At 51.7% G+C, this 233,841-nt stretch overlaps 8 protein-coding genes, 1 long non-coding RNA gene and 1 other non-coding gene across 43 annotated transcripts; 3 read left to right on the forward strand and 7 right to left on the reverse strand.

Moving 5' to 3' along the window:
- Positions 1-16,725: 16,725 nt before the first annotated feature.
- On the reverse strand, positions 16,726-34,342 carry KEAP1 (kelch like ECH associated protein 1). Of its 7 annotated transcripts, none has more exons than XM_009434583.5 (6): positions 33,826-34,342; positions 29,975-30,660; positions 22,152-22,837; positions 20,232-20,437; positions 19,776-19,952; positions 16,726-17,419 (listed from the first exon to the last, which is right to left on the reverse strand). In XM_009434583.5, the coding sequence occupies exons 2-6, from the start codon at positions 30,611-30,613 to the stop codon at positions 17,253-17,255; spliced, it is 1,875 nt and encodes a 624-aa protein (XP_009432858.1). In that variant the 5' UTR covers positions 30,614-30,660; positions 33,826-34,342; the 3' UTR covers positions 16,726-17,252.
- An 8,885-nt stretch (positions 34,343-43,227) lies between these two features.
- Positions 43,228-48,224, reverse strand: S1PR5 (sphingosine-1-phosphate receptor 5). 2 transcript variants are annotated; one of them, XM_016934994.3, is made up of 2 exons: positions 48,083-48,224; positions 43,228-45,310 (listed from the first exon to the last, which is right to left on the reverse strand). In XM_016934994.3, the coding sequence occupies exon 2, from the start codon at positions 45,290-45,292 to the stop codon at positions 44,096-44,098; it is 1,197 nt and encodes a 398-aa protein (XP_016790483.1). In that variant the 5' UTR covers positions 45,293-45,310; positions 48,083-48,224; the 3' UTR covers positions 43,228-44,095. The 2 variants fall into 2 exon arrangements, with proteins under 2 accessions (XP_016790483.1, XP_016790482.1); XM_016934993.2 differs by lacking the exon at positions 48,083-48,224 and adding an exon at positions 47,657-48,073.
- A 26,204-nt stretch (positions 48,225-74,428) lies between these two features.
- Positions 74,429-84,188, forward strand: ATG4D (autophagy related 4D cysteine peptidase). 2 transcript variants are annotated; one of them, XM_016934998.4, is made up of 10 exons: positions 74,429-75,140; positions 75,524-75,681; positions 75,772-75,945; positions 77,651-77,927; positions 78,001-78,065; positions 79,680-79,810; positions 82,664-82,742; positions 82,812-82,888; positions 82,972-83,091; positions 83,654-84,188. In XM_016934998.4, the coding sequence occupies exons 2-10, from the start codon at positions 75,552-75,554 to the stop codon at positions 83,834-83,836; spliced, it is 1,236 nt and encodes a 411-aa protein (XP_016790487.1). In that variant the 5' UTR covers positions 74,429-75,140; positions 75,524-75,551; the 3' UTR covers positions 83,837-84,188. The 2 variants fall into 2 exon arrangements, with proteins under 2 accessions (XP_016790487.1, XP_016790485.2); XM_016934996.3 differs by having other exon boundaries at positions 74,449-75,140; positions 75,598-75,681.
- Positions 81,810-81,869, reverse strand: LOC112206485 (U7 small nuclear RNA). Its single transcript, XR_002940846.1, has one exon. It is a non-coding gene; the product is annotated as a U7 small nuclear RNA (small nuclear RNA).
- KRI1 (KRI1 homolog) lies at positions 83,854-97,037 on the reverse strand. 2 transcript variants are annotated; one of them, XM_063800546.1, is made up of 19 exons: positions 96,717-97,037; positions 96,529-96,602; positions 95,742-95,847; positions 93,535-93,643; positions 92,599-92,653; positions 92,475-92,524; positions 91,978-92,074; positions 91,812-91,889; positions 91,129-91,277; positions 90,627-90,753; positions 90,430-90,525; positions 90,176-90,346; positions 88,976-89,051; positions 88,784-88,872; positions 88,581-88,707; positions 88,364-88,494; positions 86,079-86,143; positions 85,855-85,953; positions 83,854-85,048 (listed from the first exon to the last, which is right to left on the reverse strand). In XM_063800546.1, the coding sequence occupies exons 1-19, from the start codon at positions 96,886-96,888 to the stop codon at positions 84,718-84,720; spliced, it is 2,202 nt and encodes a 733-aa protein (XP_063656616.1). In that variant the 5' UTR covers positions 96,889-97,037; the 3' UTR covers positions 83,854-84,717. The 2 variants fall into 2 exon arrangements, with proteins under 2 accessions (XP_063656616.1, XP_016790484.2); XM_016934995.3 differs by having other exon boundaries at positions 91,129-91,253; positions 96,717-97,024.
- Positions 97,038-97,272: 235 nt separating this feature from the next.
- On the reverse strand, positions 97,273-100,019 carry CDKN2D (cyclin dependent kinase inhibitor 2D). Of its 2 annotated transcripts, XM_016934999.3 has the most exons (3): positions 99,780-100,019; positions 99,346-99,501; positions 97,273-98,228 (listed from the first exon to the last, which is right to left on the reverse strand). In XM_016934999.3, exons 2-3 carry the CDS (start codon positions 99,484-99,486, stop codon positions 97,869-97,871), a joined length of 501 nt encoding a protein of 166 aa, XP_016790488.1. In that variant the 5' UTR covers positions 99,487-99,501; positions 99,780-100,019; the 3' UTR covers positions 97,273-97,868. The 2 variants fall into 2 exon arrangements, with proteins under 2 accessions (XP_016790488.1, XP_063656618.1); XM_063800548.1 differs by lacking the exon at positions 99,780-100,019 and having other exon boundaries at positions 99,346-99,630.
- Positions 100,020-103,345: 3,326 nt separating this feature from the next.
- AP1M2 (adaptor related protein complex 1 subunit mu 2) lies at positions 103,346-118,110 on the reverse strand. 6 transcript variants are annotated; one of them, XM_016935005.2, is made up of 12 exons: positions 117,972-118,110; positions 114,730-114,886; positions 114,422-114,489; positions 112,110-112,240; positions 111,849-111,996; positions 111,628-111,754; positions 110,078-110,220; positions 109,252-109,323; positions 107,867-108,025; positions 105,571-105,696; positions 105,083-105,158; positions 103,346-103,763 (listed from the first exon to the last, which is right to left on the reverse strand). In XM_016935005.2, exons 1-12 carry the CDS (start codon positions 118,011-118,013, stop codon positions 103,741-103,743), a joined length of 1,272 nt encoding a protein of 423 aa, XP_016790494.1. In that variant the 5' UTR covers positions 118,014-118,110; the 3' UTR covers positions 103,346-103,740. The 6 variants fall into 6 exon arrangements, with proteins under 6 accessions (XP_016790494.1, XP_016790493.1, XP_063656617.1 ...); XM_016935004.4 differs by having other exon boundaries at positions 110,078-110,226; positions 117,972-118,096; XM_063800547.1 differs by having other exon boundaries at positions 117,937-118,094.
- A 15,122-nt stretch (positions 118,111-133,232) lies between these two features.
- Positions 133,233-175,769, forward strand: SLC44A2 (solute carrier family 44 member 2). Of its 4 annotated transcripts, none has more exons than XM_063800549.1 (23): positions 133,239-133,363; positions 157,459-157,507; positions 158,927-159,000; positions 159,125-159,209; positions 162,279-162,363; positions 162,497-162,607; positions 162,697-162,757; positions 162,848-162,971; positions 163,089-163,172; positions 163,265-163,377; positions 165,975-166,106; positions 166,193-166,292; positions 166,382-166,474; positions 166,650-166,734; positions 167,543-167,805; positions 167,882-167,976; positions 168,865-168,968; positions 169,077-169,150; positions 169,244-169,314; positions 169,448-169,536; positions 173,572-173,656; positions 174,106-174,230; positions 174,488-175,769. In XM_063800549.1, exons 1-22 carry the CDS (start codon positions 133,333-133,335, stop codon positions 174,225-174,227), a joined length of 2,130 nt encoding a protein of 709 aa, XP_063656619.1. In that variant the 5' UTR covers positions 133,239-133,332; the 3' UTR covers positions 174,228-174,230; positions 174,488-175,769. The 4 variants fall into 4 exon arrangements, with proteins under 4 accessions (XP_001165972.1, XP_063656619.1, XP_001165935.1 ...); XM_009434690.5 differs by lacking the exon at positions 133,239-133,363 and adding an exon at positions 156,687-156,876; XM_001165972.8 differs by lacking the exon at positions 174,106-174,230 and having other exon boundaries at positions 133,233-133,363.
- A 7,309-nt stretch (positions 175,770-183,078) lies between these two features.
- On the reverse strand, positions 183,079-185,059 carry LOC107969665 (uncharacterized). The gene is made up of 2 exons (XR_001711623.4): positions 184,937-185,059; positions 183,079-184,724 (listed from the first exon to the last, which is right to left on the reverse strand). It is a non-coding gene; the product is annotated as an uncharacterized LOC107969665 (long non-coding RNA).
- Positions 185,060-185,447: 388 nt separating this feature from the next.
- Positions 185,448-221,097, forward strand: ILF3 (interleukin enhancer binding factor 3). Of its 16 annotated transcripts, none has more exons than XR_010153709.1 (20): positions 185,448-185,711; positions 201,752-201,844; positions 202,210-202,439; positions 202,594-202,771; positions 208,396-208,543; positions 209,846-209,937; positions 210,330-210,425; positions 211,048-211,159; positions 211,578-211,675; positions 212,250-212,361; positions 212,450-212,560; positions 213,224-213,423; positions 213,785-213,952; positions 214,371-214,508; positions 214,612-214,788; positions 214,882-215,035; positions 215,163-215,216; positions 215,662-218,957; positions 219,799-219,927; positions 220,428-221,097. XR_010153709.1 is itself a non-coding variant. In XM_009434683.5 (20 exons), exons 2-20 carry the CDS (start codon positions 201,842-201,844, stop codon positions 220,559-220,561), a joined length of 2,697 nt encoding a protein of 898 aa, XP_009432958.1. In that variant the 5' UTR covers positions 185,448-185,711; positions 201,752-201,841; the 3' UTR covers positions 220,562-221,097. The 16 variants fall into 16 exon arrangements, 11 of the variants coding, with proteins under 11 accessions (XP_009432958.1, XP_009432961.1, XP_016790499.1 ...); XR_010153713.1 differs by having other exon boundaries at positions 214,383-214,508; XM_009434683.5 differs by having other exon boundaries at positions 218,595-218,957.
- The last annotated feature ends 12,744 nt before the right edge of the window (positions 221,098-233,841 follow it).

Genomic DNA, 233,841 nt, shown 5'->3' on the forward strand with positions numbered 1-233,841 from the left:
GGGTTCAAGCGATTCTCCTGGCTCAGCCTCCCGCGTAGCTGGGATTACAGGCGCCCGCCACCATGTCTGGCTAATTCTTTGTATTTGTCGTAGAGATGGAGTTTCACCATGTTGGTCAGGCTGGTCTCAAACTCCTGACTTTGGGAGATCCACCCGCCTCAACCTCCCAAAGTGCTGGGATTACAGGCATGAGCCATTGCACCCAGCCCCATGCAGTATTTAAAAGGGAAAAGATGTGGCTGGGCGCGGTGGCTCACGCCTGTAATCCCAGCACCTTGGGAGGCCGAGGCGGGCGGATCATGAGGTCAGGAGTTTGAGACCAACCTGGCCAATATAGTGAAACCCCGTCTCTACTGAAAAATAGAAAAATTAGCCGGGCGTGGTGGTGTGCGCCTGTAGTCCCAGCTACTTGGGAGGCTGAGGCCGAATAGCTTGAACCCAGGAGGCGGAGGTTTCAGTGAGCTGAGATCATGCCACTGCACTCCATCCTGGGTGACAGAACGAGACTTTGTCTCGAAAAGAAAAAAAAAAAGGCAAAAGACTACCCAGTGCAAAGGCTCATGCCTGTAATCCCAGTGTTTTGGGAGGCCGAGATCAGCGCAGGAGTTCAGGACAAGCCTGGGCAACATAGTGAGACCCTGTCTCTATTAAAAATTTTAAAAATTGGCCAGGCACGGTGGCTCATGCCTGTAATCCCGGCACTTTGGGAGGCCGAGGCGGACGGATCACCTGAGGTCAGGGGTTCGAGACCAGCCTGACCAACATGGTGAAACCCTGTCTCTACTAAAAATACAAAAATTAGCTGGGCATGGTGGCGCATTCCTGTAATCCCAGCTACTCAGGAGGCTGATACAGGAGAATTGCTTGAACCCGGGAGGCGGAGGTTGCAGTGAGCCGAGATTGTGCCACTTGTACTCCAGCCTGGGTGACAGAGTGAGACTCTGTCTCAAAAAATAAAAAAAAAATTTTTAAAAGTTAGCCAGTGGTGGTGGGCCATCCCTGTGGTCCCAGGTACTTGGAAGGCTGAGGCAGGAGGATTGCTTGAGCCTGGGAAGTAGAGGTTGCAGTGAGACGTGCCCATGCCACTGCACTCCAGCCTGGACAACAAGAGCAAAACTCTCTACCAAAAAAAAAAAAAAAAAAAAAAAATTAATGGCATGGTCTCTCTCTGTTTTCCAGGCTGAAGTGCTATGGCACAATCAGCTCCCTACAGCCTTGAACTTCTGGGTTCTAGAGATCCTCCTGCCTCACCCTACCTAGTAGCTGGGATTACAGGTGGATGCCACCACACCTGGCCTAACCCACATACTTGAATGCTGTTAATTCCACTCACAGAGCCTAATTTTCCCACATTTATTAGGCTTTTTTTTTTTTTGGTGGCAGAGTGAGACTCTATCACCCAGTCTATAGTGCAGTGGTATGACATGATCATAGTTCACTGCAACCTCAACCTCCTGGACTTCAGTGATCTTCCTGCCTCAGCCTCCCATGTAGGCAGGACCATAGGCGGGTGCCACCACGCCCGGCTAATTTATTTTTTATTTTGTAGAGACAGGGTCTCGGTTTGTTGCCCAGGCTGGTCTCAAACTCCTGGGCTCAAGCAATCTTCCCACCTTGGCCTCCCAAAGTGCTGGGATTACAGGAGTGAGTCACCATACCCAGCCCTGTTAGGCTGATTAACAAGCCCCTGGTTTTACTAATAGAAGGTTTCTGACATTCATTATACTAATGAGCAAAACTTCTGAATATAGATAAAGATATGGATAGTGGAAATGTTTGTGATTTGGACCTTGATTAGAATACTGGCTGCCTCGGCTGGGCGTGGTGGCTCACTCCTGTAATCCCAGCACTTTGGGAGGCCGAGGCAGGTGGATCACCTGAGGTCAGGAGTTTGAGACCAGCCTGACCAACATGGTGATACCCTGTCTCTACTAAAAATACAAAAATTAGCTGAGCGTGGTGGCACGTGCCTGTAGTCCCAGCTACTTGGGAAGCTGAGACAGGAGAATTGCTTGAACCTGGGAGCTGCAGGTTGCAGTGAGCCCAGATTATACCACTGCACTTCAGCCTGGGCGACAGATCGAGACTCCGTCTCAAAAAAAGAAGAAAAAAAAAAGAATACTGGCTGCCTCTGGGGCTTAATAAACCAGGATGCACATGAATACACACAGTGCTTGAGTAGGTAGACACAAGGGGGCACTAGACATATATTTTTATACCATGCATGTTCTGAAACAAATGAGAGCATCTTGCGTGGGTCCAAGGAAAAGTCCACCTGCCTACTCTGCCATTTGTTTCTAGTCCAGGGACTCTGAGATTTTTTTCTATTTTTCTTTTCTTTTTCTTTTTCTTTTTTTTTTTTTAGACGCGGATTGGTTCTGTCACCCAGGCTGGAGTGCAGTGGCATGATCAGGACTCACTGTAGCCTAGACCCTCTGGGCCCAAGTGATACTCCCACCTTAGCCTCCTGAGTAGCTGGAATGATAGGTGTGCACCACCAAGCCCAGCTTTTTTTTTTTTTTTTTTTTTTTTTGGTAGAGATGGGGATCTCCTTATGCCGACCAGGCTGGTCTTGAACTCCTGGGCTCGAGAGGGAATCTGATTGGTGATCTTGGGGGTGATCTCTCTGAGCTTCACTTGTTTCTTCTACTAAATGGGGATATATTAGCTGGGTGTAGTTGTGCGCACCTGTAGTCCCAGCTACTCCAGAGGCTGAGGCAAGAGGATCACTTGAGCCCAGGAGGTCGAGGCTGCAGTGAACTGTGATTGTGCCAGTGCACTCTAGTCTGGGTGACTGAGTGAGACACTGCCTCAAAAAAAAAAAAAAAGTAAATAAATAAAATGGGGCCAGGTGTGGTGGCTCACACCTGTCATCCCAGCATTTTGGGAGGCTGAGGCAGGCGGATCACCTGAGGTCAGGAGTTAGAGACCAGCCTGGCCAACTTGGTGAAACCTTGTCTGTACTAAAAATACAAAAATTAGCCAGGCATGCTGGCGGGGATCTATAATCCCAGCTACTGGGGAGTCTGAGGCAGGAGAATCACTTGAACCCGGGAGGCAGAGGTTGCAGTGAGCCAAGATCGCAACATTGCACTCCAGCCTGGGCAACAAGAGTGAAACTCCATCTCAAAAAAAAAGAATTAATTATTTAAATAAAATGGGATAATGACAGTTACAGAGTTAAACAGTTGCTCTATAGTACGGTTTGGCTAGTAAAACTTTCTTTAAAAAAAAAAAAAAGGTGTAGAGATGGGGTCTCACCATGTTACATGCCCAAGCTGATCTCCTCGAAGTCCTGGGCTCAAGCAATCCTCCTGCCCCAGCCTCCCAAAGTGCTAGGATTACTAGCACTTTGACCCTAAAATCAGGTGTGAGCCACTGTTCCCGGCCTCAGTAAAACTTTCTGTGGTAATAGGAATATTCTTTATCTGTGCTATCCAACAAGTCAGCAACTAGTCACATGTGGCTATTGCACCCTTGAAATGTGGCCAGTTTTAATTTCCGGCCACAGTGGTGGCCAGAAGCTACTGTATTGGACTTAAATTCTAAAAATTCAGCCAGAGTTAATGGAAAATATTTAGGCTATACAAAGAGTTGTTTGACAACAGCTGTAAAGATTCACAGAAGATAGAACCTAGAAAAGTGGGAGGAGAGAAGCAGAGCTCGAAAACTAGGTAGAAGTTTTCAGGGAATCTGAACTTTGCAAGAAGTGAAAAGGAGACACAGACATTTTCCCCAGGGACTTTCAAAGGGAGGCAGAGTCAGGAAAAGGGCTTTGGGCTGGGGGTCAGGAGGTGACAGCACTAATTCTAGCCTGCAGTGGACTGTGGGTGACCTTAGACGAGATTTCTCCTTCCAGGCCTCAGTTTCCCCAAGTGTAAAAGGGTGGGCTGGGTGCGGTGGCTCACGCCTGTAATCCCAACACTTTGGGAGGCCGAGGCAGGCAGATCACTTGAGGTCAGGAGTTGGAGACCAGCCCAACCAACATGGTGAAACCCGCGTCTCAACTAAAAATACAAAAAGATTAGCCAAATGTGGTGGCGCATGCCTGTACCAGCTACTCAGAAGGCTGAGGCAGGAGAATTGCTTGAACCTGGGAGGTGGAGCTTGCAGTGAGCTGAGGTCAAGCCCCTGCACTCCAGCCTGGGCGAAAGAGAGAGACTCCGTCTAAAAAAAAAAAAAAAGACCAGGTGTGGTGGCTCACACCTGTAATCCCAGCACTGTGGGAGGCCGAGGTGGGTGGATCACCTGAGGTCAGGAGATCGAGACCAGCCTGACCAATATGGTGAAACCCCGTCTCTACTGAAAATACAAAAATTAGCTGGACGTGGCGGAGGGCACCTGTAATCCCAGCTACTCGGGAGGCTGAGGCAGGAGAATCGCTTGAACCCGGGAGGTGGAGGTTGCAATGAGCTGATATCATGCCCCTGTACTTCAGCCTGGGTGACAGAGTGAGACTTTGTCTCAAGAAAATAAAAAAATTTTTTTAGGCCGGACGCGGTGGCTCACACCTGTAATCCCAGCACTTTGGGAGGCCGAGGCGGGCGGATCACAAGGTCAGGAGATCGAGACCATCCTGGCTAACACGGTGAAACCCCATCTCTACTAAAAATACAGAAAATTAGCCAGGCAAGGTGGCGGGCGCCTGTAGTCCCAGCTACGCGGGAGGCTGAGGTAGGAGAGTGGCGTGAACCCCAGGGGGTGGAGCCTGCAGTGAGCCGAGATCATGCCACTGCACTCCAGCCTGGGCGACAGCAAGACTCCGTCTCAAAAAAAAAAAATTTTTTTTTAAAAAAGGGCAGATGTGATGTTCGGAACACCTCCTGTATTGGGACAGACTGAAAATATGGGTCAAAAATGGCAGTGATGGCCAGGTGCGGTGGCCCACGCCTGTAATCCCAGCACTTTGGAAGGCTGAGGCCGGTGGATCACCTGAGGTCAGGAGTTCGAGACCAACCTGGCCAACATGGAGAAACCCCGTCTTTACTAAAACCCCAAAACTTATCCAGGCATGGTGGCGCACACCTGTAGTCCCAGCTACTCAGGAGGCTGAGGCAGGAGAATCGCTTGAACCCGGGAGGCATAGGTTGCAGTGAGTGGAGATTGTGCCACTGCACTCAAGCCTGGGCAACAAGAGTGAAACTCTGTCTCAAAAAAAAAAAAAAAAAAAAAAAATGGCAATGACACGTGACCATCAGCTGGCTCTCCCGGGTGGGGAATTCACCTTTTTTCCAGCAAAGGTGAACAAGGGCAGTGGGGCACAGCAGGGAGGCCACGTAATCTGAAGGAGGCCAGGGGAACCTGGGGAAGGAGTGGAGTCGGTTCATTATCTGAAATTGACATCAAGGCTTGCAGGCTTCCTGGTACTGGTCTTGAGCAAATGGCTCCGCCTCTCCCAGACTTTAGAGGGCTCTGTCCTGTGCTAAACTTTTTAAGATGATCTCATTGACTCTCCAGCTGTTCTTGAGATATGGACTAGCATTGGTTCCATTTTGCAATTGAAGAAACTGAGGGCTGGGATGAGATCGCACAATATGGAGAAAATTCGAGGAAATAAGACGAGGACCTCGCTTCACCCAGTGCCTGTTCAACAGTGATAGCTGTCCCCATACTTTTATGTTATTTCAGGTGCACGAAATCTTGAGATGTAGGTAGTATTTCTCCCTCTTTAACAGCATAGAAACGTGTCAGTGCCGGCCAGGTGTGGTGGCTCACGCCTGTAATCCCAGCACTTTGGACGTGGTGGCGGGCACCTGTAATCCCAGCTACTCGGGAGGCTGAGGCAGGAGAGTCCCTTGAACCTGGAAGGTGGAGGTTGCAGTGAGCTGAGATCATGCCACTGCACTCCAGCCTGGGCAACAAGAGTGAAATTCCATCTCAAAAAAAAAAAAAAAAAAAGTCAATGCAAATCAAAATAAGACATTTATTTTTTATTTTCTTTTGCAAAGCATTTTCACAGCTCATTTCTGTTCGTGCAAGCTAGAACATACAGCTTTCCAGGAATGGTCTGACAATATTTATCAAAAACATAACCAGCTGGGCGCAGTGGCTCTTGCCTGGAATCTCAGCACTTTTGGAGGCTGAGGTGGGAGGATCATTTAAGCCTAGGAATTCAAAACCAGCCTGGGTGACATAGTGAGACATGTCTTTCTTTCTTTCTTTCTTTCTTTCTTTCTTTCTTTCTTTCTTTCTTTCTTTCTTTCTTTCTTTCTTTTTCTTTCTTTCTTTCTCTCCTTCCTTCCTTCCTTCTTTCCTTCCTTCCTTCCTTCTTTCTTTTCTTTCTTTCGAGACGAGATCTCACTCTGTTATCCAGGCTCCAGGCTGCAGTGGCTCATTGCAGACTCAACCTCCTTAGGCTCAGGTGATCCTCCCAACTCAGCCTCCCAAGTAGCTGGTATTAGAAGCATCTGCCACCATGCCAGGCTAAATTTTTTTTTTTTTTTTTTTTTTTTTTTGCTCTTTTGTAGAGATGGAGTCTTGCCATGTTGCCCAGGCTGTTCTCAAACTCCTGGACTCAAGCGATCCTCCTGCCTCGCCCCCGCAAAGTGCTGGGATTACAGGTGTCAACCATCGCACCTAGACCTGAGACACGTTTCTAAAAAACTTTTTTTTTTTTTTTGAGACAGTGTTTCACTCTTGTTGCCCAGGCTGGAGTGCAATGGTGTGATCTTGGCTCACTGCAACCTCGGCCTCCCGGGTTCAAGCGATTCTCCTGCCTCAGCCTCCCAAGTAGCTGGGACTGCAGGCGCCCACCACCACGCCCGGCTAATTTTTTTATTTTTAGTAGAGATGGGGTTTCACCATGTTGTCTGGGCTGGTCTTGAACTCCTGACCCCAGGTGATCCACCCGCCTTGGCCTCCTAAAGTGCTGGGATTACAGGTGTTAGCCACAGTGCCCGGCCAAAATTTTTTTTTTTTTTTTAGACGGAGTTTCGCTCTTGTCGCCCAGGCTGGAGTGCAATGGCACGATCTCAGCTCACCGCAACCTCTGCCTTCCAGGTTCAAGCAATTCTCCTGCCTCAGCCTCCCAGGTAGCTGGGACTACAGGGATGCGCCATGACGCCCGACTAATTTTTGTATTTTTAGTAGAAACGGGGTTTCACCATCTTGGCCAGGCTGGTCTTGAGCTGCTGACCTCATGATCCACCCTCCTCGACCTCCCAAAGTGCTGGGATTACAGGCATGAGCCACCGTGCCTGGCCAAAAAATATTTTTTTAAAGATGCAACTGCTTGGCCAGTCACGGTGGCTCATGCGTGTAATCCCAGTACTTTGGGAGGCCAAGGTGGGAGGATCACCTGAGGTCAGGAGTTCAAGACCAGCCTGGCCAACATGGTGAAACCAACCTCATCTCCACAAAAATAACAAAATTAGCCAGGCATGATGGTGGGTGCCTGTAATCCCAGCTACTCCAGAGGCTGAGGTGGGAGAATCGCTTGAACCCATGAGGTGGAGGGTGCAGTGAGCCGAGATCGTGCCATTGCCCTCCAGCCTGGGTGACAGAGTGAGACTGTCTAAAAAAAAAAAAAAAAAAAGATGCAAAGATGCAAATGCTCAAATATCTAAAGTAAAAAATGTCTCTATTCTCCTTGGTCAGAATAGTGAAGAATTATTAATAATCCAGGTGACCACTATTAAGGAGTTATTAAATTACTTTTCACCTATATGATGGAATAATATGCAACCATTAAAAATGATCAAGTGGGCTGGGCACAGTGACTTACGCCTGTAATCCTAGCACTTTTGGAGACCAAGGCTCGTGGATTGCCTGAGCTCAGGAGTTCGAGACCAGCCTGGGCAACACAGTGAAACCCTGTCTCTACTAAAATACAAAAAATTAGCCGGGCGTGGCAGTATGCGCCTATAGTCCCAGCTACCCAGGAGGCTGAAGCAGGAGAACTGCTTGAACCCAGGAGGCCGAGGTTGCAGTGAGCCGAGATTGTGCCACTGCACTCCAGCCTGGGCAACAGAGCAAGACTCCGTCTCCAAAAAAAAAATCAGGTGGATCTATGTTTATTGAAATGACCAGAGATATTCACAGTCAGAACAGCAGGTTTCAAAATATTCTGTATTATATGATCCTACTGAAAAGTAACATGCAGAGAAAAAGCAGTTACCCATCCAGATATTCACAGTGTCTCCAGTGGTGGGATTAAGAAAGATCTGTGTCTTCAAACACTGCGGAAGGCCGCAGGGTCCTCTGCCTAGGAAAACCAGAGACCTTTGTTCATATGTTTATCTGCTAACCTTCTCTCCACTATTGTCCTATGACCCTGCCAAATCCCCCTCTCCGAGAAACACCCAAGAATGATCAATAAATACTAAAAAAAATTTTTAAAAAAAGAAAGATCTGTGTCTTGTGTAGTCTTTGACATTTTCTGAACATTTTGCAATGAGCATATATTACATTCATTGATGATCGATTGATTGGGACAGGGTCTCATTTGTCACCCAGACTGGAGTGTAGTGGTGCAATCACAGCTGACTGCAGTCTCGACCTCTCAGGCTCAAGCAATCCTCCCGCCTCAGCCTCCCAAATAGCTGACAGGCACCTGCCCCTGCCCCCAGCTACTTAAAAAAACTTTTTGTAAAGATGGGTTCTCACTATGTCGCCCAAGCTGGTCTCAAACTCCTGGGCTCAAGCGATCCTCCTGCCTCAGTGTTGGGATTACAGGTGTGAGTCACTGCACCCAGTCTATATTACTTTTATAATCAGAAAGTTATTTTATAATCAGGGGAAATGAAAAATATCTGGTATTTATTATCTGGGAGGCACAAAAACGTGGTGGATAAGCACACAGATTCTAGATTCAGCTTTCCTGGATTTTGGCTCCAACTCAGCCAAGTTAATGGCTGGGTTAGTCTGGGCAGGTTACTGGCCAAGGGGGAAACCATGCCTCAGTTTCCCCCATTGTAAAATCCAAATAACAATAGCTTAGGTTTACCGAGAGGTTGTTATGTGACAAGCACTGTTTGTTTTACGTAAATCATCGGGGTAAATGCTCACAACAGCCCTATTAAGTAAGTACTATTATTATAAAAAGGGTCACAGGCATAGGCAGGGAAAGGTACGGCTGGGAGTCGGAGCCCGTGAGCGCCCCCTAGAGTAGGACTAAGGGGCGGGGGGGCGGGCTACAGCAGAATAGGGACCCAGCGCACTCGCAGAACGAGGGGGGAGGCGAGGCGAGAACGAGCGGGAGTTTTTTTCCCGACTACGATTGGCTGGTGTAATTGTCATCACTTGAAAAGGCAGCCAATGAGAGGCGCGGTCGCCTCGCTGGTGGAAGCCGAGGGCTGAGCGAAGTGAGGCGTGCGGAGCCAAAGGCGCTAGAGCGATAGCGGGCGCCCCGGACCCCGAAGCGGTTGAGGGGATCCAGGCCTCACAACGTCTTGAGAGTGGCCCCAGCGTCGTTCCTAGTCTCTTCGGCAGACCCCAGCGTCTTCCTCCTTTTCCTGAGAGTATCCTGACACCAGTCGCCCGTTCCAGAAGGGGACACTTGGCGTCATCCCTTTTTTTCTGAGTGACCCCAGAGTCGTCCTCACTTCCTGAGGGGGATCCTGGCGTCATCCGCCCTTCTTGAGGGGACCCTGCTGTCACTCCCCTGTCCTGATGGCCAGCACCGCATTGTCCTTTCTTCCCGCGGGAAACCCGGACATCATCCCCTCTTTCTGGCGGGGACCCCCATGCCATTATCCCCTCCTGAGGAGACCCCAGAGCCAGAGCCGTCCCCCCTTCCTCAAGGCTCCCCAGCGTTGTTTCTTCTTCCCGAGAAGGGGCCTGGTGCTGTCCCCCGCTTCCAGAGTGTTTCCTATCGTTGTCCTCTCCACACTCAGAAGGGATCTGTCATCCCCCCTTTTTCTGAGATCAGTCCCTTCCTCCTTTCCAGTTTAAGGCCGACCCCTGCAAAGGCTTCTGTGGCCCCCATAGATAGAAGGCCCAAAGACCCCCTGTGCTCCCTTGCCCCCAGTTGAGCAGACGGGAAGGCAAAAGGACTCAGCTCACCCCATGAAGATGGGAAGAAACCGAAACTAGCTGATGAAGGAACTCACTATGCCACATGAGAAATCATTTAGGGCCGGGCGCGGTGGCTTACGCCCATAATCCCAGAACTTTGGGAGGCCGAGGTTATCATATAAGATCAGGAGTTCGAGACCAGCCTGGCCAACATGGTGAAAACCCGCCTCTACTGAAAAATACAAAAATTAGCCGGGAGTGGCGGTATGGGCCTGTAATCCCAGATACTCAGGAGGCTGAGGTAGGAGAATCGCTTGAACCCAGCAGGTGGAGGTTGCAGTGAGCCGAGATCACACCACTGCATTCCAGCCTGGGCAACAGAGTGAGACTCCATCTCAAAAAGAATAAATAAATAAAAAGAATTTGCCAGTCAACAACAATTTTTTTTTTCTTGCCTCCCGGGTTCACGCCATTCTCCTGCCTCAGCCTCCCGAGTAGCTGGGACTATGGGTGCCCGCCACCACGCCCGGCTAATTTTTTGTATTTTTAGTAGAGACGGGGTTTCACCGTGTTAGCCAGGATGGTCTCGATCTCCTGACCTCGTGATCCGCCCACCTCGGCCTACCAAAGTGCTGGGATTACAGGTGTGAGCCACCGCGCCCGGCCAAATACAAAATTTTTAAACAACTTTTATATATACTCAGTTAAGGCAGACAAAACAAATCTCTGATTATTTCATTCACTGAGGCGATATTAATTTTTTGAGACACTTCCACACAGATTTACATTTTTAAAAAAATGTCAGGTGCGGTGGCTCACTCACGCCTGTAATCCCAGCACTTTGGGAGGCTGAGGCGGGTGGATCACCGGAGGTCAGGCGTTCGAGACCAGCCTGGCCAACATGGTGAAACTCCGTCTCTACTAAAAATACAAAAATTAGCCAGGCATGGTGGTGGGTGCCGGTAATCCCAGCTACTTGGGAGGCTGAGGCAGGAGAATTGCTTTAACCCGGGAGGCAAAGGTTGCAATGAGCTGAGATAGCACCATTGCACTCCAACCTGGGGGAAAAGAGTAAAACTCTGTCTCAAAAAAATAAAAAGAAAAAAAAATTATTGAGGTGATATTCACATAACATGTATCGGCTAATATTTCTTGAGGGGCTTTATGCCGATGGTGCACAAAACAGATGTAGACCCTGCTCTCAGGGTGCTTAAAGCTTAACTGGGAAGTTGAACATTAATGTTACAACTACAAAATGAATATATCATACATTGTTGTAAGTGATATGAGGAATGATGAGGTGGAGGCTAATTTAGACTAAATGGTCAGGAAAGGCTTTGAGGATGTACCATTTAAAAAGGAAACTTAAGGGCCAGGCACGGTGGTTCACGCCTGTAATCCCAGCACTTTGGGAGGCCGAGATGGGCAGATCACCTGAGGTCAGAAGTTCGAGACCAACCTGACCAACATGGAGAAACCCCGTCACTACTAAAAATACAAAATTAGCCAGGCGTGGTGGTGCATGCCTGTAATCCCAGCTACTCGGGAGGCTGAGGCAGGAGAATTGCTTGAACTGGGGAGGCAGAGGTTGCAGTGAGCCAAGATTGCACCATTGCACTCCAGCCTGGGTAACAAGAGTGAAACTCTGTCTCAAAAAAAAAAAAAAAAAAAGAGGCTGGGGGGTGGCTCATGCCTGTAATCCCAGCACTTTGGGAGGCCAAGGAGGGCAGATCAGGAGGTCAGGAGATCGAGACCATCCTGGCCAACATGGTGAAACCCCATCTCTACTAAAAAAAAAAATACAAAAAATTAGCTGAGCGAGGTGGCTGACGCCTGTAGTCCCAGCTACTCGGGAGGCTGAAGCAGAATGGCGTGAACCTGGGAGGCGGAGCTTGCAGTGAGCTGAGATCGCGCCACTGCACTCCAGCCTGGGCGACAGAGCGAGACTCCGTCTCAAAAAAAAGAAAGGGAAACTTAAAATATTCATAAAGATTAATCAAGTGAAAGGCCAGGTGCCGTGGCTCACGCCTGTAATCCCAGCACTTTGGGAGGCCGAGGAGGGCGGATCACGAGGTCAGGAGATCGAGACCATCCTGGCTAACACGGTGAAACCCCGTCTCTACTAAAAATACAAAAAATTAGCCGGGCGCGGTGGCGGGCACCTGTAGTCCCAGCTACTCGGGAGGCTGAGGCAGGAGAATGGCGTGAACCTGGGAGGCGGAGCTTGCAGTGAGCCGAGATAGCGGCACTGCAATCCGGCCTGGGAGAAAGAGCGAGACTGCATCTCAAAAAAAATAAAAAATAAAATAACTGAGTGAAGGGGGACAGGTGCTTTGGCTTATGCCTATAATCCCAGCCCTTTGGGAGGCTGAGGCAGGAGAAACTCTTGAGGTCAGGAGTTCAAGACCAGCCTGGGCAACATAGCCTGCTTGGTGGCATACACCTGTGGTCCCAGCTACTTGAAAGACTGAGGTGGGAGGATCACTTAAAACTGGGAGGTCAAGCCTGTAGTAGTGAACCTTGATCTGGCCATAGCCCTCCAGCCTGGACAACAGAGTCACTCTGTCTCGAAAAAATAAATAAAAATAAAAAAATAAACTGAGAGATGGCCAGGTAGGATGACATGTGAGGAGTAGACGGATGTAGGGTAGAAATAAAAGAGACCCCATGTAGGATAGTTGAGACTTGAGGGAAAAATAAACCAACTTCTGGGTAATGTAATTATTAGTCTTTCAGGCCCCTGAAGCTGAGCGTAAATGAAGGCTGAGGCAACTGAAGTTGGCACTAGGCGATTCGGTTTCCTTTTCTTACCACCCTTATCAAGATCAATTGCTTAATCCCGGAGGATCCTGGGACATGTAGTCTAAAAAGAGTGCTCCTGCTTTAAAAGGTGGCACCGGCCGGGCGCGGTGGCTCACGCCTGTAATCCCAGCGCTTTGAGAGGCCGAGGCGGGCGGATCACGAGGTCAGGAGATCAAGACCATCTTGGTTAACACGGTGAAACCCCAACTCTACTAAAAATACAAAAAATTAGCCCGGCGTAGTGGCAGGCGCCTGTAGTCCCAGCTACTCGGGAGGCTGAGGCAGGAGAATGGCGTGAACCCGGGAGGCGGAGCTTGCAGTGAGCCGAGATTGCGCCACTGCACCCCAAACTGGGTGACAGAGCCAGACTCCGTCTCAAAAAAAAAAATAAATAAATTAAATAAATAAAAATAAATAAAAGGTGGCACCACAGGCCAGGCGCGGTGGCTCACGCCTGTAATCTCAGCACTTTGGGAGGCTGAGGCGGGCAGATCACGAGGTCAGGAGTTCAAGACCACCCTGACCAATATGGTGAAATCTTGCCACTACTTAAATATACAAAAATTAGCGGGACATGGTGGCACATGCCTGTAGTCCCAGCTACTTGGAAGGCTGAGGCAGGAGAATCACTCGAACCCAGGAGGCAGAGGTTGCAGTGAGCCAAGATCACACCACTGCGCTCCAGCCTGGGCAACAAAGCGAGACTCTGTCTCAAAAAAAAAAAAAAAAAAGTTTGCGCCATAAAATTAGTTACAACCCTGAGCAGTGGATAGGGTGCTGGTGCTTGCAGGAGGGCGAGTCCTTTAAATAGGGAACTCCCTCAAAGCATGTGCACTTTTATTTGATTTATAAGAAATATCATTTGGTCCAAAGTTTTGAAGAATGAAACAGATGTTCGCTCTTGTTGCCCAGGCTGGAGTGCAGTGGTTAAGATCTCGGCTTACCACAACCTCCACCTCCCGGGTTCAAGCGGTTCTCCTTCCTCAGCCTCCCGAGTAGCTGGGATTACAGGCATGTGCCACCACACCCGGCTAATTTTGTATTTTTAGTAGAGACGGGGTTTCTCCATGTTAGTCAGGCTAGTCTAGAACTCCCGAGCTTAGGTGATCTACCCATCTGGGCCTCCCAAATTGCTGCGATTACAGGCGTGAGCCACCCCACCTGGCCCGGAGAATGCTACTTTTAAAAATAGGAACAAGCCAGGAGCTCATCCAATCTTGTTCCTTTTCTAACTTTCTTTCTCTGGAAATAGTTCCTCTTTCACCCAGAGGCCCACAAGAGGGTGCTGTCTGCCTTTTAGATGGAACTTCCTGACTCTGCCCTGAGGGTATTCATCCCAGAGCTATACCTCCCGGGTTCAAGCGATTCTCCTGCCTCAGCCTCCTGAGTAGCTGGGATTACAGGCACATGCCACCACGGCCAGCTAATTTTTGTATTTTTAATAAAGACGGGGTTTTGCCATGTTGGCCAAGCTGGTCTCGAACTCCTGACCTTAAGTGATCCACCTGTCTCAGCCTCCCAAAGTGCCAGGATTACAGGCATGAGCCACCACGCCCAGCCTATTTATTTATTTATTTATTTTAAGACACAGTCTGGCTCTGTCACACAGGCTGGAGTACAGTGTTGCAATCTTGGCTTACTGCAACCTCTGCCTCCCGGGTTCAAGTGATTCTCCTGCCTCAGCCTTCTGAGTAGCTGGGATTACAGGCATGGGCAACCGCACCTGGCTAATTTTTGTATTTTTAGTAGAGACAGTGTTTCACCATGTTGGCCAGGCTGGTCTTGAACTCCTGACCTCAGGTGATCTGCCTGCCTCAGCCTCCCAAAGTGCTGGGATTACAGGCGTGAGCCACCAGGCCCAGACTTATTTTATTTTAGAGTCAGGGGTATTGCTGCGTCACCCAGGCTAGAGTGCAGTGGTGCAATCATAGCTCAGTGCAGCCTCAAACTCCTGGGCTCAAGTCATCTCCCGCCTCAGCCTCCCAAAGAGTTGTGATTACTGGCATGAGCCATTGTACCTGGACAGCCTGTGAATTTTACTTATTATTTTTATTTTTGAGACAGAGTCTTACTCTGCTGCCCAGGCTGGAGTGCAGCGGCGCGATCTTGGCTCACCACAACCTCTGCCTCTCGAGTTCAAGTGATTCTCGTGCCTCAGCCTCCTGAGTAGCTGGGATTACAGGCATGCACCAGCACCCCCAGATAATTTTTGTATTTTTTAGTAGAGACAGGGTCACACTACGCTGTCCAGGCTGGCCTCCCAACTCCTGAGCTTAAATGATCCACCTACCTTGGCCTCCCAAACTGTTGGGATTATAGGCAGGAGCCACCACACCTGGCCCAGCCTATGAATTTTATCTATTTATTTATTTATTATTATTATTTTTTGAGACGGTGTCTCACTCAGTAACCCAGGCTGGGGTGCAGTGGCGCAATCTTGGCTCACTGCAAGCTCTGCCTCCTGGGTTTACGCCATTTTCCTGCCTCAGCCTCCGGAGTAGCTGGGACTACAGGCGCCAGCCACCGCGCCTGGCTAATTTTTTTTTTTTTTTGTATTTTTAGTAGAGACGGGGTTTCACCGTGTTAGCCAGGATGGTCTCGATCTCCTGACCTTGTGATCAGCCCACCTCGGCCTCCCAAAGAGCTGGGATCACAGGCGTGAGCCACTGCGCCCAGCCATGAATTTTAAATTATACAACTGAAGTGGTCTGCTGTGAAATGTTATCGTGATCATTCTAACGTCAACAGTCTTGACAATTCTGCCCAATTTCAGCATTTCAGGTTTCCAGTACTTAACTCATTCCTAAGTAAATAATACTACCTTACAAGGCAAGGTGACACACACCTGTAATCCCAGCAGTTTGGGAGGCCAAGTCAGGGGATCCCTTGAGCCCAGGAGTTCAAGACCAGCCTGGGCAATAAGGCAAAACCTCATTTCTACAAAAAATACAAAAATTAGCCCGGCATAGTGGCACATGTCTGTAGTCCCAGTTACTGAGGAGGCTGAGGTGGGAGGATCACTTGAGCCCAGGAATTCAACGCTGAAGTGAGCTACTATCCCTCCACTTCAGCCGGGGCAACAGAGCAAGACCTTGTCTCTGGGAAAAAAAAAGAAAAACTTGAAAGAGAAGAACTATTGAGGAAGGAAAAGGGTGATACATTTGGTTGTGTCTAAATTTACCAGGCTGCACGCGGTGGCTCATGCCTATAATCCCAGCACTGTGGGAGGCCAAGGTGGGTGGATCACTTGAGGTCAGGAATTCGAGACCAGCCTGGCCAATATGGTGAAACACTGTTTCTACTAAAAATACAAAAATTAGCTGGATGTGGTGGTGCGCAGCTGTAATCCTAGCTATTCGAGAGGCTGAGGCAGGAGAATCGCTTGAACCCTGGAGGAGGAGGTTGCAAAACTCCGTCTTGAAAAAAAAAAGTAGGCCGGGCATGGTGGCTCACGCCTGTAATCCCAGCACTTTGGGAGGCTGAGGTGGGCGGATCACCTGAGGTCAGGAGTTGAGATCAGCCTCACCAACATGGAGAAATCCTACTGAAATACAAAACTAGCCAGGCGTGGTGGCACATGCCTGTAATCCCAGCTACTCAGGAGGCTGAGGCAGGAGAATCACTTGAACCTAGGAGGCAGAGGTCGCAGTGAACTGAGATCCCGCCATCGCACTTCAGCCTGGGCAACAAGGGCAAAACTCCATCTCAAAAAAAAAAAAAAAAAAAAATTGACCTTGGGGAGCCCTAGGAGATGTGACTAGGAATTAGCTGCTTGTCTTCCAAGGCAGCTGAAACTGAAGGACAACTGTGTGGCTTGCCTACGGGGAGAAAGATGCCCTACATATCAAAATGCGATGGGCAAAGATTACAAACTGGTTTCAAATACCAGCCCTAAGTCAAAGAGGAGTGTGTTTCAGAAGAAGAGCCCTTTCTGGCCCCCGGTTTCAGACCTCCAGCCCAGAGCCAGGGTGAAAGACACTAGTTAGTCTGTTCTTTATTTTCCTTGGAAAATTACAGGGTTACTTATCAACAAAATAACTGTCCATCCGGTGGGGAAGTGCCATCCGGTGGCTTCTATGTACAGGCCCATCCCTGGGAACCACATTTCCAGAGGGGGCCTCCCCCTGAGGCCCCCATTGGCCCCCTCCCAGGTATCCAAGAATAAATCACACGGTGACAGCTGCCGGCATGGGTGAGTGGGACCCAGGCCTATTACCCGGCCAGAGGGTTTGGGGGCCTCTCTCCTGGAAGCCTGCTCTTTCCACACCCCCTTTCCCAGCCAGGCTGTCTTGGACACTCCCGGGGCTCCGCTGAGGGGCACATGATTCCCGCTTTGGACTTCTTTTGAGATGTCATTTTAACACTGAGGCATCCTGGCCTCCCTTCCCGGAAGATGGGTTATTTGCAGTGCTGTCTTTTCTTTTAGTCCCGGTTTTTGTACAAAAACAATGATACTCTCCATTGGACTATATTTTTGCCCAAGAAACAAAAGTGCCTCAACAGGTACAGTTCTGCTGGTCAATCTGCTTCCGGCAGGGCTCCATGGTGACAGCCACGCCCACCCCACTCCGGCCCGATGTCATTCGGGTCACCTCGCTCCAGGTGTCTGTATCTGGGTCGTAACACTCCACACTGTCCAGGAACGTGTGACCATCATAGCCTCCTGCGGGAAGAACAGAAGGGATGGTCACCACCTGTCACACCACATCCAAGAGCAGGGGACAGAAAGAGAGAGACGCAGCTGTGAGATGCAAAAGCAGGCCGGGCGCGGTGGCTCACGCCTATAATCCTAGCACTTTGCAGGGCTGAGGCAGGAGGATTGCTTGAGGCCAGGAGTTCGAGGCCAGCCTGGGCAACATAGCAAAACCTTAGTCTCTTACTAAAAAAAAAAAAAAATGGCCAGGCATGGTAGCTCACGCCTATAATCCCAGCACTTTGGGAGACTGAGGTGGGTGGATCACTTGAGTCCAGGAGTTTGAGACCAGCCTGGGCAACATGGTGAAGCCCCATCTCTACAAAAAAACATAAAAATTTCGCCAGGCGTGGTGGTGCGCGCCTGTAGTCCTAGCTATTAGGGAGGCTGAGGTGGGGAGGATCAGTTGAGTCTGGGAGGCAGAGGTTGCAGTGAGCAGAGATTGCACCACTGTACTCTAGCCTAGGCAACAGAGTGAGACCCTATCTCAAAATAAATAAATAAAAATAGGAAAATAGGCCACTCGCGGTGGCTCATGCCTGCAATCCCAGCACTTTGGGGGCCGAGGCAGGCAGATCACCTGAGATCAGGAGTTCGAGGCCAGCCTCGCCAACAGAGTGAAACCCTGTATCTACTAAAAATACAAAATTAGATGCGACTGGTGATGCACGCCTGTAATCTCAGCTACCTGGGAGACTGAGGTAGGAGAATCGCTTGAACCCGGGAGGCGGAGGTTGCAGTGAGCTGAGATTGTGCCACTGCACTCCAGCCTGGTGACAGAGCAAGACTCCACCTCAAAATAAATAAATAAATAAAATAAAATAAAAAATAAATAAATAAAAATAAAATAAAATAAAGGCTGGGCACAGTGGATCATGCCTGTAATCCCAGGACTTTCGGAGGCTGAGGCAGGTGGATCACCGGAGGTCAGGAGTTCAAGACCAGCCTGGCTAACATTGTGAAACCCCGTCTCTACTAAAAATCAAAATTGGCCGAGCACGGTGGCTCACACCTGTAATCCCATCCCTCTGGGAGGCCGAGGCGGGCAGATCACCTGAGGTCAGGAGTTCGAGACCAGCCTGACCAACATGGAGAAAACCCTTCTCTACTAAAAATACAAAATTAGCTGGGCGTGGTGGCGCATGCCTGTAACCTCAGCTACTCGGGAGGCTGAGGGAGGAAAATTGCTTGAACCTGCCAGGTAGAGGTTGCAGTGAGCCGAGATCGAGCCATTGCACTCCAGCATGGGCAACGAAAGCGAAACTCCATCTCAAAAAAAAAAAAATTAGCTAGGCGTGGTGGCGCGTGCCTGTATTCCCAGCTACTCAGGAGGCTGAGACAGGAGAATCACTTGAACCTGGGAAGCAGAGGTTGCAGTGAGCCAAGATTGCGCCATTGCACTCCAGCCTGGGCAACATGAGCAAAACTCTGTCTCAAAAAAATAAAATAAAATAAAATAAAAATAAATAAAAACATTAAGCTGGGCGCGGTGGCTCACACCTGTAATCCCAGCACTTTGGGAGGCTGAGGTGGGCAGATCACCTGAGGTCAGGCGTTCAAGACCAGCCTGACCAACATGGTGAAACCCCGTCTCTAATAAAATACAAAAATTAGCTGGGCATAGTGGCAGGCGCCTGTAATCTCAGCTACTTGGGAGGCTGATGGGGGAGAGTCACTTGAAACCAGGAGGCGGAGGTTGCAGTGAGCTGAGATCGCGCCATTGCACTCCAGCCTGGCAACAGACTGAGACTCTGTCTCCAAAAAAAAACAAAAACAAAAACAAAAAACAAAACAGGCTGGGCGCGGTGGCTCATGCCTCTAATCCTAGCACTTTGGGAGGCCGAGGCAGGTGGATCACGAGGTCAGGAGTTCGAGACCAGCCTGGCCAACATGGTGAAACCCCGTCTCTACTAAAATACAAAAAATTAGCCTGGTGCGGTGGCATGTGCCTGTAGTCGCAGCTACTCAGGAGGCTGAGACAGGAGAATCGCTTGAACCCAGGAGGTGGAAGTTGCAGTGAGCTGAGATCATGCCATTGCACTCCAGCCTGGGCAACATTGTGAGACACCATCTCAAAAGAAAAAAAACATTAGCCGGGTGTGGTGGTGCGCGCCTGTGGTCCCTGCTACTTGGGAGGCTGAGGCAGGAGGATGGCTGGAGCCCAGGCTGTTGAGGCTCCAGCGAGCTGTGATCACACCACTGCACTCCAGACTGGGCAACAGAGCGAGACCTTGTTTCTAAAAAAAAAAAAAAAAAAAAAAGGAAAGCAAAAGCAGTCCACAAAAGATGGGCTAGTCAGGACTCTTCCCCGCCCCCAGGGCCTCACCAAGGACGTAGATTCTCCCCTGGTGGACAGTGATCCCCAGGGCACTTCGCCGGTGCTTCATGGGGGCTACGAAAGTCCACGTCTCTGTTTCCACATCGTAGCGCTCCACGCTGTTCAGCTGGTCCTGACCATCATAGCCCCCAGCAGCATAGATACAGTTGTGCAGGACGCAGACGCCTAAAGGGCATCATGCAGAGAAGGTGACTCTGGGGGTCTGGCTTTGGGAACCCCAGCCATCACCTCCTTGAGGGAGACCTTTCCTCTCTCCTCTCCCTTCTCACCCTCAGAAATGAAGCGGGGAGAGAGAGAAGCTTGGACTCTATCAGAATCCAGGGCTTCTGTGGTTACCCCAGCATGAGGGTTGCAACAGGGGGTCTCTCCCAGGCCTGGCTCAGTTTCACCCCAGGATGGTGGGGGGTGTTCCTGGGTGCTCCCCTCCCTACCGTCCCCACCCACCTGCCCCGCTTCGGATGGTGTTCATTGCTGTGATCATTCGCCACTCGTTCCTCTCTGGGTAGTAACACTCAGCTGAATTAAGGCGGTTTGTCCCGTCAAAGCCCCCCACGGCATAAAGCAGACGATTGAGGACAGCCACGCCCACCCCGATCCTTCGTGTCAGCATTGGGGCCACCAAGTGCCACTCATCCCGCTCTGGCTCATACCTGCAAGGGCGTAAGAAAAATGGGGACAATGGCCATTATAGCTGACCTTCGTGGAATACTTAAGGGCCAGATACTCTTTTTTTTCCCCCTTAAAGAGACAGGGTCATCCGGCGCGATGGCTCATGCCTGTAATCCTAGCACTTTGGGAGGCCGAGGAGGGCGGATCACCTGAGCTCGGGAGTTTGAGACCAGCCTGGCCAACATGGTAAAACCCTGTCTCTACTAAAAGTACAAAAATTAGCTGGGTGTGATGGCAGGCGCCTGTAATCCCAGCTACTCCGGAGGCCGAGGCGAGATAATCACTTGAACCTGGGAGGCGGAGGTTGCAGCGAGCTGAGATCATGCCACTGCACTCCAACCTGGGCAACAGAGCGAGACTCCGTCTCAAAAAAAAAAAAGAAAAAAAGAGACAGGGTCTTGCTCTGTTGTCCAGGCTGGAGTGCAGTGGTGCAATCACTGAAGCTTCAAACTTTTTTTTTTTTTTTTGAGATGGAGTGCAATGGTGAGAGCATGGCTCACTGCAACCTCCACCTCCTGGGTTCAAGCAGTTATTCAGCCTCAGCCTCACAAGTAGCTGGGATAACAGGCACCCACCACCACGCCCGGCTAATTTTTGTATTTTTAGTAGAAATTGAGTTTCGCCACGTTGGCCAGGCTGGTCTCGAACACCTGACCTCAAGCGATCTGCCTGCCTCAGCTTTCCAAAGGGCTGGGATTACAGGCATGAGCCACCGCACCCAGCCTGCAGCTATCAACTCTTGGGCTCAAGGGACCCTCCTGGCTCAGCCTCCTGAGTAGCTGGGACTACAGGTGCACACCACCATGCCCACCTCCACTCGAACTCTAGTGCTTGCAGTTGTTCTCCAAGGATTGAGGTATCAGCAACTCCATTTTCCAAATGACGAAACTGAGCCTCCTAGCCATCAATTGCTCAAGTTCAAAAACACATCTGATAAACCCCTAGTGGCTCAGCCAGATCCCCCACTTCACAGATAACAAGATAACGTCTCAGAAAGGAGAAATCACACATTCAGCATCACTCTTTGATGCTCGAAGAGTCCTTTAGGTCCGGCACAGTGGCTCACACCTGTAATCGCAGCACTTTGGGAGGGTGAGGTGGGAGAATCCCTTGAGGACAGGAGTTCAAGACCAGCCTGGCCAACATGGTGAAACCCCATCTCTACAAAAAATACAAAAATTAACCAGGCGTGGTGGTGTGTACCTGTAGTCCCAGCTACCCCAGGGTCTGAGGCAGGAGAATCACTTGAACCTGGGAGGCGAGGTTGCAGTGACCCAAGATGGCACCAGTGCACTCCAGCCTGGGCAACAGAGCAAGAGAGACAGGGTCTTACTCTATTGCCCAGGCTAGTCTCCTGGACTCAAGCAATCCTCCCACCTCAGCCTCCCAAAGTCCCTGATTACAGGTATGGGCCACAGTGCCTAGCCCAACAATTTCAAACTGATGGAACATTTTCCAAATCCGCACAAAGGAACCATATGGGTTTGTGACAGTCCCCTAAGTATTTCCCAGCCCCAGGCACAGAATCAAAGGTCACTGACTAGAACTCTCCAAGGAGCTTAGCTTCATCCTGAGGCCTCCACTCCCTGAAGACAGGAAGAGGAAACAGCCTCAGGAAGAATCCCCGGATCTCAGTGTCTTGGGACTTGCCAGGAGCAGGACCCTCCGAGCCCACCCCCAGGCCCTGCCACTCACCTCTCCACACTGTTGTGGTGGATGCAGCCGTGGGAGCCGCCGACGGCATAGATGTGGCCATCGATGACCCCCACCCCGATGCGGTTGCGGGGCACGCTCATGGGGGCGCAGGGCGACCACTGATTGGTCATGGGATTGTAACAGTCCAGGGCGCTGGAGTCGGTGTTGCCGTCGGGCGAGTTGTTCCTGCCGCCCACGGCGTACAACAGCCCGCCCACCACGCAGCCGGCCAGGCCGCTCCGCGGCACCTGCAGGTCCGCCAACCGGAGCCAGGTGCCGTCACTGGGGTTGTAAGCCTCCAGGTAGCTGAGCGACTGTCGGAAGTAGCCGCCCGCGGTGTAGATCAGGCGGCCCACCTTGGGCGCCCGGCAGGGCATCACCTGCGTGGGCTTGTGCAGGGTGAGCTCCTCGAAGATCTTGACCAGGTAGTCCTTGCAGCGGGAGTCGGACTGCAGGATCTCGCACTTCTGCAGCTGCATCTGCAGGAAGTTCGGCGTCAACGAGTGGCAGCGCACGGCCCGCAGCAGCGCCTGGACGTAGAACCGTCGCTGTTCGCAGTCGTACTTGACCCAGTTGATGCAGGCGTGGAAGACCTCGGACTCGCAGCGCACGTTCAGGTCGTCACGGCTGATGAGGGTCACCAGTTGGCAGTGGGACAGGTTGAAGAACTCCTCTTGCTTGGCCACCTGCAGAGGGCGACAGTGGGACGGGCTGACTCCCCAGTCACCCCCACACCTCACCAAGCAGGACCGGGACAAGTAACTTATCACTGCCGCCGACAGTCTCAGCTTCCTTATCTGCTAAATGGGGATTCAAATAATAGGAACCGCGTACATTGTGATGACTAAATGAGTTAATCCTGCCGGGCGCGGTGGCTCACGCCTGTAATGCCAGCACTTTGGGAGGCCGAGGCTGGCGGATCACGAGGTCAGGAGTTGAGAGACAAGCCTGGCCAATATGGTGAAACCCCATCTCTACTAAAAATACAAAAATTATCCGGGTGTGGTGGCACACGCCTCTAGTCCCAGCTACTCGGGAGGCTGAAGCAGAAGAATCGCTTGAACCCAGGAGGCGGGAGGCGGAGGTTGCAGTGAGCTGATATTGCGCCACTGCACTCCAGCCTGGGCGACAGAGCAAGACTCTGTCTCAAAGAAAAAAAAAAAAAAGAGTTAATACTATGTGCCAAGTATGTCATCAGGACTCAGGAAAATGGGCAAAGACTCAGTAGATCGTGTACCCTGGGGTATCATTTGGCTTTGGTTTTTGAGACAGAGTCTCACTCTGTCACCCAGGCTGGAGTGCAGTGGCATGATCTAGGCTCACTGCAACCTCTGCCTCCCAGGTTCAAGCAATTCTCCTGCCTCAGCCTCTCAAGTAGCTGACATTACAGGCACCTACCACCATGCCCCGTTAATTTTTATTTTATTTTATTTTATTTTGATATGGATTCTTACTCTGTTGCCCAAGCTGGAGTGCAGTGGTGTGATCTTGCTTCACTGCAACCTCCGCCACCCAGGTTCAAGTGATTCTCCTGCCTCAGCCTCCCAAGTAGCTAGGATTACAGGAGTGTGCCTCCAGAGCAGCTAATTTTTTTTTTTCGAGACAGTCTCGCTCTGTCGCCCAGGCTGGAGTGCAGTGGAGCGATCTCCGCTTGCTGCAACCTCCGCCTCCTGGGTTCACGCCATTCTCCTGCCTCAGCCTCCCGATTAGCTGGGACTACAGGCGCCCGCGACCACGCCCGGCTAAGTTTTTTTTGTATTTTTTTAGTAGAGATGGGGTTTCACCAAGTTAGCCAGGATGGTCTCGATCTCCTGACCTTGTGATCCACCCGCCTTAGCCTCCCAAAGTGCTGGGATTACAGGCGTGAGCCACCGCACCCGGCCATTTTTTTGTATTTATTTTTAGTAGAGACGGAGTTTCACTATGTATTTTTAGTAGAGATGGCGTTTCTTCATGTTGGCCAGGCTGGTCTCAAACTTTTTTTTTTTGAGATGGAATCTCGCTCTTTTGCCCAGGCCGGACTGCAGTGGCACTATCTCGGCTCACTGCAAGCTCCACCTCCCGGGTTCACGCCATTCTCCTGCCTCAGCCTCCCGAGTAGCTGGGACTACAGGGACCCACCACCGTGCCTGGCTAATATTTTTTGTATTTTTAGTAGAGACGGGGTGACTGTGTTAGCCAGGATGATCTCGATCTCCTGACCTCGTGACCCGCCTGCCTTGGCCTCCCAAAGTGCTGGGATTACAAGCGTGAGCCACCGCGCCTGGCCAGTCTTGAACTCTTGACCTTAGGTGATCTGCCCATCTCAGCATCCCTAAGTGCTAGGATTACAGGCGTGAGCCACCGGACCTGGCCTGTTTTTGCTTTTGAGACACAGTTTTGCTCTGTCACCTAGGCTGTAGTGCAGTGGCACAATCATAGCTCACTGTAGCCTTGAACTCCTGGGCTCAAATGATCTTCCCACCTAAGCCTCCTGAGTCGCTGGGACTACAGGTGTGTGCCACCACGCACAGCTAATTTTCATATTTTTATGGTAGAGACGGGGTTTCACCATGTTGGCCAGGTTGGTCTGGAACTCCTGACCTCAAGTGGCCCACCCCCTTGCCTTCCAAAGTGCTGGGATTACAGGCATGAGCCACCGTGTCCGGCCGTTGGTCTTAAACTCTTGAGCTCAAATGATTCTCCTACTTCAGCCTCCTGAGGATTACAGGTGTGCATCACCATACCTGGCTTGGCTTTTTTTTTTTTTTTTTTTTGAGATGGAGTCTCGCTCTGTCGCCCAGGCTGGAGTGCAGGGGTGCAATCTCAGCTCACTGCAAGCTCTGCCTCCCGGGTTCACGCCATTCTCCTGCCTCAGCCTCCCGAGTAGCTGGGACTACAGGCGCCCACCACCACACCCGGCTAATTTTTGTTTTTGTATTTTTAGTAGAGACGGGATTTCACCGTGTTAACCAGGCTGGTCTTGAACTCCTGACCTCAGGTGATCTGCCTGCCTCGGCCTCCCAAAGTGCTGGGATTACAGGCCTGAGCCACCACGCCTGGCCTCTGAGTTTTCTGTTTGTTTCTTTTCTTTTTTTTTTTTTGAGATGGAATCTCGCTCTGTCGCCCAGGCTGGAGTGCAGTGGCACGAACTTGCCTCACTGCAAGCTCTGCCATCCAGGTTCACGCGATTCTCCTGCCTCAGCCTCCCGAGTAGCTGGGACTACAGGTGCCCACCACCATATCCAGCTAATTTTTTGTATTTTTAGTAGAGACGGGGTTTCACCATGTTAGCTAGGATGGTCTCGATCTCCTGACCTCGTGATCCGCCTGCCTCAGCCTCCCAAAGTGCTGGGATTACAGGCGTGAGCCACCGCGCCCGGCCTCTTTTTTTTCTTTTTTTTTTTTTTGAGACAGAGTCTCACTCTGTCGTCAGGCTGGATACAGTGGCGTGATCTCGGCTCACTGCAACCTCTGTCTCCGGGTTCAAATGATTCTTCTGCCTCAGCCTCAGCCTCCTGAGTAGCTGGGACTACAGGCACGCACAACCACACCCGGCTAATTTTTGTATTTTTAGTAGAGATGGGATGTCTGAGTTTATTTTTTAAGAGACAGGGTCTTGCTCTGTCACCTATGGTGGAGTGCAGAGGTGCCACTGTAACCTCAAATTCCTGGGCTCATGTGATTCTCCTGCCTCAGCCTCCCAAAGCACTGAGATTATACGCACGAGCCAACTCACCCATCTTGTTTTTTAAAATGAAATCATTTTCTAAAATGGCAAATAGACTAAAAAAGGAAAAAATAAGCAATCACAATAGAATGTTGTGGAAAAAAACAAGTGACAGCTCTGGGCCAGCACAGTGGTTCCCACCTGTAATCCCAGCACTTTGGGAGGCCAAAGCAGGCGGATCACCTGAGGTCAGAAGTCCAAGACCAGCCTGGCCAACATGGTGAAACCCCGTCTCTACTAAAAACAAAAAAATTAGCCAGCTGTGGTAGTGTGCACCTGTAATCCCAGTTACTGAGGAGGCTGAGGCAGGAGAATCGCTTGAATCCAGGAGGCAGAGATTGCAGTGAGCTGAGATTGTGCCACTGTACTCCAGCCTGAGCAACAGAGTGAGACTCCATCTCCAAAAAAAAAAAAAAAAAAAAAAAAGTGGAAGCTCCAAAGAAACCAGCATGAGTTGGAATTTTGATCCGACCACTTCGTAGGTGTGTAACTTGGGCAAATCTCTGAAATGCTCCATGCCTTGGTTTTCCTCCTCTGTAAAATGGGATTATATTAATGGCCACCTCAAAGTAAGGCTACTTCTAGGGTATACAGAGCCCTGGATAAATATTTCTTGTAGCCAGGTGTGGTGGCTCACGCCTGTAATCCTGGTACTTTGGGAGACCAAGGCAGGAAGATTGCTTGAGCCCAGGAATTTAAGACCAGCCTGGGCAACATACGAGACCTCATCTCTACCAAGAAAAGATATAAAAATTAGCCAAGCATGGTAGCTCACGCCTGTAGTCTCAGCTACTCAGGAGACTGAGGTGGGAGGATCACTTGAGCCCAGGAGCTGGAGTTTGTGATAAGCAGAGATCGTGCCACTGAAGTCCAGCCTGGGTGACAGAGTGAGACCCTGTCTCTAAAAAAAAAAAAAAAAAAAAAAAAAGGCCAGGTGCGGTGGCTCACACATGTAATCCCAGCACTTTGGGATGCCAAGTCGGGCGGATCTCTTGAGGTCAGGAGTTCAAGACCAGCCTGACCAACATGGTGAAACCCCATCTCTACAAAAAATACAAAAATTATCTGGGCATGGTGACACATGCCTATAATCCCAGCTACTTGGGAGGCTGAGGAATGAGAATCACTTGAACCCGAGAGGCGGAGGTTGCAGTGAGCCGAGATCATGCCATTATACTCCAGCCTGATGACAGAGTGAGACTCTGTCCCCCCCCCCCCAAAAAAAGGGGGGCTTGGCGCGGTGGCTCAAGCCTGTAATCCCAACACTTTGGGAGGCTGAGGTGGGCGGATCACGTGAGGTAAGGAGTTCCAGACCAGCCTGGCCAACATGGTGAAACCCTGTCTCTACTAAAAATACAAAAATTAGCCAGCGTGGTGGTGCACCCCTGTAATCCCAGCTACTTCGGAGGCTGAGGCATGAGAATCGCTTGAACCCAGGACGTGGAGGCTTGCAGTGAGCCGAAATCTTGCCACTGCACTTCAGCCTGGGCGATAGAGCCAGACTCAGTCTCAAAAACAAAAAAGGACTGGGGGGTGGGGGGCGGGCGTGGGCGCAGTGTCTCATGCCTGTAATCCCAGCAATCCCAGCACAGTTAGGGAGGCCAAGGCAGGCAGATCACCTGAGTTCAGGGGTTCGAGACCAGCTTGGCCAACATGGTGAAACCCCATCTGTACTAAAAATATTTTTTAAAAATTAGCTGGGCATAGTGGTAGGCACCTGTAATCCCAGCTACTTGGGAGGCTGAGGCAGGAGAATTGCTTGAACCCAGGAGATGGAGGTTGCAGTAAGCCAATACAGTGCCACTGCATGCCAGCCTGGGTGACAGTGAGACTCCGTCTCAAAAAAAAAAAAAAAGTTGTCAGGCACTCGTCTATGTAATCAGTTTTAATCTAGTACCCCATGTTCATACAAACACAAGAAAGAAACACTGTATATGTTTCTCCTACTGTATAGACCACTTTCCTAGAAGCTGCAGGCCCTAGGACTAACGCCAGAGAACCCTGGGGCGTCTGATCAACCCCACATGTAACATAGAGGGTAGGAAAGAATCTATCCCTGAAGGAGAGAAATAGAGATCAGTGTAACATCCATCCCAGCTGGTACCAGCCAGTGGGGGACTTAGAAAATTTCCAGGAAGGAACACCAAGACATGGGACTCCCAAAGGCTTAGGGCCTGGGGCACTGCCCTGCTTGCCTAGGCCGAAGGGTAGTACTGCCTCATAGGACAGTTGGGAACAGTCAATGATGCAAAGGACATAAATCACTTAGAACAGGGGCTGGCCCACAGCAAGTGCTCAATAAACACTTCTTGGCCTGGTGCTGGTGTGGTGCTTCATACCTGTAATCCCAACACTACGGGAGGCCAAAGCCAGAGGATTGTTCAAAGCCAGGAGGTTCGAGACCAGTCTCAGCAACATAGCAAGACCCTGTCTCTACAAAAAAATTTAAAAACTAAAAAATTAGCCATGCGTGGTGCTGCATACCTATAGTCCCAGCTACTCAGGAGGCTGAGATAGGAGGCCTCCCTGAGCCCAAGAGTTGGAGGCTACAGTGAGCTAGGATGGCACCACTGTACTCCAGCCTGGGGACAGAGCAAGACCTCATCTCTTCAAAAACTTTTTTTTTTTTTTTTGAGACAGAGTTTCGCTCTTATTGCCCAGGCTGGAGTGCAATGGCGCAATCTCAGCTCACTGCAACCTCCGCCTCCCGGGTTCAAGCGATTCTCCTGCCTCAGCCTCCTGAGTAGCTGGGATTACAAGCATGAGCCACCATGCCAGGCTAATTTTGCATTTTTAATAGAGACGTGGTTTCTCCATGTTGGTCAGGCTGGTCTTGAACTCCCGACCGCAGGTGATCTGCCCACCTCGGCCTTCCAAAGTGCTGGGATTATAGGCATGAGCCACCGCGCCCAGGCTTTTTTTTTTTTTTTTTTTTGAGACAGAGTCTTGCTCTGTCGCCCAGGCTGGAGTGCAATGGTGCGATCTCGGCTCACTGCAACCTCCACCTCCCCGGTTCAAGCGATTCTCCTGTCTCAGCCTCTCGAGTAGCAGGGACTATAGTCACATGCCACTACACCTGGCTAGTTTTCTTTTTTTGTATTTTTATTAGAGATGGGGTTTCACCATATTGGTCAGGCTGGTCTCAAACTCCTGACCTCAGGTGAGCCACCCGCCTCAGCCTCCCAAAGTGCTGGGATTACAGGCGTGAGCCACTGGGCCCTGCCCTCTCTTGTCAATTTCTATAGATAATTTCCTTCACTGAGAAATGAAAATGAAACCAAAAACAGTATAAGGACATTGTGTGGACCAAAGAAAACATGACTAAGGTTCAGACTTACAGCTTGCAGCCTGTCACGGGTGTCCAATAAACATTTGCTGACTGCCCGAAAGGCTGGGCTACCCTAGGATTTGGCTGCTGTTCACTGCACTCTGCCCCACCTTTGACCCCAGAGAAACCAGGGAGCCCAGAGACATATGAAGACCTCACCTTCCCCAGCTGTTCACCAGTCTCCCCACATGTGTAGACAAGGAACTCAGAACCCCAGTTGTTTTTTAATTTTTTTTTTTTTTTTTGAAACTGAGTCTTGCTCTGTTGCGCAAGCTGGAGTGCAGTGGCTCGATCTCCGCTCACTGCAACCTCCACCTCTTGGTTCAAGCGATTCTCCTGCCTCAGCCTCCTGAGCAGCTGGGACTACAGGCGCCCACCACCAGGCCTGGCTAATTTTTATATTTTTAGTAGAGATGGGTTTTAGCTATGTTGGCCAGGCTGGTCTTGAACTCCTTACCTCAGGTGATCCACCCGCCTCGGCCTCCCAAAGTGTTGGGATTACAGGCATGAGCCACCACGCCCGGCCCCAGTTGTTTTTTGTTTGTGTGTTAGTTTGTTTAGAGACAGGGTGTCATTATGTTGCCTGGGCTGGTCTTGAACTCTTGGCCTAAAGCAATCCCCCCGCCTCGGCCCCTCAAACTGTGGGGACTACACCACCATACCCAGCCCAGAACCTCCTTTTTCTCCAGTTTCCTGCCTTGACATCTCAAGGGGAGACAGTGATGAGCACTCGTCCATCCCTGGTCCTTCTCCTGACACTGCCCCCAGCCCCACTTCCCCGCTCACCTCCCCAAAATGCATGTAGATGTACTCCCGGGCACGCTGGTGCAACTCCACGCAGCCAATCTGCTCAGCGAAGTTGGCGATGCCGATGGCATTGCTGGGGTCCAGCTGCTGCACCAGGAAGTCACTGCAGGCACGGACAACGCTGTCGATCTGGTACATGACAGCGCCGTTCATGACGTGGAGGACACACTTCTCGCCCATGGAGATGGAGGCCGTGTAGGCGAATTCGATGAGGCGCTCCATGACCTTGGGGTGGATACCCTCAATGGACACCACCTCCATGCCCTGCTCCCGCAGCCCGTTGGTGAACATGGCCTTGAAGACAGGGCTGGATGAGGCCAGCACCACCTTGTGGGCCATGAACTGGGCGGCCGGTGCATCCTGGTACTTGACCTGCAGTGTGACGTCACACAGCTGCTGGCTGAGCCGCAGCTCGTTCATGATGCCAAAGGCCTGCTTGGTATGATCCTCCAGGGTGTAGCTGAAGGTGCGGTTGCCATGCTGGGAGGGCGTCACCTCCGCCTTGCACTCAGTGGAGGCGTACATCACCGCGTCCCCTGCCCCCTCAGGGCACTGTGACTGCAGGGGCAGGAATCGGCAGCAGGCCCCAGCCCCGCTAGGCCTGGGATCTGGCTGCATGGGGTTCCAAAAGATAAGCAACACCACCACCTCTGGCACTCAGGGACCTGGAGGGGAGAGAGCACAGGGCAGGGGGCAGGGGTTGGGACTGGGCCAGCACCTGCCGGGCCTCGTTTTGCAAGATAAAGCAATTCCTAGGTCAGTTTTCCTGCAAAGTAGGTGAAGCAGAATCCATTTGCAAACCTGCAAACTTCCCAGACCTGATGGACCTGATCGGCCCAAGAGCCCATCTTAAAACATACATGAAGTCATATCTCTCCCCTGCTCTGGATCCTCCAATGCCTCCCACAGTACCTAGTAAAACTGAACTCCTTAACAGCCTGCAAAGCCCTACACAATTAGCCCCTGCCACCTCTTCCCTTTGATCACTCTGCTTCAGCAATCTGGCGGCCTTTCCCTTTCTAGAGCATGTTGAGCTCATTCCTTCATTTGCCTCACCATTTACTGGGCACCTACTGTATGCCAGGCACTGATCTGGGTGCTGAAGACACAGCAGTGAGCAAAACACAAAAATCCTACCCTGCCAGAGCTGACAACTGCGGGGAGGAGCAATCATAAACTAAAATAAGCAAGACCTGGAAAAACAGCTTCATGAAGAAAATTACAACAGCATTGTGACAACGTGAGAATCGGGTGCAGTTTGTTTGCTTTTTTTTTTTTTTTTCAGATGGAGTCTCACTCTGTCACCCAGGCTGGAGTGCAATGGCTCGATCTTGGCTCACTGCAACCTCCGCCTCCCAGGTTCAAGCGATCCTCCTGCCTCAGCCTCCCGAGTAGCTGGGACTACAGGCGTCCGCCACCACACCCGGCTAGTTTTTGTATTTTTAGCAGAGACTGGGTTTCGCCATGTTGGCCAGGATGGTCTCAAACTCCTGACCTCAAGTGATCCGCCCACCTTGGCATCCCGAAGTGCTGGGATTACAGGCGTAAGCCACCATGCCTGACCCGGGGTGCAGTTTTTTAAAATCTGGCAGACCAAGCCTCTTTAAGAAGGTGAGGTTGGAGCTGAGACAGGGATGAAAATTATTATAAAGTGGGAGGCTGGGGAGTAGTTTTCCAGGCAGAGGAAACAGTAAGTGCAGTGGCTCAGAGGCTGAGACAGTCAATCTGGAGAATTGGGAAGGAATGCAGTGAGAGCTAAGGACTTAAGGAAGGGTTTCATGGAAACCCCTGGATCCTGGAGGGCCAGGAGATGAGTTATGTGTTTTGTGTTTTGTTTTTCGAGACAGAGTCTCGCTCTGTTGCCCAGGCTGGAGTACAGTGGTGCGATCTTGGCTCACTGCAACCCCTGCCTCCCGAGTTCAAGATATTCTCGACCGGGCGCGGTGGCTCACGCCTGTAATCCCAGCACTTTGGGAGGCCGAGGCAGGCGGATCACAAGGTCAGAAGATCGAGACCATCCTGGCTAACATGGTGAAACCCCATCTCTACTAAAAATACAAAAAATTAGCCGGGTGTGGCGGCGGGCGCCTGTAGTCCCAGCTACATGGGAGGCTGAGGCAGGAGAAAGGCGTGAACCCAGGAAGCAGAGCTTGCAGTGAGCCGAGATCGCGCCACTGCATTCCAGCCTGGGTGACAGAACAAGACTCCATCTCAAAAAAAAAAAAAAAAAAAAAAAGATATTCTCATACTTCGGCCTCCTGAGTAGCTGGGATTACAGGCACCAGCCACCACGATGGGCTAATTTTTTGTATTTTTAGTAGAGATGGGATTTCACCATGTTGGCCAGGGTGGTCTCAACCTCCTGGCCTCAAGTGATCCCCCTCCTCGACCTCCCAAAATGCTGGGATTACAGGCATAGGCTGCTGTGCCCAGACGTGAGTTACGTTTCAAAAGGAGTGGGGGATCTCCAAGTGGCTCCCCACAAGTGTATCTGCAAGTTCTCACTCCCCTCTTTCTGGGACTCAACTCAAAGTCTCCTCTTCCCTGTTTTATTGTCATCACTGCGCTTGTCAGGAACTGAAATGACCTCCTTTGCTTGTCTGTTGATCGACTGTCTCTCGTCCCCGGCCCCAGCGCCTCAAATGGCAGGGAGACCTATGTAGGTCGGCGTCGGGCCAACCCTCTCCTGTGCCTCTCGCCTGGGGCCTGGCACTGCGCAGGGGTCAATAAACGGGTGGTTGGCTAACTGCCCTGCCACCGTGCCTGCCAGAGCGGCCTCCTCCACCCTCCCTGGGTGCCACTCGGCCCCCACTCTGGTGCCAAGGCCCTGGGTTTGCCTCTTGGTCTTTGGCCAATCGGTCAACAATGCCCCTTGGGCACCGGGCACTTCCCCCACCCTACCAAGCGGCAAGTGGGCGACTGCGCATGCCCCTCCTGAGCCTCCACCAGGCCCAGTGAGGCGAGGAAGTGACCCCACCGCGGCCTCTCGGCTGCCAACCCCAGAACGCAGATCGAGCCCCTCAACGCCTCGGAGCCCCCGGGCCTCCGTCTGCGCAGCGCCTCCTGGTTCTCTCGCTCGGTTTCCGCCGCTCCCGGGCCACCCCGAGAGTTGCGCCGTCCAACAAAAATATCCACCCAGGCCGCGCCCTCCTGGCCCTCCGAGTCCTGGCGGGGAACTCGGAGGCGCCCTGGGCCGTGGCGCCCGTTTTCCTGGTCTCCGGGCACGGCCGCAGGGGCGCTCGCGGCCCGCGATGCCCGCAGCCCGGGCACATCCCGCCTCACTCACCCCGCCATGGCCGCGCTCCGGCTCCGCCTCCACCGCCCGAGCCCCGGCGCCTCCATCGCTGCGCGTGGGGGAGGCGCGGAGCGCGCGCAGGTCACCATGACTAAGCAGAGCCGGGCGCCCGCCGTGTCACAATAAAAGTCCCCGGGCCCTGGCCTCAGGCGGTAGGGACCGCTGAGGGGCCGCTCCCCACCCCCGCCCACGCCTGCTGCCGCCTAGCTGCGCGGCCACCACGGCGCCCAGCATGGCGGCGGGGCGGGGGCACGCGACCCTGAGCGCGCTTAGCCGCGTGGTCCGAGTCGCGGGGAATCTGAACCCCGAGTTCCAGGCCTGCGCGCCCCGGCCCGCACCAGGGGTGGGGTGGACACCCCTCCCCGTCGCTGCTGCCCAAGCGCTCACCTCAGCCCCCAGGTCGCTTCCGTAGGGGGTCCCTCGGGGTGGGGATGGCCGGGGCGCGCAGGGGCTCCGGGCACAGTGATGCCACCCGCGCACTGCGCTTCCGGGAAGCCGGGGGGCCGCGACCCAGTCCAGGAGATTCCTGCCTTACCTTGGCTGTAGGGGACCCGCGGGCGCCTCCGCCGTCGGGGGGCCTCGGCTCCAGGGCTGCGTGGCCTGCGGGGTCTTGGTTGTCGGTTGGGGAGCGGCCTCGGGACACCCGAAAAGGAGGCGGGGAGAGGGCGGAAAGGGCGCGGCGGGAAAGGAGCGGCGATTCTCCCGCCCTTCCCGCAGGTGCCCGGCGCCCGTCGGCGAGGAGTGGGGCATCGGGCGGGGGCGCACAGCCAGGCCCCCCTTCTCACTGTCCCTTCCATCTCCCGATTTCGTTGCTGGATGTCTCCTCGCGGGGCTGCGCGCCACCATCTGCTATTCTCCTTTTAACAACGCACAGCGCCGGCCTCGTGGTCCGGCGGCCGCAGGATCTAGGGAAAATTGTCTACCTCGCTAGGTTTTCTTTTCTTTTCTTTCTTTCTTTCTTTTTTTTTTTTTTTTTTTTTTTTTCCTTTAGAGACAAGGTCTCGCTCTGATCTGCACGCCCAGGCTGGAGTGCAGTGGCGCAATCGCGGCTCACTGCAGCCTCGAGCTCCTGGCCTCAAGCGATCCTCCCACCTCAGCCTCCTGAGTAGCTGGGACCACAGACACGCGCCACCACACCCGGCTGATTTTTAGTTTTTGTTTGTTTGTTTGTTTTTCTGTAGAGATGGGGTCTCGCAATGTTGCCCAGGCTGGTCTTGAACACCTGGGTTTAAGAGATCCTGACTCCATTGGCCTCCCAAAGTTCTGGGATTATAGTTGTGAGGCGCTGTGCCCAGGCCCCAGGTTTTCCTTGTCTTTTTTTTTTTTTTTTTTTTTTTTTAATTGAGACAGAGTCTCTCACTGTCACCTGGGCTGGAGTGCAGTAGCTCGATCTTGGCTCACTGCAACCTCCGCCTCCCGGGTTCAAAAAATTCTGCCTCAGCCTCCCGAGTAGCTGGGATTACAGGCGCCCGCCATCATACCCAGCTAATTTTTTGTATTTTTAGTACAGATGGGGTTTCACCATGTTGGCCAGGATGGTCTCAAACCCCTGACCTCATGATCCACCCGCCTCGGCCTCCCAAAGTGTTGGGATTACAGGCGTGAGCCACCGCGCCCGGCCTTCCTTGTCTTTATTTTTGATTTACTTCCTATCAAGAGGCGCGTGGCACCCGTCTTTGGGGGGTTCAAACCCTGGATCTGCCTCTTACCAGCTCAGTGCCCGTGGGCGCTTACTTAGTTCTCTATGGTTCAGTTTCCTCTCTATAAAAAGTAATAATATAATAGCACCTACCTACCAGATTATCATTAAGACTAAATGCGGGGCTGGGCGCGGTGGCTCACACCTGTAATCCCAGCATTTTGGGAGGCCGAGGCAGGCAGATCACGAGGTCGGGAGATCGAGACCATCCTGGCTAACATCATAAAACCCCGTCTGTATTAAAAATACAAAAAATTAGCCGGGCGTGGTGGCGGGCGCCTGTAGTCCCAGCTACACAGGAGGCTGAGGCAGGAGAATGGCGTGAACCCGGGAGGCGGAGCGTGCAGTGAGCCAAGATCACCCCACTGCACTCCAGCCTGGGCCACAGAGCGAGGCTCTGACTCAAAAAAATAAATAAGTAAATAAAAAATAAAAATACTAAATGCGAATGCTGGCGCCCAAGAGACAGAAACCATTGCTATTTTTCATGACTGGGGATACTGATTTGTCATGCACACCGTTTATCATGTAACGTTAACTTTTAAATAAATGTATGTAAGTTTATTTTAAAGAATTCATCTAGGCTGGGTGCGGTGGCTCACACCTGTAATCCCAGCACTTTGGGAGCCGAGGCGGGTGGATCACGAGATCAGGAGTTCAAGACCAGCCTGGCCAACATGGTGAAACCCCCATCTCTACTAAAAATACAAAAATTAACCGGGCGTGGTGGCGGGCGCCTGTAATCCCCAGCTACTCGGGAGGCTGAGGCAGAGAATTGCTTGAACCCGGGAGGCAGAGGTTGCAGTGAGCAGAGATCGCGCCACCACACTCCAGCCTGTGCAACAGAGTGAGACTCTGTCTCAAAAAAAAAAAAAAAGAAAAAAAAGAATTCATCTAAATTTCATCCAAATTATAATTATTTTTAAAAGATAGAGAGGCCAGGCGCGGTGGCTCATGCTTGTAATCCTAGCACTTTGGTAGGCCAAGACGGGTGGATCACCTGAGGTTAGGAGTTCGAGACCAGCCTGACCGATATGGTGAGACCGCCGTCTCTACTAAATACAAAAAATTAACCGGGTGTGGTGGTGGGTAAGTGGAGGTTGCAGTGAGCCGAAATCCTGCCATTGCACTCCAGCCTGAGCAACAGCGCGAGACTACGTCTCGAAACGAAAAGAAAAAAAAAAGATAGATGGGATTTCGCCATGTAAGTGAATAATAAATGGAAACGCTAGGCCCCTGGAGCCTCCAGGGTGAATTTGAAAGATTGAACGTCCTGGCTCAGGGTCTGGAAGGAATCACGTGTAGGGCTACGGTGGAGTTACCCCGCTACCCCAAATCCTTGTTGCGTGTAGATGCAGTTCCAGACAGCTCCTCAGGGGGGCGGCCTAGATAGTCCGTGAACACGCTGAGTGGCCGAGGTTGTAACCAGCGCCTTCCTGGCACGTTGCAGAAAACAACCTCTCTAATATCTCTCAAAATCAAACCTACAGGTCCAGTGAGCCAGGTGCTTGTAGAGATTTATCCAAGGTGCACTCGCACACATACAGGAGGAAGCATGTGCACACATTTATTGCATTATAATGCATATCATGGCAAAAGGACTGCATCCCATTCACATGTCCCTCTGTAGAGCCCTGGCTTAATCAGTGGTGACACATCCTTGCTAAGAAATACTATGCAGCCAGTTAAAAGGAGCAGTACATTTACTGTATGGATATGTACCTACATCTTCTATTTTTTCTTTTCTCTTTTTCTTTTTCGATTTTCATTTATTTATTTATTTTTTTTTTTTTTTTTTGAGATGGAGTCTCGCACTGTCACCCGGGTTGGTGTGCAGTGGTGTGATCTTGGCTTGCTGCAACCTCCGCATCCCGGGTTCAAGCGATTCTTCTACCTCAGCCTCCCGAGTAGCTAGGATTACAGGCGCCCGCCACCACGCCCAGCTAATTTTTTGTATTTTTAGTACAGACAGCGTTTCATCATGTTGGTCAGGCTGGTCTTGAACTCCTGACCTCGTGATCCTCCCGCCTCGGCTTCCCAAAGTGCTGGGATTACCGACGTGAGCCACCGCACCCGGACTCTTTTTTTATTTTATTAATTTATTTTTCTTTTTTTGAGACAAGGTCTTGCTCTGTCACCCAGGCTGGAGTGCAGTGGCACAATCATAGCTCACTTCAGCCTTGACCTCCTGAGATCAAGTGATCCTGCTGCCCCAGCCTCCCAAGTAGCTGGGACTACAGTCACTCACTACCACACCCAGCTAACTTCCCCCCACCCTTTTTTTCTTTCTTTTGTAGAGCTGGGGCTTCACCATGTTGCCCAGGCTGATCTCGAACTCCTGGGCTCGACGGATCCTCCCTTCTTGGTCTCCCAGAGTTCTGGGATTACAGGTGTAAGCCACCACGCCCCACCTCTTTTTTTTTTTTTTTTTTAACAGGGTCTTGGTGTCACCCAGGATGGCGTGCAGCAGTGCAATCATGGCTCACTGCAGCCTCGAACTCCTGGCTCAAGCCATCCTCCTGCCTCAGCCTCCCAAGTAGCTGGGACCACAGGTGTATGCCACCACACTTGGCTAAGTTATTTCTTTTTTGTAGAGATGGTGTCTCACTATGTTGCCCAGGTTGGTCTCAAACTCCTGGGCTCAAGTGATCCTCCTGCTTCAGCCCTGCAAAGTGCTGAGATTACAGGCATAAGTCACTGTACCTAACCAGGCCTCTATTTTTTTAATGTAAAAAAAGAGCCAGGCCTGATGGCTTACGCCTGTCATCCCAGCACTTTGGGAGGCCGAGGTGGGCAGATCACCTGAGGTCAGGTGTTCGAGACCAGCCTGACCAACACAGTGAAACCTCGTCTCTACTAAAAATACAAAATAAGCCAGGTGTAGTGGCGCATACCTGTAATCCCAGCTACTCAGGAGGCTGAGGCAGGAGAATCGCTTGAACCCCGGAGGTGGAGGTTGTGGTGAGCCGAGATCGTGCCACTGCACTCCAGCCTGTGCAACAAGAGCAAAACTGCATCTCAAAAAAAGAAGTGCTATGGACCAAATTATGCACCCGTACCCCCTTTTCGTGTGTTGCAGCCCTAACCCTCAATGGAATGGTATTTGGAGATGGGGCCTTTGGGAAGCGATTAGGTCTAGATGAGGTCATGAAGGTGGGAACCTCATGATGGGATTGGTGTCTTTATAGGAAGAGCACACCAGAAAGTGTTCTCTCTTTCTTTTTTCTTTTCTTTTCTTTTCTTTTTTTTTTTTTTTGAGACAGGCTGGAGTGCAGTGGTGCCATCTCCACTCACTACAACCTCCGCCTTACAGGTTCAAGCAATTCTCCTGCCTCAGCCTTCCGAGTAGCTGGAATTACAGATGTGTGCCACCACACCCAGCTGATTTTTGTATTTTTAGTAGAGACGGGGTTTCACCATGTTGGCCAGGCTGATCTTGAACTCCTGGCCTCAGTTGATCCACCTGCCTCAGTCTCCCAAAGTGTTGGGATTATAGTCATGAGCTACCTCGCCCGACCTGCTCTCTGTTTCTTTCCCCAACATGTGGGAACACGGTGAGAAAGCGGCTGTCTGCAAGCTCAGAAGAGAGTCCTCACTAGAACACAACCATGCTGACATTCTCTTTTTTTGAGACCATGTCTCGCCCTGTCGCCCAGGCTGGAGTGCAGTGGTGTGATCTCCGCTCACTGCAACCCCTGACTCCTGGGTTCAAGCGATTCTTCTGCCCCAGCTTCCCGAGTAGCTGGGATTACATGCGCATGCCGCCACACCCAGGTAATTTTTTGTATCTTTAGTAGCAACGGGGTTTCACCATGTAGGCCATGCTGGTCTCAGATTCCTGACCTCGTGATCCACCTGCTTCGGCCTCAGTGCTGAGATTACAGGCGCGAGCCACCGCGCCTGGCCTTTTTTTTTTTTTTTTTTTTTTTTTTTGAGACCGAGTCTCGCTCTGTAATCCAGGCTGAAGTGCAATGTCGCGATCTCAGCTCACTGCAACCTCCACCTTCTGGGTTCAAGCAGTTCTCCTGCCTTAGCCTCCCCAGTAGCTGGGATTACAGGCACCTGCCACCACGCCTAGCTAATTTTTTTTTGTATTTTTGTTAGAGACAGGTGTTTCACCGTGTTGGCCAGGCTGGTCTCGAACTCCTGATCTCAGGTGATCCGCCTGCCTGGGCCTCCCAAAGTGCTGGGATTACAGGCGTGAGCCACAGTGTCCGGCCCCAGGCTGCCATTCTGATATTGGACTTCCTACCCTCCAGAACGATGCAAAAGTAATTACTGGGACTTAAGCCACCCCATCTAGGGGATTTGTTATGCAGTCCAAGCTGACTAAGAGCAAGACATTACAAAATGTGTGGGTATTGCCAGGCGCTGTGGCTCATGTCTGTAATCCCAGCACTTGGGAGGCTGAGGCAGGTGAATCACTTGAGCTCAGGAGTTTGAGACCAGCCTCAAAAAAAAAAAAAAAAATTAGCTGTGTGTGGTTGTGAGCTGTGTTGTGGTTTTGAGCTCTGTGGTTGTGAGCCAGGTGTGGTGTGGGGATATTTGGTCCCAGCTACTACACGGGAGGCTGAGGCAGGAGGAGTATTGCTTGAGCCTAAGAGGTGGAGGCTGCAGTGGGCCATAATTGTGTCAAATGCACTCCAGCCTGGGCAACACAGCAAGACCCTATCTCAAAAACCAAACAAACAAGAAAATGTGTGGGTGTGCAATATTTTTGCAAGATATACTTTAAAAAAAATTTTTTTAGACAGGTCTTGCTGTATCACCCAGGCTGGAGTGCAATTGTACAATCATAGCTCACGGCAGCCTTGACCTCCCAGGCTCAGGCAATCCTCCCACTCCAGCCTCCCCAGTGTCTGGGACCATAGGCATGTGCCACTGTGCCCGGGTGATTTTTTTTTTTTTTTTTAGATAGTGTCTCACTCTGTTACTCAGATTGGAGTGCAGTGGCATGATCTCGGCTCCCTGCAACCTCTACTTCCTGGGTTCAAGCAATTCTCATGCCTCAGCCTCCTGAGTAGCTGGGATTACAGGAACCTGCCACAACACCTGGCTATTTTTTGCATTTTTAGTAGAGACGGGGTTTCACCATGTTGGCTAGGCTGGTATCTAACTCCTGGCCTCAAGTAATCCTCCCGCCTTGGCCTCCCAAAGTGCTGGGATTACAGGCATGAGCCACCATGCCCGGCCCACCTGGGTGATTTTTGAATCATTTCTAGAAACTGGGTCTCCCTATGTTGTGTGGGCCCGTCTCCAACTACTGGGCTCAAATGATCCTTCTGCCTCAGCCTCCCAAAATGCTAGGATTACAGGCATGAGCCAACATGCCCTGCCAAGATATACTGTTAAGTCAACAAAGCAACATGCAGAACAGTGATAAATTTGTACAAAAAGACAGGAGGTGTATTTACATTTCGTTTTGGCAAGGTGAATCCACAGACTAGCTCTGGAAGGTCCCCAGGAGTCTCACTGTGATCGCCACAAGGAAGGGGAACTGCGTGCTTTTTTTTTTTTTTTTTCTTGAGATGGAGTTTCATTCTTTTTGCCCAGGCTGAAGAGCAATGGCATGAGCTCGGCTCACTGCAACCTCTGCCTCTTGGGTTCACGTGATTCTCCTGCCTTAGCCTCCCAAGTAGCTGGGATTACGGATGCACCCCACCATGCCCGGCTAATTTTGTATTTTAAGTAGAGACGGGGTTTCCCCATGATGGCCAGACTTGTCTCAAACTCCTGACCTCAGGTGATCCGCCCGCCTCGGCCTCCCAAAGTGCTGGGATTACAGGTATGAGTCCACTGCGCCTGGCTGAACTGGATGCTTTTTAAATTTTCTAGAAAACTCATAAGCAAGTGTGCCTGTGTTCCAACTGGTTGGTTTCCCGTGTGTGTGGCCTCCAGGGGCACTCTGAGCGTGGCCAGCAGGGACTTGGGGTCCCCCCAGTCTGGGACACCTGTCCCCAAAACACCGCTTTTTTTGAGGTTGCCTGCAGTTCCAAGGTTTCCCGGAAGGTGGAGCGCTGCAGTCTGAACCCGAAGCCAGACGCCCCCCAACCCGGCCCCAGGGCCCATCCAGCTGTTCAGGGGTCAAGAATGCGCCTGGGGACATGCCGGGGGCCGGGGCCAGCACGTCTCGAGCCTTTTATGGGCACAAACGGCGCCCTGGCATCGTTCCAACCACGAATGCAGACCCCCATGGGAGGGACTGTTGGCATAGCCTTGCCAGACCCATCTGGAGGGGTCAGATACCAAGCCAGTGCCTTCTGGGGCCTGAAGCTTAAGCTAATGTCCTGGCTCAGACACTGAGACAAGGTAGTCACTGTCTGGAATTTCCTCATCTGTCTAATGGGGATTAGGAAACCTACCTTGCAAAGTTGCTATAAGGCTGAAAAATAGGTGTGTCCCAGAACTGTGCAGAAAACTAGCCAGACAAAATGAACTCTTATTTTAGGCCGGGTGTGGAGGCTCACACCTGTATCCCAGCACTTCGTTTTTGTTGTTGTTGTTGTTATTTTGTTTTCTGAGATGGAGTCTTGCTCGGTCGCCCAGGCTGGAGTGCAGTGGCGCGATCTCAACTTACTGCAACCTCCAGCCTCCTGGGTTCAAGTGATTCTCCCTCCTCAGCCTCCCGAATAGCTCGGACTACAGGCGCGCGGCACCATGCCCGGCTAATTTTTTTTTTTGTATTTTTATTAGAGGCGGAGTTTCACCATGTTGGCCAGGCTGGTCTCGAGCTCCTGACCTCTAGAGATCCGCCTGCCTCAGCTTCCCAAAGTGCTGGGATTACAGGTGTGAGTCACCGTGCCTGGCCTTTATCCCAGCACTTGGGAGGCCAAGGTGGGTTGCTTGAGCCCAGGAGTTTGAGACCAGCCTGGGCAACGTGGTGAGAAATCATCTCTTAAAAAAAAATTCAAAACATGTTTGGTGTGGTGCTCCAGTAGCCCCAGCTACTCGGGTTGGGGGCTGAGGCAAGAGGATCACTTGAGCACAGGAGTTCAGGACGATCACTTGAGGCTGCAGTGAGCTGGGATTATGCCAGTGTACTCCAGGCTGGGCGACAGAGCAAGATCCTATCTCAAAAAGAAACCAAAAAACAGCCAGGCACAGTGGCTCCACCTGTAATCCCAGCACTTTGGGAGGCTGAGGCGGGCAGATCACGAGGTCAGGAGTTTAAGACCAGCCTGATCAATATGTGAAACCCCATCTCTACTAAAAATACAAAAATTAGCCAGGTGTGGTGGCGGTGCCTGTAATCCCAGCTACTCGGGAGGCTGAGGCAGGAGAATCACCTGAACCCAGGAGGCGGAGGTTGTAGTGAGCCAAGATTGCAGCACTGCACTCCAGCCTGGGTGACAGAGTGAGCCTCCATCTCAAAAAAAAAAAAAAAAAAAAAAGAGAAACCAAAAAACCTCTTATGTTTTCCTAAAAGACATGATTTCGTCACACAGGCTGGAGTTCAGTTATGCAAAAATAGCTCACTGCAGCCCCTGAGCTCCTGGGTTCTGGAAATCCTCCTTCTTCAGCCTCCCCAGTAGCTGTGACTATAGGCATGCGTAACCACAACTGCCTAATTTTTAAAATTTTTTGTAGAGATGGGGCCTCACTATGTTGCCCAGGCTGGTCTCAAACTCCCAGCCTCAATCGATCCTTCTGCCTCAGCCTCCCAAAGTGTTGGGATTACAGGCATGAGCCACTGTGTCTGGCCTTATTTTGTTATCCCTTTTTTTTTTTTTTTTAGACTGAGTCTCACTTTGTTATACCCAGGCTGGAGTGCAGCTCTTTGCAACCTCCGCCTCCCAGTTTCAAGGGATTCTCCTGCCTCAGCCTCCCGAGTAGCTGGAACTATATGTGTAAGCCATCACACTTGGCTAATTTTGGTATTTTTAGTAGAGATGGGGTTTCACCACGTTGGCCAAACTGGTCTCAAACTCCTGACATCAGGTGATCTGCCCACCTCTGCCTCCCAAAGTGCTGGGGTTAGAGGCATGAGTCACGGCACCCAGCCTATTATTATTATTTCTTTTAATGAAGGATCTGAAACTGCATTTGAAGAAATTTTATTAACTGGGCATGGTGGTGCATGCCTGTAGTCCCAGCTACTAGGGAGGCTGAAGCAGGAACTCCAGGCTTGATCCCAGGAGTTCCAGGCTGCAGTTAGCTATAATTGTGCCCATTGCACTCCAGCCTGGGTGACAGAGCACAAGATCCCAACTCAAAAAAAAAAAAAAAAAGAAAGAAAAGAAAAATAAAAAAGAAATTTTATTACCAGATAGGATTTGGCTGAGTCTCCCAGAGTCAAATTTGGGGGTGCCCCACCCTTGGCATTGTCCTTGATAACTTTATTCCACTCTTACACTCAATTCTTCAGTAATTCTGTCTGCTGCCTCCAAAATCTATCTAGAATCCACGGGGTCTGGGCTTAGCTGGAATCTCCATCATTGTTCCTGTGGCTCAGTGCAGCCCCCCTTCACCTTCTCTGGTTTTCAACCTCCCATGGAGGCCACAAGACACCTGTGATCACCTGAATTAGGGCAAGCCCCTCCTCTGCTTAGAAGCTTCTATGGCTCCCACCTCACTCAGAGCAAAAGCGAAGTCCTCTATATCACCCACAAGGTCCTTCGGGAACTACTCCTTCAGCTCCTTGTCTCCTCCCATTCTCCCCCTCCGTCCCTGCTCCAGGCACACCAGCATCGCTGCATTTCTTAGAACACATGGGCACATTTCAGCCTCAGGGCCTTTGCGCATGCCATTCCCTCATCCTGAAATGCTTTTCTTTTGGTCTTCCCAGGACAGAGATCTCAGCTCACATCACAAGTCACTACCTCTGCAGAGAGGTCTTCCCTGACCACCATCACCATCTCTGTCGTTTGTCACTGGAATCATCTCCATTATTTCGTCACCGAGTTCTTTTCTGTGTTCCCAAGCAGAATGTCAGTTCCACGAGGGCACAGATTTTTTGTCTGTTTGTTCACATTGTGGGGTGTCGCTGCATAAATACATTTCCCCTGCATCTTTTCCGACTGCACCTTTGGCTGCATTTCCTACAAATTCCTTTATGTAAAAAGAACAAGTCTGTAAAACTTGGGAAGACAGTCGTGGGCCGAGGGTGTCAGTCTGCAGCCGGTTCTGATACCAGAGTCCGGGCGGCTGTGGGTGCACCGGGGCTGCCTGTGGAGCCGCTGGTGTCCAGCCCGTCGCGCTGGGGCGACGAGCGCTCCGAGCCGCTGAAGCTCCCATCAAGGCCCGGGGGCAGGCAGCGGCGCAGGCCCCCGGAAGCCTCAGCCGCGCTCGCCGACTGCTGGGAGCCACTCGGGTCTCTGCCGCAGGAGTGGCGGCCGCAGCAGACCAGGCGCAGGAGCGCGTGGCGCAGGTCGCGGTTGGTGAGCGTGTAGATGATGGGGTTCAGAAGTGAGTTGGCCATGGCCAGTCCCAGGAAGGGATCGGCCTGCAGGAGTACAGGACAGGTGCGCGCCGGGCACGCCACGTCGAGCAACAGCAGCAGGAAGAGGGGGCCCCAACATGCCACAAAGGCCAGGAGCACCACGCTGAGCGTGCGCAGCAAGGCCAGCGAGCGCGGCTTGCGACGCGCCCGGGTCGAGGTGGTCCCCGCAGTTCCGGGCCGTGCCGGCAGGCGCCGCGCGTTGGCGCGTACCTGGCAGTAGATGCGCGCGTAGAGTGCACAGATCGCGGCCAGGATGCCCACGAAGGCGAGCACGCAGAAGAGCACGTAGGCCTTGGCGTAGAGCGGCAAGACAGTGGAGCAGGCGTCCAGGCGACCCAGGCAATTCCAGCCCAGCGCTGGCAGGAGCCCGAGGAGCAGCGACACGCCCCAGGCCGCGGCTGCCATCGCCAGCGTGCGCCCCCGACTGGAGACGGGCGCGGGCCCCCTGCGCGCCATGGTGAGGCTGCGCTCCAGCGCGATGGCCAGGAGGCTCAGCACGGACGCAGTGAGTGCCACGAAGACGCCTCCCTCCCGTGCGAACCAGAGCGCGGGCGACAGTTTCAGCGTGAGCGGCCCCGACAGTAGGATGTTGGCGGCGTAGGCGGCGCCTGCCAGCAGATCCGACAACGTGAGGCTGCCCAGGAGCAGGAACATGGGAGCGTGGAAGCGCGGGTGGCGTCCGAGCACCAACAACACGGCCAGATTCTCTAGCACGATGAAGGCGCACACCGCCAGGCACACCACGGCGTCGGCGCGCAGGCCGGCACCCGGCTGGTAGCGCGCACCGCGGAGCTTGCCGGTGTAGTTGTAATGCAGGACGATGACCTCGCTCACCGGCGCCGGCCGCAGCAGCCCCGACTCCATGGGCCGCGCGCCCCAAGGCTGTTGGAGAGGCAAGATACGGTGTCAGGCCGCGGTCCCCGTAAGCACGCTCGCAGCAGCCGGCTAAGTCGTGGGAAAGGGGCCCTACCCCCTGACCATCACCCCCCATAAATGGTGTCCAAGGGGGAGTTCAGGATGGAGGGATAGAGTCCGTGGAGACAGACATACACACAAATAATATCACGAGGGGACAAGGTGACATAGTCTCAAAAAAAGGGACATTAATAACACATGAATGGCTGGGCGCGGTGGCTCAGGCCTGTAATCCCCGCCTGCAATCCCCGCCAGGCTCAGGCCTGAGGCAGTGGCTCAGGCCTGGGAGGCCGAGGGGGGGCAGATCACGAGGTCAGGAGATCGAGACCATCCTGGCTAACACGGTGAACCCCCCCCCCCCCAGTCTCTGCTAAAAACACAAAAAATTAGCCAGGCATGGTGGCACGTGCCTGTAGTCCCAGCTACTCCAGAGGCTGAGGCAGAAGAATCATTTGAACCCAGGAGGTGGAGGTTGCAGTGAGCCGAGATCGCATCAATGCACTCCAAACTAGGTGGCAGAGCGAGACTCTGTCTCAAAACACCCCCCCCTCCCCACCAAACACACACACGGCTGGGTGTGGTGGCTCACTCCTGTAATTCCAGCACTTTGGGAGGCTGAGGCAGGAGGATTGTTTGAGGCCCAGGAGTTGGAGATTAGCCTGGACAACATAGGAGGACCCCGTTTCTACAAAAATTAGCCAGGACGTGTTGGTGTATGCCTATAGTCCAAGCTACTCAGTGGAGTCCCAGCTGAGGTGAGAGGATCACTTGAGCCCGGGGGGTCAAGGCTGCAGTCAGTGAGCATTGATTGTGCCACTGTACTCCAGCCAGGACAACAGAGCAAGACCCTGTCTCAAACACACACACAAACACACAAGCAGGGAGTTCCAGAGACGTAACAGTAAACACACAGAATGCACACAAACGCAACACACACAGAAAGAGACACACAAATACAGCAACACACTACAAGGGCAAAACACACAGTCACACACCATCAGGGAAACTAAAAAATACATCATACAGGAACAGAGTGACGCAGGCAGAAAAACACAGAGACCAAAATTCAGTCACACGAATACAGGGTCTCCCACCCAGTGGCACAGGCCACAATTTCACAACCTTCACTCACACTAGCCTGGGGCCCAGTGCACCACACTCCACACTCTTGTCTCACTGCATACAAAGCTTTTTCCTGCCAAAACCCCCTCATCCACCCAAAAACCCCATGAGAAAGTTGCTCCTTGGCCAGGCACAGTGGCTTTCGCCTGTAATCCCAGCACTTTGGGAGGCCGAGGTGGGAGTATCACTTGAGCCCAGGAGTTCGACACCAGCTAGGGCAACATAGTAAGACTTCATCTCTACAAAAAAATTTAAAAATTAGCCAGGTGTGGTGTTATGCCCCTATAGTCCCAGCTACTCAAGAGACTGAGGCGGGAGGATCACTTGAGCCTGGGAGGCCGAGGCTGCAGTGAGCCATGATCGCACCCCTGCTCTCCAGCCTGGGTGACAAGAGAGAAACTCCGTCTCAAAAAAAAAAAAAAAAATTGATCCTATTCACTCATTTTACTAAGGCAGAGCCTGAGGACAGGAGAGAGAATCCACAAGAGGCAGACAGACTCTTACAGAGGGGCACACATGTCATTGAACTGTAATAACACTCCTCACCTGCCTCTGTGACCTTATTAATCCCCACTTCTTTAGTCCTAATTTACAGATGAGAAAACTGAAGCTCAAAAGAAATGCTTCGTATCGAAGCAGGCGCAAAGGTTTCCATGCTCCCACACAAACATCCATGCACAAACAGTCCCCATGCAAGTCCAGATGAGAAAGCCAAGGCCTGGGGAGGGGAATGGATCTCTTTTGCACAAGGCAGGGATGCGGACATCCCAGAGAGCTTCAGTCACACACAGAGAATCAAGGCAGGCAAACATAGACAGGAAGTCGCTGGCTCACCCATGCTGGAGGTGGGGAGCCCAAATACAGGGAGACAGGGTTACACATGCTCTGAGGGGGAGGCCAACCCCATCCGCCCAGCTTGCCCGGCAGCAGGACTGAAGTATGGAAACTTGCAGTGGCTCGGCCAGGAGGGGGTGGCCAGGAGATTCCAGCCACCTCCACCCCGTATCCCAGGTCCTGCACCCAGCTGGGGAGCCCCCAGCTTCCCCCTCCCCAGAGGCCTCCAGGAAAAGTTCGGGGAACTCCCTGCAAGGAGTGGTGCGCCTTTTTAGACCGGGAAAGTGGCCTCCAGGGCGACCCCCTCCGGGTCAGGCCCAGCCCCGCGCCCCCAAAGGTCCAGTGCAGTCCACTCACTCTGCGCCCTGGTCGTGCGCCACCCGCAGTCGCGCTGCCTTGAACCGAGTGAGCGGACGCCGCTCCGGGGGCGGGGCTGGAGCTGGCAGGCGAGGGGGCGGGCCAGCGACGCAAAGGGCCGGCGGTCGCCAGCAGTTGCCCCCTCCCCTTGGGGCCCGGGCACTCAGCCCATGGCTGCCAGCCTGTGCCACTCGCCGCGGCACCGGAGCGCGCCCCGGCGGCGACTGGCACAGGCGAGCCCTCAGCTGCCCCCTCCGGGCCTGGGCTGTCCTCCCAGGGACGCTCCATCGCGGTGGGAGGACTCGGAGAGGCGGGAAAGGGAGGGTTCTGCAGCAGGGCGGTCGCAGCCTGAGCCTCTTCTCCCCAGCGGAGGGGTCTTCTCTGTCCTGGGTGTCCGGGCACTGCGCCCTCCCATTGCCCACCCACCTGTGAACTGAGCTTCCTGGGCTGCACCCCAAGGACGCCCCGTCGATGGTTCGGAGGGGTCTTCAGTGGGTTGCTTAGCAGGAGTCTTCAGTGGGGGCCACCTTAGCCTGAGTCCTCTCCCACCAGCAGATAGGTTCCCGCTGCTCCCGGGCACAGGCCCCTCCCAATTTCCCGCTCCCGCCCCCGGCTCAGGGCGAGTGGGGGTGGGGCGGGCCCGGGCAGGATTGTGATGGGAACTTGCCGCTCCTCAGATAAGGAGGGTCTCTCCTGTCCCACCCCCTGGATTCCGTGTTCCCCCGACCGATTCTCTCCCACCCTTATCGCTGACGACAAAGTGATTTACTCATTAATGGTGTTTCTGGGCTGTGTCCTTAGCAGACAGTAAATCCCAGCAATGTAAGAATTTCTTTTTTCTTTTTTTTTTTTTTTTTTTTTGAGACAAGATCTTGCTCTGTGGCCCAGAGTGGAGTGCAGTGGCAACATCATAACTCACTGCAGTCTCGACCTCCGCGGCTCAAGCCATCCTCCCATCTCAGCCGGCTGAACGTAGCTGCTGGGACTCCAGTCGCTTGCCACCATGCCCAGATAATGAATGAGTGTCTCCCTCACTTCCTCTGTATCTCTCTCAGGAGGATCTCAGTCTCTCGCCTGCGTGTCTCTTTGTCTCTGCGTGTCTCTTTGCCTCTGCGTGTCTCTTTGTTGCTGTCTGTGATGCTCTCCCACGCCTCTCCCAGGCCACTGCTCCTCCAACGACCAGTCCCGCTGGCCCCGAAACGCCCCCACCCCCACTTCCCAGGAACTTCCAGACGGTCCCAGCTCTTCCACCCTCAGATTCAGGAAGGGAGGCTGGGTCCCGCTGCTGCGACCTTCTCCAGGACCGTGCCCTTTGCCCCTGATGCTTCAGGCCCTGCTGGCCGCGGGTGGGGTGAGGGCGCCCCAGGAGAGATGAGCCAGAGGCTGAGAATAAGCGTGGATCCGGGATACCCTCGTGGGAGGAAACTCAGGGGGCACTCAGGCCGGGTCAGGCCCCCATGTAGCCCCTTGGGGGTCCCAGCCCTCCTGCCCCCGCTGTTCCCTCGGTGGGCAGAACCTTTCCTGCCTGCTCTGCTCAAAGACACAGCCAATGGGACCCGCAGGGTGGGACGGTGTTAACCCTTCAGTGCCAGGTTCGCCAGTCCTGTGGACCAAGCCAACTCCAATGGTGCCCACTGGGATGACCCCTGAAGATCTCCCAGCATGGCTGTGGCTGGCACCCAGTAGGTGCTCAATAAATGACCTCCTTCTGTAAAGGGGAAGCCGCGCCCCAGGGTGGGGAGGTGGCTGCTTCACACCTCCCAGGCGCCAATCTCACCTCTCTCGAAAATGGGGCTCTTCCGGCTGCCGGTCCCGGGCTCAGCAACCTGCCTCTCCCGCTGCCTCCCTGAACTTCTTTCCCACGAATTGGGACCCTGGGGACTCAGGCTCCAGGATCTCGACAGATGTTGGGAGTCCCATCCCTAGCTGCCACTCCACACTCCTGGCCACAGTTCTTAAAACTCAGATCACATTTCTTTTCTGCTTCAAACCCTCCCGTGGCTCCCTGTGTTTCTCAGAGTAAGTGATCAAGTCCTCAGTGAGGACCCCGCAAGGACAATGCCATATGCCATCCTGATTTGTCTCTTTCTGTTACTTCTGTGCCTCTCTCTGCTCCACTCTGCTTCTGCCTCCCGGGCTCCTCCGAGTTCCACACACACTTCAAGACTTTTGAACTTGGGGGCCAGGTGGCCTGGAGCACCCTTCTCCCCACCCCTTCCCAGCTGGTCAGCTGGTCACCTCCTCAGAGAGACCTTCCCTGATCTGTCCCTCATCTCAAGTGGCAAATGGCAGTTGGCATTATCTGAAATCACCTTGCTTTTGCTTTTTTTTTTTTTTTGTAATCTCCCTTTATTGCCCAGGCTGGAGTGCAGTGGTGCGATTTGGGCTCACTGCAAACTTCGCCTCTGCAACCTCCGCCTCCTGGCTTCAAGCAATTCTCCTGTCTCAGCCTCCAGAGTAGCTGGGATTACAGGAATGCACCACCCCGCCCAGCTAATTTTTGTATTTTTAGTAGAGGCGGGGTTTCACCATGTTGGCCAGGCTGGTCTCCAACTCCTGACTTCAGATGAATCGCCCACCTCCCCCTCCCAAAGTGCTGGGATTACAGGCGTGAGCCACCGCGCCCGGCCACCTTGTTCATTTCATTTATTTATTCATCTTTCCTAATGTGTATCTCTGACCTAGAGCCTCAGCTCCAGGAAGGCAGGTCTGTCCCTCTGCCCAGATTCCTAAAGGTTAAGGGCTCACAGTTTTTTTATTTTTCTTTCTTTTGTGAGACAGCGCCTCACTCTGTCATCCAGGCTGGGGCACAGTGCCGTGATCACAGCTCCCTGCAGCCTCGACTTTCCAGGCTTCAAGCAATCCTCTGCCCAACCTCCAGAGTAGCTGGGACCGTAGGCGCCAGCCACTGCACCTGGCTACTTTTTAAAATTTTTTGTAGAGACAGGTCTCACCAGGTTACCTAAGCTGGCCTTGAACTCCTGGACTCAAGCAATTCTTCTGCCTCAGTGTCCCAAAGTGCTGGGATTACAGGAGTGAGAGAGGACTCAAGGTCTTGAGGCAGGCAAGTGATACCCACTGTGAGCCTCAGTGGACTTATCTGTAAAATTGAGATAATAGCCAGGTGCGGTGGCTCATGCCTGTAATCCCAGCATTTTGAGAGGCCGAGGTGGGCAGATCACCTGAAGTCAGGAGTTCAAGACCAGACTGGCCAACATGGTGAAACCCCATCTCCACTAAAAATACAAAACTTAGCCGGGCGTGGTGGCGCGCACCTGTAGTCCCAGCTACTCCGGAGGCTGAGGCAGGAGAATCGCCTGAACCTGGCAGGCGGAAGTTGTAGTGAGTCAAGATCGCACCACTACACTCCAGCCTGAGCAACGCAGTGAGAATCCATCTCAAAAAAAATAATAATAATAAAATTGAGATAACCGCACCCACTCCAAGGCTGTTGTTGAAGATGAAATGAACAGTTGGAACAGAGCCAAGAGCTCCACAAATGTCAGTGCAGCTATTATTGGTCACCACTGTATCCCCAAAGAAGAATTAGGGCAATGGGCTCATAAGGAATCAGCCCCAGACATTGCCACCACCCGCCCCCACCCCATACCTCCTCCCACACCCCACAGGCCAAACTGTCTCTTCCCGGGTGCAGGGCACCCCTGGCCTCTATGTTCCTGCTGTGTCTTGCAGCAGCCCTCCCGCCTGAAGCATGCCTAGGCCAGCACACCCGCTGGGCCAGTTCTGCTGCCAGCACCCTCGCCCACAGAGGCAGCTCCACCCGGCGCCCGCTCTTGCAGAGCTGGGTCTGCACCTTCGAGAGGGCAAACTGCCTCCCATGGTACCCTCAGATCCCCTTCACCCACTCCCATTCCCACCCTCCTCACTCCCCCTGCCCTTTTTTTTTTTTTTTTTTTTTTTGAGACGGAGTCTTACTCTGTCACCTGGGCTGGAGTGCAATGGCACTATCTGGGCTCACTGCAACCTCCACCTCCTGGGTTCAAGCAATTCTCCTGCCTCAGCCTCCTGAGTAGTTGGGATTACAGGCACGCGCCACCACACCCGGATAATTTTTGTATTTTTAGTAGAGACACGGTTTCACCATATGGGTCAGGCTTGTCTCGAACTCCTGACCTTATGTTCCACCCGCCTTGGCCTCACAAAGTGCTAGGATTATAGGCGTGAGCCACCCTGCCCGGTCTTTTTTTTTTTTTTCTTGAGATAGGGTCTGGCTCTGCCACCCAGGCTGGAGTGCAGTGCGCAGTGATCTTGGCTCAGTGCAACCTCCACCCCCTGAGTTCAAGGGATCCTGCCACCACAGCCTCCCAAGTAGCATGCGCCACCATGCCCAGCTACTTTTTTTGTATTTTTGTAGAGACAGAGTTTCGCCATGTTGCCCAGACTGGTCTCAAACTACTGGGCTCAAGTGATCCTGCTGCCTCGACCTCCCAAAGGGCTGGGATTACAGGCATGAGCCACTGCACTCGGCCCACATTCCCTTTTTCACAGCCCTGAAACTTAAATGTGGCTGCAGGGAGGTGTGAAATGACAACTTTCCCACAGGCAGAGAACAGAGAGGCAGGGTTTGGGGGTCTCAAACGGGAGGCCCGAGGGCCAACTCCAACTCACATGCACAAGGCTCGTTTGTGCAGCTCGGTGAGGTTTCACACTCAAACAGCTATCCGAACTGGACAGAAATGCTGCACTCTAGCCAGTAAATTTGTTTCTCTTAGAAGTACAAGGCAACAGGCTGGGCGCAGTGGCTCACGCCTCTAATCCCAGCACTTTAGGAGGCCGAGGGGGGTGGATCACCTGAGATCAGGAGTTCGAGACAAGCCTGACTAACATGGTGAAACCCCAATCTCTACTAAAAATACAAAAATTAGCCGGGCATGGTGGTGCACGCCTGTAATCCCAGCTACTCCGAAGACTGAGGCAGGAGAATTGCTTGAACCGGGGAGGCAGAGGTTGCAGTGAGCCGAGATCGTGCCACTGCACTCCAGCCTGGGTGACAGAGCGAGACTCTGTCTCAAAAAACAAAAAGAAAAAGAAGTACAAGGCAACAATTCTGAAAATGCTTTCATGCTAACATTGAACAAATAAGTACACGTGTTGTAGATATGAATAACCAGGTTTCATACTGTTGGGGGAAAAAAATGACAAATAAGCCAGGTACTGCTGCATTGAGGTTATCAGTATGAGCTCAAGTTTATTTTAATAAATGGATAAGAAAATAAATATAGATATGTGACCAGGTGCTGTGGCTCACACCCATAATCTCAGCACTTTGGGAGGCCAAGGCGGGTGGATCATGAGGTCAGGAGATCGAGACCATCCTGGCCAACATGGTGAAATGCCATCTCTACTAAAAATACAAAAATTAGCTGGGCTTGGTGGCACGTGCCTGTAATCCCAGCTACTCGGAAGCTGAGGCAGGAGAATCGCTTGAACCAGGGAGTCAGAGGTTGCAGTGAGCCGAGATCATGCCACTGTACTCCAGCCTGGCAACAGAGCGAGACTCTGTCTCAAAAAAAAAAAAAAAAAACTGGACACTAGGGCTCACGCCCACAATTCCAGCACTTTGGGAAGTCAAGGTGGGTGGATCACGAGGTCAGGAGCTCGAGACAAGCCTGACCAATATGCTGAAACCCCGTCTCTACTAAAAATAGAAAAAAATTAGCCAGGCATGGGGGTGCATGCCTGTAATCCCAGCTACTCAGGAGGTTGAGGCAGGAGAATCGCTTGAACCTAGGAGGCAGAGGTTGCAGTAAGCTGAGATCATGCCACTGACTCCAGCCTGCGCAACAGGGCAAGACTCCGTCTCAAAAAAAAAAATTTTTTTTTTAAATTAGAATGTGGTGAAGGTTGCACCACTCTGTAAAATACACTAAAAACCACAGTTGTATATTTCAAATGTGTGAATTTGATGACATCTGAATTATACCTCAATAAAGCTGTTAAAAATTATATTTGACATTTATCAAGTGGTTAGTTCAAAGCGGGGCAATGTGCTGAACTTTCTACACCATGTTACATTCCCACCCAGAACATCATGTGAGAAGGAAAGGGACTTTTATGTCTCCACTTTATAGGTGTCCCAGATTGAGATCTGAGAGGTTAAGCAAGCTGTCCACAGTCACACAGAAATGGGGTGAACAAACTACAGAGGTCTGGCATTGGAGGCCTGGCAACCTTGGGCTTTCCCTCCGGTCCCCTGCTCCTTACTTGTTCTAAGCTGAGCTCATGGCATACTGCAATGATTTTAGTTTCTGCAACTCACACATTCTTTCCAGCCTCCAGGCACCTGGATTTGCTGGTTCAATCCTTCTGCCTGGCTGTTTTCCCTTTTCTTTTTCTTTTTCTTTTTTTTTTTTTTTTTGAGGGAGTTTCGCTCTTGCCCAGACTGGAGTGGTGCAATGGCGCAATCTTGGCTCACCGCAACCTCCCTCTGCCTCCCAGGTTCAAGCAATTCTCCTGCCTCAGCCTCCCAAGTAGCTGGGATTACAGGCGCGTGCCATCATGCCTGGCTAAATTTTGTATTTTTAGTAAAGGCAGGGTTCCACCATGTTGGTCAGGCTCCTCTCGAACTCCTGACCTCAGGTGATCCACCAGCCTCAGCCTCCCAAAGTGCTGGGATTACAGGCGTGAGCCACCACACCTGGCCTTTTTCCCCTTTTCTTTCCACATAGCCTGTGAAATGAATGTCTAAGTGTGAGGGCACGAGAGACAGATGTAGAGAGAGACAGAGATAGAGGAAAGGTGCCGAGTCCAGAGCTCCACATCTCGGCCTGGGAGGTGAGGGGTGCCAGGGGCACCTGGAAGGGTTGCTTGGAGGGAACTATCCAGGAAATGCTTGGCCACCGACCTCCATCTATAGCGTTTAAAGCCATCTCTCTTCCTTGGCCTGGAGTTTAAGCCAAGCTATAATTCAGGACACTCCTAAGAGGATGAGGTCAGATTTTCCCCAGGAGAATTCACCAGGCCTGGGGGTGAGCAGGTGTTAGGAGAGAGGCGTGGCCCTGCCAGAGTCCTCCCAGCACCTTGGGACAAGGTGGACCCCTCTCCTCACTACTGTGCTGCTTTCTCTTCCCTTCTCCTTCCCAACTCAAAGCCTCATCTCAGAGCCTTTTAGAATCTCTGATAGACCGGGCACGGTGGCTCACGCCTGTAAGCCCAGCAACTTTGGGAGGCTGAGGTGGGCGGATCACCTGAGGTCGGGAGTTTGAAACCAGCCCGGCCAATATGGAGAAACCCTGTCTCTACTAAAAAATACAAAATCAGCCAGGCGTGGTGGCACATGCCTGTAATCCCAGCTACTCGGGAGGCTGAGGCAGGAGAATTGCTTGAACCCAGGAGGCGGAGGTTGCCGTGAGCCGAGATCACGCCATTGCACTCCATCCTGGGCAAAAAGATCAAAACTCTGTCTCAAAAAAAAAAAAAAAAGAATCTCTGATAAAATATACACTAGGGGGTGGGTGCAGTGGCTCACACCCCGTAATTCTATCACTTTGGGAGGCCAAGGTGGGTGGATCGCTTGAGGCCAGGAGTTCAAGGCCAGCCTGGGCAACATAGCAAGACCCTGTCTCTACAAAATAATAATAAAGATTATATATATATATATATATATATATTCACTCATGCGCAGTGGCTCATGACTGTAGTCCCAGCTACTTGGGAGGCTGAGACAGGAGGATCACTTGAGCACAGGAGTTGGAGGCTGCAGTGAACTGAGATTTCACCACTGCACTCCAGCCTGGGAAAAAGAGTGAGATCCTGTCTCAAAAAAACAAACAGAAAAAAACCCTCCAGGGCAGGCACAGTGGCTCACACCTGTAATCCTAGCATTTTGGGAGGCCAAGGCCGGTGGATCACTTGAATCCAGAAGTTCGAGATCAGCCTGAGCAAAATAGGAAGTCCCTGTCTCTATTTAAAAAAAAAAAAATATATATATATACACACACACACACACACACACATATGTACACACACATATATATATGCACACATATATATGTGTGTATACATGTGTGTATATATGTATATATATATGTATATGTGTGTGTGTGTGTGTGTATATATATATATATATATGCAGGGCGTGGTGGCTCACGCCTGTAATCCCAGCACTTTGGGAGGCCGAGGCGGGTGAGTCACCTGAGGTAGGGAGTTCGAGACCAGCCTGACCAGTATGGAGAAACCTGTCTCTACTAAAAATACAAAATAGCCCGATGTGGTGGTGCATGCCTGTAATCCCAGCTACAAGGGAGGCTGAGGCAGGAGAACCACTTGAACCCGGGAGGTGGAAGTTGTGGTGAGCCGAGATCGCGCCACTGCACTCCAGCCTGGGCAACAAGAGCAAAACTCCGTCTCAAAAAAAAAAAAAATTATCTGTCCTCTGTGTATTCATCCCCACCTCTTCCCTAACCCCCGGCAACCTCTGATCTTTTAACTGTCTTCATAGCTTTGTCTTTTCTGGAATGTCATACAACTGGAATCACACAACATGTAGCCTTTTCAGATTAGCTTCTTTCACTTAGTGATAGGCAGTTAAGCTTCTGCCATGTCTTTTCAAGGCTTGATAGCTGATTTATTTTATTTTATGTTTTTTTACATATATATATATATATATATATATATATATATATATATATATATTTGAAACGGAGTCTCACTCTGTTGCCCAGGCTGGAGTGCAGTGGTGTGATCTCGGCTCACTGCAAGCTCTGTCTCCCGGGTTCACTCCATTCTCCTGCCTCAGCCTCCCGAGTAGCTGGGACTACAGGCACCCGCCACCATACCCAGCTGATTTTTCATATTTTTAGTAGAGATGGGGTTTCACCGTGTTAGCCAGGATGGTCTCGATCTGCTGACCTCATGATCTGCCCACCTCGGCCTCCCAAAGTGTTGGGATTACAGGCACGAGCCACCGCGCCCAGCCTTTTTTTGTGTTTTTAGTAGAGACTGGGTTTCGCCATCTTGCCCAGGCTGGTCTTGAACTCCTGACCTGGTGATCCACCTGCCTCAGTCTCCCAAAGTGCTGGGATTACAGGCATGAGCCAGAGCGCCCTGCTATTATTATTAATTTTTAGAGACAGGGCCTTGCCTTGGCGACCAGGCTGGAGTACAGCAGTGTGATCCTAGCTCACTACAGCCTCCAATTCCTGGGCTCAAGCAATCTTCCTTCCTCAGCCTCCTGAGTAGTTGGGACTACTCCTTATGCTTGGCCAGGCACAGCGGCTCATGCCTGTAATCCCACCACTTTGGGAAGCCAGGTGAGAGGATCACTGGAGCCCAGGAATTGGAGACTAGCCTGGGCAACATAGTGGGACCTCATTTCTACAAAAATATTAAAGAATTAGCCAAGTGTGGGGGGGTGCACCTGTGGACCCAGTTACTCAGGGGGATAAGGTGGGAGAATTGCTTGAGCCCAGGAGGTAGAGATTGCAGTGAGCCAAGATCATACCACCGTACTCCAGAGTGGCTGACTGAACAAGACCGTGTCTCAAAATAAATAAATAAACAAACAAACAAACGAAAAAATAAACTCCATACTCATTTAGCAATCACTCCCATTCCCCCGCCTCCCAACCCATGGCAAGCGCGAATCTGCTTTCTGTGTCTATGGATTTGCCTTTTTTTTTTTTTGAGACAGAGTCTTACTCTGTCCCCCAGGCTGGAGTGCAGTGGTGTGATCTTGGCTCACTGCAACCTCCGCTTCCCAGGTTCAAGCAATTCTCCTGCCCCAGCCTCCCGAGTAGCTGGGATTACAGGCACGTGCCACCATGCGTGGCTAATTTTTGTATTTTTAGTGAAGATGGGGTTTCACCAAGTTAGCCAGGCTGGTCTCCAAGGCCTGGCCTCAAGTGATCTGCCCGCCTCAGCCTTCCAAAGTGCTGGGATTACAGGGGTGAACCACTGAGCCCCGCCAAGGATTTGCCTATTTTGGACATTTTATATCAGTGGAATCATATAATTTATTGTATTCTGTGACTAGCTTCTTGCACTAAGCATAATGATTGAAGGTCAACTCACATTTTAGAATGAATCGGTACTTCATTCCTTTTTCTTTCTTTTTTTTTTTTTTTGAGATGGAGTCTCGCTCTTGTTGCCCAGGCTGGAGTGCAGTGGCACGGTGGGATCTCAGCTCACTGCAACCTCTGCCTCCTGGCTTCAGGTGATTCTCCCTGCCCCGGTCTCCCAAGTAGCTGGGACTATAGGCACGCACCACCACACCCAGCTAATTTTTGTATTTTTAGTTGAGACTGGGTTTCACCATGTTGGTCAGGATGGTCTCAAACTCCTGACCTGATCTACCCGTCTTGGCCTCCCAAAGTGCTGGGATTACAGGCATGAGCCACTGCGTCTGGCCTTTTTTTTTTTTTTTTTTTAAATAGAGATGGGGTCTCGCTATGTTGTCCTGATCTCATGGGCCCAAGTGATTCTCCCACCTCGGCCTCCCAAAGTGCTGGGATTACAGGCATGAACCATCGTGCCCAGCCCAACTTAATTCCTTTTTATGGCTGAGTAATATTCCATTGCATGGACAAATATAGGACATTTTAATTTTCTATTCATCAGCTGATGGACATTTGAGTTTTCTCTACTTTTTACCTGGCATGAATAATGCTGCTATGAACATTTCCATACGTGCATTTTATATGTTTGTATGTTTTCTTATCTGTTGAATATATACCTAGGCATGCAATTGTTGGCTCATATTAGAACCTGAGGAATTGTTTTCCAAAGCAAACAACTAGACCCTTTTCTTTTCTTCTCTTTTATTTTCTTATTTCCTTTCCTTTCCTTTCTTTTCCTTTCCTTTCCTTTCCCTTTCCTTCCTTCCTTCCTTCCTTCCTTCCTTCCTTCCTCTCTCTCTCTTTTTTTTTTGAGACAGGGTCTCATTCTGTTGCACAGATTGGAGTGCAGTGTTGTTGTTATCATGGCTCACTGTAACTCCAAACTCCTCGGTTTGAGTGATCTTCCCACCTCAGCCTCCCGAGTAGCTGGAACTACACGCACGTGCCACCACACCTGGCTAATTCTTTTTTTTTTTTGAGACGGAGTCTCGCTCTGTTACCCAGGCTGGAGTGCAGTGGCATGATCTCGGCTCACTGCAAGCTCCGCCTCCCGAGTTCACGCCATTCTGCTGCCTCAGCCTCCCGAGTAGCTGGGACTACAGGCGCCTGCCACCACGCCTGGCTAATTTTTTTGTATTTTTTAGTAGAGATGGGGTTTCACCGTGTTAGCCAGTATGGTCTCAATCTCCTGACCTTGTGATCCGCCCACCTCGGCCTCCCAAAGTGCTGGGATTACAGGCGTGAGCCACCGCGCCCGGCCTACACCTGGCTAATTTTTTTGTATTTTTTGTAGAGACAAGGTTTCGCCATGTTGGCCAGGCTGGTCTCGAACACCTGGGCTCAGGTGATCCACCTTCCCCAGGCTCCCAAAGTGCTGAGATTATAGGCATGAACCACTGCACCCAGCCTAGACCATTTTCTAAAGCAATGGCACCACTGGCCAGGCATAGTGGCCCATGCCTATAACCTAGACCTTTCCGAGGCTGATGTGGGAGGATCATTTGCCCCCAGGAGTTCTAGAACAGCCTGAGCAACATAACGAGACTCCCATCTCTACAAAAAATAAAAAGTTAGCCATGGTAATGTGCACCTGTAGTCACAGCTACTCAGGAAGCTGATGTGGAAGAATCACTTAAACCCAGGAGTTCCAGGTTACAGCGAGCCATGATCACACCACTGCACTCCAGTCTGTGCAACAAAATGAGACCTTGTCCCTAAAAAAAACACAAAAGAAAAAGAAGGAAGAAACTCATTAAAAAAAAATAATAATAAGACCGGGAGTGGTGGCTCACGCCTATAATCCCAGCACTTTGGGAGCCAGAGGCGGGCAGATCACCTGAGGTTGGGAGCTCAAGACCAGCCTGACCAACATGGAGAAACCCTGTCTCTACTAAAAATACAAAATTAACCAGGTGTGGTGGTGCATGCCAGTAATCCCAGCTACTTGGGAGGCTGAGGCAGGAGAATCGCTTGAACCCAGGAGGTGGAGGTTGTGGTGAGCCAAGACCATGCCATTGCACTCCAGCCTGGGCAATAAGAGTGAAAGTCTGTCTCAAAATAATAATAATAATAATAATAATAATAATAATAATACAATGACATTATTTTACCTTCCCACCGGCAATGTATAAGGATTACAATGTCTCTGAATCTTCGACAACACTCGTTATTTTCTTCTTTGTTTGTTTTTGTTGTTGTTTGTTTTTTGTTTTTTGCTTTTTTGAGACGGAGTTTCACTCTGTCACCCAGGCTGGGGTGCAGTGGCGCGATATCGGCTCGCTGAAACCTCCACTTCCTAGGTTCAAGTGATTATCCTGCCTCAGTCTCCCGAGTAGCTGGGATTACAGGCGCACACCACCATGCCCAGCTACTTTTTGTATTTTTAGTAGAGATGGGGTTTTGCCATGTAGGCCAGGCTGGTCTCGAACTCCTGACCTCAGATGATCTGCCTAACTCAGCGTCCCAAAGTGCTGGGATTAGAGGTATGAGCCACTGCCCCCAGGCCTATTTTCTGATTTTTACTGTGGCCATACTAGAAGACGTGAAGTGGTGTCTAATTGTGGTTTGGATAGTTATTACTAGCTGGGTGTGGTGGCTCACATCTGTAATCCCAGCACTTTGGGAGGCACAGGGGGGAGAATTGCTTGAAGCCAGGAGTTCAAGACTAGCCTGGGCAACAAAGTGAGACCTCATTTCTAAAAAGAAAAAGAAAACATTAGCCAGGCCTGGTGGTGTAGTGGTGGGCCTCTGCAGTCTCAGCTACTCATAAGGCTGAGGCAGGGAGGATCGCTTGAGCCCAGGAGTTCAAGGCTGCGGTGAGCCATGTTCACGTTACTGCATTCCAGCATGGGCGACAGAGCGAGATCCTATCTAAAAAAAAAATAGAAACAGGCTGGGCACAGTGGCTCATGCCTGTAATCCCAGCACTTTGGGAGGCCGAGGCAGGTGGATCACGAGGTCAGGAGATCAAGACCATCCTGGCTAACACGGTGAAACCCCGTCTCTACTAAAAATACAAAAAATTAGCCGGGTGCAGTGGCGGGTGCCTGTCGTCCCAGCTACTCCGGAGGCTGAGGCAGGAGAATGGCGTGAACCCGGGAGGCGGAGCTTGCAGTGAGCGGAGATCACCCCACTGCACTCCAGCCTGGGTGACAGAGCGAGACTCTGTCTCAAAAAAAAAAAAAAAAAAAAAAAAAAAATTAGAAACAGGCCGGGCACAGTGGCTCATACCTGTAATCCCAACAATTTGGGAGGCCAAGGTGGGTGGATCACCTGAGGTGAGGAGTTCAAGACCAGCCTGGCCAACATGGTGAAACCCTGTCTCTACTAAAAATACAAAATTAGCTGGGCATGGTGGCACATGCCTGTAATCCTAGATACTTCGGAGGCTGAGGCAGGAGAATCGCTTGAACCCGGGAGACAGAGGTTGCAGTGAGCCGAGATCACGCCACTGCACTCCAGCCTGGGCGACAAGAGCGAAACTCCGTCTCTATTGATCACGACACTCACAGTGCACTCCATCCTTCTTTTCTTTCTTTTTTTTGGGGGGGTGCTGTGGGGGTTAAGGTCTCACTCTGTCACCCAGGCTAGAGTGCTGTGGAACACAGTTTATTGCAGCCTTGACCTTCTGGGCTCGAATGATCCTCTTCCGTTAGCCTCCCAAGTAGCTGGGATCACAGGCATGCAACACCATGGCCAGCTAATTTTTTCATTTTTAGTTTTTGTAGAAATGGGGTCTCCACATGTTACCCAGGCTGGTCTGGATCTCCTGGGCTCAAGTAATTTACCCACCTTGGCCTACCAAAGTGTTGGGATTATAGGCATGAGCTCGCTGTTTTACCCAAGCTGGTCTTGAACTCCTGGCTTCAAGGGATCCTCCAACCTCGCCCTCCCAGAATGTTGGGATTACAGGTGTGAGCTGACATGCCTGGCAAACAGCATACATTCTTTTTATTGCTTTAATAAAAATGTAATTTTGTTTCTCTTTGAAGGATACTGTTGAGAAGTATAATTACTATGATGTATAATTTGTCCACGTAGGGGTACTTGCTTTTTTTTTTCTTTACTTGACTCTTTGTTTTTTTTGAGCCAGAGTTTCACTCTTTTGCCCAGGCTGAAGTGCAGTGAAGCAATCTTGCCTCACTGCAACCTCCTCCTCCTGGGCTCAAGTGATCCTCCTGCCTCGGCCTCCCGAGTAGCTGGGACTACAGGCACCTGCCACCAGGCCAGCCTAATTTTCTTTTCTTTCTTTTTTTTTTTTTTGTTTTGAGACAGATTCTTGCTCTGTCACCCAGGCTGGGTGCAGTGGCACAATCTAGGCTCACTGCAACCCCTGCCTCCTGGATTCAAGCCATTCTCCTGCCTCAGCCTCCCCAGAAGCTGGGATTACAGGCGTGTACTGCCACGCCTGGCTAATTTTTGTATTTTTAGTAGAGATGGGGTTTCACCATATTGGCCAGGCTGGTCTCGAACTCCTGACCTTGTGATCCGCCCATCTTGGCCTCCCAAAGTGCTGGGATTACAGATGTGGGCCACTGCACCGGGCCCTAATTTTGTATTTTCAGTAGAGAACAGGTTTCACCATGTTGGCCAGGCTGGTCTCAAACTCTTGACTTCAAGTGATCTGCCTGCCTTGGCCTCCCAAAGTGCTGGGATTACAGGCATGAGCCACTGCACCCAGCCTCCAGTGTCTGGGAATGTGCTGTTTGTCTTACCAGGAATACATTTCCTTCCACTTTTTTTTTTTTTTTTGCTAACTCCTACGCATCCATTAGATTCCATGATAGACATTTCTAGCATAGACAACAATCCATTGAATGAAAAACTGCCATTTGCAGATAGCTGGCTCTCCTGACTAATTCTGACCATTGAAGTGGGAGTGAGGTGGCATACATTATTCTATATGTCTTTCAGTTCTGAACAAAGGCATCCAAAAACTTATGCATGGCTCTCCTGTCTGCCTCTTGCTCCTCTGTGATAACTGAAGCAGAGAGTTTCAGATAGTGCAGCCACAAGATGACGGGAGACTTGTCATCCTGGGCTCCTGAATGACTGTGTGGAGCTGAGCCCCTGCCAGTCCATATAGGATGAATAGCCTGAGGGAGAAATCAACTTTGATTGTGTTAAACCACTGAGCTTTGGGCTTGTTTGTTACTGCAGCAAATCTTGACCTACTCTGACTAATACAGAACCCAACTTAAATGTGGCTTCCCCAGAGAATTCCTCCTGGATCACAGCCCCCAGAATCAGTTTCTTCTCCTTTTGTAAGCTTGTATGTTCTTACTTGATCATTACTGCAAACATAACTGTATAATTATTTGTGTAATGAGTTCATCATCTCTCTGCTCCACCCCATCTCCAAAACCCCAAGGGGAGACAACAGTGTGGATTTTCCATTGCTGCAGCCTGGACTCAAAATAGTGTCTGATGCATAGTAGGTACCCTGGATACATTTGTTGAATGAAAGAGTTTTGTGGCAGGGCGTGGTGGCTCATGCCTGTAATCCCAGAACTTTGGGAGGCCGAGGCAGGCTGATCACGAGGTCAGGAGTTCGAGACCAGCCTGGCCAATATGGTGAAACCCTGTCTCTACTAAAAATACAAAGTTAGCTGGGCATGGTGGCACGTGCCTGTAGTCCCAGCTACTCGGGAGGCTGAGGCAGGAGAATCGCTTGATCCCGGGAGATGGAGGTTGCAGTGAGCCGAGATCATGCAACTGCACTCCAGCCTGGGCAACAGAGTGAGACTCCGTCTCAAAAAAAAAAAAGAAAAGAAAAGAAAAGAGAGAGAGTTTTTCATCCTTTCAGCCAAAGGCAGCAAGACCAGGCACAGTGGCTCATGCCTGTAATCCCAGCACTTTGGGAGGCCAAGGCGGGCCGATCTTCTGAGGTCAGGAGTTCAAGACCAGCCTGGCCAACATGATGAAACCCCGTCTCTACTAATAGTAAAAAAATTAGCCTGGGCATGGTGGTGCAAGCCTGTAATCCCAGCTACTCAGGAGGCTGAGGCAGGGGAATCACTTGAACCCTGGAGGTGGAGGTTGCAGTGAGCCGAGATCGCGCCACTGTACTCCGGCCTAGGCAACAGTGAGACTCTGTCTCAAAAAACAAAAAAAGGCAGCAATTAGCAGGACTCTTTTATAGAACATCATTCATGTAACCCACAGGGTAATGGATGCATGAGAGGCGGGACTGGATGGCCCCAAGAAACAGGGGAAGTTTGACAAGGAACATGATCTATCGTGAGAAAGTACCTATCCACATAGTTAACGTTTTCTTCAAGACTGTAATTTGTTCCAACAACTGCTCTGCCTGGGAGGGATTTCCGGGCATGATTTATTTCACTAAGAGGCATGGGAACTGGGTGGAGATGCATGGAAAAATTTTTTGAATAGTTGAGAGGCCCAGGATAAAATTCATGCACAGACGCCACAATGCAGTCAGTAGAAGGAAATGTTATCTTATTGGGTTCTACTCAAGGGCAGTTTTGAGTCAGTGCTCTAATGCCACCATACTGATTTGTTTTCTCAACTCTATTAAGGAATACTTGACATGTAATAAGCTGCACATACCTAAAATATTCCATAGCAGAACATGGGGGCACATGCCTGTAATCCTTGCTGCTCGGGAGGCTGAGGAGGGAGGATCACTTGAGCCCAGGAGTTTGAGGCTGCAATGAGCTGTGGTGGCGCCATTGCACTCCAGCCTGGGAGACAGAGTGAGACGATAACAAAAATAAAATAAATTAGCTGGCCAGGCGCGGTGGCTCATGCCTGTAATCCACACCTGTAATCCCAGCACTTTGGGAGGCCAAGGCGGGTGGATTGCCTGAGCTCAGGAGTTCGAGACTAGCCTGGGCAACACAGTGAAACCCCATCTCTACTAAAAATACAAAAAATTAGCCGGGCGTGGCAGTGTGCGCCTGTAGTCCCAGCTACTTGGGAGGCTGAAGCAAGAGAATTACTTGAACCCAGGAGGCAGAGGTTGCAGTGAGCGGAGATCGCGCCACTGCACTCCAGCCTGGACAACAGAGTGAGATTCCGTCTCAAAAAATAAAAATAAAAAATAAAATAAATTAGCTGGGTGTGGTGGCGCATGACTATAATCCCAGCTACTGGGGGAGGCTGAGGCAGGAGAATCGGGAGAATCGCTTTAACTGGGAGGCGGAGATTGCAGTGAGCCGAGATCGCAGCACTGCACTCCAGCCTGGGTGGCAGAGCAAGACTCCGCCTCAAAATAAATGAATAAAATAAAATAGTCTAGTTCCTGTACATCTTCTCCAACACTTGTTAAGGTCAGTGTTTCTCATTTTAGAGGTTCTAGAGGATTTGGGGGGGTATCTGATTTCTATGTTATTTTGAATTTTCCCGATGGCTAATGATGTTCAGATTCTTTTTTTTTTTTCCCCACAGAACCATTCAAGTGTAACTTTTTTTTTCTTTTTATAGAGACGGAGTTTCACTATGTTGCGCAGGCTGGTCTTCAACTCCTGGCCTCAAGCAATCCTCCCACCTCGGCCTCCCAAAGTGCTGGGATTACATGTGTGAGCTACCATGCCAGTCTTTTTTTTTTCTTTATAGAGACCAGGTCTCACTCTGTCACCCAGGCTGGAGTTAGTGGCACGATCTCAGCTCGTCACAACCTCCGGCTCCTGGGCTGAAGTGATCTTTCCACCTCAGCCTCACAAGTAGCTAAGACCAGAGACATGTGCCATCAAGCCCGCCTTTTTTTTTTTTTTTTTTTTGTAGAGACAGGGTCTCCCCATGTTGCCCAGGTTGGTCTCAAACTCGAACTCCTGGGCTCAAGCAATCCTCCTGCCTCAGCATCGCAAGTGCTGGGATTACAGTCATGAGCCACCGTGCCTGGCCATAATGGATATTCTTTTTTTTGAGACAGGGTCTGTCTCTCTCTGGTACACAGGCTGGAGTGGAGTGCAGTGGCGCACTCACAGCTCACTGCAGCCTCCACCTCCTGGGCTCAATGCTCCCACCTCAGCCTCTGAAGTAGCTGGGACTACAGATGAGTGCTACCCTGCCCAGCTTTTTTTTTTTTTTTTTTTTTTTTTTTTTTGTAGAGACCATGGTCTCACTATATTGCCCAGGCTGGTCTCAATCTCCTTGGCTCAAGTGATCCTCCTGCCCTGGCCTTCCAAAGTCCTGGGATTACAAGTGTGAGACACTGCACTCAGCTGAGAGTTTTGTTCTTACAGCCGACTTACAGATTCACAAGCAATGACACAGCTGATTAGGAATGATGGCAAGTGTGATCAGGTGGACCTGAGAACACACACAGGGCGACTTGCCCAAGCTGGAGGTCAGGACAGGCCTCTGAGCTGTGGGTGGGCAAGCTGAGGCCTGCTGGAGAAGAGGGAGAAACCGACTCCTTTCATTTCCAGGCTTGCAGTAATTAATTAGCACAAACTAGGTGGTTTAAAACAGACGTGTATTCTCTCACAGCTCTGGAAGCTAGAAGTCCAAAGTCAAGGTTGGTGGTAGAGCTATGCCCTGTCTGAAGGCTCTAGAGGGGAATTCATAGTTGGGTCCTTCCTAGCTTCCCATGGTCTTTTTGTTTGTTTGTTTGTTTTTGAGATGGAGTCTCGCTCTTGTTGCCCATGCTGGAATGCGGTGGCACAATCTTGGCTCACTGCAACCTCCACCTCCCGGGTTCAAGCGATTCTCCTACCTCAGCCTCCTTAGTGCAGGTGCCTGCCACCACGCTCAGCTAATTTTTGTATTTTTAGTGGAGACAGGGTTTTGCCGTGTTGGCCAGGCTGGTCTCGAACTCCTGGCCTCAAGTGATCCGCCCACCTCAGCCTGCCACAGTACTGGGATTACAGGCGTGAGCCACCATGCCCCACCCATTTGACAAAAATTTTTTAAAATTAGCCAGGCGTGGTGGTGTGCTCCTGTAGTCCCAGCTACTCAGGAGGCTGAGGCAGGAGGATAGCTTGATTCTTGTAGTTGGAGGCTACAGTGAGCTATGATTACACCACTGTACTCCTGGGCCATAGAGCAAGATCGAGTCTCTAAAAATTAATCAATCAATCTGCAAAGACTCTATTTCCAAATAAAGGCACATTCACAGATACCCAGGGTTAAGACTTCCACATGAATATTTGGAGGACAGAGAATTCAACCCACAATCCAGGCTGACCTGTGACTGTGACAGTTATTTGGCATCCAAAGTGTGGCTACGAGTTCGATCTTGGAAAGCCTGGGACAGCCCAGCCAGGGGGTTCCTGAGGTGTAGGTGCGTGGTGACTGGCTTTTTTAAGGGCACAAATCTTTTGGGAGCAGAAGGAGGAAGACAGGAGGAAGGGAAGAAATTGTTGAGAGACCTGGGTCAGTCTCACCAGACTGAGTGCAGAAGCCGAAGACCCCTGGCCTCTACACTGGGCTCAAAGTGGTCAACTCCACGGCCAGGGGCAATGGCTCACACCTGTAATCCTAGCACTTTGGGAGGCTGAGGCAGGTGGATCACATGAGGTTAGGAGTTTGAGACCAGCCTGGCCAACGTGGTAAAACACTGTCTCTACTAAAAATACAAAAATTAGCCGGGCATGGTGGCACGCGCCTGTAATCCCAGCTACTAGGGAGGCTGAGGCGGGAGAATCGCTTGAACCCAGGAGGCAGAGGTTGCAATGAGCCGAGATTATGCCACTGCAATCCAGCCTGGGCAACAAGACAGAAACTCCAACTCAAAAAAAAAAAAAAAAAGGTGGTCAACTCCAACAGAATGTAGTGGTGTGTGCCCATGGTCCCCCCTACTCGGGAGGTTGAGGCAGGATCATTTGAACCCAGGAGGTCAAGGCTGCAGTGAGTACTGATTGCACTACTGCACTCCAGCCTGGGTGACAGAGACTCTGCCTCAAAAATAATAATACGGCTGGGTGCAGTGGCTCACGCCTGTAATCCCAGCACTTTGGGAGGCTAAGGCAAGAGGATCACTTGAGCCCAGGCATTTGAGACCAGCCTAGGCAACATGGAGAAACTCTGTCTCTACTAAAAATACAAAAAATAGCAGGATGTGGTGGTGCACGCCTGTAGTTCCAGCTACTTGAGAGGCTGAGGTGGGAGGATCACATGAGGTCAGGAGGTCAAGGCTGCAGTGAGCTGTGATTGCACCACTGCACTCCAGTCTGGGTGACAGAGCGAGACCCTATCTCAATAAAATAAAATGAAATAAAATAAAATAAAAATATTACATTTTTAAAGTGGTCAACCCCAGCTGGGTGCAGTGGCTCACACCCGTAATCCCAGCACTTTGGAAGGTCAAGGCAGGAGTTCAAGACCACCCTGGGCAACATAGTGAGTCCTCATCTCTACTTAAAAAAGACACATTAACCAAGCATGGTGGCACGTGCCTGTAGTGCTAGCTACTCAGGAGACTGAAGAGGGAGGATCTCTCGAGCCCAAGAGGTTGAGGCTGAAGTAAGCCATGATCGCCCCACTGCACTCCAGCCTGGGTGACAGAGACCTTGTCTCTATTTCATTACATGTTGAGATGATAACATTTTGGATGCATTGGGATAAATAAAAAGAATTATTAAAATTGATATCACCTGTTTCTTTTTACTTTTAAAAAATGTGGCTAGTAGAATATTGAAAATTATATTTCATGTTATTTTTCTACTGGATTGTACTTCTCCAATTTTGGGTTTTGTTTTTTTTTGTTGTTTGTTTGTTTTTGTTTTGTTTTGTTTTTTTAAACGGAGTCTCAATCCCGTCGCCCAGGCTGGACTGCAGTGGAGCAATCTCAGCTCATTGCAACCTCCACCTCCCGGGCTCAAGCGATTCTACTGCCTTAGCCCCCCGAATAGCTGGGACTACAGGTGCCTGCCACTATACCCAGCTAATTTATGTATTTTTAATAGAGACAGGGTTTCATCACACTGTCTAGGCTGGTCTCGAATTCCTGACCTCAAGTGATCTGCCGGCCTCGGCCTCCCAAAGTGCTAGGATTACAGGTGTGAGCCACAGCCGCTGGATTCTTTTCCAGATTTTTTTGGCATGATGGAATTTGTTTATAAAAATACTGTTCTAAGCTGAGTGGGGTGGTGTGTACCTGTAATCCCAGCTACTCGGGAAGCTGAAGTCGGAGGATTCTTTGAGCTCAGGAGTTGGAGACCAGCTAGGGCAACACAGCAAGACCCTGTCTCAAAAAAAAAATAATAAACATTAAAATTAAAAAACAGCTAGGTCCTTCTAGCTGTTTGTGGATTTGACAGGTCAGACATAGCAGCTAAGAGACCAGGGACTGGGATGATGGATGCTGGACCCAGGAGGGCAGTGGTGGGAATAAGAATAACAAGAACAGTCATAATTCACACTGACGTGGTGGAGACCATGTGCCTGGCACTGTTCTAAGCATTTTGCATATTCACTTCATCCTTCTCCCAAACACTAGAAGGGAGGCAGTATCACTACCCCATTTGGCAGATAAAGAAACTAAGGCAGTGGCCGGGCACCGTGACTCACCCCTGTAATCCTAACACTTTGAGAGGCTGAGGCAGGAGGATCACTTGTGCCCAGGGATTCAAGGCTGCAGGAAGCAATGATTGCACCATCACACTTCAGCCTGGGCAACAGAGTGAGACCCCATCTCTCTCTCTTTTTTTTTTTTTCTAATGAATCAATTTTATTTTCAGACTTTCATAGTTAGTCTAATTAAATCAATTTAAAGTTCTCACTTTCTTGACATGCTTAAGAAGTATAGTGTAATGGGTGAAATCATAGACGCCGGAGACAGGACTTCCTGGGTTAGAATTCCAGATCAGCAACTTACTAGCATGTAACCTTGGCCACATTATGTCATCTCTTTGCGTCTCCATTTGCTCATTGCTTGGCGATAGGTGATTGTCTCACCGCTCAGCGATAGGCGATGGTCTCACTGCTCGGCAATTGGTGAAGGTCCCGTCTGGGTCACCAAAATGTGTCCGGAATTGGTGGGTTCTTGGTCTCACTGACTTCAAGAATGAAGCCGCGGACCCTCGCGGTGAGTGTTACAGTTCTTAAAGGTGGCGTGTCCGGAGTTTGTTCCTTCTGGTGTTCAGATGTGTTCGGAGTTTCTTCCTTCTGGTGGGTTCGTGGTCTTGCTGGCTCGGGAGTGAAGCTACAGACCTTCGCGGTGAGTGTTACAGCTCTTAAAGGCAGTGTGGACCCAAAGAGTGAGCAGTAGCAAGATTTATTGCAAAGAGCGAAAGAACAAAGCTTCCACAGTGTGGAAGGGGACCCGAGCGAGTTGCCCGACCCCATCTCTCAAAGAAAAAGGAACTGAGGCAGAGAGTGGCGAGGTCCCTTATCTGAGCCATTTGGCTGCACAGTCTGTACTGAGTGCAGAATCCAAAGACCCCTGGGCCTACACTGGGCTCAAAGTGGTCAACTCCAATGGAATGCGGTTGTGTGTGCCCATGGTGCCAGCTACTCAGGAGGCTCAGGCAGGATCACTTGAGCCCAGGAGGTCAAGGCTGCCATGAGTCCTGATTGAACCACTGAACTCCGGCCTGGGTGACAGAGTGAGACTCTGTCTCGAAAATAGTACACTTGGGCACAGTGGTTCATGCCTGTAATCCCAGCACTTTGAGAGGCTGAGGAGGGCAGATACCCTGAGGTCAGGCGTTCAAGACTAGCCTGGCCGACATGGCGAAACCTGTCTCTACTAAAAATACAAAAAATTAGCTGAGTGTGGTGGCGCGTGCCTGTAATCCCAGCTACTCGGGAGGCTGAGGCAGGAGAATCACTTGAATCCATGAGGTCGAGGTTGCAGTGGGCCAAGATCGCGCCACAGTACTCCAGCCTGGGCAACAGAGTGAGACTCTGTCTCAAAAAAAAAAAAAAAAAAAAGGGAATTGGGGTTGGACGCAATCTTGAGGGTGGGGCCCTCACACCATTCTCCTGCCTCAGTCTCCTGAGTAGCTGGGACTACAGGCGCCCGCCACCATACCTGGCTAATTTTTTGTGTTTCACTGTGTTAGCCAGGATGGTCTTTATCTCCTGACCTCATGATCTGCCTGCCTCGGCCTCCCAAAGTGCTGGGATTACAGGCATGAGCCACCGAGCCCGGCTGAGACCAGGATGTCAAGGCTTCAGTGAGCCAAGATCATGATGCCACTGCACTCCAGTACTGGCAACAGAGTGAGACTGTGAGGAAAAAAAAAAAAGAAAGAAAGGAAAGCAGGTGAGAGGATATAAGATAAGAAGAGAATCTCAGCTGGGCGCGGTGGCTCACGCCTGTAATCCCAGCACTTTGGGAGGCCAAGGCAGGCAGATCACCTGAGGTCGGGAGTTCGAGACCAGCCTAAGCAACATGGAGAAACCCTGTCTCTACCAAAAATACAAAAAATTAGCCAGGTGTGGTGGTGGGCGCCTGTAATCCCAGTTACTCAGGAGGCTGAGGCAGGAGAATCGCTTGAACCCGGGAGGCAGAGGTTGTGGTGAGCCGAGATTGCCATTGCACTCCAGCCTGGGCAAAAACTCCATCTAAAACAAAAAAACAAAACAAAACAAAAAATAGAAGAGAATCCCACCAAGAACCATGCTGGCACCCTGATCTGGGACTTTCTAGCCTCTAGAACTGTGAGAAGCAAAGGTGTGTTGTTTTAGCCCCCAAGGCTATGGTATTTGTCACAGCAGCCCAAGGGGACAAAGACAGTAAGGTTGTGATAACTACTCCCATGCGGGGGGGAGGGGGAAAAAGGCAGGGAAGAGAAGGAGACCAAGGATGGAGATGGGGGAGAATTTTGAGAGTGGTAATCTTCGTGCAGGGGTGATATTTGAATAAAGACTTGCGGCCGGGCACAGTGTCTCACGTCTGTAATCCCAGTACTTTGGGAGGCTGAGGTGGGTGGATTACTTGAGGTCAGGCGTTCGAGACCAGCCTGGCCAACATGGTGAAACCCCATTTCTACTAAAAATATAAAAATTAGCTGGGTGTGGTGGCACATGCCTGTAATCCCAGCTACTCAGGAGGCAGGAGAATCACTGGTGCCCAGAAGGTCGTGGTTGCAGTGAGTTATGATCGTGCCACTGCACTCCAGCCTGGGCAACAAAGTGAGACCCTGCCAAAAAAAAAAAAAAAAGACCTGAAGGAGGTGACGGAGAGCCATGGTAAGAAACGTGGTCTGGGCAGAGGGAACAGCAAGTGCAAAGACTCTGAGGTGGCATTGGCTCTGTTGAGTTTGAGAAAGGGTGCACTTGGCTGGTTGCAGTGGCTAAAGCCTGTAATCCCAGCACTTTGGGAGGCCCAGGCGGGCAGATCACCTGAGGTCAGGAGTTCAAGACCAGCCTGGTCAACATGGTGAAACTCCGTCTCTACTAAAAATATAAAATTAGCCGGGTGTGGTGGCTCACACCTGTAATCCCAGCTACTCCAGAGGCTGAGGCAGGAGAATTGCTTGAACCTGGGAGGCGGAGGTTGCAGTGAGCTGAGATTGTGCCAGTGCACTCCAGCCTGGGCTACAGAGCAAGACTCTGTCTCAAAAAAATAAAATAAAATAAATCAATAAATTAATAAATTAATGAAAGAGAAAGGGGTCAATTGTGATTGAAGGCGACTGGGAGGAGAGGGGAAAAAAGGAAAGTCAGGGAGGTGACTGCCCCTTTTGTGCCTTCTCCTTCTTGGATCACACCCTCATTCAAATCTTTCTTACCTCCTTCAGAGAGCTGAGGACAGAGCCCCGGGGCTGGCCACTAGAGGCCACCCTCTCCATGGCTCACAGGGTCACTGCATTGTCATCATGCAGTTGGCTCTCACTGAGCCCCAACTGTTCCTCAAATACCACTCTAAGCACTTTACATTGGTAATTTCAGCTCATTCCCATACATTTTTAAGAGTTAGACATATTTAAAACTTTTTCCTGGCTGGGTGCAATCGCTCATGCCTGTAATCCCAGCACTTTGGGAGGCCGAGGCTGGCGGATCACCTCAGTCAGGAGTTCGAGACCAGCCTGGCCAACGTGGTGGAACCCTATCTCTACTAAAAATACAAAAATTAGCTGGGCGTGGTGGTGTGCGCCCGTAATCCCAGCTACTCAGGAGGCTGAGGCAGGAGAATTGCTTGAACCTGAGAGGTGGTGGTTGCAGTGAGCCGAGATCGCACTAGTGCACTCCAGCCTGGGCAACAAGAGCAAAACTCCATCTCAAAATAAATACATAAATAAATGAAAATAAAATAAAAAATAAAAATTGTCCCTGGCCAGGTGCAGTGGCTCATGTCTGTCATCCTAGAACTTTGGGAGGCTGAGGCTAATCGTTTCAGCCCAGGAGTTCAAAACTAGCCTGAGCAACACTGGGAGACTCTATCTCTACAGAAAAATTTTTAAAAAATAGCCAGGGGTGGCCAGGCACAGTGGCCCACGCCTGTAATCCCAGCACTTTGGGAGGCCGAGGTGGGCGGATCACGAGGTCAGGAGATCGAGACCATCCTGGCTAACACGATGAAACCTCGTCTCTACTAAAAATACAAAAAATCAGCCAGGCGTGGTGGCGGGCGCCTGTAGTCCCAGCTACTCGGGAGGCTGAGGCAAGAGAATGGTGTGAACCTGGGAGACAGAGCTTGCAGTGAGTCGAGATCGCGCCACTGCACTCCAGCCTGGGCAACAGAACGAGACTCTGTCTCAAAAAAAAAAAAAAAAAAATTAGCCAGGGGTGGTGGCATGTGCCTGTAGTCCTAGCTACTCGGGTGGCTGAGGCAGGAGACTTGCTTAAGCCTCGGCAGTTGAGACTGCAGTGAGCCATGATCAGGCCACTGCACTGTAGTCTGGATGACAGAGCAAGACCCTGTCTCAACAACAACAACCAAAATCTGTTTGGGGCTTGCAAGGTTAGAGAAAAAAAATTAAAAAATAAAATAAAATAAAATATTTTCCTGTAGTCTGAGCTACTTGGGAGGCTGAGGCAGGAGGATCACTTGAGCTAAGGAGTTTCAGGCCAGCCTGGGCAACATAGAGAGAACTTGTCTCTATAAAAAGTTAACTGATTACTTTTTAAAACAAAGAGGTTTTTTTTCAGCCTTATTGAGGTATAATAGACATATACAAAACCATGCAAATTTTAAGCATACAATCTGATGAGTTTTCACACCTGTGAAGCCACTATTACAGTTAAGATACTGAATTTATCCACAGCTCCAAAAAATGTCTTCCTGCCTGAGGTGGTGGCTCACGCCTGTAATCCCAGCATTTGGGAGGCTGAGGCGGGAGGATCTCATGAAGCCAGGAGTTTGAGACCAGCCTAGACAACATAGCGAGACCCCTTATCTACAAATAAAATTTAAAAAATTAACCAGGCATGGTGGCTCCTGTCTGCGGTCTCAGCTACTCTGGAGGCTGAGGTTGGAGGATCAGAGTTGGAGGCTGCAGTGAGCTATGAAAGCGCCACTGCACTCCAGTCTGGACAACAGAGCCAGATGCTGTCTCGACAAAACAAACACTGAAAAAAACTTTCCTGGAGCACTTCATTCATCCCTCTCTCCCGCGCCTGCCTACCCCTGGATTTTTTTCCCTGAGCATAATTCTCATGAAGATTCGTCTATGTTGTTGCGTGTATTCCAGCCCTATTTTGCACATGAGGAAACTGAGGCACAGAGAGGCGTGGCTTGCCCCGGAGGTCACACTAGTCGATTTGGTCCCAGACCAGGGCGGGTTCTGGGTCGGCAGCCCGCGCAGGTGCACTCGGGAGGCGGGGCGGGCGCTGCAGGTGCGCAGTCAGTCTCACCTGGGCGCCTGCCGGGAGGTCAGTCCTAGGCCCTGGGGGGCAGGACTAGGGGCGGGGCCAGGGGCAGGGGTTCCCCAGCTCTGCTGCCTCCGATAAGGGCCTGAAGGGGCTGTCGCGCTCCTGGCGGTTTGATAAGGAGGGCGGGGGGAGGCCGCGGGGAGGCGTCGGGGTTTGAGGTCCCCGCCTGGCGACCCGGGATCGGGGTTAGGAAAGGCGGCTGGGCGGGGAGAGGGCGGGGCGGGGCGTCTGGCTTGGCCACGCCCACCGCCATCCGGGGTCCTGGCCCGCTAAGATGGCGATGGCTACGGTAGCAGCGGCGGCGGCTGTTGCCTGGCCCGGGACCCTGGGGACGGGGGCCGAGTAGCGCCTTCCCCGGGCCCCGTGAACCGGCTGCGGGTCGCCCTTGGGGGGCAGCGGCCGCAGCCCCCCACCTGGGCCCTCGGTCCGCCCTCCCGGCGCGTCCATGAACTCAGTGTCGCCGGCCGCCGCGCAGTACCGGAGCAGCAGCCCGGAGGACGCGCGCCGCCGGCCCGAGGCCCGCAGGCCGCGGGGTCCCAGAGGCCCAGACCCCAACGGCCTGGGGCCTTCCGGAGCCAGCGGCCTCGCTCTTGGCTCTCCCGGGGCTGGCCCGAGTGAGCCGGACGAAGTGGACAAGTTCAAGGCCAAGTTCCTGACAGCCTGGAACAACGTCAAGTACGGTGAGGAGGGGGCCCGGAGATCGTGGGGGTGTCGGGGGCCGTTGAGGAAAACCAGACACCGGTCCTGCCAGTTATCCCACCCTTGTTCCCGTCCTGAGTCACCTGTGGGTCCCCTCCCTGCCCGGCCCAGGGTGGACCTGTGGCAGGTCCAATAGTGTTTTCAAGCCCCGCCCATTCCCCTGTGTGACCTTGGGCAAGATCCTTTGCTTCCTGGCGCCTCCGTTTTTGCCCCTCTCTGTAAAATGGGTACAATAATCAGAACTACCTTCCTTCATCCTGAATTGATGGTGGACACTCCTGTAGCTGTCACTGGGGGCCCCACCTCCGACGGAATCCCCAGAGCCACCCCGGAGATAGGAACTAGGATCGTGCCCATTTCACAGATGGGGGAATGGAAGCGCTGTTGCTGTCATGCAAGTGCTTCATCTCGCTGGGCGCTGCCCCTACGTCTCCCCAGGTTGGGTGGTTAAAAGCCGGACCAGCTTTAGCAAGATCTCCAGCATCCACCTCTGTGGCCGCCGCTACCGTTTCGAGGGCGAGGGTGAGCTGGTGGTTGGGACCAGGGTTGGGGGAGGCCTCTCCACGCCCGCCCGAGTGTCCCTGGTGGCAGCTGACAGACCCGCTCTTGTAGGTGACATACAGCGTTTCCAGCGGGACTTTGTGTCCCGCCTGTGGCTCACATACCGCCGGGACTTCCCGCCCCTTCCTGGGGGCTGCCTGACCTCGGACTGTGGCTGGGGGTGCATGTTACGCAGCGGCCAGATGATGCTGGCACAAGGCCTTCTGCTGCATTTCCTGCCCAGAGGTGAGCCATGGGGGGGAAGGGGTGCACTAGGAGTACAGGGTCAACTGCTATATCAGCAGTATTAGAATTACTTACCAACTAAGAGTTCAAAGTCACGTTAGAATTGTGTGTCAAGTACATTTTGGAGAGATGAGAGTTGTTTATAAGAGTTTCAGCCGGGGTTGGAAACGGTGGCTCATGCCTGTAATCCTAGCACTTTGGGAGGCTGAGGCGGATGGATCCCTTGCGGTCAGGAGTTCAAGACCAGCCTGGCCAATATGATGAAACCCCATCTCTACTAAAAATACAAAAATTAGCCGGTTGTGGTGGCACACGCCTGTAATCCCAGCTACTCCCGAGGCTGAGGTGGGATAATCTCTTGAACCCAGGAGGCGGAGGTTACAGCAAGCCAAGATCGCACCACTGCACTCCAGCCTGGGCAACAGAGGGAGACTCTGTGTCAAAAAAAAAAAAAAAAAAAAAAAAAAGTTTCACCAGGCACGGTGGCTCATGCCTGTAATCCCAGCACTTTGGGAGGCTGAGGCTGGTGGATCATGAGGTCAGGAGTTCAAGACCAGCCTGGCCAAGATGGTGAAACCCCATCTCTACTAAAAATACAAAAATTAGCTGGGTGTGGTGGCAGGCACCTGTAATTTGGGAAACTAAAGCAGAGAATTGCTTGAACCGGGGAGGCAGAGGTTGCAGTGAGCCGAGATCCGTGCCACTGCACTCCAGCCTGGGTGGCAGAGCGAGACTCAGTCTCAAAAAAAAAAAAAGAGTTTTGGCTGGGCACTGTGCTGCATGCTTGTAATCCCAGCTACCTGGGAGGCTGAGGTGGGAAGATTGCTTGTGCCCAGGTGTTCAAGTCTGCAGTGAACTATGATCCTGCCACTGCACTCCAACCCGAGTGACAGAATGAGACTCCAACAATAACAGGTCAAGTGTGGTGGCTCATGCCTGTAATCCCAGCACATTAGGAGGCTGAGGCAGGAGGATCGCTTGAGCATAGGCGTTCGACACCAGCCTAGGCCACATGACAAGGCTCCTGTCTCTACAAAAAAATTTTTAAAATTAGCTGAGTGTGGTGGCATGTGCCTGTGATCCCAACTACTCAGGAGGCTGAGGCGGGAGAATCTGTTGAGCTCAGGATTTAGAGGCTGTAGTGAGACGTGATTGTGCCACTGCACTCCAGTCTGGATGACAGTGAGATCCTGTCTTTATTTATTTATTTTATTTATTATTATTATTATTTTTTTTTGAGACTGAGTCTTCCTCTATCATCCTGGCTGAAGTGCAGTGGAGAGATCTTGGCTCACTGCAACCTCTGCCTCCCAGGTTCAAGCGATTCTCCTGCCTCAGCCTCCTGAGTAGCTGGGATTACAGGTGCCCGCCACCACGCTTGTCTACTTTTTGTATATTTTTTTTATCAGAGAAGGGGTTTCACCATGTTGGCCAGGCTGGTCTCGAACTCCAGGCCTCAAGTGATCCACCTGCCTTGGTCTCCCAAAGTGCTGGGATTACAGGCATGAGCCACCGCGTCTGGCTGAGATCCTGTCTTTAAGTAACAAAAAGTAAATAAATAAGGATAAGTATATGTTTCAGGAATATGTAAATTCTGTTGAATTACGGGGTTCAGGAGCATTCGCATTGTGTGCGGTGCATGTGTAGATGGGACCTCTGCCCCCCACACACTAGCACTGTTTGACTATGTGCTCCATTCCACCAGACTGGACATGGGCCGAGGGCATGGGCCTGGGCCCCCCTGAGCTGTCAGGGTCAGCCTCTCCCAGCCGGTACCATGGGCCTGCCCGCTGGATGCCCCCACGCTGGGCCCAGGGTGCCCCTGAGCTGGAGCAGGAACGCCGGCACCGGCAGATTGTGTCCTGGTTCGCCGACCACCCCCGGGCCCCCTTTGGCCTACACCGGCTGGTGGAGCTTGGGCAGAGCTCAGGCAAGAAGGCAGGTGACTGGTATGGGCCATCGCTGGTGGCACACATCCTCAGGTGAGGGCCGCTGCAGGGATCACGGGAGTTGCTGGGTACCCGCAGGCACTCAGGCCTTCCCTCCTGCCCCCAGGAAAGCCGTGGAGAGCTGCTCCGAGGTCACCCGCCTGGTGGTGTACGTTTCTCAGGACTGCACAGGTAAGGGGCTGGGAGCCAAGATCACAGGGGCCCCACCCTGAGCCAGACTCTGCCTTACCCGATTCTTAGAGTGCATCTTCCTCAGAGGCTGGAACAAGTTGTGGGGCAGAGGGACACTGGGGAAGGATGCAAGGCCCGTGCAGTGGGAGATAGTCCCTCTTCTCCGTCTCTCCCTCTGGAACAAGAAACTTCAGGGGCTTCTCCTTGAGTGATAGAATAGAGACATAAGGCCAGGTGTGGTGGCACATACTGTAGTCTCAGCTACTTGGGAGGCTGAGGTGGGAGGTTTGCTTGAACCCAGGAGTTCGAGGTTACAGTGAGCTGTGATTATGCCATTGCACTCCGGCCTGGGCGACAGAGTAGGATCCTGTCGAAAAAAAAAAAAAAAAAAAAGAGGCCAGGCACAGTGGCTCACGCCTGTAATCCCAGCACTTTGGGAGGCCAAGGTGGGTGGATCACCTGAGGTCAGGTCACTCTGTCACCCAGGCTTCAGTGCAGAGGCACGATCTCGGCTCACTGCAACCTCTGCCTCCTGGGTTCAAGCGATTCTCCTGCCTCAGCCTCCCAAGTAGCTGGGATTACAGGCACGCACCACCATACCAGGCTAATTTTTCTATTTTTAGTAGAGACGGGGTTTCACCATGTTGACAAGGCCAGTCTTGAACTACTGACCTCAGGTGATTCGCCCACTTTGGCCTCCCAAAGTGCTGGGATTACAAGCTTGAGCCACTGTGCCCAGCCCCTGTAATTTTTTTTTTTGAGACAGAGTCTCACTCTGTCACCCAGGCTGGAGTGCAGTGGCACAGTCTTGGCTCACTGCAACCTCCGCCTCCTGAGTTCGAGTGATTCTCCTGCCTCAGCCTCCCAATAGCTGGGACTACAGGCGCGTGCCACCACGCCCAGCTAATTTTTTTTGTATTTTTAGTAGAGTTGGGGTTTCACTGTGTTTGCCAGCATGGTCTCTTGATCTCCTGACCTCGTGATCCCCCCTCCTTGGCCTCCCAAAGTGCTGGGATTACAAGCGTGAGCCACCGTGCCCGGCCACCTCTGTAAATTTTTTATGCAAAATTGTAGGTGTTTGGGAAAAGATTCGATTTTCAGAGAACCTTATCTCCAAAATGGGTCTAATCTACTTCTCTAGGAGCACAAAATGGGCTTACGTAGCTGCAAGGCAGGGGGCAGGAGAGTGGGCCCAAATAAATGGGACTGGAGGAGGAGGGACATACCAGGATGTTTGGTTTAGGGGCCGAGTGCCCAGTGCTCCAGTTTCTGTATTGGCAAACCGAGGCATGGAGTCACTGAGGACCTGTCAGGCATGGGGCTGGGGAGGAGCTTGAGAGAACAGTCTCTACCTCTCCCTGCTGTATATACTTTTGGTCTACATCCCAGGGCCTCAGTTGCCCACTCTGTAAAATGGGGATGTCCACACCTTCCTGGAGGTCCTGGGATTTTCTGGGGGTGTTTGGGGGGCACTAGAATGATGATTTTGGTTAGTGATGACAGTGTTGCCCTCTGAGAAATTGCAGGGTTGAGGTTGAGCCCCTGGGGTTAGAGGGCTACGCTGGGGCTTGAAGGGTGGCAAGAAGGTGACCTGCTGCTGTCCCATCCCTCCAGTGTACAAGGCGGATGTGGCACGCCTGGTGGCCAGGCCAGACCCCACAGCCGAGTGGAAGTCTGTGGTCATCCTGGTGCCCGTGCGACTGGGTGGCGAGACTCTCAACCCCGTGTATGTGCCCTGCGTGAAGGTAGGTTCAGCTGAATTCTAGGACGCCTCCACCTGGGAGCCCTCCAGACTTGTTTAGTTTGTGTTAGGGCTGCTGTTTATGCAGCCCTCATCACTTTTTTTTTTTTTTTGAGATGGAGTTTCGCTCTTGTTGCCCAGGCTGGAGTTCAATAACGTGATCTCGGCTCGCTGCAACCTCCGCCTCCTGGGTCCAAGCGATTTTCTTGCCTCAGCCTCCCAAGTAGTTAGGATTACAGGCATGCGCCACCACGACCACCTAATTTTGTACTTTTAGTAGAGACAGGGTTTCACCATTTTGGTCAGGCTGATCTTGAACTCCCAACCTCAGGTCATCTGCCCTCCTCAGCCTCCCAAAGTGCTGGGATTACAGGCGTGAGCCACCACACGGGCTATCCCTTTTTTTTTGAGACAGAGTCTTGCTCTTTTGCCCAGGCTGGAGTGCAGTGGCACAGTCTTGGCTCATTGTAACCTCCGCCTCCCGAGTTCAAGCAATTCTCCTGCCTCAGTCTCCCAGGTAGCTGGGACTACAGGCGCGTGCCACCACGCCTGGCTAACTTTTATATTTTTAGTAGAGACGGGGTTTCGCCATGTTGGCCAGGCTGGTTCTCAAACTCCTGACCTCAGGTGATCCACCCACCTCAGCCTCCCAAAGTGCTGGGATTACAGGTGTGAGCCACCACGCCCGGCCCATCCCTTCTTTTTTTATACTATGCAGCACCTGCTATGTGTGCTCCCCACGGTCCCGACTGCTGGGGATTCAGAGGGGAACAGAACAGGCAGGAGTTCTGAGTGTGCCTGCTGGGAGCAGACGTTCTGATGGGAGGATACTCAGCAGTGGCCGTGTAACCAGAGTAGCATCACTGTTTGGTATGAAGCCAGGCACAGTGGCTCAGGCCTGTAATCCCAGCACTTTGGGAGGCCGAGGCAGGAGGATCATTTGAGACCAGTCTGGGCAACATAGTGAGACCCCCATCTCTACACAATTTTTTTTGAAAATAGAGTCTCACTCTCTTGCCCACGCTGGAGTGCAGTGACACCGTCTTGGCTCACTGCAACCTCCGCTTCCCAGGTTCAAGCAAATTTCCTGCCTCAGCCACCCAAGTAGCTGGGATTACAGGTGTATGCCACCATGCCCGGCTAATTTTTGTATTTTTAGCAGAGATGGGGTTTTCCCATGTTGGCCAGGCTGGTCTTGAACTCCCGACCTCAGGTGATCCACCCACCTCGGTCTCCCAAAGCGTTGGGATTACAGGCATGAGCCACTGCACCCAGCCTCTACACAACTTTAAAAAAACAGTAACCCAGTGAAGGGCAGATGAGGGTAGCAGCAGAGCCTAGAAAGGCGCCTCTGCAGCCACCAGGCAAATGAGGAGCCAGAGGAGAAGTGCTCCAGGCAAAAGGAACAGCAAGACAGAGACCCTGAGGCTGGAAAGTCCCCTATGTGTTTGCATCCGAATAAAAGCCAGTTTTCCCAGTGACCCACAGAGCCCGGCACTATTTGTCCGCACCACCTTCTTGATGTCGGGATATCCCCCACCTTGACCTCATATCCTCCTCCCACACTCTGCTGCAGCCACAGGGGCCTCCTCACCTATTTCAGACACTCCCACCTCAGGGCCTTTGCGCTTGCTGCCCCTGCTGCTTGGAGCACTCTTTCAGCAGTGATGCATGTGGCTCTTTTTTTTTTTTTTTTTTTTGAGACGGAGTCTTGCTCTGTCACTCAGGCTGGAGTGCAGTGGCATGATCTCAGCTCACTGCAAGCTCCACCTCCTGGGTTCACGCCATTCTCCTGCCTCAGCCTCCCGAGTAGCTGGGACTACAGGCGTCCGCCACCACTCCTGGCTAATTTTTGTATTTTTAGTGGAGATGGGGTTTCATTGTGTTAATCAGGATGGTCTCGATCTCCTGACCTCGTGATCCTCCCGCTTCGGCCTCCCAAAGTACTGAGATTATGGACATGAGCCACTGCTTGGCTCCTGTTTTAAAATATTTTTTGCGTGGGGGGTTTTCCAGTGAGAACCAGAAAACCTGAGACAAATTCTAAAAGAGCTGTAATGTTTGACCTCCTTCTTAAAATCACAAGGCTCCCTTCCCTCTTTTATTCTTTTCCATATAGTTATCACCTCTAACACATGAGATAAATCATGTAATTGGCTGGGCGTGGTGGCCCATGCCTGTAATCCCAGCACTTTGGGAGGCAGGTGGATCACCTGAGGTCAGGAGTCCAAGACCAGTCTGGCCAACATGGTGAAACCTCGTCTCTACTAAAAATACAAAAATTAGCTGGGCGTGGTGGCGGGCGCCTGTAATCCCAGCTGCTCGGGAGGCTGAGGCAGGAGAACTGCTTGAACCCAGGAGGTGGAGGTTTCGGTGAGCCAAGATCGTGCTACTGCACTCCAGCCTGTAATCCCAGCACTTTGGGAGGCCGAGACGGGCAGATCACCTGAGGTTAGGAGGAGTTCCAGACCAGCCTAACATGGTGAAACCCCATTTTTACTAAAAATACAAAAAATTAACCCGGGCGTGGTGGCGGGTTCCTGTAATCCCAGCTACTCGAGAAGCTGAGGCAGGAGAACCGCTTGAACTTAGGAGGCGGAGGTTGCAGTGAGCCAACTGGGCCACTGCACTCCAGGCTGGGTGACAGAGTGAGACTCCGTCTCAAAAAAAAAAAAAAAAATTCATGTAATCATCTTCCTTGTTAGTCTCTCACACTAGGATGTCAGCTCCTGAGGGCAAGGGTTTTGTGGTCTTGATCACTGCTGCCCTCCAGAGGCTGGGTTCTCACAGAGGAGGTGTTTGCCAAGCGTTTGTTGAGTGGCTGCCTGACAGCACCTGCCTACCCTCCTCCCTGCAGGAACTCCTGCGTTGCGAGCTGTGCCTGGGCATCATGGGTGGGAAACCGCGACACTCACTGTACTTCATTGGCTACCAAGGTAGGCCCACCCCCTCCTCACTCCTCCCACCCTCCACCGCACCCCCACTCACACCTGCACCCCCTGCAGATGACTTCCTGCTGTACCTGGACCCTCACTACTGCCAGCCCACTGTGGATGTCAGCCAGGCTGACTTCCCCCTGGAGGTGAGTGGGAGCCCCAGTGTGTGGTTGGGGCCGTGGCGGGTGGGCAGCCCAGCCTCTGAGCCTCCCTCGTCTGTCTGCCCCAGTCCTTCCACTGCACCTCGCCCCGCAAGATGGCCTTTGCCAAGATGGACCCAAGCTGTACCGTGGGCTTCTATGCTGGAGACAGGAAGGAGTTTGAGACACTCTGCTCAGAGCTGACCAGGGTGAGTAAGAGGAAAGCTGGAGTGGGGTGAGGGGGGCGGTTGGGCAGGGCTGGGGGTGAAAGAGGAACAGAGGCTTCGAGTCCAGCAGAGCTGGGGTGCTGCTTCCAGGCTAGGGGTCCTAACCTGGGAAATGTGAAGAACGTCCACCCCTGAAAAGGTGGGAACGCCAAAGCCAACTGTTAAGGCATCATCCCTTGGAGGCAGCTGTATCCAGGGGCTCAAGTGGTGGGAACCCTCCCTGTCTCTTGGCCCTGCTGTCCGACCAGGACTCTACCCTTATGGGGGCAAGAGATGGCCACCAGCCATTCTGGGCACCCACTCTGTGGTCACTGGAAGGGAAACGCGGGTTTTGCAGCAAAAATCCCAGGACTGTCAGTCTTTGGCTGAGCTGGGTCACATGCTCATGGCTGAGCCAATCACTGTGGCCAGGGGATAGAAGGTGCTGATTGGCTGCTCTGTCCTGGAGAGGTGGTCCTGAGAAGCACCTACTAAATAAACCTGGGCTAAGGAATATGGCTTGGCACTGTTTTTGTGGCTGACCCTGTCTCCCTCTTCCCGCCAGGTCCTCAGCTCCTCCTCAGCCACGGAGCGGTACCCCATGTTCACCCTGGCCGAGGGCCATGCTCAGGACCACAGCCTGGACGACCTCTGCTCCCAGCTCGCCCAGCCCACACTCCGGCTCCCTCGCACAGGGCGGCTCCTCAGGGCCAAACGCCCCAGCTCTGAGGACTTTGTGTTTTTATAAAGGGAGGGGATGAGGGGAAAGATACAACACTATTTATTTTTTTATTTATGTCATGTCGGGTGTGGGATCTTGAGCTCTGGCAGTGATGATGGTACTTCCTGTTGTCAGCCCCTCAAGCCCAGCTGCAACCAGTCTGGGGCCATTCAGCCAGGGACAGAGCCCACAGAGCCCACACACCTGTCTCCCACCAGCGGGGGCCCTCCTGGCAGGGTAGGGAAGGAGGACCCCGGGCACCCCCCTCAGGGCCTGACTCACGTACTGTAGTTTGCACTGGACGCCCGGGCCCTCCCTGTCCCAAAGCCCCCTTGGGGGAACTGTGGCTGCTGGGGGCCAATAAAGCTGTGTAACTTGATCGTGGGTGTGGCTGGGCGCAGCGTTCTGAGGGGATGTGGGGTCTGGGAGGTGTCTCGAGAGTTCCAAGTCACGGGAAGTTTAAGTCAGCCTCCGTTTCCACATCCATAAAATGGGACGACTTCCTTACCCGCAGCTACACGTGTTTTTTAATTTTTTTTTTTTTTTTCCAAGAGACAGGAGTCTCTTTTTTGCCCAGGCTGGAGTGCAGTGGTGCAATCATAGCTCTCTGTAGCCTCAAAACTCATGGCCTTAAGTGATCTTCCTTCCCCAGCCTCCTGAGTAGCTGGGACTACAGGCATGTGTCACCACATTTTGTAGAGATGGAGTCTCGCTAAGTTGCCCACGCTGGTCTCCAATTCCTGGGCTCAAGTGATCCTTTCACCTCGGCCTCCCAAAGTGCTGGGATTACAGGCGTGCCTGGCCACAGATGAGAGGATCTCTGCAGCAGATAGTACTTGTGGGTGCGAGACCTGTCCAGGGCTTGATTTGAGGAGAGGAGCCTGAGGCCCCTGCCTGCTCCCTGGTGCTCAGGAGCTGTTCTTGGGCCCCTGTTGTTTCCTCCGCTGCCAGCCCAGCTGGCGGAAGTGCAGCCGTTTGGGGTTGAGGCCAAAGGCCTGCAGTCTCTGGCGGCTGAACTCGCATCCACCAAGCATCACAGTGGGGCCCAGCAGCCGTGCCTTCTTGGCCCTCCTCCGCTTCTGGGGGGCTGGCTTCTTGTGGGGTGATACAGGGGCTTCCTCTTCCTGTGCTGGGGGACTCTCCAGCCCCATCAAGCTGCCATCAAGGGCTGGCAGCTGCCTCTGTGGGCCGGCTTCATCTCTGTGTGGCTTCCCTGTGGCTTCCGCAGGTGTCTCTGCCCTGAGGGAGAAAAGTCAGGGCTCAGCCCAGGCCTGTCAAGATCAGGCCCATTCTTGAGCACGCATGCCCCATTTTACAGACGGGGGAAAGGAGGGGCAGAGTGAAGCAGCCGCACAGCGACCGAGGGCCTGCCTGGGATTCAGACCTGGGTCTCAGGCCAAAGCCAGGGCTTTTCTACGGAACCCAAAGACTAGATTGTGAGGCTGAGGATTCTGGTATTTGTGCCTGGGCCTGCCCTAAGCTAGTCACATCAATTAACTCATTTTAGCCTTTTTTTTCCTTAGAGACAGGGTCGTGCTGTGTCGCCCAGGCTGGAGTGCAGTGGCGTTACCATAGGTCGCTGCAGCCTCCAACTCCTGGGCTCAAGCGATCTTCTCGCTTGAGTCTCCCAAAGTGCTGGGATTATAGGTTGGAGCACACACCTGGCCTCATTTTAGCTTTAACTAAACTGTGTGCATCTATCACCCCTGCCTTCTAGACTGGGCGAAAGCAATCCTAATAACAGCTAAGACCTATGGGGCATTTACTATATCTTAATCACTTTACGAGAATTAACTCATTTCATCCTCTGCAACCTGATAAGGCAGAACCGTCTCTATCTCCATCTTATGAGAAAGAGGCCCAGAGAGGGGTAGCGACTTGCCCAAGGTCACACAACGTTGGTGCCCATATAGGATTCGAACCCAGGTCTCAGAGCAGGGGGCGCTGCATTCCCAAAGTCATGCAACAAGAGGCTGACAGAGCCAAGACTCAAGCCTGGGCCTGACAGGCTCCCCACCCACGCTTCCCCAGCCAGCACTGCTTACTCTTCTCGGCAGAGTGACTTGAAGACCTGCCGCTTTTTCCATGAGTTCTGGGCCTTCTGGCTGTACGCCCGCTTGTCCCGCAGCTCCTCCTGCTCTGACCTGCAGACAGATGCCCCTGTGTTGGGTGCTCTGGGAAGTGCCCGAGGCTGCCCGCCCTGCCCGCAGCGCACCTGGCTCCGCCCTGCCCCCTGCGCATGTGGCCCCGCCACGCCCCGCCCCATCACCTGTACATGCAGGTCTTCTTTAGGGAGCACCACCGGTTCAGCTCCTTATCGTCAGCAGCGAATATCTGCGTGGGAAGGGAGAGTGGGGACCTGCTGTGATATTGCCCAGGCGGGGCCTTCCCTGAGCCTAAGTCACGTCATTAGTCAAAACGGTAATGCCGCTACCACCCAGCAGGGTTGCCATGATGGCCAGAGACAGCTGATCTCTACAGAGGCCAATGATTTTTGTAGAGGTCAGCAGATGGGGTAACTGAGGCTCAGAGAACAGATCCTTGCCCTAGGCCAGATGGCTGGGAAGTTGGCTGAATTGATTCCAGTTTGAGCCTCAGGGCCCTTGAGCTGTCACCCATACCCGGTCATCCCCAAAGCCTCAGAACGGGCAGGGGTCGCTGCCAACCACCAGGCTTCCTAATTACATATGAAACTGTCATTCCCAGCCTCCAGGCCTGTTTCCAAACCTACTGGAAGGCCATCAGAAAGAGGAAGTGACTGAATGCCGATGGTATAAGCTCAGTACACATCGGCTATTTTTACTGACCATGAAAACGGTCGTGCACCTTCAGCCGTCATCAGTCAGGCATAGTAGGTACCCACAGCCTGCCAGGTGCCACACACTTTGGTCTCATTTCTGTTCCTTCCATAGTCACCAAAGTTGGGGTGCTATCAATTGTTGTCTCACTTTACAGATGGGGAGTTGAGGCACAGATGGGGGAATCATTTGTCCAAAGACACAGCTGGTGAGCAGCCAAGCCAGGGCTTGAACCCACCTAGGCCCCCTGGTTCCAGAGGACACCAAGTCTTTTGTTGAGACAGGGTCTCACTATGTCACCCAGGCTGGAGTGCAGTGGCAGGCTCACAGCTCACAGCAGCCTCAACCTCCTGGACTCAAGCAACCCTCCTACCTCAGCCTCCCAAGTAGCTAGGACTAGATCTCCCTATGTTGCTCAGGTTAGTCTCAGAACTACTGGGCTCAAGTGATCCTCCCGCTTCAGCCTCCCAGAGTACTGGGATTACAGGTGTGAGCCAGTGTGACCAGCCCTGCTACCAAGTCTTACCAGCCAGACTGCTGCTAATACATACTGACAGGAATAAAATAATATTGGCTGGGCCTGGTGGCTCACACCTGTAATCCCAGCACTTTGGGAGGCTGAGGCAGGCAGATCACATGAGGCCAGGAATTTGGGATCAGCCTGGCCAATATGGTAAAACTTATCTCTACTAAAAATACAAAAATTAATTGGGCATGATGGCACATGCCTGTAGTTCCAGCTACTTGGGAGGCTAAGGCAGGAGAATCATTTGAACCTGGGAGGCTGAGTTTACAGTGAGCTGAGTTTGCAGTGAGCTGAGTTTGCACCACTGCATGCCGGCCTGGGTGACAGAGCAAGACACTGTCCCAATCAACCAATCAAAAAATAAACAAAAATAGAAAGTAATATTGGCTGGGTGTGGTGGCTCACACGCAGAATCCCAGCACTTTGGGAGGCCAAAGCAGGAAGCTTGTTTAAGCCCAGGGAGTTCGAGACCAGCCTGCACAACATAGTAAAACATCATCTGTACAAAAAATATTTTTAATTAAAAAAAATTAATTGGGCATGGTGGCACATGCCTGTAGTCCCAGCTACTTGGGATGCTGAGGTAGGAGGATCAATTGAGCCCAGGAGGTTGGCACCACTGCACTCCAGCCTGGGTGACAGAGCGAGACTATGTCTCAAAAAAAAGAAGTAATATTTACGGGGCGTGCCATAGGCGAGGCACTGTTTTAAGCCCCCACCTTGTAGAAGGTAGTAATATTACCTTTGAGGCAAGGTAATGTTATTAGCACTGTCATTAGGACTATTAGCATTTCTTTTTTTTTTTTTTTTTTGCGCTCTGTCACCTAGGCTGGAGTGCAGTGGTGCAATCTCGGCTCATTGCAACCTCTGCCTCCTGGGTTCAAGCGATTCTCCTGCCTCAGCCTCCCAAGTAGCTGGGACTACAGGCGCCTGCCACCATGCCTGGCTAATTTTTTTGTATTTTTAGTAGAGACGGAGTTTCACCACGTTGGCCAGGCTGGTCTCGAACTCCTGACCTCAGGTGATCCACTTGCCTCGGTCTCCCAAAGTGCTGCGATTACAGGCGTGAGCCACTGCGCCCAGCCAAATATTATCATTTTCAAGATGAAGAAACAGCCTGCCATGTTGTGGCATTTCTGAGCAACAGAGATTGGGACTCAGGGCCAGCTTTCTACCCCTTCGGCCTACCTGGTGCCCCCTGCAGTGTCCCTGCCTGCCCGGGGGCCCTACCTCCTCAGTGCTGAGGCCAAAGTCACAGGGCACCACTGTGCGGTACTTGAAGCGACAGGGCAGGTCGTCGATGATGTCCTCGTAGTCCAGCCGGTAATACTCATCCAGGTACTCCTCGAACGTCTTATCCCCTGCTCGAGACAGAGCCAGGCTGCTGGGCTATGCCAGGCCCCGCAGTGCCCCCTGCCTACCCACGGCCTGCCCACCTGGGCCTCACCGGGTTCGAACACGGGCTTCTCCTGCCCCACGGCCGCGGCGAAGGGCGACTTGCGCTTCTTCTTGCCTGTCAAGGGGGCCTCGCGCTTTTTCTTCCTCGGCTGGCTGGGGTCGTAGTCGGCGTCCATCTGCCAGGACGCACAGGTCAGATCCCACCAGCCCCCCGTCAGGGCCCCTGGGACTCCCTCAACCCGTGATACCTACGTTGAAGTTGGGGTCCTCACAGTGCAGCTCCTGCTGGCTCCAGTCTCCCTCCTGCTCAGGCCCGTCCCACGTGTCCCAGTTCCAGTCGTCTGGATGCAGGGAGAACAGACAGGTGGGGCCAGGGTGGGACCCTGGGCTTCAGTCCCAGTCCCCAGTCCCCAATCCCCAGCCCAGTGCCCCAGCTGATCTCACCTTCAAGCCCTTCTTCTTCCTCAAATTGTGGCTTCTCCTCCTCCACGGCCCCGTAGTACTCGTCCCCAAAGCACTTCTGCAGGGTCAGGGCTGGCGGTTACCAGGGCCCACTCGAGACATAGGAGCTGAGCCCCCTACGATGCCGCCAATGACCCCCTCCTTGGCAACTTTACTCCTGCAGCTAGGGCTCCCCACAGCCCTCCCAGCACCTAGCTCCTGAGGTGGGAGGCCCTGCATGTCCAGGATCCTCCGCCAACTCCCCTGCTCTCTACCCTGTGATGTACTGGCCGCCATTCAGTTCCACATATCCACAGTTCTTCGCCGTCCTACCCACCTTCGCCCCTGTGGTGCCCACCACCTGGTGCACTACTCAGGCCCCAGGTCTTTTTTTTTTTTGAAACAGAATTTCGCTCTTGTTGCCCAGGCGGGAGTGCAATGGCACTATCTCAGCTCACTGCAACCCTTGCCTCCCGGTTTCAAGCGATTCTCCTGCCTCAGCCTCCGGAACAGCTGGGATTACAGGCATGTGCCACCACGCCCGGCTAAGATCTTTTTTTTTTTGAGACAGTGTCTCACCCAGTAGCCCATGCTGGAGTACAATGGCGTGATCTTGGCTCACTACAACCTCCACCTCCCGGGTTCAAGCGATTCCCTGCCTCAGCCTCCCGAGTAGCTAGGATTAGAGGTGCACGCCACTACACCCTGGCTAATTTTTTGTATCTTTAGTAGAGATGGGGATTCTCCATGTTGGCCAGGATGGTCTCAATCTCCTGACCTCGTGATCCGCCTGCCTCGGCCTCCCAAAGTGCTGGGATTACAGGTGTGAGCCACTGCACCCGGCCAGGTCTTTTTTTTTTTTTTTTTAAAACAGAGGCTCCCTCTGTCGCCCAGGCTGGAATGCAGTGGCATGATCTCGGCTTACTGCAACCTCTGCCTCCCGGGTTCAAGCAATTCTCCCGCCTCAGCCTCCCAAGTAGCTGAGATTACAAGCATACACCACCACACCTGGCTAATTTTTGTATTTTTAGTAGAGATGAGGTTTTACCATGTTGGCCAGGCTGATCTCGAACTCCTGACCTCAGGTGATCTGCCTGCCTTAGCCTCCCAAAGTGCTGGGATTACAGGCGTGAGCCACCGTGGCCAGTGAGAGCCATGTTTGTGTGAGCTCAGCGTCATGTTGGGCAGGGATGAGGGCCGCACCTGCATGAGCTGGTCGTGCTGGGCAGGGTCGAAGTCATCTTCAAGGTCCCCCTCCTCGAGGCCCAGCGTCTCGTTGCCTGTTACTTTCCGCAGCTTCTCCAGCTTGGCCAGAATCTCCTTCCTCTTCAGGTTCTTCAGCTGCTTGAGCTCCTCCTGCTTCTTGGCTTTCTCCTGCAGGCCCAGGCAGAGAGGGGGAGGGCATGGGCTTTCCTCCAGGGCTGGGGGGTCCTCCCCAGCTCACCCCCCACACTCACCCTCTTCTTTCGCTCCCGAGTCTCTTCCCTCTTCTCCTTTCTGCGCTCATCCTTACGGCGCACGGAGGACGCGATGCTGCGTGGGTAGGTCTTGACCTAGGCGCAATCAGAAAAGCCCAGAAGGGCCGCAGAGATGATGTGGGGTTCCCTGGGCCTGAACCCTGGGGGCTGAGTCCTCCCCAGCCCCAGCCACGCACCGATGCTGAGTCCGGCTCCTCGAAACGGAAATTGTACTTCTGTTCAAAGTCCTCCTGGTTCTTCAGAAACAGCTCCCCTTCGTCTGAGGAGTCGTCCACAGCCAGCTGGACTGGGGGACCGTGGACCCTGAGGGTCAAGATGTGGTGATGCCAGGGGGCCAGCCAAGTGAGGTCGAGCCCCCCTTTCCTGCACGCCTGGGTACGAAGCGTATGAACTCATTTAATCCTCACAAGAACCCTACAAGGTGCACGCTGCTATTGTCCTCATTTTACAGATGGGGAAACTGAGGCATGAAAGTCTTGAAGCAGAACCAGGAGTTGAGGCAGTGCCACCTGGCTCCAGAGCCTACACTCTGTGGCTCTGCCTTACAGAAGACTAACTCTGCCACCATCTGTGAAAAAAATACACACATGGTGCCCTCTGCCTCCTGGCCAGTGCCGCCTGGGAATACTTCATGAAGCGCACCCAAAATCTAGGTCCTGGGGAGATGCAGTGGCTCACCCCTCCTCTTCCTCCATTTCCTCCTCCTCTTCCTCCTCCTCGTAGCGTTTGTTGAGGATGTAATCCCGCAGGAACCGCTCCCCTTCATCCAACTCAGGGTCGTTCCAGTATTCCTTGAGATGCGTCTGGGGGTGACGGGAGACAGGACTCTGGTCAATGGAGGACAGGGAAGGAGGGCAGGCATGCTCACCACATGGACCTCACAGCCAGCCTCTGGAGTAGGTGACATTAGCCCCATTTTGGTTTCTTATTTTTTTTTATTTCGAGACAGGGTCTTACTCTGCCATCCAGGTGACACTACAGTCGTGTGATCATAGCTCACTGCAGACCCAATCTCCCGGGCTCACAAGATCCTCCCACCTTAGCCTCCCAAGTATTTGAGACTACAGGTGCATGCCACCATGCCTGGCTAATTTTTTCATTTTTCTGTAGAGCCATTTTGCTATGTTGCCCAGGCCAGTCTCAAACTCCTGGCCTCAAGCAATCCTCCTGCCTTGACCACCCAAAGCACTGGGATTACAGGTGTGAACCACGGCACCCAGCCTATCCCCATTTAAAGAGATGTAGGAGCTGAGGCCCAGAGATGTACATATCCCATCTTCAGAGGGTTACTTTCTGTAAATAGGTTGGATGGACGCGGAACATGCGGTCTACTCCATCAGCGACCATGCGTGAGAACTCACCAGTTCCTTCAGGGAATCTGGGTTCCGAATCTCTTTCTGTCCCTTCAGCCACTCGATGTAGTCGGCCTCCTCCTGGGCCTGGGGGAAAGCTAGCACTGAGCATCCGCAGATGCCCAGCCACCCGCCACCCTGTCCCCCAACAGTCCAGTCAGGCCCCAGTACCCACCTTCTCCTGCCTGGTTTTGGCACGTTTCTGCAGCAAACTGGAGCCGCCCTCCCCAGCGCCGTCCTCGTCCTCACTGTCCTCCACAAATGCCCGGAAGCTGCCCACGAGAGAAAACAAGCCTCAGGACAGGCAGGCTGGCCCCTGTCTGCTGCCCCAGTATTTATTTTGTAGAGCTGGGGTCTCACTATGTTGCCCAGGCTGATCTTGAACTCCTGGGCTCAAGTGATCCTCCCTCCTCTGCCTCCCAAAGCCCTGAGATTACAGGCATGAGCCACCTCACCTGGCTGGCTGCCTGCCCCAAGATTAACCCCATTTACTAAGCCCTGAGCTCTCCTCTCAACAAGCTCAGAGCAGTGCTGTGATGTTATTAACCCCGTGTAACTGATGAGGAAACTGAAGCACATAGAAAGTGACAGAGCTCAATTTGAACCCGTGCCTATCCAACCCCCGAGCCTCAACTTTCCTCCATTGGGCCATTCCCGCCCACCCAGCCTCACCTTTCCTTGAGCTGTTTCTGTTCCTCCACATAACTTTGCGACGATGTCTCCTGCAGAGAGGGCCATAGGTCTCAGGCCAGCCCCAGGCCCCTCAGCCCCCCGACCCAGCCTTCACCCCACCCACCTGGAGTCTGTGATTGGAAGTCTCCCCGTCTGAGTTCTCCTCGTCAACATATTTGCTGTAAAGGAAAAGTGGGATCTTCAGAATGTATCTTCCAGGGCCCGCCTGTCCCCATGCCCATGCGGAGCAGCTATTCCAAGCAACAGCTGGCGGGGGTCATCGGAGGGCTATGGAATCACTGAGACTCCTGCTCTCAGGGCTATCTGTGATTCTGGTGAGTTTCCAGCATTTTTTTTTTTTTTCTTTTCCAATCATGGGTGACAGCATTTCTTTTTTGGAGCCAGGGTCTCGCTCTATGCCTCAGGCTGGAGGGCAGTGGCATGATCTCGGAAAACTGCAACCTCCACCTCCCAGATTCAAGCGATTCTCCTGCCTCAGCCTCCCCACGTAGCTGGGACTACAGGCGCCCACCACCACATCTGGCTAATTTTTGTATTTTTAGTAGAGACGGGGTTTCACCATGTTGGCCAGGCTGGTCTCAAACTCCTGACCTCAGGTGATCCGCCCGCCTCAGCCTCCCAAGGTGCTGGTATTACAGGCATGAGCCACCATGCCCGGCCTTTTTTCTTTTTGAGACAGGGTCTTATTCTGTTGCCCAGGCTGGAGTGCAGTGGCCTGATCATAGCTCACTGCAGCCTCCATCTCCTGGCTCAATCCTCCTGCCTCAGCCTCCTGAGTAGCTGGGACTACAGGTACACATCATCATGCCCAGCTAATTTTTAATTTTTTTGTAGAGGCGGGGTATGTTGCCCAGCCTGGTCTCAAACTTCTGTCCTCAAGCGATCCTATTGCCTCAGCCTACCAAAGTGCTGGGATTACGGGCATGAGCCACCATGCCCGGCCCAGGTTGCCAGCTTTTTTCCCTCTCCTGCCCCTAAGACCCCCATAGACCTGACAGGGCTGGGAACCAGGGGGTGGGGATGTAGGCCTTCTCCATACCCTGCCTTCTCCAAGATAACCTTCCTCTCGTAGTCCTTCAGGTACATGGGCCGCACTTTCTTCTGCTTCTCCAAGGCTTCTGGGTCCTCCTCACTGTCTGATGATGATGCTGTTAACCCACCAAAGACACCTGCCATCACCCACAACCCCCTTCTTTGCCGTGGCAGAGAATCCCACAGGGCAGGGCCAGGGTTAGACAGAGGATTCAAATCCCAAATCCACCAATTCCCAGCTGTCCAAGAGTATTGTGCTTGTCACCATCTGGTGGGGTTGGGGTCATTCAGTCAGTAATTCCTGCTTTGATTATTATTATTGTTATTATTTATTTACTTATTTTTTTTGAGGTGGAGTCTCATTCTGTTGCCCAGGCTGGAGTGCAATGGCATGATCTCGGCTCACTGCAACCTCTGCCTCCCGGGTTCAAGCTGTTCTCATGTCTCAGCCTCCCAAGCAGCTGGGATTAGAGGTGCCCACCACCGCGCCCGGCTAATTTTTATATTTTTAGTAGAGATGGGGTTTCTCCATGTTGGTCAGGTTGGTCTCGAACTCCTGACCTCAGGTGATCTGCCTGCATCGGCCTCCCAAAGTGCTGAGATTACAGGCGTGAGCCACCGCACCCGGCCAGTATTATTTTTTTTTTGAGACAGAGTCTCACTCCGTTGCCCAGTGCATGGCGTGATCTTGGCTTACTGCAACCTCCGCCTCCCAGGTTCAAGCGATTCCCCTGCCTCAGCCTCCTGAGTAGCTGGAATTACGGGTGTGCACCACCACGCCCAGCTAATTTTTGTTATTTTTAGTAGAGATGGGGTTTCACCATGTTGGCCAGGCTGGTCTTGAACTCCTGACCTCAAGTGATCCTCCCGCCTCAACCTCCCAAAGTGCTAGGATTACAGGCATGAGCCACCATGCCCAGCCTGATTAATTATTATAATTAATTTTTTTGAGAGTTGGAGTCTTACTCTTGCTCAGGCTGGAGTGCAGTGTCAACATCCTAGCCCACAGCTCACTGCAGCCTTGAACTCATGGGCTTAAGCAATCCTCCCACTTCAGCCTCCCAAATACCTGGGACTATAAGCGCACACCAGCATGCTCAGCTGAGTTCTGAATCTTTTGTAGAGATGGGGTCTTGCCGCCAGGCACAGTGGCTCACGCCTGTAATCCTAGCACTTTGGGAGGCCAAGGCGGATGGATTACCTGAGGTCAGGAGTTCGAGACCAGCCTGGCTAACATGGTGAAATCCCATCTCTACTAAAAATAACAAAAAAATAGCTGGGCGTGGTGGCACGCACCTGTAATCCCAGCTACTCAGGAGGCTGAGGCAGGAGAATCGGTTGAACCGGGGAGGCGGAGATTGCAGTGAGCCCAGATCATGCCATTGCACTCCAGCTTGGGCAACAAGAGCAAAACTCCGTCTCAAAAAAAAAAAAAAAAAAAGAAGAAGAAGAAGAAAGAAAGGCTGGCTGGGCGCAGTGGCTCACACCTGTAATCCCAGCTCTTTGGGAGGCCAGGGTGGGCGGATCACCTGAAGTTGGGAGTTCGAGACCAGCCTGGCCAACATGGAGAAACCCTGTCTCTACTAAAAATCCAAAATTAGCTGGGCGTGGTGGCGCGTACCTGTAATTCCAGCTACTCAGGAGGCTGAGGCAGGAGAATCGCTTGAAGCTGGGAGATGGAGGTTGCAGTGAGCCGAGATCGTCCCATTGCAACCCAGCCTGGGCAACAAGAGTGAAACTCCATTTCAAAAAAAAAAAAGAGAAATGGGGTCTTGCTATGTTGGCCAAACTGGTCTCAAACTCCTGGCCTCAATTGACCCTCCCACCTCAGCCTCCCAAAGTGCTGGGATTAGATGCTTGAACCACCTGCCCAGCCTGGTGGAGTTGGAATCATTCAGTCAGCAATTCCCACCTTGAATAGTGCCAAGGACACAGTCATTAACCCCACCACCAGGTAATAACCTAGGCTCTGCTAAGGACTTGTGACTTGTGAAGCAATTCATTCAATAGTCAAAACAGATGAACTGTGTAAACTGGGTAAATCCCAATCTATCCTTAAAACAGCCCTGAGGGGAGATGCTACCGTTAGATATACTTTACAGACAGGAAAAGAGGCTCAGAGAAGTCAAGTCACTTCTCTGAATCCACAGTCAGGAAAGGACCCCGGATTCTGCTCCAGAGGAAGGAGAGGTTTAGACAGGAGTGGCCCCGGACCTGTTCTGTTATAGAAGGTGGCATCTTTCTGATAAATGCGGGGGTCCTTCTTCTTCAACAAGGAGAGCGTTTTGTAAAAGTCCCGCTCCTGCTGGGGGTCAAATTCCTAGGGCAGGAAAAGGGTTGGGGATAGATTTCAGAAGGGAGATAATAAGAGCCCTGGTGCCAGCAGGTGAGCTCAGCGTAGGGATTAGGATGGAGGCGGGTGGATCTGGCTGGGGAGGTCAAACAGGTGGTCAAACAGCAGGAGGGAGAGGGGCCCTCTTGGGGTGGGCAGGGGCAGGCCACAGGTAGGTACAGGATATGGGTAGAGGAAGGTGAGGGGCAAGGAGAAGGTAATTCCTGGGGAAGACAAAGACTTGACAAGGGGCAGGTGGGCTGAGGGCACAAGAGAGACAGCGGGGAGGCGCTGGGCCAGGCCGCACAGTGGGGCCAGGATCAGGGCTGATGTGAGAAGTTGGGGGCCCCACGTGGCGCAAGGAGTACACTAAAAAATGGCTAGACTCTTGAGGATGAAAGAGGAAAGGGGGGGGTTCTTGGGGGACAGAGTCGCCCCACACATCAGAGTGGGCAGGTGGATCGTGGCAAGGGAGAGAAAATAACGGGGATTTGGCTCCCCTGGGGAGAGGGGGGCACAGTCTGTCCCTCATGGGATGGGGAGCGGGGGATGGGACGCTCCCGCAGGGCGCTCTGGGGATGGGGGATCCCCCCCGTCTACATCGGGGTCGGGGTGCAGTGGGGGGGCTTGGACGCCTCCGCACGTCCAGGACGGGGCGGGGACGCGCACCACGCGCTCGTCGCTGGAGTCCGACTCGGAGCTGGAGTCGCTGCTGCTGTCTCGGTCCCCGTAGCGATCCTTCACTGCGGGACACAGACGGGATGCCCCCCCCAGGTCAGCCGGCGGGTCCACTCGACTCCCCACTTCCCAACCGGCCGGCGCGCGCAGGCTCCCGCGCGCAGGCGCCCCGCACTCACGCCGCTGCAGTTCCTCGCGTTCCCGGTAGCGGTTGTACCGCGCGGCAAACGCCGCGTTAACCCGCAGCTGCGACGACCCGCGCGGTTCCGGCATGGCGGCTCTGTGGCCCATTGCGCACGCGCATTGAGGAAGCCCTGGACGGGGCGGGGCCGCCCTCAATCCCGCCCACATCCACTTGTAAACGAGGCGTACCGCTGCTAACCCCGCCCCTGGCTTTTCCGGGATCCCTTTCGCCTCATCACCGCAGTCACCGCCCACGGCTACGCCCCTGCGGGGAAGGCCGCGGCCACCGCCCACCCGCCCCACCCCCTGTGCTCCGGGCACCCAGCTGACATCTGGGGGCCCTTTCTCCACTCGCGGTTTCCTGCTTCCCTTCCGTTCCGACAGCGAAAACCGCTGCCCCACCCAGCTCACTCACCCTGGCGCCCTCGGAATTACTATTCTCTCCCCTCACCCACCACATCCACGATCCGCGACCCCCGTCCTCATCCCCATCAACATCCGGGATGTGTAACTCTCCATCCCAGACTCAAAAATCAGAAGCCACCCGTGCTGTGATCATGCACAAGTCTTAATTTAATGGGTAAAAACATTAAATTATTACAACATTTTTTCCAATAAAGCATAATAAATAGAATCCATTTCTTTTAAAATGCTGTACAAGAGACTGGAAAACAAGCTTCCAATAGAATATGAATAACTCATAACTCATTCTACCTTCTTATTGATTTGGGACGCTCCCCCCACCCCCCATGCCTGAAGCAACGTGCACACTTCAGGTCTCTGAGCACAGCCGGCCAAGGCCACCAGCTTCTAGGCTCCCTGGAGGTCATGACTTCACTCTTAAATGCTCTGCCCTTGGGTCTTGTCTGAGGCCCCAGCAGCCTGGGGCGCAGAAGAAACTGAACCGTTTAGGTGGCTGTGGCCTGCAGGAGCCCTTCTCTGTCCAACACACCAAAAGGAGTGAGAAAAACAAATGAGAAACGTCCCCCAAACACTCACACCCCCAAAACCAACACCTATAAGCCACAAACTGTGCTCCTCCCCTACTGCAGCAGTGGGCAGGAGAAACAAGAAGAGAAAGTGTTTCTTCCCCTCTCTTCTGATACATAACCCCACGGGGTTCTCTTGCTGGAGAGGGTGACCCCAGATCACAGCGGGGCCACCATGTGGCCCTGCAGGATGTCCACGAGGTCCTGAGCCCCTCTCTGCAGTGCCAGCTCCAAGGGTGTGAGACCCCTGGCGTCCCTGCGATGGAGATCAGATTCAGCTGCCAGAAAGCTGACCACAGCAGTGTGACCCTCTTGAACTGCCAGATGGATTGGAAGTGCCCCGGTGCCATCAGGCACGTTGACATCAGCCCCGTGCTCCACTAGGACCTTCAGGGTGTCCAGGAATCCAGTGCGGGCTGCGTCATGGACTGGACTGGTACCGGAGGTGTCCTGGACATTGGGGCTGGCACCTTGCTTCAGCAGCTCCAGGGCGATGGCGGTGCTGCCAAACATCATGACCTGTGTGAGGGACAGAGGATCAGGAGGTCCTCAAGGGAGGAGGTTCCACAAAAGGGGTCACTGGAAAGAGAAAGGTCATCCAGAAAGAGGCATCTCCCAGAAACAGGAAATGCTAGAGGAGGGGTCCTCTAGTGAACGGAGAAGCTGCATAAGCCCCCAGGAAACTGTTTGAGACGCAGATAAAAAGTTCTTCTGGGAATAGGGACCCCCCCCCCAAAAGCTGGTCACTCCCTTAAGAATGAGACCCCCCAACCCAGAGAACAGCCCCCATGGAAACTTTCAAGGAACCTAAGACTCTCCCCCAAGGGACCAAAGACGCCCCCAGATATGGGCAATCACCAGGAAATAGAAAATCCCCTCCAGGAAATGGGCCCCCAGAGATGGAGAACTACCCCCAAAGAATTGATAGTCCTCAGAAGGGAAAAAAGATGTCAAAGGAAAGCGAACCCCTTCTCCAGGAAATAGCCTCCTCCTACATAATGGTGATGTCACCTCAGAGTACCTGAGAGCTCCTTTCAAGAAGCGGGATTCCAAAAGTAATAATAAAAGAGAAACGAGACTCCCCTGTAAAATGTCTCCCAGGGAATATAGGGATGTCTTGCAATCTGACATTGTTCCTCCATTGGGGCCCCCATACTATATCAAGGATCCGCATAACCTTTAGGAATGAAGATCCCACCCCTAAGTAACCAGATTTGTCTCAGAGAGGCCCCTACAAAATGAGGAACCCCTAGAGACAGGACCTCTCCTTCCAGAGATCGGATCTCCCCATAGAAGCCCCAAGAAACGTGAGCCGTCCCCATGGAAACGGCATCCAAAGGAGCTGAACCCGCACCCACGGAATAAGAACCTCCCCAGGGAAAGTGAATCCCCGGCACTCAGAGAACCAGGAATCCTCCCAGAGAAGATGCTAAAAAGCTCTCCCCTCCCCCCACAACCTAGCCTCACCCACCACCCACCTTCGAAGGGGGACTGTGGGGGAACAATGAAAGCCGAGAGAAGAAGGACCGGTTCCCAGTGGGTCACCACCAGGGCCAGGAGACCAGAGAGGAGCTCTGGGGTCTCGATCCTCTCCCGCTTAGCCGCCCCGCCCCGACCTGGACCGGCCCAGCCTCACCTGCAGCGCCGTCTTGCCGAAGCGGTTAAGGGCGTCGGGATGCACCAGCTCGCGATGCAGAAGGCGGCGCACCTCCTGCACGTCGCCCCGGGCCGCCGCCCCACTCAGCCGGTCGCCGGCGCGAACCTCCTCCAGCAGCATGTCGACACTGGCGGCCTGCAAAGCCCCCCGCCCCGCCCCAGCCCGGCGCTGTCAGCGCGGAGCAGCCGGCGGGCGCTGGCCCGAACAGCCCTCCCGGGGCGCGGCCGCGGTGCACCCGGCTGCGCTGCTCTCCCGTCCCGGCTCCCCAGCCCGAGACCCCGGCCCTCCCGGCGGGCTCCTCCCCCTGTCAGCCGGAGGACGGCGAGGGGCTGGGAGCCGGGCCCAACCCTCGGCCGCCCGCGGGGCCCTGCCCGGCGCCCGCCCCTTGGGGGCCGGGTCTCCCCCTAACTCACCCTCCCTCCTCCTCGCCGGGCGGGGTCTGCTCTGAGCCTGCGCCGCCGCCGCCGCTGAGGCAGCCGCCAGGGGGTGGTGCCAACGTGCTCCCGGCCACACCCCGAACGCCGCGGATTTGTTTTCTTACAAACTCGCTACTGTGTAGCGGCACCGCGTTGCCCGGCGCGCGACCTTACGGCGTTCCGCCCACAGGGCCTGCATAACCAGTGGCTGCGCGTCGCCGGGGAAACTTCGGGCTCGGCGTGAAACGCGTCGCTCCTGATTGGTCAGAGTGTGGCAACCGGTGGACCGCCGGCAATGGCGGGGTTTTCGGTTTTCAAATGAACCCGGCAGGCGGGAAAGAAGGCTGATTTAACTGACCCAGGGAGAAAAGTCAGGGGCAGGGTCGCGCGGGCTGCTCTGGGACCTCGGCGCCTCCTGGGGGAAGGGAGGCAGGGCTGGAGCCACCCAATCCGAGGTTCCACTACTAATAGACATTCATTGGCCCTTACTACGAGCTGGGCGCTTTATTTCATTCATTTATTCATTCACTGTGTGCAGGGAGCGTCCTGGGAGCTGGACGCGCACATTCAAACAACTAACTAATATTAGATAGTGTCAAGCACCGTGAAGAAAGGGAAACGGAGAGACGGAGTGGATGAGGAAGGGATCACCCTGCCGGGCTCAGACTGAGCCAGCAGGAAAGGAGCCTGCAGCTGCCACGTGGGAAGGCCTGAGAGGACATAGTCGCAGCCAGACAGGGACTCAGAGGTCTTCGTTCAAATATTTACTTAGCACCTCCTAGAGGTGCCCGAGTGGAGAGCACGCCAGTCGGCCCCTGCTGCAGGGACACCTATGGTCTGGGGCCAGAGACAATAGTTAATTTATATATGTATTTATTTTTGAGTCAGGGTCTCACTCCTGTCACCCGGGCCGGCGTGCAGTGGCGCGATCACAGCTCACTGCAGCCTCGACTTCCCGGGCTCAAGTGATCCTCCTGCCTCAGCCTCCCGAGTAGCTGGGACTACAGGGCGCACCACCACGCCCGGCTAATTTGTGTTTTTAGTAGATATGGGGTTTCACTATGTTGCCCAGGCTGGTGTTTTTTGTTTGTTATTTGTGTTTTGCTTTTAAATACAGATTTTTTTTTTTTATGTTGGGGTTCTTGCTTTGTTGCCCAGGCTGGTCCCGAATTCCTGGGCTCAACGGATCCTTCTGCCTTGGCCTCCAAAAGTGCTGGGATTACAGGCGTGAGCTCCTGCTCTCCGCCAATAGTTAAATCTTTTTAGAGTGGTGGAGGACTGACCAGATGAGCCATTGAAACGGAAAGGCAAAAAGCCGGGCGCGGTGGCTCACACCTGTAATCCCAGCACTCTGGGAGGCTGAGGTGGGCGGATCACGAGGTCAGGAGTTCGAGACCAGCCTGACCAACATGGTGAAACCCCGTCTCTACCAAAAATATAAAAATTAGCTGCGCCTGGTGGCACGCACCTGTAATCCCAGCTACTCAGGAGGCTGAGACAGGAGAATCGCTTGAACCCAGGAGGCGGAGGTCGCAGGAGCCGAGATCGCGCCATTGTACTCCAGCCTGGGCAACAGAGTGAGACTCTGTCTCAAAAAAAAAAAAAAGAAAGAAAGAAAAGAAAAAGAAAAAGAAACGGAAAGGCAGGGAGGGCCTCCCTGAAGAGGTGACATTTGATTTGAGACCTAAAGGTGAGGGAGGGAGACTTGTGGTTATATGGGGGAAAGCACACCAGCTGGGAGGCACAGCAGATGCTAAGGCCCAGAGGTGAGAGCGTGCCTGGTGTGGTACAGAGCAGGGGAGAGCAGGTAGGTGGGGTATCAGGATGGCAATTGTGCAGATCAAGCTATGGCTTTTTTATTTATTTATTTATTTTAATTTTTTTTTAATTTTTTTTTTGAGACGGAGTCTCACTCGCCCAGGCCAGAGTGCAGTGGCGCTATCGCGGCTCACTGCAAGCCCCGCCTCCCCGGTTCACGCCATTCTCCTGCCTCAGCCTCCCGAGTAGCTGGGACTACAGGCGCCCGCCACTGTGCCCGGCCTTTTTTTTTTTTTTTTTTTTTTTTTTGAGACAGTCTTGCTCTGTCGCCCACGCCCGACCAGGCCATGGCTTTAATAAGATAGGAATGCCGAGCGAAGTGGCTCACACCTGTAATTCCAACATTTTGGGAAGCTGAGGCGGGTGGATCACCTGAGGTGGGGAGTTCGAGACCAGACTAGCCAACATGGTGAAATCCCATCTCTATTAAAAAATACAGGCCGGACGCAGTGGCTCACGCCTGTAATCCCAGCATTTTGGGAGGCCGTGGCGGGCGGATCACGAGGTCAGGAGATTGAGACCATCCTGGCTAATACGGTGAAACACCGTCTCTACTAAAAATACAAAAAATTAGCCAGGCGTGGTTGCGGGCGCCTGTAGTCCCAGCTACTCGGGAGGCTGAGGCAGGAGAATGGTGTGAACCCGGGAGGCGGAGCTTGCAGTGAGCCGAGATCGCACCACTGCACTCCAGCCTGGGCGACAGAGCAAGACTCTGTCTCAAAAAAAAAAAAAAAAAAAAAAAAAATTAAGCCAGGCGCGGTGGCTCACGCCGGTAATCCTAGCACTTTGGGAGGCCAAGGTGGGCGGATAATGAGGTCAGGAGTTTGAGACCAGCCTGACCAACATGGTGAAACCCCGTCTCTACTAAAAATAACAATAATTAGTGGGGCATGGTGGCGCACGCCTGTAATCCCAGCTACTCAGCAGGCTGAGGCAGGAGAATCGCTTGAACCTGGGAGGTGGAGGTTGCAGTGAGCCGAAATCGCGCCACTGCACTCCAGCCTGGGCGACAGAGCGAGACTCCGTCTCAAAAAAACAAAAACAAAAACAAAAATTAAGCCAGGCGCAGTGGCTCATGCCTGTAATCCCAGCACTTTGGGAAGCCGAGGTGGGCAGATCATGAGGTCAGGAGTTCGAGACCAGCCTGGCCAACATGGTGAAACCGGTCTCTACTAAAAATACAAAAATTAGCTAGGTGTGGTGATGGGCGCCTGTAATCCCAGCTACTCGGGAGGCTGAGGCAGAAGAATCGCTTGAACCCGGGAGGCGGAGGCTGCAGTGAGCCGAGATCGCACCACTGCACTACTCCAGCCTTGGCGACAGACTGAGACTCCGTCTCAAACAAAACAAACAAACAAACAAAAAAAGCCAGGCGTGATGGTGGGCGACTACGACTATAATCCCAGCTACTCGGGAGGCTGAGGCAGGAGAATTGCCTGAACCTGGGAGGCGGAGGTTGCAGTGAGCCGAGATCGCGACACTGCACTCCAGCCTGGGCTACAGTGAGACTGTCTCAAAAAAAAAAAAAAAAAAAGAAAGAAAGGAAAAAGGAAAAAGGAAAAAAGAAGCGGTGCTAACACGCGCCCTCTAGCGGCTACTGGGGGAACAGACCGTGGAGGTGGGAAGCAAAGGCAACAGCAGAGGACCAGGGCGACGACCCGGGACTGAGGAATGGACTGACACGTGTTACCCACTCCCACTGCAGCACTTCAGTAATGTCCCCAAACAAGCACATAGGCAGCGGCTAGATTCATCTTTTTAATGACATCCTAAAATTCAGAGGAGGGGCCAGCGGGACCTCTGAGCTCAGCGGCTGTGAAGGAGGGACCCGCAACACCCGCTAAGGCAGGTAATTGCAAGAAGGCACTCGCGAGAGGGACTTCAAGCCCCTCTTCTATTTCTTCATATAAAATCAGGGGGATGGGGAAAGCTCCAAGGGCGAGGGAAGCAGAGAGAGTTTCTCTCCCAGCCTATGGAATAAGGAAGAGGTGAGGAAGGGGCGGGTGCTGGGAGCAAGAAACTGCCAAGTCCAGGACCTGCGCTCACACAGACACACACAGCCCGCACCTGCCCTCCCTCTAAAATCTGCATCCGGGGCTGTAAGGAAGCCCCGTGTTCAAGCCCCCATCTCTTCTCCCTTCTAGCTGGTACGAAGTTGGTAATCTGCAGAGAAAGAATGAGGAGGGGCCATCTCAGAAATGGGGAGAGGGGGGCCGGGCACGGTGACTCACGCTTATAATCCCAGCACTTTGGGAGGTCGAGGCGGGTGGATCACTTGAGGTCAGGGGTTCGAGACCAGCCTGGCCAACATGGTGAAACCCCATGTCTATTAAAAATACAAAAATTAGCTGGGCATGATGGTGCACACCTGTAATCCCAGCTACTAGGGAGGCTGAGGCAGAAGAATTGCTTGAACCCAGGAGGTGGAGGTTGCAGTGAGCTGAGATCGCGCCACTGCACTCCAGCCTGGGCGACAGAGTGAGACTCCATCTCAAAAAAGAAAAGAAATGGGGAGGGGTGAAGGAAGAGGGACAGCCTCCCACAGCCCCTCAATTCATCCCCTATCCCAGCACTCATGATCAACAAGGCTAAGAATGGGGCTAAACACAGGTACTGTAACCATAGAAACAAGGCAGTTTCCAGGCAGCAGATGGAGGTGCTATATGTTCAGCCCCTTCTCCAAACTCGCGACCACCCTAGAACTGACGCTGACAACTGCCCCTGCTTTTTTTTCCTTTTTTTTTTTTGAGCCAGGGTCTCACTCTTGCCCAGGATGGAGTGCAGTGGTGCAATCACAGCTCACTACAGCCTCGACCTCCTGGGCTCAGGTGATCCTCCCACCTCAGCCTCCTGAGTTGCTGGGACTACAGGTGTGCACATCACACCTGGCTAATTTTTATATTTTTTGTAGTGAAGGGGTTTTGCTGTGTTGCCAAGGCTGGTCTGGAACTCCTGAGCTCAAGCGGTCCTCCCACCTCAGCCTCCCAAAGTGCTGGAATTACAGATGTGAGCCACCACACCCAGCCAACTGCCCCCATTTTAAAGACGTGCAAACCAAGGCCCAGGGTGCCATGACAAGAAGGGGCAGTTTGCTTTCTTTTTCATTTTTTGAGACAGGGTCTCTGTCGACCAGGCAGGAGTGCAGTGGCACGATCTCAGCTCACTGCAACCTCCACCTCCCGGGTTCCAGCAATTCTGCCTCAGCTTCCTGAGTAGCTTGGATTATAGGCATACACCACCACACCCAGCTAATTTTTGTATTTTTAGTAGAAACAGGGTTTCACCATGTTGGCCAGGTTGGTCTCGAACTCCCGGCCTCAAGAGATCCACCCGCCTTGGCCTCCCAAAGTGCTAGGATTACACACGTGAACCATCACACCTGACCCTTGTTGGTTTTCTGAGCCAGAATGTGGTGAAAGCCTCGAGTCCCTACCCACTGCCTTTCCCTCACCCCATTGTCCCCAGGAGCTGGGCTGCCTTACCGCCACTCTGGGTGATGTAGCGAACCCAGGGCAGGGCCTGGTAACCACTTTTCTCAATGATCTTCATGTATCGGACCTGGAAGGGAATGAAAAGAGGTGGTCCAGGATTGCAGGAGGGAGGAGGCCAGGGCCAGGGAGAAAGAGACGGCTTAGGCCAAGCGGCTATGTGGCACAGGCTGGGATCGATGAGGGGATATCACATGGTCTTAGGGGGATGAGGTGGCACAGGCAACGGAATGGTGAATGGCTTTGGAGGTGGAGAAGGGACAGAAGTGAACAAGCCGGTGGGGAACAAGGTGGCACAGGCCGGGGGAGAGGGAGCACAGGCTGTGGGCAGATAAAGGTAACATTGCTCTAGGGAAAGACCAGGCAGCCTTCAGAGGAGTGTTGACACAGGCCAGGGGACTGAGGTGACTCGAGCCAAGGGACAGGAGAGAGGGGAACCCACTGAAGTCAAGGGGAGGATCCTCTCTGCCTGCTTCTCTCACCTGGATCCCAGAGACGGTGAAGTAGGGGATCTCAAACTTGACCCCGATGGGGGGCCGGCCCTCCACCTCTTCCTTTTCCACACTGGGGAGGCCAAAGTGGGCTCGCATCAAGTACTCCTTGCCCCCCTGAGGGAACATGGGGGCATCAGGTACACGAGGGTCCGCCTACCCTCCCGAGACCTTCCTTTCAGCAACCCCTGGAGTCAGATCTGCTCACAGCCCATTTCACAGACAGGAAAATAAAGGCTCCTTAGCCTGGGCAACATACTGAGATACCATCTCTACAAAAAGTTTAAAAATTAGCTGGGTGCGGTGGAACATGCCTGCAGTTTCAGCTACTCGGGAGGCTGAGGCAGGAAGATCCCTTGAGTCTGGGAGTTTGAGGCTGCAGTGAGCCATGATCTCACCACTGCACCCCAACCTGGGTGACAGAGACTCACCAGGGAAGATTCTGACTGCAAAACCCAATCAGGGTTTTTTTCTTTTTTTAACTACCATGTCCTGTTTTACAGGCACTGATGATCCACCTCTCCCAAGATCATGGGGACAAACCCAAACCTCTAGTAGCCAAGGGATGTGGGTCACCTCATCCTGCCCATTTCACAGACAGGCAAACTGAGCCTCCTTAAGTGGAAATGGGTTTCCCAAACCCACCCAGCTCAGCAAAGCAATAGTGAGGAAGGTGAACCCAGGGCTGGTTTCCTCAAGACATTGGCAGGGGGATATTTAAATCCACACACTTCCTGTCATGGAAGTTTACACGTCTGTGAAATAGACTGGCCTGGTTTCAAGCTTGATCACTTGCATACATACGTACCTCTCTGATTTACTTGTATTTCTTTTTTCTTTTTTTTTTTTTTTTGAGATGGAGTCTTACTCTGTCGCCCAGGCTGGAGTGTAGTGGTGCGGTCTTGGCTCACTGCAAGCTCCGCCTCCCAGGTTCACGCCATTCTCCTGCCTCAGCCTCCTGGTAGCTGGGACTACAGGCGCCCGCCACCACGGCCAGCCAATTTTTTTTTTTTTTTTGTATTTTTAGTAGAGACGGGGTTTCACAGTGTTAGCCAGGATGGTCTCGATCTCCTGACCTCGTAATCTGCCCGCCTCAGCCTCCCAAAGTGCTGGGATTACAGGCGTGAGCCACTGCGCCTGGCCTTGTATTTCTTTTTTCTTAGTTTTTTTTTTTTTTTTCTTGAGACAGAGTTTCACTCTGTCACCCAGGCTGGAGTGCGGTGGCGTGATCTCAACTCACTGCAACCTCCGCCTCCCGGGTTCAAGTGATTCTCCTGCCTCAGCCTCCTGAGTAGCTGGTACTACAGGCGCACACCCCCATGCCCGGCTAATTTTTTTTTTTTTTTTTTTTTCTGAAATGGAGTCTCGCTCTGTCACCCAGGCTGGAGTGCAGTGTGCAGTGGCGTGATCTCTGCTCACTGCAAGCTCCACCTCCTGAGTTCTGGCCATTCTCCTGCCTCAGCCTCCCAAATAGCTGGGACTACAGGCGCCTGCAACCACGCCCAGCTAATTTTTTGTATTTTTAGTAGAGATGGGGTTTCACCATGTTAGCCAGGATGGTCTCGATCTCCTGACCTCGTGATCCGCCCACCTCGGCCTCCCAAAGTGCTGGGATTACAGGCGTGAGCCACCGTGCCCTGCCCTAATTTTTGTATTTTTAGTAGAGACGGGTTTTCACCATGTTGGCCAGGCTGGTCTTGAACTTCTGACCTCAGGTGATCTGCCCGCTTCAGCCTCCCAAAGTGCTGGGATTATAGGTATGAGCCACCATGTCTGGCCTTTTAATCTTTTTTTTCTTTCTTTCTTTCTTTTGAGACGAAGTCTCGTTCTGTTGCCCAGGCTGGAGTGTGCAGTGGCACAATCTCAGCTCACTGCAACCTCTGCCTCCCGGGTTCAAGCAATTCTCCTGCCTCAGTGTCCCGAGTAGCTGGGATTACAGGTATGCGCCACCACACCCAGCTAATTTTTGTACTTTTACTAGAGACGGATGTTAGCCGTCTCTATGTTAGCCAGGCTGGGATTTCAGGCGTGAGCCACTGCGCCCAGCTCCTCTTAATATTTTTATAGAGGCAGGGTCTCACTGTGTTCCCCAGGCTGGTCTCCAGCTCCTGGGTTCAAGCGATCTGCCCGTGTCAGCCTCTCAAAGTACTGGCATTCCAGTCATGAGCCACCACACCTGACTGGGTCTCTGATTTGTTCTCTGCCTTGTTCTCATGGCTCCTGGGCAGCCCCCACACTACTCCAGTCCCCTCCACCCCCAGATCCCCCGCCAGTCCCTGGTGCTTACCGGGAAAGACTTAATACTCCAAATCACGACGTTTTTCTCCGGCACATACTTGGCGCTGCCTACACTGGTCTTGAATCTGGGGGAGTCGGCATCGCTGGGTACAGGCACAGATATCTCCACACCGTTGGCCACTGACTGTTTCTTAAACTGCCCCTTGGCCTGTCAGGGGAGCGAGCATGGGGCACGAAGAATTCGCTTGCTCATCCTTCAAATATTTACCAAGCCCTTTTTTTTTTTTTTTTTTTTGAGACGGAGTCTCACTCTGTCACCCAGGCTGGAGTGCAGTGGCGCGATCTCGGCTGGCTGTAAGCTCCGCCTCCCAGGTTCACGCCATTCTCCTACCTCCGCCTCCCAAGTAGGTGGGATTACAGGCATGTGCCACCACGCCCTGCTAATTTTGTATTTTGTAGAGACAGCGTTTCTCCATGTTGGTCAGGCTGGTCTGGAACGCCTGACCTCAGGTGATCCTACTGCCTCCGCCTCCCAACATGCTGGGATTACAGGTATGAACCACTGCACCCAGCCTGAAGGGGTCATTTTGAATCAGGCAAAGGTGTATGGTGCTGTCCACATGGAAGGCACCAAGAACAGGGCTTCTCGAGCCTCATGGGTGTGGGCCTGAGTTCTAACAGTTGTTGGCTGTGTATCTGCAGGCAAATGCCTTAACTTCTGTGTGCTTCAGTTTCCTCATCTGTAAAATGGACAGGATAAGGGTCCCCACCTTAGGATTGTGGAGGCCTGGGCTGAGAGGGCATATGAAAGGGCTTGTTGAAAAAAGCCGGGCGTGGTGGGCCACACCTGTAATCCCAGCACTTGGGGAGATGGAGGCAGGCGTGGTGGCAGGAGCCTGTAATCCCAGCTGCTCGGGAGGCTGAGGTAGGAGAATGGCGTGAACCCAGGAGGCAGAGGTTGCGGTGAGCTGAGATCGCACCACTGCACTCCAGCCCGAGTGACAGAGGGAGACTCTTTCTCAAAAAACAAAAAAAAAATAAACAAACAAAAAAAACCCTTCAGTCCATCACAGGAGAGTTATTATTTTATTTGATAACAGATTTTTTTTTCTTTTTTGTTTTTGGAGATGGGGTCTAGCTCTGTCATCCAGGCTAGAGTCCTTGTCTCACTACAACCTCCTCCGCCTGGACTCAAGCAATCCTCCCACCTCAGCCTCCCAACTAACTGGCACTACAGGCACTCACCACTTTACCAGGCTAATTTTTGTATTTTTTGTAGAAACAGGGTTTCGCCCTGTTGCCCAGGCTGGTCTCAAAGTCCTGGGCTTAAGTGATCTAACCACCCCGGCCTCCCAAAGTGCTGGGGTTACAGGTGTGAGCCACCGCACCCACCCGAGATCATGCATTGTTAATAAGCGCTCCCCCACGGCCCACCTTGACCATGATCTCCACGCGGCTGTGGGAGAACTTCTCAATGACAGACTCAATCCAGATCAGTGGCTTGACCTGTGGGAAGAAGAAGGGGGGAGTCCTTGGAGACTCCATGTTGACTCTCTTCTTTTTTTTTTTTTTTTTTTTCTTTTTTTGAGACAGAGTCTCGCTTCTTCGCCCAGCCTGAAGTGCCATGGCGTGATCTTGGCTCACTGCAACCTGCACCTCCTGGATGAAAGCAATTCTCGGCCGGGAGCGGTGGCTCACGCCTGTAATCCCAGCACTTTGGGAGGCCGAGGCGGGCGGATCACGAGGTCAGGAGATCGAGACCATCCTGGCTAACACGGCGAAACCCCGTCTCTACTAAAAATGCAAAAAATTAGCTGGACACGGTGGCATGCGCCTATAGTCCCAGCTACTCGGGACGCTGAGGCAGGAGAATGGCGTGAACCTGGGAGGCGGAGCTTGCAGTGAGCCAAGATAGCGCTACTGCACTCCAGCCTGGGTGAAAGAGCCAGACTCCGTCTCAAAAAAATAATAATAATAAAATTTTAAAAAAAACAAATTAAGCAATTCTCCTGCCTCAGCCTCCCCAGTACCTGGGATTACAGCATGTGCCACCATGGCCAGCTAATTTTTGTATTTTTAGTAGAGACAGGGCTTCACCCTGTTGGCCAGGCTGGTCTCGAACTCCTGTCCTCAAGTGATCCACCCGACTCAGCCTCCAAAATTGTTGGGATTACAGGCGTGAGCCACTGCGCTGGGCCCAGGGTCGCTCTTCAGCCTACCCCAACCTACTCCACCCAGATGGGTCTGGACCCTGCCTCACCTGGGTGCTGAGGCGGTACGACATGAGCTCAAAGTCACCATCAGGCGGGATGAAGGAGATGGTGCGGTCGTTGTCAAAGCGAGAGAGCCGCACGCACTGGTGGAATTTTACATCCTCCAGCTCTACTGATTTGTTCTTGCTGCCTGAAACTCAGAGTGGAGAGTGCAGAGTGACCCTGGGAACCAGGAAAGGATCCCTATCCCCACCTTTCCTGCCGACCACTGTCACCTATTTCACATATGGGGAAACTGGGGCCCAGAGAGAATGAGCAAAAACTGGCACAGTAGAGCTGGAATCTGAACCTAGTATCTGTACAGGATCTGACTTGGTTTTTTTTTTTTCTTTTTTTTTTTTGAGACAGAGTTTCACTCTTGTTGCCCAGACTGGAGTGCGATGGCACGTCTTGGCTCACCGCAACCTCCACCTCCCGAGTTCAAGCCATTCTCCTGCCTCAGCCTACTGAGTAGATAGGATTACAGGAATGTGCTACCACCCCCGGCTAATTTTGTATTTTTAGTAGAGACGGGGTTTCTCCATGTTGGTCAGGCTGGTCTCAAATTCCCGACCTCAGGTGATCCTCCCTCCTCGGCCTCCCAAAGTGCTGGGATTACAGGCGTGAGCCACTGTATAACCGGCAGTGTCTGGCTTTTAAATATGATGCTGAGGCCTGGCGTGGTGGCTCACACCTGTAATCCCCGAACTATGGGAGGCTGAGATGGGCGGATCACAAGGTAAAGAGATCGAGACCATCCTGGCCAACATGGTGAAACCCCGTCTCCACTAAAAATACAAAAAAAATTAGCTGGGCATGGTGGCTGGTGCCTATAGTCCCAGCTACTCAGGAGGCTGAGGCAGGAGAATCGCTTGAACCCAGGAGGCGGAGGTTGCAGTGAGCCGAGATCATGCCACTGCACTCCAGCCGGGTGACGGAGCGAGACTCCATCTTAAATCAATCAATCAATCAATCAATAAGATGCTGAGCCAGGCACAGTAGTTCACACCTGTAATCCTAGCACTTTGGGAGGATTGCTTGAGGCCAGGAGTTTAGACCAGCCTGGGCAACATAGCGAGACCCCCGTCTCTATAAAAAATTTAAAAAGTAGGTGGTCCATGCCTGTAGTCCCAGCTACTCGAGAGGCTGAGGTAGGAGGATCAGTTGAGCCTCGGAGGTCAAGGCTGCAATGAGCTATGATCACACCACTGCACTCCAGCCTGGGTGACAGAGCGAGACCCCATCCCAAAATAAATAAATAAATAAGATGCTATTCTGTCTCCTCCTCCCAGTAGGATGTCATCTCTGTAAGAACGCGGGTTTGTCTTTTTCTTCACTGCTGTGTCCTCAGAGCCTAAAACTGCACTTGGCACCCAATAGTCGCTCAAACATGAAACAGCCTTTGCAGTCAACCAATGGCTGCAATACTGGCCGTGACCAGCAGATGGTGAGCGAGCGCTTATTTCAAAACGGGCTGCGATTCTCTTAAGTCCCCACGTGGGCTGGGTTTGCGACTCCCCTGTGCATTTCTCAGAAGAAAGGTCCCCTAAATGCTTACGGCCAGTGAGCTCGAAGAGCACGCGGTCATTGAGGCCCAGCCGCAGCTCTGGCATTCCTGACAGAAACACCTTGAGCTTGATGGTACCGACGATTTCGCTCAGAAGGACGCTGCCGTTGGCATTGACCTGAGGGAGGACGTTGGGTATAGTTAGCAGGCATCAAACTCCGTCTCCCGCAGCCAGGCCGTGGAAGGGGTGCCGGGGAGGTGTGCAGGCTCACCAGCAGGTTGACAGACTCTATGACATCAATGAAGACCTCGTTCTTCTTATACTTGATACCCTCGGAGCGCCAGGACACAGCGTTGGTGACAGTGGGTGGCACCCGTGACTTGCCCGTCTCCAGCTTGTTGCTCTGCTGAGTGATGTACCTGGAGGGAGGGCGGCAGGGACAAGCAGCTGGACCCAGGGACACCTCCGTGGACCTCCTCCAGTTCCTTACACCCACAGTCCAGCCCATGGCTGCCTCCAGGGGTCCACTCACTCCTGCAGGATCTTGCTGTCGGTGGTCTGCGGGAAGCCAAAGTCCATGAGCTCGTCCAGCAACTCGTAGACGATGACAAAGTTGTCCCGGATGCTCTCCTCCTCCAGCTCCTTGAAGTATTCGCAGAATACCTGGGGGTCGGAGGAGAGAGAGACCCACAAAAGTGTGGCTATGGGTTGGGCATAGTAGCTCATGCCTGTAACCCCAGCACCTTGGGAGGCCAAGGCACAAGGATCACTTAAGGTCATGAGTTCAAGACCAGCCTGGGCAATATAGTGAACTCCTATCTCTTTTTTTCTTTTTTCTTTTTTTTTTCGAGACAGTCTCGCACTGTCACCCAGGCTGGAGTGCAGTGGCACTATCTCGGCTCACTGCAACTCCTGCCTCCGGGGTTCAAGCGATTCTCCTGCCTCAGCCTTCCGAGTAGCTGGGACTACAGGCACGCACTACCAGGGCCAGCTAATATTTGTATTTTTAGTAGAGACGGGGTTTCACAATGTTGGCCAGGATGATCTCGATCTCTTGATCTCGTAATCCGCCCACTTTGGCTTCCCAAAGTGCTGGGATTACAGGCATGAGCCACCGGTGCTCGGCCATGAGCCCCTATCTCTAACAACAACAACAAAAATTTTAACAGGAGTTCGAGGCTGCAGTGAGCCATGAGGATGCTACTGCACTCCAGCCTGCGTAACAGAATAAGCCCCTGTCTCAAAAAGAAAAAAGGCCGGGCATGGTGGCTCATGCCTGTAATCCCAACAATGGGAGGCCAAGGGAGGCAGATCACTTGAGGTCAGGAGTTTGAGACCAGCTGGCCAACATGGCAAAACCCCGTCTATACTAAAAATACAAAAATTAGCCAGGCATGGTGGCACCTGCCTGTAATTGCAGCTACTAGGGAGGCTGAAGCAGGAGAATCACTTGAACCCAGGAGGTAGAGGTTGCAGTGAGCTGAGATTGTGCCACTGCACTCCAGCCTGGGCAACAAAGTGAGACCCTGTCTCAAAAGAAAAAACAAAAAAGAAAAAAGAAAAAGTGTACTGAATGCTTGAAAAATTAGGCAAAAAAGGGCAGGTATGGTGGCTTCTTTTTTTTTTTTGAGACTAAGTCTCACAGTGTTGCCCAGGCTGGAGTGCAGTGGCGAGATCTTGGCTCACCACAACCTCTGCCTTCCAGGTTCAGGTGATTCTCCTGCCTCAACCTCCCCAGTAGCTGGGATTACAGGCGCACGCCACCATGCCCGGCTAATTATTGTATTTTTAGTAGAGACGGTGTTTCTCCATGTTGGCCAGGCTGGTCTCAAACTCCTGACCTCAAGTGATCCACCCGCCTTGGCCTCCAAAAGTGCTTTGATTACAGGTGTGAGCCACTCGGGAAGGCTGAGGCAGGAGAATCACTTGAACCTGGGTGGCAGAGGTTGCGGTGAGCCAAGATCACGCCATTGTACTCCACCATGGGCAACAAGAGCGAAACTCCGTCTCAAAAAAAAAAAAAAAAGGGAAGGGAGGCGAAGCGCTTCCAGGATTTTTTTTTTTTTTTTTTTTTTTTTTTTGAGACGGAGTCTCACTCTGTCACCCAGGCTGGAGTGAAGTGGTGTGATCTTGACTCACTGTAACCTCCACCCTCCAAGTTCAAGCGATTCTCCTGCCTCAGCCTCCTGAGTAGCTGGGATTACAGGCAGGTGCCACCATACCTGGCTAATTTTTGTATTTTTAGTAGAGAAGGGGTTTCTGCATGTTGGCCAGGCTGGTCTCGAACTCCTGGCCTCAAGCAATCCGCCCACCTCAGCCTCCCAACGTACTGGGATTACAGGCATGAGCCACTGTGCCTGGCCTTTTTCTTTTTTTTTTTTTAAGCACAGAGACAAGAAGTCACTTGCTCAAGGTCACACAGTGAGGAAGCAGGGAAGCTGGGATTGGATGCCAAGTCCTTGGGCTTAGCTGAGCCGTATGCTCTCTGAGACATTCTTGGTCCCTGCCCTTTAGGGAGAGATGACTTCATAAGCAGCTGATGAGATGCAGAGTGATGGGGCTTTGATGGCGGATGCACAGAGACTCAAACAAGGCCCCAGGGAAGGGGTGAGCGTGGTGGCTCCCACACTTTGGGAGGCCAAGGCAGTAGGATTGCTTCAATCCAGAAGTTCTAGACCAGCCTGGGCAATATAGCAAGACCCCATTTCTACCATAAAAAAAAAAAGGGAAGACCCAGGGAGATCTGGGAAGGCTTCCTATCAGAAAAGGATCTTGAATCTTGAAAGAGGCGGGCAAGAGGGGTAGATGGATAGACCAGTTAGCCAATGGGAGGCTAGTACCTACCTCTATTGTCTTATACAGGAAGGAGTACACCAGGGAGGCATTGGCATTCTTCGATGTGGTGGCCACCACTAGGGGCAGCAAGGTTAAGGAAAAGGTGCCATTTATGGCGAAGTAAATGGAATACAGACCCCGAACCTCCACCCTGTCCCTTGCCACCACCCTCATCTCTACCTGCCCCTGCCCCCAGCCTAAGCCACAGAGATGTGCGGTGCAACTCCTGTCCTCAGCCCACCCTCTCTTGGCCTGAGCTGCCACCATCGCCGACAGCCCCCACACCCACCTCCAGGGACACCACGTGGGGTGGATACAGTAGAGGTTGCTGTGTTTGATCCATAGGAAGTGGACCTGGCCGTGGCTCAGCAGCGGGGCCAGGGCGCCTTCCTCCTCCCGCTGTACCAGCAAAGGCATGAAGTGCTCAATCTTGCTCATGGCCACATCGCCCTTGTAGTTGCGGCTGATCAATGGCTGAGGGTGGAAGGAAAGGACCTGGTCACCACCAGCATCCAGGAACCTACCACGCTGAGGAGGCACAGTGCCTGGTTCTGACCCTACTTCCTAGCTGAGGGGCTTGGGCAAGGCTCTGCCTCCTTGTGCCTGTTTCCTGCTCTGTAAAATGGGAGTGTGATGACAACAGCTAATGGGTCTAGGGCCCTCACTAAGTGCCAGGCTGTGTTTTATTAAAGGGTAGGCGATGGCTGGACGCGGTGGCTCACGCCTGTGATCCCAGCATTTTGGGAGGCCGAGGCGGGTGGATCATGAGGTCAAGAGATCGAGACCATCCTGGCCAACATGGTGAAACCCCGTCTTTACTAAAAATACAAAAAATTAGCCGGGCGTGATGGCGTGTATCTATAGTCCCAGCTACTCGGGGTGCTGAGGCAGGAGGATCACTTGAACCTGGGAGGCGGAGACTGCAGTGAGCCGAGATCGTGCCACTGCACTCCAGCCTGGCGACAGAGCAAGACTCCATCTCAAAAGAAGAAAGAGAGAGAGAAAGTAAAGAAGGAAGGGAGGAAGGGAAGGAGGGAGGGTAGGAGGGAAGGAAGGCAGGCAGGCAGGCAGGCAGGCTGGCTACTAAAAAAAGAGTAGATGTTTACTAACTTATTAGTTCTTGCCACAACCCTGTGGGGTAGATGTTATCATCATCTCCATTTCACACAGGAGAAGTGAGGTTAGAAACCATGTCCACTGGAAGCATATGGAAACTGGGGATTGATCTAAGGCATCCTGGGTCCAGAATCCCTGCTGTTGCCCCGGACTTCATTTGCACCAAAGTGGGATTATTTAAAAAAACAACAACAAAAAAAAAAAAACAAAGAAGAGGCCAGGTGCAATGACTCACTCATGAAGACCAAGGCAGGAGGATCGCTTGAGGCCAGGAGTTTGAGACCAGCTTTGGCAACATAGCAGGATCCCTCTACAAAAAATTTCAAGAATTAGCTGAGCATGGTGGCCTGCACCTCTGTAGTCACAGCTACTCTGGAGGCTAAGGCAGAAGAATCAATTGAGCCTAGGAGGTTGAGACTGCAGTGAGCTGTGGTCATACTACTGCACTCCAGCCCGAGCAACAGAGTGAGACCCTGTCAAAAAAAGAAAGAAGAAAAGAAAGAAAGAAAGAAGGAAAGAAAGAAAGAAAGAAAGAAAGAAGGAAGGAAGAAAGAAAGAAGGAAAGAAAGAAAGAAGGAAAGAAAGAAAGAAAGAAGGAAAGAAAGAAAGAAAGATAGATGACAGTTCATATGATTGTGCCTGGTAGTCAGGAAGACACCCATAATAGTAAACACTTCTGTCTGGGCACGGTGGCTCACGCCTTTAATCCCAGCACTTTGGGAGGCTAAGGCGGGTGGATCATGAGGTCAAGAGTTCGAGACCATCCAGGCCAACATGATGAAACCCCGTCTCTACTAAAAATACAAAAATTAGCTTGGTGTGGTGGCGCATGACCGTAATCCCAGCTACTCAGGAGGCTAAGGCATGAGAATCACTTGAACCCAGGAGGTGAAGGTTGCTCTGAGCTGAGATCACACCAGCCTGGTGACAGAGCGAGACTCCATCTCCAAAAAAAAAAAATTTGCTACCACTTCCTAAGGTTGTTTTGTCCAGTGTCTGAACAGGGAGGACCCATGGCAGGTTCTCAAACATCTTAGCTCTCACTATTAATATTAACGGGAATATTATTTTCACCACCAATCTTATTTTGGCTATTAAATGACAAGACAGGCTGACTGCAGTGGCTCACACCTGTCATCCCAACACTTTGGGAGGCTGAAGCAGGGGGATAGCTGGGGACCAGGAGTTCAAGACCATCCTGGGCAACATAGCAAGACTCCATCTGTACAAAAAAATAAAAATAAAAAATAGGCCAGGTGCGGCCGGGCACAGTGGCTCACGTCTGTAATCCCAGCACTTTGGGAGGCCAAGGTGGGCGGATCACGAGGTCAAGAGATTGAGACCATCCTGCCCAACATGGTGAAACCCCATCTCTACTAAAGATACAAAAAATTAGCCGGGTGTGATAGTGCGCACCTGTAATCCCAGCTACTCAGGAGGCTGAGGCAGGAGAATCACTTGAACCCGGGAGGTGGAGGTTGCAGTGAGCCAAGATCATGCCATTGCACTCCAGCCTGGGTGACAAGGCGAGACTCTGTCTTGAAAAAAAAAAAAAATACAAAAATTAGCCAGGCATGGTGGCACGCACCTGTAGTCCCAGCTACTCGGGAGGCTGAGGCAGGAGAATTGCTTCAACCCGGGAGGTGGAGGTTGCAGTGAGCCAAGATGGAGCCACTGCACTCCAGCCTGGGTGACAGAGCGAGACTCTATTTCAAAAAAAAAAAAAAATTAAAATTAGCCGGGCATGGAGGGGTCAGCCCGCAGCCCCAGATATTCAGGAGTTTGAGAGCAGCTTTGGCCACATAGCGGGATCCCTCTACAAAAAAATGTCAAGAATTAGCCAGGCATGGTGGCCTGCACCTGTGTAGTCACAGCTACTCCGGAGACTGAGGCAGGAGGATCGCTTGAGCCCAGGAATTCCAGGCTGCAGTGAGCTATGATCGCACCACTGCACTCAAGCCTGGGAGACAGCAAGAGACCCTGTCTCCAAAATAAAAAAAGACAAGAGGAATAAAAGGACTTCAGGAAGAGGCAAGGCAGCCACAGATGGGGGGAGTTAGAGGCCCCTGTTCCAGCTGCCTTCCCCAGGTATTAACACTGTGGATGCCGACAGTGATGGAGATAATTTCAATTTGCTGAGTCCCTAATATTTCCAGAAAGGCCACTGTGCTAAGTAGTTTACACGCAGCGAGTTGTATTAATTCTCATTGGGTGGTGACCTCTGTTGCTCCCATTTTTACATACAGAGAAACTGAGGCCCTGGGAGGCGAACCCCTTGGCCTCAGGCACAAGGCGAGTGAATGCTGGAGGTGGGATTCCCAGGGATTGCAGGGGGAGGGGGTGTTCCCAGACCTCTTCCTGGCCCGCGCGGAGGGGTCGCCCCTGAATCCCTGGGAGCGAGACCTCACCTGTCCGTCTCCCAACTCCTCATGCCCAGCCTCACCTTGCCCTTAACGTCCAGAATGAAGACAGCCGAGGCGGACATGGTGGCGGCCAAAGGACTTAGGAGTCGGGGAGGGAGCGCCGGGAGGCGATGGCGGCGCCGCTTCCTTCTTCCTGCGGAAGCGCCTGCGCCCAGGTGAGAGCCCAGGTGTGTGCGTCTTAAAGGGGAGGCGGCCAGGTGAGCAGCGCTGTCGGCCAACGTGAAGATGGCTGCGGGGCCGGGAGAGGTACTGCGACTTCAGATGGGTCTGCTGCCCCCCTTCACTTTCCCTAGCCACCCAGGAGTAATGACGGGTGGAGACCCCAAACCAATCAACCATCCTTCCATCCATTCATTCATCCTTCCTTTCATTCATCTATCTATCCATCCATTCATCCATCCATCCATTCATTCTTGCATTCATTAATCCATCCACGCATCCACTCATTTAGCCATTCATTAATCCATCTTCCATTGATGCATTGATCCATCCATCCATTCGTCATCCATTTCTTCATCCATTTTTGCATTCATTTATTCGTCTATCCATTATCCATTCATCCATCCATTTATTCATCCATTCATTCATCCCTTCTTGCATTCATTCATTTATTCATCTTTCCATTCATCCATCCATTCATCCATTCTAACATTCATCAATTTATTCATCTATCCATGCATCCATCCATCCGTTCATCCATTCTTGCATCATTAATTTATTCATCTATCCATTCATCAATCCATCCATCCATCCATCCATTCTTGCATTCATTAATTTATTCATCTATCCATTCATCCACCCATCTATCCATTCATTCATCCTCTCATTGATTCATCCATCCATTCACCTTCTTTCTCCTCTGTCTCACCCACACACGTCAGCCCCCATACAGCAGGGACTTTGTCTTGTTCATGTTTATGTCCCTAGTGCTCAGCACTGGGTGCTCAAAATTTGCCCAATTCATTCATTCACTCATTCATATAATAAATTTTACTGGTGAATTTTACTGACTGAATTTGAAATATTCATTCACTCAGTAACAGGAACTGTGGATATAATTCCGAGCAGGACAAATGTACTTGCTTTTATTATTCTTACAAATTTACTCTTATTCATTTCAAATAAAAAATTTATTTTTTTTGTTTTTTGAAATGGAGTCTTGCTCTGTTGCCCATGCTGGAGTGCAGTGGAATGATTTTGGCTGACTGCAACCTCCACCTCCCAGGTTCAAGCAATCCTCCTGCCTCAGCACCCCTAGTAGCTGGGATTACAGGCAAGCGCCACCATGCCCAGCTAATTTTTCTTTTTTTTAGACTCCAGGCTGGAGTGCAGTGGCATGATCTCTACTCACCACAACCTCCGCTTCCCGGGTTCAAGGGATTCTGCTGCCTCAGCCTCCCAAGTAGCTGGGATTACAGGTATGTGCCATCACGCCTGGCTAATTTTGTATTTTTAATAGAGATGGGGTTTCACCATGTTGGCCAGGCTGGTCTCGAACTCCCGACCTCAGGTGATCCACCTGCCTCAGCGTCCCAAAGGGCTGAGATTACAGGCATGAGCCACCGCACCCAGCCAAAAAACTTTTTTTGTAGAGACAGAGTCTCACTCTGTACCCTAGACTGGACTGCAGTGATGCAATCATGGCTCACTGCAGCCTCGACTTCCTGGGCTCAAGCCATCCTCCTGCCTCAGCCTCCCTAGTAACTGGAACTATAGGCACAAACTGCCACACCCAGCTAATTTATTTTGAGACGGAATTTTGCTCTAGTTTACCAGGCTGGAGTGCAATGATGTGATCTCGGCTCGCTGAGACCTATGCCTCCTAGGTTCAAGCAATTCTCCTGCCTCAGCCTCCCGAGTAGCTGAGATTACAGGCATGCGCCACCATGCCCAGCTACTCTTTTTGTATTTTTAGTAGAGACAGGGTTTCTCCATGTTGGTCAGGCTGGTCTTGAACTCACGACCTCAGGTGATCCACCCGCCTTGGCCTCCCAAATTGCTAGGATGACAGATGTGAGCCACCGTGCCTGGCCACAACTAGCTAATTTTTTTTTTTTTTTTAATTTGGAGTCTTGTCCTGTTGCCCAGGCTGGAGTGCAATGGCACAATCTCGGCTCACTGCAACCTCTGCTTCCCAGGCTCAAGCAATTCTGCTGCCTCAGCCTCCCAAGTAACTGGGATTACAGGCGTGCACCACCAAGCCCAGCTAATTTTTTGTATCTTTAGTAGCGATGGGGTTTCACCATGTTGGCCAGGCTGGTCTCGAACTCCTGACCTCGTCATCCATCTGCCTTGGCCTCCCAAAATGCTGGGATTACAGGCGTGAGCCACTGCGCCTGGCCCACACCTAGCTAATTTTTTTTTTTTTTTTGGAGACGGAGTCTGGCTTTGTTGCCCAGGATGGAGTGCAGTGGCGCAATCTCTGCTCACTGCAACCTCTTCCTCCCAGCTTCAAGCAATTCTCTGCCTCAGACTCCCAAGTAGCTGGGATTACAGGCGCCTGCCACCACGCCCGGCTAATTTTTTTTTTTTTGTATTTTTAGTAGAGACGGGGTTTCACCATCTTGGCCAGGCTGGTCTTGAACTCCTGACCTCGTGATCCACCCGCCTCAGCCTCCCAAAGTGCTGGGATGACAGGTGTGAGCCACCGTGCCAGGCCAGGCCCACCTAGCAAATTTTTTGTTTTTTTTCTTTGAGATGGAGTCTCGCTCTGTTACCCAGGCTGGAGTGCAATGGCGCGATCTCAACTCACTGCAAGCTCCGCCTCCCAGGTTCACACCATTCTCCTGCCTCAGCCTCCCGAGTGGCTGGGACTACAGGCACCTGCCAACATGCCTGGCTAACTTTTTGTACTTTTAGTAAAGACAGGGTTTCACCATGTTAGCCAGGATGGTCTGGATCTCCTGACCTCGTGATCCGCCCACTTCGGCCTCCCAAAGTGCTGGGATTACAGGTGTGAGCCACTGCACCCGGCCCGACCTAGCTAATTTTTACATTTTTTGTAGAGATGGTGTATCGGTATGTTGCCTAGGCTGGTCTCAAACTCCTGGGCTCAAGCGATCCTCCCCTCTTGGCCCTCCAAGGTACTGGGATTACAGGCGTAGTCTGAGCCACTGTGCCTGGTTTGTGCAGATTAAATGAGTTATTCTGTGCAACATGGTGTTGGAAGGGAACTTGGATGTAGCTGACTGTCAACCGTGTCGCTGAGAAGGAGGAGGATGAAGATGATGATCTGGATGATGATGTAGCAGTTGAGAGCACAGATGCTGGGTTTGATTTTTGACACCACCACACACTGGCTATAAGGCATGGGCTGGTGAATGCACCTGCTGTGCCTCAGTCTCCTCTTATGTTAAATGGGTATAACAGCCATGGTGCCCTCTCCTGCAGTTGCATAGCCAAATACCTGGCACGGCCCCTAGCTCCATGCATGTTTCGTGCACACCAGCTGCTGCAGACCCAGATTCCACCCCTTGACTTTCCTTTTTTTTTTTTTTGAAATGGAGTCTCAGTCTGTCGCCAGGCTGGAGTGCAGTGGTGCGATCTCAGCTCACTGCAACCTCTGTCTCCCGGGTTCAAGCGATTCTCCTGCCTCAGCCTCCCAAGTAGCTGGGACTACAGGTGCGCTCCATCATGCCCAGCTAATTTTTGTATTTTTATTAGAGATGGGGTTTCACCATGTTGACCAGGATGGTGTCGAACTCTTGACCTCGTGATCCGCCCGCCTCAGCCTCCCAAAGTGCGGTAGTTTTGAGGACAGGGCAGAAGGAAAAGGAAAGTAAACCTCAGCCTTGCTTAGAACCACCTTGCTTGGCTGAGGGAGGGAGATGTCCTGCAGGGCCTGCAGGGAACAAGACTCAGCCTACCCAGACCTCACCTGTCCTTTACCCAAACCCTGCCCAGCCCTTTATCAGCCCCTGTAGGTGGGGACTTAGAGAACAGCAGCTATCAGGATCATCCACTTGCCTCTCCACCTGAAATTAACATCAACATTGACAGCAGCACTGCACTTTAATTAAAACATTATCATCTGGGCCAGGAGCAGTGTTTCATGCCTGTATCCCAGCACTTTGGGAGGCCAACGTGGACAGAGCACCTGAGGCCAGGAGTTTGAGACCAGCCTGGCCAACATGGCGAAACCCTGTCTCCACTAAAAATACAAAAATTAGCCGGGCGTGGTGACGCACGCCTGTAATTCCAGCTACTTGGGAGGCTGAGGCAGAAGAATCACTTGAACTGGGGAGGCGGAGGTTATAGTGAGCCGAGATGGCACCACTGCACTCCAGCCTGGGTGACAGAGTGAGACTCCATCTCAAGAAAATAAATAAATAGAATGAAAAATAAAAAGTTATCATCTGGCACAAGTCTCCTTCGTGCCATCTTATAAAGGTAGAAGCAGGGACACAGAGAAGTGAAGGCACCTGCCCAAGCCCACGGCCCCAGAGCCAGGAGGCAGTTGATCCAGAATTCGAATCTGAGTCCCGGGATTTAAGAATCTGGTCCCAGCCTGCTTCCGCCTGCTTTGCTATATTGCTGGATGCAAATATTACTATTAGTAACACTAACTCTGGCTTAAATGGTGCTCACCATAAGTGAGGGTGGCCCTAAATGTCGCCCATGCAGGAATCCTCAAGACAGCCCCTTGAATTAGGGAAGCCTATTATCTTTTTTTTATTTATTTGAGACAAGGACTTGCTTTGTCGCCCAGGCTGTGGTGCAGTGGTGCAAACACGGCTCACTGCAGCCTCAACCTTCTGAACTCAAGAGATCCTCTCACCTAGGCCTCTCCAGTAGCTGGGACTACAGGTGAGCACCACCACTCCCAGCTAATTTTTAAATTTTCTTTTTTTTTTTTTTAGATGGAGTCTTGCTCTGTCACCCAGGCTGGAGTGCAGTGGCGCAATCTTGGCTCACTGCAACTTCCGCCTCACGGGTTCACACCCTTCTCCTGCCTCAGCCTCCCGAGTAGCTGGGACTACAGGCATCCGCCATCAAGCCCGGCTAATTTTTTGTATTTTTAGTAGAGACGGGGTTTCACCATGTTAGCCAAGATGGTCTCGATCTCCTGACCTCGTGATCCGCACACCTCAGCCTCTCAAAGTGCTGGGATTACAGGCGTGAGCCACCGCGCCTGCCCAATTTTTAAATTTTTTGTAGAAATGGGGTCTCGCTACGTTGCTCAAGCTGGTCTTGAGCTTCTGGCCTCAAGCTGTCCTCCCACCTCAGCCTTCCAAAACACTGGGATTACAGACACGAGTCACCTCCCCCAACTCTATTATCTTCATTTGACAGATAGGGAAACTGAGGCCTTGAGAGAGTAAGTGATTTGTACAATGTCATCCAGTCAGAAGAAGCAGAGCTGGGATTTGAGCCCTGGAAAGCACAAGGTTTTTTTTGTTTTGTTTTGTTTTTTGTTTTGAGACAGAGTCTCGCTCTGTCGCCCAGGCTGGAGTGGAGTGGTGTGATCTTGACTCACTGCAACCTCCGCCTCACGGGTTCGAGTGATTCTTCTGTCTCAGCTTCCCAAGTAGCTGGGACCACAGGTTTGTGCCACCATGCCTGGCTAATTTTTGTATTTTTTGTAGAGATGGGGTTTCGCCATTTTGGCCAGGATGGTCTCAAACTCCTGACCTTGTGATCTGCCCGCAGTGCACGTTGGCCTCCCAAAGTGCTGGGATTACAGGCTTGAGCCACTGCACCCGGACTTTTTTGTTTTTTGAGGTGGAATTTCACTCTTGTTGCCCAGGCTGGAGGGCAATGGCACAACCTTGGCTCACCATACCCTCCGCCTCCCAGGTTCAAGTGATTCTCCTGCCTTAGCCTCCCAAGTAGCTGGGATTACAGGCATGTACCACCATGCCTGGCTAATTTTGTATTTTTAGTACAGACAAGGTTTCTCCATGTTGGTCAGGCTGGTCTCAAACTCCCGACCTCAGGTGATCCACCCACCTCAGCCTCCCAAAGTGCTGGGATTACAGGGGTGAGCCATTGCACCTGGCCCTGATTATTATTATTATTATTATTTTTTGAGGCAGGGTCTCTGTCACCCAGGCTGGAGTGCAGTGGTGTGATCTCAGCTCACTGCAACCTCCGCTTCCCCAGGTTCAAGCAATCAAGCAATTCTCCCAACCCAGCCTCCTGCACAGCTGGGACCACAGGTGCGTGACCACCACATCCAGCTAATTTTTATACTTTTTGGTACAGACAGGTTTCACAATGTCGCCCAGGCTGGTCTCCAACTTGTGGACTTAAGTGGTCCACCCGCCTCGGCCTCCCAAAGTGCTGGGATTATAGGCGTGAGCCATCTCGCCCAGCCTAAAGCCCAAGACTTTATGTTGCTTCTGCCCAAAGGAGGGGGGTGGTCCTTCATGCTCCCAGCAACTGCCTGCTGAGAAGGTCACCTAGGGGGATGCAGTCACTGCTAGGCCCTCACCCCAGCCTAGATATTGCTGAACCTCAAAATAACTCGTCTCCTGGCAGCCGGGCGTGATGGCTCACGCCTGTAATCCTAGCACTTCGGGAGGCTGAGGTGGGTGGATCACCTGACGTCAGGAGTTTGAGACCAGCCTGGCCAAAATGGTGAAACCCTGTCTGGACGAAAAATACAGAATTAGCCGGGGGTGGTGGCACATGCCTGTAATCCCACCTACTCGGGAGACTGAGGCAGGAGAATCACTTGAAACTGGGAGGCAGAGGTTGCAGTGAGCCAAGATTGCGCCATTGCACTCCAGCCTGGGGCAATAGAGTGAGGCTCTGTCTCAAAAACAACAACAACAACAAAATAAAGAACTCATCTCCTGGGGCCCTGAGATGTTTTCAGGCAGTAAGCAGAACCCGAAAGCCTGGGCCCAGTGCCCTGGAATCTGAAACTCCAGGCTTGTTTGGCATGAAAAATTCATGAGCCCAAAAGCTTACTTGGGGTCAGAGAACAGAGCAGCTCTGTGTGCTGGCTCTGCCTGCCCCGCCTGCCCCACCTCAGTGGCGGCCTCCCCCATCCCCCTGAGGCTGTGGCCTTGTCCTAGTTCCTTCTGGATGCCTGGAGCCTCCTCCAGCCTCTCCCAGGGACCATGCCTCTAGGCCCTGTCCACAATCCCTTCTCCACACCGCTAAAGAGATCTCTCTGAAACTCACAATTATTTTTTGACTCTCACTCTCACATCCTCTATGGCCCCCCATTGCCCTCCAACCACCCCCACCTGGCACAGTCAGACACCTGCTGACCTCTGCCACAGGACACCACCTGAACCTGCTGTCCCAGACACCCTAACTGCCCAAATTTCAGTTCCTCTCCTGCTGTCTCAAGCCATCCTCCCACCTCAGCCTCCCAAGTAGCTGAGACTACAGACACGTGCCACCACCGCTGGCCACCTTAGCCATTTTGAAGTGCACAGTTCGGTGGCATTAAGCACATTAATGGTCATGCAACCGTCACCACCATCCATCTCCAGAACTTTCTCATCTTCCCAAAGGAAGACTTCTCCCTATGAAACACTCCTCCCTCTCCCAACCCCTGGCACCCACTCTTCTTCTTCTTCTTCTCCTTTTCCTTCTCCTCCTCCTCCTCCTCCTTCTTCTTCTTCTTCTTTTCTTTTTTTTATTTATTTTGAGATGGAGTCTCACCCTGTCACCGAGGCTTGAGTGCAGTGGCACGATCTCGGCTCACTGCAGCCTCCATCTCCTAGGTTCAAGCAGTTCTCCTGCCTCAGCCTCCTGAGTAGCTGGGATTACAGGCACCCCCCACCACGCCCAGCTAATTTTAGTTTTTTTATATTTTATTTATTCATTTACTTTTATTATTATTATTTTTTTTTTTTTGAGACAGAGTCTCGCTCTGTTGCCCAGGGTGGAGTGCAGTGGCATGATCTCAGCTCCCTGCAAGCTCTGCCTCCCAGGTTCATGCCATTCTCCTGCCTCAGCCTCCCGAGTAGCTGGGACTACAGGTGCCCGCCACCACACCTGGCTAATTTTTGTATTTTTAGTAGAGGCAGGGTTTCGCCATATTGGCCAGGCTGGTCTCTTGGCCAAGCTGGTCTCGAACTCCTGACCTCGAGATGTGCCCGCCTCGGCCTCCCAAAGTGCTGGGATTATAGGCGTGAGCCGCTGCGCCCAGCTTTTTTTTCTTTTTTTTTTTGAGATGGATTCTCACTTTGTCGCCCAGGCTGGAGTGCAGTGGCGCAATCTCAGCTAATTGCAACCTCCTCCTTCTCCTAGTTCAAGTGATTCTCCTGCCTCAGCCTCCCAAGTAGCTGGGATTACAGGCATCTGCCACCATGCTGGGCTAATTTTTGTATTTTTGGTAGAGACTGGGTTTCGCCATGTTGACTAGGCTGGTCTCAAACTCCTGACCTCAAGTGATCCACCCATCTCAGCCTCCCAATGTGCTGGGATTACAAGTGTAAGCCACCATGCCCAGCTACTCAGGAGTCTGAGGTGGGAGGATCACTGGAGCCCAGAAGATCGAGGCTGCAGTGAGCTATGGTTGCACCACTGCACTCCAGCCTCGGTGACAAAGCAAGATCCTATCTTAAGAAAATATTGTGCTGAGCCAGTTCCTGAGAAAACAGAATAGAAAACAAAACTAAAGAAAAGGCAAAAGTTCCTCCCAGCAGAGATGTGAGAGAAAAAGAAAAAAAATGTCCCCTGTGACACCCCCGTACCCCAATCTTCGTCCCTCTCATAACCACTGGCTGATTCAGATCTTTTTCAGCTGGGTTACATGCAGGGGTGTGTGTGTGTGTGTGTGTGTGTGTGTGTTGCCCTCTTTCTCTCTCTTTCTCCCATACCATATAAGACTATACAACTTGTGGATGGGCACAGTGGCTCTCACCTGTAATCCCAGAACTTTGGGAGGCAGAGGCGGGTGGGGCACTTGAGGCCAAGAGTTCAAGAGCAGCCTGGGCAACATGGCCAAAAATCTGTCTCTACTAAAAATATAAAAACTGGCCAGGTGTGGTGGCTCACGCCTGTAATCCCTGAACTTTGGAGGCTAAGGCAGGTGAATCACCTGAGGTCAGGAGTTTGAGACAAGCCTGGCCAACATGATAAAATCCTGTCTCTACTAAAAATACAAAAAATTAGCCAGGTATGCTGGCGGACACCTGTAATCCCAGCTACTCGGGAGGCTGAGGCAGGAGAATTGCTTGAACCCAGGAGGCAGAGGTTGCAGTGAGCCGAGATCACGCCACTGCACTCGAGCCTGGGTGACAGAACAAGAATCTGTCTCAAAAACAAAACAAAACAAAACAAACAAGCAACAACAACTATATATATATATATAGATATAGATAGATTAAGCTGGGCATGGTGGTGCGTACCTGAAATCCCAGCTACTCCAGAGGCTGAGGCACACAAATCACTTGAACCCAAGAGAAGGAGGTTTCAGTGAGCTGAGCTCGCACCACTGCACTCCAGCCTGGGCGACAGAGAGAGACTCTGTCTTAAATAAAAAAAAAAAATACAACTTGCTATTATCACTCAACAATATGACCTGGACGCTACTCCGGAAAGCATGTGGTTGAAGGGGAAGGAAGTGTGTCTTGGGTGTAAAGTCGGACTCCCTGGGTTCAGATCCTTGCAGAGCCACGGGCTCATTATGTTACTGTGGGTAAATTACTTCACCTCTCTGGGTCACTTTCCCCAATTGGAAAATGATTATAATGATTTAATATAGAGTGCTTGGGCCAGACGCGGTGTCTCACGCCTGTAATCCCAGCACTTTGGGAGGCCGAGGCGGTGGATCATGAGGTCAGGAGATTGACACCATCATGGCTAAGACAGTGAAACCCGTTCTTCACTAAAAATACAAAAAACTAGCTGAGCGTGGTGGTAGGTGCTGTAATCCCAGCTACTCAGAAGGCTGAGGCAGGAGAATTGCTTGAACCCGGGAGGCAGAGGGTGCAGTGAGCTATCACACCACTGCATTCCAGCTTGGCGACAGAGTGAGACTCCATCTCAAAAACAAAAACAAACAACAACAACTATACATACACACACACACATACACACACACACATACACACACAGAGAGCGCTTTACTGGGTGAGCCAAGATCGCGCCACTGCCCTCCAGCAGCCTTGGCTCAAAAAAAAAAAAAAAAAAAAAAAAAGGTGCTTGGCCAGCATGGTGGCTCATGCTTGTAATCCCAGCACTTCAAGAGGCCAAGATGGGCAGATCGATTGAGGCTAATGAGACCTGGTCTCTATTTCAAAAAAAAGAAAAAGAGTTAAAAAAATATATAAAGCATTTAATACCTTGTCTGACACTGACTAAGCTCTCTATAAACATTCACTCTTTCTTTCCTTTTTTTTTTTTTTTGAGACCGAGTCTCGTTCTGTCACCCAGGCTGGTGTGCAATGGTGCGATCTTGGATCACTGCAACCTCTGACTCCCAGGTTCAAGTGATTCTCCTGCTTCAGCCTCCCAAGAAGCTGGGATTACATGCATGTGCCACCACACTTGGCTAATTTTGTATTTTTAGTAAAGACGGGATTTCTCCATGTTGGTCGGGCTGGTCTCGAACTCCCGACCTCAGGTGATTCGCCCTCCTCGGCCTCCCAAAGTGCTGGGATTACAGGTGAGAGCCACTGCGTCTGGCCTTAGAGACAGATTTTCATCGTGTTGTCCAGGCTAATCTTGAACTCCTGTCCTCAAGTGACCCTCCTGCCTCCCAGAGTGCTGGGATCACAGATGTGAGCCACCACTCCTGGCTGTAAACAGTCACTCTTATTATAATCTGCAGGACCACCTCCATTTTTCTTAAACTATTTTAAAAATTCTCATTTTGAAATGTAACATTTTTTATTTATTATGTATACACACACACATATATATTTGCATCATAAATGTTATTCCCAACATGGGACAGATTCCTTTCAACCCCCAGGTGAATCACATGGTACCCTGGAAAGACCTAGGAAGCCCTCCCTCCCACCATCTCCAGGGAGGTAGTGAGAACGGCAGGTGCTGGGGACTGGGAAGGCTTTGGAGTTTCCCAGCCTACCTCTTCTCCCTTTCTCAACAAAGGATACCTGTTCCCTATTATTCCCCTTATCCACTCTTCCCTTTTTTAAAAAAAACCCCACAAAACCATCATTAGTAAAAAAACAAACAAAACCCCTTCAAGTATTGGGAGTTAGGGGTCCTGGGCTGGGACTTGGGGTTACAGGTCACCAAGGAAGAGGGAAGGGAAGAGAAGGAGGGGCTGTCACTTACTACTGCTGGCTTTCTTCCTTGCTGCATGCTATAGCAACTGTGTGTCAACCTCCTTTGCTGGCAACTGCACGTATGGGACCACTGAGCCCGGAATGAAACAGTCCTTTTTAAAAAACTTTTTTTGAGACAGAGTCTCGCTCTGTCACCCAGGCTGGAGTGCAGTGGCATGATTTCAGCTCACTGCAGCCTCCACCTCCCGGGTTCCAGCAACTCTCCTGCCTCAGCTTCCCGAGTAGCTGTGAATACAGGCGCCCGCCACCACATCCGGCTAAGTTTTGTATTTTAGTAGAGATGGGGTTTTGCCATGTTGGCCAGGCTGGTCTCAAACTCCTGACCTCAGGTGATCCACCTGCCTTGGCCTCCCAAAGTGCTGGGGTTACAGGTGTGAGCCACTGCACCCAGCCTAGAAGTTCTTCACTGATAAAATGTGAGGATATTTCTCAAGGTGTGTGATACTGATGTCAGCTCATTTGATGTTGAGATACTGATCCACCGAATGGAGGGTGCCACAGATGTTCAGGTCTTTCTTGAGTTCCACGACCACATTCATTCCCACAAGGGACTTGAAAAAAGGAATAGAAGAGCATGATGCTGGCGACCTGACCGGGAAGAGCAACACATATTTTATTTTATTTATTTATTTATTTGAGATGCTGTCTCACTCTTTCACCCAGGCCGGAGTGCAGTGGTGCAATCTTGGCTCACTGCGACCTCTGCCTCCTGGGGTCAAGCAATTCTCTGCCTCAGCCTCCTGAGGAGCTGGGATTACAGGCGCCCGCCGCCACGCCTGTCTAATTTTTTTTTTTTTTTTTTTTTGGTATTTTTAGTAGGGACCAGGTTTCACCAAGTTAGTCAAGCTGGTCTTGAACTCCTGACCTTGTGATCCACCCAACTCGGCCTCCCAAAGTGCTGGGATTACAGGCGTGAGCCACCGTGCCGGGCCAGCAACACATATTTTAAAAGGGCAGAAGTCGGTTGGGCACAGCGGCTTACGCCTGTAATCCCTGCACTTTGGGAGGCTGAGGTTTGTGGATCACCTGAGATCAGGAGTTCGAGACCAGCCTGGGCAACATGGCGAAACCCCGTCTCTACTAAACTACAAAAATTGCCACTGTACTCCAGCTTGGGAAACAGAGCAAGATTCTGTCTCAGAAAAAAAAGGCGGGCAGAGTATGGGGGAGAAGGTCAAGTATTCACAAACTAAACTAAGCTATGTAACTACAATTCTGTTTCCAGTGCCCAGAAGCTGCTCCTATCATCCCAGTAGTTATTACTACCCCAAAAGTCAACCACTGATATATGTTCTGTTACTATAGGTTGATTAGCTATGCCTGTTCTAGAACTTCAGAAAAAAGTGTGTGGCTTCTTTCACACAACATTATGCTTTTTGGGGAGAGATTCATCCATATTTTTGCCTGTATCAATAGTTTATTCCTGGACCAGGCGCTGTGGCTCACACCTGTAATCTCAGCACTCTAGGAGGCTGAGGCAGAAGGATCACTTGAGACCAGCCTGGGCACCCATAGGGAGACCGTCATCTCCACAAAAATTAAAAAAATTAGCCGAGTATGGCCAGGTGCAGTGGCTCACGCCTATAATCCCAGCACTTTTGGAGGCTGAGGGGGGCGGATCACCTGAGGTCGGGAGTTCCAGACCAGCCCGACCAACATAGAGAAACCCCGTCTCTACTAAAAATACAAAATTAGCCAGGCGTGGTGGTGCATGCCTGTAATCCCGGCTACTCAGAGACTAAGGCAGGAGAATCACTTGAACTTGGGAGATGGAGGTTGCGGTGAGCTGAGATCACACCATTGCACCATTGCACTCCAGCCTGAGCAACAAGAGTGAAACTTTGTCAAAAAAAAAGAAAGAAAGAAAGAAAGAAATTAGCCAGGCATGATAATGTGTGCCTGTAGTCCCAGCAACAGGGGGCTGAGGCAGGAGGATCACTTGAGCTGAGGAGGTCAGGGCTTCAGTCAGCTATGACTGCACCATCGCAATCCAGCCTGGGCAACACAGCAAGATCCTGTCCCTAAAAAAAGAAAGAAGAAAACATTCATTCCTCATCGCTAAGGAGAATCCCATGGTATGGGTGAAACCCACCATGGTTTGCTTCACCAATGATCTGTTAATGGGCATTTGGGCTGCTCCTAGTTTTTTTGCCCATTACGAATAAGGATACTATAAGGCTATCATGAACATTTATATGAATGTGTCTGTGGGTTTTTCTTTTCTTCACTTATACTTTTTCTTGGGTATATACCTAGAAGTGCAATTTCTAGGGTATTAACTTTGCAAGAAACTGCCAGATCGTTTTCCAACTGGTTGTGGCATTTTACATTCTCACCAACAGTGTAGGAGAGCCCCCATATGCTTCCCATCTTCCTCAACACTTGGTTCGACCAGTCTTTTTAATTTTAGCTATTCAGGTGGGTGTGCAATGATATCTCATCGAGGTTTTGATTTACATTTCCCTGATGACTTCGTGCTTTATTCTTTTTTCTTTCTTTCTTTCTTTTTTTTTTTTTTTTGAGACAGGGTCTCACTCTGTCACCCAGGCTGGAGTGCAGTGATGTTTTCACCCATTTTTCTTTCTTTTTTTTTTTCTTTTTGAGACAGAGTTTCGCTTTTTGCCCAGTTCTGTTGCCCAGTTTGGAGTGCAATAGCGTCATCTCAGCTCACCGCAACCTCCACCTCCTGGGTTCAAGCGATTCTCCTCCTAAGCCTCCAGAGTAGCTGGGATTACAGGCATGTGCCACCACACCAGGCTAATTTTTTGTATTTTTAGTAAAGACAGGGATTCTCCATGTTGGTCAGGCTGGTCTCGAACTCCCGACTTCAAGTGATCCGCCCGCCTCGGCCTCCCAAAGTGCTGGGATTACAGGCGTGAGCCTCCGCACCCGGCCTGTTTTCACCCATTTTTTCCACAATAACTGTCAAGGCTGCAGGGAACACCCCTTGGTTACTACATCCCATGCACACACACCTGCAGTGGTTTGTCCAGGGTCAGTGCCAGACAGGAATCGCACCAGGTGAACATGACTTGGATATACTCTTTCTGCCAGGAAACATTCTGCTTCAAAGCATTCACTCATCTGATTTTATGTTATCAAACTCTAAAATTCTTACCAATCTGATGAATGAAAATGGCATCTTTTGGTATGTTCAGTGGTACACGGTGATCAATATTTACCTATCAATTACTTATCTATCCATCTTCTATTATTATTTTTATTTTATTTTATTTTATTTTTTGAGACGGAGACGGAGTGTCGCTCTGTCGCCCAGGCTGGAGTTCAGTGACACGGTCTCGGCTCACTGCAAGCTCCGCCTCCCGGGTTCACGCCATTCTCCTGCCTCAGCCTCCCGAGTAGCTGAGATTACAGGTGCCCGCCACCACTCCCGGCTAATGTTTTGTATTTTTAGTAGAGACGGGGTTTCACCGTGTTAGCCAGGATGGTCTCGATCTCCTGACCATCTTCCCGCCTCGGCCTCCCAAAGTGCTGGGATTACAGGCGTGAGCCACTGCGCCCGGCCTATTATTATTATTAATTCTTATTATTATTTTGAGACAGGGTTGCCCAGGCAGTGGCACAATCATAGCTCACTGCAGCCTCAAACTCTTGGACTCAAGTGATCCTCCTACCTCAGCCTCCCGAGTAGCTGAATTACAAGTGTGCATCACCAAGCCCAGCTAATTTTTTAAATTTTTTGTACAGATGAGGGTCTTCCTATGTTGCCCAGGCTGGTCTGGAACTATTTGGCCCAAGCTATCCTCCCGCCTCAGCCTCCGGAGTGGCTGGGATTACAGGCCCGCGCCACCACGCCCAGCCTCAATATCTCCTTGAAGATGAAATGCATAGATGAATGAATGAATGGATGACCTCTGTTTGCTCACCATGCACACCCTCAAGAGGGTTACTTGAGAGCCAAGACTGGAAACAAAGGTTGGGGCCCCACCCATCCCGGGCCAGGCCCCGCCCCCGGTCCCCGCCCCCGGTCCCCGCCCTCGCCCTCTCGAGGCTCCCATTGGAGGAGGCGCGCGGGGGCTGGCCCGGCGGGAGGGGCGGGGCCGGGGCCCGGGGCGGGGCGCTGCAGCCCGCGGAGCCTCCCGCCCGCCCGGGCTGGGGTCGCGCTGGCTCGGACTCCGCTCCCCGCCCCGCCGCGGCCATGGAGGACGAGCGGAAAAACGGAGCCTACGGTAGGAGCCGCCTCGGGTCAGGGGCCGCCTCTGCTGACTTGGGGGTGGGAGGACCTTGAGCCAGGGGGACATCTGAGACCCCAGGCACCCGCGCTGCCGCTGGATGGCCCTCCGCGCTCGGGCCCCCGCATCCGACACTGCGCGGATCCCACGCCCCCTGCTCTAACCGGGTCGCCCCGCGTCCCCTCCCCGGGAGCCCCAGCTCCCCCTCCGGCTGATGGGCCAGGGCTCACGGCGCATGCTCCGCCCGGGGAGGTCCCGTTATCTGGGCGGCTCGGATGGCGGGCGGGGGAGGGGAGGCGCGGCGATCTGGGCTCGGAAAAGAGACAGGGCCCTGACCTCCTCAAATCCCCCTCCTCTTCCAATCCCCTTTGTCCATTTCTTCCTCCTTCCCTTTTCCGCCAGAAGTAGCCGTCCGGGGCTTTTGGCCAGATGGGGAAACTGAGGCAAGACTGGGCAGACCGAATACCCAGCTGAGAGCCCACCGAGTCTGGCCAGCCGCCTGGAAACGGCGGAAAGAAGGGCGCCTTTGGTGAGGGGGCAGGAAGGAAGCAGGAAAAAATTGAGAAACTTTCCCCTCCCTGTGCAAGGGGCTGGCGGCTCCCACCTCCCATTTCGAGAGGTGCTGGCGACTGGAACTTCCTCCGGCGAACCTCTTGGGGCGACCTCAGGCATTTGGCCCCGGGGATGGGCCCAGGATGTGGGCTTCTCCATCACCAGCGTCCTGTGGTGCCGCCCTCCCCTGAATTCCCACGGTGGGAGGAGTTGCCATCCTCAGTTTCTCCTTTCTCTTCTCCATTTTGGGTCCCCAAGACCCAACTGAGCCCCAGCCCCACGTGATACTACCCTGGGGGCAAAGAAGCACTGTCGCGCCCCTCTTTGTGTGACAAGAACTTCCTGGAAACTGTGACACTGAAGGGCCCCGGGGAGGGGGCCGGAAACGGCTCGAAAATATTCAAGAAAAACAAGTTGGGTAGAGCTGTGCCTCCCTGCCCCCAGGGACTGTATGGCCTCAGGAGGCTGCCAGGAGAGACAGATCAGGGAGGCTGGGACCTTCCCTGCAGAGCCCAGCCAAGGGGAGGCAGCAGGACCTGGCCACCTCCCAGCACCCCCTCCCCAATTGAAGCTTCCAGCCCAGTCCCCTGGAGGGACCCCCTTGGTCTTCATTTGGGCTCAAATCCCAGCCCCAGCGGCTGTGGGTGCTGTGTGTCCCTTGGGTGTGGCAGGCTGTCTCTGACCTGAGAGTCTCAGCCTGAGGTTCCAGCCAGGTCTTGCCCGCTTGTGGGCAGCATCTGAGGGGGTCTTGGGTCTCTATGAAGTTTGGCTGGGACAGGGACGAGGGGCAGAATGGACAATGATATGATTCACCCAGCCTTGAATTTGGCCAAAGGATGGAATTGAGCTGTGGTCGGAGCTAGGCAGACCTCCCAGGCCCACACATGAGACAGGGGACCCTGCCAGACAGAGCCTTTGCTGGGCTTAAGGGAGTACCTTCAATCAACAAATATTTATTGAGCACGATTTAGGCAGGGGTCTAGACACTGGAAACCCAGCAGTGAATAGACCGGTGAAATCCTTGACCGCAGGGAGTAGTCAAGGGAAGGAATGTGTAATTTTAGGTTGTTGTAAGTTGTGAAGCAAAGAACAAGACATCGTGTGATCTTGTGTGGCAGAAACAGCAGCGATTATTTTAGGTTACTAAGGGCTGGAGGTTGAGCCAGCCGTGGGAAGATTTAGGGGAAGTGTGTTTCACACAGAAAGAACAGCAAACAAACCACGTAGTTACTTAATTATATTTTGCCTTGGGGCCAAAGGGGCCATCTGGTTTGATTGCTTGAAGTAGGGGTTTTGCTTAGCTTGGAAGTAGTTCCTTCACATCAGAACCAAAAATCTGGGGGCCTTGGACTGGCCCATGAAGTCCCTGATAGATGAAGGGAGCTTTCCCCTGGGGATGGTGTGGAAGAGGGGCTCACTCATCCTACCCTCCTGCCCCAGTGGCTTCCCATCCGTCATGAGTTTAGGGGCTGACATCAGACAAACCTAGGCTCAAATCCTGGCTCTGACACTTAGGAGCCGTGTGGCCCTGGGTGAGTCCGTGACCTCTCTGAAGCTCTGTGTCTTTGTCTATAGGACTCGGTGGACCACACTCACTGGTGGGGGAAGAATTTTGCATAGGCTGTCAAGCTCGATGTGCTCAGGAGGCCTCTGGGGCTGGTAGTACTGGGGACATGGCTTTCCCGTGAGCTGATAGAGAAGCAACCCAAGGCATTGACTTGGGTGAGACCAGGTTGGGCAGGAAGTGCATTCCTCAGCAGAGATCATATCTAAAGGAAGGCAGCAGTTCCAAGGGAAATGGGGAAATGGCTCTGGGCCCCGGCGGATGTCAGCAATGGGCATTGCCATCCTTCCCAGCCAGCCCACCCTTGGCAAGAGCAGTGCAGAAAGATTCTGCAATCCAAAACAATAAACTCTGACCATGGAGAAATAAAACTGGGGTCGGGGGGACAGTAGTGATGCTTATTTAAAAAACGGACTCTTGCCAGGTATTGTGGCTGACACCTGTAATCCCAGCACTTTAGGAGGCCAAGGCTGGGGGATCACGAGGTCAGGAGATTGAGACAATCCTGGCTACCACAGTGAAACCCCATCTCTACAAAAAATAACAAAAAATGCCAGCCACAGTGGTTCATGCCTGTAATCCCAGCACTTTGGGAGCCAAGGCAGGTGGATCACCTGAGGTCGGGAATTCGAGACCAGCCTGACCAACATGGTGAATTCCCATCTCTATTAAAAATACAAAATTAGCCAGGCATGCTGGTGCATGCCTGTAATCCCAGCTACTCCAGAGGCTGAGGCAGGAGAATCGCTTGAACTTGGGAGGCAGAGGTTGCAGTGAGCCGAGTTTGTGCCACTGCACTCCAGCCTGGGCAAAAAGAGTGAAATTCAGTCTCGAAATAAATAAATAAATAAATAAATAAATAAATAATAAAAATACAAAAAATTAGTGTACCTATAGTCCCAGCTACTCGGGAGGCTGAGGCCGGAGAATCGCTTCAACCTGGGAGGCAGAGGTTACAGTGAGCCAAGGTGGCGCCACTGCACTCCAGCTTAGGTGACAGAGCGAGACTCCGTCTCAAAAAAAAAAAAAGGACTCTTGGCCAGGCAAGGATTACAGGTTCACACCTGTAATCCCAGCACTTTGAGAGGCTGAGGTGGGTGGGTCACTTGAGGTCAGGAGATCGAGGCCAGCCTGGGAACATGGTGAAACCCCGTCTCTATTAAAAATATAAAAATTAGCCAAGCATGGTGGTGCACATCTGTAATCCCAGCTACTTGGGAGGCTGAGACAGGAGAACTGATTGAACCTGGGAGGCAGAGGTTGCAGTGAGCTGAGATGGTGCCACTGCACTCCATCCTGGGCTATGGAGCGAGACTCCATCTCAAAAAACAACAAAAACCAGACTCTGGCTGGGCAGTCGCTGATGCCTATAATTCCAGCACTTTGGGAGTCCCAGGTGGGAGGATCGCTTGAGCCCATGAGTTTGAGACCAGCCTGGGCAATATAGTGAGACCCGGTCTCTACAAAAAAATTTAAAAATTAACTGAGCGTGGTGGTGCTCAACTGTATTCCAGCTACTTGGGAGGCTGAGGTGGGAGGATTGCTTGAGCCCAGGAGGCAGAGGTTGCAGTGAGCAAAGATAGCGCCACTGCACTCCAGCCTGGATGACAGAGGAAGACCCTGTCTCAAAATAAAAAGCAGATTCCCTGGTCCCATTTGCTAGAATACAATTCAGCCTGCAGTGAGGCCCTGGCACCTGATTTAAATATATATATATACATGTGGCCGGGTGTGGTGGCTCATGCCTGTAATCCCAGCACTTTGGGAGGCCGAGGCAGGTGGATCACCTGAAGTCAGGAGTTCGAGACCAGCCTGACCAACATGGCGAAACCCTGTCTCTACTAAAAATACAAAAATTGGCTGGGCACAGTGGCTCACGCCTCTAATATCAGCACTTTGGGAGGCCGAGGCAAGTGGATCACCTGAGGTCTGGAGTTTGAGACCAACCTTACCAATATCGTGAAACCCTATCTCTACTAAAAATACAAAAATGTTCTTGGAATAGTGACGTGCACCTGTAGTCCCAGCTATGTGGGAGGCTGAGACAGGAGAATTGCTTGAACCCAGGAGGCAGAGGTTGCAGTGAGCTGAGATCGTGCCATTTCTCTCCAGCCTGGGTAACAAGGGCAAAACTCCATCTCAAAAAATAATTATATACATATATATTAAAACATATATATACACATACAAATATATATGTATGTATGTATGTATGAAAAGGTAGTTACTTGCGGCTATTTTTTTTTTTTTTTTTTGAGACGGAGTCTCGCTCTGTCGCCCAGGCTGGAGTGCAGTGGCGCGATCTCGGCTCACTGCAAGCTCCGCCTGCCGGGTTCACGCCATTCTCCTGCCTCAGCCTCCCGAGTAGCTGGGACTACAGGCGCCCACCGCCACGCCTGGCTAATTTTTTTGTATTTTTTAGTAGAGACCGGGTTTCGCCATGTTAGCCAGGATGGTCTCGATCTCCTGACCTTGTGATCAGCCCGCCTTGGCCTCCCAAAGTGCTGAGATTACAGGCGTGAGCCACCTCGCCCGGCCTCTTGTGGCTATTTTCTTTGAAAGGGATAATACATTCACATGCTTTAAATACAAAAGATACAAAAGATGTTACGGCTTTGAGATGAAAGTTTCTGTCTTGCTCTCTCACCCCGGTCTTTGTTGTTGTTGTTGTTGTTGTTGTTTATACACAGGGTCTCACTCTGTCACCCAGGCTGGGCTAGAGTGCAGTGGTGCGATCATAGCTCACCGCAGCCTCAAATTCCTGGGCTCAAGTGATCCTCCTGCTTCTGCCTCCTGTGTAGTTGAGACTACGGGTGTGTGCCGTGATACTCAACTAATTTTTTTTTTTTTTTTTTTTTTTAGAGGCAGGGTCTCACCATGTTGCCCAGGCTGGTCATGAACTCCTGGGCTAAAGCAATCCTCCTGTACTGGCCTCCCAAAGTGCTAGGATTATAGGCGTGGGCCACCACACCCAGCTTTTTTTTGTTTATTTGTTTTGCCTAATATACATTGGAGATGATCTCTTGTCAACACCTCCAAAGCTTCCTCAATCATTTATTATTATTATTATTATTATTATTTTTGAGACGGAGTCTCACTCTGTCGCTCAGGCTGGAGTGCAGTGGCGTGATCTCGGCTCACTGCAAGCACCGCCTCCCGGGTTCATGCCATTTTCCTGCCTCAGCCTCCCGAGTAGCTGGGACTACAGGCGCCCGCCACTGTGCCTGCCACTGCCCCCGGCTAATTTTTTGTATTTTTAGGAGAGACGGGATTTCACCGTGGTCTCGATCTCCTGACCTCGTGATCCGCCCGCCTCGGCCTCCCAAAGTGCTGGGATTACAGGTGTGAGCCACTGTGCCCAGCCACCCCATTTCTACTAAAAATAAAAAAATTAGCTGGGCATGGTGGCATGCACCTGTAGTCTCAGATACTTAGGAGGCTGAGGCAGGAGAATCGCTTGAACCCAGGAGGTGGAGGTTGTAGTGAGCCGAGATCGCGCCACTGCACTCCAGCCTGGGCAACACAGCGAGACTCCGTCTCAAAAAAAAAAAAAAAAAAAGGAGAGACAGGGTCTTGCTATGTTGCCTTGGCTAGCCTAGAACTCCTGAGTTGAAGGGATCCTCCCGCCTCAGCCTCCCGAGTAGCTGGGACTGATCACAGGTGTGTGCCATGGCGCCCAGCACAATCTTTTTTCACGGTAGCATAGAATAGTACATTTGTGGATGGGCTGTCTTTTATTTAGCCAATCAAAGGGAATATTTATTTTAAACTTTTTTTCGAAGTTGGAAATACATACATAAAAGGGCATAGATCCTAAATATATGAGGCTGAAGGAGCTTTCACAAGGTGAACACCTTATCTGGCCAGCAACCAGCTGAGGAAAAAAGAACATTTCCAGGGCCCTGTCATGTGCAAGGAGGGCCTATTTGTATTATTATTTTATTAGTATATATATATATTTTTTATTTATTTATTTTTTTAATTTGAGACAGGGTCTCACTCTGTCACCCAGGGTTAAGTGCAGTGGTACAATCTCGGCTCACTGCAACCTCTGCCTCCTGGGTTTAAGCAATTCTCCTGCCTCAGCCTCCCAAGGACCTGGGACTACAAGATTCGAGTTACCATGCCCGATTAATTTTTGTATTTTTTGTAGAGATTGGGTTTTGTCATGTTGCCCAGGCTGGTCTGGAACGCCTGGGCTCAAGCTATCCACGTGCTTCAGCCTGCCAGAGTGCTGGGGCTAGAGTCGTGAGCCACTGCACCCAGCCTACCTTTTTTTTTTTTTTTTTTTTGAGATGGAGTCTTGCTCTGTTGCCCAGGCTGGAGAGCAGTGGCGCCATCTCAGCTCACCGCAACCTCCACCTCCTGGGTTCAAGCGATTCTTCTGCCTCAGCCTCCCCAGTAGCTGGGATTACAGGCACGTGCCACCACGCCCAGCTAATTTTTGTATTTTTGGTAGAGACGGGGTTTCACCATATTGGCCAGTCTGGTCTTGAACTCCTGACCTTGTGATCTGCCCACCTTGGCCTCCCAAAGTGCTGAGATTACAAGCGTGAGCAACCACGCCCGGCCCAGCCTACATTTTAAATTGAAGTATAATTTGGTTTGTTTTTGTTGCTTTTTTCTTTTTTTTCAAGACAGAATCTTGCTCTGTCGCCCAGGCTGGAGTGTAGTGGCATGATCTCAGCTCACTGCAACCTCCGCCTCCTGGGTTCAAGTGATTCTCCTGCCTCAGGCTCCTGAGTAGCTGGGATTACAGGTGCACCTCACCACGTCCAGCTACTTTTTGTATTTTTAGTAGAGACTGGGTTTTGCCATGTTTGTCAGGCTGGTCTCAAACTCCTGACCTCAAGTGATCCACCCGCCTCAGTCTCCCAAAATACTGGGATTAAAGGCAAGAGCCACTGTGCCTGGCGAAGTATAATTTACATACTAAAAAAACCACACATTATTAGTTTTTTTGTAGAGATGGAGTCTTGCTATGTTGTCCAGGCTGGTCTTGAACTCCTGGGCTCAAGTGATCCTCCCACCTCAGCCTCTCAAGGTACTGAGATTACAGGTGTAAGCCACCATGCCCAGCCTATAACTCTTTTTAAATGTACAGATCTATGATGTTACTCTTATTTATTTATTTATTTTTTGAGACAGAATCTGTCTCTGTTGCCCAGGCTGAAGGGCAGGGCACAATCTCGGCTGACTGCAGCCTCTGCCTCCTGGGTTCAAGTTATTCTCCTGCCTCAGCCTCCCGAATAGCTGGGATTATAGGCATGCACAACCATGCCCGGCTAATTTTTGTATTTTTAGTAGAGACAAGGTTTCACTATGTTGACCAGGCTGGTCTCAAACTCGTGACCTCAAATGATTCTCCCACTTTGGCCTCCCAAAGTGCTGGGATTACAGGCGTGAGCCACCGAGCCTGGCTAATGTTACTTATATTTAGATTGCTGGGTGGTGGCCTGTTTTTGTAAGGCTAGTGGGCTAAGAATGGCTCTTATATTTTTAAATGGTTGTGAAAAAAGAAAAAATATATATATATATGACAGAGATGATATGTGAACCACAAAGCTTAAAATCTTTAATATCTTGTCCTTAACAGAAAACATTTGCAGAGCCCTGATAGAGAATTCTCCCTAGAGACTTTTCTTTTCCTTTTTTTTTTTTTTTTTTTAGACTGAGTCTCACTCAGTCACCCAGGCTGGAGTGCAGTGACGCGATCTCGGCTCACTGCAGGCTCCGCCTCCCGGGTTCACGCCATTCTCCTGCCTCAGCCTCCCGAGTAGCTGGGACTACAGGCGCCCGCCACCATGCCCAACTGATTTTTTTGTATTTTTTTAGTAGAAACGGGGTTTCACTGTGTTAGCCAGGATGGTCTTGATCTCCTGACCTCGTGATCTGCCCGCCTCGGCCTCCCAAAGTGCTGGGATTACAGGCGTGAGCCACTGCGCCTGGCTTCTTTTTTTTTTTTTTTTTTTTTTTTTTTTGAGATGGAGTTTCACTCTTGTTGCCCAGGCTGGAGTGCAATGGCGTGATCTTGGCTCACTGCAACCTTTGCCTCCCGGGTTCAAGTGATTCTCTGGCCTCAGCCTCCCGAGTAGCTGGGATTACAGGCATGTGCCACCATGCCTGGCTCCTTTTTGTATTTTTAGTAGAGACGGGGTTTCACCATGTTGGCCAGGCTGGTCTGGAACTCCTGACCTCAAGTGATCCGCTCGCCTCGGCCTACCAAAGTGCTGGGATTACAGTTGTGAGCCACCGCGCCCCGCCAAGACTTTTCTTTTGCCATTTCCCAATCGATCCCCAAGGTGAACATGATATTTATTTATTTATTTTTAATTTAAAAAAATTTTTTTTGAGAGGGAGTCTTACGATGTTCCCAGGCTGGTTGAATTCCCCGGCTGAAGCGATCCTTCCCCTTCAACCTCCTGAGTAGGGGACTATAGGCATGTGCCTCTGTGCCAGGCTAGAGAGCATTATTTTAAAATATTATTTTAGGCTGCGTGCAGTGCCTCACGCCTGTAATCCCAGCACTTTGTGAGGCCCAGGCGGGTAGGTCACTTGAGGTCAGGAGTTTGAGACCAGCCTGGCCAACTGGGAGAAACCCCGTCTCTACTAAAAATACAAAAATTAGCCAGGCGTTGTGGCGCGTGCCTATAATCCCAGCTACTTGGGAGGCTGAGGCAGGAGAATCACTTGAACCTGGGAGGCGGAGGTCGCAGTGAGCTGAGATGGCGCCACTGCTCTCCAGCCTGGGGGATAGAGTGAGACTCCATTTCAAATAAATAAATATGATTTTATAAAAATGAAATAAAATATGATTTTTAAACTCTTGGTCAGGCCCAGGAGCTGCAGACCAGCCTGGGAAACATAGCAAAACCCTCATTTCTACTATAAAAATAAACAAGGCCAGGCGCGGTGGTTCATGCCTGTAATCCCAGCACTTTGGGAGGCCAAGGTGGGTGGATCACGAGGTCAGGAGTTCAAAACCAGCCTGACCAAGATGGTGAAACCCCGTCTCTGCTAACACTACAAAATTTAGCCAGGCGTGGTGGCAGGTACCTGTAATCTCAGCTACTCGGGGGGCTGAGGCAGGAGAATTGCTTGAACCTGGGCAGCAGAGGTTGCAGTTAGCCGAGATTGCGCCACTGCACTCCAGCCTGGGCAAGAGAGTGAGACTCTATTTCAAAAAATAATAAATAAATAAATAAGCAAACAAGAGACCTGGTACAGTGGTTCACTCCTGTAATCCCAGCTGTTTGTGAGGCCAAGGTGGGTGGATCGTGGTTCACTCCTATAATCCCAGCTGTTTGTGAGGCCAAGGTGGGTGGATCGCTTGAGTCCAGGAGTTTGAGACTAGCCTGGGCAACATTGCAAAACCCCTTCTTCCCAAAAATATGCAAAAAAATTAGCTGGTCATGGTGGCTTATGCCTGTGGTCCGAGCCACTCTGGAGGGTGAGGTGGGAGGATTGCTTGAGCCTAGGAGGCAGAGGTTGCAGTGAGCCGACATTGTGCCACTGCACTCCAACCTAGGTAACAGAATGAGACCCCATCTCAAATATACAAGTAAACAAATAAACTCTTACATAATAAAATTAATAAATTCCCTCTGTTCTGGCAGGGGGACTAAAAGCTAATTATAAGTAAGTCCTCAAGTCCATGGAAGATTTTAGCTTTCCATGTGAAAGAATCTTCTACAAATCTTTGGCTAGCTGTTTTCACCTCAGAAGTAGCTCAGCCAAGAAGTCTCCTTCCAGATTGTGACCTATTAATTTCTGTGTATGTGGCATCTGGATCTTTTTAAAGCTTCTTAGGCTGAGCCGGGTGTGGTGGCTCACTCCTATAATCCCAGCACTTTGGGATGCCAGGGCGGAAGGATCACTTGAGCCCAGGAATTTTATACCAGCCTGGGCAACATAGTGAGACCCTGTTTCTGCAAAAAAAAAAAAATTAAAAATTAGCGGGGCGTGGTGGTGCATGCCTGTGCTCCCATCCACTAGGGAGTCTGAGGCGGGAGGATCACTTGAGCCCAGGAGGTCAAGGCTGCAGTGAGCTATGATTGCGCCCCTGCACTTCAGCCTGGGCAAAAAAGGAGACCCTGTCTCAAAAAATAAAAAATAAAAAAAGGTTAAATGTTTCTAGAAGCAAATCTCTGGTTTGGTGCCTAACATAGTCCAGCATACAGTAGGCGCTCTATCTTTTGCCCTTAACCCTTCTGAGCCTCCCCACCCAGATGCTGTCCTCAAACCCTTTGTCAAAAGAGGTGTCTGGGCAGCTGGCGATGCTCATTCCCCAGGCACAGACTTCTGGGAAGGCAGAGGCCAGTGGCTGGCTGTACGGGTGAGGCCTTGGGCCGCTCCAGCCCTTGGGGACTTGGCCAGTGTCCGGAAGCTGTGGGGGCTGGGTGGCATTTGATGTCCTGGCACCAGCACTGTGACTGGGCAGGCTGTGGCAGTTCTCTTATCGCCCACGCCCACTGCACTTGGGTGGGTCAGCCGTCACAGCCAGCAAGGCTGGCACCCGAAGGCTGCCTCCCCCAGTCCTGGCCTTGTCCAACAGCTCAATTTTCCCAATTTTTCTTCCACACCATTGCCGCAACGTTATCTCTGCTTCTCCCAGTACCTGCCAAGGAAAAGGCCTGGGTTGGCTCCAGCAGGGCGTTGGTTTGACTCCTGGCTGTGCTCCTCACCAGCTGTGTGGTCCGAGCAAGCAACCTCAGTGTGCCCGTCGTGAAATGGGATCACACTAATGGTTAGTGGGGATTGGAGAAGTTGTTTTTGTTTTGTTATTTTTATTTGTTTGGTTTTGGTTTTTTTAGAGACAGTGTTTTCTGTCATCCAGGCTGGAGTGCAGTGGCGTGATCACAGCTCACTGCAGCCTCTGCCTCCTGGGCTCAAGCGATTCTCCCACCTCAGCCTCCTGAGTAGCTGGGACCACAGGCATGCACCACCACACCCAGATAATATAGTTATTTTTTATTTTTTATTTTCTTTCTTTTTTTTTTTTTTGAGATGGAGTCTTGCTCTGTCACCCAGGCTAGAGTGCAGTGGCGCAATCTTGGCTTGCTACAACCTCTGCCTCCTGGGTTCAAGTGAAATCTCCTGCCTCAGCCTCCCGAGTAGCTGGGACTACAGGCGCCCACCACTATGCCCGGCTAATTTTTTGTATTTTTAGTAGACATGGGGTTTCACCACGTTGGACAGGCTGGTCTCAAACTCCTGACCTCAAGTAATCTGCCTGCCTTGACTTCCCAAAGTGCTGGGATTACAGGTGTAAGCCACTGCGCCTGGCCAAGTTGAAGACTTTGGCTGGGTGTAGTGGCTCATGCCTGTAGTTCAAGCACTTTGGGAGGCTAAGGCAGGAGGACTGCTTGAACCCAGGACTTTGAGACCAGCCTGGGCAACATAGTGAGACCCCGTCTCTTTAAGAAAAATGGAAGAGGGTGGTAGCAGAGTCAGAGGAGGACATGGAACAACGGAAGCGAGGTGGGTTTGATGTGATTGCTGGCTTTAAAAATGGAAGAAGTGGCCGGGAGCCAAGGAATGTGGGCGGCCTCTAGAAGGTGAAACAGACAAGGAAACAGATTTTCCCCTAAAATCTCCGAAAGAAACAGCCCTGCCTACACATCGATTGTAGCCCAGTGAGATGCATTTTGTGCTTCTGTCCTCCTGAGCTGTGAGATAATAAATTTGTTTTTTATTTATTATTATTATTATTATTATTATTGAGACGAGTTTTGCTCTTGTTGCCCAGGCTGGAGTGCAGTGATGCGATCTTGGCTCACTGCAACCTCTGCTTCCTGGTTTCAAGCGATTCTACTGCCTCAGCCTCCTGAGTAGCTGGAATTACAGGTGCACACCACCACGCCCAGCTAATTTTTTGTATTTTTAGTAGAGATGGGGTTTCACCACGTTGGCCACGCTGGTCTGAAGCTCCTGACCTCAGGTGATCCACCTGCCTCGGCCTCCCAAAGTGCAGGGATTACAGGCATGAGCCACCGCAGCCGTCCATAAATTTGTGTTTTTTTAAGCCACCAAGGCATTGGTGTCTTGTTACAGCAACGAAAGGAAATAATGCATTTGACCCTCAAACCACATGGGTGTGAGGGGCACCAACCCCCTGTGAAATTAGAAATCTGTGTATGCCTTAAGTTTTTGTAGAGACAGGGTTGTGATCTGTTGATCAGGCTGGTCTCCAACTCCTGGCCTCAAGAGATCCTCCCACCTCAGCCTCCCAAAATGCTGGGATTGCAGGCATGAGCCATCATGCCCGGCCTGCATATAACTGCATATAAGTCCCCCAAAACTTAATTAGTGATAGCCTACTGTTGACTCTTAGCCTTACGGACAACATGTCAACATACACATATTGTGTCTCTGTATTATATATATCATATTCTTACAATAAAGTAAGCTGAAGAAAACAAAATGTGGCTGGGCGTGGTGGCTCACGCCGATAATCCCAGCACTTTGGGAGGCTGAGGCGGGCGGATCACCCGAGGTCAGGAGTTTGAGACCAACCTGGCCAACATGGTGAAACCACGTCTCTATTAAAAATACAAAAATTAGCCGGGCATGGTGGTGCGTGCCTGTAATCCCAGGTACTTGGGAGGCTGAGGCAGGAGAATCTCTTGAATCCAGGAGGTAGAGGTTGCAGTGAGCCAAGATTGCACCACTGCACTCCAGCCTGGGTGACAGAATGAGACTCCGTCTCAAAAAAAAAGAAGAAGAAGAAAAGAAAATAAAATGTTATTAAGTTGGTGCAAAAGTAATTGCGTTTTTTTTTTTTTTTTTTTGCCATTCCTTTTAAGGGAAAAAATATTAAAATGTAAGGAAAAGAAAATACATTTATTATTTATTAAGTGGAAGTGGATCATCAAAAAGGTTTTCAGAGGCTGGGCGTGGTGGCTCACACCTGTAATCACAGCACTTTGGGAGGCCAAGGCAGGTGGATCATTTGAGGTCAGGACTTCAAGACAAGCCTGGCCAACATGGTGAAAATCCTGTCTCTACCAAAAAAAAAAATTAGGGGCCAGGTGCAGTGGCTCACGCCTGTAATCCCAGCACTTTGGGAGGCCAAGGTGGGAGGATCACTTGAGGTCAGGAGTTTGAGACCAGCCTGGCCAACATGGTGAAACCCCATTTCTACTAAAAATACAAAAATTAGCCAGGCATGGTGGCTCACACCTGAAGTCCCCGCTACTCGGGAGGCTGAGGCACAAGAGTCGCTTAAATCCGGGAGGCGGAAGTTGCAGTGAGCCGAGATCACACCAGTGCACTCCAGCCTGGGCAACAGAGGGAGACTCCGTCTCAAAAAAAAAAAAAAAAAAGGTCTTCACATTGAGTGAGCTGAGGAGGAAGAGGAAGGGCAGGGGTTGGTCTTGCTGTCTCAGGGGTAACAGAGGCAGAAGAAAATTGTGTTTAAGGGGAACCATGAAGCTCAAACCTGTGTTGTTGGAAGGTTAACTGTCCAAATATTGACTTGGGAGCTGGACAGCTTGGGTCTGCTGATTGAAATCTTTCACACCATGGGCACCTTCTTTCTCTCTAGGCCTCAGTTGATCTGTCTGTCAAATGGGGATAATGATAGGAGGTGCTGTAAAGATGAAATGAGGCGGGCTGGACATGGTGGCTCACACCTGTGATCCCAGCACTTTGGGCGGCCAAAGCGGGATTGCCTGAGCCAAGGATTTAGAGACCAGCCTGGGCAACATAGCGAAACCCTGTCTCTACCAAAAATACAAAAATTAGCCGGGCATGGTGACATGTGCCAGCTGAGGTGGAAGATCACTTGAGCCCTGGAGGTCGTGGCTGCAGTGAGCCAAGATGGTGCCACTGCTTTCCAGCCTGGGTGACAGTGAGACCCTGTCTCCAAAGAAAAAAAAAAAAAAGGATGAAATGAGGTGAACCATGTAACATTTTATTATTATGTTTATTTATTTATTGAAACAGAGTGAAACTGTGTTCAATATACACAGTGAAAAAGACAGGGTCTCATTCTGTTTCCCAGGCTGGAGTGCAGTGGTGCAATCTGAGCCCTCTGCAACCTCCGTCTCCCCCGGCTCAAAGATTCTCTCACCTCAGGCTTGCAAGTAGCTGGGACTACAAAGGCATGTCACCACGCCCAGTTAATTTTTGTTTTTTTGTTTTGTTTTGTTTTGTTGTTTTTGTAGAGACGAGGTTTTGCCTGTTGCTTAGTCTGCTCTTGATCTCCTGGACTCAAGTGATCCACCCACCTTGGCCTCCCAAAGTGCTAGGATTACAGGATTGAGCCACCATGTCCTGTCTCTATTTTTACTTTTATTTTTAGAGACCGGGGCCCGGCACAGTGGCTCACGCCTGTAATCCCAGCACTTTCGGAGGCTGAGGTGGGCGGATCACCTGAGGTCAGGAGTTCAAGACCAGCCTGGCCAATATGGTGAAACCCTGTCTCTACTAAAAATACAAAAACTAGCTGGGCATGGTGGTGGGCGCCTGTCTCAAAAAAAAAAAAAAAAAAATAGAGACTGGGTCTTGCTCTGTTGCCAAGGCTGTAGTGCAGTGCCATCACAGCTCACTGCAGCCTGTAACTCCTGGGCTCCAGTCATCCTCCCACCTCAGTCTCCCTGGTAGCTGGGACTACAGGCACGGACCACCACGCCCAGCTTGTTCTTCTTATCTTTTATTTTTTATTTTTTTGAGGTTGAGTCTTGCTCTGTCGCCCAGGCTGGAGTGCAGTGGCGCGATCTCGGCTCACTGCAAGCTCTGCCTCCCGGGTTCACGCCATTCTCCTGGCTCAGCCTCCTGAGTAGCTGAGACTACAGGCTCTCGCCACCACGCCCGGCTAATTTTTGTATTTTTAGTAGAGACGGGGTTTCACCGTGTTAGCCAGGATGGTCTGGATCTCCTGACCTCGTGATCCACCCGCCTCGGGCTCCCAAAGTGCTAGGATTACAGGCATGAGCCACCACGCCCAGCCCTTGTTCTTCTTCTTATCTTGCAACATTGTTGCAAAGATATAGCGAGTTCCCATCCTGCGGGGTTTAGATTAGGCTCCCAGGGCAGAAACCATTAGTATTTGCTGTTCGCCTCCCTTCGTCCCCACCCAGCTAATGTTAATAAGAGCTAATGGAACCCATCACAAGATATTACCAATGTTCCCTCTTTCCTGAGAGCCCACAAAGCCAGGCCTTGAGCCAAGTGTATGCCAGGCACTTCTCTCTGCATTTTCAGCTCCATCTCACAGAGGAGTAACTCAAGTTCACACAGCTAGGCATGTCCCAGCTTTACCATTCATGGCACCAAACCCTCAGGCTCCCCAATCTTTTCCTGAGACAGCTGAGACTCCCTCATGTGTTCCCTCCCCGGCGCGGCCCTGTCATGCTCCTGCTCAAACACCCTCCGTGGCTCCCACGTACTCATCAAACCTAGACTGGGAACGGACCGCTCAAGTGACTAGCAAAGCCCTTCCCTTTCCTGAGCCTCGGTTCTGTCTGCTATAAAATGGGTTGATGAAATGGCCTCCAGTATGGTGGAGAGGATCTGAAAGGTAGTGAGTTCTCTTTGCTCACCACTGGCTGTCTCTATGCGGCCGTTCACCCTCTGCCATTCTAGCTGACACCAGAAACTTCCGGTACTCCCTTGTCTCTCTGCCTTCTGGCTTTACCGGTCTTACTGCCTATCTGATGGTAGAAGTATTCTCTTATGCTTTCCCTTCATACTTGTAATAGTTTTGAGTTTTCTATGTTTGCGTGATTAATCCATGTGGAATTTTTTTTCTTTTAGACAGTTTCACTCTTCTCATCCAGGCTGGAAGTGCAGTGGCGTGATCTCGGCTCACTGCAACCTCCGCCTCCCGGGTTCATGCCATTCTCCTGCCTCAAACTCCCGAGTAGCTGGGACTACAGGCGCCTGCCACCATGCCTGGCTAATTTTTTTTTTTTTTTTTTTTTTTTTGAGACGGAGTCTCGCTCTGTCGCCCAGGCTGGAGTGCAGTGTCGTAGTCTCAGTTTACTTCAAGCTCCACTCCCGGGTTCACGCCATTCTTCTGCCTCAGCCTCCCGAGTAGCTGGGACTACAGACACATGCTGCCACACCCGGCTAATTTTTTGTATTTTTAGTAGAGATGGGGTTTCACCATGTTAGCCAGGATGGTCTCGATCTCCTGACCTTGTGATCCGCCCGCCTTCGCCTCCCAAAGTGCTGGGTTTACAGGTGTAAGCCACTGCGCCCGGCCATTTTTTTTTTTTTTTTTTTTTGAGACGGAGTCGTGCTCTGTTGCCCAGGCTGGAGTGCAGTGGCGCCATCTCGACTCACTGCAAGCTCCGCCTCCCTGGTTCACGCCATTCTCCTGCCTCAGCCTTCCGAGTAGCTGAGACTACAGGTGTCCGCCACCACGCCCGGCTAATTTTTTGTATTTTTAGTAGAGACAGGGTTTCACCGTGTTAGCCAGGATGGTCTCGATCTCCTGACCTCGTGATCCGGCCATGCTTGCCTAATTTTTTTGTGTATTTTAGTAGAGGCAGGGTTTCGCCGTGTTGCTCAGGCTGGTCTCAAACTCCTGAGCTCAGGCAATCCGCCTGCTTCGGCCTCCCAAAGTGCTAGGATTACAGGCATGAGCCACCATGCCTGGCCTTTTCTCCCTAATATACATTCAGGGCTACTGAATAAAGAATTTATCCTTTCCCTGCAAATTCTACATGTATCATGTATACAATTCTTTTTTTTTTTTTTTTTTTTTTGATACAGGGTCACACTATGTCACCCAGGCTGTAGGGCAGTGGCGCAATCAGAGCTCCCTGAAACCTGAACCTGAACCTCCCGGGCTGACGTGATCCTCCCACCCTAGGCTTCCCCAGTAGCTGGGACTACAGGCACATCATGCCCAGCTAGTTTTTTAAAATTTTGGCCGGGCACAGTGGCTCACACCTGTAATCCCAGCACTTTGGGAAGCCGAGGCGGGTGCGTCGCTGGAACTCAAGAGTTCGAGACCAGCTGGGCAACATGGCAAAGCCCAGTCCCTACAAAAAAATATAAAAAATTAGCCGGGCGTGGTGTTGTGTGTCTGTAGTCTCAGCCACTTGGGAGGCTGAGGGAGATGGGCTTGAGCTCAGAGGGTAGAGGTTGCAGTGAGCCGAGATCGTGACACTGTACTCCAGCCTGGGCAATACAGCCAGACCATGTTTCAGAAAAAAAAAAAAAGTGTTGTTTTTTTTTTAAGCCTCAGAGCCTACTTTGGCTCAGGAGGCTGCTCGATTTGCAATACAAAAAAGAAAAAATATTTTTGTAGAGACGAGGTCTCAATATATTGCCCAGGCTAGTGTTGAACTCCTGGAGTCAAGCAATTCTCTTGCCAAATGTTGGGATTACAGGCGTCAGCCACTACGCCTGGCCTGAGATTCATTTAAGTATAAAATTAGCAAATCTCCGCCGGACGCAGTGGCTCACACCTGTAATCCCAGCACTTCCGGAGGCCGAGGCAGGCGGATTGCCTGAGCTCAGGAGTTCGCGACTAGCCTGGGCAACACAGTGAAACCCCATCTCTACTAAAATACAAAAAATTAGCCAGGCGTGGTGGCGTGCACCTGTAGTCCCAGCTACTTGGGAGGCTGAGGCAGGAGAATCGCTTGAACCTGGGAGGCTGAGGTTGCAGTGAGCCGAGATCATGCCACTGCACTCCAGCCTGGGTGACAGAGCGAGACTCCGTCTCAAAAAAAATTTGCAAATCTCCAACCTGGGCAACATGGTGAAATACTGTCTCTACAAAAAAAAATCAAAAAAAAATTAGCTGGGTGCAATGGTGTGTGGGTAGTCCCAGCTACTCGAGAGGCTGAGGTGGGAGGATCACTTGAGCCAGCAGGTGGAGGTTGCAGTGAGCCAAGATTGTTTCACCACACTCCAGACTGGGCAACAGAGTGAGGCTTTGTCTCAAAAACAAAAACAAAAAAAAAATTACTCGGCGCTGTGGCTCATGCCTGTAATCCCAGCACCTTGGGAGGCTGAGGTGGGCGGATCGCCTGAGGTCAGGAGTTTGAGACCAGCCTAGCAAACATAGTGAAACCCCATCTCTACTAAAAATACAAAAATTAGCCTGGCATAGTGGTGTGTGCCTGTAATTCCAGTTACCCGGGGGTGCTGAGGCAGAAGAATCACTTGAACCTGGATGTTGCAGTGAGCCAAGATCGGGCAACAGAGCAAGACTCCATCTCCAAAAAACAAACAAACAAACAAAAAACGCAAATTAATTTTTAAAATATGTACCCTTAGAAAATTCTAAGCTGCGTTTTTATTTTCAGTGTTCACTCTACATACATGTATTATATATTGTGGCTATTCATTCAACAAATACTTATTAAATGTTTGTTTTATGCCAGGGGCTATGCTGTGTACTGGGGACGCAGCCGGAATGAAAGACACACAAATCCCTGTCCTTATGCAGGCAATAGGCAAGAGGGCAGATAATTAACAACCAATAAGCAAATGTCTAACATGTCAGATGGTGATAAGAAGCAAAATGTATCACATCTGTAACCCCAGGGTTTTGGGAGGCCGAGGTGGGAGGAAGGCTTGAGCCCATTGAGCACAGGAGTTTGAGAACAGCCTTGGGCAACATAGCGAGACACTGGTCTACAAAAAATTTTAAAATTAGGCAGGCATGGTGGTGTGTGCCTATAGTCACAGCTACTTGGGAGGCTGAGGCGAGAAGATCATTTGAGCCTAGGAGGTTTAGGCTGCAGTGAGCTATGATTGCTCCACTGCATTCCAGGCTGAGTGACAAAGCAAGACTCTATTTGATAATAACAACAAAGAGAAAGTCATAGGGGCCAGGTATAGTGGCTCATGCCTATAATCCCAGCACTTTGGGAGGCCAAGGTGGGCAGATCACTTGAGGTCAGGAGTTCGAGACCAGTAGTAGAGACATGGTAAAAGCCAGTCTCTGCTACTAAAAATACAAAAATCAGCCAGGCACGCTGGTGTGTGCCTGTAGTCCCAGCTACTTGGGAGCCTGAGGCAGGAGAACTACTTGAACCCGGGAGGTGGAGGTTGCAGTGAGCCTAGATGGCACCACTGCACTCCAGCCTGGGTGACAGAGCGAGACTCTGCCTCAAAAAAGAAAAAAAAAATGAAAGAAAGAAAAGAAAAGGTCATAGGACAGAGAGGAAAGGGATGGTTGGGTGTTTTTTTTTTGTTTTGTTTTTGTGGGTTTTCTTTTAGATGGAGTCTTGCTCTGTCACCCAGGCTGGAGTGCAGTGCCAGGATCTTGGCTTATTGCAGCCTCGACCTCTTGGTCTCAGGTGATCCTCCCACCTCCATCTCCCAAGTTGCTGGGACTACAGGTATGTGTCACCACACCTGGCTAATTTTTAATTTAATTTATTTATTTTTGAGACGGAGTTTCACTCTTGTTGCCCAGGCTGGAGTGCAATGGCATGATCTCAGCTTGCTGCAACCTCCGCTTCCCAGGTTCAAGCGATTCTCGTGCCTCAGCCTCCCAAGTAGCTGGGACTACAGGCATGCACCACCTCGCCCCGGCTAATTTTTGTAGTAATAGAAACAGGGTTTCTCCATGTTGGTCAGGCTGGTCTGGAACTCCCGACCTCAGGTGATCTGCCCACCTTGGCCTCCCAAAGTGCTGGGATTATAGGCGTGAGCCACTGCACCTGGCCTCACCTGGCTAATTTTTGTACTTTTAGTAGAGATGGGGTTTCACAGTGTTGCCCAGGCTGGTCTCGAACTACTGGCCTCCAGTGATCTGCCTGTCTCAGCCTCCCCAAGTGCTAGGATGACAGGCGTGAGCCACCACGCCTTGCCAAGGTGATATTTCAGGCAAGGCCTGAAGGCAACGGAGCTGTATGGATGTCTGAGAGAAGAGCATTCTAAGCAGAGGGACCGAGCAGCTAGTGCAAAGGCCCTGAGGTCAGACCATGCCTGCTGAGCGTGGGACGTACCCAGGAGGCCAGTGAGGCTGAATATAGTAAGCCATGGAGAGAGAGAGGGAGGAGGTGAGGGCAGGGAGGTGACAGGGCAGGTCATGCAAGGCTTTGTGGGCTGTGGCGAAGAGCTGGGCTTTTTCCTCGGAATGAGGTGGGAACCATGGAGGTTTCTGAGCAGAGCAGGGATGTGTCCTGACTTAGATGTGCACAGATGTCTCTGGCCGCTATAGTGAGGATAGAAAGTGTCTGTGTTGGTCCAGGCAGGAGATGACAGGGCTGTGTGAAAGAGTGGGTGCTTGAGGAGCAGGTGAGAAGAGGTTGGATTCTGGATAGCTCTGAAGGCAAAACTGATCTCAAGCAGAGAGGCAGCCCAGGTTCCTGGCCAGAGCACGTGGGAGGATGGAGCGGAGTCATGGGATAATCAGAAGCTTGGACAGGCCAGGCACGGTGGCTCACACCTATAATTACAGCACTTTGGAAGGCTGAGGTGGGAGGATCCCTGAGGCCAGGAGTTCCAGACCAGCCTGGGCAACATTGCGAGACCCTGTCTACTAAAAATACAAAAAATTACCTGAGTGTGGTGGTGCGTGCCTGTGATCCCAGCTACTCAGGAGGCTGAGGTGGGAGGATCGCCTGAGCCCAGGAGGTCAAAGCTACAGTGAGCTGTGATTATGCCACTGCATTCCAGCCTGGGCGACAGAGTGAGACCCTGTCTCAAAAACAAAAAAGCTTAGATGCCGCCGCACTGAGTATGAGATGCTCACGTGTGTTGGGGGGAGACAGATGTCACATGGGTGTGCAGCTCAGAGACAAGGGTTTCCAGAGGGCTTAACTTTTGGGACTTCTCAGTGTGGAGCTGGTGGGTGGGGCCTGAATAATTTGTCCCCAGGGCACCCTGTGTAGTTGGGAAGAGAAGAGGCCTGTGGCTCGCTCTCTTTGTCCACTGCTTGGAATGGGTAGGGTGGGACCAGCCAGCCTTTGGGCTGGCAGAGACTTCGAGAACCACAGGGCTTCTTTAGGAGTCTGGGTCACCCCAGGGCATGACCTGGCGCCTCAGGCCTTGCCTGTGGTCCAGGTGTTTAGACAGGGCCCCTCTGCTGGTGGCTACTAGGAGGAGAGGGCGCCTTTTTAAGGATAAGTTGAGTTAGTGACCAGAGCCCTGCCTGCGAGTCCTAGAGTCTAAGGCAGCAGCTACAATTATTGGACACCAAATGTATATGATCACGCTGACTGTATAACGTCATGCTGTCTGTGTACACCCAGCACTAAATGTATATTCCTGTTGAGGATACCTCCACACCACCTGTATAATGCCATGTTAACCAAATAATTGGCTGCACTATAAATATCTATAAATATTCAAGTAGAGGCAGGTTGTGGCGTGGTGACTCGTGCCTGCAATCCTGGCACTTTGGGAGGTTGAGGTGGGAGGATTGCTTAAGGCCAGGAGTTTGAGCCCAGCCTGGGTAACACAGTGAGATCCTGTCTCTATTTTTATTGTGTTGTATTTTTTTTTTGAGGCGGAGTCTCGCTCTGTCGCCCAGGCTGGAGTACAGTGGCATAATCTCGGCTCACTGCAACCTCCACCTCCCAGGTTCAAACGATTCTCCTACTGTATCAGCCTCCCCAGTAGCTGGGATTACAGGTGCCCACCACCACACCTGGCTAATTTTTGTATTTTTAGTACAGACAAGGTTTTGCCTTGTTGGCCAGGCTGGTCTCGAACTCCTGACCTCAGTGATCTGCCCGCCTCGGCCTCCCACAGTGCTGGGATTACAGGCATGAACCACCACACCCGGCTGATTTTTGGTTTATTGATTGATTGATTGATTTTTTGAGACACTCGCTCTGTCACCCAGGCTGGAGTGCAGTGGCATGATCTCGGCTCATTGCAACCTCCGCCTCTCAGGTTCAAGTGATTCTCCTGCCTCATCATCCCAAGTAGCTGGGAGTACAGGTGCGCACCACAACATCCAGCTAATTTTTGTATTTTTAGTACAGATGGGGTTTCACCAAGTTGGCCAGGATGGTCTCGATCTCTTGACCTCATGATCTGCCCATCTCGGCCTCCCAAAGTGCTGGGATTATAGGTGTTAGCCACCACACCCAGCCTATTTTCTTTTTTCTTTTTCTTTTTGGAGACAGAGTCTCACTCTGTCCCCCAGGTTGGAGTGCGCTGAGGCGATCTTGGCTCACTGCAACCTCCACCTCCTGGGTTTAAGCGATTCTCCTGCCTCAGCTTCCCAAGTAGCTGGGATTACAGGCATGTGCCACCACACTGGCTAATGTTTGTGTTTTTAGTAGAGAAGGGGTTTCACCATGTTGGCCAGGCTGGCTTAGAAATCCTGATCGACCTGCCTCAGCCTCCCAGAGTGCTGGGATTACAGGCATGAGCCACTGCGCCTGGCCTATGCCTGCTCTTTGACGTCAGTTTTGGTTTCATACTTTAGCCTCATTTTGCAGTTGAGGAAACTGAGGCTTAAGGAAGATAAGCCCTTTGTTAAGTATCCTCTAGTTCAGAGGGTGCAGAAGGAGCATTTGAATTCAGGGCGACCCAGGAAGATGTGGGCTCCACAAGGGTGGAGATTGGGTCTCTCTGGTTCCTCACTGTATGCGGTGCCCCGCCCAAGGCCTGCACCCACTAAGGGCTGAATAAATACTTGTTCTAAGGTCAGGCCCAGTAGTGCACGCAGGTAATCCCAGCCCTTTGGGGGGCCACGGTGGGAGGAGCCCACGAGTCCAGGAGTTAAAGATGAGCCTGGGCAACATAGCAAGATCCCATCTCTACAAAAAAATTAAAAATTAGCCGAGTGCAGTAGAGCACCTGTAGTCCCAGCTACTCAGGAGGCATAGTCAGGAGGATGGCTTGAGGCAGGGAGGTCGAGACTGCGATGAGCTGTGATTGCACCACTGCACTCCAGCCTGGGCAACAGAGGGAGATCCTGTCTCAAAAAAAAAAAAAGCAGCAGACAGAAAGAAAACTAATTTCCTGCACAGCTTGGAGAAGTTTTCAGCACCAACATTCCACAGTTGCTTGTCTGGGTTTGGGCAGTGGGCCGTTTTCCCTCCCAGTGCCTCAGTTTCCACACCTGCAAAACGAAGCCACGGAAACGCCCTTTCAGGGTGGCCAGGGGTTCTAGGCGGCATCGCCCGGTGGCAGGGTGTTCCCAGGGTGAAGCCGCAGGGTTCCCGGGTGGGGGCGGGGAAGGCTAAATCCGGCCGGCCGGTGAGTGGCGGGAGCAGCTGCAGCCCCGCCCGCGCCCTCCCGGGTCCTTTAGTCTGGGCAGCTGCCCAGCTCGGGCCGGTCTGACCGGTTTGGGCCGCCCCGCCTGGCGCTGTGCTGGGAGGAGCCGCCGCCAGTCGCGCGGTCAGTGCCTCCCTCCAGACTCGGGAGGGCCGAGGGGGCGCGGGAGAGAGCGCGGGCGGCCGCCGGGGCTGGTCGCCTGCAGGGATGGGGGACGAGCGGCCCCACTACTACGGGAAACACGGTAGGCAGCGACCCCCGCCCGTAGCCCCGGGCCGACCCCTCGGTCCCTCGGAGGGGGCCTTGAGAGGACATGGGGCGCAGGGAAGGGGGCTGGAGGGGGAGCGCAATTGCAAATCTGCGCCTGGAGCCTCCCCACCATCAGCCAGGCCCCTTCACCCCACTTATCCCCCGCAGCCTCGCAGACGACCCTCCTTACTCTCCCCTACCCGAAGGACCTGCCCCTGTACCCCTCTGCCTGGCACTGCTGCCGGCGCCTCCTTCCCCCTATCCCACCTCAGATCTTCCCCATCTTCACCTGGTTCCCTGGTGGCCACCATTTCAGCCCTCTTCCCAGTGGGTGGCCGCCAGTTAATAAGTTTGTTCACAGTTAGTGATCCCTCCTTCCTCCCCTGTCCTGGCCTGCCAGAACTGGGGGCTTGGGTGTGGTTACCTGGAGGTGGGTGAGGCAGAAAATTCCACAGGTCTCTGAATTTTATTCTCGCCAAGGCAAAGACACCCCTAGGGGCTTTTGGGAGGGGGGCTCTCCCAGCCCTGTCTTGGTTCAGGTCTCCAATCCCATCCATCTTAATCTTCTTGACTTCAGGAACGCCACAGAAGTATGATCCCACTTTCAAAGGACCCATTTACAATAGGTAAGAGCTCTGGGTTTTGGGGGGTTCTCCCTGCTAATACTACCCCAATCCCTGTCTCTTCACACCCCCTCCCATCTGTTCTCCAACAAACTGGTGACAAATATTTGAAACTTTTTTTTTTTTTTTGAGATGGAGTCTTGCTCTGTCACCAGGCTGGAGTGTAGTGGCGCGATCTCAATCTCGGCTCACTGCAACCTTCGCCTCCCGGGTTCGAGCAATTCTCCCACCTCAGTCTCCCAAGTAGCTGGGATTACAGGCGTGCACCACCACACCTGGCTAATTTTTTTTTTTTTTTTTGTACTTTTAGCAGAGATGTTTCGCTGTGTTGCCCATGCTGGTCTCGACCTCGTGAGCTCAAAGCGATCCACCTGCCTTGGCCTCCCAAAGTGCTGGGATTACAGGTGTGAGTTACCACACCTGGCCTGGACTTAATTTTTACCATGTTTATATTTATTTATTTATTTACTTATTTTTGAGATGGAGTCTCGCTCTGTCACCCAGGCTGGAGTGGTGCAATCTCAGCTCACTGCAACCTTCCCCTCCTGGTTCAAGCACTTCTTCTGTCTCAGCCTCCCCAGTAGCTGTGACTACTCAGAGGCTACTCAGGAGGCTGAGGCAGGAGAATTGCTTGAACCTGGGAGGTGGAGATTGCAGTAAGCTGAGATTGCACCACTGCACTCCAGCCTGGAGGACAAGAGCGAGACTCTGTCTCAAAAAAATAATAACAAAAAAATAAAATACAGCCAGGCACGGTGGCTCATACCTATAATCCCAGCACTTTGGGAGGCCAAGGCAGGTGGATCACTTGAGGTCAGGAGTTCGAGACCAGCCTGGCTAACATGGTGAAACCCTGTCTCTACTAAAAATACAAGAATTAGCATAGTGCTGGGCACCTATAATCCCAGCTACTTGGGAGACTGAGGCAGGAGAATCGCTTGAACCTGGGAGGTAGAGGTTGCAGTAAGCTGAGATCGTTCCACTGCACTCCAGCCTGGGCGACAGAGTGAGACTCCCTCTCAAAAAAAAAAAAAAAAGTCTAGCTTGGGCAACATAGCGAGACCTTGTCTCTACAGAATGTATATAAATTAAAAAAAAATGTGTGGTGGTGTGCACCTGTAGTCTCAACTACTTGGGAAGCTGAGGCAGGAGGATCACTTGAGCCCAGGAGTTCGAGGCTGTAGTGAGCTATGATCATGCCACTGTACTCCAGCCTGGATGACGGAGTGAGACTCTGTTGCACAAAATTAAAAAATGAAATGAAATAAAAATTAAAATGCATGTGCCCTTTGGTACGGCATTCAAACGACTCAGGAAAATTTGTCCAAATAACACATGGATGAGGGTGTTTGCAGAGGGCAGATGGGCCCATGGTGCACACAGCACCAAGCCTCCTCCAAACGCTGCCCCTCTGCTCCCCAGGGGCTGCACGGATGTCATATGCTGTGTGTTCCTGCTCCTGGCCATTGTGGGCTACGTGGCTGTAGGCATCATAGGTGAGTAGAGAATGAGCAGGACTTGGAGTTGCAGGGTAGGCGGAGGCAGCCATGGCCTCTGGAATGGGAACAGGGCTGGATCTGAGGAGTGGCAGTGTCTCAGTATCCCTGGATCTTTCCACAGCCTGGACTCATGGAGACCCTCGAAAGGTGATCTACCCCACTGATAGCCGGGGCGAGTTCTGCGGGCAGAAGGGCACAAAAAACGAGTGAGTTGACTCCTTGCGGCCTGGTGGGGCTGGGGAAGAGGGGGCAGAAGATTCTAGGCATTCCCCATCTCTCTAAGTCCAGTTAACAAGTGCTTATAGGCTGGGCGTGGTGACTCACGCCCGAAATTCCAACACTTTGGGAGGCTGAGGCAGGAGTATTGCTTTAGGCTAGGAGTTCGAGACCAGCCTGGCCAACATGGCAAAACCCCGTCTCCACTAAAAATACACAAATTAGCCAGGCATGGTGGCACATGCCTGTAATCCCAGCTACTCAGGAGGCTGAGGCAGGAGAATCACTTGAACCCAGGAGGCAGAAGTTGCAATGAGCCGAGATCGTGCCACTGCACTTTAGCCTGGGGGACAGAGTGAGACTCTGTCTCAAAACAAACAAACAAAAATTAGGTGGACGTGGTGGGGCACACCTCTAGTCCCAGCTACCCAGCAGGCTGAGGTGGGAGGATCGCTTGAGCTGGGAGGCCAAGGCTGCAGTAAGGTATGATTGTACCATTGCACTCCAGCCTGGACGACAGAGCGAGACCTGGTCTCAACAAAACAACAAGAAAAGAAAACAAGTACTGATAAACGTCCCACTACCCTCAGCCACTAGTCTAGTCCTTGGGGACACACAGCTCTAAATGAGATAGTAAGCATCCTGTTCTCTGGCAGCACACATTTTAAGGGCGGGAGAGACTGAGAGGGGACAGTCCTGGATTACGCGTCAGGTGGTGATGAACAGGTGAGACAACAGAGCAAGCACAGCCTGAGTGGCGTCACTTCCTGGCTCTGTGACCTAGGGCAGGTGTCTCAATCTCTGAACCTCGTTTTCCTCATCTCTAAAATGAGGATCATAACAGTCCCACCCTCATGGGGCTATTTTGATGGTTAGATGTGCCAATACATGTACAGAGCTTAGAATGCCACCTGGCATCGCTGGGCGTGGTGGCTCACACCTGTAATCCCAGCACACTTTGGGAGGCTGAGGTGGGAGGATCAAGACCAGCCTAGTCAACATGGTGAAACCCCGTCTCTACTAAAAATACAAAAAAATTAGCTGGGCATTGTGGCATGTTCCTGTAATCCCGGTTACTCAGGAGGCTGAGGCAGGAGAATTGCTTGAACCTGGGAGGCAGAGGTTGCAATGAGCCAAGATCGTGCCACTGCACTCCAGCCTAGGCAACAGAGCAAGACTCCATCTCAAAAAAAAAAAAAAAAGAATGGCACCTGGCATAGAGTTGCTGATGCTGCAGTTTTTAAACTATTATTATTATTATTATTACTATTATTATTTTGAAACAGAATTTTGCTCTTGTTACCCAGGCTAGAGTGCAATGGCACAATCTCAGCCCACTGCAACCTCCGTCTCCCGGGTTCAAGCGGTTCTCCTGCCTCAGCCTCCCGAGTTGCTGAGATTACAGGCATATGCCACCATGCCCAGCTAATTTTTGTATTTTTAGTAGAGACGGGGTTTCATCATATTGGTCAGGCTGGTCTCGATCTCCTGACCTCAGGTTATCTGCCTGCCTTGGCTTCCCAAACTGCTGGTATTACGGGTGTGAGCCACCACACCCGGCCTATTATTATTATTACTATTATTATTATTTTGACACAGTGTCTCGCTCTGTCAGCCAGTGGCAGGATCATAGCTCGCTACAGCCTGGAACTCCTGGGCTTAAGCGATCTTCCCACCTGGGCCTTCCAAAGTGCTGGCACAAGACAGGCCTGAGCCACCCTGCCTGGCCCTATATAAAATATCTTTTTTTTTTTTTTTTTTTTTGAGACAGAGTCTCGCTCTGTCGCCTGGGCTGGAGTGCAATGGTGCGATCTTGGCTCACCGCAACCTCCACCACCCAGGTTCAAGCAATTCTCCTGCCTCAGCCTCCTAAGTAGCTGGGATTACAGGCGCCCGCCACCACACCCAGCTAATTTTTTGTATTTTTAGTAGAGACGGGGTTTCGCCACGTTGGCCAGGCTGGTCTCGAACTCCTGACCTCAGGTGATCCGCCTGCCTTGGCCTCCAAAAGTGCTGGGATTACAGGTGTGAGTTACTGCACCCGGCCATATAAAATATCTTAAAGGAAACAATAGGCTGGGCATGGTGGCTCACGCCTGTAATCCCAGTACTTAGGGAGGCCCAGACTGGAGGATCGCTTGACACCAGCCTGGGCAACATGGTGAAATTCTGTCGCTACCAATAATACAAAAAATTAGCCAGATGTGGTTGCGCACGCCTGTAGTCTCAGCTGCTCAGGAGGATGAGGTGGAGGATCACTTGATCCTAGGAGGTAGAGGCTGCAGTGAGCCAAGATTGTGCCACTGCTTGCTCTGTCTGGGCAACAGAGAAAGACTCTTGTCTCAAAAAAGAAAAAAAAACAAAAGAGGCCGGGCACAGTGGCTCATGCATATAATCCCAACACTTTGGGAGGCTGAGGCGGGTGGATCACCTGAGGTCAGGAGTTCGAGACCAGTGTGGCCAACATGGCAAAACCCCGTCTCCACTAAAAATACAAAAATTAGCTGGGCATCGTGGCAGGCACCTGTAGTCCCAGCTACTCGGGAGGCTGAGGCAGGAGAATTGCTTGAACCCAGGAGGCGGAGGTTGTAGTGAGCCCACATCACACCATTGCACTCCAGCCTAGGCAACAGAGCAAGACTCCATCTAAAAAAAAAAAGAGAGAAAAATTAAAAAAGTTTTCTATAGGGTGGTTAAGAAGTCTTAACAGGTCGGGTGTGGTGGCTTACACCTGTAATACCAACACTTTGGGAGGCCAAGGCAGGCGGATCACCTGAGGTCAGGAGTTTGAGACCAGCCTGGCCAACATGGTGGAAACCCCATCTCTACTAAAAATACAAAAATTAGCCGGGCTTGGTAGCGGGCACCTGTAATCCCAGCTACTCGGGAGGCTGAGGCAGGAGAATTGCTTGAACCCGGGAGGCGGAGGTTGCGGTGAGCCGAGATCACACCATTGCACTCCATCCTGGGCAACAAGAGCGAGACTCTGTCTCAAAAAAAAAAGAAAGAAAGAAATCTTAACAGTTTCCATTCTCCCTTCTCTAACTCTCTAACTCCAGGAACAAACCCTATCTGTTTTATTTCAACATTGTGAAATGTGCCAGCCCCCTGGTTCTGCTGGAATTCCAATGTCCCACCCCCCAGGTAACCTGGTCCGCACCGTTCCCTTTTTCCTCTCCCCGCTTCCCATCCTTTTCCCCCTGTGAATGTGGGCTGGGACCTCAGTCCTGAGCGGTCTGCCCCAACTCCACCCCATCCCTTCCTTCTCCCCTCCCAGATCTGCGTGGAAAAATGCCCCGACCGCTACCTCACGTACCTGAATGCTCGCAGCTCCCGGGACTTTGAGTACTATAAGCAGTTCTGTGTTCCTGGCTTCAAGAACAATAAAGTGAGTTGTAGACTGTCCTGAGAGCCCAGGTATGGGCAGTGGCAGTGTACTAGACTTGGGGACTCACCTCCCTCCATCTCTCTTGGCAGGGAGTGGCTGAGGTGCTTCGAGATGGTGACTGCCCTGCTGTCCTCATCCCCAGCAAACCCTGTGAGTCAGGGGATCCCAGGAGGCTCAGGTGGTGACGGGGAGGCTGTGCAGAGGCTCAGCCTGACTGGTGCCATCCTCTGCTCCATGCAGTGGCCCGGAGATGCTTCCCCGCTATCCACGCCTACAAGGGTGTCCTGATGGTGGGCAATGAGACGACCTATGAGGATGGGCATGGCTCCCGGAAAAACATCACAGACCTGGTGGAGGGCGCCAAGTGAGGATATTGGCGCACCGCGCCGGGGTCGCACTTTTCTGGGTGGGACAGGCATCCCCTGTGGTTGGCCTGATCACGGAAGAGGGTCTGACCCGAGCCTTGTTCTCCTTCCCCCAGGAAAGCCAATGGAGTCCTAGAGGCGCGGCAACTCGCCATGCGCATATTTGAAGATTACACCGTCTCTTGGTACTGGATTATCATGTAAGTCAGGAGGGAAGGGGCCTCTCCCCTGGCTGCCCCCTCTAAGCCTGGCCGAGGGTGGAGTCTGTTCATGACCGTTTTCTTTTCCCCAGAGGCCTGGTCATTGCCATGGCGATGAGCCTCCTGTTCATCATCCTGCTTCGCTTCCTGGCTGGTATTATGGTCTGGGTGATGATCATCATGGTGATTCTGGTGCTGGGCTACGGTGCGTTACCCCCTCCCTGTGTCTTCTCTTTCCTGAATCTGCACACTGCCCTGCCCTTTCCCGTGGAAATGGCCCATCAGGAAAACAAAAAAAAGTCAGGCCGGGCGCGGTGGCTCACGCCTGTAATCCCAGCACTTTGGGAGGCCGAGGCAGGTAGATCACCTGAGGTCAGGAGTTCAAGACCAGCCTGACCAACATGGAGAAACCCCGTCTCTACTAAAAATACAAAATCAGCCAGGCATGGAGGTGCATGCCTGTAATCCCAGCTACTCAGGAGGCTGAGGCAGGAGAATCGCTTGAACCTGGGAGGCGGAGGTTGTGGTGAGCCGAAATCACGCCATTGCACTCCAGCCTGGGCAACAAGAGCGAAACTCCATCTCAAAAAAAAAAAAAGAAAAAATGTCTCAGCACCGTAGTTAAGGATGCATACTCTGGTACCAGAATAGCAGAGGTTCAAATCCTGGCTTTGCCAATTCTTTGGGCAAGTGCCTCAACCTAACTGTGCTTCAATTTCTTTCTTTTTTTTTTTGAGACGGAGTTCTGTTCTTGTCACCCAGGCTGGAGTGCCATGGCGCGATCTTGGCTCACTGCAACTTCCGCCTCCTGGGTCCAAGCTATTCTCCTGCCTCAGCCTCCCAAGTAGCTGGGATTACAGGCATGCACCTCCATGCCCAGCTGATTCCGTATTTTTAGTAGAGACGGGGTTTCTCCACGTTCGTCAGGCTGGTCTCGACCTCCTGACCTCAGGAGATCTGCCCGCTTCAGCCTCCCAAAGTGCTAGGATTACAGGCAAGAGCCACCGCGCCCGGACTGCTTCAATTTATTTCTCTATAAAATGAGGGTAATTCATATTTCTAGTTGGCAAACTAAATGACAAGGAGGTAATGAGCAGATAAAATATGGGTAGGGGCCTGTTTAGTTCAGGCCTGTGGAATCCAGAGGCACAATATCGTGCTCAACAAAACAGTGCTTCATATTTTGGATTTTTGTTGTTTTTGAGTTGTTGTTTTGTTGTTGTTGTTGAGATGGAGTCTTGCTTTGTCGCCCAGGCTGGAGTGCAGTGGTGCAGTCTCGGCTCACTGCAACCTCTGCCTCCTGGGTTCAAGCAATTTTCCTACCTCAGCCTCCTGAGTATCTGGGATTACAGGCGCACACCACCATGCCCGGCTAATTTTTTTTGTATTTTTAGTAGAGATGGGGTTTTACCATGTTGGCCAGGCTGGTCTCGACTTCCTCGTGATCTGCCTGCCTCGACCTCCCAAAGTGCTGGGATTACAGACATGAGCCACCGCGCCCAGCCTTGATTTGTCTTTTGAGACAGAGTCTCACTCTGTCACCCAGGCTGGAGTTCAGTGGCACAATCACAGCTCACTGCAGCCTTGACCTCCTGGGCTCAAGTGATCCTCCCGTCTTGGCCTCCCAAGTAGCTGAAACCACAGGCAAGCACCATCATGCCTGGCTAAATTTTTAATATTTTTGTAGAGACAGGCTCTCCCTATGTGGCCCAGGCTAGTCTTGAACTCCTGAGCTTGAGCAGTCCTCCCGCCTTGGCCTCCCTAAGTGTTGGGATTACAGGCGCAAGCCACTGTGCCTGGCCCATATTTTGATTATTCCTTGAACTTTCCTGGAAGAAAAATGCTTGGCAATCCAATTTGAGGACACTCATAGTAAAATATTCATATTAATAGTGGTTTCTAGCTGGGTGCGGTGGCGCACGCCTGTAATCCCAGCAATTTGGGAGACAGAGGCGGGCAGATCACCTGAGGTTGGGAGTTCGAGACCAGCCTGACCAACATGTAGAAACCCCATCTCTATTTTTTTTTTTTTTTTTTTGAGACAGAGTCTCGCACTGTCGCCCAGGCTGGAGTGCAGTGGTGCGATCTCAGCTCACTGCAACCTCCGCCTCCCGGGTTCAAGCAATTCTCCTACCTCAGTCTCCTGAGTAGCTGAGATTACTGGCGCCCACCACCACGCCGGCTAATTTTTTTTTTTTTTTTTTTTTTTTTTTGTATTTTTAGTAGAGACGGGGTTTCACCATGTTAGTCAGGCTGGTCTCGAACTCCTGACCTCGTGATCCACTCATCTTGGCCTCCCAAAGTGCTGGGATTACAGGCGTGAGCCACCGCGCCCGGCCAACCCCATCTCTATTAAAAATACAAAATTAGCCGGGCATGGTGGCGCATGCCTGTAATCCCAGCTGCTCGGGAAGCTGAGGCAGGAGAATCGCTTGAACCCGTGAGGTGGAGGTTGCGGTGAGCCGAGATTGTGCCATTGAACTCCAGCCTGGGCAACAAGAGTGAAACTCCGTCTCTAAAAAAAAAGAGAGAGAACTTAGACCATGGCAGCATATGATTATGATTCCAAGTAGGGGGAAAGGGTTCTGGAAGTTCTCTTCTGAAGGTCACACTTGAGCAGAGACCTAAGGATGTGTGGGATCCAGCCATGGGGAGAGAATGCACCGGGCGGTGGGAACTGCAAGTGTAAAGTCCCTGAGGTAGAAGCCTCGATGTTTGCTTCTGTGAAATGGGGGCAGTTGTAGCTGCTTTGCAAAGTTGCAGGAGGCACTGCTGGACTGAGCTTGTGGTTCCCCCATGCAGGAATATTTCACTGCTACATGGAGTACTCCCGACTGCGTGGTGAGGCCGGCTCTGATGTCTCTTTGGTGGACCTCGGCTTTCAGACGGATTTCCGGGTGTACCTGCACTTACGGCAGACCTGGTTGGCCTTTAGTGAGTCACAGTCTCCCATTCCTGCCCCCACATGAGGCCTTGGAGGGAGTGGGGAGCCCAGCCGGCTCAGCCTTTGCCCTTTGCAGTGATCATTCTGAGTATCCTTGAAGTCATTATCATCTTGCTGCTCATCTTTCTCCGGAAGAGAATTCTCATCGCGATTGCACTCATCAAAGAAGCCAGCAGGTGGGGGGCCAGGGCGCCAGGGGCCAGGATGGAGCTGTCCCTAGAGTTGTGTCTTTTGCCCTGACGCCTGTGTCTCTGCTCTTCCCTAGGGCTGTGGGATACGTCATGTGCTCCTTGCTCTACCCACTGGTCACCTTCTTCTTGCTGTGCCTCTGCATCGCCTACTGGGCCAGCACTGCTGTGTATCTGCCCCCAGACACTGATCTCTGACCCCAGGGATGGCTAAAGACCAACTTTGCCTAGAAGTGACCTGCAGCTTAGGGATAGGGCTGGAAACTGGTGGGAGAATGGATTCTTTCCCACAAAAGTCCCTGGGGTCCTCAGTCCTAGACCTCTGCTTCCTTAACGAACCTCCAGCTTCCTGTCCACTTCCAACGAAGCGGTCTATAAGATCTTTGATGACAGCCCCTGCCCATTTACTGCGAAAACCTGCAACCCAGAGGTGGGCGTCCCCGGGGTGGGGAGGGCAGGTATTGCCCCAGCAGGCCCCAGATGATTTGAAACCTCTCATGTCCACTTGGAGGTTCAGCAAACAATTGGCCCCTGTTGCATGTCCTGTGCTGGGTGTGGGGGAGCACGCACAGTGGGGAAGAGACTCTCTAACTGGATCGAACAACTTCCCAGGGCAAGCTGGCTTCCTCTCTTCAACTTGACCAGGCCTTCACCCTGGGTGCTAAATCACCCATTTTTCCCTACTTCCTTTTTTTTTTTTTTTTTTTTTTAATAAGACAGAGTCTTGCTCTGTCACCAGGCTGGAGTGCAGTGGCATGATCTCAGCTCACTGCAACTTCCAACTCCCTGGTTCAAGCGATTCTCCTGCCTCAGCCTCCCGAGTAGCTGGGATTATAGGCACACACCAGCACACCAGGCTAATTTTTGTATTTTTAGTAAAGACAGGGTTTCACCATGTTGGCCAGGATGGTCTCGATCTCCTGACCTCGTGATCCACCTGCCTCTGCCTCCCAAAGTGCTGGGATTACAGGTGTGAGCCACCTCGCCCGGCCCATTTTTCCCCATTTCATTTCCTGTCTCCATGCCCTCTTCTTGACCCCAGCGATGGCCACGTCTTGTTTCTAGAATGCCTTCCTTTGCACAAGCCGTATTCTGAACTCTTAATTCCTTCCCTTAACTTCAATCCCTATGTCTCCTGTCCTACCTCATGGTTTTCCTGGCCCCACACCTGATGCTCAGAGCCCACTGTGAACCCCTGGTGCCTCTTTTTGGACTCGGTTCTCCCTTCTCTCCCACAGACCTTCCCCTCCTCCAATGAGTCCCGCCAATGCCCCAATGCCCGTTGCCAGTTCGCCTTCTACGGTGGTGAGTCGGGCTACCACCGGGCCCTGCTGGGCCTGCAGATCTTCAATGCCTTCATGTTCTTCTGGTTGGCCAACTTCGTGCTGGCGCTGGGCCAGGTCACGCTGGCCGGGGCCTTTGCCTCCTACTACTGGGCCCTGCGCAAGCCGGACGACCTGCCGGCCTTCCCGCTCTTCTCTGCCTTTGGCCGGGCGCTCAGGTGGGCTGGCGTTGCAGGCAGGATGGGGTGGAGGACGAGGCCTGGCCCAGCCACCGACCACTCCCTCGGCCCGCAGGTACCACACAGGCTCCCTGGCCTTTGGCGCGCTCATCCTGGCCATTGTGCAGATCATCCGTGTGATACTCGAGTACCTGGATCAGCGGCTGAAAGGTACGTCCCACCCACGGTTCGCATTAGCTCTTGTTGGGGGGCGAGGCTGAATAGCGAACCAGGATTGGGTCTTGCTTGGAGGTGGGCGGGGCCAAGATAATAGAGCAGTGATGGGTTTCTGTCTATGACGGGGTGGAGTTCAGGAGTTGGCGTGATTGAGTCCTGCGATGGAGGAGCAAACCAGAGAACCTACTGGGTGGAATTCTTGCTGTTGAGGGGACAGGCCCAAGAGGCCTGGCCCACCATTGGTTATTACCAGAGTGAATTGGAGTGGTATATATTTGCGCTGAAGAGAGCAGGAATAAAACTGGTTTATTAGCCGGGCGCCGTGACTCACGCCTGTAATCCCAGCACTTTGGGAGGCTGAGGCGAGCGGATCACCTGAGGTCAGGAGACCAGCCTGGCCAACATGGTGAAACGCCATCTCTACTACAAATACAAAAATTAGCCAGGCATGGTGGTGTGTGCGTCTGCAGTCCTAGCTACACGGGAGGCTGAGACAGGAGAATCACTTGAACTCCGGAGGTTGAGGTTTCAGTGGGCCGAGACCGAGCGACTGCACTCCAGCCTGGGCAACAGAGCGAGACTCCATTTCAAAAAAAGAAAAAAAAAACTGGTTTATTTTTCTTAGAGGAAGGGCTGTGGGGCTGGGATTGATGGTACTTTGTTTTAGAGACAGGATCTCTCACTCTGTCACCCAGGCTGGAGTGCAGTGGCACCATCATAGCTCACTGCAGCCTCAAACTCCTGGGCTTAAGTCCCTGTCTCTTTGACAGCATGGACTCAGGAGACCTGGACATTGGCAAGTGTGTGTGATAGGGAAGAGGGGATCCCTTCCAAGTCAAGCTGGTGTCCCCTCACTTCCACATCCCTTCCCTTCTCTTCCAGCTGCAGAGAACAAGTTTGCCAAGTGCCTCATGACCTGTCTCAAATGCTGCTTCTGGTGCCTGGAGAAGTTCATCAAATTCCTCAATAGGAATGCCTACATCATGGTGAGTGGGCCTGGGACCCCCAACCAACCCGCCAGCTCCTGCTGGGTGAGAGGACCACCCCCCATGCCCACCCAGTGGGTCTGATCTCTCCCTCCCACTCTCCTCCAGATTGCCATCTACGGCACCAATTTCTGCACCTCGGCCAGGAATGCCTTCTTCCTGCTCATGAGAAACATCATCAGGTCAGGAATCATTATCATCTTCCTCCTGCCACCCACCTCTTCCCCTAGTCCCTGAAGCCAGCATTCACACCTGCCCCTCACTGTCCCCTGCAGAGTGGCTGTCCTGGATAAAGTTACTGACTTCCTCTTCCTGTTGGGCAAACTTCTGATCGTTGGTAGTGTGGGTGAGTGCCGCCCACCTAGCCTCTCAGGGTGTGGGAGCCTGATTTCTGTCTTCTGTGATGAGTGTCATCTTCTTAGGAGGCTGTTTCCTATATCCAGAACCCTTCGCCATCTTGCTTTCTTCTCCTTCTCCAGGGATCCTGGCTTTCTTCTTCTTCACCCACCGTATCAGGATCGTGCAGGATACAGCACCACCCCTCAATTATTACTGGGTTCCTATACTGGTATGGACCTCTGGGGAGAGATGGGGGTTTGGGAAGAAAGAGGTGTTGGGATTTGCTTGGTCTTCTTTGACTAGATAAATGTGGGTAGAGGTCAGAGGTGGGGAATTGATTTTTATTCAGACCACAAACTTTTTGTTTGTTTTTGAATCAGAGTCTTGCCCTGTCGCCCTGACTGGAGTGCAGTGGTGCAATCTTGACTCACTGCAACCTCTGCCTTCCGGGTTCAAGCGAATTCTTGAGCTTTTGCCTCCCGAGTAGTTGGGATTACAGGTGCCTGCCCCCACACCTGGCTAATTTTTGTATATTTATTTTTTAATTTTAATTTAATTTTTTTTTGAGACAGACTCACTCTGTTGCCCAGGTTGGAGTGCAGTGAAATGATCTTGTCTTACTGAAACCTTCACCTCTCTAGTTCAAGCGATTCTTGTGCCTCAGCCTCCTGAGTAGCTGGGATTACAGGCACCTGCCACCACACCTGGCTAACTTTTTTTTTTTTTTTTGAGATGGAGTTTCACTCTTGTTGCCCAGGCTGGAGTGCAATAGGGTGATCTCAGCTCACTGCAACCTCCGCCTCCCAGGTTTAAGTAATTCTCCTGCCTCAGCCTCCCAAGTAGCTGAGATTACAGGCACGAGCCACCACGTGTGGCTAATTTTACATTTTTAGTAGAGACGGGGTTTCTCCATGTTGGTCAGGCTGATCTCGAACTCCCGACCTCAGGTGATCCATCCGCCTCAGCTTCCCACAGTGCTGGGATTACAGGCGTGAACCACCACACCTGGCTAATTTTTGTATATTTAATAGAGATGGGGTTTCACCGTGTTGGCTGGGCTGGTCTCAAACTCCTGACCTCAAGTGATCCACCTGCCTCGGGCTCGCAGAGTACTGGGATTGCAGGTGTGACCCACCACGCCCGACCTCAGACCACAAACATTATCAAGCACCTACTGTGTATCAGGCATCGAGGTGGAGGGCTTCCCTCTAAAGGCCTTAGAGTTTGGGGGTAAACAGATATTCCTCCATAATGATATTGGTGAATGTATGATTGCAAACTGGGACATGTCACTAGTATGTCTGTATAGCACAGGGAACTGTTTGAAACTGTGGTGGGGGCTGGGCAGGTGTGGGGGGTCCAGGTGGTGCCATGCAGGTGATGTTGGATCTGAGATCTGAAGCTGCAGGCGATATCCAGGCAGAGGGAACAGTACAGTGGCCCTGAGGTGGGAGTGTGCCAGGAAGCAGTGGGGCTGACGTGGAAGGAGTAAAGAAGTGGAGATAAGGGCCAGGCACCGTGGCTCACACCTGTAATCCCAGCACTTTGGGAGGCTGAGGCAGGTGGATCACCTGAGGTCAGGAGTTTGAGACTAGCCTTGCCAGCATGGCAAAACCCAGTCTCTACAAAAAAAATACAAAAATTAGCCGGGCGTGGTTGCGGGCACCTGTAATCCCAGCTACTCGGGAGGCTGAGGCAGGAGAACTGCTTGAACCTGGGAGGCAGAGGTTGCAGTGAGCCGAGATCGCGCCACTGCACTCCAGCCTGGATGACAGAGTGAGACTCTCTCTCAAAAAAAAAAAGTGGAGATACGGCCAAGGAGGTTAACAAGGCTGTGGAGGGATTGAGCCTTCATTGCAAGGGCAGTATTGTATCTCAGTGTAGGTCTTGAAGCCCATTGACCTAGTTTCTTATCTTAGTTCCTCTATTTAGTAGTTCTAAGATGAGTAAGAGTAATCTTGGGCAAATTATTTAATCCTCTAAGGTCCATTGACTTTTTTTTTTTTTTTTTTTTTTTTTGCGATAGAGCCTTGCTCTGTCGCCCACGCTGGAGTGCGATGGAGTGATCTCTGCTCACCACAACCTCCACCTCCCGGGTTCAAGCGATTCTCCTGCCTCAGCTCCCTGACTAGCTGGGATTACAGGCACATGCCACTGTGCCCCGCTAATTTTTGTATATTTAGTAGAGACGGGGTTTCACCCTGTTGGTCAGGCTGGTCTCGAACTCCTGACCTCAGGTGATCCACCCACCTCGGCCTTCCAAAGTGCTGCCAATAAAGGCATGACCCCCTGTGCCTGGCCATTTCATTGTTTTAAATTTTTAATTTAATATAATAGAGATAGGCCAGGTGTGGTGGCTCAGGCTCTACTATAATAACAATAATAATAGAGGCAGTGTCTCCCTATATTGCTGAGGCTGGTCTTGAACTCTGGACTCAAGGGATCCTCCTGCCTCAGCCTGCCAAAGTGCAAGGACTACAGGCATGAGCCACCACGCCCAGCCAGGTCCACTGACTTCAGTCAACAAATGTTTATCTAGCAGCTACCAAGGCCGTGTGAGTCTCCAGTTTGCTAGGGATGTAGCAGTAAATGGGACTGGGTCTAGTGAGGATGTGAGCATTAAACCTGAAAGCCCTAAACATGCATACAATTGCAGCTGCACCAAGAGCTCAGGAGGGGTGCCCAGTGCTAGGAGGACATAAAATAGGCTCTAGAGGCCGGGCATGGTGGCCCACACCTGTAATCCCAGCACTTTGGGAAGCCAAGGCAGGCGGATCATGAACGTCAGGAGATTGAGACCATCCTGGCTAACATGGTGAAACCCCATCTCTACTAAAAATACAAAAAAATTAGTCAGGTGTGCTGGTACGCACCTGTAGTCCCAGCTACTCAGGAGGCTGAGGTAAGAGAATCACTTGAACCCGGGAAGTGGAGGTTGCACTGAGCCAAGATCCCACCACTGCACTCCAGCCTGGGTGACAGAGCAAGATTCCGTCTCAGGAGGGGAAAAAAAAAAAGGCTCTCAGCCAGACGCAGGGGCGCAGATGTATAATCCCAGCACTTTGGGAGGCCGAGGCAGGCAGATCGCTTGAGCTCAAGAGTTTGAAAACAGCCTGGGCAACATGGCAAAACCCCATCTCCACAAAAAAATACAAAAATTAGCTGGGTATGCTGGCACATGCCTGTAGTCCCAGCTCCTTGTAAGCCTGAGGTGGAAGGATCACTTGAGCCTGGGAGGTCAAGGCTGCAGTGAGCTGAGATGGGGCCACTGCACTCTAGCCTGAGCAACACAGTGAGACCCTGTCTCAAAAAAAAAAAACGCCCACTCTAGGTGTCATAGGTGGTTTCCTGGAGGAGGTGGGACTTGAGGACTTGCTCTTTGAGCTGAAAGCAGAAGGTCGATGGGGCATAAATTAGATTTAAGTCAGGACAATAGCACATGCAGAGGCCCAGGGGTTAAAGAAAGCAAGGGTGAGGCTGGATGCAGTGGCTCATACCTGTAGTCCCAGCACTTGGGGAGGCCAAGGTGGGCGAATCTCTTAAGCCCAGGATGGGTAATGGGTAACGTGGCAAAAACCCATCTCTACAAAAAATACAAAGGTTAGCCGGGCAGAGTGGTGCACATCTGTAATCCCAACTACTCCGGAGGCTGAGGCGGGAGGATCACTTGAGCCCAGGAGGCAGAGGTTGCAGTGAGCTGAGATTGCACCACTACAATCCAGCCTGGGCTGCAGAGTGAGACCGTGAGACCCTGTCTCAAAAAAAAAAAAAAAAGCCGAGTGTGCGGTGACTCACGCCTGTAATCCCAGCACTTTGGGAGGCTGCGAGGCAGGTGGATCACCTGAAGTCAGGCGTTTGAGACCAGCCTGGCCAACATGGTGAAACCCCGTCTCTACTAAAAATACAAAAATGAGCCAGGCGTGGTGGCACGTGCCTGTAGTCCCAGCTCCTCCGGAGGCTGAGGCAGAATTGCTTGAACCTGGGAGGCAGAGGTTGTAGTGAGCCCAGATCGTACCATGGCACTCCAGTCTGGGCAACAGAGTGAGATTCCGTCTCAAAAAAAAAAAAAAGACGGAGAGAGAGAAAGAGGACTTTGTGTGGATGGTGGGGCCCTGCCAGCGGGGGTGAGGGGTTGGGATGTCACTAATCCAGAGAGGGTTTCTCAGCAGGGGAAGGATGTGGTCCCAGCGTAGGGTGGACTCAGGGGGTGGGGGCTGCTCTGGGAAGGACGCGGAGCAGGGACAGCTCGTTTCTCCTTGCCCAGACGGTGATCGTTGGCTCCTACTTGATTGCACACGGTTTCTTCAGCGTCTATGGCATGTGTGTGGACACGCTGTTCCTCTGCTTCTGTGAGTGACCCCTCACCCCAAACCTTGCTGGGCCCCGAATCCCTTCTTTCCACTGGGCATCACATCACCCTCCAACGGGGCAACACGCTCGCCTGCCCCCAGCTTCCCCAGGGCTTGGCTGTCCCTCGTCCTGGGTCCCCAGCCTGTCTTCCTGGTTTCCTTTTGCGCTTAGAAGCAACTCCGACCTCCTGTCCACTGGCCCAGGCTGCAGCCTGGACGCTGCTCTGGAGCCCGCCCGCGCTTCGCAGTTTCTGGCTTTGACTGGGGGGAGGGGATCTGTGGCTGCCACTAACTCTGGTCTCTCCATCTGTTTTTTTTGTTTGTTTGTTTTTTTCTTCTCTCTTCCTCTCCTCCACGCCTGCTGGCTTCCCTGTTCTTCCCTGCCTCCCTCTTTCCCTCCCTTCCCGACCACCCCATTTTCCCCCTGCCGGTTCCCGGGGGGAGCCCAGGTGAGGACCTGGAAAGGAATGACGGCTCTCAGGAGCGACCCTACTTCATGTCGCCCGAGCTGAGAGACATCCTGTTGAAGGGGAGTGCGGAGGAGGGGAAGCGGGCAGAAGCCGAGGAGTAGAGAGTGAGGGAGGCTGGCGTGGGGGCCAGGTTTCCTCCATGTAGACTGGGGGTGCATGAAGCGGGGGGGTTCCTGGCCTGCGAGTGTGGGGATCCTGTGTGTCCCTCGGAGCCCACTACAGTCTGCCCCTCTCTGGTCCCAGTGTGTCTGCTTTCTAACCCTCTGAGGCTTCTCTGTGACCCTCATCCACCTACCCTGTCCTTGAGGCCCCTGCCCGTGGGCTCCCCTCATGCCTCCTGCTCTGGGACCTCTCTCCACAGTGGAGGACCTGGAGAGGAATGACGGCTCGGCCGAGAGGCCTTACTTCATGTCTTCCACCCTCAAGAAACTCTTGAACAAGACCAACAAGAAGGCAGCGGAGTCCTGAAGGCCCCGCGCTCCCCACCTCTCAAGGAGTCTCATGCCGCAGGGTGCTCAGTAGCTGGGTCTGTTCCCCCAGACCCTTGGGCTCACCCGAAGTCCTATCACTGCCGCTTTGCCCCTCCCCATGAGCCAGATCCCACCAGTTTCTGGACGTGGAGAGTCTGGGGCATCTCCTTCTTATGCCAAGGGGCGCTTGGAGTTTTCATGGCTGCCCCTCCAGACTGCGAGAAACAAGTAAAAACCCATTGGGGCCTCTTGATGTCTGGGATGGCACGTGGCCCGACCTCCGCAAGCTCCCTCATGCTTCCTGTCCCCCGCTTACACGACAACGGGCCAGACCACAGGAAGGACGGTGTTTGTGTCTGAGGGAGCTGCTGGCCACAGTGAACACCCACGTTTATTCCTGCCTGCTCCGGCCAGGACTGAACCCCTTCTCCACACCTGAACAGTTGGCTCAAGGGCCACCGGAAGCATTTCTTTATTATTATTATTTTTTAACCTGGACATGCATTAAAGGGTCTATTAGCTTTCTTTCCGTCTGTCTCAACAGCTGAGATGGGGCCGCCAAGGAGTGCCTTCCTTTTGCTCCCTCCTAGCTGGGAGTGACTGGGGTGGGAGTGTGTGTGCCCAGGTAAGGGTGTCTCCTGGCTGGGAAGGAGGGAAAGGGAGGGAGAGTTTTGCGGGGGTTGGCAGTGGAGAGCGGGCTGGAGAGGAGATGGCTAATAGCTGTTTAATGGAAACCTGCTGGGCTGGAGGGAGTTAGGCTGAATTTCCCGACTTCCTCTGCCAGTTATTGACACAGCTCTCTTTGTAAGAGAGGAAAGAAACTAAACCCACCCAAGGGATGATTGCAGGGGGAGAGGTGGAGGGCAGATGCCCTGGGCAAACCGGGCCCCTCTGCCCACACACCTCACTTGATCCTTTTGCCAAACTTGTCAAACTCAGGGGAACTGGCTTCCCAGTTGCCCCTTTGCCATATTCCAAGTCCCCCTCAGACTTCATGTCTCTGCTCATCAGCACTGTCCCAGGATCCTGGAGAGGGAGAACCCCTGGCCCCAGGGGAAAGAGGGGGGGGGTCTCCCGTTTCCTGTGCCTGCACCAGCCCTGCCCCCATTGCGTCTGCACACCCCTGCGTGTAACTGCATTCCAACCACTAATAAAGTGCCTATTGTACAGGTCCAGGCCTGGTGTGTTTGTGGGGGGCAGTGAGCCAGTGGCGGCTGGTAGGGGGAACCCCAGCTTCCAAGGCCCTAGGAGTCTCTGAACTAGGGTGATTCTCTCAAAGGGAACGAGGAGGGGGCAGGAAACCCACTGGCTGCTGGCTCTGCCTGAATTCCAACCTTCAGGCAGCTCAGATTTCCCCTGATTAGGCTCTAATCCCTGGACTCCAGAAGGCAGAGGCAGCCTGTCCGCCTCCGCCATCACCCATCCTGGACACACGCCCCCAGGCCTCCCCTCTCTCAGGGCCCAGGCACCTGAGGTCCTGCAGTCACTATGCTCCCCAGCTACTTTGGATCTGCGAAGGGACTGACTGCCCTTGGGGTGGGCCCCACTGCCTGGAAGCTCGCTGCTGCCCCCTCGTGCCAGCTGCCAGTGTCAGTCACCTCCAGGCAATCCGCCCCAACATTTCAATTCTTTCCATCTCCTCTCAGGGAATTTTTCTTCAATAGCCACTTTTTTTTTTTTTTTTTTTTTTTTTTTTTCAGACAGTCTCGCCCTGTCACCCAGGGTGGAGTGCAGTGGTGCGATCTCGGCTCACTGCAACCTCCGCCTCCCGGGTTCCAGCGATTCTTCTGCCTCAGCCTCCCGAGTAGTTGGGATTACAGGTGCCTGCCACCACGCCTGGCTAATTTTTTGTGTTTTTGGTAGAGACCAGGTTTCGCCATGTTGGGCAGGCTGGTCTCAAATTCCTCACTTCAGGTGATCCGCTGGCCTCGGCCTCCCAAAGTGCTGGGATTACAGGCGTGAGCCACCTGGCCCAGCCTTTTTTTTTTTTTTTTGAGACAGGATCTCACTCTGTGGCTGAAGCTAAAGTGCAGTGGTGCAATCATGGCTCACCACAGCCTCAGGTGATCCTCCCATCTTAGCCTCCCGAGTAGCTGGGACTACAGGTACACACCACCACACCTGACTAATTTTTGTATTTTTTGTAGAGATTGATTTTTACCATATTGCCCATGCTGGGTTTTTTGTTTGTTTGTTTGTTCTTGAGACAGAGTCTCCCTTTGTGGCCCAGGCCACAGTGCATAGTGCCACAGTGCAGTGGCACAGTCTCAGCTCACTAAACCTCCCGGATTCAAGTGATTCTCGTGCCTCAGCCTCCCGAGTAGCTGGGATTACAGGCGTGCACCACCACATCCAGCTAATTTTTGTAGTTTTAGTAGAGACGGGGTTTCACCATGTTGGCTAGCCTGGTCTTAAACTCCTGACCTCATGTGATCCACCTGCCTCGGCCTCCCAAAGTGCTGGGATTACAGGCATGAGCCACCAAGCCTGGCCAGCATTTTTGTTTGTTTGTTTCCAAGAAGGCATTTGAACCCAGGTCTTGGCTCCAGAGTCCTCAAGTTCTACCCTATGCTGGCACTGACCCCTTCCTCGATGCCTTTGTTTCCCTGGATCCTTTGAATCTGGCATTTTATTCAGCCCCAGCTCCTGTTACCATGCCCACCTAAAAAATAGCTCCTGGCGGCCGGGTGCGGTGGTTCATGCCTGTAATCCCAGCACTTTGGGAGGCTGAGGCAGGCGAATCATGAGGTCAGGAGTTTGAGACCAGCCTGGCCAACATGGTGAAAACCTGCTGCTACTAAAAATACAAAAAATAGCCAGGCATGGTGGCACATGCCTGTAATCCCAGCTACTCGGGAGGCTGAGGCAGGAGAATCGCTTGAACCCAGGAGGCAGAGGTTGTGGTGAACTAAGATGACACCATTGCACTCCAGCCTGGGCAACAGAGCAAAACTCTGTCTCAGAAAAAAAGAAAGAAAGAAAGAAAAAGATTTGTGGTACGATACATATAGCATAAAATTTGCCATCTCCATCTCTTTCTTATTTATTAAGCCACTGGGTCTCACTATGTTACCTGGGCTGGCCTTGAGCTCCTGGACTGAAGGGATCATCCCGCCTCAGCCTCCCAAGTAGCTGGGATGACAGGCACTCACCACTGTGCCTGGTTTACGTTTAATTTTTTGAGGAACCACCATAGTGTTTTCTGGCTTCATGCTTTGGCTCCACTTTCTTCTGAGTTGGCTTCACTCTCTGCCAAGTTCCTTTATCTGGGTATATTCCCTGCCTCCAACCACACTGTGCTGTGATAGTTAATTTTAGGTGTGAACTTGGCTGGATTAGAAAATACTCAGATTTGAGCTGTGATGTGGTAAAAATAAGACAAAGAAAAAAAACAGTGGCTGGGCTCCGTGGCTCACGCCTGCAATCAGCACTTTGGGAGGCCGAGGTGGGCAGATCGCTTGAGCTTGAATTCGAGACCAGCCTGGGCAACATGTGGAAAGCTTGTCTCAACAAAAACTATGAAAATTAGCAGGGTGTGGTGGTCATGCACATGTTGTCCCAGCTACTCAGCAGGATGAAGTGAGAAGGTCACTTTAGCTCAGGGGGTGGAGGGTGCAGTGAGCTGAGATCACACTGCTGTGCTCCAGCCTGAGCGACAGAGCAACACGTCTGATAAAGCATTACTTCTGGGTGAGCGCCATCCAACTTGCTGGGGCTCCGACAGAACAGAAAAAGGAGAGAAAGCATTTTCCTCCTCAGAACTGGGACACTCTCCTCCTCCTGTCTTGACACTCCAAGACTTATACCAGTGATCCCTGGTTCTCAGGCCTTCGGCCTTGGACTGGGAATTACACCATTGGTGTCCCTGGCTCTGAAGCTTTAGGATTCAGACTGAGCCTCGCTACTGGCTTTGCAGGGTCTTCAGCTACTGGAGCTGCTGGCTTTTCAGGGTCTGCAGTCAATGCATGTGGTAGGACATCTCAGCCTCCATGATCACATGAGCCAATTATTCTACTAAATCCCCTCTCATCTACCTACCTCCTATTAGCTTTCTCGGGAGAAACCTAGTAATACACACATCATACATTTTCCTGGCCTTTTTTTTTTTTTGAGATGGAGTCTTGCTCTGTCACTCAGGCTGGAGTGCAGTGGCACGATCTAGGCTCACTGCAAGCTCCGCCTCCCAGGTTCACGCCATTCTCCTGCCTCAGCTCCTGAGTAGCTGGGACTACAGCTGTCCGCCACCACCCCCGGCTAATTCTTTTGTATTTTTCGTAGAGACAGGGTTTTACCATGTTAGCCAGGATGGTCTCGATCTCCTGACCTCGTGATCCGCCTGCCTTGGCCTCCCAACGTGCTGGGATTACAGGCATGAGCCACCGCACGCAGCTACATTTTCCTGGCTTTAAGATGAGAAGTCTTCTCTTTTTTTGAGACGGAGTCTCGCTCTGTCGCCCAGCCTGGAGTGCAGTGGCATGATCTTGGCTCACTGCAACCTCCGCTTCCTGGGTTCAAGCAATTCTCTGCCTCAGCCTCCCGAGTAGCTGGGATTACAGGCGCCCGCCACCATGCCCAGCTAATTTTTGTATTTTTAGTAGAGATGGAGTTTCACCATCTTGGCCAGGCTGCTCTTGAACTCTTGAACTCTTGATCCACCCACCTCGGCCTCCCAAAGTGTTGGGATTAGAGGGCCAGAAAAGTCTTTTCTTGCTCCCAAGTCTCAGGCCTGGAGCTCACTGACTCTGACCAGCCTGATTATGATCATTTACTCATTGTAAATCATTAAGTCAATCATTGTAGTCAAGGTGTGGGCCTAGTTTGGGAGTCAGGCAGCAGGGACCTGCCATCTAGACTACAGTTTGATCAAGGGAGAGGAATGGTTCCCCAACGACTGTGGTCATCCCACAGTGTCCATCCCAGAGTGGTCACCCATGTCCATCCTGGGGGGGGGGCGAGAAGGGAACAGGCATAGGACAAAAAGCTTTCAAGAGGGAAGTTAACTGGGTGTGATTGGGAGAGTGGGTGGAATCTTTCAAGATGAGGAAGACAATGAATAGAGAGGCTGTAAGGACAGCAGAGTCACTGAGAGTGACAGGACCTGTCTAGACTGACAGATTACAAGAGGGGGATGACCTCAATCTTCAACCAATGAGTGGGAGGGAGGGAAGAGAGAAGGAATAGCCAGATGACAGATGATGTCACTAAGGCAAGGAGGAGAGAATGGTGTTGTATACAGGGTTTGTGACCACTGAGTGGTGGAAGGATAAGGGCAGAGGTGCGAGGTCGGGTCAGGGTAGCAGTTCAGCAAGACAGGGCAGATGGCATCTTGTGTCTTCCATCCTTTACGGTGACCAGGGACTAGGAGCCTGATGGATGGGGTTTATTGGAAAGTTGGGCTGAAAACTTTTTACTTCAAAAAATTTTTTTCTTTTTCCTTTTTTTTTTTTTTTTTTTTTGAGACGAAGTCTTGCTCTTGTCCCCCAGTCTGGAGTGCAATGGTGCAATCTCAGCTCACTGCAACCTCCGCCTCCTGGGTTCAAGCGATTCTCCTGCCTCAGCCTCCCGAGTAGCTGGGATTACAGGTGCGTACCACCACGCCCAGCTAATTTTTTATATTTTAAGTAGAGATGGGGTTTCACCATGTTGGCCAGGCTGGTCTCGAACTCCTGACCTCAAGTGATCCGCCCGCCTCGGCCTCCCAAAGTGCTAGGATTAGACGGTGAACCACCACGCCTGGCCCTTTCTTTTTTTTTTAGACACAGTCTCCCTGTCACCCAGGCTGGAGTGTAGTGGCTTGATCTCAGCTCACTGCAACCTCCACCTCCCAGGTTCAAGCGATTCTCATGCCTCAGCCTCCCGAGTAGCTGGAATTACAGATGCCAGCCATCATGCCCAGCTACTTTTTGTACTTTTAGTAAAGACAGAGTTTCACCATGTTGGCCAGGGTGGTCTTGAACTCCTGACCTCAAGTAATCCACCAATCTCGGCCTCCCAATGTGCTAGGATTACAAGTATGAGCCACTGCCCCCAGCCTTCTTTTTGTTTTTACTCTTGAAAACTTTTTTTTTTTTTTTTTAATGTAGAGATGGGGCTGGGTGCAGTAGCTCATGCCTGTAATCCCAGCACTTTGGGAAGCCAAGGTGGGTGGATAACTTGAGGTCAGGAGTTTGAGACCAGCCTGGCCAACATGGCAAAACCCAGTCTCTACTAAAAATACAACAATTAGCTGACCATGGTGGTGTACGCCTGCAATCCCAGTGACTTGGGAGGCTAAGGCAGAATTGCTTAAACTCGGGAAGTGGAGGTTGCAGTAAGCTGAGATTGTTATCACTGCACCCTAGCTGGGACTACAGAATGAGACTCCATCTCAAAAATAAATAAATAGATAGATAGATAAAAAACATAGAGATGGGGTCTCACTATGTTGCCCAGACTGGTCTTGAACTCCTGGGCTCAAGCAATCCCCCTGCCTCAGCCTCCCAAAGTGTAGGATTACAGGCATGAGCCAGCATGCCTGGCCAAGACAACATTTTTCAGGAAGTTCTGGTTGGATGGGGCACCCGTTCAAGAGGTAACAATCATAACCATTACTGTTTTTGAAGCTTTAACTCCATGCCAGGTACTGAAGCAACCCCTTGATGTTGAATTAACTCCGAATCAGTCCTCCAAATCAAACCCTAGGAGGTTTGGGTTTGATCCAAAGACTGTGCTTGTCATCATGACCCTATCCGCCCTTTACTGTGTTTGGGGTCCCTGGGGCAAGAAACGCCTTAGCAGAATGAGATCTTCAAAAGCGTTTTAAGTAACCTTAGGCTCTCTGGAGTTGGGAGTCAGAAAACTAGTAACCATCCTCGTTCTGCCACTTGGCAGCGCTGTTAGCTCAAGCAAGTCACTAAAACTGACCTATTCCCAAAAAAAGCCAGTCTAGGCTTTGTTATTAACATTCCTTATCACAGTGACCTTCAACAATTTAAAGCTTTAACCAATTTTTTGGTTTTGTTTTTGTTTTTTTGTGACAGGGCTTCTGTTGCCTAGGCTAGAGAGCAGTGGCCCAATCTCAGTTCACTGCAGCCTCAACCTCCTGGGCTCAAATGATCCTCCCACCTCAGCCTCCTGAGTAGCTGGGACTACAGGTGTGTTCCACCATGCCCTGGCATTTTAACCAATTTTATCTTAGTGCATGCCCCAATCATCTTACCAAACCTTTCTTCAATTTCCAGCTCTATTTGTGAGACAGATCTGAGGCATAGGAAATGAAATTAAAAAGCCTGGTACAGAATAACTTATCAATTTATGTGAAAAACAAGAATATGATTATGCATCTCTGAAAATAAAACTCTACTGTAGTTAAACAAAAAACTGTACAATGGCTGGTCGCGGTGGCTCACGCCTATAATCCTAGCACTTTGGGAGGCCGAGGCGGGTGGATCACGAGGTCAGGAGATGGAGACCATCCTGACTCACCCGGTGAAACCCAGTCTCTACTAAAAATACAAAACATTAGCCGGGCGTGGTGGCGGGCGCCTGTAGTCTCAGCTACTCGGGAGGCTGAGGCAGGAGAATGGCGTGAACCCAGGAGGCGGAGCTTGCAGTGAGCCAAGATCGTGCCACTGCACTCCAGCCTGGGAGACAGAGCAAGACTCCGTTTCAAAAAACAAAAAACAAAACAAAAAAAAACTGTACAATGGCTGCTAAGAGGGAGGGAACTGGATGTCTGAAGAAGACTTTGTGCTCTCATGTCTTTGGCACTTTTTTTTTTTTTTTTGAGATGGAGTCTCACTCTGTCGCCCAGACTGGAGTGCAATGGCACGATCTCGGCTCACTGCAACCTCTGCCTCCCGAGTTCATGCCATCCTCCTGCCTCAGCCTCCCGAGTCCCTGAGACTACAGATGCCCACCACCACGCCCGGCTATTTTTTTTTTTTGTATTTTTAGTAGAGACGGGGTTTCACTGTGTTAGCCAGGATGGTCTTGATCTCCTGATCTCGTGATCCGCCCACCTCAGCCTCCCAAAGTGCTGGAATTACAGGCGTGAGTCACCACGCCCGGCGTCTTTGGCACATTTGACGTATCATGTGACTATGCTACCTATTAAAAATCCACAGTAAAATGTAAATAAAATAGAAAAGCAGAGGGTACAGCATGCACTCATTTCTTTTTTGAGACGGTCTAGCTGTGCCATCCAGGCTGAAAAGTGCAGTGACACCATCACGGCTCAGTGCAGCCTGGACCTCCACAGCTCAAGTGATCCTCCCACCTACTCCTCCCAAGTAGATGGAACTATGGACACAGGCCATCACGCTCAGCTAATTTTTGTAGAGACTGGGTTTTGCCATGTTGCTCAAGCTGGCCTCAAACTCCTGGGCTTAAGGGATCCTCCAGCCTCGGCCTCTCAAAGTGTGGGGATTACAGGCGTGAGCCACCATGCCCTGCTAGGCACTCATTTCTGTAATTGTTGCAGGAAACAAAGGACCAGAGAGACTGACACGGGAAACAGGAGGATTTATTTAGATGTACACCTGCTCAGTGGATTTGTATCTGAAAAGCTGACCATTGAACAAAGACTGAGTGTGGTTTTTATAGGCAAACTTACAGAAGCAAAACAAAAGCAGTTAATGATACAGTCACAGGTCATGTAATCTATAGCATAACTGCTGACTTAGCATAACTTGTGGCTTTGCACAGCTGTTGGCCTTGCAGCTGTGTCAAAAGAAAAACAGAGTCTACAAACCTTACTAAATACAACCATTGGCAAACATAGTCATATTTAATGGTTCAGAAAAGGAGAGACAGTAAAAGAATTTTTCTTTTCAACTTTGCTCTGGAGGAGGCTGTCTGGAGCCCATTCCTTTGGCCTCGACTTTTCAGACAGTGTTATCTTATAACTGTCCTTGAAGTGAGCTGGCTAAGCAGAGGAAAACTTGTTCTTGTTTTCTTTTTAACCCTTACCCCTTGACACATAATCACATCTTTACACTTTTTTTTTTTTTTTTTTTTTTTTTTTGAGACGGGAAGTCGGAGTCTCGCTCTGTCGCCCAGGCTGGAGTGCAGTGGTGCCATCTCGGCTCACTGTAACCTCTGCCTCCCAGGTTCAAGTGATTCAAGCCATTCTTGTGCCTCTGCCTCCTGAGTAGCTGGGATTATAGGCGCACACCTGGCGAATTCTTTTTTTTTTTTTTTGAGGCTGAGTCTCACTCTATCGCCCAGGCTGGAGTGCAATGGAGCAATCTCGGCTCACTGCAACCTCCGCCTCCTGGGTTCAAGCGATCCTCCTGTCTCAGCTTCCTGATTAGCTGGGATTACAGGCGCCCTCCACCACACCCAGTTAATTTTTCTATTTTTAGTGGAGACGGTGTTTCACCATGTTGGCCAGGCTGGTCTCAAACTCCTGACCTCAAGTGATCCGCCCACCTCAGCTTCCCAAAGTGCTGGGATTACAAGCGTGAGCCACCGCGCCCAGCCAGGAAACCCATTTTCAACACCTCCTTGCTCTTTTTTTTTCTGAGACGGAGTCTCGCTCTGTCGCCCAGACTGGAGTGCAGTGGCGCAATCTCGGCTCACTGCAACCTCCGCCTGCCAGGTCAAACAATTCTCCTGCCTCAGCCTCCCAAGTAGGTGGGACTACAGGCATGTGCCACCACACCCGGCTAATTTTCTTTTGTATTTTTAGTAGAGACGGGGTTTCACCATGCTGGCCAGGCTGGTCTCGAACTCCTGACCTCGTGATCCGCCCGCCTCGGCCTCCCAAAGTGCTGGGATTACAGGCGTGAGCCACCGCGCCTGGCCTTCCTTGCTCTTCTTGCTCCAAATCCTGGGAACGTCTGAATCAACAGGCGGGCATCTGTCCAACCTTCCTAGCAACTACGCCTGCGGATGGCCAACCTGACCCTGGAAGAGAGTGGGGTTTAGTTAAGCACAGATTGTACATCGGGGGCCTCATAAGGCGCCTGGAAGCATTCAAGAACACCACGCTTGTAAGGACAAAGCACTCGGTCACGGGCGCCTTTATTTCGGAGCTCCGCGCTGCAGCTGGACGAGCGTCCGTTGAGTCCCAGCCCCAACTTTTCCAGGAAATGGCGGTGAGCCCTCTAGTGAGATATTTTTTGGCCTGGGCCTCAGTTTCTCCATCTGTCAATGGGGGAAGGGGAAGGCGGGCTAGAGGACCCCGACCAGGTCGGCTGCAGCCTTCGGAAGCTACGGCCCAGGGGGACGCCACACCAAGGCAGGTCTGCGGGACAAAAGAACGCAAGAACCCGGGCGCACATTGGCGCCGGTCCCGGGCTCAAGGGGCAGCAACGAGGAGACGCTGGACCTGGCCGTTCCTCGCACACATCTCTAACCTTCTGTGCCTCTCAAGGGAGATGGGGTGAGCATAGCCACCTCCACTGGAGCCCGAAAATCCCCGGCCGAGATACCGCCACTAAAAAGGTACACATGCGTCAAAGCCTCTCAGAGCCATTTCCGCTAACGTACTCAGGGCGACGGGCGTAAGATGGCGGCCGCGCAGGCGCAAAATGTCGCAGCCGTAGGGAGGCTCCGCCTCTGACGCTTGCCTTGCATCACGTGGTAATGGCCGCTCAAAAAACGCCTTAGCGAAAACCAGAGCGTGCCCTCGTCACGTGATGGAGGACTCCCAGTACGGCAAAGGGAAGGCGCCAAAAGTTGTTGTCAGATGGCGAAGGAAACCGCGAAATTCGCCATTGTCACATGATGGAGCAACCTATCGAAAGCGGAGGGAAAGGTGCCGAAGTCACGTGACTACGCACGCAAACACGCCCGCTTGCACCACGTGACAACTCACGCCCACCCCCTCAGCCCCCCCTTATCTCTTTTCGCCCCTCCCTCCCATTTGGGTTGGGCCTGCGTCGAGGCGCAACGCGGCGTCAAAGGGGGCGGGGCTTCAGCCGGTCACGTGTTCCCGCACCTCCCCGGCGCGCGCCTGCCCGCCCGCCCGCTCGCCCCCGGTCCGGACTCCTCCTCCTCCTCTTCTCGCCATTGCAGTTGGACCCAGCAGCCCGGCGCGCACCGCGTGGCTTTTGGGGGCAGACCCCGGCGGGCTGTGGCAGGAGGGCGGCGGCGGCGGCGGCTGCGGTCGAAGAAGGGGACGCCGACAAGGTAAGCGTCAATGTGGCGGCGGCCGGGCCCGCTCCCGCCTCTGCCCCTCCCCCCGCCCGCCCTCAGTGAGATCCCCACTGAGGGTTCGCGGTGACAAGGCTGGAGGGATCCCGCGCTCGCCGCCTCCGCCCGGTTCCCTCATCCCGGCGCCTGGCCCGTTCCTCCCTTGCCGGCCTCGCTCCCGCGCTCGGCCGTTAACTCTCCTCCATTGTGCGGAGGAAACAAAATGGCGGCTGCGGCGGCGGCGAGGACTCGGTGCGCGCGCAGCCGCTCCCCCCCGCACGCGGCCCCTCGGCCGGCGGCGGCGCCACGCGCGGGGGGTGCGCGCGCACCGGGCCCCCGGCTGCCGCCTCCCCGCGGCTGGGCTTTTGTCTGTTGCGGGGTCCTGGGGACGCGCGCACGTGCTTGGAGCACACACCCCCTCGGGTCCCGAGCTCCGCGGCGGGGCGACCCCCCTTCCTCACTCCTTCCCTACCCCCTCCTCCTCTTTGTCCCGGTCCCGCCCCCGATTCCAGGAGAGTCCCAGGTTCCCGAGGCGGGAAACGTCGCCTCCTTTGTCCTCACAGGGCGCGGAGAGCCGGACCCCTCCTTGGAAGCCCCTTCCCACGCGGATTGCTGAGGAAGCCTTTGTGGGTTCGTCGGGTTTCCAAATCTCTGGTCAGCCAGGCCTCTCTCAGATCAGGGTCCAAACTTGGGAGGGTTTCAGCTTTTTCTTTAGTTCGTTTGTTTTCGTTGTTGAATGTTTTTCCAGATTGTTAGTATTTGCCTTCCCTAGAACGGCAATCTACTTGGGTGCAAGCTTGGGCCCCGAAACGTGGATGCTTAAAACCCCTTTCTACCTTTATTTTCTCAAGTAGTTGAACGATTGAGATTCTCGAGGTTACTCATGAGGTTCTGCCCCAGTTAATTCACCGCCTGGATGAATTATTTGGGGTGTACGGCGGTCTGCATGCTCCTCCCCCAGTTCAGTGGCCAAATTTGAGGAGAATGAGGGATCTCTTCTCCACATTTCCAACATTGTTTGCCAGTTGCTGCTTAGGTGACATGGATCAGCAACGAAGCGTCAGTTTCAGTGGTTTCTTTTTCTGGACTCCGGTAATTCACTGATGCTGAATCTCTTTCAAGATTTTGTTCTCTCTAAAATGAGTGATGTGATGGCATATTTGTGGTCCACATGGAATCGCGAGGTGCCATCCGAAGTTAGGATTCAAATTTAGGACTTTAAGCTCTCTTTTCCTCAGGTATTTGTGGATGGGAATCTCCATGGATTGCTCAGAGTGCTGCCACTGTCCCTTGTGCGTGATGCGTTGTGTGTGGTCTCGTGGGATGTAGTTACAGTAGCCGCCCAGACTGTGAATGAAGTGTGGGAACCAGGGCCTCATTCACAACTGGAAAGCAGGAGGAGGCCGCAGGACATTGGCAGGTGCTCCTCTCCCTGTTCCGTGGTGCCGGGGCCCCTTGCTTATGTGGGTGGCTCTTGGTCTCTGGGATTTGTGAATGGAGTCTGCAGGCCCCAGTGTTGTTTGGAATATTCTTTAGTTCAGATTGGAGGCTAGCAATGACTGCCAGGCTTGGCCTTGCCGCCACTGGGCGCTATTTATCACTCTCCCTATCTCCCTGGAGCTTAGCCGCCTCTTCCTGGAGCTGAGAGGTGCCTAATTGTTTGTGGTTTTTCTGATTGAACTTGTTTGGTGCCTCTAGGCAAAAATTCCTTTGGCTCCTTCTAGTATTTTCAGGGTCTTGAAGGCCCATATTCCTGAGCATGAGGAATCTAAGTCTGTTTGTTATTTTTTCCTAAATTCTTCATGTTAAATACCACGTTGACAAAGGACAGCTGCTAATATTTTGATCACACAGATACATACGGTGCTCCCTGGTTAAGGCCTCCAGGTAGGGGACAGGTAGAGTCAGTGATGGGCAAGAAGCCTTCTGTAAGTCCCTTTCCTTTGGGTAGACAGTAGATTACCCTTTAGGCTTTAGCAAGATGTGGGGGTTAGAAGTCTTCTATTCTTGGAAAAGCCTTTAGTCGTTTTCTTTGGGCTGGGGCCTCTTCTCTTAGGGACTGCTTTCACCCTTTCTCGGTTTCTTTTGATTACCTTTCATGGCCCCAGAGGAGTGATCCCTTCCCTTATTTATACCTCTTGGACTTGTCATCCTGCTACATTTTGTCAGCAAGTTAATTCACCTTGTGCAGTTTTGAAAGATGTGTAAGTGTTAACATTTAGTATTAGCATTTATGGCCCAGGAAATTGTGACCTTATATTTGAATCTTGCTTTTATTAAACCTTTGCAGGAACTAGGATTTTCTAGGGGTTTTTTGTTTTGTTTTGTTTTGTTTTTGAGTTAGAGTTTAGCTGTTGTTGCCCAGGCTGGAGTGCAATGGCGCGATCTTGGCTCACCGCAACCTCCACCTCCCGAGTTCAAGCGATTCTCCTGCCTCAGCCTCCCGAGTAGCTGGAATTACAGGCATGCTCCACTACACCTAGCTAATTTTGCATTTTTACTAGAGATGGGGGCTTCTCCATGTTGGTCAGGCTGGTCTCGAACTCCGAACCTCAGGTGATCCACCGGCCTCGGTCTCCCAGAGTGGTGGGATTACAGGCGTGAGCCACCATGCCCAGCCTTCTAGGTTCTATTTATTGGATGCTTTTTATCTTAACAAAGTCCTGGCAGAGAAAGATTTGACTTGTTTCCATCAGGAAGTTTGGAATCTGAGGCAGATAGTGGTTTGAGTGTCATCTTCACACAATGAATGAGTAGAGATTTGGGGCCTGGGAGGCACGAGGCAAACTTTAGTTTCCTGCTGAAGCATTTGTCCGTTCTATCTGAAACAAGTAGATTGCCGATCTGTATTATTATACATAGTAAGCTGCTGTTGAAATGGTTGTGAAAGTAGAGTAGGCAGGTAGGTGGTGGTTAGGGGGCCTCATCGGTGCTGATTTTTAAGAAATTTTTATGATATTTATGATCTGTTATAAATCCTTGTGAAACTTTTCCATGAGAACACTTCACGGGTGATTCCATTATGAATAGCAATTGGTGGCCGGGTGCGGTGGCTCACGCCTGTAATCCCAGCACTTTGGAAGGCTGAGGTGGGCGGATCACGACGTCAGGAGTTCGAGACCAGCCTGACCAGCATGGTGAAACCCCGTATCTACTAAAAAAAAAAAAAAATACAAAATTAGCCAGGTACGGTGGCACACACCTGCAGTCCCAGCTATTCGGGAGGCTGAGGCAGCGAATCGCTTGTACGTAGGAGGCGGAGGTTGCAGTGAGCTGAGGTCGTGCCGCTGCACTCCAGCCTGTGTGATGGAGCAAGACTTCGTCTGAAAAAATTCAGATACATTTAGCATCAGCTGTATTTAGGCATCGTGTAAAAGTGATGTCCAGTTAAAATTTAATTTAATTTTTTTTTTTTGAGACAGGGTCTCACTCTGTCACCCAGGCTGGAGTGCAGTCGCGTGATCTCCGCTCACTGCAGCCTCTGTCTCCGAGGCTCAAGAAGCAATCCTCCCACCTCAGCCTCCCAAGTAGCTGGAACCACAGGCACATGTCACCACACCCAGCTAATTTTTTGAATTTTTTGTAGAGACAGGGTCTTTCCACGTTGCCCAGGCTGGCCTCAGAACTCTTAGGCTCAAGCAATCTGCCCACCTTGGCCTCCCAAAAAGCTGGAATTACTGGAGTGAGCCCTCGCTTCTGGCCAGAATTTACCTTTTTTCTCTTCTCATTAAATGTTTACGTAGTGAAGAAATTGAAAATGTAGCTACTAGTTTTTTTTTAAATTTTTAATCTGATTTTATTTTTTTGTAGAGATGGGGTCTTAAACTATGTTGCCCAGGCTGGTCTCAAATTCCTAGGCTCAAGTGATCCTCCTGCAGCCTCTCAAAGTGCTGGGATTACAGATATGAGCCGCCTTGCCCAGTGGCACTAATTTTAAGACAAAAATATGTTTACTGTCTGAGGGCCATTCTCTTGTGGAATGCGTGATCACCATGTATCATTTAGTCATAAAGTTGAATGTATTACAGTATGCAAATTTGCTCCAAATTATTTTTATAATTTTAAGTGATAGTAAGAAGTTCTGGCCAGGCGCGGTGGCTCAGGCCTGTAATCCCAGAACTTTGGGAGGCCGAGGCGGGCGGATCACAAGGTCAGGAGATCGAGACCATCCTGGCTAACCCGGTGAAACCCCGTCTCTCTTAAAAAATACAAAAAAATTAGCCGGGCGTGGTGGCGGGTGCCTGCAATCCCAGCTGCTGAGGAGGCTGAGGCAGGAGAATGGCGTGAACCCGGGAAGCGGAGCTTGCAGTGAGCAGAGATTGTGCCACTGTACTCCAGCCTGGGCGACAGCAAGATTCTGTCTCAAAAAAAAAAAAAAAAAAAAAGTTCTACTTTGCAGTGTGAAGTACATAATTTTCACTGAACATGCCCAACAGCTGTCCTTATGTTTTCGAGGATTTTGTTTGAAGCTGAAGGTTAAGGTCTTACTTAGATAAAGATAAAAGGTCTTGGAGATGAGTAAGTCTTCCAGGCCACTTTCTTTTCTGCTGCTTGCCTATAAAACTAGTTTCTCATATCAGAGTGTTTTTTTTTTTTTTTTTTTTGAGATGGAGTCTCACAGTGTCACCTAGGCTGGAGTGCAGTGGCACGGTCTCGGCTTACTGCAACCTCCGCCTCCTGGGTTCAAGTGTTTCTCTTGCCTCATTTCTCTTGCCTCAGCCTCCCAAGTAGCTGGAATTACAGGCACCTGCCGTCACGCCCAGCTAATTTTTTGTATTTTTAGTAGAGATGAGGTTTCACCATTTTGCCCGGGCTAGTCTCGAATACCTGACCTCAAGTGATCTGCTGCCTCAGTCTCCCAAAGTGCAGGAATTACAGGTGTGAGTCACAACGCCGGTTCTAATTTTTTTTTTTTTTTTTTTTTTTGAGATGAGTCTCGCTCAGTCGCCCAGGCTAGAGTGCAGTGGCACGGCTCACTGCAAGCTCCGCCTCCTGGGTTCACGCCATTCTCCTGCCTCTGCCTCCCAAGTAGCTGGGACTACAGGCACCCGCCACTACGCCCGGCTAATTTTTTTGTATTTTTAGTAGAGACGGGGTTTCACCATATTAGCCAGGATGGTCTCGATCTCTTGACCTTGTGATCCGCCCGTCTCGGCCTCCGAAAGTGCTGGGATTACAGGCGTGAGCCGCCGTGCCCGGCCAATTTTTGTATTTTTAATAGAGACTGAGTTTTCGCCGTGTTGGCTAGGGCTATCTTGAACTGGCGTCACTCAAGTGATTTGCCCGCCTCGGCCTCTCAAAGTGTTGGGATTACAGGCATAAGCCACCATACCTGACCTGCAGTTATTTCAAAGTAAAAAGGTTTTACTAAACAGTTAACATGTTTGGATGTTAGTATTTAATGTCCATGTGAGAGATGGTCTTTTTTTAAAAAAATCTTAACTGGAAAAATACAGTTCTGGGAGAAGTAAACATTGAACTGTATACTAAGTTTAAAAAAAATAATCCAAGGCTTCGCTCTGGGAATACATGGGGAAGGATTGCTTCTGCCTCCACCCAGATATGGGAGGATCTCTCAACCATGCTTCCCTTGCCCCCCTGCTGCCTGAGAGCATGCTGGAAAGAGGGTTTGATAATTCCCACTTGAAGTCATGTTGAATGTTTTTCTATGGTGGCAGATTTTAAAGCATTTCTGTTGGTTCATCCAAGAGCAGTTAATGTTTTTCTTTTTTTTTTCCTAAGGACTGGCTCTCACTATGTTGTCCAGGCCGGTCTTGAACTTCTGGGCTCAACGAATCTTCCTGCCTCGGTCTCCCGAGTAGCTGGTACTACAGGCATTCACAACTGTACCCAATTTAATCCTCTTCATACATTGCATTTGTAGTATTATAGTTCACAAAACATTTCCCCATAGTGCCACCTTTAATCCTTGCTGTCTGCAGCCTGAGGCAGGTGGTATTTTCATCCTCATTTTTCACCCACCACCAGAAAGGTAAGTGATTTGCTGTAGGTCCCAAAGCTGCCAGGTTGGAGAGCCCAGGGGCAAATTCCAGGCTTCTGACTCTAGGACTGTGGGCACTCCACAACACTAGTGAGCCTGGAGTCCCGGGTCTCCAGAAACGTTTGAGGAACAACTTGTATTTGCCAACTTTTTTTTAATGAGATGGAGTCTTGCTCTGTCGCCTAGGCTAGAGTGCAGTGGTGCGCTCTCGGCTCACTGCAGCCTCCGCCTCCTGGGTTCAAGCGATTCTCCCGCCTCAGCTTCCTGAGTAGCTGGGATTACAGGCGTCCGCCCCCACACCCGGCTAATTTTTGCATTTTTAGTGGAGATAGGGTTTTGCCATGTTGGCCAGGCTGATGTTGAACTCCTGACCTCGTGATCTGCCTGCCCTGGCCTCCCAAAGTGCTGGGATTACAGGTGTGAGCCACCATGCCCGGCTGTATTTGCCAACTTTTTATTTTGTCAAGGAAAATATCTTTAAATTAGTGATCATTCACCATTTCCATTTTTCATAATTAGCAAGATTGTCTTTATCACCAAAACTATAGGAATAAAATAAAGGACAGTCCTTTAAGTTGAAAATATTTACTAAAATCTTTATTTCTGGCTGGGCGCCGTGGTTCACGCCTATAATCCCAGCACTTTGGGAGGCCGAGGCTGGCGGATCACTTGAGGTCAGGAGTTCGAGACCATCCTGGCCAACATGGTGAAATCCCGTCTGTACTAAAAATACAAAAATTAGCCAGGAATGGTGGTCTGTGGCTGTAATCCCAGTTACTCAGTAGAGTGAGGCAGAAGAATTGCTTGAACCCAGGAGGCGGAAGTTGCAGTTGAGCTGAGATCACGCCACTGCACTCCAGCCTGGGTGACAGAGCAAGACTCTGTCTCAAAAAGAAAAAAAAAAGGCTCTTTGATATAATAATACTGTTGCAGTCTGAACCATGAACCATTGCACTGGACTTCACATTTTTAAATATTTCAGAATGGCATTGATAGCAAGATTTTAGACTGGCATTGCCTCGCTAGGTTGCTTGCTTTTTTTTTTTTTTTTTTTTTTTTTTGAGACGGAGTTTTGCTCTTGTTGCCCAGGCTGGAGTGCAGTGGCGCGATCTCGGCTCACTGCAACCTCCATCTCGCGGGTTCAAGCGATTCTCCTGCCTCAGCCTCCCGAGGAGCTGGGATTACAGGCATGCACCACCACACCGGGCTAATTTTGTGTTTTTAGTAGAGATGGAGTTTCTCCAAGTTGGTCAGGCCGGTCTGGAACTCCCAACCTCAGGTGATCCACCCGCCTCAGCCTCCCAAAGTGGTGGGATTACAGGTGGGAGCCACTGCGCCCGGCCGGTTGCTTTCTAAGAATAATTTTCAATGTGCCCTTGATGGCGTGACTCTGTCAAAGTTCAAGGAGTCACCAAGACTCCTAGCTCAAGTGTATCATTTCAGCTCACAGCCCAGGATGGGCCAGCTCCAGAGGTCAGGAAACCAGGAGGTGGGTTGAGTCTGTGTGAATTTCAGAGCCTAATTTGGTCTCTCTCAAGTGAATATCCACTTCAGGACCATTCCCTAGAGTTGCTGGGAAGGCTGTAAGACTGATGAAATACCCCGAAGACAGGTGGGGCCATACCTGTGAGGGTGTTGCCACTGTACCTGTCCATTCCACAAACATCTGTTCATCCACTCATGCTGAACTAACTTGGGCATGTTTCTTTTCCAACAAGTGCCATGAACCTCGTAGTGTAATTAGTGAGAGGTCAGAAAGATGGCCATTGCACCACAAACATAATGTTTTGTGGTTGAAGCTTCTGTAACTGCATGTTGTGGGTGGGCTGGATTCAGTAACAAAAGAAAAATGAATCCCTGTGTGTTAAACCATCCCAAACCACCAAGAAGTCATGTTTAAAATCCCAATACTTCATTTACCACTTGATCCTGCCTTGGGTTTGTTTCAGAGAAGCTGCATGTTGCTGGTGCCCAGGATTGAATCATAAAAATTGTAAGAATAGGCTTTGCTGGTGCCAGGTTTGAATAAATGTGGTTGCAAGAGCAGCATTGTTCATCGTTTCGCAGCTTTCGTTTAAAGTTAGATTAGTAGGGGCAGCGGAGTGTTGTGTGTGGGTGGGTGCTGTAGGCTTCTTGCCAGCAGTGTGCCTCACTAAAAATCCTCTTGAAAGGGAAGTTTCTGCTCACCCTGAAGACTGCTGGATCAGTTAGTGAGACAAATTCCAAGAAGCTGGCTTGGATGTCAAATTGGTCTTGGGCTCATAGAGAGAAATGGATTTGTTGCCCTGAAAAGGAGCGATAACTCTAGTTTTTAAACATTTGTTTTAGTTCAGATAATTACTGCTCTTATTCATTGTGTCCACCTGAGTCAGAAAGCATTGTGCTGTTGCCTGGTCTAAGGGAGGAGGACCCAGGCATGTAACGGACTGCATGCTGGCCAGTTGTGGTGGTCAGAGCAAGCTGGAGGCCAGCGAGGCCCTTCAGGGGTCTTTTCAAGGGTCTGCCTTGGGGAGCAGAGGAAGATGAAGTGAGGCAGTCGTTATAGCAAGGGCACACCCACGTTTCTCATTTTGAACAGTGAAGAAAGCAGATGGAAAGCCACATGTAGGGCATTTGCTGAAGACAGGTGTGTTGGGGGCGTGTGTGTGTCCTCTGAGGCATTTTGGGTGGGGCGATATTTTGACCGAATGATACCTTGTTCTTCAGTGCTTCAGTGGTTGATGGGGTGGCTTTTTTTCGAGATGGAGTCTCTCTCTGTCATCCAGACTGCAGTGCAGTGGCGCGATCTCGGCTTACTGCAGGCTCCGCCTCTTGGGTTCACGCCATTCTCCTGCCTCAGCCTCCCTGAGTAGCTGGGACTACAGGCACCTGCCACCATGCCTGGCTAATTTTTTTGTATTTTTTTTGAGACGGAGTCTCGCTCTGTTGCCCGGGCTGGAGTGCAGTGGCGCGATCTCGGCTCACTGTAACCTCCGCCTCCCGGGTTCAAGCAATTCTCCTGCCTCAGCCTCCTGAGTAGCTGGGATTACAGACGCCTGCCACCACGCCCAGCTAATTTTTGTATTTTTGGTAGAGGTGGGGTTTCACCATGTGGGTAGGCTGGTCTCGAACCCCTGACCTCGTGATCCCCCCGCCTCAGCCTCCCAAAGTGCTGGGATCACAGGTGTGAGCCACTGCTCCCGTCCAATTTTTTTGTATTTTTAGTAGAGAGGGGTTTCAACGTGTTAGCCAGGATGGTATCGATCTCCTGACCTCGTGATCCGCCAGCCTCAGCCTCCAAAAGTGCTGGGATTACAGGTGTGAGCCCACTGCGCCTGATAGTGGGGTGATTTTCTACCTCTAACTCTCTAATGTGTCACATGGCTTTTTTTAATAGATTGTCTGTATCAACTGGGGGTGAACTTTAGTCTTTTAACAATTTTCAGACTATGAAGTTTGGATGTAAACACCTCTAATGTGGGAGATTAGTTTTTTTTTAAGTATCTGTATGGAGTTATGGATATATATAAATTTAATGTGTTGAATCTGTTTTATTTTAGTAACATCTTTTGAAAATGTTCAAACATAGAAAAAAGGGTGATACAATTTTAGTGAACACTTAGGCCGGGCGCAGTGGCTCACTGCCTGTAATCCCAGCACTTTGGGAGGCCGAGGTGGGCAGATCATTTGAGGTCAGGAGTTTGAGACCAGCCTGGCCAACATGTTGAAACCCCTGTCTCTACTAAAAATACAAAAGTTAGCCTGGCATGGTGGTAGGTGCCTGTAATCCCAGCTATCCGGGAAGCTGAGGCAGGAGAATCACTTGAACCTGGGAGGCGGAGGTTGCAGTGAGCCGAGATCGCGCCACTCCACTCCAGCCTGGGCAAGACAGTGAGAGTCCGTTTCAAAAAAAATAATAACAAAAAAGTTTAAGCTGGGCGCAGTGGCTCAACGCCTTTGTAATTCCAGCACTTTGGGAGGCCGAGGCGGGCAGATCACTTGAGGTCAGGAGTTCGAGACCAGCCTGACAAATGTGATGAAACCCCGTCTCTACTAAAAATACAAAAAAAAATTAGCCAGGTGTGGTGGTGCATGTCTGTAATCCCAGCTACTTGGGAGGCTGAGGCAGGACAGTCTCTTGAACCTGGGAGGCAGAGGTTGCAGTGAACCGAGATCGTGCTGTTGCACTCCAGCCTGGGCAACAAGAGTTAAACTGCACTTCAAAATATAATAATAATAAAATGAAAAATTTAATGAACACCTACCTGTATGCACAGCCTAGGTTTTGCTGTGGGCATTTAACTGCTTGTGTTTCACATATTTGTCCATCCACTTATAATTTTTTTCACTTTTCACTTTATTGATCAGAGACAGGGTTACACTTTTGTTGCCCAGGCTGGAGTGCAGTGGTACAGTCATAGCTCAGTGCCATCTCAAACTCCTGCGCTTAAGCAGTCCTCGCGTCTCAGCCTCCCAAAGTGTTGGGGTTATAGGCGTGAACCACTATGCCTGGCCAAATATATATATATATATATATTTATGTATATATTTTTTTAATTTTATTTTTATTTTTTATTTTATTTTTATATTTTGAGACAGAGTCTTGCTCTGTCGCCCAGGCTGGAGTGCAATGGCGCGATCTCAGCTCACTGCAGCCTCTGCCTCCCTGGTTCCAACGATTCTTCTGCCTTAGCCTCCTGGGTAGCTGGGATTACAGGTGCACTCCACTACGCCCAGCTAATTTTTGTATTTTTAGTAGAGACAGGGTTTCACCATGTTGGTCAGGCTGGTCTCGAACTCCTGACCTCAGGTGATCCACCCACCTTTGGCCTCCCAAAGTGTTGGTATTACAGGTGTGAGCCACTGCACCTGGCCACTTTATTTTGATGATGCATTTCAAACTAAGTAGCAGGAAGTTGCAAGTCTTCCCTCTACATATTATTAACTAGAATTTAATATTTATTTACACTTCTTTTTTGGGGTGGCGGGGGTCAGGGTCTCACACACTTTTTTTGCCCAGGCTGGAGTGCAGTAGCACAGTCTTGGCTTACTGCAGCCTCCATCTCCTGGGCTCAAGTGATCCTCCTCCCTCAGCCTCCTGAGTAGCTGAAATTAACGGCAGGTGCCACCATACCTGGCTAATTTTTTTTTTCTTTTTTTTAAGATGGAGTTTCGCTCTTGTTGCCCAGGCTGGAGTGCAATGGTGTTGATCTCGGCTCACTGCAACCTCCGCCTCCTGGGTTCAAGCGATTCTCCTGCCTCAGCCTCCCGAGTAGCTGGGACTACAGGCACGTGCCACCAATGCCCAGCTAATTTTGTATTTTTAATAGAGACGGGGTTTTGCCATGTTGGTCAGGCTGGTCTCAAACTCCCGACCTCAGGTGATCCACCTGCCTCAGCCTCCCAAAGTGCTGGGATTCTAGGCATGAGCCACCGCGCCCAGCCTACCTGGCTAATTTAAAAAAAATTTTTTTGGAGACCAGGTCTGATTATGTTGCCCAAGTTGGCCTCGAACTACTGTGCTCAAGTGCCTTGGCCTCCCAAAGTGCTGTGATAACAGGCGTGAGCCACTGCTCCTGCCTCACTTTATTTTTATGATGCATTTCCAACTAAATAACAGAAAGTTCTAATCTTCTCTCTACATACTAACAAGAATTTAGTATTTATTTGCAGCTAGGTTTAAATTTTTTTCTTTAAAAATTTTTTTTGTAGATTCACTCAGGCTGGTCTTGAACTCCTGACAAGTGCTGCTCCCAACGTGGTGAGCCACCATGCCCAGCCTCTTTTTTCTTTTTAAATAATGCGCAGATCTTTAGTATACCAGTCAGTGAATTCTGGCCACTGCATATACCCAACTCTTGTCAGGAGGGAGAATGTAACCTTCATCTCAGAAAGCTTGGGAGGGCCCCTTCCCATGTGATCCCTACCACCGTTCCCCAGAGGCTGTCCCATCACTGATTAGTTTCGCTTATTCTAGAACTTTATGTAGGTGGAAGCGTGATTCTTTTTGAATTTGTTCCAAATGTAGCCAGTGGGACACCTCACAAGTCAGCTCCGATGTCCTCAGGACAAGACTGCTATAGTCACCAGTGCTTTGTTGCTTTCTGGCGCTCCGGTAGGATCCAGGCTCACTTGGTATATCCCCTGCTGCAGATTACGGTCCACTTCTCCCGGGAGCTTCTTTCAGTAGGTTTTTGTTGTTGTTATATTTTTGTTTATTTATTTATTTCGAGACATTCTCTTGCTGTGTCACGTAGGCTGGAGTTCAGTGGTGCAATCTCGGCTCATGGCAGTCTCCACCTCCCCAGTTCAAGGAGGTCGAGGAGTTCAAGACCAGCCTGGTGAACATAGTGAAACCCTGTCCCTACTAAAAATACAAAAATTCGCCGGGTGTGGGGACACACACCTGTAGTCCCAGCTACTAGGGAGGCTGAGACAGGAGAATTGCCTGAACCTGGCAGGCAGAGATTACAGTGAGCCGAGATCACACCACTGCATTCCAGCCTGGGCGACAGAGCAAGACTCTCTCAAAAAAACAAAAAGTGTTGGCTTTGCATCGTGGCTCACACCTGTAATCCCAGCACTTTGGGAGACTGAAGTGGGAGGATCACTTGAGCCCAGGAGTTTGAGACCAGCCCACGCAACATGACGGCAACCCATCTCTACAAATAATTAAGAACAAAAAATCTATTTTGGAATTTTTAAAACATGCACAAAAGAATTACAGTATCCATCACCCAGCTTCAACAGCTGTCAGTGTTCTACAGTCTTGTTTCATCCTTCTCTACTTTCCTTTTTTTTTTTTTTGAGACGGAGTCTTGCTCTGTCGCCCAGGCTGGAGTGCAGTGGCACGATCTCGGCTCACTCACTGCAAGCTCTGCCTCCCGGGATCATGCCATTCTCCTGCCTCAGCTTCCCTAGTAGCTGGGACTACAGGCACCCACCACCATGTCTGGCTAATTTTTTGTATTTTTAGTAGAGACAAGGTTTCACCGTGTTAGCCAGGATGGTCTCGATCTCCTGACTTCGTGATCCGCCCGCCTTGGCCTCCCAAAGTGCTGGGATTACAGGCGTGAGCCACCACGCCCGGCCTCATCCTTCTCTACTTTCTGCTCCCTGGTATACTTCAGAGCAAATACCAGGTATATAATTTCAGCCATAAATTTGTCTTAAATATGTGTGGAACAGTTAAAGTTGGTTCTTTCCAGCACAACCACAGTATTATTCACCTAACTGAAGTAACTATAATTCCTTCATAAGGATTCACTTCATGAACAAGATTCCCAGTGTCCTTGCGACTATCCAGGGAAACCATAGCCAAGGGAACAGGCTTGGCAGAATCAGTGGCGAAAGAAGGCCCTGTGGAGCTTGACTCTGGCTCGGTGAAGAGACATGGGTGATGGAGGAGAGGATGCCCTTTGCACACACATCACTCACGCCTGGCCCTCATTGCAGCCTGGGAAGGCAGATTTTTTCCAACAGTAGGATCTAGTACCAATTGTTAGGTCTGTGTGATATGTGCTGCATGCTTCAAGTAGGTTGACTTGTTTCATTTTCCTAGTCCTGCCGAGAGTAGAGGGGCCTCTTCCGTGTTGCTAATGCAAGAAGGAAGCTAGTGGCTGGGCAAGTGGGGTTTCAGGTCCAAGTCTGTGCAGAAGCTTTCCTTGGGCGATCGATCGAGTGGCTTGCCCCATGGTGTGAGTCTCAGGCATGTTGAGCCACTGAGCCCAGGGACTGGCTTTCTGCCCTTTTCATCCCATGCCCCCTCACACTCCTTCCCTCCTGCATCCCTCCCCTGACATGAAGCCTTTGACCTCACCATGTCCTGTTGCTGGGCTTTGCAGGGGCATCATTTGACTCATAGGGGTTTTTTGTTTTGTTTTGTTTTAAATGAGACAGAGTTTTGCTCTTGTCACCCAGGCTGGAGTGCAATGGTGTGATCTCGACTCACCGTAACCTCCGCCTCCCAGGTTCAAGCAATTCTCAGGCCTCAGCCTCCTGAATAGCTAGGATTACAAGCATGTGCTACCATACCCGACTCATTTTTTGTATATTTAATAGAGACAGGGTTTCACCATGTTGGCCAGGCTGATCTTGAACTCGTGACCTCAGGTGATGCCTCTGCCTCGGCCTCCCTAAGTGTTGGGATTACAGGCGTGAGCCACCGCGCCTGGCGACCCCTAGGTTTTATTTATTTATTTATTGAGACGGAGTCTCACTCTGTCACCCAAGGTGGAGTGCAGTGGCGCGATCTCAGCTCACTGCAACCTCTGCCTCCCGGGTTCAAGTGATTCTTCTGCCTCAGCCTCCTGAGTAGCTGAGACAACAGGCATGTGCCACCACACCCGGCTAATTTTTTGTATTTTTAGTAAAGATGGGGTTTCACAGTGTTAGCCAGGATGGTCTCGATTTCTTGACCTCGTGATCTGCCTGCCTTGGCCTCCCAAAGTGCTGGGATTACAGGCATGAGCCACCGCACCTGGCCGGTTTTATTTATTTATTCATTTATTTATTTTGAGGTGGAGACTCTATTTGCCACGCTGGAGTGCAGTGGCGCAATCTCAGCTCACTGCAACCTCTGCCTCCCGGGTTCACGCTGTTCTGCCTCAGCCTCCCTAGTAGCTGGAATGACAGGTGTACGCCACCACATCTGTCTAATTTTTGTATTTTTAGGAGAGATACGGTTTCTCCATGTTAGCCAAGCTAGTCTCGAACTCCTGACCTCAAGTGATCCACCCACCTTGGCCTCCCAAAGTGCTGGGATTACAGGCGTGAGCCACCTCGCTCAAGCACCCTTAGGTTTTAAAGTTTAACCTTGGGATGTTCAAATTTTGCAGTTAGATTTGCTAGGTAGTCCTGGGTATTTTGGGAAGTTCTTGTTTTGGCAGCATGTCAGACTTTATCCTTGATGCTTGGGCCTTTCAGGTTTGAGCCTGCTCTGCTGGCTTGTAGCTAGTTTAGTCGGAAGGGGCTGGCAGTTGCCTGTAGGGGGTAGATTCATCTGGTGTGTATTATGCTGATGGGGTTTTTTGGTTGTTTACTCATTTGGAAGATTTCAGTATGGACCAGACTGTTTGTGTAGAGTGGGAATTGAGTAGGTTGGAGTCGGCATGATACTGAGACCGAAATAGTAATTATGGCTTCGTTTGTCCTGAAGGATTCTGTCGTGCACTTCAGTTGTCTCAGCCTCTTCAGAGTTGAACGTGATGTGGTTGTCATCGTCCACCTGATATTTCAAATGTTCACTTTTCGGGAGGTTCTTTCTTTTTCATTTTACAGAAGCCTTTTGGGACCCTTGGTCATATGTCTTTCTTCCTTCCACCTCTTCATTACCATCAGAGGTCAGAGCTCCTTCCCTCTCTTTTCCTTCCCCAAGCACCAAGATTTTGATGTGAACATCTTTTTTGTTTGTTTGTTTTTTTTTGAGATGAAGTCTTGCTCTGTCACCCATGCTGGAGTGCAGTGGTGTGATCTCTGCTCACTGCAGCCTCCGCCTCCTGGGCTCAAGCGATACTTGTGCCTCAGCCTCCCGAGTAGCCGGGACTACAGGCGCCCACCGCGCCCGGCTAATTTTTGTATTTTTAGTAGAGATGGGGTTTTACAGTGTTGGCCAGGCTGGTCTTGAACTCCTGACCTCAAGTGATCCACCCGTCTCAGCCTCCCAAAGTGGCAGGATTACAGGCGTGAGCCACTGTGCCTAGCATGATGTGAACATTTCTACCTGTAGTGTTTTTTGGAGACCTGTTAATATTTTCATACTTGTAAAAATGGGCATATTTATGTAAAGGAAGATAAAAGAAGTAAAATACCATCTTGAGTGGCTTGTGGGCCTGAAGTCAGTTCTGGCTTCTAGAAACCATCTGTTTTCATTTTTAGGGTGTTACATAGTTAATGCCTTGGCTTAGCAGTGGTTACTTGGAAATAAAGATGTGTCCTGCTGTGTTGACAGGCCCTTCATGAGGCAGCACACATGTCATTCTTGCTACTGTGTACCTAGCTGCTAAAATGAATCCTCCTATAAATTATATGAAACTAAAAAGATTTTCTGATCTTATAGAGTTGAAGTATTGATAACACCAAGGAACTCTATCACAATTTGAAAAGATAAGCAAAAGTTTGATTTCCAGACACTACAGAAGAAGTAAAAATGGTAAGTTTGTTTTTGATCACAGATACTGTTTCTTCACTCATGTACAGAGATGTTTGTAGCCTTTTCCAAAGCATTTGCTTCCATTACCATTTTTATTAGCCCTTTTGGATTATAAAGCAATATTATCTATTCTGTATTCCATTCTGATAGTGTAGGAACAAAGTCAGTGCCCCATTACTCCCACTGCCCAGAGACAACAGCTTTTCAGTTTGCTCGTCCCTCCTTGGTTCTTCAGTTGTGCTCCTGCAGGCTTCGCTTTTACACACGAGTGATATAGCATCATTCTGAATTGTGCAGCTTAAAAGATGAATGTTGGGCTGCTTGCTCTCTTTACATCATTTTTAACTTAATTCTCACATCCCTAGCGTCCAATGCGAATTTTTGTGAATGATGACCGCCATGTGATGGCAAAGCATTCTTCCGTTTATCCAACACAAGAGGAGCTGGAGGCAGTCCAGAACATGGTGTCCCACACGGAGCGGGCGCTCAAAGCTGTGTCTGACTGGATAGACGAGCAGGAAAAGGGTAGCAGCGAGCAGGCAGAGTCCGATAACATGGATGTGCCCCCAGAGGACGACAGTAAAGAAGGGGCCGGGTAAGTGAGGTTTTCCGTTGTCCTTTTCTTTTTTGTAGGGTAGCCAGGGTAGAGGTTGGCACCTGTTTTCTAAGAAACTCCAGCCTCTCTGGGGACCTCTGGGTTGTGGTCAGACTGAATTCCTCACTGAGCTGGGTGTTGGTCTGTCCCTCAGGGAACAGAAGACGGAGCACATGACCAGAACCCTGCGGGGAGTGATGCGGGTGGGCCTGGTGGCAAAGGGCCTCCTACTCAAGGGGGACTTGGATCTGGAGCTGGTGCTGCTGTGTAAGGAGAAGCCCACAACCGCCCTCCTGGACAAGGTGGCCGACAACCTGGCCATCCAGCTTGCTGTAAGTGTGGCCACCACTGCCGGGTAGGTGGGTGGGGGGGTGGTAGGCGTGCTGATTGAGGATGTGGGGCCCAGGAAGAAGTGTCCTGCTAGGCTGTGCTCCAAGAAGCACATGCCACACTTGCCCTGGCACTTGCTGTGCGTGTGCCTTCTCAGTAGGTGACAACCAGGACACCACCAAGCCACTGAGATTCTGTGGAACCTGACTGCAGGGGTCATAAGGACCCCGTGCCTATTGTGTGCCAGGCTGCACCAGCCCGAGGTCATTGGGCATAAACTTCACGTCTAGGCTCCATTGGATGGATGGCTAGATAGATAGCAGAGTTGTTATCTCTTCCATTGGATCCAAAGCTGAATGTAAAGAATTTTTTTTTTCTTTTGGGATGGAGTCTCGCTCTGTTGCCCAGGCTAGAGTGCAGTGGCTCGATCTCAGCTCACTGCAACCTCTGCCTCTGAGGTAGACAATTTTCCTACCTCAGACTCCCAAGTAGCTAGGATTACAGGCATGCACCACTACACCCAGCTAATTTTTATATTTTTAGTATAGACAGGGTTTCACTATGTTGGTCAGGCTGTCCTCTTAACTCCTGACCTCAGGTGATTCATCCACCTCAGCCTCCCAAAGTGCTGGGATCACAGGCATGAGCCACCTCGCCCAGCTGAAAATCTTTTCTATATGTTTATTTTTTACTTTATAAATAGAGATGGGTTCTTGCTATATTGCCCTGGCTGGATTCAAACTCTTGCCCTCAAGCAGTCTTCCTGTCCCCAGCCTCCCACAGTGCTGGGATTAGAAGTGTGAGCCACCACAAAGAATTTAATTTTTTTTTTTTTTTTTTGAGATGGAGTCTTACTCTGTTGCCCAGGCTGGAGTGCAGTGGTGGAGTCTCGGCTCACTGCAACCTCTGCCTCCTGAGTTCAAGCGATTCTCCTGCCTTAGCCTCCCGAGTAGCTGGTATTACAGGCACATGCCACTACGTCCAGCTAATTTTTATATTTTTAGTAGAGATGGGGTTTCGCCATGTTGGCCAGAGTGGTCTTGAACTCGTGACCTCAAATGACCCGCCCACCTCGGCCTCCCAAAGTGCTGGGATTACAAGCATGAGCCACCGCGCCTGGCCGTTTTTATTTTTTTAAGATGAGGAAGGTTTCGCTCTGTAGCCCAAGCTGGAGTGTGGTTGCGCAATTATGGTTCACTGCAACCTCCACTTCCAGGGCTCAGGTGATCCTCCCATTGCAGCCCCCTAAGTAGCTAGGACTACAGTCATGTACTACCACCCCGAGCTAAAAGATCTTTTTTTTTAAAAAAAACAAACCATTTATTTGTTTCATTGTGAAAGTATTACGTAAATAATGGCCTCTGTTTATTGAGTGTTTGCTAAAGTCAGGCCCTCAGCCAGATGTGCTCTTGATGTGTGTTATTTCATCCTCCTCTAAGTGGGACAGATGATGTGACAGAGCTGCAGGGCAGCTGAGGAGTGCATCCCAAGACCCACGGCTGGGCTGTTTGGAGGCATCAGAACCTCTGCCAGCTGTTGCCTCCTCAGGACACAGTCCCCTGAATTTATTTATAGGATAAGCAAAAAAGAAGTGTACAAGCATCTATAAATCTTTGACAGAGTCTTGCTGTGTCATCCAGGCTGGAGTGCAGTGGCCTGATCTGGGGTCACTGCAACCTCTGTCTCCCTGGCTCAGGTGTTTCTCCCACCTCAGCTTCCCAAGTAGCTGGGACTACAGGTGTGTGCTACCACACCCAGCTATTTTTTGTATTGTCTGTGTGTATGTGTGTGTGTAGATACGAGGTTTTCCCATGTTGCCTAGGCAGTTCTTGAACTCTTGATGACAGGCCTGAGCCACCACAGCCTTTGAATCTTTGAATCTTATTCCTTAGAAAGAAAAACCTGATTTACTTTCACAGTGCAGATTTGTGTTCTTTCACATGGGACTGATGATTTTGGGTTCAGGACAAAGATCAGCATTAAAATACGGAGCTAATGTAAATGCATTAGATACTTCTGCGGAGCTATTGGAGATGAAGCTGTGAAATTTTTCTAGTGACAATTTTCTTTTTTTTTCTTGTGAAGGTACATCAGCATAGAGGTAATTCTTTTTCTTTTTTGAAACAGTCTTGCTCTGTCACCCAGGCTGGAGTGCTGTGGTGCGATGTTGGCTTACTGCAGCCTCCGCCTCCTGGGTTCAAGTGATTCTCCTGCTTCAGCCTCCTGAGTAGCTGGGATTATGGGTGCCCACTGCCATGTCCAGCTAATTTTTGCATTTTTAGTAGAGACCATGTTGGCCAGTCTGGTCTCGAACTCCTGACCTCAGGTATTATGCCCGTCTCTGCCTCCCAATAGTTCTGGGATTACAGGCGTGAGCCACTGTGTCCGGCCCATAGTGGTAATTTTTTGGCAGAGGGGGGTGTCGGGGCGGGACAGAGTTTCGCTGTTGTTGCCCAGGCTGGAGTGCAGTGGGGCGATCTCAGCTCACTGCAACCCCCGCCTCCCGGGTTCAAGCGATTCTCCTGCCTCAGCCTCCTGAGTAGCTGGGATTGGAGGCATGCCCCACCACGCCCAGCTACTTTCGTGTTTTTCGTAGAGATGGGTTTTCTCCATGTTGGTCAGGCTGGTCTCGAACTCCCAACCTCAGGTGATCTGCCCGTCTTGGCCTCCCAAAGTGCTGGGATTACAGGCGTGAACCACTGCGCCCATCCATAGTAGTAATTCTTAAATTAACTTTATTCTTGTCTCTGTCTAGCAAGGATATTAAGTGAAGTAAATTGTCATAAATGTTTCTACAGTAAAAACATTTGTGAGAAACCATTCCTTTTTTTTTGTTTTTTTTTTTTGGAGATGGAGTCTTGCTGTGTCGCCCAGGCTGGAGTGCAGTGGCGCCATCTTGGTTCACTGCAAGCTCCGCCTCCTGGGTTCACACCATTCTCCTGCCTCAGCCTCCCGAGTAGCTGGGACTACAGGCACCTGCCACCACGCCCAGCTAATTTTTTGTATTTTTCGTAGCATCTCTGGTCTTTACGCATCAGGTGAAGTTTCATCTGTGTTAGCCAAGATGGTCTCGATCTCCTGACCTTTTTTTTTTTTTTTTTTTTTTTTTAAAGGAGACAGGGTCTCTTGCTCTGTTGCCCAGGCTTGGGTACAGTGGTGCAATCACAGCTCACTGCCGCCTCAAGCAATCCTCTGGCCTCAAGCTATCCTCCCACCTCAGCCTCCTATCTGGGACCGCAAGCATGTGCCACCATGTCTGGCTAATTTTTAAAATTTTTTGTACATACGAGGTTTCATTATGTTGTCCTGGCTGGTTTTGAGCTCCTGGCCTTAAGCTATTTGCTTGCCTCAGCCTCCCAAAGTGCTGGGATTACAGGCATGCGCCATTGAGCCTGGCCAATAATTATTCCTTAAAGATGAAAATAATAGGTATTTTTAAAATCATTTTCAGTGGTTCCTTAAGAGGGGTGAATCATTCTCCTCCCCTGATAACATTTGGTAGTGTCTGTTGACAATGCGGTGTTGGGGTGCTGTGGTGCTGTCAGCACCTGATAGGTGAAGACCAGAGATGAACACCCTATCATGTGCAGAGTAGTCCTCTCAACCAAGAATTATCCAGCCCAGAAGGTCAGTTGTACTGAGGTTGAGAAATCCTGTTTCAGATTTTTCAATGTATTTACTCTCCTCCCAACGTATTTACTTAACTTCCTTCAGCTTGAATTTTCTTCTTTCTTTCTTTTCTTTTTTTTTTTTTGTTTTGTTTTTTTGAGACTGTGTCTTGCTCTGTCCCCCAGGCTGGAGTGCAGTGGCACAGTCTCAGCTCACTGTAGCCTCCGCCTCCCTGCCTCAGCCTCCCAAGTAGCTGGGATTACAGGCGCCTGCCACCGTGCCGGGCTATTTTTTATATTTTTAGTGAAGACAGGATTTCACAATATTGGCCAGGCTGGTCTCGAACTCCTGACCTCAAGTGACCCACCCACCTCGGCCTCTCAAAGTGCTGGGATTACAGGTGCGAGCCACTACCCTCAGCCAAAAGCTTGAATTTTCTTTGTCAAGTTATAGAAGGTGGTATCAAGAATGAAAATAGTCGTGAGTGTCCTTGTAGATGTGCATTTGCAGCAAGTACATACGTTTAGATGCGCCATAGGATACTGCACACTGACTGTTTCACTGCACACAGGGTTTATTCTACACTGGCTTCTCGTCCCAGCATGGAAGTAGCAGTGGCTGGATGCCCACTCTGCAGTGTCCACCGCTTTCCCCGCAGCGTCTGTTTGAGGCTTCCAGCAGCCTTGTGGTGTAGTTCGTGTCATTAAGTCCATTATACAGATTAGAGTCTGTATGAGAGTGATTTATCCAAAGTTGATCAACTACTAAAGGGCAAAAGGGGGGTCTCCTCCTCCTGGCTCCTGGATCCGAAACTCTTTGCCATTGGTTTTTTTTTGGAGACGGAGTCTCACTCTTGTCACCCAGGCTGGAATGTAGTGGCGCGATCTCAGCTCACTGCAGCCTCTGCCTCCCTGGTTTAAGCGAGTCTCCTCCTTCAGTCTTTTGAGTATCTGGGACTACATGCTTCCACTGCGCCCAGCTAATTTTTGTATTTTTAGTAGGGATGGGGTTTCACCATGTTGGCCAGGTTGGTCTTGAACTCCTGACCTGACCTCGGCTGATCTGCCCACCTCAGCCTCCCAAAGTGCTGGGATTACAGGCGTGAGCCACCTCACCTGGCCTAACATTGCTTTTTGGTTTGTTTTTTTTTGGTTTGTTTTTTTTTTTGAGACAGAGTCTCGCTCTATTGCCCAGGCTGGAGTGCAGTGGCATGATCTTGCCTCACTGCAAGCTCTGCCTTCCGGGTTCACGCCATTCTCCTGCCTCAGCCTCCTGAGTAGCTGGGACTACAGGCACCCGCCACCACGCCCAGCTAGTTTTTTTGTATTTTTAGTAGAGATGGGATTTCACCCTGTTAGCCAGGGTGGTCTCGATCTCCTGACCTTGTGATCCGCCCACCTCAGCCTCCTAAAGTGCTGGGATTACAGGCGTGAGGCACTGCACCTGGCCTAACATTGCTTTTTTGTTTGTTTGTTGTTTTGTTTTTGTTTTTGAGATAGAGTCTCGCTCTGTCGCCCAGGCTGGAGTGCAGTGGTGTGATCTCAGCTCACTGCAAGCTCCACCTCCCATGTTCACACCATTCTCCTGCCTCAGCCTCCCGAGTAGCTGGGACTACAGGTGCCTGCTACCACGCCCGGCTAGTTTTTTGTATTTTTAGTAGAGATGGTGTTTCACCGGGTTATCCAGGATGGTCTCGATCTCCTGACCTCGTGATCCACCCACCTCGGACTCCCAAAGTGCTGGGATTGCAGGCATGAGCCACCGCGCCCGGCCCTACCATCGCATTTTTAAGCACCGTTTGGAAATCGCTTCTTTCACTAGTTATCCCTCTTTCAAGTACCCAAAACGTGGCCAAAGACCTGGCCAGTTAGAGAGACCCTGACATCCCAGGTGAAATCACTTCCGGGTCATCATACTCAAGAGGTTGGCCTTTCTGTTGCAGGAGTAGGTGGAGCCAGATAAAATTGTTGATTGCTTTGAGGAGAAAGTGTTTTGAAAGTTGCATTTTATTTTTTAGGCTGTAACAGAAGACAAGTACGAAATACTGCAATCTGTCGACGATGCTGCGATTGTGATAAAAAACACAAAAGAGCCTCCATTGTCCCTGACCATCCACCTGACATCCCCTGTTGTCAGAGAAGAAATGGAGAAAGTATTAGCTGGAGGTAGGGAGGCCGAGACACTCCGGCAGGACTTTGAAAATGTGGTGTTCCCTCACTATTCAAATGTGCTATTCAGTTTTAGACTGCTTTGGTATACGGTGTAGATTGACCACCTTTACTCTGAGATCACATCTCCCGTTGGCTTTGAGTACTTGGGAGTTTGACAAAACGGTCGCACTAAAAGTGAGTAGCACTTTTCATAGGGGACTGCACCATTTTCCTTTATCTTCATCCTTGAATGTTCGCAAACATGAATGTGGAAGTTGCTTTTCTATGGAGCCATTCTCTGGCTGTGGAGAAGTGTCCCTGGTGATTCCATGGTTTTAAAGATGAGACAACCAGATGGTTTCTGCATGAGCACCACGTTGGAGTTTACCAACAGCCTGTGCTGTAGCTGAGCTGAGGGCCTCTTCGTTTGTCCTCTGTCGTGGCTCTTTTATCATCTAAAGTGACAGAAGCACAAAGAGCTGATACAGAGTTTTGGATAAAGTTTTAAACTGTTGTCCAATTTTTCAAACCACATCATTGGACCTCACGCTAATAATGTGCTCGCAGTCCATGGCCCGCCGCTCGCGTGCCTGTCTTCAGGCCTTATCCAAACCCCTGGTGTGCAGATGGCAGAGAAGACAAACGCTCTGCTTGGCCGCAGCATAGGCTGGCATAGCGCCCTTGTTGCTGTTTACCTTTGGTTCTCATAGCTGATTCCGACTACCAAAGCCCTTCTAGTTGATCAACGTAGGGACGCTGGACCTTTGACCAACAGGACTCTCTCTGTCAAGGGCTGGGGCTAGGGCAGTCCCGCCTGGTGGGCGGAGTTGGTCCCCTTTGCCGCAGATGCCTTGGGATGGCTGTTGTGGGATGCAGAGAGGGAGTTCATTTCCTCTCCCTCGGCCTTTTTAAATTTTTTCCTATTGAACATTTTAGCATAGCTAATTTATTGGGAGAACATGGGGAGGAGGCAAGGGAAGAGGATTAGAAGATAGGCTCCACCTATCTCTCCCCTCCCTCATGAGATTATTCCTTTTAGAATAACTCCCCACTTTTGTTTTTATGTTTGTTTTATTTTTTCTTTTTCTTTCTTTTTTCTTTTTCTTTTTATTTTTGGAGGGGGCCTCCAATTTTTACAATTTCCTCACAGGGCAGAGTTGAATGTGCTCTAGTTTCTCCTTCCCTGGTCCAGGGTGGAGATGAATTCAGCTTCTGGGAAACTCAGCTGCCCTTTAGAAAGCTGCCACATCCCCTTTCCACCTGACAGAAACCCCTTGGTCAAACTGTGCCTTGTCTTCTTATTCCATCCATGAATAGAAACGCTATCAGTCAACGACCCCCCGGACGTTCTGGACAGGCAGAAATGCCTTGCTGCCTTGGCGTCCCTCCGACACGCCAAGTGGTTCCAGGTTTGCATTTTGTTCTTCTATTTGTCTTTTGGTAGAGAATTCCTAAGTTTTAACTTGGCTAACTGTCACCATAAAGATTCCTTAACATTGACGATAGCCGTGCCGAGCTTAGCACCTGCAGCTGCGCAGGTCCTAAAGGAGTGCACCTCAACAAATTCGACCCCAAAAGAGGCTGAGACTGAGTTGGTGGGCTGCTGCTGCTGCTGCTGCTTTGTGTTAGGAGTAACACTCTCTTGTACACGTAGTGACATTGCGGCTGGCCACAGCCTTGGTGGTCGCCAGTGCTGACTGTTTACCCTTGGCAAAGCAGCAACGTGACACTTGTGTTGTTCATGTTGACTTGTGCCCTGGGCGGTGCCTCAGACTGAAGAGCCTGTGTTTTGTTCCCCTAGGCCAGAGCCAACGGGCTGAAGTCTTGTGTCATTGTGATCCGGGTCTTGAGGGACCTGTGCACTCGCGTGCCCACCTGGGGTCCCCTCCGAGGCTGGGTAAGGCATGTTGCTGTGGCTGCTGGGGGTGGTGTGTGCAGAGTCTTTTGGATATCCCAGGAACACTTGATGGTCACGGGGCAGGAGTGGCCCCTTGACGCGTGGCTGGTGTGTACTCTCCAGAGCTGCCTGTGGAGCTGCTCCTGCTTGCCACACCTGGGGTTGGGGTTGGGGCAGTGTGGGTCGGGGCCCTCTGCAGGGTCGCACAGCTCAGTCCCAGGAGTGGGGGCTGACCAGGAGGTGGGAATGATCCCTCTGGGAAGGTTTGTAGATACTCTCACACAGGACCAGTTCTTGCCAGTTGCACCCTTTTTTTTTTCAGCTTGCAGTTGAGGTGGTTTTTATATTTGTAAATAAATGGTTAGATTTTAAGTAAGAAGTACTACATCATAACCTTAGGTTGGTCTCTGAGCTCACACAGCCTGCAGGATGTCATGTCTGGTCCTTGAAGGCCCCTGTCCTAGATGCCCTGGCTCAGGCTTAGCCCTGAGGCTTTGACTTTACCCGACTGGTTGGCTATGAGTCCCACGTGTGCCCCGACCCACTCATGCAGTGACAGCTCCCTAGTGGCGGCCGGCCCCATCCTGTAGGCTCTTGGCTCACTGTCCCTCTTCCCTTTCAGCCTCTCGAGCTCCTGTGTGAGAAATCCATTGGCACGGCCAACAGACCGATGGGTGCTGGCGAGGCCCTGCGGAGAGTGCTGGAGTGCCTGGCGTCGGGCATCGTGATGCCAGGTTGGGGCCTTGTGCTTTGCAGGTTGCAGGGAAAGGACAGGGTTCCAGGCCGCCTCCTGGCGGGTACACTGACTGGGTTAGGACAGCAGCAGCCCCGTGTCCACCCCCTAGAGCTGAAGCATGTGACTACCCTCTGGCACCATCATATCCAGCCCTGACCGGGTCCGCAGCCGTCATTCAGAGGGCGGATCCGGGGCAGTGGTGACCCACTCCCACGTGACTTTCTTGCTCTGAGACACTTGTGAATTATTTCTGTCAAGGGCTGGACGCCGAGTGGGTCACCGAGCTAGGCATGTTTTCCAGAGCTGGGTGTGGATGGGGCGCGGGGGGTAACACACCTAGTTCCCTCAGCCAGCACACCTCTTCAGAGATGCTAAAAGATAATCCTCTGCATATCTTCCTTGTTTCCTGCCTTCAGATGGTTCTGGCATTTATGACCCTTGTGAAAAAGAAGCCACTGATGCTATTGGGCATCTAGACAGACAGCAACGGGAAGATATCACACAGAGTGCGCAGGTATAGTCATCGCCATTGCCAACGTGCGCCCTGACCCAGTCTGTAATCACTGGCTTCCAGTTCCATTACTGGGTATTCCCAGGGTAGCCCCTGGACTCGTAGGCTCAGGTCGGGGACTGAAGGCAAAAGGATTGTGTCTGATACAGGGCGCCCCAATCTGGGCTGCTTCTTTCCCCTGGTGCCATGCGTGGTTGTCGTCTGCCCCCTCCCTTGGCTTGCTCGAGTGCCGTTTTCAGACACTGTGAGTGGCGCTGGGAGATGTGTTTGCTGTGCGGACTGCTCCGGGGGACCTTCCCCTGCAGGCCACCACATGGCTCCGTGTGGCAACCAGTCCCCAGGTTGGGGTCTCCTGTATTCCTTTGGAAGGGGGGTGGTCACAGGCTGGCCTTCCCCCACAGCAAGGCTGGGCTTGAGCAGTCAGGCTCTCCCCTGGCTGGTGGGGGACCCCTTGCTGTCGTAAGGGAGACCATTAGCAGCCCTTCAGCTCTGCCCCTCCTCAGAAGGCAGTAGTGAGCGCACACTCCATGGCCGGGAGCACAGGGCAGCTGAGTCAGAGCCTCTTCCCCTTCTCCAGCACGCACTGCGGCTTGCTGCCTTCGGCCAGCTCCATAAAGTCCTGGGCATGGACCCTCTGCCTTCCAAGATGCCCAAGAAACCAAAGAATGAAAACCCAGTGGACTACACCGGTAAGCCTGCGGCGGTTGCCTGATGGCTGGGGCTCCAGGAAGAGTCACCATCTGCATCTCCCAGCCATGCCCTGGTCTCTCCTTGCAGTTCAGATCCCACCAAGCACCACCTATGCCATTACGCCCATGAAACGCCCAATGGAGGAGGACGGGGAGGAGAAGTCGCCCAGCAAAAAGAAGAAGAAGATTCAGAAGAAAGGTACAGGCCGGGCGCGGTGGCTCACGCCTGTAATCCCAGCACTTTGGGAGGCCGAGGCGGGAGAATCGCTTGAGCTCAGGAGTTTTGAGACCACCAGCCTGGGCAACATGGCGAAACCCCGTCTCTACAAAAAATACAAAAATTAGCTGGGTGTGGTGGCGCACCTGTAGTGCCAGCTACTTGGGAGGCTGAGATGGGAGGATGGCTTGAGCCTGGGAGGCGGAGGTTGCAGTGAGCAACTGTACTCCAGCCTGGGCAGCAGAGCGAGACCTTGCTTAAAATCAGTGTTGAAAAATTTTAGAAGCTAAATAGGTAAAAAAGCAGGAAGGTGCAGACCTTCACTAGTGCTGCTGCTTTATCCATCTGGTCCTGTGAAGGCTCACCCTGAAGCTATGGGACGGCTGCTTTTGTTTCATTTTTCTCACTTGTGATTTCTGAGTCCTTTTAACAATGATGAGGCATGATTGGAGATGTGGAAGATGAGTAGGATGGTGGTGCTACAGCTGGAGGCCACAGGAGAGGTGCAAGCTGGGCTCAGTTTGTGTGGCTGCCCCACCCACTGTGTTACGCCACAGAGGCAGCCCTAGGGGTTAGGATTGGCAGAGCTCTCGTGGAGACCTGCCATCGTGCTGATCCAGAGCCACCTTGCTATTCTCTCTGTAGAGGAGAAGGCAGAGCCCCCCCAGGCTATGAATGCCCTGATGCGGTTGAACCAGCTGAAGCCAGGGCTGCAGTACAAGCTGGTGTCCCAGACTGGGCCCGTCCATGCCCCCATCTTTACCATGTCTGTGGAGGTTGATGGCAATTCATTCGAGGCCTCTGGGCCCTCCAAAAAGACGGCCAAGCTGCACGTGGCCGTTAAGGTAAGTGTGGCCAGCATCACTGTCTTCTAATAGCAGAACCATGGTCTTTGTTTTGGGCCCCTTCTGAGCCATTGTCTCTCAGGGAGGGCATGTAGATTCTAAAAACACACATGGTTAGATGGCGAGTATTTGCCAAGTCACATGTGGCAAGAACGCCTTCCCACTGTGGCTGGCAGGCAGAGGGGTCCCCAAACATGATTGGGGCATTAGGGCCTCCTGGGAGCAGGAGCTGAAAGGAAACAGCCCTCCTCCAGATGGCTTCCCGGATGGGTGCCTGTAGGCCATGGGGAGGCCCTGCATGCATGGCTCCCGGGCTGTGCCCTGCTTCACTGGGACCTTGGGGGTCTTGCCACCTCTGCAGGTGTTACAGGACATGGGCTTGCCGACGGGTGCTGAAGGCAGGGACTCGAGCAAGGGGGAGGACTCGGCTGAGGAGACCGAGGCGAAGCCAGCAGTGGTGGCCCCCGCCCCAGTGGTAGAAGCTGTCTCCACCCCTAGTGTGGCCTTTCCCTCAGATGCCACTGCCGAGGTGAGCACATGGTGGGCGCTGGGAGTGACTGCCTGGACAGAGCAGGCAGCCATGTGTCCTGTCAGTGAGGTGGTTACTGGTCCTTGTTAATTTGCCCCAAAAAGTGGACCTTTCAGGCCAGAAGTCTGCACAGGAAGCTGGGTGCTGCCCTCCGAGCCGTGTCGGGGAGGGCCTTGTGGATGTTATCCCAGCATCCTAGGCTACACTGGGGTGGCCTTGGGTTGATAACGTGCTGTTCAGAGGGGAGGCACAGGAAGGGGGCACATTGCTGGAAGGCCCTCAATAGAGTCAGTGGAGACTCTGGCAAGGGCTGGCAGTGTCTGAAGAGCAGAGGCCCCGCCTCAGTCCTGCCACTCCTCCCATGTGGCTGGAATGCCCATAGCTGAGTTTGTCGGTCTTCTTTTCTGTTTTCCCTGAGAACGTAAAACAGCAGGGGCCGATCCTGACAAAGCACGGCAAGAACCCAGTCATGGAGCTGAACGAGAAGAGGCGTGGGCTCAAGTACGAGCTCATCTCCGAGACCGGGGGCAGCCATGACAAGCGCTTCGTCATGGAGGTGCGCAGCCTGAAGCTGCCTGCTGGGGCAGTCCCATGGGGAGGCCTGGGGTCCCCCTGCCCCTGGAGGGAGGCACTGAGTCATCTCCGTTTGCACTTTCCAGGTCGAAGTGGATGGACAGAAGTTCCAAGGTGCTGGTTCCAACAAAAAGGTGGCGAAGGCCTACGCTGCTCTTGCTGCCCTAGAAAAGCTTTTCCCTGACACCCCTCTCGCCCTTGATGCCAACAAAAAGAAGAGAGCCCCAGTACCCGTCAGAGGGGGACCGAAATTTGCTGCTAAGGTGAGCAGTGGCCCTTGAACCTCCTGGCCCGGGCATGGGTTCTTCTGCAATGTGAGCACGAAGGGAATGTCACTTCCCTGTGTTCTCTTCTAGCCACATAACCCTGGCTTCGGCATGGGAGGCCCCATGCACAACGAAGTGCCCCCACCCCCCAACCTTCGAGGGCGGGGAAGAGGCGGGAACATCCGGGGACGAGGGCGCGGGCGAGGATTTGGTGGCGCCAACCATGGAGGCTACATGAATGCCGGTAAGGGCCCTCATACTGCACTGTCCCCGCCTTCCCCACGTGCATGCTCTGGGAACAAATGTGTGGGGCTCCTGGGGTGGGCCGGAGACACTGCTGGACCCCGGTAACACTGTCTTTCCCTTTCCAGGTGCTGGGTATGGAAGCTATGGGTACGGAGGCAACTCGGCGACAGCAGGCTACAGTAAGTGTGCGTTTCTGTCTGTCTGACCTGGGAAGCAGCCGCAGTGTAGCGTCTGGGCCTGAGTTAGCAAAGGGTGGCCAGAGCAGCCTCGAGGAGGCTGTAGAAGGGGCACACACCTTTTTGCGGTGATTAGGTCAGACGGCCCTCGACCCCCACCCCTTCCCGGCCCCACAGTGGGATTGATTGTGTTAACACACGAACTCGTGTAACTGCAAAGTTCCTTAAAAGTTAGAATTTTAAATTTCTCTGCTTTAAGCCATGCGAAGCACCAATCTTGTGAATACGCTTTTCCGGCCAGTGCACAGCTCTTGTCTTGAGAAGGAGCCTTCATTGGGGGGTTACAGGAGCAGAGAAATCTAAAACATGAATTTCAAATGTGGCGCTCTGTGCCCTTTTTCAAAAGAATTCTAATTTCTTCTCTCTGCTCTGTCTCCCCCTTTTGTAGGTGACTTTTTCACAGACTGCTACGGCTATCATGATTTTGGGTCTTCCTAGAGCGTCTAAAAGTATTGCACACAAAATCAACTTTTTACTCCAATTTCCTCCAACTCCAAAACCCAAAGTGTCCGTGCTGTGTCCCTGTGCTTCACTGGGTTTCTCAACCGTGGCTTTTCACCGCAGCTTGTCTGAAACTCTTAGCCTGCAGAATTTAAGACAATGGCAGTTTTTATCGTGATTTGCCTTTGAACTTGGTCCTATTGAAGTTCACAATAAGTGGAAAACAATTTTTTCAGAGAATGTATTTTTGTGCAGAATTGCACAGAATTCTAGAGACAGCGTTGTTCGGCATCAAGGCAAAAGCCCACCTTTGCTTTTTATGGAAAGCATTACTTTATTTAAAGACACAGACAATGACGCATTTTAATCTACCTTTGTCTTAATTTACAGCAGGTTTTGTATGAATTTTTAACCTTTTAACAAACTCCCAAATCTGGTTGATGCCTTTGACAGTGATGAAAACGATTTCACCACATCTGAATCCAGAGAAACCGGCTTTTTTTCTTATTGCGAGCATGTTAAAACGTTGGGAACATGTGGGGAATTGTATATTGCGCTGAATTAACTTCTCCCGCCTCTTGTAATGCTCTGGTGGGTTCTTGTTTGGGAATGCGATATTTTGTGGCTGGTTTAGCTAGAGAGTGAACTCTCAAAGGTATCAAAACTGTGCTTCCATTATTAGTGCAAGAAACAGACAGGCTTTAAGGGGTAGATGACGTGAAATTTTGCAAGTCTTAATTACAGCTGCAGATGCATGGGATTCTGGATTTTTTTGTTGCTTTTTAGTTTAATGGGACTTTAAAAGTAATTGAGAAAGAACCGTGATGTTCCCTGTTTCTCCAGTAAAGGACTGGCTTTTGCTTGGGCAGAGGTGGTGCTGCTGGGTGTGCAGCTGCCACAGACTCCAAAGCCGTAGAAGTTTGTCTGTGCAAACACACGGAGTCATTCTGGCTCTCTACTGAGGCCCCTGTTTTCTGGCAGGTGCCCTCCTTGGAAACTGGTTTTGGCTCTGATCAGCGGTTCTTTTTGCAGCAAAGCCTGCATCTGTGTTGACTTGCAAGATTTTGCGTTTATTCAGGCAAAAACTGGTCAAAATGGTTACTACATGATTTGTTCCCAGAGGTTTGAAACATTCAGTGAAACTTTTTAAAACTTTGATTGCATGATGTATTTTTTTTTTAGAAAGTTATTGTTTGAGAATAATGTCTTTTTATACCAGGAAAATAGTTATCCTGAATGACGTTGAAAACTCCCCCTCCCCTTTATTTTTTTTTAATCAATACATGTGAAAGTAACAAGCCCTCGGCCCTTGCGTCTTCATTCATTCCCGGCTTCAGGCGGGGCGAGGTGGTGTGCTCAGTGCAGGACACTGGGGAAGCTGGGGCTGTGGGGCTGTGGGGTGTGGGTCCTGGTGGGGGCGGTTCTGAAGATCCCATCCTCCCAGTCTCCTCGCTGAGCTGCCGCATGTTCGCTTTCTGGCATTGTGGGACACATCCTCCCTCTTGGTGTCTTGGCTTTGTGATGGCGGGCGAGGGAGGAGGCCTGCCTGAAGAACACAAACTGAAGGTTGCAGATAGTTCTGTCCACGTTGTCATGCAGGCAGCCCACCACACCAGCGTGGGGTACACATCTCCAGTGGGTGGAGGCACGTGAGGACTCCCAGTTACCCTACCCAGGAGGCGGTGGGCCCTTAGTGTCCTCAATCTGGGAAGGAAGGACAGGCAGCGTGGGAGCCTCCCCTTCCCTCCCACCCACCCTGGGCCTGGAGGTCTGGGCAGCCTGACTGGGCAAAGGTGGCTGCATTCACAAGCCGACCCGCTCTGAGAGCCCAGGAACTCAGCTGCGCCTGGTGAGCGCTTGGGCGTTGGCCAGCTTGGCTGGAGAGCCACCACCATGACCCAGCCTCCCACCTCACCCACCCTCTGAGCCTTCCCACACCCACTGTGGAGACTCCCTGTGTGGGGCTCCCTTGCAAGGCTTGGGGTGCAGCATTCCCTCAGCCAGTGCCGTCCCCTTTGTTCCACTCGAGCCTCTGGCGGGGCCGTGTATTGACAAACCTAGTGACCAGAAGTGGGGTCTCACTGCTACATTTTCAGCTTGCGGCTGAGAATGTAGTGGCTGCACTGCACACTTTCAGCCCTGCTGCTCAGCCCCACCTGCACCCAGCAGCTGTGCTGGGGACAAGGAAGGGGCCTCGGGAGTCATTAGGGCTGTAGGTCTAGGCCTCACCCGGCTTTCCTGCCCTAGCCGTGGCCACTGCCCTCTGCCAGCCAGGCTGGGGCTTGCTCACATCCTGAGTCACATGCTTGCATGAGTATCGCAAGGGAGGTACCTGCATCATTGACTGAGTCTCGATTTGTCTTCCAAGAACCAAACCAGCTCAGACCAGTTGGTCTTCTCAGGATGATGATGGTCCAGGGGCCTCTTTAAATAGCATCTTTTAGGGGCCTCCAGGCCTGTGCCTGTGGAGCCTGTTCCCAGCATAGCAGGGAGGAGGGGGGTGGCCGCTGCTTCTCTGGGGCTTTGCTTTTCCTGTCACCATTGGGGATCTCTGGGTAGCCGTCAGCTAGCTGTGAATGTCGTCCCGCGCTCGGAGTCCATCTCATTGTAATGTTGACATCCGCTGCAAAAGCTGCTGGCGCGTGCTGCTTGGCAAAGCCCCATTGTTGTCATCAGCTGCTGGGTGAGTGGAGCTGAAGGCTGGGCCAGCCCAAACGGCTGTGCTAAGGACCGGAGCCACTGCTCCTCTCCCTCCTTGTCCTACTGCCTCTGACCTGGGCTTGTGGGTCAGCCTTCAGGACCCATGGCTACCGCCTGCCCTTCCCTCCCCTCCCCCTGCCCTTTCCCGTCCTCCGCCTGACCCACTGCCTCCCTGTTTAGGTCAGTTCTACAGCAACGGAGGGCATTCTGGGAATGCCGGTGGCGGTGGCGGCGGGGGCGGTGGTGGCTCCTCCGGCTATGGCTCCTACTACCAAGGTGACAACTACAACTCACCGGTGCCCCCAAAACACGCTGGGAAGAAGCAGCCGCACGGGGGCCAGCAGAAGCCCTCCTACGGCTCGGGCTACCAGTCCCACCAGGGCCAGCAGCAGTCCTACAACCAGAGCCCCTACAGCAACTATGGCCCTCCACAGGGCAAGCAGAAAGGCTATAACCATGGACAAGGCAGCTACTCCTACTCGAACTCCTACAACTCTCCCGGGGGCGGGGGCGGATCCGACTACAACTACGAGAGCAAATTCAGTGAGTTGGCTTCCAGAGCCCCTCGGCCGGGCCAGGGTCCAGGCCCCAGCAGTACAGCCCACGGAGTGGCAGAAGCTCGGCACTGCCCAGACCTCTGGCTGAGGGCCTTAGGAGGAGGACAAGTGGTGCTGGCTGCGGGCGGGTGCTAGGAAGATGGGGCGTGGGACCTCATGGTGCAGTCTCCGCCACTCTCTCTGGTGTGTTCTCCGAAGGCAGGGTAGCTGAGGCCTCTGTCTCGAGGCCCTGGCTGTGGGTGAGGCTGCAAGGTGACTTCCTGGGACTTGCTCTAGAGAGTTTTGCATCCAGCCCCTGCAAGAGCCTGACCTCTCCGCCACCGCCTTTCCGCTTCCTCATGCGCAGACCCAGCAGGCCCGGGCTGCACCAGTGACCCAGTGGGGCTGAGTAGGTGTGTCCTTGGGACCCAGCAGCTGTCAGCAGCAGGCCAGGGACTTGACAGAGGCTGTGCTGGTGGGTCAGAAGGGGGTGCTGTGTGTCTGGTGCTGCTGGCTGAGGAGAGGCGGCTGCTGGGGTCTCGAGCACTTCCTCAGCTGCTGCTGGGAAGTTTGGGCTGCAGGAACAGATGGGAAGGCACCCCAGAGCAGGGCTTTGGAGCTTGGTGACCAGCCCAGCCCAGGGCCAGGTGACCCTGCAGGGCTCCAGCTGGCCCCTGGTACTTACCTGATGGGCTGATGTGCGACATTGAAGCAGGCAGGGAGAAGAGTTAGAGGCCCAGGGTCTGGGCCAGGGGCCGGCCGCGTCTGAGGCGCACCACAAGGCCCCCGGGCCTCCCAAGGTGTGTCTTTCCTGGGGCCCCTTAACCATCCTGTCTTCTCTCCCCCAGACTACAGTGGTAGTGGAGGCCGAAGCGGCGGGAACAGCTACGGCTCAGGCGGGGCATCCTACAACCCAGGGTCACACGGGGGCTACGGCGGAGGTTCTGGGGGCGGCTCCTCATACCAAGGCAAACAAGGTGGGCCTGGAGCCCCTGGTGGCACAGCATGGGGGGCCTGGCAGCTGCTGTGAAGCGGGATATGGACCTGGTGGGAGCAGACAGCAGCGTGGGCAGGGCTGCAGTGGCAGGTGGGCCCTGTGAGAACACGCTCTCGGATGCACTGGCAGCTGCTAAGGCTTTCGGGAGCAGCCGGAGAGCCAGCAGTGTCCCCACGCTTAACCCCTGGTACCTGTGTGAAATGTGGGTGACACCAAGGCCAAACAGCTGTTCCCCCGGTTCTGGCCAGTAGCTCAGCCTTGGGCTCAGGTAGCTTCTCCCAGAAACGAGGGTCACAGTGGTCCCACCTCTCAGAGTCTTGGTGCCAGCCTGATCCAGTGATGTATGGTAGGCAGGCAGAGCCGCACAGGAGCCCACAAGTCTTGCCCACCTGCATCCTGGCCGAGGCTTGGGTGTGGGCTGCCTAACCTGAGCCCCGCTGGCTGGGCCCCTCGGCTCTAACCCACCACTCTCTCTCCTAGGAGGCTACTCACAGTCGAACTACAACTCCCCGGGGTCCGGCCAGAACTACAGTGGCCCTCCCAGCTCCTACCAGTCCTCACAAGGCGGCTATGGCAGAAACGCAGACCACAGCATGAACTACCAGTACAGATAAGCCCCCGCGGGGCGGAGATTTCTACCTTCTGCACTTACTCCCCATCAGAAGATCGAGTTTTATGCATCACAGTTAACATGTCAGCTGGCCCTCCAGGCCCCCGCCCCCACCCCGTCCACGTTGCTGTGTCGTGAGGTGCAGCGGGTCACCCTGTGGCCCGTCCTGTGACCCATATTTAGCCGTGTTTGGGACTCCGTGTCTTCAATGGTTTGTTAGTTGCCATTACAACTTTGTCTGGGTAGAGTTTTTGAGTTTTTGCAGTTCAGTATCCCTCTGTCTATTCACACTTCGTGTTAGTGGTAACTCAGTTTGTCTTTAAATAGTTACGGAAGGGATACGTCATTTGTTAATGCTTTTGTGAAGTGAGTTACACGAGCTTTCTGTATTTTAATGCTTTAGTGTTTCAGTTTTATAAGTGAAGATTTTATTTTAAAAACCAGTGGGAAAGAGTGGGGGGTTTCTTTTTATGTCTGGGTCATTCAGGCAGTACATCTGAATTAAGCTGAATGTAGACAAATAAAGAAAAACAAAACTGCGCCCGTCTTAGGCCTGGGTGTCTGACCCACCAGCAGTGCAATGGGCAGGTTTCCCCACTCTATTCCTGCTCTTGGGAAAGCAGGGTGGGCCATCAGGATGGTCCCTGGTCCTTAGAGAGGGTCCAGTTCCAGGCTTCTAGACATTTTACTCATGCTCAGCGAAGGCTGGTTCCTGGTCCCCTGGGCTGTGTAGACCCGGTGTCCCACCAGGCTCCAGGCTCCCACCGTCTACAGAGGGGCTTACAGCGCCCATTCTGGTCTTGGGGAACCCATCACAAAATAGGCTTTTTCTGCTCCCTGATTCTGGTGTAGTTCTAAGTACGCAGTGATCTCCTCTGTAGGGGCGTGCCTGTGGTGGAACATAACGCAGTTACAAAAGAAAGGGCAGGTGAGGCCTGGGTCACCCCAGCCATGAACCGTCAGTGGTTGGAGGGAGCTTCGTGTCTGTGCTGGAGCTGCAGCCTGCTCGCCATCTGGAGGCTCAATGGAGTGGGGAGTTGGGGTTCTCATACCAGCAGATTTCCCTAGAGCGTGATTCTCCCATCTGAGGCAATCTTGCCTCCCAGGGGAAATTTTGCAATGTTTGGAGGATGTTGTCACAGTTAGTAGCGGGTGCTCTGGGATCTGGTGGATAGATGCCAAGGATGCTGTCAAGCATACTATACTGCCCAGAACAGTGGCCCATAGCAGGGACCTGCCCTATCAAAATATCAGGCGTATGGAGGTGGAGACCCAACGCTAGAGCAGCCCTTCTCAGCTCCACCCTGCCCGGGGAGGGAGGAGGAGCTCTGGTTTCAGAGCAGTGCCGGGATTGCCTTTCCCCAGGATCTGTGTCGGCCATCCAGGAAGAACTGTACTGGCCAAGCCTGGGACCACACGTCTGCAGAGATCCTGCTCTGCTGGCCTGAGCCCCAGGCCTTGGCCTCCTGTGCTTGGGTAACCATGGCCACTGGGAAAAGCAAGGACCATGTTTGACTTTCTTGGAGAGGTGAAAGAGGTGAAAGAACAAGTTGTGTGCTAGAAAACTTTTGAGGAATTCTTATTTGTGTTAGAGCAGAGGAGGTCCCAGATACCAAGTGGCGCCTCCCAGGAAAGGCTGGGAGAAGAGGTGGCCTGGAGTACCCCGAGATCCCAGCAGCACACACAGTGGAGGGATGAGGATGGATGGGTCCTAACCCCCGATTTTGATGGGATGTGTTCATGTCCTATCTCCTCTCCTGGACACATTAAGGGGTTGGGACAAGAAGAGACTCCTGTGAGATCAGCAGACCTTGTGTTTAAGGAGAGAATGCCTGCCTGCAACACTCATGGAGAGGGACACTTCCTGGCCCCACCTGCTAAATACCTCCAAACTCTGGGCAGGCGCCTGCATTCTCAACACAGGACTTCCCTTACAGTTTCCCGACCAGTGACCACCACCACGTTCAGGTTTCTGAATGCAGACCCACCACGAGGGATGGATTCCACCCGCCCGCCCTGCTGCAGATATATGCAGCACAGCAGGCACGTGCCTGGAGAGAACAGTTCCTGAGCACAGCACCCTTGGAGCCCTCACCCCGCTCACGATCCTCACCAGTGCTGATGATGCCGTCATGCTGCTGGCCTGAGACAGTATCCCAGCTACAACAGGACGACACCGGGTTCAGGAATATGTGGCTATCACCTTGAGCACTGACAGTGGCCTTCCAGGCTAGTTGCCTTCCAAACGCAGGTAGCCGACCTGCAGGAGGGCCTACAAACGGGCCCAGCAAGAGCTGGGCAACAGCTGGCTTGTGAAATGAGACACCTCGACCAATATGCTTTGGGTGGACGGTGTCCTACATGTTCAGTGGAGGCCACCAGGAGCATCCATGAGCGGGGAAGGGGTCCACACCCTTACATGGCGAGTTGATACGATGGGGTGCTTGGTGGATGGGCCATGGAGGTCCGTGAGCTGGAACTGGGCACACGCCATCCCAGAGGGCTCAGGATGCCCCAGGAAGGAAAGAAGGGCAACAGACTACACGATTGGACGTGTGTGGTTGACTGGGATGAAGTTGGAGGGAGGGACAGGGCCTTGCAGGGGATTGGTACTGATCCCAGGGAGGAAGTGTTGGGGCTTCATGAAGTAGGATGAAAGGAGGCCCCTGAGCCATGACAAGGGGCACATCCAGGATTTCCGCCACCCTGAATTTAGTAGAGCTAGTAGGCCCTGGTCGTCACTCTGGGCAGGGATGCCGTCAGCCTTGAGGGTCGCCACCCACTTGTGTGTTGCCCTCTGTCCTGGCAGGGAAACATAAACCCCTTGTCTCACCACCAACCTTGCTTGTGTAGTCAGCAGGGCTGGCCCTGCCCCAAGGACTCACTGCATGTACCCGGACCCCTAGGCCTGGCCTTTGCAGCATAGTTGGGAGCTTCTGGATTCCATCTGCACCTGTGAGCCCCATGCTGGCTGTGCACTGCGCGGGCCTGAGACTGCTGGATACAATGTTGGGCAACAACTCAGCCAGCCTGATGGCAGCCTCAGAGGCTTACTCTAACCCATCCCAGAATAAATGGAGACTTCATGTGTTCATTGTTTCATTCACTCAACATGCGTTCGTTCATTTTTTAAGAGAGACAGGATATTATTGCTCTGTCATCCAAGCTGAAGTGCAGTGGTATCATCGTAGCTCACTGCAGTCTTGAACCCCTGAGAGCTCAAGCGATCCTCCCGTTACAGCCTCTGGAGTAGCTGGGACCACAGGGCTGTGCCTCCATGACTGACTAATTTTCTTGTAGAGGTGGGTCGCCAAGCCTAGTCTTGAACTCCTGGCCTTAAGCAACTCAGCTTCCCTATAGTAGCTGGGATGACAGGCAGCGCCACTGTGCCCTGCTGTCGTGTTTATTATTGCACGGTGATTACATGTCAAGTCTGGTGCTGGTTGCTGGGAACGCAATGGTGAACCTGCTCCCAACCCACATGGAGCTTCCAGGCACAAAGAGGGCTGTGTCACAGTTGGACAGGGAGTACCTGTCAAGGCTTTCCCCTCAGGTGAGAGGATGGGTGAGTTGGACCCAAGAGTGTTAGGAAGGGAAGGGGAGGCCAGGCAGAGGGAATAGCTTGAGCAAAAATTCAGCTGGGGGATGAGGATGGGCTTCAAGAAGCTGAAGTCAGGTGGGTAGAGCATTTTGATGCAAAACAAAGGAATGCTGGGAAATGAGGCTGGAGGTCAGTGGGATCTTGAGGGCCCCCAAGTGGAGTGCCAGGCACAGGAGTTCTTGCCTTCTTTCTAAGGACAGTGGGGAGCCATGGATGGATTCTGACCTGGGAAGACTTCAGGCCCATTCAGGCTCCCAAGAGTATTTATTTTACTTATTTAGAGATGGAGTTTTGCTCCTGTTGCCTAGGCTGGAGTGCAATGGCACGATCTCTGCTAACCACAACCTCCGTCTCCCGGGTTCAAGCGAGTCTCCTGCCTCAGCCTCCTCAGTAGCTGGAATTACAGGCATGTGCCACCAAGCCTGGCTAATTTTGTATTTTTTGGTAGAGACAAGTTTTCTCCGTGTTAGGCTGGTCTCGAACTCCCAGCCTCAGGTGATCCATCTGCCTCGGCCTCCCAGTGCTGGGATGACAGGTGTGAGCCACCGCACCTGGCTGTTTATTTTTTAAGATGGAGTCTTGCTCTGTCGCCAGGCTGGAGTGCAGTGGAGCAATCTCGGCGCACTGCAACCTCCGCTTCCCAGGTTCAAGCAATTCTCCTGCCTCAGCCTCCCGAGAAGCGGTAACTACAGGTGTGCGACACCATGCCCAGCTAACTTTTGTTTGAGACAGAGTCTTGCCCTATCACCCAGGCTGGAGTGCAGTGGCATGATCTCCGGTTACTGCAACCTCCGCTTCCTGGGTTCAAGTGATTGTCCTGACTCAACCTCCCTAGTAGCTGGGATCACAGGTATGCACCACCATGTCCGGCTTTTTTTTTTTTTTTTTTTGAGACGGAGTCTCACTGTCCCCCAGACTGGAGTGCAGTGGCATGATATCCGCTCACTGCAAGCTCCGTCTCCCGGGTTCACGCCATTCTCCTGCCTCAGCCTCCCGATTAGCTGGGACTACAGGTGCCCGTCACCACATCCGGCTAATTGTATTTTTAGTAGAGACGGGGTTTCACGTGTTAGCCAGGATGGTCTCGATCTCCTGACCTCGTGATCTGCCTGCCTCGGCCTCCCAAAGTGCTGGGATTGCAGGAGTGAGCCACCGCGCCCAGCCAATTTTTTGTATTTTTAGTAGAGATGGGGTTTCACTGTGCTGGCCAGGCTGGTCTCAAACTCTTGACCTCGTGATCCACCCGTCTTGGCCTCCCAAAGTGCTGGTATTACAGGCGTGAGCCACAGGGCGCCTGGCCTACAGTTTTTTTGTTTGTTTTGTTTTGTTTTTGAGATAGTCTCTTGCTCTGTTGCCCAGGCTGGAGTGCACTGGAGTGATCTCGGCCCACTGCAACCTCCGCATCCCGGGTTCAAGCTATTCTCCTGCCTCATCCTCCCGAGTAGCTGAGATTACAGGCGCCCAGCATTATGCCTGGCTAATTTTTGGATTTTTAGTAGAGATGGGGTTTCACCATGTTGGCCAGGCTGGTCTTGAACTCCTGACCTTGTGATTCGCCTGCCTCAGCCTCCCAAATTGCTGGGATTGCAGGCGTGAGCCACCGCGCCCAGCTGAAACTATTTTTTAGACAGGGTCTCGGTCTGGTATGCGGTGGTGCCATCATGGCTCACTCATCCTCCTGAGTATCTAGGACTACAGGCCACACTGCCTGGCTAATGTTTGTTTTTCTTCATAGGGGCAGGGTCTCAGGTTGATGTCCAATTCTTGGCCTCAAGCCATCCTCTCTTCAGCCTCACGAACTGTTGGAATTAACCATTGTGAGCCACCGCGCCTCAGTACAGTTCTTTTGGTTGCTGAGCTGAGTAGGTGTATGGGAGAGGTGAGAATGGGGGCCCTGGAGACGACAAGAGGCTTGACTTCTGGAACATCGGAGCTGAGGTTTACAGTGATTTTTGCAGCTGAGTCCACTGGTCTTGATAAGGGAAGAGTGTCCAGACTCAAGAGGGTTAAAAACGATATGTCAAAGAAAAGGGGCCCGTCCTTCTCATTCTCAGGGAGACCAGCATTCTCTCCACGGAGTAGCCAAGAAGTCCCTGAACTCCCAGGTCTTGGGCCAGTGCTTTTGTCTTCTCAAAAGATCTGGCGCCTAAGGTCTTCTTGCTTGGCAACAGGGCAGTAGGTGGGTGGCAATGTCACAGAGGGACGGTCCCCACACGTCCAATGAATAAACTGGAGAAATCCTCCAGGCGAGACGACCACCCGAACTCAGGGCTCCAAGGACCATTATTTCAGCAAAACCCCTAACTCTCCTCTCCTGAATGTTCTGTATTCCTCAGTCAGTGCTCAGAAGTCCGTATCCTGGACCCAGGACCTCAGCACCCGCTCCCTAAGGCCAACCATATAGTCACCTGTTTGGGGGCTCCCCTGAGCAGTCGCGGGCGATCCCAGAGAAGGCAAGTTTCGGGATCTGACAGCCCCAGTCACGACCCTGGGTGCTGCGCAAGCCTCCATGTGAAGAGCGCGGAAACCGCCCCAGGCCTAGCTGCTGCAAACCACCGCTTCCAAACTTCCCGCCGGTCTCTAGGCTCCGGGTGCCCACCGCCCCTTCCTTCCTTCCTTTGCGCAATCAACAAGCTCCAACTCCAGATGGGATTTCGCAGGCCCCGCCCTGTGTATAAACTCTCTTCGTCCTGAGGTTGTCAACAAAATTTTTTTTTGGAGACGGAGTCTCGCTGTCGCCCAGGCTGGAGTGCAGTGGCGCGATCTCCGCTCACTCACTGCAACCTCTGATTCCCTGGTTCAAACAATTCTCCCGCCTTAGCCTCCTGAGTAGCTGGGATTACAGGCAAGCGCCACCACGCCCGGCAACAAACTCTTCTAATTGGCCGGACTCGCAGGCCCCGCCCCCACAGAGTGCGCCACTGCGTGGAGCGCGCCGCTCCTCATAGGGCGCTTGCGCAGGCTCCGCCCCCTGAGCGGCCGCTTTCCTGGTCTCCAGGCAACGCGTACGGCGCTGTCCACTGTGCTGAAGCCGCACACCAAGCGCCGCCTCTAGCTGCAGGCTCACGGCGCCCCCAGCTCTCCTAAGTGGGCGGTGCCAACACCCTAAAGCAGGGACCACTAAGCCTCCTTTGCGCCCTATCCCCAGTTTATCTCTTGGTGATAGGTAGAGTCCACTTCCCTCCACGTTGGCTGAGAAAGCCCTACCGTCCCATCCAGCTCAGAGGAAAGCCCAAGGCTTCCCGCGATTTCATGCCGTCACCTCCACACCCTCATCCGCTCACCTCCAGCCACACTGACCTCCGCGCTCACAACAGACAATCCAGACACATTCCCACCTCCAGGCCTTTGCTCTTAACTGTTCACGAGGCCTGGAATGCTCTCTCCGATTCCGCATGACTCCTCCATCCTCCTTTCAGGCTCAAATCCCACCTTCTTAGTGAGCCCAGCCCTGACTATCCTGTCCTACTGAACACATTGACCTCTCTCTATATGTATGTATGTATATAATTTTATTTTTAGTTTTTTCGAGACAGGATCTTGCTCTGTTGCCCAGGCTGGAGTGCAGTGGTGCGATCATAGCTCACTGCAGCCTCCACCTCCCGGGCTCAAGCTATCCTCCTGCCTCAGCCTCCCGAGTAGCTGGGACTACAGGTGTGCAGCACTGCGCCCGTATAATTTTTGTATTTTTAGTACAGAAGGGGTTTTCGCCGTGTTGCCCAGGCTGGTCTCCAACTCCTGGGCTCAAGCGATCTACCTGCCTCAGCCTCCCAAGGTGCTGGAATTACAGGCGTGAGCCACTGCATCCGGACTAGAATATATTTGTTTAAGTGGGTGGATTAAGCCTCTTTTGATAATTGTTGAAGCTGGGTCATTGGTTACAAGGTGATAACTATGCAATTCTCTGTCCGTTTGTCTATGCTTGAAAAGTGTGTAATAAAGAATGTCAGGTGGCACAGTGATCTCCAGGAGGGGCAGAGAACCAGCATCAGGGGCTACACAGCTAGTGGTGGTACCCCAACGCCAACCCCACACATAGCCCAATCTCACAATGACTAAGTACAGAGACTGTAGTTGATGCTACAAGGATTACTGTGGCTGGAGACCAGATGTGCAACCACCTATAAACTTCCTGAGTGTAGCTTCAGTTTTGACATAAACTGTTCTTATTTTCATGAATCTCTGTGGCATGGATGTAGCTGCCTCCAACTCCTGTCCCTAGTGTTTTCGAGCCCAAGGGCCTGTTTCTCCTTATCACTGGCTTTTTTTTTTTTTTTTTTTTTTTTTTTTTTTTTGAGATGGAGTTTCACTCTTCTTGCCCGGGCTGGAGTACAATGGCACGATCTCGGATCACCACAACCTCCATCTCCCAGGTTCAACCGATTCTCCTTCCTCAGCTTCCTTAGTATCTGGAATTATAGGTATATGCCACCATGCCCGGCTAATTTTGTATTTTTAGTAGAGATGGGGTTTCTCCATGTTGGCCAGGCTGGTCTCAAACTCCCGACCTCAGGTGATCCGCCCGCCTCAGCCTCCCAAAGTGCTGGGATTACAAGTGTGAGCCACTGCGCCTGGCCACCACCACTGGCTTTTGATCCAAATTGTGAATGGCAGAACCTGAGCCTTGTGCAGCCTGGCTGCAGGGCAGGCTGGGAAAGTAACTGTCAATTATAACTTCTATGGAAAGGCAGGCTTAGCCTTAAAAAATATGACATTCTCTCAATGCAGGGGTGTATGAGCGGGGTCAGGTGTTAGGTGGCCAAGAAAAGAAGGGGCTATACTAGCTTCAGAACAGCAAATCCAGGCAACCCTTAATCCAATCAGCCATTCATCCAATCATGGTGATTGCATTCTAAAATGCAGAGGATTCCCTCCAACATCCCAGAAGCTTTGGATAACCAAGAATTGCAGGCAGGTCAGAGCTCCAAGATAAGGTCACCCAGAAAAGAAAGAGACTCACTTTGGATAAGATAATGAAATGCTGTTTTTGGAACCTAAACCACTGAGAGGCAACATTGGCTGCACACAGAAATTCCTTGAGGCTTAAAACAAAAAACAAAAGAAAATTGATGACTGAGTCTCATCCCCATAGTTTTTTTTTTTTTAAGAGATGATCGGCCAGGTGCAGTGGATCACACCTGTAATCCCAGCACTTTGGGAGACTGAGGCAGGTGGATCACCTGAGGTCAGGAGTTCGAGACCAACCTGGCCAACATTGCAAAACCCTGTCTCTACTAAAAATACAAAAAATTAGCTGGGCATGGTGGTGGGCGCCTGTAATCCCAGCTACTTTAGGAGGCTGAGGCAGGAGAATTTCTTGAACCCGGGAGGTGGAGGTTGCAGTGAGCCGAGATCGCACCATTGCACCCTAGCCTGGGCGACTCTAATTTCTGGCCTCAAGCAATCCTCCTACTTCATCGTCCCAAAGTACATAAGCTACTCACCATAGATTTTAGTTTAAGTTGTCTGGGCATAGAGATAGTTAAAAACTCCACAGGTAATTCTATGTGCAGCCAAGAGTGAAAAACAGTGGTTCTGAAACGAGTGGGCATCAGAATAACATAGAAAGCTTGGCAAGAAGCAGACTTAAACACATATTGGCCAGGCGCTGTGGCAATCCTCCTGCTTCAGTCTCCCAAGTAACTGGAATTATGGGTAATTTTTTAACTTTTTTTTTTTTTTTTGCCATGTTGCCCAGGCTGGTCTCTAACTCCTGGGCTCATATGATCCACCCACCTTGGCCTCCCAAAGTGCTGGAATTACAGGCGTGAGCCACTGCGCCTGGTAAACATTTTGAAAAATAGAAATATTAGCTGGGCACGGTGGCTCACACCTGTATCCTAGCACTTTGGGAGGCCTAGATGGGTGGATCTCTTGAGGTCAGGAGTTTGAGACCAGCCTGGCCATCATGGTGAAACCTCATCTCTACTAAAAACAAAAATTAGCCGGACGCGGTGGCTCACACCTGTAATCCCAGCACTTCGGGAGGCCAAGGTGGGAGGATCACTTGAGGTCAGGAGTTCGAGACCAGACTGGCCAATATGGAGAAATCCCATCGCTACTAAAAATACAAAAAAATTAGCCAGGCGTGGTGGCGTATGCCTGTAATCCCAGCTACTCAGGAGGCTGAGGCAGGAGAATCACTTGAACCCGGGAGGTGGAGGTTGTAGTGAGCCAAGATTGCACTATTGCACTCTCCAGCCTGGGCAACAAGAGCAAAACTCCGTCTCAAAAAAAAAAAAAAACAAAAAACAAAAAACGGCCGAGTGCGGTGGCTCACGCCTGTAATCCCAGCACTTTGGGAAGCCAAGGCAGGTGGATCACCAGGTCAGGAGATCAAGACCATCCTGGCTAACATGGTGAAAACTGGTCTCTACTAAAAATACAAAAAATTAGCTGGGCGTGGTGGCAGGCGCCTGTAGTCCCAGCTACTCAGGAGGCTGAGGCAGGAAAATGGCGTGGACCTGGCAGGCGGAGCTTTCAGTGAGCAGAGATTGTGCCACTGCACTCCAGCCTGGGCAGCAGAGCAAGACTCCATCTCAAAAATAAAAAAAAAATTAGCCAGGTGGGGCAGCAGGCACCTGTAATCCCGGTTGCTTGGGAGGCTGACGTAGGAGAATCGCTTGAACCTGAGAGGCGGAGGTTGCAGTGAGCTGAGACTGTGCCACTACACTCCAGCCTAGGCAACAGAGTGAGATTCTGTCTCAAAAAAAAAAAGAAAAAGAAAAGAAAAGAAAAAGAAAAGAAAGGATGAGTGTTGTAGACAAAGGCAGGTGCAAAGGCCCTGAGGTTGGCTTGCTGGTGGGCAGGGGTGTTTTCCAGGCGGGTTTTCCAGGTGTGGCCTTACTAAGGATGCCCCATCATCTGGGCAACCGGCATCCTTAGCCTTTCTTACAGGATAGGGGGCTTGAGTCTCCCTTAGACACCCTCTTGGCCAGAGTAGCTCAGTTTAAGACAATTGAAAGGACATCTTCTGGGACAATAGCGCTCTCTGCTGGCCAGGACAGATATCAGATCCAGTTGTAATAATAACAATTACTATATAATATTGTATATTATTATTATTTTTTTTTTAGGGTTTGGGTCTCACTCTGTTGCCCAGCCTGGTGTACAGTAGCCCAATCATAGCTCACTGCAGCCTCCAACTCTTCAGCTCAAGTGATCCTCCTGCCTCAGCTTCTTGAGTAGCTGAGACTACAGGGGCGTGCCACCACACCATGTTAATGTTTTTGTTTTTGTTTTTGTTTTTTACATGAAGTCTCGCTTTGTCGCCCAGGCTGGAGTGCAGTGGCGCAATCGTGGCTCGACCTCCGCCTCCCGGGTTCAAGCGATTCTCCTGCCTCAGCCTCCTGAATAGCTGGGACTACAGGCACGCACCCCCACGCCCGGCTAATTTTTGTATTCTTTTAGTAGAGACGGGTTTTCACCATACTGGCCAGGCTGGTCTCGAACTCCTGACCTCGTGATCCGCCCGCCTCGGCCTCCCAAAGTGCTGGGATTACAGGCGTGAGCCACCGTGCCTGGCTCACAACGTGTTAATTTTTTAATTTTTAAAACTTTATTTTCTTTTTGACACAGAGTTTTGCTCCTGTTACCCAGGCTGGGGTGCAATGGCACGATCTCGGCTCACTGCAAACTCCGCCTCCCAGGTTCAAGCAATTATCCTGCCTTAGCCTTCTGAGTAGCTGGGATTACAGGCATGCGCCACCATGCCTGGCTAATTTTGTATTTTTAGTAGAGACGGGGTTTCTCCACGTTGGTCAGGCTGGTCTCGAACTCCCAACATCAGGTCATCCGCCCGCCTCAGCCTCTCAAAGCGCTGGGATTACAGGCGTGAGCCACCGCACCCAGCCACACCAGCTTAATTTTTTTTTTTTTTTTTTGAGATGGAGTCTCGCTCTGTCACCCAGGCTGGAGTGCAGTGGCATGATCTCGGCTCACTGCAAGCTCCGCCTCCCAGGTTCACGCCATTTTCCTGCCTCAGCCTCCTGAGTAGCTGGGACTACAGGTGCCTGCCACTGCGCCCGGCTAATTTTTTGTATTTTTAGTAGAGATGGGGTTTCACCGTGTTAGCCAGGATGGTCTCGATCTCCTGACCTCGTGATCCACCCGCCTCTGCCTCCCAAAGTGCTGGGATTACAGGCGTGAGCCACCACGCCCAGCCTTTTTTTTTTTTTTTTTGAGACGGAGTCTCGCTGTGTCGCCCAGGCTGGAGTGCAGTGGTGCGATCTCAGCTCACTGCAAGCTCCACCTCCCGGGTTCAAGCCATTCTCCTGCCTCAGCCTCCCAAGTAGCTGGGACTACAGGTGCCTGCCACTGCGCCCGGCTAATTTTTTGTATTTTTTTAGTAGAGACGGGGTTTTATTGTGTTAGCCAGGCTGGTCTTGAACTCCTGACCTCATGATCTGCCTGCTTCGGCCTCCCAAAGTGCTGGGATTACAGGCATGAGCCACCGCACCCAGCCAATTTTTTTATTTTTTGTATGGACGGGGTCTCTCTATATTACTCAAGCTGGTCTCAATCTCCTGGCCTTGAGTGAACTTCCTGCCTTGGCCTCTCAAAGTGCTGGGAATACAGGTTTGAGCCACTGCACGTGCCGGGGGTTATATAGTTATATATTATGTTTTGTTTTGTTTTTGAGACAAGGTCTCACTCTGTCACCCAGGCTGGAGTGCAGTGGCAAGATTACAGCTCCCTACAGCTTCATGAGCCTCAACCTTCTAGGCCTAAGTGATCCTCCTGTCTCAGCCTCTCAAGTAGCTGGGACTGCAGGCTCGCATCGCTACACTGGTCTAGTATTTTGTTAGTTTTGTAGAGACGGGATCTCGTTATGTTGCCCAGGCTGGTCTCAAACTCCTCGCCTTAAATGACCCACCGTCCTGAGCCTCCCAAAATGCTGGGATTACTGGAGAAAACCACTGTGCCTGGCTTTATTTATTATTATTATAAATGGAACATAGCCAGCACTCAATAAATCTGTGACCCTTCCTCTCCTTGCTGCATGGAGTCTGGCGCTAGTCTGGTATGTATATGTAGACATACGCTGAATGAATGAAGGAATAATTGTGGCCAGGTTCTGAGCCTTAGCCTCTTCTATAAATCTGGGATTCCTTATTTAATTTTTAGATTTTTTGAGAAGAGGTCTGTGTCGCCCAGGCTGTAGTGCACTGGCTTGATCACAGCTCACTGCAGCCTCTGTCTCCTGGGTTCAAGTGATCTTTTCGCTTCAGCCTCCCAAGTAGCTGGGACTACAGAGGGCGCCAGCACGCCCGGCTAAATTTTTTGTTTGTTTCGTTTGTAGAGACAAAGTCTCATTATTTTGCCCAGGCTGGTCTCGAACCCCTGGGCTCAACTGATTTACCGCCTTGGCCTCCCAAACTGATGGGATTACAGGCGTGAGCTACTGCACCCAGCCTCCTTCTTTTATTGAATAAACTAATGCTAACTGGGCACTTACTATGTGCTAGGTCCTGTACTGATTTCTTGGTACAAAGCGATGAACAAGATGCAACAAAAGCGCCACCAATAGCTCACTGCAGCCTGGGCCAAGCACTGTGTAAAGATCTATACATCATCCTTATTCAATCTTTTTTTTTTTTTTTTTTTTTTTTGGAGACCGAGTCTCGCTCTATCGCCCAGGCTGGAGTGTAGTGGCGCGGTCTCGGCTCACTGCAAGCTCTGCC

Source organism: Pan troglodytes, chromosome 20 (assembly GCF_028858775.2).
Source record: "Pan troglodytes isolate AG18354 chromosome 20, NHGRI_mPanTro3-v2.0_pri, whole genome shotgun sequence".
Classification (NCBI taxonomy): domain Eukaryota; kingdom Metazoa; phylum Chordata; class Mammalia; order Primates; family Hominidae; genus Pan; species Pan troglodytes.

Coding starts and splice junctions, on each gene's coding strand:
- KEAP1 (XM_009434583.5), bottom strand. CDS start 30,613: ATGCAGCCAGATCCCAGGCCTAGCGGGGCTGGGGCCTGCTGCCGATTC. Junction 19,953..20,231: donor CACCATCCGAAGCGGGGCAG/GTGGGTGGGGAC, acceptor GATGCCCTTTAG/GCGTCTGCGTCCTGCACAAC. Junction 17,420..19,775: donor GGGGAGAATCTACGTCCTTG/GTGAGGCCCTGG, acceptor TTCTTCCCGCAG/GAGGCTATGATGGTCACACG.
- S1PR5 (XM_016934993.2), bottom strand. CDS start 47,944: ATGGAGCGTCCCTGGGAGGACAGCCCAGGCCCGGAGGGGGCAGCTGAG. Junction 45,311..47,656: donor GCGCACGACCAGGGCGCAGA/GTGAGTGGACTG, acceptor CCTCTCCAACAG/CCTTGGGGCGCGCGGCCCAT.
- ATG4D (XM_016934996.3), top strand. CDS start 74,906: ATGAACTCAGTGTCGCCGGCCGCCGCGCAGTACCGGAGCAGCAGCCCG. Junction 75,141..75,597: donor CTGGAACAACGTCAAGTACG/GTGAGGAGGGGG, acceptor ACGTCTCCCCAG/GTTGGGTGGTTAAAAGCCGG. Junction 78,066..79,679: donor CGTTTCTCAGGACTGCACAG/GTAAGGGGCTGG, acceptor CCATCCCTCCAG/TGTACAAGGCGGATGTGGCA.
- KRI1 (XM_063800546.1), bottom strand. CDS start 96,888: ATGTGGGCGGGATTGAGGGCGGCCCCGCCCCGTCCAGGGCTTCCTCAA. Junction 91,278..91,811: donor CAGATTCCCTGAAGGAACTG/GTGAGTTCTCAC, acceptor TCCATTGACCAG/AGTCCTGTCTCCCGTCACCC. Junction 88,495..88,580: donor GAAGCCCGTGTTCGAACCCG/GTGAGGCCCAGG, acceptor TGTCTCGAGCAG/GGGATAAGACGTTCGAGGAG.
- CDKN2D (XM_016934999.3), bottom strand. CDS start 99,486: ATGCTGCTGGAGGAGGTTCGCGCCGGCGACCGGCTGAGTGGGGCGGCG. Junction 98,229..99,345: donor TCGGCAAGACGGCGCTGCAG/GTGAGGCTGGGC, acceptor TCCCTCACACAG/GTCATGATGTTTGGCAGCAC.
- AP1M2 (XM_016935004.4), bottom strand. CDS start 118,013: ATGTCCGCCTCGGCTGTCTTCATTCTGGACGTTAAGGGCAAG. Junction 112,241..114,421: donor TCCTGTATAAGACAATAGAG/GTAGGTACTAGC, acceptor TCCGACCCCCAG/GTATTCTGCGAATACTTCAA. Junction 109,324..110,077: donor CGTACCGCCTCAGCACCCAG/GTGAGGCAGGGT, acceptor TTCTTCCCACAG/GTCAAGCCACTGATCTGGAT.
- SLC44A2 (XM_009434690.5), top strand. CDS start 156,840: ATGGGGGACGAGCGGCCCCACTACTACGGGAAACACG. Junction 156,877..157,458: donor CCACTACTACGGGAAACACG/GTAGGCAGCGAC, acceptor TCTTGACTTCAG/GAACGCCACAGAAGTATGAT. Junction 162,364..162,496: donor TCCAATGTCCCACCCCCCAG/GTAACCTGGTCC, acceptor CTCCCCTCCCAG/ATCTGCGTGGAAAAATGCCC.
- ILF3 (XM_009434683.5), top strand. Junction 211,676..212,249: donor ATATCACACAGAGTGCGCAG/GTATAGTCATCG, acceptor CCCCTTCTCCAG/CACGCACTGCGGCTTGCTGC. Junction 215,036..215,162: donor TGGAGGCTACATGAATGCCG/GTAAGGGCCCTC, acceptor TTCCCTTTCCAG/GTGCTGGGTATGGAAGCTAT.